Below are 288,358 nucleotides of genomic sequence, written 5' to 3' on the forward strand. Positions count from 1 at the left end.
ATTTTGTATTTTATCAAAATCAAACTTTATTCAAAATGGGCATTAACTTAAGCTGGTCAAAATATTAGTAGTGCCGACGATTAATTCAATAAAGTTAAAAAAGCGTTTGATATTTGAATAATTTGAAAATAACGATTAAGTAAAAAAATCAGTTCGCCACAGTTTTAAATAACCCTAAAATGTAATGTTTAACGAAATGCTCGATTTATTAGTCGCTCATCCAAGTATAAAACATCCTTATGGAATCATTTGTAGGCTCTGCTTAAACTGTCCGAATTATTTCGTTTAGTTTTCTGTGATCAAGATAAAGCAGAAAAACGATTACTGGTAAATATAAATTTCTAGACTTCAGGTTCAAATAATTTATAAACTGCAGATGGCTAATGAAATAACGATGGTGGAACAGCGATGGTGCGGACTGCTTTTCGACTCAAGGGATAAAGTCTAAATAAACCTTGAAGATGTCTATGAATCCCTTATTAAAACAAAATATACATTGAAATGTAACAAACCGAAACTAACCCAACTAGCTACTGATTTTTGACTCTCCATCACGATTTCCATATTACGCAAACAATTTGCAAGAAGTTTTCGGGGCAATAAAATTAATCTACCATCTAAATGAGCCATCTCCACGACATGGTCGAGTGCCTTCTGCCCCGGATTCAGTTGACCATCCCAAGAGGGCCAGAAACCGCAGAAAACAGAAAACAGAAGCCAACCAATCTTAGACGGGGATGACAGTCGGAGATTTGCGATTTGGTTTTGAACTCGGACATAAATAAAGCGGAGACAAAGATTGCGGCAATTTAAATTAATTATTTAGCAAGCTGGAAAATTATTCCAGTGGCCTGTGCGATTTATCAGCATGTTATGTATTATGTATGCTAATGCTTAGATTATTTCGGGTCATATCTTAGCTTTAGTTATCCTTCTGTTTCCCTTGGGGCTTCTCTTTCGCTTAATTTCTTTCCTTTCTGCTTTTGCTCTTTCGTGAGTCACGCATTTCGAGACTGCCGAAAGTTTAATGACACTTTATGATGTCCTTGTCCCTTTAGTGCTTTAGTGCTTTCATGCTGAGACAGCGCGAAATTTCTAATTGAAAGATGCAACCAACATATGAAACTACGAAAAGGGGAGTGACATGCTGGAAGTTCGTAGTTCAAGAAAGTAGTTTGACTTCCATTAGCTTAAAAGTTTTTAATGACTACTTAAACAGTAAGCATGGTAAATGTTTGGGGGAATAAATGGCTAATGAAGTTTTCTCTTACTTCTCAGCGAAGTTAAATAAGAGAATGATTTTTGGCTCCACGATGCAAAACTTATTTATTTATACTAACAAAGTTAAATATTTTTTAAATTGTCATTGCCAGTTGTCTTTTCTTTCCATTATCATCGTTCAAGATAGTTGTTCAACTTTTACTACCCTAAAAATTGTTGGTTTATTTATTTATTAACAATGGTTCCCATATCAAATATGTTTTAAAGTGGAATTTTTCTCTTGTTTCCATTATCGACATATGCTGCAAACTATCTATCTACTGCCATCTATCTATTCCCACCCAAAAATCAAATCTAAAAAACTGGGACAGCCGTTACCCGTAGCCACAGTGGAACAAGCCGATTACATAAGCACAAACAGTAACTCTTAAAAACAAAACAAAAAATTCAACACGAAAACCGGCGGAAGTTGGTGTGAAATATTATGCGAATTTGTTGTTGTGGGTTTGCCTTTTGGCAATACGCTCCCTCTGTGATTTGTTTTTATGTTTTACAGAAATTTTAAAATGTTTTCACGGTGGCTTCGAGCGAATGTCAATAAACAACAACTGTCACCAATTTCCTACTGGCACTTCCCCCTCTGTTCCTGTTTTTTCGCTGTTTTGACAATAAGAGGACGCAAGTGTTTAGAAAAAATACACACGAGTGTGCGAAATTGTCGGAGATTTATCAAATCGCGAATTGAACTTCTAGCGTTCAAAGCTCCTTATCACATCCTGTTCCTTTGGCAACAATTTCACGGCGTATTATTCGAGCCTGTGCTTTTTGCAATTTTAAAACGCGAAGTTTCATTTAAATAAAACAGCAATTTGTCTGCAGACCCCCTCGGGCAATGTTAATTTGATGTTTTGTCATTATTAGCATTTACCGAGTTAAGTAGATTAATTCAGTGTCATTAAAAAGGGAGTTTTATATTTACATCTTAGATGTATCAATATATACATGTTAGCAACTGAATTTTAAGCAATGAGTCGAACCATCGTTCTCTTCTATTACTTTTGACTTGAATACACTTCACTTAAGCAAAAGTGTGAGAAATACTTTTGTAAGTGCAATAAAAATTGTAATTATTTAGTTGTCGTCGTGGAAATTACGTGAAATGTTGTTAAAAATATTTTTACAACAAAAGTTGGGACATAAACTGAGTCGAGAAACGAGACCTCTGATTTGTCTGCTCAAGAAGGCCATAAAAAGAGCGAATGAGGCGGGGAGTTGAAGCGAGGCAGCGATAGAGTCGTAATGATTTCCCATTTGAGATAAGGTGGGGCATCAGGTAACTCCCCCTCCCCCTCCAACCCAAACCCAACTCCCCCGCCCCCCTTCCCCGCGATCCGTGCTTCTGTGCGCCATTAAAACCTTAACCCAAACTGGATCCGATCCGATCGAGACTGAAAAAGTGCTCTCGTTTCGTTTTTAGATCTGGCCTGATTTTGTTTTGGTTTTTGTTTCTCCGCGGCGGAGAATTAACAAATTTTATGGCCCATTCGATGTGACGGGCAAGGCAAATTGGGTTTGGGAACAGATCGGAGATATAGTGTCTGACGGAATGTGCAAATATATATAACAATTGAGGGGTTAATGGAATCAACTAGCCTATTAGATCATATCTAGTTGTTTTTGTCTTACCGATGTCTGCAAACCCTATTGTCAGCATGTTATCCATTGACTGTATACACTGAGGTCATAAATTCCTTCTCTTTGTGCGTAAAGCAATCTGCACTTTGATGTCTTGCAGTGCCTATCTAACGCTCATCTGCATATCGGGGAATCAATTCCTGGTTGATCGTATCTCCTTTAAGACCCTGTCCTCCCCGGACTCTCTAAACTTTGGAGTCCGCCGCCACCGATTGCAGTGCCATAATTTGCAGGCGGAGTGACTGCCTTGGCTGCTACTTCAGAAGACGTTGCCTTATGAAAAAATACGAAGTATTAAAATCATAAATCCAATTGGAAATGCGCGTCACGTGCGGGGAACGTTAGTCTCTGCCAAAGGAGCTGCCGACGCCGCTGTTCACTGTCGTTGACTTCCACTGCTCCGGCTGCATCGTCGTATCTGGTGGATGTGGACACACACTCGCACATGGAGTATATACCTCGTCCACCTCCCGCCCGACTTTAATTCCACCGCCTGATTTTACTTAAAGAGATTAACTTCTAGGCTCTATGGAAATGCCCATCATAGTTCGCTTTTCCCGTGAAATATTCATGAAATAACCAACACGGGCCATAAAACAATAAAAGTTGAAGCAGCCAGAGGCCATAAAAATATTTAATGCAAAAGGAATTGTCATGGAGCCCTGGCTCAAACAAACAAATAAGTCTCCAAAGACATATGAGGGGAAGCTGCCATAAATTCGCTGCTCCATCCTCCTCAATTATGCAGCGGAATGTTTTATGTTCTCTGACTGCAGGAGGAATCCTGGCTCTGGTCGCCAGGACATGCGTGGCTCCCACGGGGCGGAGTTACTTAGGTTGATTAGTGTCGAGTGACTGATGAATAAGTAACAAACAAATTATCACTCGGCGGTAAGACGACTTTCGGCTGGGTTTTCCCCTCAATCATGGCATTTGCATAAACCTTTTCCTCCGCCCCAGCGGCCAACTGTTTGATCCGCAGACAAATTACCGGCAAAGTACAGATACCCAACACAAAAAAAGGGGAAAATCAACCTCAATACTGAGTAAACAACCAAATATTCAAATGAAGACCCCGCTCCGGACTCCGGTGAAGAATCGGCTACGTCGTCTACATATTAAAGAGTACACAACATACAGAAACTCTTTGTAAGTTCCCCAAGAGAAATGCATGGGAATGGGAAAAGGATCATTGCAAGTGCAGAGAAATGGGTTAAATTGAAGGAGAAATTTTACCAGTCAGATCAAGCTTGCTGATAAGGTAGGATTTACTGACATCTGTTTGTTCAAGACTTAGCAATTGTAAATCTTGCCCCCAAACTCAATTTCTCATTGGGAACATTCAAAACGTCTGTATGTAATATAATATATATATAAAATATAAATAAATAAATTTTAGTATTAAACTTCACAGAAGATAAGCAATTTGTATCGGATAATTTCACCGAGTCCTTTTAGGCCCCTTAAACTGACCTCTCCCACATTACTATGCATTTCTGTCGGAGTTCAAAGTACATTTCTCGTGTAAACATTGCTGAAATCTTTTGTTCAAAATGGCAGACTTTGTTTGTCATTAACAGCCCCCCAGCAACAGCAAAATCTACGGCAGCAACATCAACAACATCGAAGGCAGGAACATGGACGCAGTAATCAGTCACATCGAGCATCGACTTTCCAAGTGAATGGGCGGGACGTGACTGAGCTGGTCATATATATATATATATATATATTGTATAGATGGGTCCCAGTATATAGGGACATACATAAATGAGTGCATACAAACTCTATGTGTTTTGGATGGGGAGTACTGCCGCATCCATTTCTACCATTTGTATTCTATTTGCTTATGTAAACATGGCTCCAACTCCATTTCCCTCTCTTTCCCCCGGAGAAGCTCTCTCCTTGTCTAGCTGCCCCCTGCTTACTTATTTACTTTTGTCCCCTCTAGCCCCGTCTCCCTCGCTCCATCTACATCTGTCTCTGTCTGTTTGTGTGTTTGGATTTTTTCCTCGGTTTGAAATGTGACTGAAATTTTAATGCCAAATTTTTTGTTTACCCTCTCTATCTCTCTTTCGATTGCTGTCTCTTTCATTTGCATTCCATGTTTAGTGCAAACAGGAAGGGGGCGTAGGGCGTGGCAGGGCGGGGAATAAAGACAAGGCATGTGTGGATTTATTATGCTGATTTTATTCGTTGTCGCTTTTAATAATAAAGAAAAATATTTATTAATGATTAATAAAAAGAGTCCGCAAAGTGAACGTCATGCGATGAGTCACAATCAAAATTATGACGGGTGAAAACGAAGTTCGAGTTTCTACAGAAGTGATTGACTCATTGCCAAGTTAAATAGTTATGGAGGTTCTATTGGAGGCAACTTACAGACTATTTTCATAATTATAAAATGCTTTTAAACTTCGTCGAGATTATAATTAATGCAATAGAAATCATTGACTATTTTTCATTCGTTTGCTATTAACTTAGAAAATCATGAACTTATGATTAAAAATCCATGATATATGAGTATTTTACATAATTATGACAATATAATAATCCGAAAGTAAATAATATTTGTTTGGAAAATTATTTCCTTGTAGTTGTAGCTTAAAGTTATTTCTTCTTAAATCGAGCAATTTTATTAACTTAAGAAGTTTACGTCATTTCAATTTCATGCATAGCTAATGAGAAATCACACCCCATTCAACTAAACATATATCCTTGATTTGAATGAAAATGCTTGAAAGGAAAATTCAACTTTGATAAATTTCCAGGCAACTTTTCATCTACTTCTTCATTGTATTGCATTTGCATTTTGCCGAGAGAGAGAGAAATGTGAAAACATTTGTACTTTGCATCTGAAGTTTGTGACTCCCCGAGAAGCGGAACTTTTTAATGAGATTTAATGGCGCCAGTGGGACAAAGTCCGGGAGCCGAGAGCTGTAAGTGAGCATTAAATCATGTTGGCCACCGCGGATAAGGAGCTTTGGGCAACCTGATTTGGAGGTGAGGGGTTTGGGTTGAGGTATCGGGTTTCATGACCCGAACATAAATCTCTCCCTCAGCGATAAGCGAAAAGTATTCAAATGGAATTATTAAACTCGAACAGGAGGCAAACATCCCTGATCCTGCAGATTCGAGGAGATTCATCATTTCATAATTAGACTCCCTCTTAAACGCCACCCATGTGGAGCAGCACATGACAACAGGAGAAGTTGTGGACTTTTTCGTCTCTTTTGACCGAATTTCTGTGGTCGCAAGTGTTAATAATGGCATTTGATCCGCATTCGCCGTCCCCCAAAACTTAGCTTATCCTCTGCGGTAAATGAAATTAAATTGTCCTTTTTCATTTTGATGCATATCAGTGTGGGAGGCTGGGAAGGACAATAAATTAATATTAGCGTGTGTGTTGTTGGACCCCGGAGCAGTAGCAAAACAACAACCCCCGGAACGAATAAACTAATAAAGCATATGGACAGGACGTCGGAAAATGTTACATGTGTGCTGGGAATTGTGCAAGGAAGAAGGTCCTGTGGCAGGATGCGTGTGTGTGAAGTTCGACTGGTGTCAGTTTGCTGTCAGTTGCAAGGGGATGGGGGGTTGACTGTGGTGGGGACAAGTGGGTGGTGCTGGGGTGGGCACATCAGTGTCAATCAATTTGTGCAAACAGCAATGAGCGGAGGATGATGAGTGGAAACCTGCACCAGCGACTAATTGAGGAAGCAACAGGAGGATGACCTGAAATTAGTGAAACAAACAAGTGTGCGCAAATAATGAAATGAACTTTGATGCCCAATAGTTTTTAATCATTAACCAATATAAAAAATTGAATACTTGAAGTATCTTATAAAAAGTATAATATTAGAAGCGACCTTGGTTGACCATCAAGTTATGGATTTATACTAAATTCGAATACAAATTTTTAGCCATACCATTTCCCACATGCTGACATCTATATTTGCCATATATTGCCTATATTTGGCCGCAACTTGCTGACGACTGTCGACTGGTTTGGGTAATTGTGGCTATTCAAAGGACAAACTCGCACACATATGAACACACAATCACATACATATGAGCGGCTTAATGACACACACCCACACACGCGCCCAGATAATCACTGTCCCTTTCCCTCCCCCGCGTCATTTAAAAGACTTTTGTCGAGAGACACACTCATGCATTATTCATTGCACGGCCTCACGCATTTTTCCTCATTTTCCTGTTGTTGTTTTTACCCAAAAACGCCGCCCAGCAAGTGAAAATTTAATAAAGAGAAATTTCTTCTTGCTAACGAACTTCCTGTTCCTAAATGGAGAAAGAAAGCGGCACAGGACGAATGAGAAAGGGAGCCGGGGAAAGGCAGGCTTAACAACACAATTATATTTCGCTTTCTTCGCATTTGGCCATTTCAGAAAGCAAATAATTGCATTTCAAACAAATTTGACCAGTTCGTGATTAAATGTCGTATTTTGGGGGTATAGAATCGCGATGTCGAACAAATATGCCTCTAATACTTTCTAGTTAAATATCATATTATTTTTATATGGTAGCCCATTAAATAAAAAAGTAAAAGTAAACTCTATGTTAATAGGACTTTAAAAAATGTCATAAAATCCTGAAAATAGGTTTTGCTAACCACAATCTATTTTTATTAACACCTTAGGATCGAGCTTAAGGATATTATTAAACTCAAAATGTAGCAAATGCTTACTAAAACCATTGTGCATAAAGACTATCCATCTTTCCTGCCATTGCACTTTTCCCACATGAGCAGTTTCCATCTTTACCATTTGTGAAGATTCCTATTGGCACTTGGCCACATTTTCTGCATTCTGAAGACCTCGCTGACTGTTGGCTGCTCCTTGATGCGATTTCTATCAGCGCCTGGTAAGACTGGGCGACAGCAGACCGAAGAAAAACAATTTTCGCAACAAAGCACAAGAAAAGCCAGCCAAGCGTCGAATGATGTCGCAAATGGAAACACGTGCAGGACACACACAATTTCCACAGTTCTACCTTTGCCACCCCAACCCTTGTGCCAGCTTTTCCACTTTTTCACCCCCCACCCCTTGGTTTTTCTTGACTCCGCGTTCAGGGTTGCATTTAGAGACGCGCTAAATTTGTTGGGTGCCAACATTAATTTTATGTTTGTTAATTTCTTTTATTTTTCCAGCATTTTTTCTACCAATTCCCCGACAATTTCATGGGCATTTGCATATTTTGGACCTTCTTCGACCCTTCGAAAAAATTCCAAGGCGTTTCGCGTAGGAATACAAAAAATGAGACTAACAATTGGTTGAGAAATTAAAACGGGGAAGAATTGCGTTAAATTTATCGTCTGTAAAGAGGCGAAAAGGCCTGGAAATTAGTTCAACTAGAGGTTATATTAAAAAAATGGTGAAAACGGGAGGGAGCAGGGCTGGGAGGTCAAACCACCATCCCAACAACCCTTTGAGAAATACAGGACCCGCACATATGCTGCATTCGAGCCACTTGAAATGAAATAGAAAGGGTAAAGGGTTTTCCAGCAGAGGAGGTGGCAGCACTTGTGGCTGGCAAATAAATCTTCCATTTCGATTTAAAGTATAGCAGGGTGCCGGGCAAGATTTATGGCCCCATTGTCGATCTGTTCGATTACAAGGCCATATAATCGAATCCCCTGCCCTTCGAATCGAGCAAGCCCTTCGATATCCGCAGATGATGTGGCCCATAAATCCTGGCCGATGCCATCAATATTATGACTTGTCAAATTATGTTGTACTTGTGTCTCATCTTAAAGCGTTTTGTTTTCCCATTTTCCGCCTTTCCTTTATGGTGGCATTTTTTCGGTTTCTTTGCCTTATTTAATCTGCAAAAGAGTTCCCCGGAGGGCAGTTCATGGGCTAGGCCAGTTGCAATGACCAATTAATGCTAATTTCAACAAGGTTGGCTCAACCCTTTTCAGTCATGAACCATTTAACCTTTGAGTTTTCCCCTTCGTCCTCTGATTTTCCTTCTCCTATTCCATTTCCCGTTTAATTAGCCAATCTCAAAGCTTTTTTATGGGGACATCTTAAGGCAGTGGCAGCTGCTGTCACAGAATTTTGCATTCGAATTGCTTTTGCAAGGCGTTGGATGTTAAAGGAAATTATAAAAGGTGCGTTTAATAATAATATCTATGATTTTTCCGTAATAGCGGAATTCAAATAAGTATAATTATATATATTCGGAAATAAATAATATGCCATAAAGGTTACAAATGTATGTATACAAAATATAAGATAGTATTATGTTTGAACCGATACACATTGACTAAAAAACTATCCCCCCTCAAAAGCATGAAATGCAACCATTCTCCATCAAATAAATTAAGTCAAGGTAACAGCTTTATCCCCATTTTCTCCCGAACCATTGAGACAGCCACCAAGTTTATTTACCCATCTTGTATGGCCACTGTCCAGTAGCCAATTGCAATATTTGATTGATGGCCAGCTTGGGGGAGTGAGCTGAGCGGAACTGCCCGATTATGTAAATCCCGCTGACCTCTGGGATGGACGACGGCAAGTGTGCAGAATTGCGAAATTATGGAAAATGGGAAATGAGAAACGGTCCGGCGACGTCATTTGTCATCATATTTGAGAATGGCAGGGAAACTATGGCATGGCCGAACGGTCGGTGGTTGTTCTTGAGCTAAGGGAAGTGGAATGTTAATGAAAACATGTGTCAGCAATAAAATGATAATCATGATTTACATCAGAACCCTCTTCTTTGGAAAATAGTTCGCGCTTAATTGCACAGTGCTAAAGACATTAATGACAGCCCGGCTTTATTTACGACCAGTATTCCAACTCCTCCTGATTGAATTAACATTATGAAAGGATATGTGGAACGGGAACTTCCCAATGAAACCACTAATTTGTAGAGTTAGTCTGAAAATTAAATTATTGCTTACACACTCCGTGCAAAACACAACAGGGAATGCATCTTTCGTAGAGGGTGTTTGAATCCCCGACTTTCTTTTTAGCATTTTATAATTTTTGCAACACTCGAGAAATACAAAAATGATGAAGGGTTACTTTAATGCGCTTAATTTGTACTAGCAGGGAAGGGTTGATTGCAATGGGTTGGGAGCTTCACTGGGTGTCAATATGTGAACAAAGGGATAGCTCACATAGGAAAAGGAATGTTTTTAAGGGGACAAAACATTCATTAGCCTTGACTTAGTTGTTTGTGATTTAAATTAACTGACTTGTTTATTTCCATCACAACATTCTTAACTTTAATGAAACTACTTGTAGTGTGTTTCTGCAAACAAAAAACTTATATGTGTATACATAAAAAGACTTTAGCTACCAATCCTTACAATCACTTTAATCGAAAATCGACTTAATGCCATTTAAACCAGACATGATCCCTACTCCACCTCCTAATTAACCCCCAATCACGAGTAAAATCCTTGGCAACGTCTGGGCCATAAAGTCTAGCTCGCTTCTTTATCAAAGTGTTTTGTTTGCACTTTTTAATTTACTGCAATTCGGATGCCAAATCAAAGTGTGATAAGAAACGCATAAAATGTTCGAACGGCTCCCGGGATCCATGTGTTTCATTGTTCCATATGTGCGAGCTTAGCAACTGCCATAATTCAAAGGAAACTCGGGGCACTTCAGGTTTTCCTTTTCCTCCCCGGTTTCCACTTTCCACTTTCATTTCCATTTGCGAAACGGATTTATTTTTTAAAATGCCGCAGGGATCGATTATTACCGTTCAAATTCGCATAAAACGTGCGAGTTGCCGGAACGATTTTAAACCTCTCGGTTTGACAATGTTCCAGGGGATTGCCTCACATGGGGTTGGGTTTTTTTTGGGTTTGGGGTTGGGGGATAGGCAATAATTTAAGGAATTTGAAGTCAATCCAGAGACGCATTCAGTTCTTTGTGCGAACTCGCGATATGAATCTCAATAAAAATGCATTTAAAATGTTGACAAAGGACTTTGGCGTCCCATTCCCATTCCAATTTCTGATTCGAGTTCATTTTTGGCAATTGCTGGAGGATTGCGAGAAAGTTTCCATGTCGCACGCAATTTGCTCGTAACTTTTCCACAGCTGAGGCCAGCAGTGAAAATGGAAATGCCTGCTCATAAATTCCTAAACGAGAGCGTTTTACCTTGCAAAATTATTCAAATGGTTAATTTGGAAACAAATTTGGGCAATGGCCAGCATATGGCACAAAGCAAAAGGGTATTGTAGTGAAATGAAGATGGAAAATTAAGATTAGAGTGCAGATTCGAGTTGACCCTTTCGATCCCAATTTGGGCCACAATTTACTTGATCTAGGGCCCAATATGTTTTGCACTTGCACTATCAGATCTGACCAACAATTATAATAATCAAGTTGCTTTGTGTGTGATATTGTGACATTTATGATGAGGACAGCGCCAGGGAAAAGGAACCCTGCTGATCGGGAAAACAAGGATCTGATTGTTTCCTGCACCTCAGAAACAGTTAGCCACCGTGGTAATTTCCAGGGAAAGGTCTTCAGAGGAGAAAATAATGTCATAAATTTCATAAACTGTCACACACTTACTCAGTTACACCTGCCAAAACATCTACCTGGGCCATCGATAAGCAAGGTTCATCCCACTTCTGATTGGGAACTAATTATGCTGGACACTGAGCCGGCGACTGAAGTTCCAATTAGTCACATTACACAGCCGGAGACAAAAACAAGTTGTGCGCCATAAATGGTCGCAAAAGAGTGGCTTGGTGGTTGGGGTACCATGACCAAGAAGGATTCAAGAGAGGAGTTAATTGAGAGGCAGCCAAACAGGAATGCCAGACCAAACTTAAGGATGATAAAATGCATTTTAACCAGATTGGGCGGGATGGAAATAGGGGTACAACATTGAAAGTTATTCAATTGCAGACAATCCTTTAGAAACCCCTGTTCGCTCGACATTTTAAGTTTTCTCTGAGTTTAAAAACTATGTGTTTAACCATCTTTTTGCTGAGTTACAAAAGTTCAAAAAATTTGTGAAAAAACAAAGATAGGTACCACTATTTCAAGGATTAAGTATATAGATAAAAACAAAACTAAATAATAGTAAAAATAAATAATTGGCTACTGAATGAAAATGATTATGTTCACTCTATATTAAATAATAATAAAGCGAAAAATATTAAAATTGACTGCGACTTAGAGAAAACCTAAAAACTAGAAAACCTAAACTTTGGGATGACCAAAAAGATAAGCCCAGCCCAGGAATTTTAGTAGGTATGACGCAATGACATCGTTTGCGCAATGCATTTCACCGACCTCTTTTTTAAGTATTTTAAGTTTTTTTTTTAACTTGTTTACAGGGATATTTTGTCTTCGTTTACTCCACTGTTCTTCTTATAACCCATAATAATGATTGACATCGAATCGTAGGCAATGAGCCAACGCTAAACGATGCAGCACTAATTGAATGCAATTAAAAAGGAAATCAAAAATTTAAGTAGTATGGAGTCGGAGGAGCACGTGTCCATCCACCGCTGGCCAGATTTAGAAGTCCGTTCCGCCGTAGAAGGCCACTCCACGCTCGGAGCCATAAGTCGGGGAATATAAGGATGCCTGGGCGATCGTACGCGGAATTCGAGATCGGTTTATGGTAACACGCGCAGACAGCGCGCAATTTTAGCCAAATTTGGTAAATTTCATTATGGCAGCGATCTGTGTCGCTTAGAATGCGGCCTTATCTCCTCCCCCGAGAGAAGATTTCTCGGTGAAGTGGCTAGTTATATCCGAGATAAGCGGTTTCCTCAATGTTCCATTTCCGCCGGCCTACCTGTCGAATTTCTCGTGAATGAAGCCATCCAAGGAGGGAGATGATATCTGTTTGGATCCCAGCACGCGCTCTGAATTCGAGAACTTTTCATTCACATTTCGTCTCGACAACACCCTCACAAATAATGTCTTTCTCCATTTTTGGGTTTCTTCTGTGCCTCTCTTAATTCTATTCTATCTAAAATTCTTTTTCATTCAGGCGATGCTATCAAACACTCTTTTGAAGCAATGGCGATGTTTTGAAACGTGATGGAAATTTCAAACTAATTTTTTAGACTTTAATGAATGAAACACAACAGTGCGGGAAGAGAAATACCACCGGCTCTTTAAATAGTTGACTTTATGAAAGGAGATTCGTTCTATCAATGAAAGTGAACTTGTACTCACTCCCCTGTGTTCATTTTCCTCAGACTCCGGTTCCCATCCCCCGTTCAAGTAATATGATTTATGATTCCCAATAAATCGAGCTGCTTGTTCTCTTCCTACATGCCAAGGCTTTATTTCACGCTCTAATTTTTTGATAAAAGCTGGTAGCAGATGGAGAAGTCTGAGCCACATTAATTCCGCATAATTTTCCCATATCTTAGAAATCCTGCCATAAAAATTGTCAGCACAATTAGCAATCCTGAGAGAAGATGAAGAATTACAACCTTAAGACAATTGTTTTTCACGCTATTCCCCACGGAAAAAGAAACTTGAAGAGCCAGAAACTTAATTTGTGCTCATCATGGCAGGTTAATTTTTGAAAGGATTCCGGTGGACATGTCCTGGCATATTATTAGCCCAAAAGACCATAACTCATCTTGGGCCCTCGGGCAGAAAGAGGTCATTTGTTACGACAGTTTCCCCGCTTCGATTCACTGTGTTCCATGACGAAAGTGTCGCATTTTTGACCCCAGTGACATATGTGGAAGTGGGTGCTGCTGGGATGGTCCACATACGACCACTTCTTGGGGATGTCGCTTGACAAATGATGCCACTTCGTCTGTGATTTATCAAAAAGTCAAAATTATAAAAATATTTTCGCTCTGCTACCATCTAATATATGCTCTATGGAGGATTAATGGTGGGCATTCGAAAAGGGAAATTCCTCAAAAAGCTTAAGTCGGTTCATTGCACTTGTTCGTTTTTGGGGGGCTGGCGGTCTGTTGGAAGGGGGCATGGTCGACCAGCTGATTGTTACGGCAACGGTACCGTTCCGTTGCCTCCAGTTCGCCTTGGCCTTTGGCCGGTTTGCCTTGGCCGCGTATCGATTTTCGCCAGACGCTGCAAACGTGACGCGAATCGCCAATTGATTAAACCAACCTGCGAAAAAAAATCCTTTTAAAGAGAACTCATACACTGAGATAGGCAAAATGCTATGATTATGAACAAGCATCTAAAAACCTTTTTAGAACCATAGAAATATAAGTTAGAATATATGAGTTTAGATGGGTCTCAAAAAGTTAAGTTATTTTCCCTCGTTTTTTTATTTAATGTGTATTGAAACATGCAGTAAGATAAGTAAGCTGATGGTAAGTTTTATTTAACTTTTAGTTAATGTAAATTTTTTGGAGTAAAAATATCTTTTGATAAGTTTGTTCTGTTCGGCACTTATACTTGACTTCCTCGCTGCCCTTAAAGTTCAAAGTGTCAAAGAAATTAGGTAATAATGCTTTAAGATCCGCTGGAGATTCCGCTGTCTGACAGTCTGCGGCATTTCTCCATCCAAAGTGTGACTTCGCGGCATGTTGGGCTTAAGTGCGGACATGCTGCGAACATTTATCTTAATTGCCATTCAATCGAGGACACCAACGACAGCGGCGAATTCAATTTGCATACACGCGATGTCCGCAGAGCCCTGGGTATCTGAGTCTCTGTGTTCTCTACATGGGCTTCCTCCTCCGGATTTTCCTGCTCCAGTTGCCGCCTTGCAATCACCGATGCTCACTGTTTGTGCAACTAATTAACATTTTTAATGGGCAATCCTTGTAGGCACTGCCGACTCGCCTCCAAACTGAGGCAAAATGAAATGGATCCGTGTTTTGACGGTGGATGGATTTGATTTACACAGCAATTAACCGCAGAGGAGAGGTGAGGATTTGAAATTGCGATGGATGAGAAATGGAAGTGGGCTGGGTGGACTGATGGAGATAAATGCGCTATGAATAGACAACGTTTATATCAACCTGAGCTTTCTAAATGATATGTTTCACAAAATTGGATTATCAAGCTTTGAAATAACTAATTAGCTTCAAAAATAGCTTTGCATATAATCATTATTATCTTATTTTAATTATCATGCAAAAAGAAACTAAGTATAAAGTTACATTCTCTTGTCACTGCAAAAAGTAGTAAATATAGTATTAAAGTGAGCTTGGATTATTTTCTCCATTTATAAACGAGATTTCCTTAGTAGTTTCATCACTCTTGGTAATCATTCGGTGCATCTCTTATCCCCCTTGTCATCTCTATTGGACATTCAGCGTGAATCCTTTCTCAGGATATGCTTTAATCTCTTGGCACCACGTCTAAACGTCTTTCCTTTCAGTTACAAAATGTCCTTGGATATGGCCCATCATTAGTGATTATTCCGAAGGGGCAACTCTTTTCCTGTATGTCATCGGAAATTACTATAGTCGAAGGTCCACCCCTTTCCCATTGCTAACACGCCTCATGATTGCCACTGCACGCGTTCGCTAATAAACCCCGACTCCAGGGATAATGCCCAATCCCAATCCAGCCTTAACCATAAGCAACCCCAAACCCAAACCCGCGAGATAAAGCCTAAGACGAAGAGCCGTTGTATCGCGCCATGTCATCGCTCAAATAAATGTGAAAATGCTAATTTAACCCTTTTTATTATTCATAGTCTTTCACTTGGCCGCATCGACGATGGAGATGAACTAAAACCAGAAGCAGTTGAGAAATACCCCTTCCTCTTTCGGCTGAGTGATAAATTCTTTGATTTGCATGTCTGGGGAGAATCTTGCTACTTCACTCCTTGGGGATAAGATTCGTCAACTTAATGTCGAGGACACTTAGTTAAGTTATTAAAATACATTCGCCCGGAATATCGTACTAATCCAAGAGCTGGAGGACATATATATTTCCTACAAAATCTCCCATACTTCTGACACGTGTTTGGCTCACGGCAATTTCCGTCTCTATATAATTTGGTCGATTTTTGTCCCGATTCGAAGCGAATCAAATGAAGGCGACGCGTGTGGGTGTCAATCAATTGGGAATCTATTGTGAATAATTTACTTATGACATTTTGTGGCATTTCTTATTGAATTTGTCAAGGAAGCCATAAAAAAAAAACAACCAAGGGAGCTTTTTCCTGCGCTTTGACTTATTTTCTTCGGCCAATTATATTTGTTGTCCTCACTCCCTGCACGCGTTGAACATGCACAAAAATCTGAAAAATTTGATTTAATTTATCGAAAGACTTTTCGGCTCGATATCCATCTGCCCCTCTCAAAGAGTTCTCCATAACGTGCACTGCTCATCTTGGATACTCCACCTTGAGTCAGAAATCTGCTTCAAGGTCCAGACATCTGCGGGCGGCAAAAACCCCAAAGAGACCAAAATATATTTCAGTTTTTTCGAAAGCTTTTTCGGCTACCACGAGTACAAGAAATTCCACGCATATTTTGCAATTTGAGAAAAGCAGGCAAAAACCGGTAGGAGAGAAACCTCAGGCAGAACTTATTTACACTTAAAAAGAAGGGTCTATGACAAATTCTTAATGTTTAAAAAATAAGAAATTATTTACAAACGATTTGTTCTTTTATATAGAACAGTATAGAACAGTCTTTTCGTTATGTTTTACTAATTACTTCACTCATTTTTAAAAGTAATCTGGACACGCATTACGTTATTCTCCCGGTGTACTCTTCATTACCAAAGCAAAGTTCTCCTTATACCTGAGCTCCATCCAAGGATTCCATGTTCTTGTCCCACACCCTGTCCTCATTATCTGCGATAATAACCAAACTTAACCCTAATAAAGTACAAATGGGACTTATTCGAATTCATTTGGCGCACATGCAGAGTTCCGAAATGCAAATTACACATGCGAGAGCTAGATAAAAGCCCTGAGAAACAACCCACAAGCCGCCCGCTCTGTGAACCATAAAATATGTCATATTTTAACAAAATGTTGCAGCCCAATTACAATTAAGCCATTCGGCATGCCCCCTCTTTCGCTGGGATTCTCATATGGGACAGATAACGACGGCGTCGTAATGAGTCCTCCGCAAAGGAGCGATGTCCTGGCTGCAAATGGAAATAATTTCAGAACTTGGCTGCCATTATCTATTAGTCCATAAATGCAGATAGCGAAAGGTTGGCAAATGGACTGAGGAAAGTACTGAAAGTTAAAGGATTGAACGAACTTCCTTAGAATTTAAAATTTACCTTAAGCTTGAATAAGCTTGAAATATGCATTTAAGTAAACAAATTATAGTAAATGTGTTTTTAAATATTCTTAAAACAAATTTGTACGCTCAAGCGTACAATAAGTAATCAGTATATATTCAAATCTCTTAAATTTGGTTAATTGGTATTTGGTCAACTTTATTATAATTATTTGTATTATTCAATATTTATACTTTGTAAGCTTCATAAAGGTTATGACACATAAATGAATAAGTTTGGAATCTGTCTATGAATACGAATCGAGGCATCTTGTCGGCCACTCCCCCAATCGCAGAAACTAGGCAATTAGTTCCACCCAAACCCCTCTTAATTCCGCATTCCCCGGGGACTCCCCTCTCCCTCCACATAAGACACAATTGCAGTGCGATTCAGGGGCTAATCAGGCCATTTTCATTTAGTTTTTATTGCTAATGAGAAAACACGTCATAAAATAGTCTGTTCGGGGCTGGCTGACCAGCGCAAATCTCTCAATTAGCTTATACAAATTAGTTTACCGCCCGTCTGGGAATCGGAAGTCCCCCAAGCCACCGCCTTCTTTGAATTTTAGGGGGATTATACACCAAAAGTTGGAATCTGTCGTTTGACTTGTATGCAAAGTGTCGGACTAATTAAATGAAATCGATAAGAAATCCAAACGAAACGGATCCAAATCAAAATGGAGTTGCAGAAAAACGAGGAAGACAAGGGAAAACAATAAAAAAGTTCAATTACCATAAAAAAGAGATTTGTTTACGTTTTACACCTCTGCAGCGACGGAAGATTAATGAGATTTCCCAGCTCGAGCCAATAAAAGTTTGCGCGAATTCCAAGGAGAGTTTCAGGTGTCAAAGTTTAAATGGTTCCAGGAGTATTTAATTGCGGAGGAGGAAGCTGCGCCCTGCTGCCTATAATTAATATGCTAATAAAATGCCGAATGACAGTTGAACAAGGACTTTTGACAGCTCCCCAACTCACAGATCCTGGATGACTGCTGCCCCCCATAAAATTTTGCGGAATGTCTTCGAGAATTCCGGGCCACATATTGAAGTTGGCTGTAAATCATGATTATCTTTTTATTGCTGACATTTGCGGGGTCTCTATATGAACTCCACTTTCCACCCTCGAACGGAGGAGGAATGTCCTTAAAAAGGGCGAGGGGAGGACGAAGCCTAACGAGATTTGAAACGGTTTTGGGCTTTACTCTAATGGATGCTCTCTGACTTTCCAACTAATGTCCCGGGGTCAAAGTACAATTCACTTGGCCAAACCAAACCATTTCACCAATGCAAGGTGGAGTTCCTCTGCCAAAGGACATTCCGATCGAATGCCATTCGATGATAAAAATCGTGCCAAGCGATAATCCACTAAAACATTTACACTCCTTACACTGCGAAGCCGGGAGCGATGTCCTGCCGGGCAAACTGCCAAGATTATCACAGACCTCTAAGACGTCCTGAAGATGTCCTGCCGTTAGCCAGGCTCAAACAGCCATTCCAGGACAATGCAACATTACAATAATGTGCACTTTTATGGACAGTTAACGGCTGCAGCTGCCATAAACGCATTATCCTCGTGTGAGCAGCTTCGCAGGACACTGGAGGAATCCCAAAATTCCCCACACAAGGTGTGAAGAAATGGCATTGTATGCCATTCAAAGTTCAGTCAGGAGCAAAAAAATGGGGAAAATAAGTGGTATCCAGGAAATCGATTTAGAAAGGATCAATGTCAATCTGATTATTTGAATGTCAAATGATTTGAGCCTAGAAGAATATATTGCACAGGAAAGTTAAGCTTTCCTTAATAAGAAAACAAAAGAAATCCTTAAATCTTTCATTCCAGAAAATCTGTAAATTCAATGCTTGGAGAAAACTCGCTAAATTTATAACAATTGTAAAGGAAATAAATAACGTGAAGCATGCTCTAGGCCATTTAAAACAAACAGTAGTTCATGTTCCAACTTTACTTGTTTTTCATAAAAACTCCACAAGTTCACTTCCGCCTTTACAACCAAAAGCCATAAAAGGTAATCTCACATCTAAATGGCCCTAACTCACTGGCAGACCACAAATCTCTGGCTAGGAAGCAACAGTTAAGCCGGACCCTGTGGAACCAAACCATAAATAAAGGACTTGCACCCACCGAGCAGCGAACCTCCCCGGGAAACCATCTAAATTAATTATTTATAGTCGGAGCGCAATTGGGTCTGAATAATAAAACGATTTTCAGGTCCAAAACTAAACATGATTCATGGCCAGCGATGCAACGAATTATGGCCAAGAAGATAGAGATTTTAAATTATGGCCACTGCAGGGTAAATGGAGCTTTAAACCTTACAAATCCCCGGACCAGGATCTTGCTCCACTTTGCTAAGACAACAAAAGGTAATCAAATCGAAAGGGAAAGTCGAGGCGGGCGGGCACATCTAAATCTAATTTTAAGAGCCAACGCAACCGCCCCTGGCCAATTATATTAATACAGTTACTCGAATTTATGTCTCAACTTTCGAGTGCAGGCAGGAAATTCAGGACAGCAGTTAAGGGCGGGGGCGTTGGGAAAAGTGTCTCAAAATTGAATTTGCATAATTTTAAAAGCCCGACTGCGGCTTCCAAGTGGCATATTGACAGTCAGCGGGGGAGGAATGGAAATGATGTTTTTGATTTTGATTATGCAAATTTAAGTGTCGGAACAATGTTTGCCCATCGAAGCTGAAACTCAATGGGATTTCCGTTTCGCCACCAACTCGGAAAGAGAAAGGACTCTATGCGATATGTTAATTACTGAATAAACCAAATGAAAATCTTAAGAAGATTACAAAATTTATTTGGCAGTTGAAAGAAAGCTACATATATGCTTTAATAGTTTTGCAAAAGTTAATAAAGCACTACCATTTTTTTACTAAGCTTTTTATGTGCTACAACGTCCAAAGAAGATTTATTGGATGTGGCATAAATGCCAACCAAAAAAGGGCTTCATGGGTCTCACTCATAAATCTTTTATACAAAAAATCAAAATTTGTCAGACAAAAAAGTTAAGTTATAAGAAGGGTTTTTTGGGGGGTGATTGTAGGGTCAAAAGTATCCAAAATATATGAAATATTCTATTCTTTTCAAATCCTAAGTCAAAAAATAATAACTGAAAGTGTTAAGGCTAAATTCGCACCCTCTTGATTCTGAATTTTGAGTAACCCCTTCCACGGCAAGGAAGTTCGTTAGCAAAGCCCACAATCAGCCCACAAATTTGCTGCATTAGTGCGAAATTAAATTATTGTTTACATGCACGTAATTATGTTTTGAGAGCAGGCAACCCATCCACCATCCACTACCCCTATGGCCATAGAACCCCTATGCGATGAGAGCAACCCTTGACAATAAAACGCACCCTTTTTTTGTTGCGGCTGAAAATTCGATTTTAAAATGCTGTCGCAACAGGGAAAAGGACAATTGGAAAACGGGCCTGTCTTCCTGACTTTCACAGCTCGATTAAATGAGGGGAGGATGGTGAAGGTTGGATGTGGGATTATTTGGCATTTGCATATGGTCAGCCAGAGGTCAATTTCGAATTTAATCGTATTCAATTTCGAGTGGATTTCTTTTTAATCCCCCCAGAAAACGAAGAGTCAGAGATGAGAGCGAAAGGTAAACAAATCGCAGATAACACCAGCTTTAAACTAAGATTAAAGTTGGGGTTGGAAATGGCTAACCGGGAGGAGAATGCCTCTGGGATCGATTATTACCATTCAAATTCAAACGGAACGTGTCTGAGGATTCTTTGCAAAAATCTGTCAATGCGTCCTACCCAATTCCCCAAGCCCCTAAATATTTTCAGCTGTTCCCCAGAAAGTTGGTTAATAATTTAAGGAATTCGATAACGATTTGTATTGAATAGGATTTGACTTTTGCCAGTTTTTTGTTTGTGTCAGCAGGTGAATTCTTTCTTTTTTTTAGCTGCTATTACAACTGGTCTCTTAAGAGTTCTTAGAACCATGGTGATGATGTCAAGATACTACATTTTTATTTTCCAACTCAAGACTGTAGACATTTTGGCGCTTTTATTAAGAAATTTTTCGCACAATGTAAGTTGTGGAGCTATTAATGAAGTCATTTGTATGACAAAGCATGGTTTATTATGTAATGCAAAAATTACAAAGGGGTGAAGTGCCCTAAAGCTGGGTATTAAGAATAAGGGGAGTGATGAAAGACTCTATAAAAATGTCGCCAGTTGTCTGACCCAAAAGTTAAATCTGCTCTTCTTACAAGAGCGATTTTGTTAAACAATTTAAGGATTTTTTTGGCTTAAATTCAAAAAACCAACTGTATTTGACAACTGTCTTTTTTGTTGCGTTGCGTTAGAGGCGTGGCCAGAGTTAGCGATTCGAAAACATCAATGCCAAAAGCAAGGAAAGTGAATTTCGATTGAAACGCATTCAATCGAACCAAATTTTGGCATCTTCCGAGGCAATTTTCCCCAATAGTTTATCCATCACAATCAGCAACAGAGAGTGAAGGAAAAATGGCTAAATGGATGGGGAAAACCGGGGAAAATCTCTTCTGCTTGGCTAGAGGCCAGAGTGAAAGGAAGCCAAAGGGAAAAAAGAGGAAACACAAACAGGACAAACAGGATGTTCATTAGGTTCGCTGCATTTCTCTTATTAAATCCAGATTTTGGCCGTGGTGTGGGGTCAAAGAAATTAAAGCGAAGAAAGTAATGAAAGCCAAATGATGAATAATACATGAACACAAGTTCATCTCGACGCCTGCGATTCGCTCTCGAGGATTAAATGATTATCTTGGGCATTTAATCAACTGAACTTGACCAGTAAAAGTGGAGTAGAGTGGGTACGAAATCGGGCAAATTCTGGAGATGAGCAATTACCCTTACCAGTTTCAGGGGATGGTTTGATTCGTATTTGAGTCCAGATGCCAACTATTTATATATATATTTAAACATAATTTTTTTTACCAAAAAAAAGGCAATGTACACAAATTATCTTTTTTAATTAATTAGTTTTTATTTATTTCTTTCTGCACGTTGTGTGAATTGTTCTCTTCTTTGAGCTTGTGTGGCCAATTCATCAGAGCACAATTTGAGCCAAAAATAAAGGCTCTGGCCCACCGACTCCCCACTGACCATGTCCTGTTCACAACCATGTGTGTGTAACCGGATCCCCAACCTCCTTGCCCATAGATACTCCCCACTTTGCTCCCCGACATCAGCATACGTAATCCAATGAAACGAATGCTTTATTGGCTTAATGGAGCTGACGAGGATGCGGCACTCCTCGCTCTCTGGAGAATTCGAAACTGTATCGAAATGAAAAAGGACAGTTTAATTTAATTTGACCGCAGGACACACACACGAGGATAAAGCAGGATATGCAGAAAAGGTTATGCTATGCGGCATTGCGGCCATAATTCACACTTGTGACCACGGAGGGAAATTCACTGGGAGATGGATTCGCTGCCGAATGGGAATCCTTAATTTATGGCCACTAATTGCATTGATGATAAATTTAATTTCGAATTAAGCCAGAAGTTATGTGGACGTGTGGGGGAATTGCGTAATGAGGGGAGTTTGGTGCGGAAGTCAGGGTGCAGAAGTTGGAGGGCTTATAAGCCGACAGGCAAGGGCTCAAGGCTCCCAAAACTAAAGCTTGATTTACACCCATTTCTCAGCCGAATTCAAATATGAAATTTTGAATGTGTGGGGAGGAAAATGTGCCGAGTCCCCTCGTGACAGAAATATCTTGTTCAGCTGTCAACTGGTTATGCATAAGTTGAGGGCTATGAAAACCTTTTGACACGGCCAATTTGGAGTGTCAAAAAGTTAACTGAGATGTCACATGCTAAAAAAATGAATTAAAATTTAGTTATATAGAACAATTGTGTACAAAAACACAACATTGTTACAATTTTTCTAGTTCTGAAACTTGAACTTTTGTTTTCTTTTAAGTTATGTCTGAATTTGATTAAATGTTTTTCTTCTAGATAAAAAAAATTACATTAATCATTGTTAGGCGATATATTGCTTTCACATGCTGATTTTTATTGTTCGCAAAGCACAAATATTATCTTACACACATGAAGGGCAGCTTTGCAGTTGTTTTATTGGATTTGTCCAGCCATTGTGTCTTTTTGCGAAGGGAGGGCAACGGAATACAGGACTCTCAGACTCCCATCCTCTGAGCAGTTGAAAGGAATGTCCATCAAAGAGACTTCCTACAAGACGCATAAATTATCCTTTTCCTTAACTTTTTTCCCGCTTTTTGCCCGGCTAAGGGAAAGTGCGAAAATTTGTTGCCAGACAAGTGCAAAGTAATGATATGCAATCCAATTTAGCGCCGGATGCCATCTCAGCTCGGCACACAGATCAGGACACTGGACGCCAGGACGCGCGTCCAGGAACTTGCACATTCATCACTTTTCTGATGGACTTGAATTGTCCTTCCAGGGTCTGAAGGGCGTGGCGAAGGATTTGGGGAGTTGGGAGCTGAGCAAGTGTCAATTTGCAAGGCATTAGGTGAGGTGGGAGATTTCCTGGGGGACTGGACTGAAAAGCCTTTTTTGTTTTGGATAAGGAATCTTAAATTGTGTGGTTTTTAAAAATATATATTATAATGAAAACTATTCCCATTTAAAATTAAATTTCCCTAATTATTTAAAAGCCTGAGGAAGGAATGTTATGCCAAAAGATAATTACACATGTGGCAGACCTCAAGAGTGGGTAAATGTTTTCACGCCAGATTTTGTGGTTCCTTATCCCCAACCAAACGACTTAATCAGAACAATCCCATGTGTAAAATAAAATGCGATGCCATAATGAGTTTATTGCTGTTTAATCAAAAATGGAACTAATTTTATTACTCGCAATAAGGTTAACTGCAGAAGGGTTTTGTAAACATAAACCATTCCAAACATTTGTATTAATTAGAGTTAATCTAACGAAGACTTTGAAAAGCATATTTGTTTTTATTACATTATTGACAAATTTTAGTTTTTTTTTATCTAAAACAAAATAGATCAAACCCTTCTCAGTCCAGTGAAACTTAATCAAACACCTGTGAGGCAGCCCTAAAAATCTTGTAATAAAGGGGAATCCTCTAAAAAAAGGAAGAAGGAAACAGGGGTTACATTTGCATAAAAATATCATAAAAATTTCTGGTTCTCATTTTTTGTTCACTTACTAACTGCAATTCGGGCGTGACGAATGGAACTGGAAGCAGGGATGAAAGAGTTGGAGAGTTAGAGACTTTCATGCAACTTTGAAAGAAATTGGTAATGTATGTACCTCTTATTTTTGGTAGGTTTGCAGAAAGATAAAATGAATTAGTTTACTCTTGGCCGAGATGGCGAATACGTGATGAAAATAATTTGACAGTTTCCTTATTACTGCAATGTTAGCCGAAATGTTTTTAAGAGAAAAATTTGACTCAGAACTATGGTCAAAAATATTGATATTTCTAAACTAAAAGTTTAAAGCAAAAACCTATTTCTTAATTTTACGTTTTTTATGATTAAAATCTATTTTTTAGAATTAAAAACTTGGCCAAAATTGAACGAACAGCAACAAAAGCATAAATACTTTAATTATTTTTGTGCCCTTTTGGAAAGATTATTTTTTTCCACAACCAAGAGAGGTTTGTTTTGCACAGCTGACGAGCTAATCACTGTGAGTCCAAAAAAAGGTTACGTTTTGGTGTCTTGAAAGTTTTAAATTTATTTCAGGACTTTGGCTGAATTCTTTAAGTATTGCCATACAATCAAGTAGAACTGTTCAATGAGATTCTTTCTTGACTGAGAAATGTGGGGAGCCAAAGAAAAAAGCAAGGAAGTGTGGCAAAGTGTTTGTCCAGGCCTCGGGGGAAATGCAATGGTCAGCAGGCGAAAAGGACACGGGGCAGGACTGGAACTGGAGTCGCGGTGTCAACGCCGAGGTCCAAGGTCCATTGAGGCAGCCGCAATGTTTACGCTGCGGTTCAGCTGGCGATGAGGTGGAGGGTGGTGAGAAGTGGGTAGAGGGTAGTGGGTGGGGAGGTCGTTCAGCTGTCAGTTTTAATAGAGGCCGAACACTTTGATGGCGTTGACACGGCAGGTCCTGGCTTTTCCTCGGACTCATGTGTGTGGCCCTAGACGAATCGAATGCCCCGGGGAGCAGTTTCTAATGAAGGACAACAAAGTGGGAGGATTTCCCTCCGATGACAGAGCCTGCTCATTTGGCCGAAATTTTGACGCTTTATGAGCGGTCCCTTTAGTGCTGAGTGTGCGCAAAAATGTAATTGAATGAATGAGAATACGAATACGTAATCGGAGGGGAAGGAGACAAAAGGTCAGTTGGCCATAAAATGTTTGTCTTCCATTAGGCCAAGATGCTCGCACGCCAGCACCGCCACTTTGAGTCAGAGAAAACAAAATAATACTCGTTATAACTCACCCCCCGCAGGAAAAGAGAGTTGTCAGCTAATGTAGGCTCCCCAATAAAACCCATCGGACACCACCAGAAATTTGACAGCATTATGAGCTGCTGGGGAAAACCTTTTTTTAAATATCTCAGGCACATATATTTTCTTTTTATTTTTGCTTAATTCGCGTGACTCGCGTGCATTATTTTTTGCCTACCTTTTTTCGGCATTGTTTTGAGTCACGAATGTAAATTTCGGGTGGGGGGAGATTCGAGGTTGGGAAATATTGAAGCTCATGTTACGAGTATCAAATATTTATAATTTCTCGAGGCAGGGCGCCTCTGCGCCGAAGTCGAATCATCATGACAACTTACTTAAGTTTGCTAAAGCAGGCGGAGGGCAAAATCAGGAACTGTAGATAAGATGAAAGAGGGACGAGTATCCGTGACTCCTGGCCCCTGGGCTTTCGACCTGCCTGCGGAGAAAACTTTGGATAGTTGGAAGTTTGCCGCAGCTTAAAATGCTAATTAGCAGGCCGGCAGGTTTTTAAGGGGGCTTAAGTGGGTGGAAAGAGGATCCCCATCAGGCAGCAAAAGTTGTCAGCCACTTGGCACGTAAGATATCCATGCTCGCACTTTCAGGAAAGACGGGGAGGCTATTCCCTCTGGCAGCCTAGGAACGAGTTTTAAAAAAGTACTACAAAGATGTGGAAACTTTCAAAGATACTGCAATATTTAAAAAAAAAAAATGATATACAAGATATATAGACAAAGACAAGACATAGAAGACAACCATGATAAACCATATTAATGCTAACTACTTTTCAAAAACAAAACTGTTTAAAATTATTTTTTTTTTCAGAGACTAATAAGCTGTTTGCAAACCTAACAATACAAAATAATAGCTCTTCATGTGGCAACCCATCATTGTGCTCCTCATCAGTATGCCTGGCCAGATGTCTGGCAAATGTCCTGGAAACTCCCGATGAATTCACTCAGTTGACATTTGGGATTCCAATTGATTTCGCACTGGGCCTGCCACTTTTTGTATCAGATGTTTGCTTTGCTGATTTGCAAAACGAAGTAAAAAGAAATCTCGGAGAAATTCGCATTCGCCTTGCAAATGAAAATCCTTGTGGCGAAAATATTCAAATGTGCAATATTGACACTTGATTTGCATTTATAATGGCTACGTGATTTTCGTGTTGGTTCCGGTTAAGGATTAGATAAGATTGCGGTTTCTTTTTATCCGCGCCGAGGTTGCTCCCTGGCTGTTCCGGATCCTTGGCCACCTTTTCACCGTATCTCGGGAATCTCTTATGCCAAATGTGTTAATTTCTCCACCCCAACTGGTGACCTGTTTTCGTCCTTTCGATTCCAGCATATTGCGCATAAAAAATTGAACAACTTGGCCTCGGGTTGTTTTCACCATAAAATAATCTTTTTAAGCCGAAAACAAATTACAAATAAGAGAAACGACAACAAAGAGAGGGAGCGGCATGAAATACCCTCTATATAATTTGTTCCATTTTTTCTTCGGCTGCTGTTTTGCATATTCTCCCGGTGTTCCCCCTGTGTTCTCTAACAAATTATAATGTATTGGAAATTGACAGAATTATGTAATGAATAGAAAATTATGCAAATGACAGCGCAGTTACATTTAATGGCTCGACCTTTTTCTTGGTCTCTCCTTCGGGTCAGGATGCAGAAAAGAAATCGAATTTTATTGGCAGCCCTGAGGAAGGTAAATCCTCCAGTGGAGAAAAACACATCTAAGGGTTTTTGCCATTTAAAAATGTCTTGAAAATAAAATAAACGAAAGGAAATTTTCTTCTTAAATGAAAAGAAAATTGTCCATGAAGAGGTCAAAATATATAAAGAATTTTCTTAAAAATTTGAGTTTTAAATTAGTTAATTTTTAAAGTATGTTTTCAAGGTATCAAAAGAAAAGTTTTTAATGCGAATACGAATCCTTACTCGAAGTTATTTTTAAAAATCTTATTTCCTTCAAGAAGATGATGAAATACCCAGTTCATTAAAAGTCCTCTCCTGTTTATCGGCGACTGGGGAGCAATAAGGATAAGTTTTCCGCCCCCGTTTATCGCAGGGATCGTTTTTCATATTCAAATATATTTTTCTTTTGCGGTAATTAATCATCCAGAAAAGGAAAAAAAGAGCAGGCAGAGCCAGATAGAAAACTGTCTCTCGAGATAATGTCAACATAAATTGTTACGGCAATTTTCTACAATTTTCCTAGTATTATTTATGTGGTTTCTGCAGACTAAATTTCTCGTGCGGGTTTTTTTTCTCTTTATTCCTTTAGGAAAATGCGAATTTAAAGGTTGAGCTTGGAAAATTAGCCCAACTGGGTGGACTGCGGGGTCTGGGGGGCATTCAATTTGATGTGTTGACTTTGGCCTGTGGCCAGGACGAAAATGGCAGGGGGTATGAGTTGAGGAACAACTGAATGCGGCATTTAATGAGTCTGTCAGCAGTCAGCGTCGTTCGCTTTACGCACTTCACTTCACTAAACTGCTGAAGGTCCAGAGGGGGAGGAATGGGTAGCTATACACACATACATGTGTGAGGGCTTTAACTTTCTCCTTTCCTCCCCTCGTGCTGTGGTCAGTTTAATCGCAAAGTTTAATGAACAGCTTAAGGGTTGAGGCGAGTATGTTGACCCGCCTGCGTAGCTTATTGACAATCTCCAATCAGCCAAGCCAACTCATTTCCATAATCCAAATCAAAAGCAATCTTAAATGATGAGGATAGCTAAGTGAAGACTTTGAAAACCTCTGGATGTCGACCTATAACATATATATTAAAAAAGGATAAAAACAAGTGCATATTAATTCCATTCCTTATTTCGACAACGTTCTCACAGGCTTAAGATTTCGGGTTGAATCGAATTTTTCCGGAGTGCTGATTGCTATTGCTATACTCCTGATTAAGCATTAGTTTTTTGACCAATTTTTATGACGATGTTTTTGTAAAAACTAAAACTTACAACTTATTGTCACATTTCCTTTTAAAGGCCGGCTCTCAGCACTATTTCATCACTTAGCTGTAATCCATTCAACCATCATCAGCCTCTTAATTTTCAACAGACTTACAATTTATGCAAATTAAATTTTTAGGTCGCTTCCGCTGTGGCACGCGAATCGAGGAGCGTGCTGCGATGTCGAGGACCCGGCAACGCCCCTTTTAGTCTTGCTGGCTGGTAAGTAAGCATATTATTATAATTGTTGAGCTCTCTGTCCTGGTGCTTCCCATTCTGGTTCTGATGGTGGTGACTTTCGATCCAATCTGAGGGATTAACCCTCAGGGCGTAAACAAAATTATGTTTTTATTGTTCCCGCACTTGACACGGTTCGATTTTGATTATTTTGCGGCGGTTGAAGTTCATATGTAGGAAAAGATGTGGCGGTTAAATAAGAAAAGATTGAGGAACCAGATTAGGTTCTAAGGGGCTCAATTATGATTTTGTAACATGTTTCACATTTTACTTTGTTTGCTTAGACGACATATAAAATATCTTTCTTAGTTATCATTCAGGAAATGTTTCAGTTATATTTAAAATTATATTTTAATTAAAGATATGTATGCTTGTAAGTTAATTAAAATTATATATTAGTTTAATTACATGTAGTTTTTAAAATTATTTAGATTAATATTAACCATTTCTTCTAGACTGATCTTATTATCTTGTGTCTTAAAAGTAAATCCTGCTGACTGTCTTTCTTTTCGTTTGGAGTGGCAAACAACGTTTTCCTTAGACTTTTTTTATTATTGATATATTAAATAAAAGCAAATATCCATATCTTCCGTCTAGGCTTTGTTTACTACCTACTCCTAAATTGTAATTTTTATTGAGTGCCTTTTATATTCTTTATTACGTTCAAACTCTTGATTCTGAACTCAAACTTTTCGGATGCCTAACAGTGGTTTGTGTCCAGGATTATACACTTTACAGAAGACAGGGATAGCAATACAATTAACTCACGTCTGAAAGGGATGAATAGATGAGGTTTTCTGTGTGAAAGACAGAGAAAACCACATCTTAAAACAGAGGGGAAATTGGATCTATGTACTTGACTCCGTCTTCATTGGCTGAACTCTTTATATAAGCGTAACTTTTTGAAAAAAGTGCAGGTTTGGGTTTTTATTTTTGCCTTACTGGTTTTCCATGTACAGGTCAACTGTGGAGTGTGTTTCACTTGGCTCGGATCCATCAACGTCAACGGACGTCCCACAGATTGAGGATGTTCGATGGATGATAAACAGGATATCGAACTGAGTCAAGTAGAAATCACGGATAAAATTTAATTAATATCGCAGTGGTTTAAAAACTCGAAAAAAGCCTTGCAAATGCTTGCCCAGATAATTAGTAATCTTACCTAATATTTTAAAATATTACCGATAAGAATAAATTGCAATATAAAATTTAATTAATATCGCAGTGGTTTAAAAACTCGAAAAAAGCCTTGCAAATGCTTGCCCAGATAATTAGTAATCTTACCTAATATTTTAAAATATTACCGATAAGAATAAATTGCAATATCTATTTGGAGTCCGAGTGGACTCTCGATTCACATTTTCGATTCAACGCCCGATCATAATTATCTCCAGTGTTAAATAAAAAGGTTAATTCACAGTAATTAAAATCACTTCTCTTTGAAGGCACACAGGTATGATAGTTTGGTTTAAGACTTTCAGACAAAGTAAAAATTTACAATTGTGGTAAGTAATTAAATTTGTTAACTGATTGGGTTGAGTGCCGTATAATACATTTAGTTTTAAACTTTTTTTGTGAGTGATTTATTGCTCTAAAGTGTTGACTACTCTTTGGGGTCGTATGGAAAGAATCTCGTGAAATTCACTGACTATAGGGTGACTTGGGCTCTGGTGATAGAATGGGCTCCATCTTGGTTTCTGGGTTCACCACATTGACTGGGTCCTTCAGTTGGGTGGCGGAAATGCTGAGGTCACTGGGGGACATAGGGGACATGGCGTAGACGGAGGCCCGCACGGATTCGGTGACTATGATCGGCAGGTAGATGAACAGTTCGACGTCTTCATTGACCCGAATGCGACTCGCGTCCATTGATCCCTGCCGGTGCTCGATCTCCATGGGCTCCTTGGGCTGCTGCGAGAAGCGGTGCCGGTAAAAGCTGGAATCCCGCCGTTCAGCCGGAATTATAGACTGCGTCCGGGACTTCGAATCCGCCATCATCAGTTGAGACTCATCTGCCAGCATGCTCTGCATGGGCGACAGAATCATGCTCTGACGCTTCTCGCGCACCAGTTCCCGCCAGTCCAGGGCCACCTGTTTTACAAAGGCGAAGTTGCTCTCGTCCGCCAAAGCCATGGTTACTTCTTGTGGTCTCATCGGTTGACTACAGATGGTCCACTGCCCCTCCTTTCTTTTGTCTACGCTTTCCACTGATTTTTAGAGCATTTTTTGTCGTCACTCTATTTTTTAGTTTTTTTTTGGACTAGGATAGACCATTTTTTAGAACTAGTGTAACGAAAAATTAAAAGGAAATGATATATTCGAAGCAAACTGAAGTAAAAATCAACGATTTTGATAAGGGTTTTTGATTTAATTTTCAAAGAATTTGCGTTTAAACGGTGGATTGTAATTTTGTTTTTTTTTTTTTATTTTAAATTTTTGTTTTTTTTTATGTAAAAATGGCTTTGTATAAAAAAACCCTACAACCAACACTTCTAATCCATAACTTTTTTCAAAGAAATTCGATACCTAAAAAGCACAATTTTAAAGATATGTGTGATTATTCTCTATTTTTCCAAAAATTGCATTTTTCCAGAAAAATAACCTAAAACCAACACTTTAAAGTTGTCCATTACTGTTTTTTAATAAATCCGATTTAAAAAAAAAACAGCTCTGAAGGTTTTGTGGCATAATTAATTAAGAATCAGCGTTTACGTGTTGGCTTGTAATTTCGGGTCGATTTTTGCACAGCTTTTCCGCTTATCTTTTTATAACCATTTTTTTCTTTGTTTTATTCTAGGTTGAACTCGAGCAGTATTCTTCGAAAACTAGCTTGCGGACTTGGAAATCGAAACAGTGTAGAGTGTAGATGCAGTTTAGATGCCAAGTTACGTGTATATTTAGAAAATAAAGTTTTCTAACAATGTTTTATTATTTAAAATTTGGTTAATTTGGGGTGCAGGTCAAAGTGTTTTATTTTGGGCTAAAATAATTTAAATTTTGTAGCATACTTTGGCGCTGTAGCTTCTGTTTTCGTACAGCGTACTTTTGGGAAGCAGTCGTTGTCAATGATTTTTTGTAGCATATTTTGCGCTGCTGAAACTATTTCTGGTAGATTCTGTTTTCGTACAGCATACTTTTGGGCATCAGGCGTTGCAAATAATTTTTTGTAGTATACTTTTGGGCAGACGATACTTGTAATTTAAGTCGTTGTTGTAATTTGTTGTTGTTGTAGTTTTGTTGTTGTAGTTTTGGTGTTGTTGTTGTAATTGCAACAACAACAAATTACAACAACATATTACAGCAACAACAAATTACAACAACAACAAATTACAACAACAAGAAATTACTACAACAAGAAATTACAACAACAACAAATTACAACAACAACAAATTACAACAACAACAAATTACAACAACAACAAATTACAACATCAAATTACAACAACAACGACCAGTGTCTCTCAAACTGTGCAGCCTCCCCCCAAAAGCATGCAATAACAAATTGACTGCTGCCGAAAAGTAGGCAACATATAAAATTGAAAGAGTGCCCTCAAACGGTGCAGCTCCCCCCAAAAGCACGCAATACAATGTTGTTTTCCGCCCAAAAGTATGCTACAGATAAAAATGAGGAACGAACGATTTTTTATTTATTCCTTTTCTTTATTGTTTTTGTGTACAAATGATGTTTTTTTTTGTTTTGTTCTTTTAATGCCAAGTGAAAGTTTTGAAAACGCACAAAATATATAAACCTTATAAGTAGATTACAATGATCATCTGCCAGGAGTGAGTAAATCATAAACTAAGTCTAGGAATTCCAAACACAAACCTAAGTGATAATTTCTAGTTTTTCTTTTTTTTCGAATTTTTCAGCTTGCAAAATAAGTTTAAGGTTTATCCTATTAATATAATAGACATAAAACGTATGATGTGTGTGGGGCTGAAGAGTCTTCGTCTTCGCGCACTGATTGTGTATAGTTGCGTTGCATATAAAAATATAAACTCTGATTTTCATTCGTTGCTGTAGCCAGCTCCATTGCTAGCTCCTCTACTGATGTTGGCTTTTAGCTTCTGTTTGCTTCGTTGCCTTGGATTGATACTCTCATTTGGAGTCACCATTGGATCCTTTGTCATCTGTTGATAGTTCCTTGTTCACAGTTCGCATTTGTAGGCACTTTAGTGTTTTTTAAACAAAAAAGTATACGAAACGCCACTGAATTGATCATTCTGTTTGTATAAATATGTACTGGGTAGGTCTGTGGGGGTGGGCTCCTCCCATTAGCTCCATAATGCGGCAGTTTTCAAGTGGCATGGGCATTGCCTTATTATTGCATTACCGCCTAAGTACATCCTCAATGTTCCATCGAACTGCAACCTAAACTCGTAGGAAATTAACCGAAATAACAAATATATCCTTAGTATAAATTGCGTTTCTTTCGCGCTCGCTACCTAAATTAGACGTATAAAATTGGGCGGCCTCTGCGTGTCGCACATTTCGGAGGCGGGGAGAACGCTCTGTTTCCTTATAAAACCTTGAGCGCGGTATACGCGCGCCAAAAGCGAGCTTTTAGTGGCTCTGCTTAAGTGGCGGGGTGTTGCGCTGGTTAACTCTAGTTACAGCTGTTAAATGCCTTAACATAACGTAACGGTAACCTACAACGATTGGCGGCCTGCTTAAGTAGTGGCTTTCTGTCCTCAGATCGGAGGTGGTCCGCGGATATAACGTAACTGGGGCGTAAAGCTCATGGACAGGTTGTTCAGATTGTCGCAGCAGTTGGGCTGCATCAGACAGGCGACGCAAAAGATGGTAAACAAGGCCACCTGCATGGGCACTGCCGCCCTGGCTATGCGCCACGCCCAACCGCGTTTGCTGGCCTGTGCGGGATCCGCTTCTTCGGCATCTTCCTCGGAGCTTTCCAAGTTGAAGAGCAGCGAGGGATCATCGGAGGGGTCGTCGCCACCGTCGCCACTGGCGAGGGTCTTAATATGCTTCAGCACCATATTCTGCTGCTCCGGACTGAGCTTCTCCTCATGCTGATCCTCGCCAGCGTTCTTGGTCTGGCGCGCTTTCCGCGCTCCCTTGCCGCGTTTACCAGGCGACTGCGGTTGACCGTTGGCCTTGCCAGCCTGCTTCTTCACTTGTCCATTGGCCTTGCGTGGCACTTGATGGCTCTGTTGCTGCTGCTTCTGCTGGTGGCTGGCTGCCGTGCGCACAATCAAGTCCCTGCAGGTGTTCTGCAGGTGCTTCAACTCGGCCTCGGCACTCTCCATGCGGGCGGCAATGGAACGCATTGCCTCGCTCCCCGGCGCCAAGGCCAGCTCCAACTGCTTGGCCAGGCGACGCAGCACACCCAATCGTCGCTCCCTCTCGGAGAGGCCACCATCGGAAGTGGCACCGCCATCGGAAATGCCAGAGTCCGAGAGCGAACCATTCGAGGCCGTAAACTTGGCAATGTGGTAGATGTGATTGGGGTCGAGGTGCTGCTGTACGGCCAGCAGTTGCTCCTGGCTCACATTAACCTTTTCGGAGAGCAGCTTAGCCACCAGCTTGACATTTTGGGCCAGCTCAACGGGCGTAGCCTGTCCCTTGTCCAGCGCTCCTTCAAGACCCTTCAGGGTGCCCCTATCCTGGCCCAAGGCCAAGTGGAACTCACTCAGGCCAGACTCGAGCTGTCGCCAGGCAATCAGCGAGTTGGTGAGCATCTCCAGTTGCGTGTTGATTCTGTGGGGCATAAAAGCCTGGGTTAGGAGATATACGGTTGGAGATTCTGGGGGTGTGGTAACTTACCTGGCATCTGCCTCATCCCAGGCGCTGTACATGTCGCTCACTTCGTTCTTAAGATGCTTGTGGAACTCCTGCTCCGCGGACATCAGCGAGTGGACATCCCAGGCAGCCGTGGAGGTGGAGGCTTCTCCAGTGGCCAGGGCTTCCACCTGATTGCCATTGCTGTCGGTGACGGTGATGGCCACAGCTCCGTTGGACTGCGCAGCCTTCTCCTCCAACGGCTTCTCCTGCTTAAGTTGTTCGGACTCCTGCTGCTGCTCCTGTTCCTCCAAGGCGTTCTGCAGACGCCGCTCCTGTCTGGTCAGCCAGCTGTGGACGGAGGCGTTGAGGCGCAGCATGTTGGTCCTGTAGCTGGCCAGTTGCGTCTGTTCCAGCTAAAGAGGTTGATGATTATGTGGTTTAGTAATGCGTTGAGAGGTTCCTTTAAATCATATACTAACCTTGAGGGCTTCCACGGCTATTTGAATGGCCGGCTCTGTGTCGAGGAGTTCCGGAGTGGGCTTGTCCCCCAGTCGCTGCAGTGCGCTCTTGAGCACGCTCATCTCCTGCTGCAACTTGCGGGCAGCCGAGGCATTCTCGCTCCAGCCCAGCAGGTCCTCCCAGGCGGCGAGCAGATCTGCGGAAAAAGATCAGAGGCGGGAAACGTGAGGATGTGGCTAGGTTAGGTAATGTGGTGGTACAAGGGCGGTGAATCGAGTTAAAAGAGTTAAATGGCGCACGAGAGAAAGGCAATTTAATTGGGCGCTGGCAATCTCATTTCCATTTAGAGTACACTTCCATTCCCGCTTCGGTGCGAGAGCCCTTGGTAATGAATACCTTTCTCTAAGCGCTGCAAAATTGCATCCGAAAGTGAAACTCTGGGCTGGCAAAAGGAAAATCAAAATCAACAAATATAAAAAGAAAAACATCTGTGGCCGCAGTAGTTAAAACTTTGCAATCGCTTTGCGGTTGTGGGAGCTAGAGACACAAAAGTTTCCTAATTGAAATTGTTTGGCTTGAATGGTTTGCACTGCATTGGTAGTTTCCCCCTTCGGCTAATGTATCCGCTCGCTTTGTAGCATGCTTGATTTGTGGGTTTGATTCTGCAACGAACGTTGGGCGGACCAGAACCAGAACCAAAAGTTCGGTGCCAGCCCTAAAGCGAACAAAAGAACACTTAGCAACGAGTATAAATATGTAAAATAAATATGAAGCCTTTAGTTGACTTTGAGATACCTATTACTGGTAGTGAAACTTATAACTTTTTGATTGAAATCAAATAAAACCATAAATATTTATGATCACTGCAAATAAATCAGCCAAGACTTCTTTAACTAAAATGTAATCTATTAATTCTTGAAATAATCACAATAATCAAGTCTAAAATAATAAGCTCAGATAAAATGTATACATTTGTTGAAATAATGAGAATCAACCAGTCTAATCGTTGTCGAAAGATTGCTTGATATAAACAATCGACTCACCCCAACTGAAGAATAACTCTTATGCAATTATGCTTTGTTGTAGGCTGCAGCAACTTTCTTGCTTTGTGATCTCCTAAACTCAAGTCAAAGTCAATCTGCAGCAAGTGCGTGCCACCCGGTTGGGTAATTGAAACGCAATGCGTAATGTAAGTTTTGCACAAATTGCTTTCACCTTGGGGATGGCCAAAAACGGTGTTTTTTCCCTGTTTTTTTTTCGATCCCAGCTGTGATAAAAGGCAGTGGAGGATAAAACGCACTCGCGGTAAAGGAAAACAACCCAACCGATCCGAACTTGTTGGCAGCCAAACCGAAACTGGTTGACTGAACTTCAGTGCAGCTGCAACGGAGCTCGAAGCTCGACTTGGATCCCCTTGGGTACCATCCAGTGGGCGGAGGATGGGGAATGTCCAACCCACAAGAGCAAGTCGAGCGCAACCAAAGCGATCGCAGTAGCAGAGCGAAAAGGTGAGTTTCGCAGAGGGTTTTCAGATGGGTTGTGAGCGCTCAGAGTAACTGACTAATATCTACACTGCCTAAAAATCTTTAAACAAAAATGAAAATTTGCTATTTAGTGTATTTTACTTTTCTTTTTGTGCAAAAAACAGTATTAAAAAAAAAAGTTTTAAATAAAGAAAAAAGACTTCAAAATAAGTTATTTTTTCCGCTTTTTTACAATCTCTGGGATTTTAGCAAACATATACTTCGGGAAAAAACATTTGCTATAATATAAATGTTTTCCATTAAATATAAGTAGTGATTTGTGCTTAAAAAATCTATAATCTCCCAAGATTACTATTTTTGTTCCCCGTTGGATTTGAATTAAAATACTTTTTTTCCCCAGTGCAGCTAAATCATACGCACTTTGGTTGTGTTGTGTTTTGTGTGCGTTACAAAATCTGGTTGGAAATCAGTCGTCGGGCAGATCAAACTCGTTGGAAGTGCAAGTTCGAGTTTAGAGTTGATGCCGCTTGTCGCAGATTACTTTGTATCGGATTTTGATTGGAGCTGGAGTTGGGGGTCGGACTCCACCTGCTTTCCGGCAGATATTGAATAATCTTCGATAGATGACTCCTCGACAACGGCAAAATGTGCAAAATAATTGCACATAAAATTGATTAGCCATTAACGCGGACTTAGCCGCGGAGGGAGATTATTGGCCCGCAAAAGACTTTCTCTTTGCGCTAGTCAAACTGCATGAATCGTTCAGATTTCAGCGGTGAGGAATAATTATAATTAAGCTTTAAGACAAGCCTACCCCAACTAATTAATTCGGCGCTGAAATATGTTTTCACCGCTTCATCATTTTTAAGCATCTTTACTGACATGCAAATTTGGCGGATTGCTGCTTTTTGTTTTATTTGCAATGCATATCGTCACGATAGATGAAATGCAAATAGCAGACGAAAAGTGTAAAAACCGCAAAGAGGGGAGAGCAGGGGTTTCGGCCAAGGTCGTTGACGTTGGCTGCAGTTGCTGGCCACAAAGTGAGAATAATTATTTTACGTGGGAGGTGCTTAGAGGTGTCGCCATCACAGAGAGAGACAGATAACTAATCGGACGATAAATAGTGCAGTTAAATAAAAATGAGCAATACATATCTGAGCTCATTTCCAAAGCAATTATAATATAAACTTAAATATATGACTTTAACAGAAAGAAAGCAAAGTAAGATTCAATAATAAGCAGACTACTTTAACTAACTTTTGGACATCAATAAACAGTTCTTTAGTTTCTACTTATTATTCCTTGACCCATTATTTAATTTAACCATTTAACAAATAAAAATAATGTCTAAAAACAAGCTGTAAAGGACTTATTGTTTAAATACTCTGTTTTGTAGCAAAAGGCAAATGGCTCACTCACTTCCTTAAAACCAAAAGCTATCCGAACCAAGTCTACCTCAGTTTAATTAAGTATTCCTTCCTTGATTTGCAGGGATACAGCCAAAGGAGTGGCGTGACAAAGGGCTATAAACAAGAACCCCTATTCTTGGAAAAGGGCGTGTTTTAGTTTCCTCAACAAATATAGATAGAATGTTTTATCCAAATTAAATGGAATAGCATATTTTTAAAGATAAAGCAAACATTGAGGTGAGGTAAGCAGAAACCACAGAAGCTACCGCCTAAATTATACCAAAAGCTAAAACGCATGGTCACTGCCTGACCTAAGGCAAAGCTCAAAATATTTGCCAAATTAATCTAAAATAATTATGGACAAACGTGTGTGTGTGTGTGTATGAGGCAACAGAGACAAACAATTAGCAAAATATATAGAAAGAACCACGTCGTTGGATATTTTTAAATGCTGATTAGAGAGCAGCAGAGAACCAAACAGAAATTATAATAGAGATGCGAAAAATGTGAATGGAAATGTATGGTGCGGGGTTTCTGCATGAATGAAGTAATAAATCTACCGATTCGGGCCGGAAATCTACAAGCGGAAATCGCTAAAGAAATGTAAATGGGATTGCAAATGCAAATGGCAATAGCTTGTTACTACTTTACTGCAGTTTAATGCCCTCCAGAGAAACGCATTGAACCACTTAAATTAACTGCCGCAACTAAAACAACTTTAGCTGCAAAATTGATTTCTCTAAACCTCGTTTCTAATTCTAATCAAGCGAAGGTCAACCACAAATGGGCCATGCGCTCCATAATTAATGATATATCGAATGACAATTGAGAACTTGAACTTGGGCAGCGTCGGCAGAAAAACAGAAAAAAGTTATGAGGTAATGGAGGCAACCGGTTCCGGCTTTCATCGCTCCTCGCTCCAAAACGAAAACAATCTTGGAAAACTTCAAAGGCGAATGCCACCATAAAACGTTGACTATAGGAGTGTTCACTGTTCTGCATTTACCGTTAATTAGCGGGTCGACGAGGGGCAGCCGAGCATGAAATGCACGGATGGTACAGTAAGCACCGGCTAACCCTAATTAGCGAGCCAAGTGTCTGACAGTAGCCACTTGCAACCCGATTTGGCAGCTTGAGGATCAAAGTCGGTCAATGGGTCTGGCAGAATCGAGTGGAAGAATCTGCCAGAGAACAACTTGAGTTTCTGTGGTTTATGTGAATTGCGGCAAGAATAGCGCAATTGCTAGCGGATCTGTCCGTTGGAGCAGATCATCAAGCACTCAAGTGCCGGATTTATGATCTGTAACATGGTTGTTTTTCGAGCTCTCAAAGACAGGAGTTTCCTAATGTGGCAACTGTTGCATGTGAATTGGTTTTATAGTATCAAGAGCTTTTGAGAGCAAATTGCCTAAACGAATATTGGGGACAACATATGAAAAATTATTCATCCAACATATAATTCTGAATTTTAAAACTGTCTAATTCAAGGTTATCTTAACACTTAACCAATTATTTGGTATTATCTTTTAACATTATTCTATATAAGCACTAAATTTAATCACCTAACTATTGAGCCACACCATGCCGTTTTGAAAATCCCTCTTAACTTATTATATTGGTAGTTATAAGACAAACATATTCTTTTTCAGATGGCATGTCTTTCTTTTCTACCTGTTGAAATCTATACGTTTTTTTTTGTTTACCTATTACTGTGCCTAAATTTCTCTAAATACCTACTGTATCTGTATTATCTCCCCTCATTTCATTAATTGCCTGCTGAGTCACCTACTTATTTAGCCTCACCATTACCTTCAAAACTCTTTTTTCTTATTTTCCCTTTGTGACTGAGACGGAATTTGCTCTGCTCGTTTTCACTCTTATCTTATTGTGCGATCTGTGTCTACATCTACATCGTTTACACCTGTTTCCCAATTATGTTTGCCCCACCATCACATCATCTTAGTACACATAACGGGCTATATCTCTTTCTGAAAGTGTGTTTGTTTGCTGGATGGCCAAAAGTGTTTACCTTGTTCCGATGACGACCGCGATGTGTTGGTGGAAGAAGAGGCCGAAAGCATTTCGGATATATCCGTTTGGACGGCCACGCTGACTTTCCCCATTGTAATTTTTGGAGTTTTCCCTGGCAACCCTCGGCGGGAAAAGCTCTCTTCAACCCCCAAGTGACCCACTTTCGTTCGCTGCGCCACTTGAAATCAATTTTCGTAATCAATTTGTGTTTTAAAGCATTTCAATTCCGTTTTTTCAATCACACACAACACCAAACTGTGGGAATGGGTATTTTCCCTTCGATTTAAGCAATACTGCATTGAAATAAGTTTTAGTTGGGAAAACTACCGTAATTTTTGCGAAACTCTTATAACCGAAAGGAACTCTTATACGAAAGGCGATGAAAACGTACGCGATTTTGGTTTTTATGAATGGCAACTTCTCAGTTGGAATTTTGATGGGCTTTAGTAACTTTAGAGAGCTTAGTTATGTATGTTTTTATCACAGCTATTTTTTGGAGGAATTATGCGAGATTCTCGTTAGATTATTTCACACAATTTCGCGGAAGCACGTTAAAAATTAATTATAGACGGGGGAAACAGAGAACAACCGCTTGGAACGCGCGCAGAAAATGAACTGAGAGATGTGGAGAGACGAGCCGAAAGGCAGAGACAGCTGAGAGCTGAGAAAAAAGGGGAGCAAATGCGAGAAACGGAGAGCCAGAGGGCAAAAGCAACGTGCTTGCCAGCACAGTTACACTAAGTTATGCCCCTAGGTCTTATTTGTTTTTAAAGCAGCAACTCTTACACTGAGCAAATTAAAGTTTAAGTTTAAATCAGTTTTCTTTTTTTTTTTAAATTTTTAGTGCCATAAAATGGCTTTGTACTGGTATTTAGTTTTTAATTTTAAAAACAAAGGTTTTCATATTATGGATTTTTAAAATAAAGTGAGACTATTATTGTTCAAAGTTTCAATTGTGAGATACAACCAATTTTAATATCAAATATTTTTTAATATTTATTATCTTGTTAATAGTAATATTTATTTGAACAGTGTAAAACACCGAGAGTATCTAACATGCAAACATCCCAAAGAGCGTAACTCTGGGAACTGAGAACTTTTGAACTTGGCTTTGTCACACGCAATCTCTAAAAACACCGTACCATATTTGTATTCATATGTATGTATGTTTATATGTATGAAGGTTTGATTTAAGGGCGCGCTTATTAGATTCGGCAGCTCAAGCGGCAACAAAGGCCAAACAGAAACAAAAACCATTGGTATCAGTTTGTGTTTCAAAAGGCGACGTCATTTTTTTTCTACCGCATTACCAACAAAAAATTCAGAAACCAGACAACAAAAGCTATAGAAGTGGTGACGGCAGACCAAAAAGCAAAGCGCTACCTATCGAATTCTGAATGAGCGCCACAGTAAAGCTGCAGTTTTACAAGTATTGTGACAAATAAAACCAACTAAGAGGTTTGACTTTGCAGCACAATTATTAAAAACAATGTTTCTACATTTCTTCAAATTTATATAGTCCACCCTCGCACATAAATTAATTTTCCACCAAGTCATCACATTTGTTTATAAATTTATACTGCGGGCGTGTGACGTCAGCGGGCGAAAATAAATTTGCTTTTGCTGAGGGTCAGAATAAAGCAGCTGGTGGAAAAATAGCTATATCCCTAAAAGCGAATTAAGCAGATTTATGGATATTCAGAAACAACTACAAAGAATTTGGAAACGTTTAAATAAATACAAAATGTTTACCTCCATCAAGAGGCTATTACAGTTTTAGAGGTTCGGTGCTTCAAAACTTTAGCACGGGCGCAAACCACTTTCTTTATATTGGGCACAATTAATGTAGTACTTTCAGTACTACTTAATTCTGATTTCTCATATGAGCTGTCATTTTCTATTTTCGCTTCAATGGGTTAAAGTGCTAAATAGACAACTATTAAGGTTATAAAATACGAATAACTCGTTTGAAAAATCAGACTCCCTACACTGGCCTTTATGGAATATAAAAAAAACAAGGGTTTGCGTCAAAAATATTGAAGATTGCCTTCATCCTCATAAGAGTTAAATGTGAATTAGATATTAACCGACTGAATAATTACGGATCAGTCGACATACAAGTTTTAGCTGTTTTAAAAGTGTCAATAAAATTCTTAGACTAAACTTATAATCTATTGTAATCTCAAGACCTCTTTGAGATCAACTGAGACTTGTGCAAACCATTACCGCTTCGGGAACGGGATCGATATTAGTGCTAGGCTACACGATGATCTCAAATACTAAACTCAAAGCAATATAAACACGGCAGTTAATGGATGATTGTTAAATTAATTTGTTAATACATTTGACAAACACACAAGCATTAACGGCATTACGTGGAGTTAACAGAACAGATGACAGAATGACAGAACACCAAAATAAAACTAAATTAGGGATATAGTTCACAAGACAAACGGATACAAACGCAAGTTGAGAATTATAACAGTTTTAGTTCTGCTTCTGGTGTGTAGATTTTATTGCCAAAAAAATAAAGAACAAATGCGCAAGAGCGAAAAAATGGATAGAACAAGTAAAATAAAATTATTTAAAATAATAATAAAATTGAACAGAAAGTGAAAAAGTGTTGAGGATAAATAATAAGTAAATTCGATGCGAAATGCGTTTTGTCAAATGCAAAAACAAACTTCCTACAAATCATACATCATATGCACTATCGTATACAGTGTGTTTAAAGATCTAATTTGCACAGCGATCAAAGGCATCCGGATAATACATGCTTTAAGCTTCTTTTTGTTTTATTTAAATTACAACAATCCCCGGAAGCCGCTGAAGAACCTTCCGAGGCGTCCGCCCAACGGCCGGTTCACCAGCTCGTAGAGCGACCTCAGCGTTCCCGCCAGGAAGCGATAGAGCGCAAAGTGCTCCAGCATATTGCCGACGTCCAGCACGAATTCGATCACCCGTGCCACGAAGCGCGTAATGGGTGCACACTGGCACTCGGCCACTTGCATCAGCTGCCGCGGGGAATCCCCCGAGCGCGATCCCGATTCCGCCGGCATGATAGCCAGTGGAGGCTCAGTAGTCTCTGTAGGAAGCCGCCTCCTTCGCCGGCGGAGACCGGTTGATACGGATGATGATGATGGAGGTGGTGGAGGCTGGAACTCACCTTTTGTCTGGCCAGCGCAGTGGGTGGACAACACAGTGCCGGGTGGACCGCGCAGCACGGCCTCCAGGCAGCGTATATTGTCGCGGCAAGTGTTGATGATCTCGTTCTGGTTGGGCATTAAAATTTAAATAAAGTTAGTAGGGATTCCCGCAATCATCTTCAATTAAACTCACATAATCCTCTGGTCTGAGCAGATGGCATCTGATCTTCAGGGCTCTGGTGTCGTCCAGCCTGTCGCGGCTTTGCTGCAGCAGAGATCGCATCTCTTGCTCTCCGTCCTCGGAGTCCGATCCACTGGACGATGAAGTGGTGGCTGGAATCAGCTTGATACATTTCTCCAAGTTGCGGGAGGAGCGTCTCCTCTCGTCCGCCGTCACAGTACGTCGCCTCCTGGTCGAAGTGTCGCTCTCGGAGGTGCGACGCAGCAGGGACTGAGCCGAGTGGCTCATTCCACCAAACTCTAGCTTCCGGCCCACGGAGTCGGTGCGTTGGCCAAGCTGCTGCTGGCTGGTGGACTGGTTCTTGGGCGTGGTCATTAAGGCGGTGGCGGAGGCAGACAGCGAAGGCTGGGCCTGCAATTGCGGCTGAGTCTGCTGCTCCTTCAGGGGGTTGGCAACTATCGGGATTTCATCCATATCTGGGTGTGCAAAATATATATAAAATAAATATATCCTATTAGTTATATGGAGTTGAGTCAGTGTTGGAAAGTATCTAAATACTTAAGCCTAGTTATATACTCGACAACAAAGGAAATATATGGCTACCGTTTGTTTCTTTTCAAATGTTTCCCTAATCAGACATACGCCAGTGCGTATATTAAATAGCATAATTAAACTGCAACGTTTAAACATTTAATTTAAAAATGTTTAGTACCTTTTTTGCACATCTAAAAACTATTTCTTTTTTTGCCTTGGACAGCTAATTATTTGGCCTTCTAGTGAACTACTTAAAAATCAATGTACCTTGTATCTTGCCTTGGTACTTATTTTCGCAAGCTCTTTGTACTTTAACTAGCCCAAAAAAACTAGTTCGTTTCCAAGACTGGTAATAATACCCACCTTGGCAGGATTTGCGTCTAACTTCCAGGGTCTTGCGACGGCGTTCGTACTGCAGCTCCAATGCGCGCTGGCGGCGGGCGTGGTCCACGCTACTGGTAATTGTGTCCTGGTTGATGTGGAGTGTCTTCAGCTCGTGCTTCTGCAGTGAATCCATGCGCGGCGGCGAAAACGAATCCAGATTGTTGGCCGCCGACAGGGAACTGCAGCAATCCGACTGCGAGTCGATGTAATTGCTGTAGCGAAATGGGCATTTGATTTTGAGCGGTTATAAATAACTCTTGGCACGGCCGCAAAGGTCGCCTTCATAATTTTGATTTTCCAACAACACTCACCGATAGTCGTCGCCGAATTCTAAGAGACGCCGGGCCGCATCCGAATCGAAGCCCTCGGAATAGTTCTCTGAGTTGTATTTCTCTTGGTAATTATCCCAGGCCGTCTCCGAAATACTGCTGTGATGGTCCTCGGTGCTGAGTTCTGTGGGAAATAAAGCATGTTAATTAATAAATTTGATATGGAAGGGGAAGAGGGAAAGATTTGAGGATATATAACAAAGAATTTGGTACCCATTTTAGTTTTTAATGGTAAGTGCCATGATTTAAAGTCCCTAACAAAAAAAATGTAATTTAGTATTAAGTTACGAATTAGGAAAATTAGGAAACATCAATTTAATGTTTATAATCACTTAGTTTTTATATATTTTTTCCCAGTATAAAAATAGAGAGAAATAAATAAAATACTGACAAAAGAAAGATGGACATAATCATTTTAATAGGAGCAGAATGGATAGATTTCAGTGGGGACTGGTGCACTTGCGCAATACCTTTGAGCCTGGTCTGAACCGGCTTGGGTGCTTGTGTGAGAGAAACAGATGAATAGAAAACACATATAGAGTAGGCCTAACTCTATGAAATCCGCTGAAGGACCTCCATCACTTACCTGCTTGCTGTTCGTCCTCGTTCATGTAGTTGGACAGAGCTGCGAGGGCGCCCAATCTCGTTTCGCTGGCCAATAGACCTGCCGTGGTGAAGGATCCCACCCGGAATTTGGGTAGCATCAGCTGCTGGGTTTCCCCTGCTGCCTCGCCTTCGGCCAGCAGAGTGACTCCCGCTAAGACGTCTCCCTTGGGACTCAAAGGGGCAATGACTGCTCCCTTTTGTATGCTCAGTAGGGCATTGGTGAACTCCTGCAACTGCTGCGACGACATGGACTCGCAGGACTTCATCAACGTCTGGGTGAGATCTCCACCCAGCTCGGAACCCGAATCCGATTTCCTGCCAGCCGAGGCGGCCGAAATGCGCTTCTTGCGGGCCTTCCTCCGCCGCAGCGATCCCTTGCTGTCCGCCTTCCTGGCCGCATTACTTCCCGTTCCCGAGGAAGAAGCAGCCCGCGGTCTGGGTCCCGGCGAAAGCGAATCCAGAGCACTTTCGCTGATTGAATGACTGGCCAGTCCCGGTGGCGAGTTCTCCACAATCCTGTGGGCCGTGCTCAACTGGGCCGCATCCGTGGTCAACTGGGACAGGCACGACACGGACCAAGGTCTCTCCGATTTGCGACGCGTCTGCGGTCGCTTCACAATCTTCACGTTCAGGCTCTGATTGCTGCTGCCAAAGCCCAAAGGCGTCACAGGCTGGCCAATGGGCTCTGCCGACCCACCGATTCGCTCCGTTGAATTCCCATAGGAATTCGTGCTCGTTTGCATACAGGTGGCAATGGAATCGGTGAATCCCTCCGAGGTGTCCGATCCCGCACCGTTGGCTGCTCCTCCTCCCGTTACTCCAAGTCCAACTCCAGCCTGAGGCACTGAATCCGTTTCAGATGCCTCTCCGGATGCCTCGCAATCGTCGGGCTTGCAGCCTGGCAGGAGTTCATGCGTTTGGCTGCGGGTCAGCAGCTGTGGCGTCGAGGGCTGGAGCTCCAGCCACTCCTAAAAAAGAATAAAACAAATTGTATAGGTTACAAAATTATGCAAATTAAGAACGAAAAAAGTTAATTTATTTTTTAAACAGTGTACCAACCACATTAAAAAAAATTTGTTGTTTTTCTACAATTGGAACCTTTTAAGTCACCAGACAGACCTAAGCAAATCAGTTTACTGTTATTAAATCTAAATGAAGCAACATTTTAACAGTGTTATTTAACTGGACTTAGCTGTCCGGTGATTATTAAATTTGAGGGAGCAGTTAGATGGTATAAATGTTTAAATGTTTAAACCACTATAATTTTTTCTCAAAGATATCATATTTCATTAGATATATTCACTGTTATTAATACCCTCATAAAGAGTTTTTTTCGGTATTTTAAAAGGACTTACCTCGACACGCTGCTTGCTGGGATGCGACATGGTGACCTCGCGTTTCTTGACCGTCGACGAGATCTTAATGATGGAATGTTTCTGCTTGGTTGGCGTCTTCAGTGCGGCCTCTTGGGCGTCGCGCACCAAATGCTCGGCTTCCAGCACCAACTGCTTGATTGAATCATGCGAGACCTTGCCCTGGAGAAAGAGAGAGAGAAAAGCAGCGGAGAATGTGAGAAACGAGTGAGGGAAATTTGTTTAGAGAGCGGAAATTAATGAGCGTGCCCAATCGGAGTTGCAAGCCTCAGGCGGCTGAATCAGTGAAGTCATAAAGCTGACTAACTACAGTCCAAATTGCCTACAAACAAAACATCCTGTTTATACAGTATACAGTAATGTAAAGTATTGGGATATAGTTCCAAAGTTTTGGTAAAATTTAAGGTTAGCAGGCAAACTTTACTGTCCAAAAAAGCTGTTTATTTAAATTAAAATATAATATTTATTAAAGTTTAGTCGAATTTCGAAAGCTCCACAGTAAAAGCAACCAAATAGGAAATGCAGCGCAGAGTGTCCAAATCTTATCGGCAAAGAGGAAAAAACTGCGTTTAGCTGTGGAAGTAGTGGAAGTGTTTTTTCCTTATCTCTGAGAACTCATTCTCCCACCCGCTTATCGCTATTTGTCACCCATTTTCAGTGCACTTCAACGTCATTATAGTCGAGTGGAGTGAAATGAATTGGAGTGAAGTGGAGTGCAGCGGGTGGGGTAGCAAAGTAGGGTCTTAAATTTACAATATATAAACATGCCTATACACTTTTGTTCTTATCTAGTTCTGTTTATTTCGCAGCCTTCCTCCTACACCTCACCATTACTTTTTTGCACAACTCATTACTCAAGTAAGTGGGTTGCTCACAGGGGAATTTTTATATATATGAGCCGTTTGGTATGACAGAAGAAATTATTTTTGTACAGCCTTAGCTTTGTGTACATATGTTATGCAGAATCTTAGTTGAGTAACTGCAACTATAAACAAGAGTTTGCCTCACAAATTAGTCGTAAAAACACAGAAGTTCTTAAACTATCAAGGTAAACTAACTGTATAAAATGTATAGATTCTTGACTTTTCATCTTATTTACAAAAAAGGGTTGAGACTTCCCAAAATGGGAACTCCCACCTTCGCAGACCATTTGATAATACGACAAAATCAGCTTTTGGTTGTTTTACATAATTCCTTGTTGACACAAAAGCAAATCACTGAAGCATAGCTAATTATTCCAATGCAATTACGAAATCTTTTTTGTTTTTTGGGACTTATTTAGTTTTTCTCGGGGCAATTGAACAATCTGAAGGTTTTGTTTTTAACGCGCTTCGGCAGACTTCGCGCACTGTTTTGTATCTTATGGCTCTTCTCACTGCTGTATCTTTATCGCAGCTCAAGTCCAAATACTCACTCTCGTTAATCTTTGGCTTAATTTAATTAACAACTTCCTGCGGTGAGTGAGGCACGCGATTGCGGCCATTTTGAGAGGGACTGCTGCCAAACGGAAACCATTTTCTAATGCCAAGTGAAAACGGCGTTTACGTTCACGGTTTGCAGCTTACAACTGTCCAACTTACAGTTACAGCTAGTTGCCCAGTGAGCGCGAAAAAAAAGCGATTGGGCGTTTGCGATAATTAAAGGCAATTATTAATGCGAGTGCGGACGCCGGCCTGCCAATTAAGCCCAAAACTGGAAAGCCCGAGCTTCAGATACAGATACGGATTCAACTTCAACTTCAGCTCCTTGGCAGCAGTGCCTCTTAGACTGTCGTCGCAGTGGCTCTATCTTTTTCTGGCCTTGACAGTTGTCGATTTGGTTTTCTTGTTTTTATTTATATTTTTACCCGCACGCAACGTGTTTTTTGTTTTGGCCCAAAATCTAATCGCGTTTTTTTTTTTTTTTGAAAATTGAGGTCAGTTAAATGCTTACAGTTTAAGGGGAACTTTGACGGTAAATGTTACTTGGTTACTTATTTTATTTCTAAAGTTTTTAAATATTTTATTTCACTAAATTACAATTAAAGGTTTCAATGAGTTGATTTGCATAAGTGCAAAATTAATGATGGGTTTGTATTCGAATTTTTAGCACTACAGTTTTACATCCACTGAGCGGGAGTGGTAGCAGAGATCACTGCAATTCACTGTTTTAATGAGTTTAACTATTGTGTTTACCGTTTGTTTTATTTCTTTTAAAATTGAATGCTGGTTTTTGTGTTTCTCGTTGTGTTTTTCATTTATTTAATGCAAATTTCGCAAGCAAAATAAACACATTTCGAAGCTGTTGTTGCTCTGGGCTCTTCTATTGTTGTTTTAGCAATTGTTTGTTTGTTGGCTTTTTATTTTTTTTTTGCTATTATCTTGGGTAGTCCGCTCCCCGATTTTCGTCCGTCCGTCGGCTTCAACGTTGCGAATCACACTGAGGCTAATGCTCTGCCGCAGTCTCTGTATCAGTCTGGAGTGCACTCACACTCGCACCTAAGCGTACATATAGTGTGTGTAGATGGCTCCGCGAATTAAAATAAACTGTCGATTCGAAATGCGTTTGATAATAGCCACTTGATAAGATAATACTCCAAAATCGATTTGAAATAAAAATCTGCAAAAGGAGCAGGCATTGCCAGCTAGATAGGAAGCTCCAAATACATGATTTATTTTTTGTCTACCTCAGTTTTCCATTCGCATTATACTTTTATTATTTGCTCAATTTGTGTTATTATCATTCGTATCTTTGCTTAACACTTTAATTTAGGAGTGAATACAAATCATTTCTGGGACATCGATAAGATAACTGAAATGTCAGTTGGGTAACGAGATAATTTTCTATATTATAAGCTTTTCTATATTGTGGTTGTTTGATTAATGTTATTTCCCTTTTTAATACTTTTTTCAGATTAGGTTTCCTTCTTAGGAAGGAAATCGATATGTGTTTGCTCTGAAAGAAAGTTCTGAAATATATCTAAGCAAACAATATGTTTGAGATATTAGTTGCTTTAAGTTGCCTTTTTATGTTCATTCATTTTATTTTACTTATCAACAAGATAAGTGCACTTGTCAATCTCTTTTATAGGCTAGTGATTTATTTATTGAGGTTTGGCTCAACGTCACTTTTCTGCTTTTTAAATACCACTTATTTAAATGCTGTCTTTGTCCATCAGTTTGCAAACTTTAATCTGCCATTCCATACAAATCATGTGTGTGTCCAATCGATAAGATAATTATTTCACCTAGCTGTGATTTTTTTATACGATTTATTTCTGCTTTGACCAACGTCTCCGGATTTCGTTATCTTAAAATCAGTTTTGGTTGCGTCGACTTGATGTATGGGTTCCGCTCTTTTTTTGGGGGTTCGGGATCAGGTTCAAGTTCGAGATCGGGTTGCGAAAATGCAAAATTTGTCAAAATTTATCAAAGCTGCACAAGATTTCACTCTCAATAAATCAACGCACTGCGCATGCGTGGCAGAGGCCGAGGGAAATAAGGGGAGAAACGAGTGCCCTCGCTGGAAAATGGCAGTGGAAATTGCGTGCGACAACTGCAAAATGCAAATGGGACTGCGAAAATGCTAAAACATGCTCATGCTGACCAGGGAAAAGTGAGAGTGAGTGTTGACTGCCAAACACGTTGGCTATTCCGAAACCTCAGGGACGACGACATTGATAGGCGGCGGCAAATGATGGGAGCACCTCGTCGGCGGGAGATATGGTACACTCCACCTCTTGATCTCCGTTGGGTTTCCCACACCTCCGCACAAAACCCATCGTCGCAGCTCACATTACACTCCATTACGCTTAGCAAGTTGTCAGCTTCGCATGTTTTACCACTGCTTTTACACGCACAAAAAGTGACCACAAAAAATCAGATGAGAGAAATTTGAAACGACGCACGCAAACAGCTAAATCACATCAAGAGGAGGGGATCGCAGCGCAATTGGACCACCGACATCGATCGATTTGTTAGGCCAACGATCGATGGATCAACCCATAATCGATCATGTGCGATAGCTGGCAGAGAACGGTGAATGAAAGTGAGGTAGAAAAAATATATATATATAATCTAGAACACTCACTAATTGGTTTACGTCTTATGGAGAGAAAGTTTGCCGAACTTTCTCATGAACTTTTATGCTTTCTATAAATTAAAAGGTTTTCTAAACTCTAGATATAAATATCAACTTTGTGACTCTAAAATTGTTTACGTTACTAGACATTTAAGACAAATAAAATAATGCCAGTCATTAATCATAATCAGCTAGCGAGAAACCGCACTCCCATGTTAATGTCTCAATCTCATTAGCAGGAAGTGTAACTTCCTTCTCCCATCATATCAATATTTTATTTTTTTATGGCGTACCTTGGCTGGCGAAGCGAGCATCATTGATGCGGACATGGTGGCGTTGCTGCTGCTGGCCTGGGATTTGGTGGACTTGGCCGGGGATCTTGGTGGCAAGTGGCAACTGGTCACGGTTTCTGCTGGCCACACGCTGATGTTGCAGATGTCCGCGCGGCTGTAAAAACTGTTATTCATCTGTAGGAGGAGGGAAATCCAATTTTCAATTAAACAATATTACCAGAAATAGAAGAAGACCATTTTTAAGCTTATATTGATAAAGTATATGTTAATCCCAACAATTCTTTTTACTGGCACAAATGGTCCAAAACCCTAACCTCAGATTAACAGCAGTCTATTGACAAGTTAAATAGTTTATAGCTAATAATTTTCATGTAAGTAAATCCAATTTTACTATATCTAATCAATGATCCAAGCTCTACCCTGAAACAAACAGCTGTCTATTTACGGGCTGTAAAGCTTCTCCACCATTTTTTTCATTTATTTAATTAAAACACATAAAAATTGTTAGTGTTAAGCCCTTACAATTTTATTTACTACTACTATTATTTCAACCTGCGCTGTATGTCTTTTACCCAGGCTGTCCCTTTCAATTGTTTCGTTTTATTCCGCCTCACGTCGGCCTGGGCTTCTTTTCATTTGCCTTCAATGAAGAAATAAATCACACGTTTCCCAGTTAATTTCGTACTTTCCCATTTTTGACGTGCTCCGCTCAATTTCCCGAGCGGCGGCGATCGTTTTTCCTGGACCACGACATCATGCCATGTCGGTAGTCATCGATCGAGGTTTTCAGTTTGCTCTGTCTGGCGTTTGGCGTTTGGAACGGCAGGAGTAGTCTAGTCGGTGCATGATTCGCTTTCATTAACCCAACTGCTTAATCATCCGCTGAGGTTTTCCATTTATTGAAAATGCCTTGCACCCAGTTTCCCAGTTTCCTATACCCAAACCCAAACCCGATCCCAGCCCAATCCCTCTTCCTTTTGCCCACTTTTGCCCCTTGGAGTGGCGGCAAACAAAACTCTTTTATTGACACAAGTCACAGACATGGTCACTAGACTTGAGCACTTGACACTTGACTGACTGTGGGAACTTTTCCAATAGTCGAGAGGCGAGGACTGATTCGAACCGATGCGGACCGACTATAAGATCGGACTTTATTTCTGGTGCTCTACAAATGGCGGCAATGTCAAGTGGATCTGACGGTGAAGGTTCTCAAAGAGGGATGCCCTTCGCTGAGAGATTATATTAGTTTGTGTGGCTATTTAGCAATTTAGTTTTATTAGAGATTGATATTGAATTTAATTTCAGTGTGTAGAAATCATTTTAGTAAATATTTTGTTTAATAATAAGCTTAATTAAATAAGCTTTTATTTGCAATACATAGTTATTTAAAAGCTTTAATTAGAGAAATAATTTGTGTATGCTCCTATTCTGAATGCACAATATGTACATTTTATTTCTCCCAAAATATTATTATATTGTTCAATATCAAATCAAAGAGTGTGACTATTTAGAAATTAATTTCGAGCTATTGTATAGCTGGTTCACTTTCTTGGGTTTTTCTTTATAAGAAATACCTTCTTTTAAAAATTTCTTTTTACTCCTTAATTCCAAATCAATAATATTAACTTTTTACTTCTTCCTAACAATTCAATCAGAACCTGTCATCTTTACGATTAAACCCAATTCAGGTCTTCCAAAAACATCTACTCACCTGCTGAGATATGCTGGCGTTTCCATTTGCCAAATCAGCAGTTGTCTCATCGACGCCCAACTTGATTTTGGCCAAATGATCATCGGCTGCCTCGCCCTCGTTGTTGTTTTGCTGCTGATGTTGTAGACTGCTGTAGCAATTGTTGTTGCTAATGACGTGTCTGCCATCGCTGGCACTGCCATTGGTTTGGAACTCCATCTGCATCTGCATTTGCATTTGCGACTGCGAGTGGATCTGCATCTGTAGTTGGGTGACTCGCGAGGTGGCCGAGGTCTCTGTGTGCCTGCCGTTGGAGTTTGAGTTTGAGTTCGAGGAGGAGCAGGCGCTGCTGCTGTCGTAGTTGCTGCTGTTGTGCGAGGCTGCTATTGCAACAGTTGTTGCTGCTGCTGCCGTAATTGTCGTGGTGCTGACCACCAGAGCCTCCTTGTTCTCCTTATCGGAGTCGTCGCTGGGCGGGAGTTGTCCACCCAAAGATGATGATGCCGTGGTCGAGGAAATGGCCGTGGACTGCAGACCATCCACAATCGATGTTGCTGCGGCACTTGATGTTGCAGTTGCTGTTGTGGCAACTTCCAATGTTGTTGCTGCTGCTGCTGCTGTCGCCGTGTAGAGCCAACCTTCGTCGTCGTCATCCGTTGAGGCATCAGCCGATTTCAGTATCTATATGGCAGGAAAGTGGATGGCAAGGCGGATGGGAAAGGGAAGGAAAAACGCAATGGAACATTAAAATCAGTGGTAACAAAATTCGACAAAGGAAGAGAAACCGACGGTGAAGATGAAGTGGTAGAAAATGAAGTTTAATTAGCGTTACTTGCGCAAAATGGCAAATTGTTGTGCCGCTGCACTGGCAACTTGCAACGCGATGTTGCTGCTGCTTCTGCTGCTGCAGTACATGAGCAACATCTTTGAAGCTTCTTTTGGTTGCCGACAATACAACGCCTTCTCTCTGACGACTTTTCTGACTTTTCGAACTCCACTCTGACTTGTCTGCTTTGTCTTTGTGCTGGCAATTTATTTCCATTTCGAATGGTGACGACCTCAGCAGTTGTCAAATGTGGGAGGAAGACTGAAGAATTGACAGCGGAGTGCTGAAGAATTGAGGGAGGCGGAGTAAAGAGAAGTCTCAGACAGACAAACAAACAAATTAAGTCTGAATGCTAGAAGGAATCTTCTGTCTTTAAAAATTAACTTTTACTCTAAAAAGCTGAATGTATCCAAAAAAAAAACTATTTTTTAACATTCGATTTCCAGGCTTGTTTAGCTTTCTTTAAACAATTTAGCTTAAAAGGCTAAAAAAAGCATTGTTTCCAAACTTTGCCCTCAAAAGAGCTTTATTTTTGTTTTCATCTTTGAAGTATCTGATAGACATACTTCTTTTGTGTTAGATGATTAATGATCAAGTAGCTGATAGCGTTGGATTAGTTGATGATTAAGACTACCGAATAATGGAATACAAAAGTTAGTTAATAAATCGTTAGGCATGCCAAACTATTAATATTTTATTCATATATAGTACGTTAGGTTACAGACATCAAAAATAGCGAGCTATCGATGCATGCAAATTAGTTGGGCAGAGGTGGGCACCAGAAGACGATACCCTCGTCCATTGATGAACGTGACCCCAACACCTCGGCGAGTGGAACGAATGCCACCGATAATGATGATCCGCTGATAAGTCTGACCCGTAACCGAGAGGAAAGCCCACAGAGATCGCCTAGATCCGCCACCCGAAAACGGTACTTACGTCGCCTCCAGCTCCGACGGTGGGTCTTCGCCGGTGGATCAGGCACGGAGGATCATCCTCGCTCTGGAGATCACTGCCCGCCGTCCCCGTTCCCGTATTCCCCTGCTCGTTGTCCGTGTCCAGGTGCTTGAAGTAGAAGATCGCACAGTTCTTCGACTTGCGATTGGAGCGGTTGAACTTGGAGGTGTCATTGTGGTGATGACGCGTCGTCTTTCGCATTCCCAGCGGCGACTTGTTCAATGGGTCGTGACCGAGTCCGTGACTTAGCCCGTGACCGTGACTGGTATTCCCATGCGAATTGGGTGTGATTACCGCCACGGCTATGTTTTTGTTATGCGCTTTATTCGGCAGCATATTGTGATGACGCTGTTGCAGCAACGAGTTGCTGCCGTTGATATTGCGATTGCTGCCCTGTGGCATCTCTATGAGATTTAGGACCCTTCGGGTGCTTCCCACTACCACTGGTAATCCTCTCCTGCTCAGCTGCTGCACTTGCTCGAAATCACTGCTCTCCGAGTCCGCCTCGAAATCGGTTAAGGTGGCTGCCCCACTGGGATTCGGGTGGTTCGCCTGTCTCCACGATCGCTTGGCAATCAGGAAGTCCACCACATCGGTGCCCAGTTCCGGATCCTCGTCCTCCTCCTCTAGCTCCTCATCAGCCTCATCGCCGGGCTGAATGCAAGTCAAGTTTTGGTATGGAGTATTGGATAAGTGTTAAGTGGGTTGACACAAAGTGGAAAGTGGGTCAGGTTGTCATGGGAATCACACACTGATAAGAAAAAGCACATGCTCTGCACTTAAAGTAGTGCCAACTAGGGTTTGGTTGGAATGTCTGTCTTGGAAGAGGAGTTGGGATGGCCAAAAATATGTGATTTGGGATGTGCAAAGGATATGTGACTATAGTTTTCCGGTAATGAGAAATACCTTATAATACTAGTGTCGTATTACTTTTTCGATAAAGCAACTTATCTCTTTTGACATGGAAATTTCATTATTATTTTTGAGGACATCTTTGATTTTCCAAAATTTAAGATAAAAGTTGTATGAACAGACTTAACTTGCGCTAACAAGTCTTTTCTAAAAGCCAATATGTATTCTCTTAAACTGCGGGATATCTTTCTGTCCAAAAAATAAATGTGCATTTTTGTCTCTACTGGTTTTTGATGATGCCCAAAAATATCCCCGAGATGACCAGATCATTTGCTAAGTATTCTGTTTTTCCTTTTATGGTTCGGTGTTCTTGGATAACGTTTCTTTTTCGGGTTAGGTTCATTTGGGGTTTTTGGTTAGCTCGAGCAGCTGGGGTTAGGATAGGTCAGGCTCAGAATGTTGACAATACTGTGGAAGGCGGGGGCATGCAACTAAACTAACAACAACAACAAAAACGACAAGTCAAACAGTAACTACATACAGAATATGCAAATCATTCATCAGACGAAAGGGGGAATGACTTACCTTTTGAGGTGCAAGACAATCGCGTGGCTGATCCGCTGGCAGAGACTCCGCTTGGGATGCGATTTGCTGGGATTGCGACTGCAAATGCGAATGGGAATGGGACTCATCCAGGCCACAGACAATCTGGGTGGCTGTAATCTGGCAGCGCTGGAGGATTAGTTCCGCGGGGGTGGCCGCTTTGGAATCACTGTTCTCCAGATCCAGATCCGAGTTGACCTCGTTCAGATCGTCCTCGGTGGCTTCACCCTCGTAGCCAAAGGAGTCGTCTTCGGTGTCTTCCTCCTCGTCCACATCCAAACCATTCTGCAAGAAATGAGGCAAAATAAATCTAAGATTAATCAGGTTTCCTTTGGGGGTATTTTTTAGTTCAATAAAGTTGTGAATATGAGCCACAATTTTTAATTGGACAACTCGTGTGATCTTGATCTTAGTTTTAGCTGCGCTACCTGGGAAATTTTCAGGCCAGGCCAGGCCAGTCCAGTCTCCTTTATATTTGCTCTTCCTGTCTCCATCACGTAACACTCTTCCTCTTTCATATTGAGTGGCTAAAATTATAATTGCTTTCAATTGTCGACACACGAAGCTCTCGCATCGGATCAGCGGGTGGACATGGACAACAGACAGTCTGACAAACAGACAAATGGACAGAAAAGCGGAGACAGAGGCACAAGCTGGCAAACACTTGGCCAGACAGATGTCAGATAAGCCAAGAGGCGAGAAAAAGTTGGTTTATACCCTCTCCAAATTTGAAGATTTTGCTGGGGACTATCCGAAGTACAGATGTATTTTAGCTCTTCCAAACAAAAAACAATTAAAAATCTTAGGAAATCGTTCAATTTTCATTAAAAGAATAACTAAAAACATTTTTGATTACCCAAAATAAATCTATGTGACCATTATTAAAATATCTTTTGTCTTAATGTTTACCTCAGTTTTTATTTTCTATCACTCGATCAGCAATAGATAGCTTATTAAATGTTAGAGTAATCATATTTATGACTTTTTCAAAGTTTTTTTCTTTTTGGGAAAACTTTAATTGAATCCTTATGACCGTTATTAAAATAAGTTTTGCGTATGTTTACCTTAGTTTTCATTATCGGTCAGCACTAAATAGCTCCCTAAATGTTAGAGTAGTCATAATTTCGAATTTTTCAAAGTTGTTTCCATCATTTTCCTTTTCTTTTTCATGTACCCGCCCACACAAAAGTAAGAGGCGTCGGTGAGCAGGCGTCTGAGGAGGCCTTGATGGCATTTCAAAAATGTTTCGCTTTTTACCAGAACTGTTGGAGAAATGACGCCCGCCACATGACACAACCTCAAGTGACCTTGGTCCATGCGCAAGTGCTCCCCTTTCCCTTCCCTCGGTCAGACGAATTTCACACAGAAAATGTTGTCTTAACACTCTATAAAATAAAACTAACGAAATTCCACAATTAACCCCTGACGATCAGCAATCAGCTGTGGAATGGCTTTTATGGCCATCAGATGTTTTAGCTGGGCAATTTAGTGTTTTCGCCTTTTCGGATTTGCGTAATTTCGTTGTTCGGGTAAATGTTTCTGAAAAATCAAATCCAGTGGAGGCCGCCCGAAGGTCGCTCAAAACATCCGAAGAAGCTTGTTCTCCACGGTCGAGATCCAGCTGATTATGTGGCTAATTGTCCAGGTGATTTATGGCCAAGAATTGCTTATACACCTCTTTATATGGCGCCTTTTAATTGTTTTTGTTTATGGTAAACAGAGGTAGTAGTACTGGGCTTTCGAACAACAAAGAGATGAAATGTGTATATGGACCAGGGCGTCTAAAGTGTTGTAAATAAACAGGGAAGTAAAAGAGGGCCAGACAACCCATCAAAAATGATAGTGAGTAAACAGACAGTGAACCAGCAAAATAATGCAAAGCACATCTATGCATAGTTTGAATTGGTTTTCCAAAAGCAACACAAAATAGACCTATGTATGTATATCTTTGATTTAGAAACTATACATGATCAAATAACTTGTTTATTACATATGAATTAATTACTATATACCCATATCAGTTTCATCTTTATCAAAGGGAAAGAGTTTTCACTGATCCATCAACCAATTATTTATTTCCCCCTTTTATCTGATCTCTGATAAGTTGTACCTTCTTTTTGAGTATCTGATCTGGTTTCTTAGCTTTCTCCAAATTAGCATAACACCCGCATTTTGTGAAGCAATCTCTATCTCTCTTTCCTCACGCTTTCATCTTAACATATTTATCCAACCGTTTAACCCAATGAAAAACAAATTAGGCGGAAAAACTCCGTTGACAAAACGGTACAAGTTGAGAACCCAGAAAAACTGATTAGTTTGAGCCAAGAAATCCCTGACAAATCTGGTTAAAGAACCTCAGCAGACTACCCACAGCGGTTGATGGTATACACTCTTATTTATGTTCTTATTATGCAAAAGTCGGGGAAGGAAGACAAGAATATTACAAACCCTAGACAACAATCAACTTTTGGGCACGCCTTGCACTTCCATTCGTTTCATGGAGTTCGCTTCTCCATTTAGCTGGAAATTAAGTTCAAGTTTATCTTGACGCACTTCAGAAGAACTCTTATTTTGAAAGAAAATCAAAAAAAAAAAACATATGGGGAGAACGTGTCGTGCCAGTCTCTTAGCACCTCATTTACACCCAGATCTTCTGCTCTTGGAACTACGATTTAGCCCCTTGGATTCCCATTCCCATTTCGATTCGGATCTCAACACGCAATTTCTGGCTATGTCACAATTTTCGTTGTAACTTCAGGAGAGACGACAAACTAGAGCGATAACCATCGATATGTTTGGACTAAAGTGTGGGAAATTCTCCAACAATTGCCACTGTCTCCCCATGCTTTTCATTTGAAATTATGAATTTCTCACACGCCAGCGATTAATTATCGTTAAACGCTGGCATATCGTCGATATCTGGTGATTGAAGGAGGGAAGGGGGCTAGAGGTACAGTCTTCATTAGCATGTGCTTGTATGACTGTAATTATCGTGCAATAAAAACGTGAGTTGCATTCGTCAGACGTCTATTTATTTTCTATTTATGCCGGGCTTTTCGTCAGAGATATCAAATGCAAAGAGGTGAGTTTATGAGGTTGCCTGGGAGTTGATCGATGGGTTCGGTGAGGATAAGAGAATAAAAGTATATTCGAATTTTTTAGAGCAATAAATTTTATGAAGAGTCTATAATGCGTATGGTCGTTTATTATCGGTTTTGAAGGCCTATTAAGCAATTTTTTAAACATTCACAGCAATAAAATAAACGTTCAAATATTTAAGATTATTTGTGCAGCTCTCTAATGCTCAAAACATATGTAATTATCGCTTTCCCTTTTTTTAGTATCGGTAGTTTTATGTTTATGGATTTTATTTAGCTAAGCTTTTTTTTCAATTTAACTAATACATGCCTTTTTAAAACACCTATTTCACAATTTCCAAAAAAAAATATTGTTAAAATAATTACCCCTGTTCTCTCATTTTGCTTTAAAATAATTTTAAATATCTTAATAAAACGTTACATGAGGAATAATTTTAAAAGCTTTGCCTTTGATTAGCTACACTTTCTTAAGTGTCCATAATTCGCATATTGGGGTTTAAATATATAACTCTCAGTCGTTCCTATGATTTTCTGTAAACTGAGCGAAATTTCGCAACAATTACTCAATTCGCCACAAAACATTCAATGAATTTTAATCCAGCGGTGACAACGGCAACAACGGCGACAACAGCAACGACTCCGAATGCGAGTGGAAAAACTCTCCAATGGCGCGACAAAATTGCAGACACAAAAAACACCAACAATAACAATAACATCGGCTGCAACAACAATCGCGCAACAACTCCACCGCGTTGACAACCCGCACAGCAGACAACAACAATTGGCAAGCCAGCAACATGAGCAACATGAAAAATTCCAAGTCATATGGAAAACGGGCAACATGCACCACCAACCACCACCCCCGCGCCATGCACCACCCCTCGCCCCCTCGAACAACCCACAGCAGCGACAATATTATTACTTTCATTGTTGTTGCTGGTGTTGCTGTTGCTGGCGTACGGCAAACATTTCCTGGTACAGCAGCAACTTGAACGTCCACAATTTAGCTCAACTATTACAAATCGCATTAGATGCTAAATTTAGCAAAGCAGAGGAAAAAATCAAGCATTGAAGTCGCTGCATTGGTCCAAGCAACATCAGCAATAGCAACAGCAGCAACTGTTGCTGGCGTGCCTCGAACGTGCAACTTCGACAGGCCGTCGGCCATAGTTTGCATATTTTCACTTTAGACCCTGCCAGTTCTCGGTGTTCTCGGTGTCTGACCCTAATCTGCGGACAGTGCAACATGTTGCTGCAGTACTTGGGGCATTATATAGACCGATCTGGCGTGGGTGTAGCCCACGCCATAAAGCCCACGCAGGGAGATGCTAATGCCCGATTCCTGAACCACGCAATTGTTCATAATTTGCAGGTTGCTGACGGAGATTTTATGGTAGAGTTGCGGGAAGGGGTACACCCAAAAAAATACAGTATATTGTTAAAACATTTACCAAAACAAATTAAAAAAACTGACATGTAAAGAATTACAGTCTTGAAAAAGACAAAAACAAATTTCCTTTGTATTTTGGTTATTATATATGATTAACTAAGAAATCCAACAATTTCAATGTCTAAAGAAATATTCAACTGAAACCAGGACAATCAAAGTCAAAGTTTTGCTATATTTCACTTTCAATGTAAGGAAACATTTAAAGGTGTTGCTTGGCAAAATGGAAATGAAATATTGACAATTGAAGGCGAATTTGATTGGTTCGATGCAAAAGCGAAAACAAAGGCATGCAAACAAAAGTCGCGAGTTGACATTTGGCAAATGTCAATTCTTCAGGTAAGGTTGCTGGTTGCTGGCAGCACCATAAATCGCATTTGAAGATGTCGCAGTTGCGCCACACGACACCGCAGCACCTTGTTGCCGCTGTGCGGCGATGACTGCTCTCGTTTGTTTGCATTTCGCATTGGGCAACTCACTGCGCCGATTCCCGATTTCCCCGACTTTCCCAGCGAACGGTGGCCATCGATCGATATGGGAATGTGGCCCGTTTAACCAACAGCTGCCGGCAAGGCAATTTGCTATTGTTGATCGTTTATTGTTGTTATTCTGGATTTTCTTTATGCCTTTCCTCGGCGATCATAAATCAATGGCCCAGAAAGCCAATGTGTGCGATCAGAGATCGAATCAGATCACAAATCCCCAATCTTATCCGTGATAATACGATGCCCCTCTATCGAACTGGCATCAAATAATGAACCATTAGAGGAGGGTAATTGAAAAACCAGGGGAAAAAAAAGCTCGAAAGAAGAGAAACCCCAAGGAATATTAAGCCAGCAATCTGTCATTATCTTAGCCAGAAACTAGATCAGCGAACGGTTTTTGCTTGGGCAGGAATGTGATTTATAAAACCATTTTAGAGCCACCCAGTTTATTTTTGCAACTTGCGGTAGCATTGTTTTTCATTACATGCGGTCAAGTTTTTGTTTGTGGGCTATTTTGGTTTTATTTTTTAAAAGAGCAGTAAAGGCTAATTACTTTAACTAAGGAAAGTAACGCTGGCACAGCAAAAAAAAACTATAAAGAGCTGAGCTAAAAAAATCCATTGTTTATCTTCCGTATTTCATCTTAAATTGTGGGTGTGCCCCCAAAGATTTTACATAGTTATTGTGATTTAATTTGTGCTGCTTTCCGGGACACATAAGCAACATGCAGCATTCAACCTGCAACTATCGACTTGCAACATGTGTAAGCAATCAACGTGCATAAATTGCAGTTCCGATTCGATTCCGACGTGACTGCCAGCCAAATGGGTAACCACTCCCCTCCGCCTCCAATTGTCAATTATTATGCGATTTGCATTCACTCATTTTAAAGCCTCGTTTTGTGGTTCAAAGGAGGGAAAGAAAAAACCAAATTTGCATATTTCTTTTTAAGCTTTGTGCTTTGTTTTTTTTTTTGGGTGTGGACTTGCAGACTGGTAGCAAGTTTGAGGATTGATTTATGTCGGTATTTGATTGATGTCTGCTGCTGGTTAGCAAAGCGATGAGGCCAATTAAATTCATAAATATTTTGATCATACCCCACTGATGGACGTTAATTGGTACATGGAAATGGTGGCCAATTAGTAAGATTAGAAGAATGATGACAGCTCCAAGGTCCCGCAAGAAGATAACTTGATTTTCTCGCTTGATTCTCCCACTCGTTCCCAAAGATCGTTTCCCTTTCAGCCGGCAGACAGATGTTTCCCAGCCTCCAGTTCAACCTTCAACCCGTTGAAAAAGCAGACAAAGGTCTCGTGGTCTCGGTCTGCTAGACAAACACACAATTTCCCAAGAATAAACAACATAATCCCAAGGAGAGGGACTGAGAAAAAGAGTAGGTGCAGGCGAGATATAATAACAATAATAACAACAATAATGGGGCATAATTCAATGCAATTCAACTGCATTTGTTTATCGAACTTGTTGCTGCCGCCACTTGCAACATGTTGCCAGAGTTTTAGGTGTGGGAAACAAAGAGAAGAGGTGGAAAAAGATGCAACAAAGAAAAATAAGTTGGAAAATACATCAATTTCAGTAGGCAAATAAGGTCTGGGTTTTTCAGTACACAGGGTTGTTAATCTCTATCATAAGTTGTCTAGAATTATTGTCTAAATAAGAATGTAACCATCTTTATTTTAATAAAGTTAAATGTATTTCAATAACTTATAAAATCTACTAGGGTATTTATAAAATCGGTCAACAAGCCTTCTTTCCTTCTGGTGATTTATTTATGATTTTTTTTTGAATTTCCCAAAGTTCAGGCACGTCGTAAATTTGATTTGGTTTATTTCCATTTGCCCTGCTCTGCTCATTTCGGTCACTTTCATTTGGTTTCGGTGCTGATTTTCGAGCTGATTTCGGAGTTTACCGTCTTGCCGTTGACTTGTGTGAACTCTGAAGTTGAGGGCGCATAAATTTCACTTTTACTTTTCGCAGTTTTTGATTTTTATATTGCTTTAGATATAAATACATTTCTTTATGGGAGCTACTTAAAGTTTAACCCCGCTGATGAAGAAGCGGGGAAGTAGTTACGGGAGGCAAGCCATTGACTTGGGCAAGCCGTGAGTTTATTACGACACTTGGTAAATGGGGCACTGAGAGAAATACCTGTAATTGAAGATCAGGTCCTGGTTTGGTTAGCTATAAATATGTGGAGTTTTTGGTAAGATCAATAACCAGAAATACAATATATATATACATGCATTTCACAATGCACACAGACATCTAATTTTCTCTGAGTGCAAACACTTGTGACATTTCCGTCTGTCCCGCGTTTGATTCGCTATTTTTTGGCTATACAGCAGCCGCCTTCGTTTGAAGTCTTGGCCTGGCTAATCTCCTTTGGCCAGAAATTGGATGCATTGCAAATGTGGAGCAGCGAATTCCCCCCGCGGGCAACCCGAGCAAAATGTGGCCAGGAAAGTGTTGAAAATTGCCAAGTGGATCGGCCCACATAGAGATTGGACATGGACGGATCGGATCCCGGGGGGATGCAAATTATTGCATCAGAGAGGCAGTGGAAAATGAAATTGTTTCTGCAGCAACGAGAGGAAATCCTAGAGGTGGATAAAAGCCTGCTCGGGGCGAAATCAAATGAAGCGGTTCACAAAAAAAAAAGGTTAAATGCCCCACAGCCGGAGGCCTCTAATAGAAGGTGCGGGAAGGAAGCCAGCCAAGAAGACTCTGTGTGTGGGTCATAGTCAGATAGTCAGAAGCCGCCTCTTTTTCAGTGCGTGTCTTGAATGAATTATTTACACACTAAGCCCAGACACGGGGCCAGAGAATTTTGCGCTTCCTACTCCGCAAATTACCCACAATTAAGAGGGGTGCATGAAAAACGCTTTCCAATTACCAGACAAAGAGGCGAAGAGGAGCAGAGAACTTTAACCAGGAAACGTTTAGAGCTACGAGGAGGATCCATCCATCTATCCACACTCGTTGTTGGCAGGAAACTGGGTCAACGTGTCTATAAGGCGAAATTGACTTTCACTGGATCTAAACACGAAACGGATGCCGCAGAGAGGAACAGAATGGTCGGTGAATTAGACTGGGGTATGGAATTAGCAGACGGAGAGAGGAAAAGGAGTTACTGATCAGATGGGGATTGTAATTCTCATCTTTTCATGTAAGGTTAAAAAATATGTAAAATATCCATTGATTTCTGAAAATTAAATCTAGAAACAACATTTAAAATAACATTATGATCTCAAGTCATTGCAAACATTTTCTTAGTTATTTAAATGAAAAAAATTGTAAAAAATTATACAAAATATTACAAATATAATAAATATAAAATATCTTTTTCCGGGAAAATTCTTTACTTTCAGTTCCGTTGTCATATCATATTATTTCATCAATAAATGTCCCTTTACTCCAAAATATTATATTAAACTCAAATTGTATCAATTAACTTGTCTCTTCACACTTCTTATGCATAACTATTGCTTTTCGCATCATAGTAATACCATTTTCTGAAAATGTTTCTCACATTTAGATCCGTCACCTTCCCATCGAACAGGAACCAACGAGACACACCTCGATCTACCGCTACCACCCAGGCGAAACTCATTCATCTTTCTCCCAAGTTCGTCTCACTATTCAATTGCATTGCTCGGCACTTTACCGCTTTCCCAATACATTTTTGTCGCATTGCCGGCATTTTCACTAAATAAATTAATTAAATCACTCGCAACCGAGTTATACAAAAACGTAATTAGAAATTTCCACAATTGGCAATGGCAATGGCGAGGCGACGAACGGCGGATGTGCGGGGAAAGCGGCGCCAAATGCATTTTCTTTCTTTCCAAGAATCCCTGGCATCTCGAATGATTTTCCCTTGTGCTGGCTGGGAGTTTTCTTTTTTATTACCAAGTAGATAATCCAAAGTGACAAAAGTCGAAGACACACACGCCAAGGGCACTGCTTTGCAGAGGTTATTTTTGGAAAATCCCTAATCGATTCAAGTTCATGTAGATGAGCTATAAATTAGTGTGATATATGTTGGCTGGCTTTTAATGCTAAGTGTGTTCTTAGAAGATTGAAGAGAAACAATCTTCGTAAATGACTATTTAAAAGTTATACTAAGTTGAAATAGACCACCAGACAGTAAGTTATACAAGTATGTATTATTTACTGGTATATTTATCTTCTCTCAGAACAAAGTTAGTTAAGGTGAAAGCGCATGTCTGTTCACAGACGATATTTGCATTTAAAACAAATAGGAAACATTTTCAAAGTAATAATGTAAATGTTTTAATATTAAATAATGCATATGTGATTTTATACTATTTGAATACGAAATATAACATTTTGGATTTAATAGCCAGATAATTATTCTAACTATTTATTTTATTATAAGTTAGTGATATATATATGTATTTCGCAACTTACCGCTGTGGAGCTTCGTTTCCTTAGCAGGTTATCCAGGCACAGTTGCAGTTCGAAGGCCTTCAGATACAGCAGATGATAGCGGTCCCTCAGTCGCTCCAAGTTCCCTTCGCCCTTCTTGGATGGGTGGTGGCTGCCACTTGGTGGTGGGGCAGCTGCCGTGGTTCCAATGGCAGTGGTGGGTGTGGTCACCGGATCGGAGGCGAAACCACTGCTCAGGCTGCTCGACTTCGTAGCCGAGTCGCTGGTTGACTCACTGGAGCAGTTACTGGTCAATGAGGCGGGCTGTTGACTCGACAGTTGCTGCTGTTGCTGTTGCTGCTGAAGTTGCAATTGTTGCTGCTGCTGCTGCTGCTGCTGGAGTTGCTGCTCCTTTTCGGCGGCTCGAATGCAAGAGCTCACCACTCGAGCGTGTGATACAATTTCATGGTACAACACCTGGAATCAAAAAGAGAGCGCACACAGCAAAAAGGGAAATTAAATAGGTGTCGCTGGGTTAAACTTATGTGGCTAACATGACGTATACTTGATATGCCCAGGCAGCTAATTGATTAGGCAAACAAGGGATTGGGGTGAAAGGGTGATGTTGTGGTTAGAGAAAGGCTTGGCTCGAAAGGATATTGTTTCAGAGTGACTTGCAACCACATAAGAGATATGTATTTTTCATATAATGACTTGAAGGTTTTATGGCTTACTTGCTTTGCTAAAGTAATTATAATATTTTAAACGAAAAACATTAAAACATAATTAATTGTACCCAGCTTTTTTTTTAAGAAAATATGGTAATTAATTATATCCGCCTTTTCAACTTTCTTTAACCTATTTAGTTTCATATTCTTATCCTAAATCTTAAATTCCTTCTCCTTATAACTTTCCTTCCCGTTAAACTTAAACTTTTATGCCACATTATCTCAAAGATATCCTCCTCCCCTTGGAATTCCAATTTCAACTCCTGCAACAGCATTTAGCGCCCAACTGCAGCGATATGGCATCGCTCATTTGTCATTTTAACAGCTGCCGGGCCTTGCCACGCCATCATCCGCATCTTTATCCATCTCCTCCAACCAAAGGTCAAATCGGAAAAGTCCCACGCATTGCATAAGCTCCATTGCCATTGTTCCGTCATTAATCACACAGAAGAGGGAGAAAAGAAAGATTTTCCGCACAGAGCGATATTCAATTTATTAAACATCAAAAAAATAATTACAAGACAATTGACGCCAAAGGGTCATAAAAAGGGGAAAGGTGGGCGTGACACCCAGTGACACCCACACACACACACATGAGATAGCCGAGGAAAATGCGAGGCAGGAAAACTCCCAAGCGGGCTTCCACAATCTGGACATTGATCTCCATACAAACAGTTTAACCCCGGCGATCTCTTGCATCACCGACAAAATATGAAAAATCAACAAAAGGTGCGCAAACGTTGAAATTAGAAATCGATAAGTATGGGGGAAAAGGGGGAGATGCTTTTAGAGACAACCTTTTCACCCCAAAGTGTTCGAAACCATGGACATTTATTTATGGCCCCGACACATCCTTACTCAACTCGAAGCCTAGAGCTCCTCGATCGAAACGACCCGAGACGAAACGAAACTCAATGCAAACATAAATTTCAATTTTCACCTGTTTGAGATCTTCATTGAACTTGCATTTCCATTTCTTGCCTCCCATTCGACACTGGCAAATTGAAATGTCACAGAGATTTGGGGTCTGGGCTTTGGAAAATGGCAAATTTATGAAAATATTTTCCTTGGACAGCTCGCCCTCTCTTGATTTACCTTGGGTAATGGCCAAATTGACACTCAAAGGCAGCTGCCAAAAAAAACCTCTGGCAAAGCCATCTCTGCGGCTCCACTCTGCCATTTTCAGTTTGAAGAATGATCCGAGAAAGCGACGCCGCGAGAAATATTTATGGGGAAGCCTTACCAAATCTACCCCCCTCCCTTCGAAAAGCGGAGGAAAATCGGGAAAGTTTTGACAGGCTGCTTGGTATTTTTCTCCTTTTTTCGGTCGGTTACTTTTACTGCCATCGAATATTTCTATGCAGTAAATTTAATTATATTGGGGGAATTTCAAAGACTGTCTTCAAGTTGAAGGCTGTCAAGGAGTTTTTTTTTAAAACTTGTCATTTTAGAGTTTTCAATCCATTTTTACGTTTGATTTATATTTTACTCATCTAGAGGGATTAGAAGTAACTTACTTCTATCATCAGTTTTTCCATTTTATTTAAAGTTCTTTCACTTATTTGCAATAGCTTAAATTTAATTATGTTGGTGGAGTTCTTCCACTTATTTCCAAAAGCTTAATATGACAATTTGAAAGATTTGTTTGTATGTATAGCTATTTAGCCAAGCCAAGCAATTTTCTGCATCAAATTGTTTTGCATTATGATTTTTATCATTATATCTAATTATAAGACAGCAGAAACAAAAGAATTCTGCGGGGCGCAAGCAGAAACGGATCTTTTTTTCAGAGGCTTGGCCTGCTTGGTTAGGCAAATAGATAAATGAACCCAACTTAACCAAGTCGAGTCAGCGAAGAAGAGGGCCTGTGGCAAAGAACAAACTTTGGAAATATATGGGGAGGAGAAGACGCTGCGAGTAAGACCTCAACACGCAGGAGGAGTGGAAGTGGAAACAGAAGACCGAGGAGGAGGATCCGGAGAGGCAGGTGTGGGTTGCCCATTTGCGATACTTGAGGCTCATTACTAGAATGAAAGACCAGCGAGCGAGCGGAGAACCCGAGCCGCAGCTTCGACTTCGAGCTTAGACAAAAACCCAACCCTAGTCAGCCAAAAGCCACTACGTTGTAAGTCTTTTTTGGAGGAACGCCTTTCTCTTTGTTTTCGGTCTGCGGACTCAGTCTCAGTCTCAGCTCCAAAGCCAAAACCAAACTGAATTGAACCACTCCCAATCTTGGCACGACTCTAAGGTCTGGCAATGCTTTAATGCATTAATGCATTTGCCGCCATTTGCCACCCACCCACTTGAGGAGCGTTCAATATGAGAAATATGAGAATTTAGAATGCAGAACTTTATGCAAAATTCGTGACTAATCTGCGCTGCCTGAACTTGAGGAGCAGCCGTGTAGCCGTGTACTTTTCTATTATTTTCTGCCCAGCACCAGTCTCTCAAGAGGTCTCAAGATTATTGGCGAGCGTAGGAAGTAATAAAAGAAATCAGGGAAAACAAATTGAAGTCAGTGCGAAGTTCTCGAGATTGAAATCTGATGCAGAAAATAAACCAGCAAGAGCGAATGGCAAGAAAAGTGAATGTGTGTGCCTACAGTGGTGTGAAAGTGTTTGAAAAACAAGCCTTAATTTCAGAGCATGAGTTTGCAGAAATTACAAAAATGATTGAGAAGCTTTTCAAAAGTTTAAGGAACTGAAGACGAACCCAAAGGTTTATTGATTTAATAGCTCTTACTGGCATTAAAGTGAAAGGAAATACTTTAATTTAAACTTGAATGTTACATTTAAACATCTCTGTTTTAAAATAAAATCATATCTTCTTAATAACCTTCTGTTTTTTATTTAATTTATCATAATACTGCTTAGAAATAATGTTTGACAACCGTGATAAATGCTTACGATTAAGCAAACCATAAGTGCAACAATTATAAAGCTTTTCCGCATTGAAAAATTAGTTTTTCCCGTTCAAATTTTAATCTTCTGCTGGCTAATTGTTTTTCTTCACTACCACTGCCCATTTTATTCGACTTAGTCATAAGAATTGCAACACATTTTAGGCATTATAGGAATTTACATTGTGTTCCTACGAAACTTAATTTTTTCCTGCCTTTTTTCCCCAGTTTTCTTTGCGCTGTTTATTCATGCGAAATGTTCATCGCCCCTTGGAATCGGTCAAAATAAGTTCCTCTAATGCGTCGGCTATTTTTACCAGCCGCAACTCAATAGAAACTGTGTGCTGGGCACGTCGCCTATCTATATCTCTATATCTTGGATGTCTGCGGCCGAGGTTCGTTGACTCAGTGTCTCTCTGAATTGTTGTAATTCGGCGTGGCTGAGAATGACCAAAGAATTGAGCAATCGGCTTTGGCCATACACAACAAAAAAGCAACAATGGCCCACCAGATCGTACATTCATTATCGGAAATGCCAGTGCGTGACCTCGACCGCGTTTTTAGAATTTTACAATTTTAGGTTTACATTTTATTGGTCTTCGGTCCCAGACAACGCCTTCAGATATTGTTTGATTCGCCGGAGGTTGATTATGAATAGAACTTTGCAGTATTGTTTAAAATTAACAAAAGACATTAATAAATGTCCGCAGCAGTGGCGATTAAAAGGCTTGAAAGTCTCGCCCAAAACGTGCCCAAGAATTATGCTGAATTTATGGTATTTGGTATAAAAAAAATTAATTTTAACTATGTAAAAGACCAAAAGACTACATATGCAAGCATACAAATCTTTAACATTAAAGGTGTTTGGTCCTAAATTTTTATTCGACTCTCATATACTCTTTATCTATTAGTAATATTTTAAAGGAAATTATAAATAATCAATAATAAAATATTCAACCATAAAAAAAATACAAATGTATTCTACTGAAAAGAATCGTTACACATTTACAACTGCATCCCCTTAAAACACTTTTTAAAACGCTTTTAAATTGTCATAAATCTCTTCCCAGAAGGAATCAAATTTATTGCTAATTTTTTATAAGCAGGATCAACAGCAACCCAAATTCCACCCAGAAAATGTCTTATAGCGAAAATTTCCAAGATGTCACATAAATTTGGAGCGCACGAACAAAAAATAAATTGTTCTTTTTTGAACGTTTTCTATTTCTTCTTTTCTTTTTTGCAAACATTTTTACGTGAAGTAGTCACGACATTTGGAACACTTCCAAATCGGCCTAAAAATAGAGTTCAACGAAATAGAATTAGACGAAAATCAGGCGGCGACTCTAATTACCCAAAGAAATTGCTGCGAGACGGAGAGAGAGAGAGTTGATAAATGACAAACGGAAAAAAGAACCAATAAACAAATTGACAAAGTCCGGGAAAATGAGATGAAGGTGCAGTGGAGATGGGTTTTCCAGGTTGAAAGACGACCCCAAATGTGCAATTAATCAGCTGACCCAGAAAACCACTCACAGTTCTTCAGTTTTCACTAGAGGAATTGATGTCGTCGACGTGTGTGCTGTGACCAAATGCATCGGGAATTAACTCGGACAGGGTAGACGGCTTTGAAGATCCCGATCTTAAGAGTGTGTGAAGTTAAGTCGGGAGTCGCAGTTAAAGCCCGACCTGGCCTATTGAGTAACACATATCGGACAAGGAGTTTGAGGTTAGCATGGGGCCTGGCTGGCTTCTGATTCCAAACACCGTTGACATAATCACGTCCGAGTGTCACGTTCAACTCCCCGCCGGCGACAAAGATGATGGCCGGAATCCCGTCTCGTCTCGCTTTTTGGCTTTGTTGGCATCACGTTCTTGGGTCGTAGAACAAGTTTGCCGCTTTGTCGTGAAAATCTCTGTGCTCATTGTGGTCTCATTAGAAACATGTTACATGGAAACACTGATTATGAAATTGCTCAACTGCTGCCTTTGGCCGAGGCGACTTTAACTGTTTTTCGTAATTATTTTCAATGAAATTAGGGAAAACGTTTTTTGATGCGGTGTGAAAACGTTGTCTTCAGTGGCTGGTGAAAATCGTATTACGAAGAAATGGAGAATAGTGCTTAAACTTTCTACTCAAGTCAAGAGAGATTTGTTTTTAGAGCTCTCATGTTCTGAAATTCTGACAAGGAAAATGATTTGGGAAATACGAACAAGTTGAGTGTTTGCTCACGTCTTCATAAGTTCAATGAGCTTCAGAGTCGCCAGACTTCAAATCTTTCAATAACTCTTCGTTGAGGAACCAACTGATCCCCCATCTAACATCAGGGAACTCGTAAATCTATCTCAAATTCATGTGACACACTTAACCCCAATTAATAATTAAAGCGCAGAGCTGATAATGTTGATGGTTTCCTTATCTTCTGACACATTCAGGGCTCCACTATTTGACCTTCTCAGCTAAACTTATCTCCACAGAATTAAATCAGCCCCCCAGAAAAGCTGTCGCTGATTCAAATAGCCTTCAATCAAGTAGAACTGCAACGAAACAATTAAAGATAATTTTCCTAAGCAAATGACGCAGCTTATGCTATAGCTTGAGGGGCACGACTCACCGAAAATTGCCTTGCCCCTGAATTGTGATCCAAAAAGTGAAACCAAACCAATCGTAATCGTTCGATTAATTGCATATAATGATAGGCCGACTGAGAAGACACGATCCCCAGGCTAATTAGCCTAAGCTCATACTAAAATCGAGATAAAATACCATAATAAAACAAGAGAGACAACTGTTGAGGCCAGCTGGACATTTGCTTGTCTGATGGAAACCCATTTGGTCATGTCTGTGGTCGCTGGTTTTTGACCCAAGTGAACTGTCAAAAATTGTGAAAATGCGTCGTCGTTGGTATCTGCATGGAAAATGTCATTGGCAAATGCATTTCCTCGCCAGTTTTCCTTCTGTCCTGTCTCGTTTTCCATTTTTGGCTAAGGCTTAGCGCTTTGGAAATCAATCATGAAATATGCCTGCCATTAACAATTGGATTTGAAATCGAAATCGGATTTGCTACATGTGTACATGCCTGAATCGTCGTCGTCGGTTGGAGCGACAAACAAATGGCAATTTGTTGTTGATTTTTCCTCAATAATTCAAAATATTTGATTTACTTTCGCCTCGTGCCGCTTTTGACAAGTTTTATTGGGTTTATTTTGCTAGTGGTGGCCAGAGATCCGAATTGGAGTTGGGGAAACCAATCCAGTTTTGTTTCGACTCTCGAGAGGTTCTCCCTTGTTCACCCAGATATTAAGGCGTAAATTTGACACCACTCGAGTGAACTTTTTATGTGTGCGGTCTCCTTCACTATCCGATTACCAAACTTGGCCGTCTCATTAACACTTTTTGGACTTCTCCATCTTCGTCTGCTTGAAGTGCAATTAAGATGCTGGCCGACATCGAATTGAAGCCAAAAAATAAAAGAAGTACAGAAAGAAGCCGGCGGACAACAGGCAAGGTCATGAATATAGTTACAACTTGGCTTCAATTACTTGTGGGGGAGTGGCAGTGGGCGGAGGATCTCTGCCGAAGGCTATGGTCTGCCCATTTGGCAAAGGTTAGCCCCTAAAAGCCCCTAAATTGAGCAACTGAAGCATGGCAGGCTGGGCCAATGAAACGATCATTACGCGACTTTCATTCGCTTTTTTACCCAGGATTTTTTTTCTAGCTTTTGGGCCGGCGGCAATTAAAACAAGATTATTACCAACGGTTTTGCCAGCTTTTCTTCTCTTTTTTTGATCAATGTACGACAGGGAAAATCAGTTACCGCTAAACCTCAGGCCCAAAGCCCAAGACCCGAAACAAGAAACCCCAAACTAAAAACCCCTCCTAACGAGTTGTTAATTGTGTAATAAATAGAAAGCTGAACGCAGCAATGGAACCCGAAACGATATGGCTGAGGGATAGGAAAAGAGGCAGCTGGTAATCAGTGTTGTAATAATTGAAATTTAATATTGGGAAAATTGTGAAAAGATGGGATATTGGTAGCCTTTTCATAAGTTCAAAAAACAGCAGATGTTTGACTTTTTAATTATTTTGATTTAGTGTGACCAGACCTAAGCGCGATCCCTATCCTTTTTAATGTGTACGTTCTATCAATTTTTATGTATTTTTACTCGCCTAATATCTTTAAATATCAAAGTATTTTTCAACCATTTTCTTGTTGTAATTTAGACTTTAAGTTTCCCTCCTTCAATCCCTAATCCACCAAAACAAAACCCCCTTCGGCAATTAATTGCAATGACATTTAACCATATTGAGTGGCTATAAAAGACAAATCTCCATACCCAATATTACGGCCCGCAGCTGCCACAGAAAGATCTTCCAACTGGCGATAAACCCACAGTATTAAATACAACTGAAAAATGACAAGCCGAGGGGCAAAAAGGAAATAAAATAAAATCTAACAGATGAAAAATGGCAATCAAATTTTTGGTCAATTCGTTAACATTGCAAATTAGTGTGGTCTGGGGATTCGCCTATGTTTTTTTTTCCTGTTTTGCGAAGCAGGGATGTCCTTAGGCAACAACTACATCGGTCGTTTGAAGATCCGCGACAACAGCAACAACAAAGAAAGCCTCACTTCACTTTCACTATCGGTTCGCTTGGCAGATGAACATGCATCCCATCGGACCCGATCCGATCCCAAGTTTTTCCTCCCATTACGACGCCTCAATTTGCGATGGCCCCAGCTTCCCATGCCCAGAAGCCATGAAAATCTGAACGAAAAAAACCACAAAGAGCCACCTCCTGTAGTCGTCAACTCCTCCCCCTTTTTTTTTTTGGTTTTTTTGTGGGTCCCCCCAAACTCATTAAGCCCCAAACAAGTTCATAACTCAGGAGGTGCAGGGTCAGGCTGAGACACGGGCACAGTGCTGCCGTAAAGTAAACGAAACGGCGATGATGACGATGTAGTTTGGACATGTGAGCCGAGCCACCTGTAAGCACGATTCAAAATTGATTTTTAAAAGCGTTGCAGCAGAGTGGGAACTAGCCATCCTCCTTCTCTTTACCTTCATCTCAAAGGGTGGAGACCGGAGTAAAAGTTCAACTAAAGTTTAACCTCCCGCCTGTTATTTTTCCATGGCTTCATAATCTCTCGCTTTGACGTTTTTTGGTCAGGGAAACACTTTCCTTAGTGCGATCAATCGATCGATCGCTGGCTGGTTCGATTCAGATGATTATCTCCGGACTCTCTATCTTTCGGGGAACGTGATTTGCTACCGCAGCAGCGAAATCGGTTAACCTCGGCGACATTGTTTAATGCTTGCTTAACCGCAAAACATAAATAATTTTCACGGGGCGTTAATAATCATCTTTAAAGGGGCCGGGTTCAATAACTTGTATGAGGGAAAGACACAAGAAAATGATGAGTGGTATGGGAAAATCAAAAATCTACAATGGAATCGATACTGAACGAATTGAATGATGCATTCTTTGCTCTATACTCAAGCCATTTTCAAACTGTATCTTTCCTATTAATTCATCCAAGTCTAATCCTTTTATCCCTCAACCAACTTTCTTTTCCAGAGATTTAACCGTATCCCGGCCTTCGTTAATTTGTCAACGTTTTTCGCGGGTGAAAGTTCCATTGATCTTCCTTAGATGTTTTTAATGCCACCGCCACCGCAGGCATAAACGAACTTATTCAACTCAATTGATTTCACGCAATAAACGCCTTCGTATTCACACATCAACACCTCCTTAAGCTAAGCCTCCCCCCGACTTTTCATCTTTATTTTCCTCCGTGCTCCAGTCCAAGTTCATAAAAACTCGGCTTGGCTGTGAAATAAAACCAATATTTATTGCCAATTCGGCAATTGGCGAAAAACTTTATTGGCAATTTGCCAATTTGAATAAAACGAAGTGAAACTAGACAAGACGTTTGGCCAAACGTCGATTCAGGGAGCAGCTCGTTGGAAGTAATAAGTGGAGGAGTTTTGACTGTCGATGCAGCTACACACATTTTTAATATGTGTGCCTGATGATTGAATGTTTTCGGGGGAGGAGCAGTAGCAAGTGCCACACACAGAACAATTAAAACTGCTCCTTGTGGCGTGTGACCAGACTGCTGGCCCATAAATCACCCTTTCAGCTTGAACTTTTTATCATCATTTGGTTTATTTTATGGCTAAGAAATCAATCAGTTATTGCTTAAGGCGGCTAAAACTTTTAATGTTCAATCACTACTCTTTTACTTAGGTAATTGTTAAATAGAAGTTGCATATCTACCGATCTCAGTAATTGCATTCAACAAATTATTGTGACCATTCTAAAATAAGCTGAAATTTAGATTGATAAACAGATAAGCCACTAAATATCAAACTGAAAACAAAATCGAAAGGCAATTCGCATGGGCATCATTTGCATGATCCCCTTAATGATCGGCCTTCGACCGATTGGATGGGCAATCGGCATTGTGGCTGATAAAGACGAACATAGGAAGAGTTGGTTCCAACCACAGAACATTCCCCATCCCGTGTTCATCTCCTCCAGCTGCAGGCTCGAGAAATGCCAAGAAGCATAAACAGAGATCAGAATGTGCCCCTCTACATCGCCCCTTTCCCTTATTTCAGCCCTCACGCTTGTGGGTTCCCCATCTGTCGGTCGGGTCTTCGTCTTCGGACTGCTGTCAGATTGTGTATCTCTGACTTTTGTTGTTGCTGTCTGTCAAAGGCAAAAAGTGCATTTCGATATTGGAAACAATTCGAACTTTGTTAATGCTGAACTTTTCCACTCGCCGCACTCCGCTGTTTTGGTGGCTTTTCGTTTTGTTTTTGCTGTGTGTACTCTCTTCCGGCAGAGTTACAATGTTTTTAGTTGCATCAGTTTTACTGGCTGTTGTTGTGTTTCTCCTTTATGTTGAAGGCTGTCAAAGAGATTTTGTCTCGGCGATTTGCAGTTTGATTTGCCAAAAGGCTTCCCTCCCCAGCCTTCTGGTCTCCACGTTTCTTATTTTCTTTTCTTTTCTATTTCCGCCCGAAGAGGCAAAAAGGCGAAGAGTCAGCGACTGAGTCACATCACGACTTTTGGCACCTTACCTCGCCATTTGCATTTCTTCGCACCTGGCTTGCACAGTTTTCGGGCCTGGGAATGGGTATCTTCTCGGTGAACCCGAGCTGCTGCACCTAACCTTCATATTTGTTCGATCCTTACGTGACAATGGTGGCGAAAATAAGCGGGGTCATTATCATAAAATCGCCACGTGAGCAAGTCAGCGGTGACAGGAAAGTTGAAAATTGAAATTTTGTAGCGACTGGGGAAAAACAAAAAGGACTTTCTAATATGAGCATAGGATTTGGAAATAAATTCTCTCTAGTGCAGAAAGAAAATCGTTTCTTTTTCTATACTTTGGCAGTTTTATTTTTATTGAAAATGATTTTCCCTCTCATCTTCCATCACTTGCCCTCCTCGACTTCCCAACACAAATCGATATTACATGGGACACAAAAATGATCGAAAAGTAAATGACAGCAATTAAAAAATTGCGCTCGAAGATAAGTCTCAAAGCAGAGAAAGCCAATAAACAAAGACTCGTACGAATGTTAATTATGAAATGAAAAAATCAAAAAAAAATTTCAACAGTCCGAAATAAGTCCTTAATCTCGGTCCATCATCGCCAAAAAATTGCCAATTGGCAAATGTGTGTCTGACTGTCTGCATTTTTGTTCGGTTTCGTTTTTAAATTGCCATGAAAAATTAAAAATTGCACGCAATGCCAAAACGGTGAAAAAATAATGGCATATGAACGGAGCAGGAGTGAGAGAAATATTGTTGATAGTTTCGGACATGAGAAATGGCAACTTTAATTGCGGAAACAAATCAACGGAAAACCGATGAAAATTGCTCCTTTTATTGAAGAAAAACTTACGCAACCTTGGCAGTCATATATGGCTAGATTTATGAATGTGGATATATCAAAGCCTTATGTCTGTGATTCTTACCTAGAAAGAGAAGAAAATAAAGAAAGGAAGAAAGTGAGTTGGTGGTGACACAATTTCAAATGAAATTTATAGTAGAATTTAGAAGAGAGAAATCACTTCCAGAATGCTCTATAAGTACATTATTTATGACTAAATAGGGGCCTGAGACAACAAATGATTTGTTTGGCTTAGTTGGTTTTCAATTTGGGATTGAAATGTTGTTGTGGGTGGCCCACAAATCCACAAATTGACAGCTTTCAAGTAGTAGTTTTCCACATACATGGGAAAATCTTGAACTCAAGTGGAGTCGAAAACAAATTTGGGCGGGGGACAGGGGTAGTTTGTTATGCTAATTGAAAAGCGAGCTAGAAAAGCTTTTCCACTCAACTGGGAAATTTATGTATCAGCAGAGAACAGCAGAGTGGGGGTAAAAAAACTTTTCACCCAATTTTCCAGCTCGTGACATTCGCGTGGGCGTGGGTGTGGGTCTGGAGTGGGAAAATAGTGGGAGGTGGCGATGGAAAGGGGAAAATGGGGGAAAACGGGGTCTCGGGCACGCGACGAATTCGGTCGATTGGCCTGCCTGCGGTTTTTCATATCTCTCGCTCTCTGTTTCACTCACTTTTCTCTCCTGCCGATGGCCTGATTTTTTATGGAATGCATTTCCCAGTCGTCGATAGAAAGTTCCTACAAATAATGTGACTGGCGGACGAAATCGATAAAAACCATAGCGTAAGTTACAAACAACAAACTTTGCCCCACATTGCCCAGACAAAATCGATAAGATAAAGAGTTTGTTTGGAGTTGAGAGCTTACTTTCATTGTTTGGCTGGCGTTTTATTAATTGAAGACATAAATCACCATAGTTAACGATAGCAGAGTCAGAGAAGTCAGTCATATGTGGAATATGAATAAATGGTAATTAATTGGGGAATTTAGTTAAATTTATTGGGGCTTTAATTGGGTTGACATGTGGAGTCTTTGTTCTTCGATAAAACAAACATAACTTTCTTAACTGAAATAAACAAGACCAAAATATCTTCTAGCTATTTGTACCACGCCAAGCCATCTTAACCCACTAAAAACAGACCTCCTTACAATAATCCCCAATAAACCCCACTCCCCATCACGTTTTCCGTATAACATTGTCTTCTCGCTTTGATGCGCTCCAATGGATTGGCAAACTCCTAAAAATATTACGAATTATTGTTGCACCAGCAGAGACAGTGAAAAAAAAAAACTCGGACAAGTTGAGTGAGACATTCCCGCATGGCTGAGACACATGAATAGCAGAAGGAAAAAAAAGCACAAGTGGAAAATATGCAAATTGTTTATGTAAACAGAGGAAGCGCCAAGGCAAGGCCGCAAATAGGAAATGCCCGGAAAATGCACGGGTGGCATCGACATCAACATCGGTCATGCATGAATGGGTGGTAAAAGGTCTTTGACCCAACGATTCGTTGAAGATAAGGGTATTTTCCCCGTAAAGACGCGACATACACAGCAGGATAACATAAAACCGAAAGGTTAAACAGATCAAAGGTTAAAAGCAAATAATAACTTGAAACCGCACAAATTGTAGGCAAATTTGAATGCCATTTCATGGCCGGTCAATCAATTTGGGAGCAGTCCAGAGAAAAGGGCATGATTTATTTACGTGGCAGCAATGGAAAATAGTTTTTCCCCATTCTGCGCCAAGGATTTTCCTTTTTTGGGCCACAGTCGTCGCCTCGACCCCGGTTCAAAGGTTAACATAATATTTTTTTGATTGCATTTCAATTTCTGCACATTGGCCATAAATCTTGCACAAGTGGCAAAAATTAAAAGTCATAAATTATGGTAGAAGATAAACTGCAATTCCCATTCACAGACCCAGTCCCAGTCCCCCGGCTCGACCAATTTTAACTGCTGCGACTGTGACTGTGCAATTGCAATTGGAATTGCAACTTTCAATGCAGCCGACGCCGCCGCCGTTTCCCCAAGCCGCTGCAATGAAATTCAATTTTTTGGCCACTTTAATTACGCCGATCCGTAAATAGAGTCAAAGTTTACCAAAAGAGCTGACAGCGGATGACAACCGACCAGTTGGCCCAGTGGGTGGCTAACGACTTTTTAATTGAAATTACCCGGCCTGGGAGCGTTTTCCTAAAGGAATTTCAAAGTATCCGAAGTGAAGATTTGGTAATTTGCCAGAGTGTTGAATCATGGTACATACGAGTTTATTTTATTTAATTGTAATCCCAATATTCCATATGTTAAAAATGCGCTATCTTTAAAAAACTCAAACCTTTTTTTTTCGTTATTTAGAAGATAAACATTTCTTTTATTGAATTGCAATCCAAATTTTTTACTGTGGATCAAACACTTTAAATGTTTTAATTAATATAAAAACTAATCTAATCTTAAAAAGACTTTAATCTTATTTCTGTTCTACTTATGTTTTCTCCCATCTCAAAAAACAAAGCTTACACATGTCAGCTGCTCTAAAAACAAAATAATTCACATTATTCCCACATATGTGGGTAGAGCTTTGTTCTTCTATTTTGTATGTTTTGTGGTTCGTGCTCAGCGACATGGGCTTAATTGGTTTTTAAATGATTTCCCAACTTTTTATTGTACTTTTTTTTTTGTTTTTCCAGCCCACTGACGAGCCCAAAGGGAACACAAACACGTGAGGCAAGTTTTGAGGCTCAAGATTCAAGACCCAGACCCAGACCAAGCCCCAAATTACTATATTGTTCAGGGAGTTACGACGCCCACACACAATGGGAAATGGTTACCCGAATTGTCGAAGGCACAAATTAATCTCTCCCTTTTCCTACTCCTAGCAGCATTTGAAGTGATAACAGGCATAATAAAGTTTTCAACACTCGATGGAGATGGAGCTAACAATCTGCCCACAGATGCGAGTACAACATGCAACATTTGAGGATCCGTCCTAGAGCATCCCATTCCACATCCAATCGCAGCAATTTCATTCCATGACGTTGTCATTTAAGATTGCGTGACGATTGCGAATTTCTCGCAGGGAATTGAATTGAATCTTCGGCTTGGGTGCTTGAATTGATGAGTTTGATGGTTTTATAATGTTTTCGAGAAACGTTTTGTGTTTTGGCAAGGGAGAGATATCTTTGCTTTGCTTAATTCAAGAGTTTTATTGTCTTACATAAGACAAGGACTCCTGAACTTTCCTCAACCCATTGCCGACAATCCTCTGCTGCAACTACAAATTATTGTACATTTTCTTAGGAAACTTAGGAAACTCATAAATTAAGCCGCACCCGTCTATCAATTTTTATTTGCGCCTTCAACTTGAGACATACAGTTTTTCGGGGCTTGTCAGGCAGAAAAAAACCGATATTTTTGCACAGATAATGATGAGGATGGGACTTTGCCTATTTGGCAATTCAAGAGCATCGCGATAAGGTAATAAAAATACAATATACAAAGAAAAAGGAAAGGCAGGGGGCTTTTAATAGAGAAAGTCAGAAACTAGAACCAAGGAGTGGATCTCAAAGTTGAGGTAGAAACAAGCGGATGCCGCCTACAATGTCAGAGTGGAAACTAAAAGAGTACCCCTCTCAATATGATGAGTTGCCACCCACTCGATGCTGCCAACTTTCCCCATCATACCCACTTATTTACCACCTTTTCCCGTTTTCAAATACATTTTTAATTATCCAAAACCCTGTTAGGTGTCCGGTTTGATTTAAGTTTTTGTTAAATGCTGTTTACAAATTTCCCATTTTATTAAATTAACTGGAAAGCTCTTCAACCGAAAATAATTATGGCCAGACAAAAGAAACAAAAAAAGAGTTTCAATTACCAAACTACAAGGCCGAGAAACAGGTGGTTAAGGCCTGACTCTCCCGTTGAGTTTGCTCATTTGACAGGATGGTAATTTTCACCGCCCCTCGCCCCTATTTCCCAACCACGCCCACATTTACAATGGCGCGTGAAAATTTTATTGCGATCGTTGTTGTGATAATTGGGACTGCAACTGCAGCAGCTCGAATCTCATTTGCGACCAGCCTCGATCTGGTCACGTTCGCGGGATTCTGCCTGGGAAATCGGAAAATGACACCCATGGCTTTTCCGAGCCGGAAGAGATTGCTCCCGGCGATCCTTCAGCGGTTTCCTCATTACAGAAAATTACCCCGGGCTGCGCTTTCGGCACTCGCGCCAAATTCAGTAGCTCGAACTCAGCTCTAATTTACACTTTGCTCAGAAATTGGGTTGGAAATTGGATTCGGTGTTGGTAATCATGGCAAATGGGGCGCTTCCAAAGTAAATCGTTCTTGTTTGTGGACTCCAAATTGGTATTTTACACCTCTAACCAACGGCAAGGCCAAATGTCAGCTTTCATTGGCAAAGACCTACAATTTATAGGGTTTCTCATAGAAGAACACCTTCTAGGTAGTTAGAGCTTATTGGACCTGCAATTTCTTTTACTTTGTCTTGATTTCCAAGGCTTTCATTCGAGACTTTTCCTTTGTAATAATTCCCCCACTAAATTATCCGCACTTTATGTTCTCTCAGCTTATAAATAGTTTTGCCAGATTTTTCCATTCTTTTCTTGGCATAACAATTAGGGGTTTCCTTTCCAAAAGCTTTTGAAAACATGTTATTTATTTACTTAAAATCCTTCTTAAAGTTATATTTTCGACTTCCCATAAGTTGTTTTTTCTCTTTTCTCTTTCCAGAAAAAATATGCAACCCCTGCATTTCCCTACTTTCCCGCCTCAACATTCTTTGTTTTGAAGTTTTCCCATACATAATTTTCACACTCTGCCTAAATGAAAATGCTTTTCATTTTTGCATTTCCGCATGCAGTTTTCCGCTCAAATATTTCAAGTGGAAATGCGTGGTAAGAGGGCGGAGCCACATGCCACAGAAATCGCGCGTGAATTGTTCAGTTTTTTACTTGTGGCACACTCGATGGATTTCCGGGCTTTTCTTTCTGATAGACCACCACCCTCAATTATGCAAGCGAATTTTCCAGTAAAATGGTGGAAAATAGAGGGGAATTAAGAGGAGGCAAACTTATCATTTAGTTAGACAGTTTTTGGGCTTCCTTTAAGACAACAAAACGTCGTTCAAGCAGCTGTCTCTTCTTTGCATAATTAGTTGACCTCTGAATAAAGAGGATGGTTTAATGGGAGGGCTCAGGGATTGAAGGTTCCTTGGTTCAGGGTTATTTGCATACGAGTGAGGCTTAGCCAAAATGCAAGTCGAAATTGATACGAGAATTAGCAAGCAAAAAATGGTGAAAGCCAATTGACAGTGTCTTCTTCAATGGCAAGCAATATTGGGAATTAAGGGGGCTTGTGGGGTCGGTAAGACCTCCAAAGTGGGAGGTGTCGACAGGGGTTAACCGAATTAATTTTCCATTCAGTCACTGCTCAGAGAGATGGCCCCGGGCAGATAACGAAAACCCCAGAGACCGCCAAGCAGAGAAAGACTTTTGCTTGACTTTTACTTGGCCCCCAAAAACGCAAACTGAGGATGTTTATACCCTATTTTATTGCGAGGGTGCGCTACAGATTTTGTGGATAATCTTTAAAAATTTGAATACAGAAAATGTATAATGTAAACAGTCATTCTTTGTCAAAACAGAATGAATTTCATTAAACAATTATCCTGGGCTTAAGATTACATTTAAAGTACATTTATCGGAAATTTTTTGATTCCAAAGAAATAAAGGTGTAAGAAAAAAAGTTTTTAACATCACCGAACCAACAACAAATTTTATAATGTTTTTCGATTAACCCCATTAAAAAAATTAAGCAAATAAGCTCTTCCTGACTATGCCAATATGGTGCCATAATTATAGGGTACTTAAAATTTCAAACCCAACTCTCTAGCATTCCATTGCTGTTAGGATTTCTGGTTTGTCTTGGCTCAATTTGGTGATGTGGCGGGGTTATCAAAGCCCCAACATCTTCCAAAAATGCAAAAGTAATGTTTTGCTTGCGGGGGCGGAACCGAGGGTATTTTCAGTTGCCTGGTGTTGACTTTTCCTTAATGGCTCCCGTTGAACTTGGAGAGGTCTCCGTCACCAGTGTGCAGCAACTGCATCAGCAGCAGCAGCACACAAATAAAAAAACAGCTGGGGATAAAAGCTATGGCCAGCGGCGAAGGTCACGAACGTCAAGTGCGTTTTTTATGCAGGCGTGGCTGCGAGGCAGTGCAAAGGGGGACGGAGGTAGGGGGATGGAGTTTAAGGGGATCCCCCGGGGCACGTGACTTTTTTGGTCGGGTGGGTAATTAAGTGAAAGAGCCAAACATTTGGTCAACGCCAAAGGCGGCAATGAACTTTTGCCCGCCACACACACAAAAAATGCATTACCGATAAGTTGCATCATCAGGTGAGGAGTTTTTCCTGGGCTTGTAGGCTAGTTTTCCTTACCAAATTGTGCATCACTCAACGTTTTTTTCTGGGGTGACCAAATGAGGGGGAAAACTCAAATTCGAGAACAGCAAACGAAACAATAGAAAAACGCATAAACGGAAATTGCTTTCTGTGTTTATGGATGGAAAAACTATGTTGTTATTGTCGGTGGTGCAAAGTGCAGGAGGCAGGTGGCTACAAAGGGGGAGGGAACAGTAGGAAAGCCAAGTGAAAACCCGGTGAAATGGAACGAAGGCTTTTCATGAAGGCGTTCTGTGGTCGTGGTTCTAAAAACGAGGAATGGAAATGGTAATTGTAGCGGGTTTGAGTATGTTAATGAGTGTGGCATGTGCTGGAGATTGTGGGGTATGCTTTTTCGTTATGATATGTCTTGATTCTGGCACGATTTGTGGCTTATCTTGTGGTTCAAGTTTCTCCATCAATCATTACTAAAATACCTGCCAGCATTATGTGGCCTTTTATAGTAGTACTTTACAATAATAACTTATTAAACATTTAATGACTAGATTTTTTTGGCTTTAATTATTTGAAACTTAATTTTTGTGTGCTGCTTATCTTATTTAAAGTTCTAACTCTTTGTTTAGTTTCCAGCTTTCTTTCCCTACTTGATTCTCATTGGTAGCTCCCTGTCATTTAAATTTCACCCCCGGGACCATCTGTCTGTATACTCCCTCTCTAGCAGCAGCTGTTCCATCAATATCCCACACATATCTCTCGTTCCCCTATTAAATAACTGTCAAAATACAAATTTATTATTCGGTTACTTCAACTGAAACAAATCAACGCATGGCATCTCGAATTACAGGATGAATTTCATGCTTGAGGGCGGGACATCATCTAAAGAGTACCGAAAGTTGGGAGCCCGCTTTATAAATGTCATTACGTTGCTTTGGTAAGTGTGACCACACAAAAAAAAAAAAACACAACTGACACTGAAACTGGGTTAATTAGTATTGCCTCATAGCAAGTACTAAACCGGCACAGACCCTAACCCGATTATATCCGTAGTAGTCCACATTAAACTCGTTTGCTCCTCAGTTCGTTCCGCTCCAGAGTTGCAACTTGCTGTGGTTTCCGGTCGCATTTTGGTTTTTATTATTATTACTATTACTTTTTTGTTTTATTGTTTTGAGTTGAACTTTAATTTGAATTAGTTGGTCGAGGGAAAACTAAGCTGCGTTTAGTGCTTGGAAAACATTCTCGCTGCACAAATGTCGCATACCTTATCGGCTGTATTTGCAACCCCCGAGATCTCATTTCCCTACTTCCAAACACGCCATATTTCATGAACATAATGAGGTATAAACTGTATGTCCCTTTGGAAAATGTGTGGCTTATGTGACCAACTGCAGGTGCCGTTTGTTCTGCGTCGCAAAACTTTTAATGATCCACTTAATTTAATGATTACTGTTATATTTGCTATTACTTGTATTGATTTTTCGATAGCACACAACTGCGTGCTGATAAAAAATTGTAATCAAAGTTGATACAAATACAAGGAGGAAATGAAGTCATTATGGAAAGGTTTCACGGTATCATTTAATGATAAAGGAATGGGTAAATAATTACATTGAAACTCAAAAGCTTAAAGTATTTTTAGTATGATAAAATAAATTGCTGGTTTTTTTAACGGGAGTGATATCATACAGCGGCACACTGCAAAAATTAAGAAGTTCATTGATATGCAGATAGGTATATTTTTGCCACGAACATGTCAGTGATGTTCTAGTTAAATGTATCATTTGAAGTTTCCTCCATGAGAGGATAATTACGTGATCTACATTGCACCTCCTCCATTTCCGCCTCCGCTGAAATCCGACAGTGATCACTGGGAATCATGACTGACACTAGCTACTTTAATACTTGGACACCACAAGAGGAAAACCCTTTAGGGTTTAAGTGCCTCCTCCCGACAATTAATGCCTCAAAAACTCGACTTGGCAAAACTGGAACAATCTCTCCCCGGATAACCCCTATATCTCCCTCCGTCGTTTGAAGCCATGCCGCAATTTGCAAATGAAGTAAACTGGAAGAAAAAAAAGAAACAAAGAGCTGCTCTTGCAACGGTATAATTAAGTTGGCCTCATCAGCCATTTACGGCTTTTGGTCTACAGAGGCAGAAACAAACGATCGCGTTTTGTGGCACAGACCCTCAGCTCTTTTTTTCTCATTTGCTGTTTTGCAAGCGGAACTTGAAACTTTCCACTACAAGAAACAAACACAACACAGCCCCAAAAACACAGAAAAAACGGTTCTTGGTCTTTTCGGAATTGGTTTGTTTATGACCATAATGCGGCCATTGTTTGTCTAATTAGATTTTGAAGGCAAAAGGCACGTAAATCGAGTCCTCAGTACAAGTTACAGTTATGACAGATCGCTCTTGTGCAACTAACTATATATACATATCTCGATCTCTCTTTGTCGATAAATACTCCCCGGTTATTTGGGCCGATTTACCTCCGCGTCCTCTTACCCAATCACACAATGCTCGAAAATTCGGGCCTTGCATTTAAAAGCCATAGCAGCAGCAGCAGCACAACGCTGGAAAAACAAAATTGTTTCCATGGAATTTTTCTATTCGCGTTTTTGCGGTTTGGCCAACAAAAGGCTTGGCCGTGCCGAGACAATTAAAGCCAAAAGAAATACTTACGAGAGCTCAAAAGAAAAATTCATAGGTAAATTGCTTTGGACTTTGGCTTACCTGCAACGAGAGAGAAAATTTCAAAGAATTTTATTAGTTAACTTTTCTTTTTGTTTTTTGTCGGGGGCTCGTAAAAATGAGTGCGCTTTTGAACTTTGATACATACTATATACTTCAAAGCGGATCAAGAGTCGTTAACTTAAAATATGTAGGGGGAGAACAAACTTAAAAAGGGGGCACACAAGTATTCCCCAACTCGGCGACAAAGTTAAGTGATATTTTACGATGTCAATGGGGCAGTTTATGGCCTTAGTTTTATATTAGTTTAATTAGAGGCTGAGTCCAGGGCAAATCAACAACTAATTTGATGATGAGATATGAAGAGAGAGTATAAGTAAATAAAAAGACCAAGAAACGCCCACATATTTGGCTAACCAGACGTATAACTCATGATCCTAATGAGCATCAGATATACCCCTTTTATTTATGACATCTTTGTTTTAAATCTTTCAGAAGGTATAAAAGGAGTTTCAAATAAATCAGTTCGAAACCTATTGGTATTATGAATTAGAAATTTGTATATCCTGCTAATAATTTTCAATAATTAAATCTTTATAAAACTCAAAGGCTTTTATTAGTAAGTAAAAGTTTAAGTAAAATTTACTCAAAGGCTTTTAATGAATTTTAAGTACATTCTTCTGTTATTAGTTCAGTAAAATTAATTGACGGTTGTTAACGATTATTTGTAAATTTGTTTTGCTTGTCATTAAATCCTTTCTACTTGAATAAAATACATAATATCCTTGCCAATTTATTTTAACCATCTGTTAAAACTATCTCCTCTTTATGTTAACATAAGGAATCATTAAAGTTTTTCGTCCCATAAAATCCTAGAAACTTGTCTTAACAAGGTCACACAGAACTGCCTAATAATGTTGATTTATTTGAGCCAGCTGAGTCTAAGAAAAGCCATTTGCTTTACACTTTTCACTTTCATTTTGAGTAATTTTCCCACTCGTGGAGCAACCCAAAATCCATTTCATTTTGGCCATCAAAAGTGCCGCATTTAAGACAAACACACACTCACACCTGCGAACAGTAGCTTTGATTGACGCTTTTATGGCAGCTCCGACTATATCTCACCTCTCTCGCTGCGATCGAGTGCAACAATGCAGTTTTCTCCATTAAATAGTTGTAAAAGTAAATATTATCACACCGCGCCAGGAAAAGTTGAAGTAATTGTCTCGCAAAAATGTTTATTAAAATTTCAATTTCGAATGAAAATTGCTGCCGATTTGAATGCACCGATAGCAATGACTCGATAGCTGCTCTATAATTTTGGACTATGTATTTGGGCGAGCCGCAAATAAAAATGTATCTGCGACTTGGCGACTGGGGCGAAAATCCACTTAGGTAACACAAAATACTTCTCTCTAAATAAACCATTTATGTTGCAGCTTTTATGAGCAATTAAAAACCAAGTCCTGAAACTGAAAATCGCCAGCCCCTACATGAAAGGGGAAGCCAAACAAGAGCCCCCAGACAACTTGTTGCCTTCTCCGTCCGCAGTTGGCATTTGATATCGATGATGTCTTTGTTTCATTTACGAGCCCAGAGAAATTATGCAAAACTCAGCTCACAGCAGGGGCCGGAGCAGCGGCTCCGAAGGCGAAACCCCGAAAACCCCGAACCCCCAGCAAAGCCAAGAAAAGCCACTCAAGTAGATCGCGGGCCGCAGATTTTTGTGGTTTGAAAAGGCGGGGAGTAAATGTGGCGACTCCCGCGGGAGGTAGTGGCAAAAACAGAAAAAAAGAAACTTGTGACAGAAAGATATCTTCATACGTGCATCATACAGCTTTATGCATAAGATGAATTCATAAGTAAGCTGCGTTTCAAAAACTGTACAAGTAGTGCAAGTAAATTAAACAATAAGAAAAGGGATAATGAAAAAAAATGTTTACAATTTATGCGTTAACTTGATAATATCGAAGTGAACTCCTTACCAAAACAACTTTAATTCGATACTTGACTGATAGTTTCCTTTAACAAATCACTACCTTTAACAGACAGTCAATAATTTCCCGTCAAATTGCTCGCGAAATTTAATTCGATAATTGTGTCTAAAAAATATTTTGGAAAAATGACAACCTTAAAATGCAAGGGCCGCTTACAGTTATGAAACGCACTGCCTATGCGGTTAAATGGTTACCTCAACAGATGTGTATAATCAAGGGAGTAAAAGGTATCAATTACAGTTCAGTTTTTACTAAAAAGAAACCAAGGCAGACCCAGACATAAAAAAAACCTTCGAGCCACGGAAATTTATATAAAAACTTACAACCCTTGCTTGCCGGACTTGTACGATTTGTTATCGCTCAACAGCTCCGCATCGGTTGACTTTCGGTTTGGTATGGTTTTTTTATATTTTCTACCCGAAAACGAAAGTGTTTTCGTTGCCGATTCGAGGCAAGTGCAACCTCGTATGCGTGATAAACCAATTAACTGCAATCCAAGAGCACCGAAAAAGTGAAATTTTCGGTATCTTTCGCTAACAAGGCAGGGGTCAAGTCAAAAGCTTATGGCATTCAACAACATCACATTTGTACGAGAGATCATAAAAGTGTGCTGGAGATTGCTGTGGCCCGAGCTGACAAATGGATGGGTGTTGGTTTTTGGGTCCAGTTTGTTTGGACAGTTGCCATAGAGATGTCAGTCAAATGTCAAATGTTTCGGGTTCTTTAGCGTAAATATTTACGCAGAGAAAGGATGTCTGTTGAAGAACTTTCTATTGTTTATCTTAATACTTTTAATCTTTGAACCGTTTATAATGGATTTTTGAAAGAGTGTTCGAAAATTATGAAAGGTGATGGTTTCCAAAAAAAAGTAAACTATTTTTTCTAAACTTATTTAAACAAAAATTTAACATACACTTCAACTTCTGTCTGAGGTTGGATCATTTGAGTTCTGTGAGTCATATCACTCTATTTGCAGATCTCAATCAATCAAACCCGAATGGCGACAGACAGACAAAGCCTGATAAACATTAATTGAGTCATTAAGTGCAAACAAGACGAGGCGTAACTGATTAGATAAAATTGTATATCATTTGAAATGGTTATTAAAAGAATAAATAATGAGCAAAGATAATGGAAATAAAAAAGGAGCTGCGGGTAATTAAGACTGTGGTTTAAAAATGTGTGAAAGATATCATATTCCACAAAACACTTTTGCAGCTACCATCAACCTTTTAAAATAACTCCTGTACAGCTCAATCTTTTAATCTCCAGCTCAATCATCCTACATACCATTTGATGTTCACCCTTCTAGAACCGAACTCCAAGCGGCGCAATTCACAAATAATTGAATTATATACCACACTCAACGCAACTTCAATTCCGAGAACCGAGCGATTATTCTATAAAACGAAGTCTAAGCTTTGCTCACTTCATTTTCGGAGTGGCTCGAGCTTTGCGTGTTTTGTTAAACGCAACCTAACGGAAATGTTTGTCTATCCCCTCCCCGATTTTTCCTCGATATACCATATACCATATCCCATCGGATTCGCCGACAAATGATGTAAGCCCGTCTGAAGAACGGGCCCGGCCAGCCCAGAAGAAGGGGCTTGGCCCCGTCTCGCCTCCGTAATGGAGTGGAAGTCACTTTATTATTACAACATTTTCCATTTCGCCTCGCTAAAATAATAATTCGCGCTTCATTTTTTACAACACACCAACGAACGGCAGAACGAAGCGTCGACCAATGAAGAAGCCATTGACCCCGAGGTTCGGATGGAATGGTATGGAATGGGATGGGTTGGGATGGGCAGGCTAAAGTCCCAGTCCCAGTCCCCATTCTCATTGCCAGAGCCCTCCCCAAACTCCTTTTCGGTCCCAATCTGAGCTGAACGACAACCAGGCGACTTACAATTGAGGTTAACATAATGGAATTTTTAATAGTTTTCAGGAACTTTATTTAACTAGCCCCAGTTTTTTATTTTTATTGAATAGTAATTTTAAACACAAGTCCTGAACATATTAATATCATTTTCATGACTTTGAACTTTACAGTTCGTTGAGTATAAACAACCTGCATCAATAACCAAATCATACTGATCCAGCCAATTATTTGTACCAATTTTACTGTCAAGCTTGAGCATAATTTATTTACCCTTGAATTTCAGAGGAAACATGACGATAATGAGCTTCTTTTTAGCATTTTTCTGCAAAAGCCATAAAGACGCCCCTATTATGCTGCCTCCTGCTGTGGCAATAAATCCAGAGCACACACCGCAACAAGAAGAAGTGACCGGCACTTTTGCCTTGGCCTGGACTCCATTCCATGGGCGGGGGAGGAGGAGGGGTTCTCGAGGGGGGTGGTGCAGAGAAGTTGCAGCGAAGACGAGAGCCAAAGCAGGAGCCAGCTGCATTCAGCACGTTTCAGCTGTTTCTCTGGAATTGTCGTCGCTGCGAATGCGAACGAACGCGTTTTGAGCACACGGAAGGAAAAACATTAGAATCAAGTGATTCTAAAGAATTTGAGGTGATGTAATGGTCGCTGATGTAAAATTTATGAAGATATGATAAGCAATACTTTACAATTACATTATTTTTAGCATTGGCAAACCTTAAGTATACAATTGTACTACACAATATTTCTTATATTATAAGTGCTGAAGAATTCGCGTAGATGAAATAGTGGCTGATGTAAGGATTATGAAAATATGAATAAAACAATACTTGAACAAGAAGGTAATTTCATTCTTTTTTAGCATTTTTTGGCAAACTTTAGGAATGTCTAAAATTTTACCACACAATGATTCTTATTTTTTTACGTGCACCCAGCTAAGCATGAAAACCTACCAACAACCCCCTCCCCCTTTCCACCAAAAACTTCACACTTGCAACATTGCAGCATGTTGCTGCTGTGACTGTTGCTGCTGCCAGAGTTCTCGGCATACTTTGTGTGGCAATCGAAGCGCGGTGTTGCAAGCCGAAACTAGTTTTCCTCCTTAGAAGTCACTAATTAGAGCCGGGAAAACCGCAAGACGAGGTGAAAATCGATTACAGATATCGAGTGGCCAAGTGCCACAGGCAACATTAGGAGCACGAGTCGATTAATCGATTGTTAATGATGCAACACTAGTGTCCAGTCATAGCCTAAAGTAGATGTCAAGTCAAGATCATTAAAGATTAACCAACTGCAAAAACGTTTGAGGGCTAGGGTAAACAATCGAATATCCATTAGCCATTAATCACTCGGCATAAGATTGATGGAGATTATGCGAGAGAACTTTGTAGGCAAAAGCTAAGTAAACAATTTCGAGGAGATCGACAAAATCGTGAGCAGGAAAATTTGTTTAAGGGATAATTAATAGTCTTCAAAGCGTAGAATCAGATCCTAGGGAAAATGGATTAAATAAAAAGATTTGCTTGTGGAACAATTGCCAAAAAGATAAGCTTAAATTTAACTTTTCAAATTCACTAAATCCAAAAAGGAAATCACATTAAAAATGATTAACAATGCCTTATCTTTGAACAAAATAATTACTAAATACTACAATTTAAATTTAGCCTACTAATCCACTAATTCTCAATCCAAATTAACCATTTTCGAACCTTTCACGTCCTATCCATCGTACTTGCGAATGCATTGAAAGCCACATGAAAACAAAAAACAATCAACTAAATCCACAAAGGTTTTTCCAAATATATATATAGAAAAGATCATTACCAAAATAATGAGACCATACCAAATTGCTGACCGCAAAAAACCTAGATACCAAAATGAAATTACGTGCGGGCAACGATCGAAAAAAATCAAAAGAGGGGGAGGAAAAACCGATCTGTGGGGGCGTCAATTTGAATTGAAAGCACGAGCTTGATCTGCGAGAGATTTAACCGAGACTTACCCTTCCACCGTCGAGTGCATTTCTTTCCACCAGACATATGATTATTAATTTGATTTGTAGCTTTTTGTGCAATTTCCTTCACTTTCCTTCGGAACAGAAAATGCCCCAAAAGAGTTTTCTTTTCGGTTCGTGGCAGATTTCACTTTTCTTTTGTTTTTGTGGTTGTTTTTTTTTTTTTTTTTTTTTTGGGAGGTGGATCGGTAATTTAATCCGGAATTTGTAAGCAATTTACCCGAATGGGTTATCAAAAGATTTCAATGTCAAAGTGTGGGTTGGCCGAACTCCTCCTCTTTGTACATTGGAGGATGAAGAAAAAGTTTGGAGGCATACTTCACTCTGTGTAGCAAACAGTGAAAAAGTGAGAAAACCTTTTGTTATGTTAATGAGCAGAGCAATGAGCAAACATTGCACCAGTACAAAACAAAACAGTCAGCTTGGGAAACTCGGGAAAGAGTCCATAAACCAAATCTCATTACGGCACAACAAGGTCCGAAAGCTGTAACTTGTCAGCCTTGCACAAATTTCATAAATCTCCCGGCTGGAGAACCCGGGAATCCTCTTTCTACTGCAGGCGACTGGTTTGCCTTGGTTTGGTCATAAAACTTGCAGATTCCTAATGCAGCACTCTACCGCATCATTTCGAGGGAAAAAAGCATTTTAGCTTCTTTTCAATTTTTCTCTCCCTTTTGAAGAAAAACTGGAAATGTTTTTCATTTCTGCAAGTGACGGAAAAGTTCTTGCGGCTGGACACGTGTTGGGCACATGGTTCGAGGTTCAGAGGATGACGATGAGGATGAAGCAAATAAAAACTGTCATTACTATTTTGGAGGCAGGGGCAATGCAATTAAGCCAACGGTGAAGGGTGGAGTGCGGGATAATACCTAGATAATACCTAGACGTGCACGCATGATGATAATTGAAACTGTATACCCATTAGACTTTTCTTATGTGAGGAAAACTCAAGTGAAAAGTCTGTGGTTTACAGGGGGAAAATTATTAAAGTGAAGTATGAGGTTGCGTAAGGAAATACTATACATACACAAGTTATGGACTTGATATCTTTATTAGGGTAATGTTGTTGAAAAGTTTTACAAAAGTAATACAAACGGGATAGGTAAGGAATCGTTAGTATTACCTTTTGTAATGCTATCTTTAAGGTTTTTAAACCACCTATCTCAATCATAAGCTAGCGGGTTTTCTTTGCATTCGTGAAACGGAAATGGAAACCATACTTAGCGAAAATAACTTTCGAGGATTAATCTATGTGTGAAATATTTTAACATCCCCAAATATAAAAAAACTTTTACACACAAAAAGATTAATCTATGCGTGAAATATTTTAACATTCCCAAATATAAAAAAACTTTTACACACAAAAATTAACAACCTTTAATATATAGATTTATATATAATTATCATTTACGTCATAATTAAAGACCGTTTTTGAGAGATTAGTTAAGGGAAAGACAATCAATAAATTACAACTCTCTGATATGAAAACTCTTCAAGTTGAATTATTATTATAAGAAAATATGATGAAGAGGTAAAACACTAGCACCAAAACTTATAGATTGTAGATAGTTTCAAGGAGAGTTCAGAGCTATTTTAGACCGAATTTTTTAACTGTTTTCAAATCTGAAAATCGTAGCACCTGTGATACTCTTTTGACACGAGGCCACAACGATTATTCCCCTGAATTACACCTGCAATTTCAATCAAATCAAGCAGCTGTTGATCAATACGAACCCCAGACCTTTGCAGAGTGAGTCATAAAAATGAAGTGAAACTCTCGAAAAAGATGCAGATATACAGAAGCCAGCATCTGCATCTGCCAGAACGTCCTTAAAACGGGTTTTTTCGGCCAAAAATCTGAAACACGTTTTTGCCCAACTTAACTAAATCAATTCAGCGGACGACAGTGGAGAACGAACTTGAGTTCTGAAAACAGAAAACAGACGCGAGGCACGAGTCGCTGTTTGTCTTTTGGTCTGGAGAAGAGGAAACCAAAATTCAATAAGAAAGGAGACCGATAAACAGCAGCTGATAAAGAGAAAAAGGTAGAGCACGAAAATTAGTGAACAGGCCAGAAAACAGAACACATGAGTAGAGAATTTCGGGGAGTGGAGAAAGGGCAACAACTTGTGGCACGATGACAAGTTCTGGAATCGAATTTTTCGGATGGGACATGGACCACTCATAACAATCACAGAGGGTGGAGTGGTGGAGTACCGAAGTGATAATAAAATAATCGATGGTTAGTTGGTGATAGATCCTAGCTGAAAGACCAACCACCAAAACACCTCTCCCCCTTTTTTTGCAGGTTGAGGGACCATCAAATTAAATTGCTTCGGTTTTGTTGTACCAATAATAACAATGGTTCGTATATAACACAACCCTCGTCGGAAACCAAAACACGCAATAGTCATCACAGGAAGGAAAAGAGTCCCGGAGAATCGTCATTTCGAGCAGCTGCAAAAAATTCCCAACTACCAGAGACTTTTATTGGGGAGAGCTACACTTCGACTAGCCCAAACTGTTATTTTCCAGGCCAGGACTTAAAATGCAACAGGATGTTGCGAATTTCGTCAAATCAACCTCAACCCAAAACCACAGATGTTTAAAGTCTCTCTGTCACTGAGAAAGCTTACCCTAACACTACTCTTAGTATCAGTTTTGGGGTTGCACTGCTGCCAATTGTTAAGTGTTAAGGGTTAAGCTGGGAATTGCTTTCCCTGTGTTATCCGCACTTTGCGGAATGGCTAAGTTACCGAAACGTTTATCGAATTACCGCTGATTCAATTGCCAACATATGGTGTAAAAAACGGAAAGAAATCAAAGCTTTAATGAATCTATTGTCTTTTTTAAGGGAATCATTTTTTAAAGCCAACTGGCTAAATTTAATGAAAATGGTACAAATGGCAGAAAGGAGCTTAAGCCAAATAGCAAAAAAAAAAAATGCATTATGTTTGGGTAACCAATCTATGTAAAAATAAAGCTTTTAATAAAACCAAGAATTTGTTCTCATTCTGTAAAACAAGAAAAACCATTGGAAAATCTTTAAAGTTTTCAGTAGATACTACATATTTTAATGTGCTTACTAAAATCCACCACAAAGATCGTTTAGTTTATTGTGTTTTAACATTTTTTTATGATGCAATACGATACGATTTATTTCTCCAGCTCGGTATGTTTACTGTGATCAACCTAACCTAACCCAAATTCTTGTATTCTTTTTAAGCATATTTCCCTCATAATTAAGCACTTCCCTCGAATTTAACTCAAGAAAGCTCCGCCATGAATACACATAAAAAAAACTATAAATTGGCCTCTTCTCTTCTGGTTCTTTCATACGTTTTCCCCTATTTTTTTCCTGTAGTCAGCAAAAATGTTGCCTAAATTGCCGGCTAGCTCGAGACCCCCTACATAAGACTATACACACTTGGATATATCTGTGCGCGTTCGCTTTTTGTCACTTTTATAATTAAAATTGCTCACACATGATTTTGCATATATATATATATATATATATAGCGTATAGAAGAGCAAAAACAGCGGGGCAAAAAGTAAGAAATAAAACAACTCACGACTCGAGTGCCGAGTCGAGTTATTAGCGGTGGAGGCAAACTAACACAGCAGAACCGAGAGCAAATATTTCTTTAAATTTATTACAGTGGTGGAAAACTGAACTGCTAAATGCCAGGAAACCCACAGAACACAACTCGGTTGGAATATAAAACAATAAAGAGTGAGCGATCTGGGATTTCGAGGAGGAAGTATAGTATAAAGAAGACATACCCGAGTGTTTTTTGGGATGGGTTAAATCCGAACTGAAGTATCCACGAGATGCACGACGAAGATGCAGGCACAGGCCGCAGATGCCGATAAAGAGGAAGTGCCTCGGAGGCCGTAAATCAGAGAACCGAACCGAGAGATGCTTTGATTCAGATTCAGTAATGTGTTTGTATAATATTATTATCGTCCATATGTCGGCGATTCCGATTCCTCTTTCCTTCGATATGTTTTTCGTACACTTTCGGCATTCGGCTTTTCAGCAGGCAAAGTAGGTAGATTACCTTTAGGTCCGAAACAGAGTGTTTTGCGCACTCACAGTCACACAGATACGGATATTCCCTCTCACACAGATACTCCGGAGTTGAGGGTAGGAAACAAATACAAACACAAGCACCAATGCGAACACAGACGCGAGGGAACGAGAATTCTGTACAAAAATGCAGGCGGCACTTGGTTTGTGATATATCTGTGTATATGCATATAAAACACGCTGGCTGACGACTGTTTGTTTTCACTGTTTGCGTGAGTATCTGAGTGGAGTTTCTGGCGCAGAAAAGGTCTTAAAAAACATTTCGAAATGTCGGTTCATTTATCATATATCTCGTTTTTGCCACTTTGTCTGATTGAACTACATGTTTCAGTGATCATAGATCTAGGGGTACAAAATTCAAGTATAAGTACGCGTTGCGCGCGTTTTTTGTTTGTTAGTGGTTTGTGTTTTTGCTTCACTTGGAACCACATAAAAACCGTTCCGATCCGACGAATTTATGCTGTTCACTTGCGTGGACCGCTCGCGAGTTACTGAGTCGGTCGCTCACGGCGCAGATACATTTTGCTGCCGCTAACTTCGCTGCAGATACATTCGCCGCCGCGTCATGCAGGTTTGCGGCGATTTCAGCTAAGGAACAACATGTTGCTGCAACATTTGGTGTAAGCAACATTACATTTAATTTATTTCTTGCTTCCTGGTGATTAAAGGATTCTTTACGTTTAATAAAATTATCACAGGTGCTTTCCAATAATTAGATATACTAAAAAATGTATTTTAATAGTGTGTTAATGAGTAGAAATGTTTATAACACGTTAGTTTCCAGCTGTATTTATGGCCCTGTAGGGCAGGTAATCGCTATAGCTTCCCTACCTCACTTCCCTTTCCACCCAAAATCACGGAAACTGTTTGATAATTGCCAGCAGCAACATTGTTACTGTGTGTGTTTCATCGTGGCTTTGTTTGTTCATATGTGGGTGCTAACTCAGTGGTTGGCACGGCAAGAATTTCGCAAATTAACAAAGACGGAAAAACACAACAGCAAGAAAATCCATAGGAAAACAGAAATATCGAACGCTTCATTCCCAGGACCGGCTAAAAGGTCTTTGACATTGCCTTTATAGCGAGGTGTTAAAGGCAATTAGAATGTTGGTAACAACGTTTTTTAGCATGTGTATAAAAAGCGGGAACTGATTAGCTCACACAATATCATAAAATAATTTATATTTGTTGTAATAGATAGATAGATAGATATTTTACGGCGTACTATCATTAGCTTTAATAATAACACCAGTGGTTAGGAAATGATTTGAAAATATTGCTTGAGCCGTAACAGATTAAGTGATTATACCTGGTTCAACCACCCCACCCACAAAAACGCAGACAATGGATTATTTTCGTCTTAAATCCCATATAATACACCCCATTTTTGCATAATCAGCACCACACCTTAAACTCTTCCCCCAAACTTAAATATGATCTTCAACTATCAACTCGTCTATGATCGCAACAAATTAATCAAGTCCACGCATAAAAACACTTATGCAAGGTACCAACACAAAATATATACATATATACGTCTTTATATATTTTTTCTCGCAAACTGATTAATCTGCCTTGACTGGGCGGTAATTTTTTAAGACTCTCAGAGAAGGGCCAACGAAATTTCGGTGTAGCCGCGGGCGGTGACAGCACAAAATGCGAAAATGTAAAAACAAAACAAAAAAAACAGAAACTTGGCTGAGGGAAAATACACGAAAAATAAAGCTCAAATCGATTTGACAAATGATGGATGCCAGCAAAAGCAGCAGCAAAATCGAGAAGACGCCAGGGAAGAATCTCTCCGAGCAAAGCTCGTAGTGCCCAAAACCTTAATCAAATTTATGTAAATTTCATAACAAGACCAATTATTTATAATGCCCTGTAAAACATTGCACAAAAATATTTCCTGGTCTTCTCTGAAACTTCAGACCTTAAAGCACATTAATTTTCCCGCGCGCTGAACATAAAATAAAATGCGTAAAATTCGTTTCGAGACAAGAAAGGCTAAGGCCGAAGGTTTAAGGCAATGATCGCTGGACAGAAAGGGAAATCTCAATAAAACTTTGATGCATTTTCGGCCATTTGTCAAAGCTGTGTCGGATGCGAGGCTTATTGGTTGAAGATCGGTCAATTACATTGCCATGGGATGAGGGGAAATTTAAGCCGGCAACTATCGGAGCCAAACAAATTTGGTAAGCAAAACTATCGGAGCAACAACGATGTAATTAAAATAAGTATAATAATCTGGAGATTTATACCAAATAAACAAAAAAGTTAAAAAATATATAACCCAAAAAGAATGAAACTAAACTATTTAGCTTAAACGAACTCCTCTGCCACTTATATTTCTTGACGCAGTTCCAGTTTCCTACTTCCGCAATTTCTCCCTCTAAATTAGTTTAACATCCCCCACTTTCGATAGTTTTTATCACCATCTCTCCCCCACACTAACGTACAAGCTGTCCAGTTTGAGCGGCGGGCAGTAAACTTAAAGGGCTTTGCATAATAATATTGACATCATCAAAGCGGTTTATGTGGACCTCTGGCCCAACTTCAGACCTCCGCTGCAACTCCAGCCCGAAGCTCTGTGTCAGAGTCCCCAGATGTTTGCCTGATTTATGGTCGTGCTACTTACGTGGCAAAATAAAATGTATATATATGTAGAGCTGCGCTTACCAATGATCAGCTGTGGGTAAAAGTTGAATTGGACAATTTGCTTACCTGAAATGACAAGAAAAAGAAGAAAAACAAAGTTGAAAAAGATTTGCTTAACAAAATGATGCGCAAAATGTTGGGGAGTTGGCTTTTCCGGATGCATGAAAAGATCATCACGATTGCGATAATCTAACTGGGTCATTTGAGCCATCTATTAAAATGCATTTGAAATATTACATTTAAAGCGTAATTAATAAGTGGAGTGTGGAGTTTGCGGTAGATGATATTCCCCTTACTCTAGCAGTTTTCCATAAAATCTGCATATCTGCATCTCTCTCGCTGTGAATTTGATCCACTTTTCAGGCTTTTTGGTCTAGCCGAAATGTCGCCTCTTTCGTGGCCTTTGGTGCGCACAAGTTATGCATTGTTGGCCCGGCCAACTGAGCCACTGAGCCATGACGACCACAAGCCAAGACCAAGAGCAACACCAGTAGAAGCAGCAGAAACAGAAACAGAAGTAGAAGCCAGAAGCTTTCACAAATCGCAAACCGACGACGACGATGAAAACAGTTAAAAAGTTGCGAGTTCATTGTTGCATGCACCGAGAGCAGCGGCAAATGCAACACAAGGAGCAGCAGCCACCGTTTACCCACTCAGCTACCTCAAACGGGGAATCCCCTCCGGATGCCCCTGCTCATCTGACATCGGTTGTTCTACTGAACCGCCGCGTGAACTTTGCGTTCGTTATGAGCTGAAGCAGCGGTCGAAACTGGGAAGTGTAGAAAATGCGAATCGAGATGGGTACGTGACACGGTCTTAAGGCAAAGGAATTTCGAAAAACCACTATTATTATATAAACTGTAAATTAAATAAACAAATAATAATTCAAAATAATTGAGAGAAGCCTTTCCTGTTTATTTTTTAAAATTAGCATTATTGATCCCTTTTGAGCGCATTGGCAGCATTGACAGTGTCTAAGCGCATTGGCGGCATGACATAAGCGCATATTGACAAACTTTTTAGTTATTTCAAGCCAGTTTTTCCGTAACTAACACTTCATTGTTATACCCTTGCAGAGGGTATTATAATTTCAGTCAGAAGTTTGCAACGCAGTGAAGGAGACACCTCCGACCCTATAAAGTATATATATATATTCTTGATCAGCATCACTAGGCGAGTCGATCTAGCCATGTCCGTCTGTCCGTCCGTCTGTCCGTCCGTCCGTTTCTACGCAAACTAGTCTCTCAGATTTAAAGCTATCTGCATGAAACTTTCCCAAAAGTTGTCTTTCTATTGCAGGTAGTATATAAGTCGGATCGAGCCGGATCGGACGACTATAGCATATAGCTCCCATAGAAAGAATCGAAAAAATAAATTTAAAAAAATTATAACTTTGGTGTTTTTTAATTTTTTTTTAGTTCTTCGAGATATAGTAATGGTTAAATATTTCAGAATTACGGTTTAAATTTCATCAAAATCGGACGACTATAGCATATAGCTCCCATAGGAACAATCGTATAGCTGCATTGGAACTATCGAATTATCAAGTTGCACATCATCATAGCTTCAATGTTTTTAAACATATACGCAAGCCAATCATAATTAACACGTTTTAAAGAGTATTTAGTTTTTGAAATAGCTGCAAGGGTATATGAACTTCGGCTTGCCGAAGTTTGCTTCCTTTCTTGTTTTTTCTTAACATGAAACAAACATGAAACAAACAAATTAAAATAAATGAATAGAAACAACATATTTCTTAAACCCATACAAATAGAGTGCCATCTCTAGACAAATTGAACTGCCTTTTTAAATACAAAACACAGTCTCCCAGCGTCGTCAGTTCAGTGAAGTTCGTCGTTCGTCGTTCGTCTTGTCCAAGCGAGAGATACAGTTAGAATAATGGTGATTGATAAATATTGTCTATGCACGATTTTCAGCATTTAATTGAAGTTTGAAGCGCAAGGTCCCGAGCTTGAGTTTGAGGTCTCCTTGCCACCGTTGCACCCATTATTCCCGTTGCAACCCCATTGAGGTGGAAGTCTAATTGATGGCAGCATTTACTGTTTTGTCTGCTTTTGTCTCCCTGTCTTTTTTTCGCTTTGGGTTCAACCGCAAAGTAGTTGCTTTCTCCTCCCACACACTCATCAAGAGTTATAGGTAAGAAAAGCCTCCCACCTTCATGAAAACGGCAGTAAACTTCCAGCATCTGCCACCCAGTTTGATGTCTAATTGTCAAGACTTGAATGCTCGATTTTTATGAACCACACGAAAGTTTGGCTTACTGGATGTAGAAAAATTATTTTATTTTCTTTTTTTTTTTTGGTCTTTTACCATAATTGCAATCCCTTTGCAATAAGGCGAGGATTGTTTGCTCAGTCACTTTTCCGATTCTCGGATGGCTTTCTTCTGGCTGCTGCCTTCTCGCAAACAGACAATATAACTTAAATTTCCACTCATGATAAACAGAAAAGTGAATTGCCTCGGCATGCCCACTTGGCAGTTGGAAAATGAAAACATAGGCAAGACAACAAGGATGCGAAAAACTATTCCAAGGCGAATTGACTAATGCTCTTAAAGTAAGAAATAAATTTAAACGCTTTTGTTCAGTAAAAAGTATTGGAAAACAATATTAATGATTAAACTTTCTGATGATTTCCTGCTCGGGCGCCAAATAACAGGAAGAAACAAAATAAAAATGTCTGAGAGAATTACTTGATTTGTTCGATTTTATGACACCCTATTAAATATTAAACAGAACACTTTTTTTTAGGACATATATTTTCTTTAAGCTAATTTTTTCCATTTGTAGGGTATTTCACGGAGAATATTTCACTTATATTCTCATAGATTTACGGTCTCACTTTCCCCCTTCAAAGATTGAAGTCACCTTCTGCCAAGTGTTCAGCTCTCTTTTCAGAGCATCACCAGCGATCTTCGGGAAACTGAGGCTTTTCAGCTTTTCTAGTCGACAGCAACTTTCATGTTCTCGGCAGATGCGCGGCAGATGATAACAGAAAATGCGTTTTCCATTTTCCATTTCGAGGCATAATTTCGCGGTGCGGCCGAAGCCATTTTCCGCATTTTCCCGGCCAATTTTTGTTTCCCCTGCGTGTAGTTCGCAACTTGGCGGTGAAAGAACGATCGTTGGAAATGTGGAAGAGATAGAAGGAATCAAAGCAGCCAACTCCTGTTCAGCAGCAAATAAACAGCGAAGAGGCGGGAAAATACAATATATATATAAAGTATAGAAGGGGAAAGGTATGGGGACCCTGGGCTTCAGAAGTTTGCTGGAGCAATAAAAATAATAATCGAACTGCAGCCGCATTGCGTTGGCCGCAAAGTTGTTGCCCATTGGCTCTGATCGATTGGGCCATAAAGGTGAGCAAGAGGAAAACTGAACCAAAGCGGCAAAAATCCAGTGAGAAATGGGAGAAGAAAAGAAATTGCTTTTGGCTGGCGATGGTAATTTGATAATTGGTAACGCTTTCTGCTCGAGAGTTGCACAATGTAGAGCGAAAAGTAAACATGATTCATATTAAAGAAGTAGAGGGCACAGTGTACATCATGATCTATCAAATTAAGTTGTGTCATCATCTAAATATTGCATATAAAATGCCTCATCTACCTATTAAAGATCAAACTTAAACAATTATGTATACCATATGTTTTTTGTTCAATTTAACGAAATCGTGCCAATTCCAAATATTCACCCAAATAATTGTAATTTATAGCTTAAATCGAATTAAGCCATCTTCAATGAAACTTCTTAGCAAATCCCGCAACGATCGCTGGACCTATTTCGAGGAATACCCTGGCTGACCCCAATTCGCATCCGCCTAATGGTTATTACGGTTAACCAAACTCGACATTACCCAACCGACTTACCGACTAACATTTGCCACTCTTCATTGCCCTGCACTTTCCGCAAAAGCCAAACCATAATAGCAGTTGGCCGAATCGTTGATCCCCATTTACCTTCGATGGCCCGAAAGCTGCTCCCCAGCGATTATTACCCAATCCTAATCATATACATATTGAAGGAGCCACAAAAACCGCTCAGTCTAATGAACTCTTGAACCGGACTGTCTTACTAAGTCTACGGGACTGGGATCTCTGTGGATCTGGGGGATATGAAAATCTCATTCGCACGCCAAATTGATTTCAATCAGCGAACAATAAAGCAATTTCCTTAGAATTTCACACTTCACTGACTGAGAGACTGAATGACTGACTGACTTGACCCAGTGCTCTACAATCGGTGGGCAATCTGGTAAACAATATATATAGTGTATGGCTGGGCATATATCCCCTAAATCAGCCGTGAAGTGTGTACAATTCTTTGGCACTTTTGCAGCTGACTATGAATTGGAGAAAATAAAGGGGGAGCAGCTGCGGCTGCGCCTGCGCACACTTCTAATAATGGACGTTGGACGACGCCCACCGGTGGCCTGGGCGATGATTTATGAGGCGGCTCCTCCATTTGCGGCTAAAGCTAAAGCTGAAGCTCACCCAAAGAGAAGTGAAACTCCGCTTCAAGGGTGTGAAAAGTGGCAAATGAGTTGCTTGTTGTTTGCCACAGCACAGAATCTTGGATAATGCAAAACAAAATGCCCGCAAATTGCAGACACGACCGGATCTGGAAGATCTGGCTGGGAAGCAACACTCCGTTTCCCCACCAGCACTCAAGATTAATCGCCAGGGCTTTGAAGTGACGCCAAGTTTGGTGTCAAAAACTGCGGCAAACAAAAAGGAAAGACCCAGGCAAACGAGCAGAGTGTTAATGAAGCACAAGCGGACACTGAGGAAAAATGCTAGTTAGTTTTAAAGGGATTTGTAATTTTAAATTAACTTAGATCAGAAAAGATTCGAAAAATTAGAAAACAAGGATTCGCATATAAAAAATTTTAAATTTAGAGATTTTGATAATTAATGCCACTTGCAACTTGAGTTTTGTTTACGAATTCACGGTTCATTTTTTTGTATTGTCAGAGTCTATTGTATTTCTGTGCCTATGTAAAAAGCTGAGTCAATTAGCGATGTTGTAAATCTCAAAGTGTACCTGGAGTCTCGGTCGCAGACCCAGTTGTGTTCCCATGTGGGCCCACCCACGCACCTCTCTTCAGCGGCACTTTGCATTAAGCCCAGTCGAGTGTTGAAGTCGACTCTTATTTTATTTGCAGCTGTGGTTATAGTCGGGATACAGCCGAATAACGGCAGATCCCCCCATTATGTCGAGCCACCCACTCAAGCCAGGTGGAATGGAAAGGATGAAACTCGAGATCATAAAGGAACCGTAGAGATCGCTTTGGAGAACTGACAACTTGAACTTGCCCCTGGCTGGAATGGGGATTGATTACAAGCGGATCACAGCGGATCAGGGTAAATGAGGTACAGATCATTAGATGGAGGTGAAAACTGGTCTTCGATCTTTGTTTGCCATAATGACGAATTGCTATTCGAGGAGTACGGGAAGAAACGCTCAAAGATTAGAGGATCATTTGCATAAAACGATCAGATTGTCTCAGAGGCTCTGAGGATTTGCCTTAATGATGATAGTCAATAGTTGAGAAGAAAGGCAGCAATTGAATGGAAGAAGATTTCGTTGTGCGGACGGAAAAGAAATCTCAATTTCAAGTGTCTTGATTAAGCATTTTCTCGAATATCCTGACTTTCTCATTTATTTGTTTATAGAGCTCAATTAAAGATATAAATTAAATTAGGTGGGTAACAGTATGTGAAACGACGATTTTTATTTGTGGCAATAAAAGTAAAGTAAAATCGTTAAAAAGTGGCTCAGGTATTAGGGATGTTAAAGACATCTCCTGTAGATTTATTTACTATTTTAGATACTCACGTTTTATTTTTTTAATGATTTAGTTAAGTGCAGTCTCTTGCTTGATTTTCAAAGAAAACTTCTCACAATATCGAACAAGTTTAATCATTTAATTACAATAGGAGCTTTAAATGTTAAGATATGATACAAGTAAAGTAATTGTATTTACAACCAAGATAACCCCCCGTAAGACGACTTTTTAATTTGATGGCTTGTCTTTTCCATTTGCCTTTTCTACTCCAACCAAACTCCCCATCTCAAATATCCTTAGACCCTGGTAAGCCACTGACCCCCGCCGAAGTTTAACGACTATTAACCCCCGGCAACCCTTAACACTTGGCACCTCTCGTCCACCTACATCCCCACCACTCTTCCGCCTTTCGAGACCACCGGCTTTGATTTCCCAGAAGCCCCACAACCACCGTTTTGCACATATTTCTACTTAGTGCAACAACTTTAAACGGCAACTTGCCAAAGTAAAGCAAAACTCAGATAAGAAAAACTGGGGGAGCAAAAAAAAGAGAAAAACTTTTACCACAAATCGGATTTCCTGCATCGATTTGCGGTCTTCGCACGCGCCTTGAACTCAAAACTGATGGAACTCAAAGTGGATCACAGAGCAACGTCGTCTGCCTTTTAAAAAGATCTCATCTCTTCGAATCGAAACGAGAGCGGTGGCCAGAATCCCCTGCTCGATATCAGAATCAAAGACAACGCACTCGAATGCCAGAAATATTTCCCAAGGAAATAGAAGAGATTCTTGCGCCGGCTCCGCTTTTCCAAGAAGCCATCCAAAGCCAGAAGAAGGAAACGTGTGCGAGGCTGACAAGTTTTTCCCTTATTTGATGTTTGTTGGCTGCACCACAAAACAAACTCGAAGCAGATGGATGACATCGGCCAAGCCATGTTTGCCAGTCGAGAGTGCTCTTAAAGTGGGCACAACAGTGTGTGTATGGAGAAAGATTGGTAAAACAATCATGAATTAGCCAGAATGGGCGGAAAATTCGATCAGGGGAGAGTCAAGATGGGAGTTTTAATATAGAACTAGGGAAGGCTAGGTCATTTGACATAAGTTGTAAAGGCATGCATACAAAAAAGTTTAAGAATACGAAGTGTTGTCTAAAATGTATAACCAAAAGTGTTTGGCATAGTTATGACATCAAAGTCTGCAAGAAATAAACATTATCTTAAATATTTTCAAATGCATTTAACAAAATAGTTTCCCTTTCAATAATTCATAAAATTTTATTGTTTATAAACCTGAATAAAAGTAAAATTGAGTTTTTAGAAATGGTCTTTATCTTTTTATAACAGTTTAAACCTTTTCAAATGCAATTAATAATAGGGTTTCTCCTTCAGCAATTCAAAATCTTCAATTAAACTTTGAGTAGGTGCAAACCACTTAAATAATAGTAAAATTCAGTTTTTATTAGTGTTCTTCAACTATTTACAATAGTTAAAACATGCCTTTGAAAAGGATCATCTTAACGAACCAGCCAACACGTTCTGCACTCCTATTAGTGCGAACTATTAAAGTCACAAGCTGCCTGTAACTTATTCGATTTATGAGCCCATCTTGAATAGAGAACCCTGTTCCATTGGGTGTGGAGAACAAGTTTTCGCCCCAAGTGATTGCCTGATTGAGGCTGTTTGTCCTCCCCTGCATCTTCCACCTGCTGACAACGTGCCAAAATAGCCCTCGAGTCTTCTTCTATTGAAGGGCCCAGCTCCAAACTAATTGCCTCGGCACGCCTTCAACTTCTTTACAACACAGAGAAAGGGAAGTGGAGATCTCATCAAGCCCCAATGCATATTCATAGTCATAACGAGATTTGAGGTCTGCCATGTTCACACACGCTTCCACTTTTTCACCCGTTTTAAGACACTCCTCATAACTGCACAATTACCTGGTTATTTTAATTAGTCAAAGAATAAAGAAATAAAAACCAAAAAAAAATGAGTTGAGCAAGTGCAGGGGAAAAAATTGAGGTGACAACACATAGGAAATGTCTAAATATACAAACAAAAGCTGGACAAAGCATAAATCACCTGCGAGGGGAAGCAGGGGAACTGTATCTGCAAACAAGTTAATGAATGTATCTGAGAGATACATCTGCATAGAGCAGTCGCAAACCGGGAGAAAGAGTCGACAAATAGAGTTGGCCGAAAAGCAAAAAGCGGCTATAAAAAGCGTTAACAAGACAACAACAACAGCAATTGGCAAACAATAAAATACACTTAGTAGCGCAGAGACACTAAATTGCTGTTAACAATTCTTTGCAGAGCCCAGCCAGCCAAGCAAATAAATTTGTCTGTCTGCCAGAAGTGGGTCAACGACAAGAAAAGCCTTCCCCTTTTTTTTATTTCATAGAAGTTTTTCAATGCCAACGGCAAACATTTCACTCAGCAACTTCAGCAAGCTCTTTCTCTCGCGTGTTGGGCAGATTTTAACTACCGTTTAAAACGTATCTCATAGATACTCTCAACTCTTTCACTCCCCCCTCAGCATTCATTAATCACCTTCAGTCAGTCCAAAGAGTCAATTTTGAACAGCCTGCCAAATGTGTTCCACGCAACGGCTGAGTCTCTGTATCTTTCGGGTGCCTGGAACGAAGCGCACATTTGGCTTTTATCACTCGATCCGTACCAAATAAACTACAAGCCCCTAGGCAAAAACAAAATCAAAGGAAAACACATTTGTGTACCAGATTTTGGCGCATTTGCGGATTGCGTGAAGAATTTCCAATCAGACGAGACGAAAGCAAATTCTATGGCAGATCTTAATGGGTTTTCTCAAGAAGCAACTTGCCGGGACATGCGAAAATATGCATTACAGCTGGGACTTCTTTAAAGAAAAAAATTCACGATGTTTTATACACTCATTAGAACTTTTTTTCAGTGAGTTTTATTGATCTGAGGTTTGTTGGATGCGAAGCGCCTAGAAAGGCATATTTTGAATGTTTTTCCTTACCCAAATATGCCACGTTAAAATGGCTATTTTCTACCATAAAAATAAAATATATTAAATATTTTGTATCATTTAGTTTGTAGTTTATTTATGCCATGTCATTACTCGTTTTTTTTCCAGATCTAACCGTGGTAGATGTGGTGTCCGTAGGTGGGAACAGCGTAGGACTTCAGAACTGGGACATGCTGAACCACTGGGACATGCTTCACGACAGGAACATGGTGCACCACCGGAACCTGCTTCACCACCGGAATATGCTTCACCACGGGAACCACATGAGCCACAGGAACCACTCCATAAGAGGGTTCAATGTAGCCAGGAGCAGCAAAAGCCACCGCGAATAGGGCAAAAATCACAGCGATCTAAATAGAATATGAAAACTTAATGCCCATCAAAGGATGACTTTCCTTTAACTTACAATGCGAAACATCTTGGTATATTGTTTTGGATGAGAATCTTAAACTTTAAGATATTGTCACTTGGGTGCTAGTCGGACGACTGTTGATGATTGAGCAACGCATCAGTTACTTTATATAGCCAAAAACCATACCAATTATGACTTCTGAACAAACAAACATGTTTAGCCATGATTTCATATAATTCTTTGGTTTAATTGAGAGAATGGATTTATCAGTTGACCCAGAGGCGTCTTCATAAAGGTCTTTTGTGACCTTGCTTCTCGGCGATCATCACAAGCGCGTGTAGTCGATCGATATTATGGCAATGATCTTGGGAAGTAAACAATAATAGGCAAACGGATCTAAAGACTGCACACAATTGGAGAGTTATTGAATGGGGATTATGTCCAATGGTTGAACAATAACGACCGATAACGGGAAGTTCGCCGCCGGAGATGAAACAAAATAGAATGCGCATTATCCGAAGATATTTTCAAATTGGATATAATTAAACTGGTTTGGCGCGTGGCGCTCGAACAGAAGTCATTTTGGGGGCTATTTTTTGGCTAAGGTGTTAACTACTATATATAATGATGCCACGGATGGTCATTCAACAACAGTCGTCCGACCAAAACACAAGTGTGATAAACTCAAAGTATAAGTTTCAAATTCAAAACAAAAATATTTCAAAATGTTTCGCATTGTAAGTATGTGAAGATTAGAGAATGTCTTTGATGTGCATTAACTTATCATATTATATTGAGATCGCTGTGATTTTTGCCCTTTTCGCGGTGGCTGTTGCTGCTCCTGGCTTCATTGAGCCCTCTTATGGAGTGGTTCCTGTGGCTCATGTGGTTCCCGTGGTGAAGCATATTCCGGTGGTTAAGCAGGTTTCAGTGGTGAAGCATGTCCCAGTGGTTCAGCATGTTCCTGTCGTGAAGCATGTCCCAGTGGTTCAGCATGTCTCCGTTCTGAAGTCCTACGCTGTTCCTACCTACGGACACCACATCTACCACGGTTAGATCTACGAAAAATCATTACAAATATAGACTCGGCCAAAATAAACTAAATTAACAAAAAAAATTGTATGTGTTTTTTTACTTTGTGAAGCGTGAACGAAGAAGTCGAGGTTTTTTAAAAACATATTACCAAAATTGTGTAAAATGTGACATTTTATGTGATTCTTAGTGAGTTCACATAATGCTAGTAAACACATTTTAAAAATGTTTGAAAAAAGTGTCTGAAACATAAAATATTTAACTCTAAAAGCTTTCAATTCATAAGGTCTTCATAAAAGCTATTTCCCTATGTAAAGAAAACGTGTCTTTTACAATATGGAAAATCTGTGGGCTAAACTCCCTTTTAAAGTCAGGCACTTTCCATTTTTAACATTTTACACCATCTTAAACTGTTTTATGGCTTCGCTGATCATTTTATGGGACATTTTGTTAAATTTAATTTTCACCTTGCTCACCTTTGCTATTTGCGAATAGTCACACATAAAGTTGTTAACAAGGTGGCAAACTTGCAGAGAAAATTTCTTCATTAATCAGCGGAATAAAGTAACGCCTCTAAACTGCAGCTGGCTGCATCTTCCTCTCCGTCCGTCGTCGTTTTTGTGAAACCCAATCCCAAGCTCGTCTTTAATTTGAGCCAATTAAAGTGGCGACAAAGCCTACTAGTCCCGCTGGAAAAAAAGAGACTGAGACCAACCGCCTTGCCTTTCCCTTTTCCCCCGGTATTGCGGTTCGATCTTCGTGTTAATGATGAACCTGAATGGATCGTACATGAATTTTTCATTGTTTTTTATTCGGGCTTTATTCGGGTTATTAAATCGCTGGCTAGAAAAACTCTCAAACGGTTCGGAAAACCAAAGAAATAAACAGAGAAAATATAAAAATAAATTGTGTTCGAAAGTCAATTTTGTGATCATGCTTTTGGTGTTTTTTTTTTTGGATTGTCTGCTTTTGTTTTTTTCCTGTTGCCAAAAGATTTATTGTTAGCTTTTTCTTCTTAATTTTCCCCACATTTCATTTCGTTTTTGGTTTCAGTTCAGCCTGCTACCATTTCAGTGCCACTTCCTTTACGGCTTAAAATAAATTTCTCGCCCAGAGTTTCGCAATTTTATTGCTCTATTAGAGGGGTAAAATAGTAATTTGCTGCTCAATTATGACGAAATCATTTGATCCGCTTCACATGTGACGTAGTTTTTGTTTTTAATAGTTTTTTTATACTTTTTTTTGTGGGCCTGTCTTTCCTTTTGTGCGGTTTGTTGTCTGTGGTAATGACTTCATCGTCATCAGGCGGCTACCCAAGATCCCCAGTTCATTTGATAAATTATCCACCAGTTTGTAATAATATTTTTCATTGGCTCGCTCGGGAGGAGTTGGCTTCGATTTGGTGTGCCTGTTTTTGTTTTCATTTTGTTAATTATCCGCTTTAATTGTTAATTTAAATCACGAAAAAATAAAAGTGAAACTCAATTGAACTTGAGAGACCCTCCGCCATCTCTTTCTCGTGTGTTATTCTCTTATGAAATTGGGCGTGTTTCGGATCTGAGAAGTAGAGAAAGGTTTTCTGATCCGATTGTTAACGATAAGAGGAGATTGGATTGCTTTGGCATTTTTTGTTTGATTGAAGTGGAGTGGGAGACCTGTTTAAATGGTTGTTAGTCAAACATCTTCGAGTTTTACAACGGGGGTATACTTTGGTAAAACTTTAGCTTTTATGATTTTTTTCCCCTAATGGCACCATAAAATTAACCATGTTTATTTATAATATTGAAGGTTTCAAATTAATAATATATTTATAATTTACTCAACTTTATTCAAATGACAATTTATGAAATAACCAATGTTTTTAAACTAGATAAAAAGGTGTGTGTATGCAACAATAAATTCCATATCTAGCAGTTCGTTGAACTGATTTCCAAAGACGACTTAAATTTTTTTTGTGAATACTTTTGGGCACCTTTTGAAGTGATTTCAAAACGCTAGTGATTTCTGTGGCACTCCCCTAATCTTTTTTTTCAAGTATAACTTATGTTTTTATAATTTTATTATATTAAACACACTCCCCTAATCTTTTTTTTCAAGTATAACTTATGTTTTTATAATTTTATTATATTAAACACAATAAAACCCCTTTTTGTTTATCAAGTTTTTATCCCTAATGTGATTTTTTAATAAAAAGAATTTATGAATTTATACATAATAAATATATTCGAGATGCCATTCAATCCCCTAATGACTTTTTATCGACACCCCAACTGCTAAATAAATTCACAATTACATTTCAGTTAGGCCCACGTGCGACTAAACGATGGCAAATAAAATGGAAAGTTTATTTAAAGGTTCATTTAACGCGAAAGTTGAACTATAACCGAAGCGAACTAACTGGGCTGAATTTCAAGTAACTCGGACTTGGGCTAACTACTCTCCGGCTGGGCTAATTCGGTGGTAAATGTTTTATTGCCGCCCAGCAACTGCAGCTGGCCATATGGTCCGCTGAATCCAAGTAAGTCGGACTTCGAGTCCAGACTGGGGCTAACTTATTGGGCAAAAGGTTACAGTGAGCACAGCAATTGTTATGCAAATCTGGCGGAGGTAGATTGCAGCGAACACAATGGACACCCATTCGATAGAATCGGACAAGCGGCCAACCAAACCAAACCATAGCAAAGCAAAGCAAATCGAAATTCGAAATCCTATCGAGGCATGAAACATGAAATTATGACTGCCATAAAGTGGAGCACTTCCTCGACTCCCGCACACGAAACCGAAATTGTCAATGCGATTATATGGTCGCAGCTCTTAGCTAATCGCGTGGCCATAGTCTAAATTGCGCCACCTTCACTTTTCCTGCGGCTTTTCCAGGGAAGCCAGAGAAAAACAAACTCAATTTCTCGCTTTTGTCATGCTGCTGCTTGTCTTGACCATTTTTGGTGGCCCCAGTTCGTTGGAAAACAAAGACATCCTGTCGTTGCCGGCGACAGGGAACATGATTGTTTACGCTTCACTTGACCAGAACAGCGAATGCTTAACCCATTGTGGCCGTCAGGTGGTGAGGGGTTAAGAGAAAACCCCTAAAAGCAAACACTTGTGAAAGATCTTATCGGGAGAGACAAACATCGAAAAGCTTGATCTTTACATTACTTCGCATTGCCTACATTTAAATTTAAATACCAATGTCCTAGTATAAGGAAGTATAAGTTTTCCTTTAAGCTGGACTCTTAAAGTTTAAAATTGTATACTAAACAAACTTTGCATTTTTTTAATGCCACTGTTATTAACAATTATTTCCATAAAGTGGTTCTTTGAAGTTCAAATATTTCATATAAAAACGGATTAAAAAATAAGTAAAAAAATTTGGTAAAAAAAAAACTCGATTAAAAAGGTTTCATAGAGTTTGGTTCTCAATTAGAAAGCAATACATAAAATTTTCAAATTTGTCTCCTAAAATATATCAGATTTCTTTGAGATAGCCTAAAACTAAATTTCCACATCTTTTTTAAACATTTTCCTACAACATATTCCCACGTATTACAAATAAATTTCCAGTTTCGGCCAAATCCATAGAGCTATTCTCACTGGGCTTCGCTGTGTTTTAGGCTGGCTTTCAATTAAAAAGGAGATTGCAGTCAGCTCCTTGGGGAAACTGCAGCAGAGATCTCAGCTCGTTAAGGCCATCGACATTGTCCGGCAGCTGACAAATTTTGGTTTTTGCTTCACGGCGATCATCTCTCAATCTCAATCTCGATTCCAAACCCAATCTCGATCTCCATCTTCCCCGGCTGCCTTTCCTTTTGCACTTTGGGTATCTGTAGTTGTAGCTGTAGCTGTGGGGCTTGATTGCGTTTGTTGGGCTTGATTGGTTTGTGGAATCGGAATTGGGTATTGGAACTCTAGTTAACAGTTCAGTTTTGGGACACTGAATGCGTGTCTCCGCCCCCGGGAACTGCAGAAGCAACAACTGCAGCCACAAACAATTGACAGAGACAAACGCCTAACAACTTATTGGAAATATGTTTAACCATTTTGGGCAATTGACATTTGGTGCTGCCGTCGTCGGTCGATACTAGCTCCAGCCTACCTCTATAAGGTCTGTGAGGCTCTCTTTCTCCCATCGACAACGTGACAAAACAATTGTCGTAAATCAGGGGCAACCAGCCGGAGTTTAGCGAGCCAAGTTTTTGGCTAACTGCCCACAATGCAAACTCAAATATTGGTTTTTGTTTACTTTCATTTGGCTCGTGGCCGGCAGTGTTTTTCGCTTAGGTTTTAGTTTTAAGGAGAAGGAGAAGCGAATGTGTTGGTGGAATTCCATTGTTAAAAAGCTTTAAAGGAATTTTCAATTAGCCAAAAAAGTCACAGTTCCTGAATGGGTCAAGAAAATGGGTAATGAAAGTAGTTTTCTGTGGACATTTAACATAAGAAATGGAGAAGTTTTAGTAGAGGTAAAAAAATGGGATTAAGACTTTTAACATAAGAAATGAGGAAGTTTTACTAAAGTTAAATAAAAAGTTTTAATTTATTAGAATTCCCCAATAAATTTTTCTTATGCAATACTCCTGCTCGCACCGATTAACTTCTGTCACGGTCAAAGCTCAATTGAAACCGACACAAATCAGAGCCAAAGGCGGAGACCAAAGCTTGAGACTCTCTTCCGTCTTAGATTTTCCCAACTCAACTCACACACAATTACATAATATGTTGAGCCCAGAGCAGAGCCTTGTTTATAGACAATATTGTTCAGATAAAAATCCCCCTAAATCAAAGAAATACGAAAAAGAAAACCAAAACCGAAATCGAAAAGCGCAGAAAACAAATCTGTGGGCAATTCAGAGAGACGTCGAATTCACTCTCGATTGAAGGTGTTACAAACGTCCGAATGCCAATTATCAACCAGAGGTTCGAGAAGGTTATCTCAAGACCCCTTTCCTCTTCATCGCAGCAATTTTCACTTTCAGCTCAATAAATTTTCGTAACAAAAAGAAAAAAGAGCGAAGAAAACAAGGGAACATTGTTGTCTTGATTTTGAAGGGGAAGTCAATGGTTTGGGGGGATTGAGGGGATTTGAACAGGCGGTGGGGGCAATGAGAATGACTGACGAATTCGGCCTTTTTTTATTTGGTTGAGATCCAAAACTAGTTGCACAATTTCGAAACGCACTAACGGAAGCCGCTGGAGAGGGAAAACTCAAACAAAGCTGAGGAAAAGGGGCAAAAAACTCAAGTCATTGGGGCCAAAGAAAAACAATATAATAAAATGCGTAAAATTGCATTTTTTTTCGTGTTGTTTCTTCATGTTTTGTTACACTTTTACCTGACGCGCGATTATTACATTTTTTTTGAAAGGCAGTTGTCAAAATTTATATCGCTAGTAGGTGCTTAAAAAGTTAAAAAAAATTTAATTAAATAAATATTGCATAAACATTTTGGTGGCTCAACCAATACTTAGACATTGATTTAAAGCATAAGGTTTCTGAATATTCTAGGAAATATAATTTACATATATTTTTTTGTATCATATCAGCAGAGGATAACGACGAAAAGAGGAAAGTTTTAATTTCTTCGTATAATTTGGTCTGTGCGCCTCAATTCCATTAAATGATTTAAGCGCTTTTCCAAACCAACACCCAGCTTTAAACGGACAATTCGTGCAGCAAAGTAGGCAATGTAAATTTAAGCCTCAAAGTATACTTTAAAAATGGATTCATATAAGAACTCCAAACTCACCGAGTGCACTGCTAGATGGCGCTGCAATTCCGCGTTGCCAAACAAAGTCAGCTCTGTGATTGTCGGCGAAGTCTCCAATTTACTCTCCATTTCACGCAACCATCTCCGCAACTCCTTGGGATCCTCACAGAGACCTTCTGGTCGTTGGGTCTCATCAAGCATCTGTATAATTAGTTTAATAGTTAATTTAACGTATATGAACAGCAATTGACAGTCATAACATATTTAGTATTATACAATAAAAAACTGAACAACAGATGTCGCCTCGCACTCACCTTAAAACTGCATTCGCTGGACTTTTCCAAGACTGTTGTAGCGCCCTCTATCTCACAGCGCGCCTCTTTGCATGTGTCCAAAAGGTTCGTGTCCATAATGTAGTTGTAGTTCGTTTGAATGGCCGCCCAAAGGTCGTCTTTCCCTGAGGAGCCCAGGCCCAAGGTGGCGCTGCTGTGTAGACTGGTGGAACTACACTGACTGTTTCCGCTTCCCCACGAATAACGGTGCAATTTATTGCTATACGAATTTTTCTGAAATTTAAAAACAAAATTTATAAATTTTAGCAAAAAATTAAAGGGTTTTTTTTTTGCAGCTTGTGTGTTATGTTGAATAACATGTCAAGTTTACGTAAAATCCATGTAGATATTTTATGAAGCTTACAAAAATTATTATTTTTTTTTTTTAAGCTGGACAAACTTTGAAAACGGAACGGCTATTACAAAACTACATTATAAACTGCTCTGAAAAATTTAAATCTTATAAAATTTTTATTGAAAAAATGTATATTGCAAATAAACAGATTTTAGGTCTTTTATCAAATTAAGCAATACTTATTTCATTAAGATGCCAAAAATTTTTTTTTTTAATTTATGGATAAATATAGTTATATTATATATTAAATTATTGATTTGTTTTAAAGACCCAAACAAACTACTGAGTAAAACAACAATACCCTCTGCGAGCGAATACACAAATAAATGTTGACAAATGTTGATTGATTTAAAGCACCTCAAATTAAAGCCGCTGAAGTGGCAAAGACCAAACAGAAACAAAAAAAAATTATGGAAAACGGGAAGGGGGAAACCGCTAAAACTTGTTAATAAATAAGTAATTTGAGGCGTGCCAAATACGGCCGAAACAATATGCTTTGGCCATCTTGGGAGCTGGCGATTCAGATTCCCGGCTCTAGGCCGCTCTGAAAACTGGTTTTCGTTGACTTCAAATTGCAAAGCGCGCGCAATTAATTAATGCATTTTGCTCATTTGCCCAAGAAAGTCTCCGATTCAGTCAGAAATCGTGGAAGGAAATTCCTTATTTACACAATCGTAATGCAATCGTAATCCCAAAAGCAAACGAAATTGAAAATCGTAAATGAAATATTGTGAGATATTGACGGAATGACTGGTTGCTGTTTCGTCTGATTTGAGTAATTGATTAAATGAATGAGCAGCAGCAGCAGCAGTAGCAGTAAGGTAGAAAACGGGGTGTGGGGCGGGATTTAACGCTGAGTGACTCGCATTTCAAGCAAAAACTCGCCTACAGTGACTAAGAAAAGTTTGCCGCCAAATAAGCTGTGAAATATGCAAGCTGTGACACATGGAGGCCTTGAAATAATATCTCTGTGGTCTTGGTCTTGTAAAATTGAACAGATTTTTATCGAAGAATAAAGTTCATGTATCTCGAAAACTATGAGAACTGGGGCAAAACTATTTGGTATGCAGATCTCGTGTTGGGCCCACGCTGATAAGATTTATTTAAAAGATTTTGACACACCTCCTACCGTTATTAAAATTTGAAAAAATATTTACTGTTTTTGAACACTTACATTAAAAACGATTACAAAAAAAAAAACTAAATCACCACATATGTAATCTGATTTTATCGATATTGTGATTTTATGTAAACATGTATGCAAACAGTAATATTCTAAATTACAAGCATAAAACCAGACTTGTGTGATCTAGCATTCATTTTCAATGCACATTCCTGACAATTTACAGCTTGCGTAAAAGAAGAATATATGCCTGTTTTACTTTCCAGTTTAAAGCATAAATTAGCAATTTGTGTACATGGCCAGTGGCGCCAACTTAGTTGCACATTTAACCGTTGCAACTCGGTTGCATAAAGGCATGGTAATCGGGAAAATTATTAATAATTTATTAAAGCAATTTCCGTTGACACAGACACACACTAAGACACACCATTAGGGGACCAAGAAATTCTAACGGCCGCTTGTCATTTTAGAGACCAAACTCGTTAGCGTGTGGAACGAAGGCTAAAAGTACAACAGGAACAAAAGATGGAGGAGTTTTTTTTTACTAAAGTAAATCCAAAATTGTAAATACCCTAGCTAAAAAAATGTACCAGTAGACTTCAGTAATTGGTGACCCCAAACTCGGAGAAAGGTCAAGCAAGACTTCATTTTATATTCCTAATATTCCTTAAATTATATTGAACTATGCCAAAAAATGTTGGTAATATCGGTTACTATTCTAGTGTTTCCTAAGAAAGGGTATTAACCTTAACTGGCATATGATCAATTGCAAATTTATGCGCACACACGAGGTATGTGTATGTAGCTACAATATTACCTGACGAATACCTGTTGTACCTCCTCTCTTCTCCCACGAAAATCCATGGCCATTTTTGGGATCACTCACCTTGAGGCTGTTGTAGGGCCGTTCCAAATGGAGCTTGGCCTGGATGACGTCACGACGCTCCTGCTGCTCCTCATTCGAGGCCTGCAGTGACGTCATGGACTGCGACTGCTTCATCAAGTCGTTTCCAACACTATTAGTGCCAGTGTTGCTCTTGGGAACTCCATTCTCCGTTCCCATTACGTTCAAATTAGCTTTTCCTCTCGATCCACGTCGCTGCTTTTTGAGGGAACTGCTGCGGCTACTGCTGGCCGATTTAGTAATTAACCCCATCTTATTTGGGGGCGTGGCTGGTATGGCGAATAAGCCATCCAATTTTATGGAATTCGTTGTGTTTTCTTCATATCGATTTCGGGTGGTGGTTGCTTCGTTTGGGGACTCCGATTCCCTTGCCGATCCTGCGTTTCCACCCTTTTTCATGGCCGCTTTTTCAGTCTCTTGGTTGCTTATAATCGCTCCTGCTTCTTTCTCTGATTTTGGGGTTCCCCCTTCTCTCCCAGTTTCGTTTTCCTGTTGCACTTCCATTGTTCTCCAACTTTATTTGGCTTTGTTTTCCATGTGTGCATGTGGGGGATATACGAATTATTTATTTAGAGAGCGAATTATGTTAATCAAACCCCTCAAAAGTCACCCGAAATTTGCATGTCTGCCAGGCTTCCTCTCATTTCCATTGTTTCCCGTTCCGTTGCCGGCGTTCCGCTCTCTGGCATTGACCTTCAGGGCGTCCCTTTCGATTTCCGTTCGTTTTTATGCAAAATACTTGTTTCGTTATTTTGATAAAATGCCTGTTTTTACGTATCTAAATTAATTCCACTGAAACGAAACAAGAAAGCAGGGAAATTTGCACATTAGTCAAAAGGAAATCGAACAAATTAGGACGAAAAATAGGTGGGCCGATATAAAATGATGATTATGATGAGCGAGGGGCCACGTCATGGGGCAGCATAATTAGCAGAGCTGCAGTTATTCGTTTCTCATTTTCCTTCTACTAATGATGGGTATTATTACTATAGGCAAGCCATTAAAAGATGAAAGCGAATTGGCATGGGATCGTCTATGATATGGATTCATTTCCTACAAGCATTTCATTGGCCCATTTTCTGCATTAGGCGGATCTCATGGTCTGCTAGCATGTGCATTTATTATGTGGATAATTTAACTGATCAGTGATTTTATTTTAATAGAGGTAGTAAAATTTACAATATACATTTTGAAATAACAACCTATTCCAACTATCTTAAAATATAGATTTAGTTGATCTTATCCCTGGAAAAACTTTTTTTCGACTTAAATCCGCAGTTAATATTATTATTATTGCTATTACCAGACTTCCTAATGTATTTTTTCAAGAAACGTATCTTCTTTTCTGGTTAAAACAACTTTGCGACTTATCAGATGTTGCACCACATTTTCGGTGATGAAAGAAGCCTCTATCTCAACCTCTGTGACCCCTCCATTCTCCTCCAACATTAACATAATTAAGTCTCGTAGAACTTCAAATGAGTGCTGTGGCCCTATCACAGCCTTATATCTCATATCGCATATCACACCCACTGCAGAGTAAACAAAACGAAACTGTAAACGGCAATTAAAAGCAACTGTAACCCGCAGACAGCTAACTACATAATAGCAGCGGGAAGGGGTCGGTGGGAACCGGGGGAAATTATAGTAATTACGTATGCAAAATATTACTTAATTTCAGAGCTTTGGCCAGCGACTCCCGGACAGCAGGGAAATATAAACAATGAACACGATTCTAATCGCGGCACAATCAAATTTTCATACGAAATTAGTCGCGAAAAACACTTGTGGGCCATATTCGTATGCAAATTTCTGGCCAAAAGGCGGTGGAGTTGTCCAATTCCAAAATTGGCCTGCAAGCGTTCATTTAGCCACTTGAGCGCCAGATCCGAACGACACTGCACATAGTGGGGAAAAATGAATAATAAAATTGGCAACTGGAAGTGGGTGGAGGTGGAAATGATTGAGGGAGAGGGCGTGGCCCCAAAAAAAATACAAATCAATGCTAAGAGCCGTACAAAAAAGTTGTTCAGGTCTTTGGGCAACAAAAATCGTTACAAAACAAACCGCAAACAGAGCATTAACCCATTAATGACAGGGCTGTTAATAGCCTACGATTGAAGAGATTGATTTTCAATATAAATAATCCATTAAATAATAAAAAGCACCAACATTAAAATTTTAATACGACTTCCCATAACATGTTTACTTTAAAATCTCTTTTACTTGATATAAATTACTTACCTACTTTATTAACCGTTACCGTAACAAAAAAAACCAATAAAAATTTAACGATTTTTTTTTTTCCAAAACACACATAAATTAAAGTTTTTCCGCTTTTTTATTTGTGCATGGATGCATATGTAACCCATATAATTTTTAGTTAATCTCATATTTAACTTTTACATCTCCCACTTCGAAGAACTATATTTTCGCAAATTATGTTTATGACTTTGTGCAAGAGTCTCAGGCATATTAATTACACAATTAAGTAATGATTGCGGGAAGGACTTTAACTCTTTTATGTGCTGACCATTAAATCCAATGTTAGCTTTATGACTCATGGAACCAAGGAATCGCTGCCGTCTGACAGTTTCCCCTTTTATGCAAATTTCCACTCGGTTCGCATGCAAAATGGGGATTCGCATTCGCCAGTGACTAGACTAACAACCGAAAGACTGTTGAAAAGGCGTTGAAAAAGTACAAGAAAATACTGGGAGTCCTCCCCTTCCCGACCAATTCATTTGGGAAATGGCGAATTTCCAGTTTGTTTGAGTTTCAGGTTTATAGGTTTGTCGTTTCACTCCCGCAAGGAAATTGGAAAAATTAAGAGGCTTTACTAAGTTATTTAATATGTTAGGATTTGGGTTTAAAAATCCTCAGAATTTCGATTAAACAGCATGATCATAATTTTCAATGCCCAATCAGTGGCTCTTTCAAGTTTGAATGGGGCATTTATAATCTTTCAATATTATACAATAAAACCCAGATAAAGAGTCCACAAAATATGCAAATTAATTTCCATCATTATGCATTACCCAAATATTTAACACTTTTAGATAATAACTCACTAGGCTTTGGTCAGTTTTCTTTCGAATCTTTTCTTGCATTTATTTTTTCCACCTGTTGAACTCTTGCATAATACACCTGTAAACATTCGGTAATAGCACCAAAGTTCCAAAGAAAACCAATTTTCAAGCGAAACCAAAGTAAAAACCCCGACCAAAACATGTGGAACATAAAGTTTTAGCCACAAAGCCCACCTCGAAGACCCAAGAGATCGGAGACCCCAGAGCAAAAGAAGAAGCCAAAGCAAAGGCCATTAATAAGCACAAAGTAGAGACAAATACTAAGTTTATGCTATGAACTTCATGTTTTCTTGAATACATGAAATCAAAATAACCCTGCGATAAAGACCAATTCATAAAATAGTATAAGCAGAGATCCCAGAAATAAAATAAAGACCAAACTTTATTCACATATTATTATATATATAGATGGTTATAAGATGGTTGCCCCATTTCACGCTTTTAATTTAAGTTCATATCTAACTTTCGTGCGTAAGTGAATAAATGACATGATTGCATGAATTGGTCATCGCATAAACATAGTAAGCGAAGGGACAGCCAAAGAGAGGGCTAAAAATATACAAATATTTGCGTATAAATAAGCCAACGAAACCAAATTAAAGTCAACAAACATGTGTGGATTGTGGGGAGTGCGATCTTCAAGATCGCAGGTTCCTCCACATTGTCTATGCCAGACACGAAGTTTTGCTTTCGAGAAGCTCGTAAATCTGACTGAGCTCATTGTTCATCGTTATAAAATGCCGGGAATGATGACAATAGAATCTATTTCAGCAGACGTCACAGACGCTAGTTTTGGGTAAGCAAAACTTTCAATTTTCATTGGCGTCTGTTCATAAATCTTAAAACTTTGTGTTTATCTTTTTGCCTAAATGTGGTTGGAATTGAAAATCAAGGCCTTTGGGCGCTAAATGCTTACTGATTCATGATAGCGCATGAGTGACTCTCCCTTGAAAAAGCAATACAAACGTACTACTTATAATGATTAAATCGTGTAAGTATTTGCTTTCAATTGAATCCCTTCTCAAACACATTAAAAACGCACTTAAGCTTTAATTTCCTTCTTATTTTTGATTTCCCTCTTAGAGTTCTTTGAAAACGAAAACAAAACTTTCATTGTTCTGATTCGCACCAAAACCTTTTCCATTTCATTTTGTTTCATTTCTCTTTACTTTGATCTTTTCTCACTTCCGTTCTCTACTTTATTTACTCTACTTTTTTTCATCCCAAAAGAGAAGAAAAACCGGATGTAAACTCACTAAATTGTAGATTATTCTCACGCTGGAAAAGTCTGTGACCAATTAAAGCAAATCAAGTACAAACAATTGGTAGACCAATTATTTTGTTTACCCAGTTTCTTTCGATGAACTTTATTCGTTCCCAGAGATTAGATAGAGTTGATAAGGTAATTGAGCGACACTCGAGTGGCCCGAAATTTAATCAATTATATAGAATATTGCATTATATGGGGCCTTTGCCAAGATAAGACTTTTAGTTGGCCACAATAAGTCTTCGAAGTTTGCTTTGTTGGCCATAATTTAGTCATCAGCTGGCTTTTAGGTGTGAAGTCATGAGTAAGAATAAGCTGCGATAAGATCGTTTATAGAGGTGGAATTTTCGTATATCATGATTTTATTTACCAGAAAGTATAGCAAAAATATAGGTAATAGTAGTTTCTTTGTTAAAAGCAACAAGAACAAAATTGTGAAATTGGAAAATATAGATATTTTAATAACAGTCCCTCAGAACTACCATCTCTAATAGCCAAGTTAAGGCCAGACACTTGGTCGACCCCAGAAACGGACAATCAGATAGACCCAGACCGAGACAATCGACATTCCACAGACCAAAGCGTAATTAAAATATTGTTTATATTGCACAGCAGCCGTCGCGGCTATATTTTATATGAACCAGCAGCCAACCAACTTCTCGGCAAATTCTTCCAAGAATCGCGTTGGCAGGCCAGCGTTTGCCACACATTTGGCCATTCAAGCCGAGTTGACCAGGCTAAAAGCCATGATTGGAGGAGACCCCAAAGGCAGACAACATGCCATAAATTGACAATTGCCAAAGACAGTGCTGCAGCGACAACAACAGCAACACAACTGCAGCAGCAGCAGCAACAGCAACAGCTGCTGTTGCAGCAGCAACACCTAATGAATTGTTAATCGTGCAGCGAAGAAAAAAATGGGGAAGTACGGCGTTGAAAGGAGAGGTGAGACGGCGTCACTTTTGGCACACGTGAATGTTGGCCAAGTGACCAAATCGCTGGCAATCTGGCGACAATAACAATACCCATATTGACTTGTAAACCAACATCAGCAGCAACAGCAGCAGCAACAGCAGCAGCAACAGCAACAAAAGCGAAACCTTTTCGGTGGCAAAAGGGGGTTAAGGCACCCGGGGCAACCACAATTGCAACCGCAAAAACACAGAAAACAATCACAATATGTGGTCCAGTGCAACCTAGTTTAAATTAAGGGGGCTTGGGTTTTTTGTGGGCACCCAAGACAATGAATTGTTTAATTTGTTGTGGTCGTGTCTTGCTTTGACAAACTTTTATCGGCCCGAACATGAGATATAGCGATGGAGAGAGGCAGATAACTGGCATTTTAGAGCGATACATGATCTAGATTTTAAAGGGTTTTCCTTTGGGACCTTAATTGATACATAGTTTTAAAACAACATTATCCATAAAGTTTTATATACGTTTATCAAGCATTTTTTCTGAAATCACTCTTTTGAATGTGATTTTATTAGGTCCCCATTAACAATATTTAATCTTCACAGTCTTTGTATTTTTTCATACCTTCTTCTACCTCCTTTATTTAGTCATTTCAACATTCAGAATTCATAGTTTCTCAACATCTTTTCCAGTTTCTCAATCTTGATTATTTAGAATTCACAGTTTCTTAACTAGTCTTTTAAACTTCTTTATTTGTTTCCTAAGCCTTATTTTTTGTTCTTAGTTATTCTTCTAATTCTAAGCTCCTGACTTAGGTTTTATTAACTTTTTAATACAGCTTAATATCATTGTTAAGAAAATTAAATATAAGTAATGACCCATTATCGCTTTGTGGCCAGACTATCAAACATTTGTTTCTTGATCTATACAATTTGAGGTATTAAGTTCTGCATTGTGCTTTCTGAAGTATAGCGTTCTGATTTTATTATAATCGAAGCTCCCGTATCTCCCCCTGTTCCAGGGTATCCATGCAATCACTTGGGAAACATTTGTCTGAGTGTCACACTGAAAATGAAAACATTGCGAATTCCTTCGCCTTTGCAATGAACCCGCCAAAAGTCAAAAGTGCCTCCTCCACACATGCCATGCAATGCAATGGAGGGGGATAAAAATAAATACAATAAATACAAATAAAAAGCAACTGCAAGTACTGTGCGACAGATGGCGACTTGGAACATGGCCACGGAATGAAGGCAGTGAACAGAGGACCAACAGACCCAGGCCGAAACAAAAGGAAACTCTTTTTGCTGGTTAAATTTCTTTTGATTTTCGGTGCAAAAGCAATTAGAGAAGTGGTTCACCAATGGACAGGAAAAAAATAAAGGCGACCAACAAAAAAAAAAACTAACTTTCGTTTTTTTTATGTCTCGAAAAGTGGGGACAAATTTTGGGTAACATGCAAACATTGTATCGCCACCTCCCAGACACAGCGCCACCAAACACCCGCTCTCCTGATCTGCCACCAATTTTATTACAGTCAAACTACTTTAAATTACTTTTATATATATTTTATCGAGTATTTATCAAACTTCAAAAACCAGCTGTTTTCAATAAATTTGTAATATTTCAAAAATATTTTTAGCAAATCCCCACTATTAAGCTTAATTTACTTTATAGCTATTTACTACAAAAATGTATTTGATTTTCACAAAATATCTCTTCGCGAAGTTAAGCTGTATTTATTTTTCGCTTTTAAATTTGTCGCTAACAAAATTTGTCTACAACTTATAAACATTTTTGGCTCCAATCCACTCACTCCCCCAGCCTTTTTCGACCGGCCCACTTTTCCCCGTTTTTCGCCCCTCCACTTGTCTACATTCCTGAGTATATGATAAATGTTTCGTGTTTTGTCTGTTTTTGCGGTTTGAACACGTTTTCCTCGTGTTCTGCGATCGTTTTTTGGGGTCCCCACCGCATTACACATGACACATAGAAAAGCTATCAAAGCTCAAACCAAAAAAAAAAAGATTTAAGAAAAACTAGTCCCGATTTTGCCACGCCTCTTAGTAGGGAAGTCGTTTGTTATGACTACTGACCCACCAAATGAACAGGCGTTAACTCTTTCGACAGGTGACAGGTGGCGATGCTGTAAATAACACCAGGCACACCCACTGATATGCTAGCAAATTAGTGGGTTAAGTGGTGCAGCAAAGCCGAAGACATAAATTTGGGTAAGCACTTCAAAGTGGTTCAAAAAAGCTAATTAGTTAGGTATGAGTAAATCTATTTACACTTTGGTGGAAAAAAAAAACGCAGTATGTCAAAGTAATTCATACCTGTACCAAGTCTTTGGAAATGGAAATATTATATATTTTTTTTTGTTTTTTATTTGATTATTTTTGAAATTAACAACAACATCTAAAGGTTTAATTAAAGATCAAACCATAATAAACTTCAATATAACTCATTTTAAACAAAAATCATTGTCATTATACATTTAATTTGAATATGATATTTTAAATTGTTAAACAAATAGCTAGATCTTAATTTTAACTATCAATATTTAGTTAAATCTTAAATTCATTGATTTTAAAGGACAAGAGAATCTTTTTCTAGCGTACTAGCAATGTGATCATGACCTTGAAGTTGGCCTACTTCTAATTGGTTATGATTTCCACTATTTAACACGCTTTTCTTCAATTGAAAGCTCGAGACCAGACTCCAATGCATGCAACGTCACTCAATGAACTCTCTTAATTAACCCATTACGCTACTCAAAATCTCACATGACAGCAACAGATTGAGAGATATGGATGGAAGCTGCAAATAAACCCATCTGCATTGAGCAGCAAAAGCCATGGCAAAGTTAATTAACCGACAATTACTCACATAATCGAGTGTGAAAAGCGCGCAAATTGTGCGAAAGTCGAAATTCATTGAACATTCAGTGAGCTTGCGGCGTACACATCCAATCCATTCGATGCCATTCAATTCACTTTTGGCTAAAACGAGATAAAAGAGAGGCAAAGGCAGAGATAAATAAATGCGTGTTAAAACAAATAAGCAAAATGATGTGAAAATGCTTTGAACGGAGCGGAAAAGGAGTTTGACTAATGACAGCAACAACAACAGTGCATGGCCAAATGGAAATTGGGGAAATTGTTCACCAATGTTTTGGTATTAGCACTTGGCACAGACAAAGATATACGCTCGAAATTGCATAATGGAAAGCCAAGTCAACCGCAGAAACCGAGGCATAAGCCATCAACTTTTACCCGGCAACATTTGCTTAGCAACATTTTGGATACCCTGGCAGGGGGTATCATAAATTTGATGGCAAACCCCAAATCAATTTCCTACTCCATATAGTTTTTATGCATATTTATTAGAAAATCAATGAATAAAGCCGCCAAAACGTTATTGTTTTATATTGAGATTTATCCGTTATTTTGTATATCAGATATTTTTATGTCATTAGACTGTATGCTGTTTTAATTATATTTCGATTAGTATTTTTATACCCTTGCAGAGGGTATTATAATTTCAGTCAGAAGTTTGCAACGCAGTGAAGGAGACATCTCCGACCCTATAAAGTATATATATTCTTGATCAGCATCACTAGGCGAGTCGATCTAGCCATGTCCGTCTGTCCGTCCGTCTGTCCGTCTGTCCGTCCGTTTATATGCAAACTAGTCTCTCAGTTTTAAAGCTATCTGCATGAAACTTTCCCAAAAGCTGTCTTTCTATTGCAGGTAGTATATAAGTCGGAACGAGCCGGATCGGACGACTATAGCATATAGCTCCCATAGGAACAATCGGAAAAATAAATGAAAAAAAATTATAACTTTGCTGTTTTTTATTTTTTGTTTAGTTCTTCGACATTTAGTAATGGTTAAATATTTCCGATTTACGGTTTAAATTTCATCAAAATCGGACGACTATAGCATATAGCTCCCATAGGAACAATCGGAAAAATAAATGAAAAAAAATTATAACTTTGCTGTTTTTTAATTCTTCGTTTAGTTCTTCGACATTTAGTAATGGTTAAATATTTCCGATTTACGTTTTAAATTTCATCAAAATCGGACGACTATAGCATATAGCTCCCATAGGAACAATCGGAAAAATAAATGAAAAAAAATTATTACTTTTCTGTTTTTTAATTTTTTGTTTAGTTCTTCGACATTTAGTAATGGTTAAATATTTTCGATTTACGGTTTAAATTTCATCAAAGTCGGACGACTATATCATATAGGTCCCATAGGAACAATCGGAGAAATAAATGAAAAAAAATTATAACTTTTCTGTTTTTTAATTTTTTGTTTAGTTCTTCGACATATGGAAATGTTTAATTATTTCAGAATTATGGTTTAAATTTTATCAAAATCGGACGTCTATATCATATAGCTCCCATAGAACTAATAAAAATATATAAAATAACTATCTAATAATTGAGCTGCAAATCATCATAGCTTCACTGTTTTTCAGTAAATACTCAAGTAAATCATAATTTAAATGTTTTCAAAAGTATTTAATTCATGCAATAGCTGCAAGGGTATATGATCTTCGGCTTGCCGAAGTTTGCTTTCTTTCTTGTTGGTTCATATATCAACCTGCCTTTGAGATTTTTATTCTATTTGGTATAAGTTCTTTATGTAAATGTCATATGAACCAATTGGTAAACTTTTGTGATTTCAATTATTTTTGTTATAAATACTTCTGTTAATGTCAGGTAAGGTGGCATGTTCAAGGTATTCTGTTCTTATGTCATTCACTTTCTATACTTTACCTAAGCAGTGTGTATTTTTTAATAAATTATCTTGATATTCAGTGATATTCAAGGGTATATTTCACTTCGAGTTCCGAGGATTCCTGTTTACTTCCTTGGCCTTTTTTATGGCAACCTTTCGCTAGGCACCGCCGCAACCTCGGAGCTATCTCCAGTGATAAATCAGCTGCACCGCCGAAAACCCCCGAGAAAACAGTCAAATACTCGCCAACAAAACTCCCACAAACTTCGACTATTGCACGACATTTTTTTGGTGCAGTTTTGACCGAGGGCGTCTCGCATAACAATTCATTATCATTAATTATATTTGCACTCAAATTGCACAAACGGAAAACGAGAGGGAAACCCAAAAATCGCCGACGACGAGCTGGGCATAAAAAATTGAACAATGTCGATTAAATTGAAAACAATTTTACGCTGCAAAATTTCAATATTTCCCGTCATTTGCCGTTAGGCTCAACGTTAAAACAGCATTCCCGACCCAAAACTAAAAAAACAAAACACTATCAAAACTCTAGAGTGGAAAAGAGAGGCAAAATATGGCTCATAAAGCATCGAACATCAACAACAAAAATCGGCAACAACAATTTATTGGTCGCATTAACCTCAGCGAACTCTCTCACTTTTCTGGACCTCCCCGGGGGGTGGTGGGTGGTTGGGAGGTGCGGGGGGCCAGTCAATCGATGCGAGTTGTGAAAATATCATTTACAGGCAATTTGTAAAAAAGCAACAACAGCAGCAGTAAAATAACTGCAAGCTCAGTGAAATTTGCACGAACAAAAAAAAAAAGGAAAAAAAAAAACAAAAAACAAAAAATCAAAAACAAATGAACGGCGATTTACTTTAACAAACAACCAAAAACAAAAAAGGGGGCAAGTAAAGGGGGGCAGCAGGGTATCTGTGGTCAAGTTGTTAAAGTCGGAAATGGGCACAAACGCCGATCGTCAGCGGCCGACAACAGCAACAACGACGACGATAACGTCTCCAGGCGATAATTGGATCCCTTTCCCAGTCGCTCATAGAGTTAAGAGTGTAAAAGGGGTTTTGGATGAAAATACTCACAGCTAAGGTGGAAATTCAATATACCTTTTTTTTGGTTGAGTGGGAAATTTTCTTGTTGGACTCTAAAAGATTTTGACACATGCCAGAGGTGATGAATACTAACAAAGAACTGTTTAAAAGTACATGGTAAGAAATATAAGAGCTATAAAGAATACAAACTAAATTAATGCATCAAATATGGGTCCTAAGCAAAGCAACATATTTCTCAATATTTACCAAAAACTCTAATAGAAACAATATTAAAATTGTATTTATTAAATTAATTGCATGTCTATAGCTAAAGCTTCAACTACACTCCTTTATATGTAGATGGTAAAATATACACAATAAGAATTAAATATAAATTAATTCGTCAAATATGAGTTGTACTAGCAGAGTTCATCATATATACCTAAAATCCTTTTAAAAACATTATTAAAATTTGAGTTATTCAATTCATTAAATGTCTACCTAAAGCTTCAACTGTACTCCCTTATAGCCCATCCATTTAGTTTTATATAAATTCCTTCAAGTAATTCTAGTACCCTTTATTTAAAGCACCCAATACCTAAAACATTCTCCACTTATCCAACGGTCTCATAACTCTTTTGTTTGCATTGCTTTTTTTTTTGCCGCCAAAATGAAATTCAAGACAAAAGTGCAAAAAGCAGATGCGGAACAAACTGAAATTCTGTCAGGTGAGACGCAAATGCAACATTTTCGGCTGCCTTTTCAAAAACAAAAGAAAGAAAATGAAAATAAAACCTGAGATCAAGAGCTTTCACAGAACTCTCGCCCGAACAAAGAAAAACAGAGACATTAATTCGAATACTTCGTGAGAAAAAGAACAAACTTGAAAAAAAGAGATTTAAACCGAAACCCACATGAGTTCATTAACGAAACTCAAACGAAAGTGAAAGAGGAAGAGTGGCAGGCGGCAGAGAGAAATGCATTCGAAATGCAATAGAAAGTGAAATGCGTTGGAAAAACAAAACCGTCGTCGGCTACGGAAAATCTCTTCCAAATGAGCCGCAAGATGCTGGCGATATGTGTTATGGACAGACCCAAGCCCCTCCCTCTTTACTATTACCCCCCTATGCCAACTCCCATGACCTTGTTCGCAAATTCTGTTGACGTACATCGAACATGGGTGCCACCAAACTATCCACATCGACATTCGCATCCACCAAACAAGACACCATCCTTGGCGCTTTTCCAGCCGATTGCCATCAAGAAATATTTGAGATTCACTTTCGGAGCCGGCAAAGGCAGTAGAAATGCACCGAAAGGCAGTAAAAACAATGCCTGGTAGCCGCGCATTGACAACTCATAGATAAAATGCTTTTCTTTAACTATGACGCGACTTCCAACTGCGACGGCCTCTTCTCAATGGCTGCAAAACAATGACAAACTCTGCTTCTGCAACTGGAAAGTGGAAACACACGACGAAAGCCACCAAACACACTCGAAAAAAGATGAGTGCACATTTTTCTATGCTCTACATTTCATAACTTATTCCCACATCAATACACATACAATGATAAAGAAATAAAAGCTATTATTTTAAATTTTTTAAGACAAAGGCCAAACACAAAAGCAGAAACTGATAAAGCAGAGTGAAAAAATTACTCATTTCGAATAAATATACATTTTAAAGCAGCTTTAATTGAAGAAAAAACTATCAGTTCTGATTTTTCCAGCTTGAATTATTTAGTTACATAAAAGACTTGATAATTACTATTTTACCAGTTCTTGATTACGTTTTTAACGCGAATTCTTTAGACTCTGAAATAAATAGGGGCACAGCGAGTGAGAATATATACATACTTGGTTGATAAGCCGATTCCAAAATTCGCAACACCCTCCAGTGAGTGCATGAGAAAATTGTCGTCAACTTGTTGGGGATGTGTGGGCTGGCATTCGGCACTTGGCGCTCAGTATGCGAGGCACCAAAGACTCGACTGAAATGCCATAGATTCGATTTTGATAAAATGCCAAGCAACAAGTTGGGAGCGAAAGAAAGAAAAAGTGAGAATCGGGGGGAAAGATGCGGGGCTAATAAGGGGAAAGGAGATGGCGCAGGCGCGAAACGCCAGGCGATAAATCTTCCAAACTTACTTTTGCCATTGCAGTCGCAGAAAATGAACAGAGGAAACGAGAGTAAGCAGGCGAAATACTTGCAGTTAAGAGTGCAAAATCGTGGAAAATGCGTAAGAGACATATACAGTTGGTGTCTGTCTGTGACGATAATTGGGCCAAAACAAATGCTTCGGGCACCGGCAGGTCGAGTTGGTAATTGATATGTTTACAGCTCTATTTTATTCGCAACTCAATTAAACCCGCGTCAAGCTGCGACAAGCCATAAACCGAGGAAGACAATCCAACAATTAGAGTCTCGATTTGTATCTATTTTGGTTTGGTTATGGTTTTGGCTTGTGATCGGTTCACTTTCGTTTTCGTTTTCCATTTCTATTTCGATTGGAAGTGTGAAAGGTTCACAGCGCACTGGTGATCTTCAGGTGGTCTCTTTTGATTTTGTTGTGACTGCTTCTCGTTTTGGTTACGGCTAATGAAACCAAAGTGATCTTCAACTTGCAGATACGATCACTCGATGGCATCATTGGGTGATCAACCAACGACAAGTTGAAGTGATCTTTCTTCAAGCGATAAGATCAACTGGGCTAAAATGTCTGCGATTGATCAGTGACAACTAATTGACAGGTTTGCTGGAGTTGAAGATAGTGTCGAAATCAGCGGATTATAGGTGATCGCTAGATTGCAGAAATGTCGGTCTTGGGTTAAGGATTGAACTGCTTTGGTTGGGAAACTTCTAAAATATTCAATGACTTTTTCATAGACACATCTTTTACTAAACGGATGTAAATATAACACCATTACCTTACTTAACCATTAACCTTAAAGGCTTTTAGCAATCTTCGATTACATTTTTAAATTATACCTCTTTTGACACATTAATTTATATACCAGTCCCTAATTAAACAATATGCAAATGCTGTTTTAAGATTTAATTGAATTCTAGCCCCGCTTTATGAACCAAACTTCATTTTTTTACCGATCTCTTGCTCCCAATTTGCTTTTAATTGGCCAACCTAAATTGCTCAATATCAAGTTTTTCCTTTGTTTTTAGGTCACCGCCTGGTTTCGATTATGTAAAAGTCCTCGCATATGAAAAACAAGCCGAGATGAATGGCTGCTTGTTTGACAGACTAACTGAGTGACTGCCTGAACTGAACCGACTCACATATACGTATGTCTTAATGGGAGGGGGCACCCTAGATATTGTGGCTCATAAAGGCGGGAAAAAGCAACAGAGTAACTTCACCCGGAGCAATTAAAAAGGCATCAAGGCGCAGTGCAAACAAAAAATAAACAGAAACTAGTTTATTCCGAGCGACATGGACTCCAAAGCTCAAATTGAAATTGGGATACTTGTTGGAATTTTTGGCGAGGATCAGAGGAGTCACAGCTGGAGCTGGCAAAGTCTTAGCCAAAGCGTGTCCCCGGCATCTCGAAAATGTTCGTTAATTGTGCAAAATGCAACTTTGCTATTGTCACACAGATCGGGACTTTTACTTTGGCAGGCTTAACAAACATTGGACTTCCTGTGCCTCATCAAAACCGCAAGAGACATGCAACATGCAATCGGCTTTTGTTGTTTCGGTTTGTTTTTCTCTAATGATTAATTGACTTTTGCACCCAAAACACGTTCGATCTTTTTTTGATCTTTGCTTCCTTTGGTGGCCACCTCGCCACCATTTTTTCTCTTCGTCTTTGTTCAATTGGAAAATTGCTCTTTTAATTTCCACCGACATTTCTGGCGGATCGTGTTTGGTATAAATATTTATGCATTTTGCCAAATGTGCATCTCTGCAACCGTTTTTGGAGATGGCAACGTGAGAGATCTTGTTGAACTGTAAATGCTTCGTTCTATTGAATTTATTTTTTTATAATATATATTGTCTTTTATTTTTGTGCAAGCAAATAAACATTGAAATTGGAGATATTTTTTATCATCGCTAATCCAAATTAAATTTTTATTTGTCTTTTCTGCGTGTGATTTTTTAACAGTGTTGGCAAATGCATTTTGATCACCGACGATACTTCACTATAGTAAGAAATATCCTGACGTGTCACGCCTACATCTCCAGATAAACTCACTTAGCTCATTGTTTATGACGTTTATCATTGAGTCCGGGATCCAAAAGAGTCATGTGTGTGGCTGGTTTTTGTTTGCCCCAACTTCAGTCCCAGTTTGCCGTGGTTTGTTTCGGCTTGTTCGTGTGATTAATTTATTGTTCAATACAATTGCGTATGAATTATTGAGATAGCGTCAGAAAATGACATGCAACGGCCGCCGACGTCGCTGCCTCAGGTGTCTTACCAAATCTCCCCAACTCTCCTCAGTAGATCTTATTGTCTGATCCCAAGGCTGGGAAAAGCAAACGCAATTCGAACCTCTCTTTGTGGATATGTTCGCCGAAATATACACAATATACAATAAAGATAAAAAAAAAAATAAAAAAAACACCCGAAAAAAGTGCATTTCATAAATGCATCTAGCAGATACTAGAAACTCGAACCAACAGTTCGCATTGTGTGAGCTTTTTTGTTCATATCGCACGCGCACTTTCACATTGGGTGAAACCATTGGCCGAAAGTGTAACTCTCAACGGTTAATCATGGGGGTTAAGGTTACCTTTTGAGTTGGAGCCTGAACTTGAGATGGAGTTTATGTGATTAGTTAGGTGAAATCGTTTTAAATGAACGATATTTGGGTCAGGTGTATATACTTCATACCCACTCCCACAGAAAACTTCTTTTTGAATAACAGCTGGACAAATACATACTCCCCAGACACCCACTCGTGTGTCCTTTCTGAATGTCAATTTTGAGCATAAACCCCACTCTTTAGGAGTCAAAGTTCCGTTTGTGAACTCTCCTTTTTATGGATCTCTGACACGCACACTATATGAACTTTTTTCACTATCGTAAAGCGGGAATTTATCTATCGTTTAGAGGTTTGTCAAGGATAGTTTTGTGAGTCCTAACATATTAGGTATAATCAATTAATTTAACTAGAATATTATTTTGAATAGGCAAATACTTCAAGTTTTAATTTCAAACCTTTCCTGCCGTCAAAAAGAGTATTTAAAATTCACATTATTATACCTCCAAAAATTGTATTTGATCTGGGCTGCTAAAATTCGCGGCCATCGCGTGTTTGGGCCAAGTTTAAAAAACGAAAACACAAAAAAGAAGCCGGCGGCAGCGACGTTTGTTGTGTAGCTTGTAACTGTTGTTATTTTTCATTGCGACTGCTGTTTGTTACCCCCGAAAATTAGCCGGTTAAAGGTGGTGGTGGTGGGCAGACGTTGAATTTTAATTAGCACCACTTGTGTGTCTGGCCCGCAGTCGCAGGGGGCGTGCCCCGCCCATAAATACTGTGAGCGAAAATTTAACACATTTCAAACGCACGATCAGCAGGGAGCAACACCGCAGACCTTTTATAATTGCGGAAAATATTATACCCCTTTTATTGGCGATTTTCCAATGGGTGAAAGTTCAACGACCTGCCGGCAGGTGGCGCCTCACTCAGTTTTGTCTACTTTTTTTTGATGAGGAGTGCATGCAATTTGCATTGTTAATTTTGCATTTTTGGTTTTTGCCTCTTTTGTTTGAGTGGTAATTAAATAGTCATAAATCAGACAACCGCAGCGAAATAAAACAACAAACCGTTTTGGCATGCGAGGGCGGCATTCGATTGAAAGTATTAAAAATTGCATTTAATGACACTTGTACGAAGTGAAACTAAAGTGGATGAAGCGAAGGAAAGCGTCTGGAAATTTTCAATAGAAAATTGGCAGCACATGCAGGTGAAATTCAGAGCAAATTTACCTTGGATAATAAATTGGTTGGTTGTTAAAGTAAACATTTAAAACAAATCCAGAGGGACATTTAATTGAAGTACTTGGTGGATCTTTAATTTAAATACTAGAAATGTATATAAAAACTTCCCACTTCAATTTGGCAACATTCAGTGCTAAGTTTTTCCTCCCCAAAAAATCATTAACATTCCGCGTGAACATTTACAACATGGCGCTGAACAAACAACTCTCCAAATGCCTTTCCTCGATTCCACCGCTGCAATTGGCACTGCCCAAGTCATTTGCGTCTTGTTTGTTCGGCCCGCGGCTCGACAGTCTCCATTAAGAATGCAATTTGCAAAAGATCACCACCAACTAACGGACCAACTGAAAAACCACCGCCAATCTGCACCACCAAAAACTGAGTGAGTATAGCTGCAGGTTCCGTTCCTGTGCGGAAAGCCACTTGACAAGTTGTTTTATTAATTTGTCAAGACATTTTGGGCTGATGGGTGAAATTTGTGGTCGCAGAAGTGGAGATGAGTTGACGGCGGCAGGTGAAAATTAGAGAATCACCAAGAAGATGAAGCTGGGAGAAAAAAAGCGGCAAAAAATTGGTTGAAAAAGTAAGTCAAATTGTGCGTATGCATAAGGAGAACTTGAAGTCCGAGGTTTTCTCTCTGCTTTCTTTACTTTTCCATTAGCCTAAATTTGTTTCGTTATTTATTATATGATTAACTTTTCTCTCAACTTTTCTGGTCATACCATAATAAATTAAAGATTTGAAATCGAAACTGGCAAAGAACTTTAATGCAGCATAATTAAATTCTCAGCTTTCACTTTAAGATCTAGCCATTTTATTGAAAATTACCTTTTTGGCTATGGCCTCACATTTTTATAGGGGTAAGGTCACTCTTTTTTATTTTTATTTTATTTTTTTAGTTACTACCTATCGGGAATGTTTAGAATTCCTGAAATAACTGATTGATTAGTTTGATATAGTAACAGACTCCAAGATGTTTTGTCACATTTTTTTTACTCTTTTTTTTAAATTACTACGTATCTTTAAAAACTTTTTAATTAACAAATGTGTAAATAACTTGTTCTTAAGTTTGGTAGGGTAACAGACTTTAAAATGTTAAAACTTTTAGTATACTTGGACGCACTATGCATAAAATAGGCGCCACAAATCTCATGAGCGGGTGTACATTTGACGGCGAAATTACATGATATAAATTTCATTTCGCTCGCCGAAAAAAAAGGCAAATTTCAAATTTGTTTTGGCCAAGGCAAACAGACAAGGAGACGACCGCTGACTGCTGACCAGTGACAGTAGCCATCGCCATACCGCCCACTGCATCGCCCCCTGTTGCAGTGGTGCAGTTGCAACATAGCATGTTGCTTCTGTTTCCACGCCGGCGACAAGTGAATGTTGGCTCAACGGAGACGGAGCAGACACCCGCATTGATTTTTTGGCCCCCGACTTTTCCCCCATCAACTCCTCCAATTCCGATTCCAACTTGACTCCCACCTGCTCCTTTGCCGCCAGTCTGGCATTTTTATTTTCATTTCCATTTCATTGGACTCTCTCTGCGGACGGGCGGCTTTAATGAGTTGATTTCTGTCTCGTTTGGAAAATTGCAGTCTCCGTCGTCTGGGGCTCAAACTACAAGGTGAAAAGTCCGCCGTTGTTTGAGGAGGTAAGGTTAATGTTAATGTTAATGACGTTTTTAAGCGACATGACGTGATGCGGCCACTACTGCTAGTTGCTAGTTGCTGGTTGCCAGTTGTGATTGCCGCTGCTTCTGTAAGGCAATTTTAATTAATTAAACTGATTGTTTCGATGGCAGACCCTCAGAAAGTACTGACAAATCATTAACATGGCAATAGATAATCGCAAACGATCGGCAATCACTCAATGAATGAAACTTTGAATAGGAGCTAATTTAAATAGGCAAATTGGCTTTCGGTGTTTAACAACGAAAAAAAAGAGATAATCTCAAAAATGCAACTGTGCTGTCTTTATAAATGCATTGTGTTAAATTTTAAAAATAATTGAACAACACTTTATTATTAAAGCTGCATAAACAGGAGGGCTGTTAAACCTATTACTATGAATTGAAATGTGTATCGGTGAGCAAGCGAGTGTGCCCAAAGTTTAATCAATTTTGTTTGAATGTGCAAACAGGATACCCCTCCATCAAACCAGTGATTGTAAGTTTTCCTGAATGTGGGAAAACTTGAATGGTTTCATATGACGCCGGCCGGTTCATATGTGTATTCCTCCCTGGAAAATGCATTAAAGCAAAGTCAAAGTCATTGGTCCTGCCGCCCCTTCTCCTTTTCATATCAATGTCATGAACTGACAGCTGGCAAAAGTTTCCCCCCTCACCTCCTTGGAAAATAAAATGCATTGTCAGAGAGTGTCGACTAATTTTTATTGATTTTGGCTTTGCATGCACTTGTTTGGCGCAACTTGAATAATAAATGGATGGTTTTTCCTTTCCCCACTTTGCTGAGCCTTGTCTGATGGAAAAACATGGGACCATTCTCGCCATTTATTGCCATGGTAAACGGATTGTGGAACGACGAGTAGGAAACCAGTCTACGACCCACATGAACTTGACCCTCCCCCATTTCCCACTTTTCCCGATGGGGGCATCACTCCAGCCAGTCACTTTGTGATCCACCTCTCTTTTTGTCTGGGGCTATCTATTCAAAACTAATTACACGCTTTAATATGGAAGGGGGCGTGCTTTTCCACCTCATTCTCCTGCGTTTTTCCCTGCACCATTAGTCAGCTGTTTTGGGCGAGTAAATGCAGTCATGGATACGTTTTTCCTTTTTCTGTTTTTCCTCGCCGTTATTATGAGTACTCTCGAGCGCAGTGCGAATGCACTTATCATCTGTGTTTTCCTAACGGTGCCACCAACGAAAAGTGGGAGTGGTGGAATGCCAACACCCTCAACATTCAATTAGAACTCGATTTTTGATCGATAAACGGAGTTGGAGGTGCGACCAAGCCAGAACTTTAATTACTTAATTTCGAAAATTAATTTAAGGTGCGGTATGGATATGAAAACTTTAATAACTCCATTTGGTGTTGACGAAATAAGTTTACATTATTGGCATACTATTAAGCTGTTCAATTATGGTTTATATAAAAAAAATTAAAGTCACTGGGCCATTAACAATATCTTGTTTTATTGAAATTCTTGAATTTTGTTTTTGTTCGACTGTGTTTTTCATATTTCCCTTATTTTAGAACTACTTATAAATTTATGAATATATTTGGTAAGATATATAGTTTATATTTCCCTTTTTGTAGAATTGAAATTATTGAAAAATAGTTCAATGAGCTCATATTTTAATATATATTTCCTGATTTAATGAATTCTCTCTCCTCTTTTAATTAATTATAACTTCCCTATACAGTTTCCATTATAAACCAGTTAGCTCACATAATTTATTTGGGAAAAGATAACCTTACCCTCAAAAAAACACCGCATCAACTGGAAGTGCTAATGATGCAACGAATCTTTTTCGCTCGATCTCCGAGATCTGCGCTTAAGATAAACTTATCAAAACTCATTTGCCTCGCGTGTTTCTCTAATTAATTGTAAGCCCCTTCTCGGACAGAGATTATTCAAAACAACTCTTATAAGGGCGAACCCTTTGCGTTCCATTTCGCATCGGATTAAGCAAGCCTGTACAGTGTTAACTGGGTCAATTGGAAAGTAGGTTTGGTTATCTCAGTGGCTCTTATTTTTTTTGGCTTTTATCTGCGATGGGGAAGTGCGTGCCGCGAAGTTGAGTCAAGTGAAGTGGTTGAGTGTTTGGGAGTGTTGGACTGACTGAACTTTTGTGGGCAGACAGGTATGAGATAAATGCGTTTCGGGCGGGAGGAGGAAACGCCGTCAGGTTGATGAATGGATTTGGTTTACTTGGGAACAGGTTGCAGGTTGCCATCGCCGGAGGAAGGAGGCGGCAGAAGGAAAGCTGATTTCGTTCTGGGTGTGCACAGAGTGCCAAAAAATTGAATTATACCCCAGTACTTGAAACGCGAAAGTTCTCTGGAAATTCAACGAAACTTGCCGGCAATATTAAAAATAAAAGTGCAGTTTTAAACTCTTAAAAAAACTTTCACAAGCTTAAGTTCTTCGAAATATTTGAATTATGCTCCCTCCTCAAGTAATTTTGTAATTTTTTTTTATGGAAAAATAGGGGCGCATTTAACTGACATTGAATTTAATTTTTAACTTAACCTATCATATTTTCCTTGAAGATTTATCTCTGCCTCTATCCCAACTTCTGTAAGAAAATATCTTAACAAGGTGTATTAACTCATTGACTTCTTGCTGAAAAGCACCCACAAGAAATGGTTGTCTTACGTTTTGCTTGGCTCAAAGCCAAACCCATTAAAATCATGGCACCAGCTTGACTTTGGTAATGAAATATTCAAATGACAACCAACCGAGTTGGGCAAGACCTCATAGCATAGGAAAATATTTCAATTTTTAGTGCTAATTGCGTGCCAAGAGCATTGGACAGCCAAAGCGGAACGACCCTGAGTGGGGCCATATTGGATATCGAATATTGATCGGGTTGGGAGCAGTCTTTAACTGCAATTTGAGTTTTGTATGATTAAACTAGGGATTTTATGGAGAGTGTACAAATACATGAGTGATATATCAAACTTGATGTTCAAAGAAATATAGATATGAATGCCATTCAACGCTTCACTGGCAGTCCAACCAAGGGGCAATTTTAAAGTGCAACATTTAATTGCGTGCCGTGGGGAAATGTGGGTGGCATATGGCGGAAAAGCGTGGGCGTGCATGCCATTGCTCAATGAGAAGAGACGGAAAAAGACAAACAGACCCCTTATGGAGTGCCCAAACATAAATAAAAATTTAACAGAGTTTTGACAGTTAACAGACGGAAAGTGCAGTGGCCATTGACAAAGTCGGGAAATACACGGGTTAAGGGGGAAACTCTATAGGAGGAGGAGCGCCACAAGTGACCATTAAAAACAATTGAGGCGCCACAAAAAAAAAATGGAAATACAAAAAATAAACGAGAGGGAAGCCACTGCTTGATGACTCCATTAAAATAGCAAACGCTGCGTGGGTTTGCCCCCATCAACGAGTTTTCAAAAAAAAAAAAAAAAAAAAAAAAAAACGGACAGTGGAAAACTCTGCAGCATAAGGTTAAAGGCTCAGCCATTTCCCCACCTCTCCACCATCTTATTTGCATCCTTGCAGTTTTCCCATAGCTGGGCCGCCAAAAGGAAATTAATTTATATGAAAACAGTTTTTTCCGCTGGCCAACTTTTTGTTTTTGGGGCCATGGGAAGCAGGAAAAGCGGCACTGCGTGGAAGTTTTTCTATTCGCTCTTTCCATTTCCATTTTTTTTCCAATGCACATTGTTTGCAAAAATTGTTTTTTGCTGCCGGCTCGTGTTTTGTTTTTATAATGAATTGGTTTTGCTGCTTCTTAAAGTTTAATTTGAGCTTTCTTTGGTTGTTGATATTGTTTTCGCTATTATTGTAAACTGGTTTGCGCCTAATTGAGACATAACTGTTGTTTTTAATGCATTTAACATTTTCCTTGGGAATTATGTCAGTTGGCTAAGCAGCAAAAGAGGCGGTGGAAAAACGAGGGAGTGGTCTCTGAATTGGTTTGCAGTTTCTTCCTTATGTTGTTTGGATATGTTGCCAACAGCACGCATTATGCGCCCAGGAAAAGGGGGAGTTGGGAAAGTGGGCGGGGAGCGGTTGGTAAGGGTGTGGTTGGGTAGCAGTTATGGGAACGAGGGAACATTGCACAAAAATGCATTAATTTGTTGTGTATTGTTCGTTAATATGAGATATCATTTGCTTGCTTTTAAATGAGGTCGGAAATTACTCAATGAATTTGTTGCCTAACTTAAGAAATTTAATTAATTTAGGTACGAAAATTATTTAACTTAACAAGTTTTATTCATGACAAGATTGAAAATAAGGATATCCGCTGTGTGTTATGTATGTATTCAAATAAAACATTCTATGCATATACTCAAACACAATATCTGCACCCAATTAGTCATCATCGGCTAAAATCCAGTCGAACCGAGTTTCTTTGACGTTCTTTGATAAAGTCCACATTAATCATTTAAGCAATTGCTATAAATAAACGCACCCGTTTCTTATCCGAGACGACATGCATAATGTTTTCAAAACAGTACTTCCAACTTCAGCATGGCATATATGCGGGTTTTGATAATCTTGTTTATTCCCTCTTATTTTTTCCATCTTTCGCTACAATTAAGTGGAATTGTGAGCTGTCAACATATCACAAGTGTATATTTTTATTTGTTCAATTTTCAATTCGCTTGCTTTTTTGTTTCGAACACGACAAACAACTCAAAGTTCTGACATCATGCGCGGTCCGCAAATAGGTTCCCAGGGTTCCAATTAAATTCAGGGAGTGCCCTCGAGCCCGCTTCCCAAAAACTCCACTCGAAAAATCATATTAAATTGTATTAGCAAATTTATTGCATTTAAGCCAAAGACATGACAGCGTATTTCGATGAAAAGGGGGGCGCAAACCACGCACAGGAAAACATGCAAAACCAACACACCTACAAAAAAAAGGGGTTTTGGGTTTCGGGCGCTTTGGAAAACGCAGGAGAGCGCTGGCAGAAATGTCAAATTGGCAGACAAAACAGTTACAAAATTTGAATGGCAGGAAGCGAGAGGAGAAGCGAGGGGGCGGGCAAATGATTGAATGAGCGACTGAGTGAATGAATGCATGATTGAGTGAGTGCCTGTCTGTCCTCCTCTCTTTCAATAAACCCCCCACACACCGGCGCCCCTGGACCAATGCAAATGCTTTCAAATCGTTTGCCAATGCAATTGGCAAACAAGGAAGCAAAACGAGCTGCTGTCAATTCAAAATGATCCGCACAGACAGTTAAAATAAAAAAAATTACAGAGGGGGTGCGAGGTGGAGGCTGATCGCCGGCAAAAGGCAGAGGAGAATCCTCCGCCGCCTAAGCGACGCCAGAAAAATATATAAAAGACTAGAAGCACATAGATTTAACACCGAAGCCCGAAATACCCTGAAAGATGAAACATAGTTGCTTAAAAAAATAATACTTAAAATAACCTAAAAGATATGGTCGGTTGAAAAGATAGTAAATAAAATAAACCTAATATTAAGAAATTTACCAAACAAAGTCTAAAAAATTTGTAATTTCTAGATTTCCTAAAATATATTAATATTTCAGCTCAAAGAAGTTGGGTCGACTAAAATCGAATTTTCGAAATTTGAAAAGCGGAATCGTTTGCCCATTTTTTGCCCACTTTTGCCCACCAATTAGTTTTTTTTGCCCACCTCCAGTTTTGAAAATATGGGAAGTTCGAAAATTTTCGAAGATTTTCGAAAACATAAAAGTTGACTTTTTTAAATTTTTTTTTTTTTAATCGCAAGAGAATCGTTTGCCCATGTTTGCCCACCTTTTAGAATTTTGAAAAAGTAAAAACTTTAAAAAATATTGAACTTTTAAGTTTTCATAACTTTTTACCCAATAAAAAATCATTTGCCGAAGGCAAAAAAACAATTTTTTCGAAAAAATAAAAACTGCCCATGTTTGCCCACCTCTTAAAATTTCAGAATCTAAAAAAAAATTCGTTTGTCCACCTCTTAAAATATGATTTTTCAACAAAAAACGTTTGCCCACCTCTTAAAAATTAATTTTTCCGACAAAAGTCGTTTGCCCACCCCTTAAAAATAGTTTTTTCGAAAAAATAAAAACTGCCCATGTTTGCCCATCTCTTAAAATTTAAGAATTTAAAAAAAAAATCGTTTGCCCACCTCTTAAAAATTAGTTTTTTAACAAAAATCATTTGCCGACGGCTTAAAAATAGCTTTTTTCGACAAAAGTCGTTTGCCCACCCATTAAAAATAGTATTTTCAAAAAAATAAAAGATGCCCATGATTGCCCACCTCTTAAAATTTAAGAATTTAAAAAAAAATCGTTTGCCCACCTCTTAAAAATATGTTTTTTCAACAAAAAACGTTTGCCCACCTCTTAAAAATTAATTTTTCCGACAAAAGTCGTTTGCCCACCCCTTAAAAATAGTTTTTTCGAAAAAATAAAAACTGCCCATGTTTGCCCATCTCTTAAAATTTAAGAATTTAAAAAAAAAATCGTTTGCCCACCTCTTAAAAATTAGTTTTTTAACAAAAATCATATTTTTTTAGTTTTTTAACAAAAATCATATTTTTAAGAGGTGGGCAAACGATTTTTTTTTAAATTCTTAAATTTTAAGAGATGGACAAACATGGGCAGTTTTTATTTTTTCGAAAAAACTATTTTTAAGGGGTGGGCAAACGACTTTTGTCGGAAAAATTAATTTTTAAGAGGTGGGCAAACGTTTTTTGTTGAAAAAACATATTTTTAAGAGGTGGGCAAACGATTTTTTTTAAATTCTTAAATTTTAAGAGGTGGGCAATCATGGGCATCTTTTATTTTTTTGAAAAAACTATTTTTAATGGGTGGGCAAACGACTTTTGTCGAAAAAAGCTATTTTTAAGCCGTCGGCAAATGATTTTTGTTAAAAAACTAATTTTTAAGAGGTGGGCAAACGATTTTTTTTTAAATTCTTAAATTTTAAGAGATGGACAAACATGGGCAGTTTTTATTTTTTCGAAAAAACTATTTTTAAGGGGTGGGCAAACGACTTTTGTCGGAAAAATTAATTTTTAAGAGGTGGGCAAACGTTTTTTGTTGAAAAATCATATTTTAAGAGGTGGACAAACGAATTTTTTTTTAGATTCTGAAATTTTAAGAGGTGGGCAAACATGGGCAGTTTTTATTTTTTCGAAAAAATTGTTTTTTTGCCTTCGGCAAATGATTTTTTATTGGGTAAAAAGTTATGAAAACTTAAAAGTTCAATATTTTTTAAAGTTTTTACTTTTTCAAAATTCTAAAAGGTGGGCAAACATGGGCAAACGATTCTCTTGCGATTAAAAAAAAAAAATTTAAAAAAGTCAACTTTTATGTTTTCGAAAATCTTCGAAAATTTTCGAACTTCCCATATTTTCAAAACTGGAGGTGGGCAAAAAAAACTAATTGGTGGGCAAAAGTGGGCAAAAAATGGGCAAACGATTCCGCTTTTCAAATTTCGAAAATTCGATTTTAGTCGACCCAACTTCTTTGAGCTTAATATTTCCTGCATTTTAGAAAGGTTTTCTTACTTTTGGGCTTTTGTCCTAGAATTTAAAAGAGTAATTACAATTATAGACAAAAATATATAGAAAATTAACCCCTTTGTCAAGTTATTAGAATTACAAATATCTAGTCCTACATTAGACTCTTACTTACTAATTTTAGGTTAAAAACAAAAAATCCCGATCCCCCTTTTAAAGGGTAAATAAAGCAAACACGAACGTGGCAAGAAATTAATGAAAATGCAAATGGGAAGCGACAGTCGAGGAAAAGCTGGAAAACTGTTCGATTCGCAAATAGTGTTGAATTTGTTCAGGTGGTGGCCCACCTCAGACCGTCTGGTCTGGTCTGGTGGTGTGGGTCCAACTCCTAGCTCAGTGGGTCAACGAACTATCCACCGGCCACACCTCATCCAAGCCCAGCTGGAATGACCCACCTTTGATAAACGATTCGAGGCGATTTCATAACTGACCCTGACACGCCCTGTAGAAAGAGAGGGCGAATCAAGTTTAATGATCTCTAATTAATTTGATTCAAGGGTTTTCTTGGCAGAGGGGTTTTTTGTTTGATAAATTGTCGAGATCAGTTTGACTTAATGTGGATAAGAGCTAAGGAATTTGTAAATAATGTTGCTACAATCACAATGGAAATGAAATTCTTAGACGAATAAGTGAAGATCGTTAAAGATTTGAGAAGATTGAGTAACGCTAGCTATATCAATATTTAATATTTTATATATTTTTTTTTGTAAAAGAACTTTGAAGATTCATTTTTCTCAAGGAAATGAATTTATACTATCTGACATTCTTATGTTTTTTCTTTTGCACAAAGAAACCTTTGAATTTCATTTCATTTAAAAACGTATTCTAGGCAAGTGCCTAACAGCTTTGAGTTCAGTTACAAATAACCAAGCGGACGGGAAAGTTAAATCCTTTTTTTTCTATTTTTCAAAGAAAAAGGATAACAAAAAGAAAAACATAAATAAAAATTAGTTACAACAATCCCTAGTCATGGCAGATGATGACGATGCCCAGTTCGATGCCGTTGACTCGGGAGCGTCGAAGACCTTTCCGATGCAGTGCTCGGCATTGCGAAAGAATGGGTTTGTCATGCTGAAGGGACGTCCCTGCAAGATCGTGGATATGTCCACCTCAAAGACGGGTAAACACGGCCATGCCAAGGTCCATCTAGTGGGTGTAGATATTTTTACCCAGAAGAAGTACGAGGACATCTGCCCCTCGACCCACAACATGGATGTGCCGCATGTGAAGCGCGAGGATTACCAGCTAACCGATGTCAGTGACGATGGATTCGTCACTCTGATGGGTGATGATGGGGAAATACGCGAGGATCTAAGGGTTCCGGACGGCGAACTGGGTGGATCTCTACGCTCTGAATTTGAGGGTGGCAAAGACCTCCTTTTGACTGTTTTGACGGCCTGTGGTGAGGAATGCGTCATTGCGATGAAGAACAACACGGGATTGGACAAGGGAGGAGGATGAAGGCGGACAAGGGGACTAAGGAAGGTGGGACTGTGCGGAGTGGTATTTAGATGAAACACCAAACACGATAAATAAAACTCTGGATGCGATATCTTGTCGATTTCATTGGGTTTCATAAATGGGTTTTTAAACCTTAGGTAGCCCTACTTTTTAATGAAAAAAATCTAAAAAATTCGGAGATGACCATTTATGTTAATCTAAATTCATGGTTTTTATGTCTCATCAATAGATTTCAATTAATTTTTTGTGGACTATTAATTGTAAAATTATTGTTTTAAGAAGTGGATTGAGTTTATTTAAGCAAGCAATTTATTCTCACGTCTATAGATGACCAAAGCAATAACAAACATCGTTGTCAATTAATCTTTGTCATTCTATATATCCCACAGTTATTTTTTAAATTGAATCATTTTTTCGTATTAAGTTTTTTTTTTTATATTGTGACTTTAACAATGATCATCATAACATTAACACACATACATTTATTGAATTTTGATATAATTTGCAAAGAGCAAAATTGAAGAACAAAATAAAGATATAAAGTTATATTACAGATGTAACGAGGGGGCCGTTTTGGAGCAGCTGGCCATGCTGGTCCTTTCATTGGAGCTGGATAACCCAACCCACAGTCTAAAATGCCCCAGTTCTGGAAAAATCTTTGGCTTGTTCTAGACTCCCTTACAGATCCACCTAAAAGGTCGCAGGACAGCGTTTTTCGTGAAGTTCCCGCAAGTAGCCGGGGTCTGCAGACTTTTTTGAGTTTGCAAAGAGGCAGGAGACCCAAACGATTGCTGATTCCATCTATAAGCCGCCATGTGTCTTTCTCGCCAAGCACTTTGGAGCACCAGAAAAACCGGAAGTTAATAATGCAGGCAGATACATCGGCCTTTCAGAATTTCGTGCGGGAAATGTACGAGGGATATTACGATCTTGTCATCTCACAGGAGCGAAGAAAACACGGCTTTCAACCAGATCAACAGCTGAACATTCGCAGACTGGGATTCAAGGATCTCGTGCGACTTCAGGCATTGGCCAGTGACTTGTGGAAAAGGATAGACAGGGAACGCAAGCAGAAGTACAAGGAACTGGCCCTGGAAGCACTGCATCGCCGTCGTTTGCGCCTGCCCCCCGATCCCTTTCGAATACCACCACATATCAAAAAATCATCCAACCAGTTGAAGAAAACTAGATCCGTTTTTGTTCGATTTTGAAAAAAAGTGAATAGCAGGAACCAACATGTTAATTTTCCTATTAATACTGTATTTAATTATCACGAAACTTTGTGAGCAAACAACCAAAAACCAAATTTTCGATTATTAAAGAAATGAATTTAATGTTTCTTTAGTAAAAAATTACGTTTACTTTGAGAGCGGGTGGTTATAAATTTAATCTATTGGATTGGCTTGTAAACTTGATTCAATTTGATATGCATCCTATTTTTTCAAAGCTTAGTTAATAAATGCTTCCTACACTCCATAGATGGTTCGAGACTGACCGCAGCTACATTCGATTAGCATACGCAGTACTGTGTCCATATCCGGCCTACGTGTGCATAATTAGCAGCTCTTTAATCCGCCTGCGCTTCCATCTAAAACGTTGGGAAATGCAAAAGGGAAAACATTTTTCTGGCTGAGGAAATCGACGGGGGTCAATATAGGAAATATATAACTATTTAAAACAGGAAGTTCAAAGTGATTTTTCTTACGCCATTTCTATTCATCAAACGTTAGCCGTCTTCAACATACCTGGAACGAAAAACAAATAAATTAATAAAATCAGCAAGTGTATGAATTAAGAAAAGTTTAAAATTTTTATAGATATGCATTACATTTTACAAAGAAATAAGTACACAACATTTTTCCTCTTAACATATACATTAAAAATTATATGCTCTATCAGACCCGCACGACCTATAAATAAAATTGAATTCCCCCGACGGAATTCGCTACCTTTGCGCTCCGCAACAAAACTCCTATCGCAGAACCCCTACCTAAAAATGTCTTAATTCAAAATGTGTCATTTTCCACACCTAAAACGAGGCCAAAAGCGCAGACCAAATCGAAACCACTGCAACTCGAGGCAATTTCCAGCTTTCGGAGAATTTAATTGCATTTTCTGGGCGAGATCAAGGGGTGGGTGGGTGTATAGGTGGCCCGGGGGCGTGGCATTGAACACATTTGTTCACACGTTTTGGGAAAAGAGAAGGCGCCAGGGGAAGTCGATTCGTGTGACATTTTTGTGACATTTTAAATGGATAATTTGTTATTTCCACCTACACACAAAAGCTTAAATGGGTCAGCGATGTGTTACCAAAAAATAACTTTAAGTTCTCAGCATAAATTACTCCTTCTCAGGCATTTTTTCTCCATTTTCCCCTCTGTTTTGGTAACCCAAATTCCCCAATCGAGGACCCCGCCCTGTTGTCCTACTTATGCAATCTTATGCTTTCCCATAAAAAAAAACAAAAAAAACAACAGAAAACAAGTGTTGAGCCCGAGGCTAAGGGCCTGACCGATGATTTCGATGAACGACCGATCGATGGATCGATTGGCTTTCCCCTCTTTTTTTTTATACCCATATATTTGCATTCGCCCGGAGACTAAAATCGAACATTTGTTTTAACGATAATGCATCTCCGCCCCTGCGCTCTTGCAATATTTCCACTTTTTATGAGCGGGCCACGTAATTAATGCTTGCCATTTATGGCTCACACACTCTCATGAGTGGAAAAGCTGGGAAAAACTCATATGAATAGCCGTTACGCAATCTCCGAGATAAAGCTAAGAATTTATGCCTGGCGGCTAATCATCGGTTGCCGCGCGATGACTGCGGACTTTTCAGTCACTAACCAACTAACTACGGAATGGATCATGTGCTAAGTGATCGTCATTATCCCCGCAGAACCATCTGGATTCTGTGACAAGTGCACGTAATTGAGTATCGCCTCCAGGGAGGAGCAGAGTATAGTAATCCAAGTTGATGGCTTTGGGAAAGAGGAAAAGTCCATGAACGAGCTAAAGATGAGGCGATAACTTGCAGCAGGTTTATGTTCTTGAGCGTCAGGAAATTATAAGGGGGACCAAACTATAAATGTGAAAGTAAACTTGAGTTAAAGAGTGGACTTGTTGGATAGTTAAGAATTCACAAGGAATTCCAAATGAAGATAAATAGTGCAGTAAAATATTTAGTGCTTATTCGTTGAGTGCTTGTATCAGATTTATTAAAATTGTTATTATAGAGTGTTAGCAATAAATTATATAGGTTTTTAACAAGAAAGCTTTGTCAATAAAATAAAAAATTGAATTGAAATCATTAATAAAAGGTTTTATGAAATAGTTTCTTTTAATAGGCAATAAAAAATGAATACTTTACTGTGGAATACAAATCATTTTAGTACATATAAATTATTATAAAAATAGATCTACAAAAAAAGTAAGTAAATTTCAATTACTTCGGTTTTTCATGATTTTCCCTTTATCCACCAATCTAGCCAAAGAAGAGGGCAAACCAAAGCGACACGTTTAAGTGCAAAAGTCGGCTGACGGATTGATGTGGCTTCACGTGTGTCAGCGGCAAATGTGGCACCACTGAAACCACAAGATACGAAATAAAACAGCACCACACACTCAGCTACGGATACAGATACGAGTACGAGAGTGCACAGAGAACTGCAAGCTGGTGGCAAATGTTCTGTGGGTGAGTCACCACCCAGTTTGAAACTAGTCATACCCTGGTTTGCCACTTATACCACTGTCCTCCTGTTCCTTTTACCCACACCCACTTCGCCCCCTTTAAACGTCACCCTCTCTGAATGAGCACACAATTGTTGAAACCACATTGGAAACAACAAGAAGTACACTGGGAAATAAATAAGGATAGTATGCTAACCATATATTTTCAAGCAAAAGGAAATTACGAATTTAGATGTACCAATCATCTTTCTAAAATGCTTCTTTAATAAGTATACCTTCAGAATTAAGTAATCGGATAACAATATGAGTATGAGCACACAATCTTTGAAACCTTATTTAAAACAACAAGAAGTAGGGAGGAATATAAATATCGGTATAATTTGAACGTTTTTCTATAACAATCAAAATTTCTAAATACATTTTAACGCAAAATGATAATATAAATATACCACAAACTTTTTGGTATCTGGTATTTTTTAATATATATCTTTTAAATCAACCGAATAAAATTATGAGTTTTTTTCAAGTGCAAAAAGAAGAAAACTAAGGAAAGAGCATAAAAATGCAAGGAAATTGAGGAAGGCAGGGGGGTTTTTAAGCATGGGGAAGGAGACGTCCCTGAAAAATATCGATTTCGCTTTGCTTATGGACTTTGGGCTGCCGCTTCCTCTTTCTCTCACTCTTCTCAATTTCTCAGTTTGTTGGTTTTTGTTTTGCTTGTCGCCTGCTAAGAAGGCATTCACCTCATTTCCTCCAGTGGTCAGAAAATGCAGAAGAGAGTGGGGGGAGTACGGGAGGTAGGGAAATGCAGAGTGGTCAGAGGATCATTGCATAATGCTCGCTTTTGTGCGAGTGTGCGTGCGAAGATGGCTTATCTGCTCTTCCCTTTTGTTAATCAGGAAGAGCTCCCGTGAATAAACGGACGATTCCGCTGAGACCCTTTCTGCAAAGTTTAATACTCTTTAAAATGATGTTACAAAATCCGCAATTAAATTTAATAGTTAATTTAATTAAAAAAAAAGTGATAAAAACCAGTTTACTATTTTCTAACATGTTCTTTATGATAATCAATAAATTGAATTCAATTTAAGTTATTTGAACGCTACTTTTATTCAAGATTTTGTTTGCTTGTCTTGTTACATTTTTACCCTAAAAAATGTTGATCCATTATAAACAACTTAAAGCTGAAAAATAACAAATTAAAAATGATAACAAAAAAATGACAAATTCCCCTTTCCTGTTCAACTTTCTTTTCTTGCATGAACCAATAAAAAATATTGTTTCCCTGCTAATTTATGATCGCATCTGTTTGTGCCAATTGATCTCTGGGTTGAAACCGGCAGATTGTGTTACATGGGAATTTAGTTTCTCATTTATTTTTTGTTAACCCTATATTGAGATGTAATTTGCGGGCAAATGAAAACTGCCAAAAAAAATAGCGTCAATAAATTGTTTGCTTTTTAGCTTCGCAAGTTCTTTTCGAATGGTTTTTTTTTAGGTTCCCTCGCTTATCTCCAGAGTGTTTCTTTAATGAGTTTTGCCGTTGTTCTCTTTTTCTTCATCGCAATTGGCAAACTGTAAATTAATGTCACCGAAATGGCAGCCAAACCAATTTGGAAGAGGGGAGGAAAACCGCACAAAAAGAGAAAAACAAGCGACAAGACCGGGCCAAAACCGCTTGTTGAACCACTGACAGATTTCCCTACCTTTCCGATCGCCCCGCGCGTCAATTCGTCAATTGTCAACATTTGTCAGTCTTAATAAGTTTTGCAAATGTTTGGCAAAATCTCAATTTATGCTCATGTTTCTGTGGGGTCTGGGTCTGGGAATGGGAAATGGAGGTTAAGTGGAGGTTTACTGCTTCGGTTTCGGTTTGGGTTGGGCCTTTGGACCCATGGGGAGATTTATGCTCGCCTTGGGTAACTTGGAAAAATTATGGAAGCCGGTCTGGGTCTAAGAAAATATTTTGATGAAGCTAAAAGGTTGGAAAAATGGCAACGGGTTGGTCAATAGTTGTATAAAATATGTTTATTTACTGCCATTTTAAAGTTTGATATGAAAAGGTATTTCCTGGTTCTCAGTACTTTATGTTAATCTTATTTCTTTTGTGTCGATTACATTTATTTTTTTCTGAAATTTTAATATTAATTTTATGGTCACTCTGGTTCTATATCGCACTATATTGAGGTGATAGATTCAAGCTCGATACATTCGCCTAATAGATAAAAGTCAATGAACCACTTAATTCTAATGAGTTTAAAGACCCTTAAGCTCTCCCACTCAACCAATTTCTGGTTTCTTTTTCCTTCCATTACAGACTAACAGCAAATTTTCAATTTACTTTTCAACTAAATCGAACCAGACAAGCACTGAAAGCTGGCCATTATCTTGGCTTAGCACTATCCAAGGCAAAAGCAAGGCCTTGGTAACAAGATGGACTGCCTCATTTGCTGGATTTATGGACTGCGAATGGAGCGAAGACTCATTGTCCTGCCTTGGGGGCTCCTTGAGCTCCATGAAATATGAATGTGGAACCGAAGGACAGGTGAGCAAGGCAACTTGGTCTATCCATGGGATGGATACCCATACTTATAGCCATACCCCCTTCCTAGTTCAACATTCGCACGTCGGTGCAATTTGCGGCATGCAGCAAACTTTCACATGGCGAGGCAGGCAAATTAACAGGCCCCCAAAATAAAAGTATAAATAAATCTACTACAAAATGTGCCCCACTAAAAAACACCCACAAACTGCGCGCGGATTCAAGGAAAATTAAGTCTCCTGCGAAAATTCAAATGAAAGTGAAGTGAAGTGAAGTAAAGTGAAGTGAAGAATTGATGGACACGGTGTTACCTTTCCCAGTATCTCGACTGCATGTGTGTGGGTGTGTGGGTGTGTGGGTGTGTGGGCGGGGCACCATTCCAATCCACACAAATTCGCACACACATGACAAATGCCTTGGAAGGCTCGCCAATTTAATTTATGAGCCTAGCGATCTCTATGCGATGACTATCGCCCGACGAAGCGTAACGCCCTCCTGGCATCCGGCGGCGGGTCCAAAGCGGTTAGCGGTTAACGGTAAACAGTGCCCGACTAATGCGATTAGCTGGAGGTGGGAGTGTTTTCGATATATATAGAAGGGGTGGGGCAATAAGCTCTATAAATGACAAAGTCAAGTATCGGATAAACATTGCTGTAACTGTTTACTCAGCTAGTATGCTACGTTCTTTTAATAAGTTATATTTTTTTAACAGATAAGCGTATAAAACGATTAATGGGAGATTGGAGTATTTCAGATGCAGAGTCACATATGCCATAAGTTCTCGAAAAGATAAACTCAAGTATCAAGTATAAAAAGAGGTACAACTTATCTTTAAAATATTTTATATACAAGACTTTAAAAATTATACTTTTGTGTATAAAGTTAAATTAAATTAAATTTCTGTTGCCGTTTTTACCGTGTCACGTGCTCACCGCTAAACCCAAAACTGTAGCACATTTATCGAATGCTCAACAAGCGCGATTTTCGATAAGCTCACACTCCATCCACACATGAAAGGGAGGAAGAAAAAGCCAGGTGGGAGGAGGCGGTTGGCACCCGTTTGGGGAGCAGGCTAAAGGATCGCTGGTTCATTTCGTTATCCGCCATCCGATTTGCTTAATTGCATAAATTTTTATTTGCCATGGCCGATCAGGCATTGCGATATGCAAATCGGGATCTCCGCTGGTCCAAAGGAAAATCGGAGAAGAAAGAGATGGATGGGCGGGCTGGAGAGGAAAAGCCGCGCATTAAATCACAAAAACTGAAAAACTGAAAATGGTAGCAAGGAAAACCAACCGACGACTGGCGACTTTCGCTTGAGCCAAAATCAAGCCGAAAAATAAACGAAAATTCTTCAGTTGACAGCCAGCAAAAAAAATGCAAAATCAAAGAGATCTTCGGGTGTGCTCAAGCTTGAACGCTTGTGTGTGGGAATTTCGGAAATTTTCCGACCACATTTTCTTCCTCTAGCAAAGGTCAGTGTGGGACTTTTACTTTTCTCATTTGGCTGCGGCCTTTCTGCGGTTTTCTCTGTTCATTTGTGGCCCGTGGCGTTGGTTTTGGTTCACAGGTTTTTCGTTATTAATTGTTCCCTGGGTAATTAAGAGTGCCGGCGGAAAGTGCTTTTGGATGTAAACATTCGGTCAGACAATCACTTTAAAAGCTATTTTATTGATACCCATATATTTTTGGAAGCATTGACTTGCAATAAAATTAATGCAAAGGCAGGACATTGCAAAACTCTTGGGGCTCAGATGGAAATTTAAAGTCCTGAGTTGCATTTTAAAAATGTTAAAAAAATAATTGCTTTTACTTTTTTTGGTATAATAACAAAAGCCCTCAATAGATCACAGATTCATTTTTCTCAATCAATTTGAAAATAACCATAAATCACTCTTTATCGATAAACTTTGCCCTTCGATCCTCTATAATGACTCCCCCACCACAATCATGTAATTCCAGTCTATCCACACACAATTTGCTTTAATTTCAGGCCCCATCAGATGCATTCCAGCTGAGAACTTTGACAGCAATTCTTTTCCCCGATCACTCTGCACAGCAAGCAATAAGGGAAAAATTCCGGGCTGTCAAAAAGGAGATTGCCGTAAATCAAATCCTTGACTTTGAGAATGGCAAAAGGCGAAGGAAGATCGACCCTCCACAATTCGCTTTAGATTCCCTTGTCGCACATGTTTGGAGCACTATTTATAACACCGAATCCGCTTCGGCTGGAGTATTCCCCTCCATCAACTCTTCGCTTATCGCTCTGTGGTTTACTAAAATCCGAGAATCCAAAAGGCACAGCACAGAGAAGAAGACACAAGACTGCACAATTAAGTCTGGTGGAGAAGATAGATGCGTGGATCGTCCCCTCTACAAGTTACTCTGCCACTTCTAGAGATGATAATAAAAATTCCTCTCGCTCTTCATCATTTCGAGGCGCTTCTTGCACGTCTATTCATAGAGTTGTTTTCTAGTCATGATGGAATGGCTTCGACTCGTATTTTTAGATACGCACAGCAGTTGCAGCAGTGCGCCTTTGAAATGTATCTGGCGGATGCATCTTAGCGGCCATGCCTAATTCAAGAATCACAAAGATTCCGGCAAGATGTAGATGCAAAGAAAACACCGAAACAGCTAAAGTCCAAATAGTCACTCTGGACTTGGCACCAATTCAGAATGCAGCTTCGCTATCCCACAGATACTTTTGGCGCTGCGGCATTCCACGCAAGTTAATCACCTCAATTATAGGATACCCAAGTGGTTGGGCTGTATAAGTTTTAATTGCGCCAGAATTTTGCATCTCTGGTGTCCTAAATATTTCATTTGGCAAAAAGTTGTTTGAAACGTTTGCTTATCTTCAAAGACAAAAAATATGTTTGTACAAAAGATTCAAAAAAAAAACAAAAATGCTTACTGCTTTTATACCAACTTTAATTTAACCTTATACTATATTTGTATTATTTTACACATTTAAATATTTATTTTATTCTTAATTTTGCTTTTCAGTGCTTTTGCTTTTAATCAGTGCTCATGTGACATTTTATCAAAATTATTTATAGATATAGACACAATTTTATACCTTTCACTAGCTCCTATTGAGTTATGTTAATACCAAGTTTTTTAGTCTCGAATTCCACTTAATAATCGTTTTACAACTTAATGTGGTAAAAATGGAAAAGAGGCGACGACCGAGAGAATCTTAAACCGCTTAGTGAATAAGCCAAACAAGATCTGTGGACACCTCCCCAAGACACACCCCTTCTCCACCGAGAAACGCTAAGAAATGCGAAACTATTTGAACAACATGCGAACCGGTTCCCAATGAATTTGATGTATAAATTTTGTGTTTTGTCTAACAAATTCAAGGTTAATTTTGAATGCAAAATAAATAATGCTCAGACTTACAAATTAGTTTCCGTTTAATTCAAAGAAATTCATTTACTGCTGAAAAAGATGGACATTAATTAGCGGCTGGCTAATGATTGACTTCAGCAGCTGACACAGTGGCCAAATGAGATTTTCGTTTACAGATAGTTTGACATAATTTGTAGGCGTGTTTTTCCTACTCCCCGACCCCTGCTTTCGGCCAGAAAAACATGCAACAAACAGTTGCATGTTCGTGGGCGTCAAAAGAAGCTGAGGAGAAAAACACAAACTTGATGCGGAAATGCAGATAACAAATCAAAGAGACGGAGAAAATTGAGAGAAAAACCTTTGGAAAATTAATGAGCTGCAAACAATGCGGACATCGTTAAGGGGAAAAAGATTTTTTCGGGAAAACTCAAAAAGGAGAAGGCAGAAGACGAGGGAGTGAGGTCAATATTTGGACACCGAAAACACAAAAAAAAGTAAAAGTTTCGCGCTGGGAAAAGGGAAAGGGGAAATCTTCATTTCAGATTGAACAACAAATTGAAAAGATTTTAATGATTTTGACACACGTCAATTAGATCTAGATTCATTTATCAAATCCAATCAAAACAAACCAAAAGGTGAAAAAAAATTAACGTTTAGACTGAGTAAAACTGAATTTTTGTATAGGAATTATAAAAACATGATTCTTCCAGTAAAACACCTTATTTCAAACTAATAATAATCCATTTTACAGCATTTTTGTTCTACAGATACTAAAACAATAATTTTTTTTTGCAATAAAAACTATTTCTTAATAGGGAAAACCAAACCAAGGCAAAAGCTATAACAAAAATAATGGCTGCAACCGAAATTACCAGGTAAACGATTCGCTTTTCATTTTACACCTTCCACAAAAACACAAGACCTCCAGACACAGCCATCAATTGCCGCCCCCTTCTACCATCCCCCATTAACCCTTCATTTTCCGCTGGTTGTAAACAAATCAAAAGGAGGTCAATCCATATTGGCAGAATAAAGTGGAACAAACAACAATAAACAAGAAGAGCTACAATTGCTTGAAGATTAAATGTTTACAAAACTTGGACAGACAGGCGATTGCAAAATCTCAAATGCAAAGTGCGATCACTTAGTGAAAATTAGAAGCAGAGTACCGAACGATTTTCGCAATAAATTGTGTAAATTCTAATTTTGTGCTGGAAAATGTCTATTTAGCGCAGGAAATGTTGCGGAATAAATTCGACCGTGTATATATAAAATACTGTTAATTAAAAGTTTTCAGGGGTTTTGAGAAGGGGAATTAGATGAGATCATGACGGGGAGCTTGTTCACCGAAGCAAGTGAATCAATGATCAGGAATGTTGTAATTAAACCGAGAAGAAAGAATCAAGAGCGTTTACATCGGGTGGAAAACAAATGTCAGAGAGTGTATAAAAGTATAACAGACCGTATAACGTTTTTAAAACAGAGGGGGATGATTGCAAAGAATGGGGTGTGCATTTAATGCAATAAGGGGTGGGTGAAACATCACAAATGGGAGCAAGTACAGCAAGATAAATATCAGAAGTGTGCCAGGGAACTGTGTGTGTGATGGAAACAGCTCGTAATTTTCTCCGAACACTATTTTCCAAAAGAAATCAGTCTGTATATAAAAATGGAATCTTTTTTTTATATTAAAAATAAATTTGATTATTCCATTAAGGTTTAAAATTACAGTATTTTTCCCTGAGTCGAATTTTGTGAAAATGTAGCCAAACTAAAGAGCAGGAATGTTAGGCGACAACACATTACTTTAAAAAACACAGTAATTATATACCAAAAGATTTAAAAATAAAAATGTTGAGTTTCCTTAAGAATCTTCTAAGAAATCTGGTCTATTATTAAAGAAATACAAATAAACCCAATCAATTTTAATGTTTCAATCCCAAATTAGTTCCAAAATGAGTAAACAATAGTCAAGAATTCTCTGAGATGATCTGGCAAAACTTCTTATGCCATGCTCTATTTTTTTTCCATGAAACAACAACACTTTTCTGACCTTAATTTGGCTTTCAAAAAATTACAGGAAAACAGTTAGAGTTTGGAATGCACTCAATTTTGTTAACCGAATTCGATAATTAGAGATTAAATATTGACAATCATTCTCTGAAGTTTTTGTTTAGTTTACTTAAAAGATTTTTATAATTTCCGACTTCCTGCTAGATGATTTGTATTTCATTTCTTCAACATATTTGTGAGCCGCGAAGAGTGTGGGAGAGAGATTGGGCCTCAAAACTCGTTAGGTCTTCGGTTTTGTGTCTTCGGTTAGGCAATTTGACTCTAAACTGACCTAAACCATCCCACTACTAATGAGCCATTAACACGCTTATCTCACAGGGGGAAGAAACACGGCTTAGAGACCGCAAAGACTGGCCAAAATTGGCCACGCACATGAGATGGGATTTTTATTTTGGCCCACAGAGACTCGGCACGTGAGCGTTAAAAGCCAAAACACTTTGGGGTCAAGCCGGGGAAAATGAAAATGAAAGAGCCAAGCGGCGCGAGTGGAAAATAATATGAATTTCCTCAATTAGATTTCCCAGTCGCTGACCCCAAAGCAGACACGATATAGTAAATCGAAGGAAAACTGGGGGAAAAGACGAATGCAAATCGCATTAAGACGCGCATTTATTCTGCTCCAAGGCATCGCCTTAACCCCGCCCCAAGGAAAAGGGGGAAAACTGGTGGGTGGAGAGGTTGGGGGGTCTGTGGGAAATCTATGAAGAGGGCACTAAAATGTTGCCTTAAACGATTTTCCATTTTCCGCTGGGTCAGCAGGTCAGCGAGTGGGCGAGCGGGAAACCGGGAAAGCGCGCGAGATGAATGCAATATGGAAATCAATAAATAAAAACTACATTTTCATTTAAGTGCAAAGCGAGGAAATGGTTGTGGAAAAGGCCATAGAAAACCCTGTTCAAGTGTCGCCTCCGAAAGTGGAAAATATGTTTTCTCTGCAGTGGAATGCAATATAAATAAATAAGATGACAAGCGAAAGACTCTCTTTCAAAATTTGTTTATAAAAAGTGGGATGGAAACTGAAGTGTTAATGAGAGAAATACTCAAAAAAGGATCCCTAAATTAGGCACTTTAAATTTTAAGGGATATGTGTTCAAAAATTTTTAATACGTTCAAAAAAAACAACTGGCAGAGTTCTTGTCACTTTTTAAGAAACTTTAATATGTAATTAGGTAAAACTATGTGATTTTATGTTTTTAAAAAACAAACAAAAAAGATTTTATAAATATTATGCAAAAAAAATTCTCTCTTCGGTTATGTTACACGCTTTTCTTTTTTGTCCACACGACAATCACATTTTCCATAACTTCTTTTGTATTGCTTACTTTCCTGTTGTCTGCACTTTACCGATATCAAAAAAAAAAACAACCGATTGATAGATAAGTAAAAATCAACCCACGCACATCAATAAAAAAAAACAACAATCCAAAACCACAGTCACAAACACACAGAAGAGAGTAGAAAGGCGAGAGAGAAGAAGAGCGGGAGAGAGCCAATATTAGCGCAGTTATTACGAAATCGCAATCGAAACATAACGGTTGATAGCAAAAAGCACCAACACAATACAGGGAATCGGAGGGGAAAAGTGGGGGGAAAGGAAAAGTTTGGGGAAGGGGAGTGGGTGGTTAAAAAGAAACAAGCGATCGTTCCCTCTTTCTCGCACTCACACTTGCTGACTGCACAAATTGCAGCTAAACGAAAGAAGCAGAGAGACAAAAAGAAAGACAAAGAATAAGAGTAACTGGCCAAGAAGAAGAGAATAAGAACTCAAGAACAAAATAGAAGAAAACACACACACACATGTAGCATAGTGATCAGGAAAAGAAGCGAAAAGAAATAAAGCTAAACATTCTCCTTATTTTTGATCACTTGTTTTTTTACATAGTCACTTAGATATCACATTCTCACTTTTATTGCTGGCAGCCACGCATGCGCCAAATGAGACTTTTCTGCTCCTTTAGTTTCCAATTGGAATTTGTATCCCGGCTGCAAAAACTGTTTTTTTTTTGCTTCTGCTCCACACTACATACACACATGCAGCGGCATATACAAGTGTACTGCAGTTGGCTGCGTTTTTTCAAATCAAAACATAATTTTATGTAAAGGGCCTTCTTTGGGCTGTTTTTTCATCAATTTCCTCACTTTGTTTGCCTTTATTAATTTTTTGGCCTTCCTTTATTTCGGCTTCCTTAATATTTTTCACATGCACTTTTTAGCGACGCCAACACTCACATGCACACGCACACACATGGAGAGGATGAGAAAGAGAGCGAGAGCAAAATTTCCGAATTTCCGTTGCTTCCTTTTTTTCGCTTATTTCTTTTAGCCAAATATTTTTTATTCTGGCTCTTTTTGGCACTTTTAAGCGGCTGAATTGTCGCAATTTACTTGTACAAACAACATTTAACACGATTTAAGGCCCCGACGAGTACGTTGAAAACCTGAACAATTAAACACTAATCAATGTCTGGCCTTGATTTTTGGCTTTATCCGTTTTGGCGCGATTTTATCAGTTTATCATTGTTGAATAAATGATTATTAATTAATTAATTATTTGTTTACCATGTCTCAAATTTTATTAAATTTGCTTCGCACGCGCGCCGCCAACCTCCCGCAACAGAAATAAAATTTAGAGTGACCGCCGTGGCAAAGTCGGAAAACACTTCTACCGACAAAATGAGAGTGACCAGAGCAGACTGGCGATGCCACCCGGAATCTCAGTGTTTGGTTCAGAACTTCGGTAATTAAACGGTGCCCACAACCCGTGCCACAAACCTCTGTACACTGTAAAAATTATTACCTACAGAATCTCCTATTGTGGCTAATCTACCGTTTTTTAAACAGAAATTAAGTTTCTGGATTGACTCCTATAATATAATTTATTATTATTTTTTGGATGCTAAAGTTTTCTATACCGTTTTTTTAATTGGATGTACCCTTCAATATGAGGTAAACTCCCCTTAATTATTTAAAAAAAAAGCTTTTTCAAATGTTTTTTGATAATTTTGTATTTGTTATTTGTTGTCGTTTTTTGTTTCTCTTTCTTTTGTTATTCTTTTCATTGTTAAGTTTTTTATAATTTTATTTACTTTGATAGCGTTTGTTTCCATATACACAAATACATTTAAGTATATAATGATACACGCATATCGCGCATATTAAATCATGTTCGTTTTATATATAGACATTTATTTGTAATTGTTTGTTGTGGCTGTAGATTACTACACGTTTATCCTTTTAGGCGTATTTACGAGAGTATGTAATTATCATAATTTATATGCATCTGCATCTGTGAGTTTGTGTATATGCCTCTGTATCTGTATCTGAATTTGAGTCCGTGTTGAGTGAGGCTTAGCTATAGCGTTCTACATTCACAATTCTTAAATAATCCGTTTTTTTTGTATATATTCTCTTTAAAGTGTAAAGACACTAAATTTCACAATGTTCGATTTGTTTCTCTTCATGGGCTACTACAAAGAGACAATCCCCGCTCTCCAAAATTTCCCGCAGGATGGGATTGGGAGGGTGTTCCAAGCCAGAATTAGCCGAAAAATGTTTGAGGGACTAAAGTTTGTTAGTCGTGTGTTTTGGTAATCGTAGTGTTAAAGTGTCAAGAGTATGTAAATAATTTACGAAAATGTTTGGGCTTATTTATCTCATGTATGTATGTATATAGTTTCTAATGTTATAAAATCTCTAAACAGCCATAAAAGTCAAAAGTTCTTAATCATATCTATCAATTATCTAGACGCTTTTACACTGCCACTAAGTTGACGTAACTTGAGTTAATCATTATCTTTATCGTAATATTTATTTGTATGTTTAGCTTAATTGCTGCCTAACTCTCGTGAAATCGGAACTCGATTGTTATAGGTTTTTATTTGTTGGTTAGGGGGGAACTCTATACATAAATACAAACGTTGCGGCTCATTGTTTCGTTTAGTTAGATTGGATTTGGATTTTGTTTTGCTTTTGCTTTGGTTTGGTCTCAAGACGTTCAATTTAATTTATTTATTACGATTACTTGTATTTGATAAATTAGCTGGCCTCCTAATCTCTATTGGGGGCCCCTCAAAAAGGTACGCATATCCGATTAGTACAGAGAGATATACTTATTACTTCGAGTATATACTATATATTTTGATTTGCATACATCTAAACGCTAGTATCGTTAGCTTATCAAGTACAATGCTAAATGTATCGGTGTGCTTGGTTTTTGATATAAGTTTGAATTTCATTTCCGTTTCATTATCCTTTCGATTTCGATTTCCTTAGGCCTAAATAAGAGAGGACACCAAGTAAAAACATTCAGTACACATTCATAGATACGAGTAGAATACAAAAAAGTCGATTAATTACGATTAGAGATTGGTGTGGTTGAGAGTGTTGGTGAATATATGAAATAGTTGGTGTTGGTGAATCTTCAAGATGTTGTTTGGGGGTCATTTGGAGTTGTGTTGCAGTATTGGTTATGTTTCAGTGCTAGTGAGTCTTGTGTTGGTGTACTTTAAATGAAGTGATGGTGAGTTATTCGTGATGAATAGTTAATGTTGAGTTGTGTTGCAGTATTGATGAACCATTGTAATGCTTTGTAGTGCTTTTCTAGTGTTTTTGAGTTGACTTTGACATCTAGAAGTTTTGGTTGGTGAGTTGACGTTGACGACATTGACTGGTCAAGATCAAATCTCTTCGTTGGCGATCGAAAACATTTATTTGTTGCGGGTTGCGTTCTTGGGACAGGAGCTTCTGGTTCCACATTGCCCGGCAATTCGTTGTTGTCTAACCCAGGGATCCCTTGTTCAAATCTGAGGTCGGGGATTCGTAATCGTAATCTTAGGTAGGTTTCTACAAGTGCTAGGGGAGTCAAGGTCGTACATATGAATATGACTTGGTGCCCACGCAAAAACAAACCCTATATTCTAACGGTGTGGTGAGTGATTCCTTGTCTGTGTTTATGAGTGTGATGTGTTGTGTGTGCGCGCGCTTTGATTATCCGTCTTTGGTTTACTTCCTTTCACTTTGTAATCGAATGCAAAGCCTGGCCTCTACTCGCTATTTTCGCTAATCATATCTGTATATGGATATCAGTAGTCTCTACTCGAGTTCGTATATAAAAATATTTAAATTCTTTAATCTGAAACGCGCAACCGCCAAAGTGCGGACTACCTCTCCGCCATAAGTACATCTATATTTCGTATATGTCGTTTATAAAAAGCAAATCCCATAAAAGTGCTCTCTCTGGTTTATTAAAACATATATTGTTTCGATTACTTTAGCATCACCCAATGACGACGATTCGCTCTGGCGTTTTTAATCTCACGCCTGTTTTGAAATCAGCAAAAAGGTACGATCATTTTAAATTCAATATCTTTACCGTTAGCCGTATGTCTTAGCGTGTATATGTATGTCTATGAGTATGACCTCAGCTTTAGCTGCTATTTATCATATTTCGTGTATATATATAACGTATTTTGTTGTCTGTTGTTTGGTTTTTCTTTAGGTAGGAAATATGCTAGTCTTATAAATTTCACACATCAACATTTCGGTTATCGTTAAGATCTCTTGCCTAGGAAATAATTTCTTAATTAATAAAATATATCTGCATATATATCGTAGATTAATCTGTGGTAATCTGTGTGTATTAAAAACATCTAATGTCAATCCGAACCACAATTGTTGAAGAGAGTTTTAGAAAGTTCTTCAAGTGAAGGAAACACAGGAAGAGTATATTAATATCGTAATCAAGTTACTGGTAGCCTACTAAGTCGGTATTATCCGTTTAATTTCTCATTATGCTAAGTTTGGAGAGGGCCCCTGCTAATTGTTTGGATCTCGCTCCAGCTGTCCGAAGTGCGTTTATTTTCAGTTGTTCAGGTCCAGCTTAAACGAAAGAAATCTAATTATGGACGGGTTCTTATCAATCTTGTTTGTCAACTCCTCTATATATTCTACCATCTGAATATTACAGATTGGTTGGAAATTTCCGGTTTCGGTTCGGTTCGGTTGGGGCTTCCTTCGTTCTCTAACTTGCTTTGTTTTGGTAAATGCAAAACAAAATATCTTTACTTTCCGGTAAAAGCTCATCAATTGTTGGTCAATCAAACAACTTCGTGGGGGTGGTTCAAAGTTCAAACTCTAAAGTTCAAGGTTCAAAGGGGTGTGGCGGGAGCGTGCGAAATCAATCTATAATCTGCAGAAACCTGTTTGGTCTTTAACTAAATCTAAATCAGCTGAAGCTAGCCTCTTTAACTCTAAAATTAAATTGTTGCACAATTGATTTGACTGGCCGATCGTTATCGATATTATTGCACAATAACTACGATTATTATTAAGTTCATTCACTAATCGTTTAAACTTAAAAATTATTTACTCCTTTGTAATTTGGTGGGATATATGTTGTATTTGTTGTTGTTGTTCATCATCATCATCTCCTTTTATTTTTGATTTTATGATCTTTATAGCACTAAGAAATAATAATTATAATTATAATAAGAATAAAAATAATTTAAATTAAGAAAAACGAAAATTATGATGTCTGTTCATATATATATTTACGATTTCTGTATTTTGTAGGATATATAATAGTAAGCAATATATATGGTGTATGTTGTGGCTATTTTCCATTATACATTAAATGATATATATATTAAACAAAGTTAAGCAGAGAAACAAAGTAAATTAAAAGTAAATTTAAATGGTTAAAATAGTACAGTAAAGGCAACTCATCCTTAAGTATGATTAAACAAGTACATATGAAATATTGTAGTAAACACCGATCAGCATTTATCGCTCTATAGTATCGTATATCATAATTTTTTGTTGGAAATCGAGAGGACGACGAGTACAAATATTAAGGCTACACAGTTAAAACATTTCTCATTTAAATATATACGTATATTAGAGTTTTTGTGGGGATCGGATCGGATTGGATCGGATCTTTCCGATCGCCTCCTCTTAATCCCTCTTAAATACAAATCTTTCGACAGTGGGCCACAAACGTCTTCGAGCGACCGAGACCCAGCTGACTGCTTATTGAGTGTTTAATATACGTTTAATTTGTTTGTTGTTTTCAGTTTTTCTAAATATAAATGTAATTTGTTGGTTGTTAATATAAATTTAATTTGTCGTTTAATATAAAGTTAATTTGTTTGTTTGTTGTTTTCATAAGTCTATTAACGTTTCGTTTTTGTTACATTTAAAGCGTTCTTGATTTGTTTTCTTGTTTTTTTTTTTCGATTTTGCTTTCTTTTTGATGCTCCTAAACATTGAGTAGAAAGTGAAGAAAAGTTCCTCTGCCGTCGCAGATATCTAGCATATTCGTTTATAATATAAATTTGCACACTGAGTGGGTGCAGGACAAGAAACACAAATCGGAAACACAGATCGCAACTTTTCCGCTGACATACTAAACGGTCACACAGCGGTTGTTATTCCTTTTTATTCAATACCCATGCTTATTTAACTATATATATTTTAGTTGAATGGTCCATAAAATTTCTATAAAAAAAGAACTTGTTGAATACATCTATGTCTATTATCTAGATAAGGTTCTCTCGACTTTAAACAAGAATCTTAAATCTGCCGAGCTGTGGTTTTCGCTTATTGTTTTTTACAATTGTTAGCTGCTGGTTGCCGTTATTGTTTATACACAAAATATATCCATAATTCTTTTTGTTTTCCGTATTTACTCGTATATATTCACAACACTAACGTTTCTTAATTACGCCTATGCATGCTAATTTCTCATCCTTCTTCTACTACAAAAAGTGTTTTTTTTTCGGTTGTTTAAAAGTTATTTACTTGGTTAAAAAAACGATTTGTTATCGTGCTAACGCTATTGAATTCTGCACACTAATTAGTTAACATATAGATGCATATTCCGTCTCCGTATCCGCAATGGGTTATTCATAATTTTAGGTAATTTCTATTCGCCGACGACGACGACTGACAAAAAACTTTCTGCTCCACTCTTGCTTGTTAAAAACTACATCACAATAATTATATGCTAGATCCTTTTCGTCGGAGTTAATTTATCCCGATCCCGGTCCCGAAATCGCTACTGTACACAGCTGAACTAGGAAGGGGCGGAGAGGATGGTAAATTAACTTCTGCTCTGTATCAGTATCAGTATATATTTCTTTATATAGGAAGGGACACCCTCCAAGTGCCGATTTCTCAAAGTCACATTAAGTCGACAACTGAGAAATCGGCCCCAAGAGAACCAAAAATATTAGTTGCTGCTCGGTTATTTTATACGCGACAAGTTAAGTTTAATTCTAACTACGAAATACTTTAGGAAACCTATTTAACAAGATTTAGTTTATATTTTAAATATAGGATTTAGTGGGCGTGTTTAAAGTAAGCCAGGTTTGTACAAAATTGCGTTCTCTATCTATTTACAGATTTTCTCTGGGGAAAAAGCCTAAAACAAGGGTTTGTAGTGTGGGGGGATGGGGCCAACTCTAAAAGTCTAAACTGCTAGATTGCTTTTTATTTTTGTTTGGTTTTGTACTTTAGTAAACTTTCTGAAGCGTTTCTCTAGTCGAAAGAATAACTAATACGTAGATCTTGTTTTGGGACACAGATGGGTTAAAAATAAATGTGAATTTTAAAAATTAAACGGATTGCAGAAGCAAGCCCGGTTTCTCGACTGCTAGTTAAAATTTCAGGCAGTTATAAAGTGCCGGTTAAGAAATTTTCTAAACCCTAACTCGCATTTGAGAAACCCGTACTTAGCAACGCTGATTAGTTTAAAAAAATCGGACTTTAGTTGGACTCCGGCTAGTTCTAGTATCGATATCTATGCAATTATATACAATTGTTCCTATAAATATTTGTTGTTGCTCGTTAAACATAATTTAGAATTGTTATTTGTTGTATGTTAATTGTTAATCGTATTTGTAATTCTTTTCGCGGCTATTCCTATGAGTGAGTTACGAGTGTGTAAAAAACGTTTGCCATCTAACCTCCTTGCCCCGTGTTCTATTCACTATATCTATGAGCTATGTAATTGTTAGGTTCTCTTTGTTGATATCTCCTAGGGTTATCTATTTTATTTGCTTTTTGTTTGCTAGTAAGGTTTTTGCGGTATTCAATTTGTTGTGGTTCTCTACTAACCTCCTCTAACACTAATCCTGCGTCTTCATCTTCATTTATATCTTCATCTTCATCTTCAGTTTCAGTTTCATCGTCATCTCGTTTTGTTTTGTTGCTTGTTTGTGTAAAAGGCAAATTGCATAACAATGTTGTTTATTTGTTTTTCTGGTTGCTGATGCTGTTGCTGCTGTTAAGTTTTCGTTTTCGATTTTCTGAGGTACTTGCTAGGGAATTTCGAAGCTTTCTCTTAGTGGCTTTTCAGCCTAATATGTTGCAGTTTTTCGGCATGCCATAGAATCTAGTTCCTTCTTTTGCTCTCTGGTTGATATATAGTATTCGTAATAATAGTGTTACATATGCGTGTATATAATATATAAGTGGATTATAGAGAATATTATGTGGAAGTTATCAATAAAACACACAACACACATTAATGAAACGCTTTCGTTTTGAAGAAAAAAAACCACTCTCGATATATGCCTCTAATTTGCATACTTTGAGGGTATTTGAAGCTATAGGCTGTAGTGTGTGTTTGTGTGGGTGTGGCGTTGTGCTAAATACCACACAACATGCAAAAAGTTAGCCTGAGCACTGTACACCCAGCTGCGTGTAGGAGTGCTGTACATTTATTTTTTAATATTATTAAAAAATAATAAAAACTAATAGAAATGGTTATCGGTAAGTGGTAATCAATGAATCAATGGTGAGATCCAGTGTTGTATCTCGAAAAACTAACTGAGAACTGGCGACGAGGAGGGGGACTTTGGATTTGGAGCCTATTGTTTTCGGCGTGCTTTACGTGATGCTGTTGTTGCTGTTGATGTTGCTGCTCCTGCTGCTGCTGCTGCTGTATCATCGCTGCCTGACTGCAACATGGAGTTGTTGTGGATGATGGTCTGCTGCATAAGCAGCATGAACCACCAGAACTGCTGTTGCTGCAGCTCTTGGCTCTGCTCCGGGTGATCAACAGCCTCGTCCGAGGCCACAAACGATCTGGGAATAAAAGAAGAATATCCATACATTAGCTCCAAGTTTTCGACTAGTCTGAAATCTGATTTCGGCTGGGCATCCCGGCACTTTCGACTCACTCGAGCGTTGAATCATTCAATCGGGCTCTAGTAGCTCAAGATCATAACAACAGTGGTCGTGGTGGTGGTGGTGGTGTGCGGTTGGTGTGTGCTTGGGTTGACCTTGATTCTTGGTTCTTGGCTCTTGGCTGCTGGTGGATGCACATCCTCGTCCCTGGTCTCTCCTCATCGCCCCTGTCCCCGCCAACTCCCAACTTCGTCGGCCTACTCAGCCCCATACCATATGTTGGTGGGCGCGAAGTGCGCCGCGTGTTTGCTGGCGGCTACCTGGGCAGGACTGAGCGGTCCAAACTGGCTGTACTGGGTGGGTATCTGGATGTGCGCCGGCAGCGGGTGTGATGGGATCACCTGTGGAGAAAACAAAACGTAGAAATTAGCTATGATACTTGCTAGATTACTGATAACTAAGTATCTGAAATATTTAATTTAAATCTATACCATATTGAACTTTATCGTATAATGCATATTAAACAAAAAGGCTAAATTTTAAATAAATATAAATATATAAAACTATCGATATGCAAATCATGTACTAATTTCTTTTCCTTAAAAAAAAAAAAAAAGTACTTTAATGAATAAAACAGGACAAATGACACTTGACTTGACTTGACTTTGTATTTTAAGTACTTAAAACACTTAAAAACCCATAACATTAGTTTTAATCAAAATGTAATAGAAATTAAATCCAAATCTAAGGAATGGCATGTAAGCTATTTATCTCAATGGGCCTAAGATCCAAAACATGAACTGTTTATATTTTTTTTAGGACACTTTATCACTACTGCCAGGCGTTAGAAATGAAAACATTTGTAAATAATACAGTACAGATGGATTATATAAGTCTCTATTGACATTTTGTACGAATAAGCCTGCACTTTTTAGAAAGTCTCATTTTGTTGTCCTGAATTGAAGTATAATCATGTTTTTCTGAACCCACCTGACGACTGGAGCTGTTGTGGGCCGGAGGTGGGGCCACTACCGCCCTATTCGCGTAGGCGTACGCCGTGGGCGCCGCCTGCGAGACAAACACCGTGGGCCTGCGGTAGATGTCGCCCTGCGCATAAATGTCCGGCTGCAGCAGAGCGGCCGCCGCCGTCGAGGATGGCGATCCGCCCAGCGGAGTTCCGGCCTGGTGATGATGGTGGCCATGGCTCTGGTGGTGGTGCGGATGTGGTGGCGGAGCCTGGTTGCTTGGCAATCCCACGCTGCCCGGTGGCGGCTGCGATGGCTGGCGATAGACCTGCGGCGGACCCCACGACGGGGGACCCACACTGGCCGCTGCTGCTGCAGCTGCCGCAGCCGCTGCTGCTGCCGCCGCACTGATCGAGGAGGACGAGGAGGCGGCAGAGCTGCTCTTGGAGTGGGCCAGGGAGGAGCCACGCCCGAGGGGGGCCACATAGCTGATGGGCGCCACCGAGGGAGCCTCCCGCTTGGGATGGGCCAGCGGTAGGCCTGCTCCCGAGGAGGTGGGCGCCCACGAGGAGCGCTTCGTGTCCAACTGCTGCGGCGGCGGAGCAGCTGCATACTCCGGATAGAACTCGGCCGGCTCCTGCTTGGTGGGAATGTGCGGCAAGCTGGCCGATGAGGGCGGCGGCTGGCTGGGCACCTGCGGCTGGTAGCCACACTCGCTCTGGGCCATGGCCAGGATGCGCTTCTTCTGGGATTGGCCCGGCTCGTACTTGATGCTCGGCTGCGGCTGGCTCATAACCTGTTGCGGAGGTGGCTGCGGCTGATACTGCTGCTGCTGCTGCTGCTGCGGATGATTTGGCTGCTGGTGCGGAACAGACTGCTGCTGCTGCTGCTGTTGATGATGATGATGATGCTTGGGACTTCCCACGGCGGCTGCGGCAGCGGCATGATGACGACGTCTGGCATCCTCCGGATCATGGTCACCTACGGTTACGCATGGAATTACTAGCTGGACGTGCGATGGCTTATGGCGACTGAGATGCGACTGAGATTGAGATTGGGAGGAGCTGGGGCAGTGGACAGGGACAGGGACTGGGACATGGGCAGGGGCACCAAAGGAGGAGGAGGATGAGGAGGTGGGATGATGCTGATGGTGACTGGAAGTGGAAGCAGACGTGGAGGAGGATGTGGACGTGGCTTGGTAATGAGGATGAGTCGTCGCCGGCTGTGGCTGAGGCTGAAGCTGTTGCTGGTGCTGAAAATGAGCTCCCGATCCCGATCCCGCTGCTGATCCACTTCCACTCGCTGACTGATGAGGCGGATTCAGATTCAGATTCAGATGATGAGACGGATTCAGATGATGAGGGTGGTGGTTGTGGTTGTGGTGGTGACTACTGCTACTGTGGCTACTGTTACTGCTATGGCTACTGCTATGCTGGCTACCCTTGCCGCTGCCGGTTCCCAGTTGATTCTGATTCGGATTCTGAGTCTGATTCTGGGCATTACCATAAGTGATCTGCTGCTGCTGCTGTTGCTGTTGTTGCTGCTGCTGCTGGGGATGTGAATGCTGCTGCTGCTGCGGCTGCTGGTGGGCACTATTCCTGCTGCAGGAGGAGCTGGGTGCATGCTGCAGCAGGCTGCTGCTGGTCTGCGACTGAGCATGAGCCCGCTGCTTTAGCACCGGCACCTGGACTCCTCCACTTTCGCCACCCTCATCCTCGCTGTCGGAGATCGTAATCACTGCCGTGGGCGAGGGCGTGTCGTGGATCGTGATCGTCGGCTGCTTCACGTGCTGCGCGTGCTGCGGATTCTGCGTATGCGGATGTGGCTGCTGTGCATGCGGATGCTGCTGGTGGGCATGTGCCGGCGGCTGTTGGTAGACCACAGCTCCTCCTCCTCCGCCTGCGGCTCCGTTGGCGTTGCAGTTGCTCACAATGTGGTGGCCCGAGGAGGTGCTGTACGGCTGGGCATGGGCCACAGGGACATGATGATGGTGCGAGCTCGACGAGCTTCCGTTCACAATATCTGCGGCGGAGGGATAAGATATCAAGTTAGTAGGTATTCTTCTTTACTTGAACAGCTCTTTAGCAAAACAGCTCGAGTTATCAATCCGATCCGGACTTAATAACATAATAGCTCAATCTTTAGAATGGATATGAGAAGTGTCAAGTTGCAAAAGCAATTCAATTCGAACTATATTTTAATTAATTTCTATGACAGACAAATTAATTAAGCTGAAGAATTTGCACATATACACACAAATACGAAGTGTTCATTCAAAGAATTTGCTTTAAATATTTAAATTTCTTAAACTATTAAATAAAATATTTAACAAGAGCTGTTTATGTTCGAGTAAGTTAATTGCTCGATCAGTTCATGAATCAATGACCTATGATTGCAAAGTAATGACAAACAGATCCAGCTCTAGATCGAAGCTGATTCTTAAGTCAACTCGTGCTGGTTACTAATAGATATCCTTGTTCCTTATGTATTTCGATAGTTTCAAAATAGTTTCAAATCGAAATGCATATGGCCTGGATTGAACTTGGTATTCCATCTGCACTCACTGCTAGCAGAGGCAGCCGAGGAGGCCACCACCGATCCCGCACTGGCGCTGTAGCCACCGCCGTTCCCATAGTTGCAGTTGTGGTGCGTGTGGTACTGCGGCGAAACGTGGGCGGTGCGCTGGTACCGCTGCTGGTGGGGCGGCGAGCTCTCCTTCACCCGCTTCTTCACCGGCGACAGCTGCTGGTGCTCCTTCTTCTCGTGGCGCGGCACGCGATAAGAGTTGCCCTTGCTGGAAGATAAAGATTATCATTAGAACGTAACTACGAAATTATACAAAATAAAATCTCGGAAAACAGCCAATTAGGGAATACCCCTATTCCCGAATTACTCACGCTATATGATGAGCCGGCGACTCCTTCTTGAGATCATTGCGTGGCAAATTGAGGTGATGCTTGGGATAGATCTCTTCCACATTGAACAGCGGCGTCGAGTCCACGATGAGCGAGTGGGCGGGTGCCTGCTGGGGCCACGATGGCACCAGGGCCATCTGCCTTCCAGTTTGGGGCCATGCCACTCCGCTGGCCTGCACCCGATTCGTGAGGAGCATCCTCTGGCCAGAGGTGGGCTCCACCATGGAAACCGGCACCGGCACATTGACATACTGCTGCGGCGGCACCTGCAACGGAGGCTGCATGGTGGCGCTGCCCACCACCACGTGCTTGGTGGGACTGGGCATCGTTTGGTAGGAGGGCGGGCACAGGATGTTCGACACCAGCTGGTGCTGGAAGCTGTCCGTCCGCGCCTGCGGATACTGCCGGGCCACACTGCGTCCGTTGTAGATCTGGTACAGCCCCTCGTAGGCCAGCGGACGGCCATCGCGAACGAGACGTTGCACCTGGCTGGTCAACTGGTTGTTGATCGTGAACGTCATGTTCTCGGTGCTCGAGGGCACAAAGTTAGTGACCAGCGTCGACGCGGGTTGTACTCTGTAGGGGATGATAAAGGGGTTCAATAACACTCTGCAACATTTCCAAGGTTTTGACGAGTAACCGCAATTTGTACTTCGGATTCTGAAAGTGCGCATTTGGGTTTCTTATGGGCTAGCTTGCTTTGTGCCAATGCAAGGTCATAAAAGTAAAAGGTTGATTGTATTTTATATGCATGGCCTAAGCAATATCGTAGACATAAACTTAAGGGTATACAAGGCATAACAAACTTAAAAAAAAAAAAAATAAATAAAAAGTATTTAGTATACTTAGTATACATAATATACTTTTCATAAAAAAGCTGTGTGTGGTTATCGGCTTAAAGAGATATAAATCCAATTATGCTTATGTTGCTTAATATTCAAACGCGAGAAAAAAAACTCTAAAATAAAGATTGACTAGCTTTGATAAGTTCTTTAAGAATCTGAAATCCAAATCGCGGTTTATTTTTCGTGTTTTATTGTGCAATATTATTTTTTCACCCAAGAGCTCCTCTACTTACGTGTGGAAATCGCCGCGTCGGCACACCTCCATCATCTGCACGGATGCCTTGACATTGTTGCAGTAGACATAGTCCACCAGATGGGTCAGACGTGTAAAGGAGTGATTCAATGCCTCGGCGGGCGTTAGACGCCGCTCCTGGTCAATGGTCAGCATGCGCTTCAGCAGATCTATGAACTCCCGACGGTCCGTCTTCTCGGCCAGCAGCTGGCCACCTTCCAGATCAGTGGGCACATTCACCTGTCCAATGTCATCGAGACAGTTGAAGATGTACTTGCGCGCCTCCTTGCTCTTGGTGTTCGTCTCGGCCTCGTGCTCCTCGGTGGTCTTCAGCCGCCAAAAGGGATACGTGGAGTCCACGTCGCGGTAGAAGAACTTCGAGGTCTTCGAGGCGCTGTTCAGCATGTGCTCCGTGGGCAGGCCCTGCGTCTGCGAGATGTAGCGGATCTGGTCGAACTCCGAGCTGCCCGGATAGAGCGGCCAGCCGAGGAAGAGTTCCGCAACCACGCAGCCCAGGGACCACATGTCGATGGCCTCGCAGAAGGGCAGGCCCAGAATGATCTCGGGTGCTCGGTAGTAGCGCGACTGCAGGTACGTATTGCAAACCGTCTTGCTCACATGCGAAGCGCTGCCAAAGTCGATCACCTTGACGCGATAGGGTTGACGCACTGGATCCACCAGCATGATATTCTCCGGCTTCAGGTCGGCATGGATCAGGCCCAGTTGTTTCAGCTTCAACAGGGCAGTCAATACCTGAATAAGCAGGACATAAGTTTGGAGTTCGATTGGATAAGTTTGGAGTTAAATAAGACTTACCTGCTCCAGAATGGGTCTTATATACTTGAGGGGCAGCGGCGAAAACTTGTTCTGCTTGAGGAAATCATAGAGGTTCTGCTCCAGCATCTCAAACACCAGGCAGGTGTGGTTTTTGTGCTGAAAGCACTCGAAGGCCCGCACAAAGTTGAACTCGTCGGCATTCTCCTGGCTGAGTCGCGACAGGATGGAGACCTCGATCTGTCCTTGCCGCGCGTACGAGGGATGGTTCTTCAGGATCTTAATGGCCACGATCTCGGAGGTGCCGCGCTTCCAGCACTTGACCACCTGGCCAAAGGTGCCGCGGCCCAAGAACTCCAGGACCTAAAAGTTGGGAAAAATAAGGGTTAAGATCTAAGAAAAAGGAACTATATAGTCGAGTGCCCCGACTATTAGATACCCGTTACTCAGTTAACCAATATATATCGGAATTAAGGTGGCGCCATCTGTCAAACTACAGGGTCACTACTACTTGCTCTATCAAATTTGTATTATTAAAATTTAGTTTTTCAATAACTTATTAATTTAAATGGTTCGATTTGGAAAAATTTTGAGGTGTCAATATTTGGCTTCTACAATGACTCACTGTAACATGAAAGAGTTTCGAGATTTGCTTTTCGTTTGCTTAGCTAGAATCTGCACGTTAAATGTGAAATCTCTGGCTTTTATAGTTTCCGTGACAGACAGACGTACAGGACTAAATGGACTGGCTTCTCATCCTGATCCAAATATATATATGTACATAAATTATACTTTCTTAACGGATATAAAAATACAGATATGGAACTGAAACCCACCTCATACTCCGCCGATAGGGAGTAGAGCACCTCGTGCTGCACCAGCTGGTAGTCGCCATCCGCGCCACTACTTGACCTTTTGCTGGGGGGCTGCGTGTTGGCATGACCCCCCGAGGTGGCGACCTTTGTGTGCGCCGTCTTGAGGCTGCTGATGGGCCCGGTTCCGTCTGATCCTGATCCTGCTGCCGATCCTCCAGATCCTGCTCCCGCTGCTGCTGACGAGTTCTGCTGCACTGGCGGGCCGTGGCTGGAATTGTATGAGTCTACGCAGCCGCAATCACAATCTAAAAATGGTTGCAAATAATACACAATAGTTAGTTAACGATACAATTATTATCTTACAATTTAAGATTATCTACTACCTCTTCTAAGTAATCGTCTTATGACTAAGGAGATCATTGTTCTCTGTTTTTGCCTTTCTTCTGCTTCTTTGTCGGGGAAAATTTCCTGCTGTCACCTTTTTTGGTTTCAGGCAATTTCGCTACCTCGCAATTGTGCCGCTGAAATGCAACTGAACGCAGTTCTCAGACGCACTCAAATATGGCTACGACATATAGAATATGTATCTCTGCACTCATCAGCATTTGCGACTTGTCAACGCCCCCAACAAAGCGGCGAAGAAAGCGCCGAAAAAAGGAAAAATGTTATGGGAATTGGCCAACAATCATGAAGATGACTAAGTAAATGGGTGGACAGACAGGGAAGTGGAGACATTCGCCAGACAATGAGCAAGGTGCGTGGATAATATTCATATGCTCTAATAATAGAAACCAGTCCCAGTAGACAACAAATCGTTTACAGAAAACTTGCATTAGTTTCTGGAATTTTAGATTATTATTAATTTGAAAGATGGTCCCAACCGCAAGTGTGTCTTGAAAATAATGGAGTCTCACTTTTAAAGACATCCTTTAAGAATTTAACTGAGTGGCTCTAAATTAGATGGTTGATGTTTGTTTCCGAGGGCCTGAGTACTCTGACAAAAACATCCTCACGGCAAACACAAGTCGAGTTTCTTGCACACCATCTGGCGACCCATACCCATCCATCCCATTTCGGTTGACTTCCCGCAGTTGGGCAACTAAAAATAGAAGCAGTTAAGTAGCCAGCTTCATATCAACGTCCCAACCTTCACGTACTCACATAACTTAATTAATTTACGTCAAAGGACATTTGATATGAATAGGAAGCAAGAAGGGGCATAAAAACAGCGAAAGGCGAAAGGCAGAACCAATCCCACACACTCTGGCCCAATTATATAGACCAGGAAAAGGAAAAAGGCGCTTTTCCTGGGCCTTCACAAATGGTCACCCCCGTGGGCGTGGTCAGCCTGGGAAAAGCTGGAAAACTGGACACAACGGCGAGGAGTGAAAGGCAATCGAAACTAAAATTAAGGACACACGCGATGAAAACGGAGACGACGAAGTGCGGTGGAAAATTTATGGCACCAACTTGAAGTCGCCTCAGCAGTAAATGAAATGAGAACTAAATGCAATAAATTATGCAAAATGTGGGACAAAAAAAAAAAGAAAAAAGTTGAACTTCAAGTTGAAATCCGAAATTCAAATGGAAAGGCAAGTAGCCGCCAATGGAGGTCACCGCGAAGGCAAAAGTTGGCGGCGGAGGCAGCGAAGGTCAAATCGAAGGTTGCCCAGATGCAAAAGCCTCCTATTCTGCCTCCGTCCGCCCACATATTCGATTACGCTCTCTCTTAGACAAGTTCTGCTCCTGGCAAGGACTTCTTGCACAACGCTCACGTGGCAACAGCTCTAACTGCATCATCATCCTGCCACCAGCAACAAGTTATGTCAAAACACTCGGAGAAAATGTTCCAAGCACTGGTTTGGTTTTTTGGTTTTTTAGATTTTGACAACTGTAAGTATCTTAGCACTTTAAATATGTTTTAAATTGAATGGAAAATCGAGCAAACATTTTTTTGGGACTATAAACCAAGACTGAAATATATTAATTTGTATTTATTTTGATATGTATAGAAACTATTGATTCATTATATAATTAATTATTAATTCATTTTGCGAGTGCACATCCAGCACAAAAGTTTGCCAGCGTTTGACATCATTTGTCCCTTGGGTTACACAACGCTGCAGCAGCGCCGGGAGAAAAAAAGAAATAATAAAACCGATTTTGTTTACGCAAATCTCAGCAGCGGCAGCAGCAGCAGCAGTAGCTGAAAATCAGAGATGCGGAGGAGAAGCGGCAGCGCCAAAGTTGCAACGTGACGCAGTTTTAGCAAACAAAACGAATCTGCGCTGCCTGCGGTTTCTATTCGTATTTGTGTTTTAGTCTCTTCCCTCTTCACTGCGTTTTAGCAATTTCTGTGTCTGTTGCATAAAAGATTCAGCCAACTGTAAATGGGGGTGGTGGAAGGGGTGGAGGGGTGGGGGTGCATGAACCTAAAAGGGGGCGTCGTATCGAATGATTTGCGGGGGCGTTTTGCCTGATGCATCCGATCAACTCTCATAGGTCCGAAATCGAATTGGATTCGCTCTGCCAGCTTTGTTTAAACAAAAAGTTGAGCCTTTGAGTTTGCTGATATGATTGAATCAAACGGGAATTCAAAGTTCTTCAGCAGCACTATCACTTGTTTTATTGCAAAATGCAAGAAAAAAAAAATGTATTACTAGTAGGAAATACTTTTAAGTCCCTTGTAAGAAATAATTGGCCAAATTTAAATTGGTTTGTGTGTTGGTTTTGTATTTATCAAGAAATGTATTTATTAAGAAATGTATTCATGAAACATTGTAAGCACTTCTGAAGTTTATATTATTACTTTTCCTTCTCCAAAACTATAAGCTTCAAATATTTATTGTACATGCACTTCCATATACCGCTGGGGGTTACTTAAATAGTTTTTTTCCATTGGATATAAAAGTTTTCCAGTTTTGATAATTTTATATGGTTCCAAGAAACGTTAACCCTTTGGTGCCTAAAGGCCACTGGAAATGGTACTGTGGGGCACCACCGAGTGGTTCCCAGTAACCGCTATCGCTGACGGTGTGTGCTATCGGTTAATGGTCGATCGCACAACAAGTTCATTGTGGTTTTTAAGCAGAAAACTGATAAATACTCTGGCACTGTGTGACTGGATGGGAAATGGGGTTGGGTTCGGATTGCTCGACTTGACAATGGGTTTTTGTTGCCGTTATTGTAGTAATCATATTGTACAACGGCACAGCTATCCAGTCAATAATTACAAACTAATCCATACAGTCCTCGTGCTGTAATTGCTAAATTTTCGATTGAAACATTGGTAGGGATAAGTCGGTTGTTTAACAAATAAATAAGAAACTTGTTAAACAAAAAAAAAATACATTTTACATTTTGTAGCTATATGACAGAGAAAGTTTTGAGAATTTTGTGGCTTTATGGCGTGTGACTTTCCTCCACTCAATTTATATGCTGCGTTGGTTGTTTAGCCCTTTTTATGGTTTCAAAGCTAAAATGCAAATTCACCACTTTAGTTTGTGCTTTTGTCAAAATGCAGCCAAAAACCTTGCAGCGGAAGTTAAACAAAGCAAAAAGCGAGCATAATTATATTACCGGCGAGAAATTCAAAATAAATTATTTACAAAACGGAAGCGGAAAGGCGCTAAATGAAAAAGCACAAAAAGAAAACAAGAGGTAAGGCAAACGGGCTAAAAAACAATATAATACATCAGCAGACAGAGGTGCGGGGGAGAAAATGGTACAAAAGCAACAGGTTAGTTGGCTTGGACCCAACTTGTCTGAACTCCGGCTTTATATAGCTCCTGCTATTGCTGTTTTTGTTGCTGTTATTGTTGTTGTTGCTATTGCTGCAGTGCGTTTGCCGCATATTAAATGCGCTGATTAATCGACGCAAACAATAAACAAGGTATGGAGACTAGGGAAAAGCGGAGAGTCGGACAAGAAAAACGGGCACAAGACCCGGGAGGAGCTTACACTGATAAACCAATAATTAAAAAATACATTTTAAATAAAAATATTTGGTCTCTTTATCGCAAAGCAATTACCATTTTTAAATTCTTTTAAGGTAAAACCTGAATTTCTTTTGAAATGGCTTTGTTACCAGATTTTTAAAGTTACAGAAAATAAGCTTCAAATATAATAGGGCTAAACTCAATTACAACACAATACAATTGATTTAGATAAACTCAGCTACTTAGAGAACAAATAATTTAAACTTAAAAATTGTTTACTTATTAAGAATAAAACCATTTAAAAAAGTTGCCGATAGAAGAAAGAAAATATTCAAAAAATAGGAATTATTCTGAAGAACAAAAAAAAAAAAAATCAACTCCATCCAAATTTTTATGATTACAGCTATTACAATTAAGCAGCTTTTATTGTACTGTAATCGTGGCTACCAAAATGGTATCTTTGCATATATAATAACACTATTCCATACCGAAATTGGATCGAAAAACAGAAATTAAGGTAGCAGCAATGAAATCATATATTGCTGTAATACTATAATTTCGGTTTCGGTGTATTGCAAAGTCATGAGGGAGGGGGCTGTAAAGGGGGTGGGGTTTTGGATCGAAAGGGGATGGTTGGTTGGGTGAATAGAGGGGGCTGGCGGGTGGGAAGGCAGTATAAATATTTGTCGTTGCAATGAGAGCAATGCACGGGCAAGCATTTCCACTTGTCAACGCACCTGACGATGCCAAAAACAACAACAACAACAAAGGTGGCACCTACAAAACACGAACCTACACGAACCAAACAAAAAAAAAAAAAAAAAAAAAAAAAAAAAAAACAAGTTCCAGAAGAAGCAGAAAAGCGGCAGCGACAATTGCTCTGCCAACAATGTTGCCGGCGACCTCTCCACCCCTTTTTGTCCCCCCAAATCCCCTTCTATACCCCATTTCCACCCTTCCCCCCTCTGCAATCAGTATGAAATGGGAGCAGGCAGAACGTGCAAGAACAACGGAGAAAGTTTGCGTTGAAATTCAAGAAAGAAGAAAGAGACGTGGAAGGCAGAGCAATTACCAGAAGCTTTCGTGATTCTTCTGCTGCTGCTGTTGTTGCTGCTGCTGTTGTTGCTGCTGCTTCTTCTGATTGTCATTATTATGGATGTTGCTGCTGTTGGTAAAGTTGCTGGTGTTGCTGTGGGACTTTCCACATGTATTGCAGATGCATTTGCTGATGTTGCATCTCATGCTATTGCTGCTGTTGCTTTTCCATTTGATGTTGCTGCTGTGTTTTTTATAGTTTGCTGATGTGTTGCTTCTTAGTACATTGCTGCTGTTTCGTACATATGATGTTGCTGTTGCTGCTGTGTTTTCAATAGTTAGCTGATGTTGCTGCTGTTGCTTTTTATATATGATTTTGGTGTTGTTGCTGTGTTGCACATAGTTGGCTGAAGTGTCTCCTGCTGCTTCTCATTCTATTGCTACCGCGTTTTTTAAAGTTTGCTGATGTTGCTTCTGTTTTTATTGCTTAGGTGCTCTTTCTATTTCTGCCGTTTCTAAAACTTATTTTGCTTTTGCTGCTATATTTTCTACTACTACTACTGTGCTTTTCACATATCTAGATTTTGCTTTTGGTAATGTTGCTGCTATAGCACTATAGTGTTTTTTCAGTATTTTATAAATCTATTGCTTCTGTGCTTTCAATATTTGCTGCTGTTGTCCCTGTTCTATAGCTTACGTTTGATGTTGCAGGTTTATTTGAGTTAGGTATTGCTGCTGTTGTTGCTGTTTTTATATCAGTGCCCTAGCTGTTATTGCTTCTTCTGCTTATGTTTCTGACTTTGGATTTGCTGTTGGCGTTGCATATTTCATGGCCTGTGTTGCATATTTTAACACCCGATGCCAAACATGCTTGCATTTGCATACCCAACCAGCAACTCAACCACTGTAGTATTCTCGACCACAATCAGCAGATCAAGTTGTCCCATGGAAAGAGGAATAAGTGAGGTGAAAGAAAGAAGCAGCGAGCGATCTTTAAAAATTGAGATAATGCCAAAAATGGCACTCGTGCAACAAATTACTGCGACATGTTTGCTGCTGCACAAAGAAGCGGGGCATGGAAAAAAAATGTCGCCTTTCTAAAAAACGAAGCAGAAAAAATCACATAAATAACTCGGGTACTTTCACAATAACGAGTAAAAGAAGATGATCAAAAAGATCATTATATTTTCGGTTTAGAGGAAAGATCAACAAGCTTTATAGCATATACACTTTTAACCATAAGATATCTGAAGTTTATAATAACGACAGATCTCCAATTAATCTGTGATCAACTCGTTTGCTAAGCTTCTCTCCTTTTTTAATCAACGCAATGTTTTTTTCAGGTTCTCCCACTTAATCGATGTGTGTTATCTCAAAGTGAGTAGCCACCAAGTCAGACAGGTTCTCAATTCAATTCAAAATGAATCGTTAATTCCAGCTCAGCATGGCATCGATGGATAATGATGATGATTGAAAAACGATGACCAGGCAAAAACAGCTGGCGTTGCATGCAACATGTTGCCAAGAAATGCAATTTACATATTTTCCAAAATGGCAATCGGAAGTTCGTTTTTTTTCACATTTTCCACGCTTAGCCAAATGGAAAATGCAATAAATCAAATGCACCAGCAGCAGCAACAACAACGCTTGAGTGCTTTTCTTGTTTAGAGTTGGCAAAGCAAAATAAAAGTTGCCACTTTAATAAAACCCCCTCCTCACTTCGTCTCATTTTGATTTGTGTGCTTTTGCAGCTTGGCAACAATATGGCAAAGAGCAGCGGCAACAATGGCGATAAAACTAGAGAAGCTATGCGGATAGCGAAGCTATAAATACCCTTAAATGGAAAAAATAAAATCATTAATTATAGCATTTTTTCTTCAACATATTTGAAAAGCTATAAGAACATTCGTAGCCATTTGAATTTTAATTATCACTGGTGATTTCTTAATTTTTTTCTCCTAAGAACATTTTGGCATTTATACCCGCATATAAAATTAATGTAGTTCCCACAAATCCATTAACCAATATAAAAATTCATTATTTAGATACTACTCGATTTCTAAGGGTATCCACCCAAAGTACCAAAAACTACATGCTGAATAATGCTGTGGAGTTGCTGCACTTGTTGTTGTTTTCATTGTGTTTTCTTTTCTTACTGCTGACTTTGTTGTTGCTCTGGCATATTGTTGTTGCTGTTTTCATTTGTATAATTGCATTGCACACTTGATTGCATTCAAGACGTCGACTGAAGCAGCGCAGTCGATTACAATGAAGCCAATAAAACCAGCGCCCAGCAACAAAATTGCTCCCGACGATCGTTCCCTTTTTTTCAGACGATATTTGCTGGCTCTATCTTTCTGTGCACAGAAAGAAACTAAAATAATGTTTAAGTAAAACTTAAAATTTGTCGTGATCAAGTTTATTGTCTTAAATCAGAGAAATTAAAGCGATTGAAGCAATTGTATATTTATTATTCAAGTTTTACAATCAAAGTCTGCTTCTCAATAAAATATATGTTATGGATTCAACAACAAACAGCTCCTTAATCTGAAATTGTTTATTAAATACTTATAAATATAGTATAAACATTTCTTTATGTGGTGAACATGAACTGGTACTGCTGTTGGTATCTGGTCTTCTCGAGTTTCTTTCGGATATTTACTGCTGCTGAGCCACAACAATGCAGCCAAACCAACAAACCAGATTCAATTACAGAAAATACAATAACGCAAGAAATGGCTTTTAAGAGATGTTTTGTTTTTTCGCTGCTTTGGCGGTGGATCTGCCGCCAACAATAAAAAACAGATAGCACAAAAAGAGCAGCAAGAGAGAAATTTCCATTGCAATTTAAATTTAAATTGCGCGGATCTACGGCAGCATGGTTTTTAAGAGTTTTTCCAAGCCAAATCGGAGGCAGCTAGAGCGGCACAAAAAATTTTGTAAAAGCAGGCACCCACAACACCACGAATACACTTGTGCATAAACATATAGGAATTCCTAATTGAAGTAATTATTTTTGATGCAACTTTGTAACTACATGACTTTAATTATGTTTTCTACATAAAGTTAACTTAAATTTTAAAGAACTTAAAATCTATTATGCTTATATATTATTATTATATTATTTTTAAGTTTTGAAGCTATTTCTCTGGCCGCCAGTGTGAATACGCTTGTGGAACGCAAGTAGATTTGTTTTACTTTTTGAAAGCTTTTGGATGCTGACTGAACAACAGATACGATGGCGGGTGGCGTTTACCTCCACCCACTTTACCCTCCCCCTTTTTACCGCCCACCCAAAAAAACCCCCTAACGATCCACTTTTTGATCTCTTTCTTTTCGGCTGCTCTTTTTTCGCTGCTTTTCGGTTAAATGTTGCATGCAGTTGACAAGTCGACAGCGGGGCAAACAGCAACAACAATCATTTCAAATTAAACGTAATTCATGGCAAAAGAAACCGAAAATACCCACCAACAAAACCGAAACAAACCAACGAAAATAATACTAAATTAAAGGGAAATTTGTTCACCGTCAACTTTTCATTGGGTGAAAGTTTTGCAGCTCTTTGCAGATTAAGATCAACCATTCGAAATGAAACGAATTGAAATTGGCAAATTGCACAGAAACCTGAAATTGAACGATAAATGAATGAGTGGCTGTGAAAGAAACGCAGAATCATTATTTCATTTGAATGGATTCGAGAAAAATGGCCAAGGCTAAGAAGCTCCATTGTCGAAATGCCAATTTATTTGTAGTTCGAATCGTTCTAAAAGATCGTAAATTAATGTTTGTTGAGGTTTTTGCTTGATCGACATTAATTGACAATTAACGAAATATGATACGTTGATCTTCGGTTTTGGAAGAGTAGCAATTTGATACAAACAGTTTAATTGATGTTATATGTTCTTTATTGCAATTTTGAAAAAGAGGCCCCAATAAGTTGCGACAAATGTGTTAAAACGATGATACTATCAGAACCTCCTATTTCTATAGCGCTTTGTTTGAAGAAATCTTAAAAACAGTACCCCATATGCCCCTTGTTATTTATTCTAGAATTCTCTTAAGCAGTTTTACAAAAGCAAAACAGAAAAGCAGATTATAACTGTAGACGTTCTATTATCATGATGTTTCCTCTAACCCCTGAAAGCTTTCTCCCCGTAGCTGCTTTTATCACCTTAAAGTTCCCACATTCCCCTCGTAGTTGTTTATCGAACAGAACCCATTGTAATTAGGAATTCTGCATTTTTTTTCTCAGTTTTGTTTGCATTTTTCCATGTGGCTAGACTAGCGAAACGACTTTGTGTTGAAGTAAACAAAATGTTGACGACCGCTTAGAGGTCGCTTAGTTTCAGTTTTTTTTTTTGTTTTTAGTCTGGCCATAGAATGACAACCCAACTACACAACAAAAGCATAAACATCGGGCCACATAACTCGCGCAGTCGACGACGACGTCGACGTCCTTCAAGCGAACATTAGAAGCGTAACGCCAGCTGCAATGACCTAAAGTAACCCAATGGAGAATATACCGGAGAATGGCTGAGAATTGCAGAGAGAAACGAGAGGCGAAATACGAAAGAGTGTTGCACAATCCGGTGACAAGAGGGCGTAGGGGGCGGTGTAGCGACAGCCGACGGAAGTGGGCGTGGCCGCATAACTCTTCAGGTGTGTTGGTACAAGTGGGCAGGCGGTGGGTGGTTGGACTTTTTCGCTTGGTAAACCACATTTAAACAATGAAGAAGATAAATGGTAAGGACTGAGAAAACTCATATACGAAAACTAATCGTAAATTATACATTTTACATTAACTGCTCATAATAATATGGTAAAAACGACGATTTTTAACAACCGAAAATTTCCCAGAATCTTAAAGAAAAGAATCCCAATGGGGATCTTAGTATGTTTAAGTTATCTGACATTTTTAAGGGGTTTAGGAACTGGTTTTTCAAAGTATCTAGGCTAATATTTATACTTAATTATTATAAACAAATATCATTATCATTACAAATAATAAACTGCATTACAAATAATAAAGTGCATTACAAATAATAAACTGTATTACAAATAATAAACTAATATAATACAAGTTTTGTAATTTTGTTTTTGGTTTAATTGTAATAACTTATTAAGAAACTGCTGACAACTTTACAGCTTTAAAATTAACGTGGATACCGATACCGACGTGCATTGCACATTGCAGGGTATTTTTATAACTGACAATTTGAGTTGCGCCCAGCCAAGCGGAGTTAACTTCAATTGAGGTCAAACGCTCAACCGAGCGGCGGGTGCAGTGGAAAGTGGAGTGATATGGTTATGGTGGAAATGGAAATGGAGTGGGTGGAAAAGTCCAGGCCAGATGATAGAGGAGTCGCCTCGAGACGCGACAAGAACTGCAAAAACAAAAACAACATCAACCAAATATAAATAGCATCAGCTAACCAGGCCTCTGTCCGTCCGTCCGTCTGTCTCTTTCCCACAGTCGTTCTCCCTCTCTTTCGGTTGCTGTGCGTCAAGTCTAACAAGTCATCATCATAATGATCATCGTCGAGAGAACTGGAACAACGACACTACAGTCTACAGTCGGAAAGCAACAGCAACAACAACAAATGGAAAATATTTTGACGCATAAAAGCAGCGCAAATAAAATAACAAACGGAAAAACAACATATATTGCTACTGAATTGGATGGCAACCACTGATTATAATCATTCACCCCATACGGAGGATTCACAGCAACACAATGTATAGCTAATAATATTGTTTTCCCAAATTGGACAAAAAAAAAATTAAAATTTTTGGTGTGTAATCAAAATCCACTGCCTCATAATAGAGCTGTGTTACCAATTTTTTTTTACAACATTCTCCGTTTATTTAATATGTTTTAACACACCAATATCAACATCAAACCTTTAATTAATATTTTTATAGTCATTAATATTATGTTCCTTGCCCTTTTTCACTTTTTTTATGTTTGGAATATCATGTTAACCTTTCCATTTTTATTTTTTACGGACGACTTTTTTGGATCATTAACGAATGGTATCAAATTTTTGCATTGGGTCTGCGCAAAGTTCAAGCCAATCCCACAGTCAAATATCCCAGCAGACCCAAAATACAGAAAAAAAACCGGCGAATCGTTTTCAAATTTCTGTTTCCAATGTAATTTAAATGCAAATGCAAACAGCCTGAAAAAAAGGGAGAAAAATACGAGCGCAGACGGCCAAAGGAAATGAAGCAAAAAGGGAAAGCGTGTCAATTTGATTGAAAACACAAAATAAGCAATACGAGTCAAAGGGGTTGGACGAACGAAAGGAAAAACCAGCAGCAGTCAAGAAATAAAAAAAATAAAAGCAAGCGCTGTAAATTAGAAATCGAAAAAAAAATGCATTGCACTGAGAGGCAAATTTTAAAAAAATAAACATATAAAAGCAAAAGCAATAGCTATTCAAACGTCAAATGCAATTTAGATGAAGCCACAACTTTAAGATTATTGATTCGCATTCCATTGATTTGTCTGTTTCTCTTTTTACTGATTTGGCATAGAAAAATGGAATGTCTGGGATAAATGTGACAACAAATAGCAGCAGCATTTGAATCTGCAATCACTTGGAAGCTTTAAAATAGAATGTTCAGCCATCAGTGAGTCTGATGCAACTATTCATTTATTTGCAGCATTTCTAAATGAATTATCTAAATTATTTCTTGTTTAGATTTATTTGAGGAAACATTTTGATTTTGGTTTAATGATTTTATTTGGCATAGACAAAAATAGAATTCATTGCTGTCCACCTGCACTGCGAATTTTTCGTTTAATTTCATTTCATTTAGTTTCTGTTCGTGCCTCATCATTAAGCTCATCATTATCGCATCCATATTCGTGTGTGTATTGTTCTGCTGGATTTGTCATCGTTGTTTTTGCCCATAATGACGCTGACAAAGAGACGAGTTCAAGAGTGCAATGACATTATTATGTCATCCCTGTATTATGTACACTAGCAAAAAAAAATACATATATATTAATTATAATTGCTGGTAGTGTTTGCATATTTAAATTGAGGAAGGGAAAGGGGTGACTTGTGATGATAAGAAACACATAATCCATTCAAACCAAAGGCAATATAAATGCATTTTATTTTAATACTATATTGATAAGAATAGTTCAGATTTGTTGTTAGCAGCTGTGAATGAGATAACGAAACTCGCGAGCATTCTTCCACCTAAAAGCTGTATAATACTTGCAACGCGATTCTAGGTACGTTGGAAAATTTCGAAAATTCCCTTTGTAATCGACTTGAAGTGGACATGAGTTATGGGTTGTGAGTGCGACACTTGAGTGATGAATTATTCACCCCGCCCCCGTTTTTGCCTAGCCTCGTTTTAGCCGCCCAACCTCATGGAAAATAAGCCAATTTCAATTCAGTTGGTCTGCTGCTCGCTGTTTGTGTTTGGGTATTATAAAATATATGGATCAATCGATGCAATATGAATTATAGCTAGAACTGGGGGGAAGGAGAAGAAAAGGAGGAATTTGCTATTGCCGCTTGATTGGTTGTTGGCTGGGCCTGGCGTGTTCTAGTTAATGTAATTGACACGCCTCTTTTGCATGGGCATTTTAAATTTTTCAAAACGAATTTTTCACCAGCTTTTCGCCTCGAAAACGAGAGCCATGGAAAGTCAATAAAAGCGTATAAATTCCAAAAGAGATCGGGCGAAAGAAAAACAGAAAAGTATAAGAAGCTAGGCATTTCAAAGCAGATATGTATATTGTTTTGAGCTTTTTTTTAAAATCCAATTTACCATGCCAATTTTCCCTCCTTTAATTGCCTCTAATTACGGCTTGTATTGAATAATTTTGAATGAATTGAGGTATACGAAAACATTTCATTAACAAGCCGAACGAACGAACGAACGAACGAACAAGCGACCACACGACGTATGCGCAATAAAAGCACAAAATATTACGCATACGCCGTGGCGAACGCATAAAACGCACGAAATGTGTTTCATTTCAGGCAACAGCCATAAAGTCGGCCCATCAGCTGTATAACTCGAAGCGGCAAAGAACAACAAAAGGCCACATTTAATGTTATGAGCCGCAAAAACGCAAGGAAAACACAAGTTCAAAGACCCGAAAGGAAGCCAATACCGAAGATCTCCCCCTTTTTAACGAACATACCCATAAAAGTGGGCGTGAAAGTTTACCCCCGAAAATAGTTCAACGGAAATGAAAACTTCAAGTCGAGAGCTAGAAATTCAAATGGAATTATAAGCATATGGCATGACAGGAAAAAGAAGTAGTTGAGAAAAGAGCGGGAAGAAAGCTAAAGCAACCTCCAGAAGGATAAGAAAATGAGTGGCTACCAATAAAAGTCCATAAAAAAGGGAAAATATTCATAAATTAACATAAAAATGACGCAACTCAAAAAAAAAAAAAAATGCAAGCCAAAGCTTATAAAATTTCATAGAAACGAAAAAACTAGCAAACTGTGGAAATTGCAAAAAGGAAGAGCCACTTCTCGTAATAATCAGTAGCCAATTCTGGGAAAAAGCCAGACAAAACAGAACACGGACAGCCAAAAAGAGTGGAAGAGAAGAGGGCCAAGCAAAAACCCAAACAAAAATTGAACAAAACATAAACTTCTTGTTTTTGTTTGTTGGGAAAACAACTCCCAGTGACATTGGGCTAGGTTAAGGGTATGATAAAGGGGGTTGTTGCTGTACAGACAGCAGACCCTTTCTGACATCACTGCTCTATAATCCATTTTTGGGGTGGTTCAAGCAACGCCAATATCCACAACTGCGGAGTGAGCTTATGTTGCAACATTTCACCGAACGAATGGCCAATGACTAATAGAATGTAAGGAGAGCAGATACAGAAAGTGGACAACAAAAACAGAAGGCCATCAAGACAGTTTTCATCCGAAGAGGGTACGCGCTTATGCGATTCTGAATCAAACAAAATAAAAAGATAAAGATTTTGTTAATCATTTAAAAAATAACATTCCATATAATCACAAGGTAAATAACTTAATATTTACAATTACACACAAAAGTTGTCTATGAATTCAGCCTCAAACCTAAAATGGTGAGATACAACCAACTTAACTCTATGTAAATTAGGTGGCAACGCCAGATGCAAAAGTAAACAATTTAAGCTAAATTGTAGTAAAGTTCTTATAGCCTTAAAATGGTCATTAATTGCTAATTAGTTTTCCTGTTCGCTTTGGCAATAGCAAAATTACTAATAGTCAGCTAATATAATAATGCTAGCAGAGGTGCCAGACATGTAAATAAAGTTATTTCTTTATTTTAGATGTCTGGAATTTTTGCTAACATTGTTTCTTGAATTTGTATGTGCCGCATAAACAGTTTTAAAAAATTCATAGCATAAACATAATATAAGCAGTTTGCTTTTAAACGAAGAACAAAACAAAAACACATCCATAAAAGCACAAGTTTAATATTAGTAAAGATTTGTTTATGCCTAATTTAAAACAGTGCCCGGCAGATGAGTCACTTGACCAAAGGCAACCCTTTTTGGGACAGGGTATGCACACTGTTTCACATCAAATGGAGGCAGCGAGCAAACAAACTCATGGGGAACTATGACTCAGAGACGCAGTCAAGTACAGTGCCCAGGGGCATGGACAAAGGGGGGGCCAGATATAGCAAAAGGGGGGCAGGCAGCAGCGGCCACAGACGGAGCAGAGAGAGGGGCAAACGACAAGTTTCACTTGGCTCGAGTGGGCTGGTGGAGAAGTTTGGCGCCGACGTCGTCCAATGAATGTGAATGTGGGCTGACAGTTGGCAGTAGTTACACCCAATCCCCTCTCTATCCTCTTCCTCGCCACCCATGACCACCCCCTCAATTGCAAACTGAATCAGCAGAGAAACAGAGAAACCCAGGGAAAGACAGATAGAAACGAAGGCTATTAACATAATTCATCACACAAATAGGCGTTCATTTAATTAATTATACAAAAATGTAAAACATTAAATTCATAAATTATACAAAAATGCATAATTAATGCTTGAGCGTTTGTTATTGTCATTAATTCCGCTTTTTGCACTTATTAATCAAAGCTAACCAGCAGAGAATTCCTGGCTTAGATTTATGGAATGTTTTTTCAACAAGTTAAATGAGACGAGTACAGGAATTTGTCAGTTGACTGCTTGCAAAAGGTTGGGGAAAAAGGTTTAGTGACTGAGAACCACCCATAGAAAAACAGTGCAAAAAAATTGATGAATACAACTGTTTATCTATACTTAACAATCTTTATTTTGCAGTTTTATTATCAATCATAAACAATTCTTTCAGATAAGCACAGCTAAATAAGAATCACTAAATGGCCTATATACTTTTTTTTGTTTACATTGCAATCAGTACTTTTAAAATAGTTTTTTAACTAATAGAAAAACTGGGCAATAAGAAATCAATGAAGCGCCACAAAGAAGTGTAAAAGTAAAATTAAAAAAAACTGTGTTTAGACATACCAATTAACAGTGCAAAATAAATAAAAACAAAAACAGTCAAAAATAATAATTTACAGATTATTCCATATTGTTGATTCCGATTTAAGAAATATTTAAACAAAATTACAACGAAGATGCATTTTCCTATCCAATTACCACAAATTCGCAATTCCTTTAGCAAAAACACAAATATAATTAAAACAATTGCCCTACTCAGCGGTCAACAGCAGAGAATCGTGGAAACAGTGAAAAATAAGACAAGTGAAATGCGTGTGCAATGTCCAAAAAAGAATCGCAAAACAAGAAATGTAAAGCAGAAAGAATATTTTCAACTTAATTGCCCAACCAGAAAAGCTAGAAAAACGAGCACGGTCACCTTTTGCCTCCCGAAAAGACGAGGCGAAATTCATTTAAAATATTTAAATTTGTGTAATAAGACAAGAATAAACATGTATGCGTCGCCTTAAAGTCAAAGCAGGCTGAAACAAAAACAAAAAAAAAGAAGACCAACCACAATGTTGCCTAACTGCACTTTCGGCTGCAATATTTTTTTTTGCCTTTCTTATCTGCATTTTATGGACGAGTTTTACAAGAAAATGTTTGCCTTTTTGCCCCTTTTTTTCCTTGCTCACAAATTGCAGAAGGATGAAGTGCATGGGGGCCACATTTCTGTCGCATAACTTTGCCGTGTATTTTTTATGTTTTTTTCGTTTCTTATTTATGCCTGCCAACATCAACAAAGTCGAAAACGTCTTTTTGCATATTCAATATTTTCATTTTCCTGGGTTGTCTTCTTCGCTTTTTAGTTGAAACGCTTGAGATGCAAAATTTAAAATTGAAGGAGCTGGGCGTGGTAATTCAAAACTAGATTTGCAGGAAAGCAACATGGTTAATTAGCAAGAATTTTTTTTAAATAAATAGCACTACGCGTTTATAGAATTCACTGGAATAATTTTGAGCGCAACCTTTTATTATACGCTGAAGCTTAAATAAAAATAACACTGCAATAGTTTAAGCAATAAACTTTTTGTTCCTAATATACACATTCACGGCAACCTTTTAAAATTTCCCAAAACTCAAACTTCCCGTCTGAAAAACCTTGGCTAAAACTCCATCAATCCAATCTATGAAGCACATCCGATTACATGGAAACCAAATCGATAAATTTAAAGCAATATTATAGAAGGTTTTTGTTTGTTCCTCAAACTGACGCTCCACACAACCTTGGAGGCTAAACAAATTTGTATAATCTAAATGTATCTTAATATCTACCCATATCCGCATATTAGCAGAGAATAGAGTGTTTTTATTTGTTCGAGCAAAAAAAAAAAGATAAATAGAGACCTAAAAAATTTAATTTCAAAACTTAAGCTTTTGTTGCTTTTTATTTTGCGTGTATTATGAGAAACGCCCCAACACGAACAAATGAAAACAACAACATCAATTAATAATGGCGAGTAAAAACAGTTGAAAACTTGTTTTGGCTTTAAAACGTAGCAAAAGGCAAAAAGGTATAAAAAAAAAAATAGCGAACACAAAACAGCGAAATCTCCCATTAGTCATCCAATTTTCAACTAAAAACAACAACAACCACCGACTACACACCTGTAGAAAGCGAAAATGACAATAATAACAGGTAAACTAAAGTCAGATAGTTCGATAAGCAAAACAAATACGAGAAAAAATATACAAAAAAAAATAAATTGTGGGTTGGTCGAGCAATTTCTGGATTTCAGCTGTTAAGCCGACAGATTTTGCAAATTAAGCCCTGAAAAAAGGCTACAGTAAGCCCCCAAGAAGTGGAACTCAAACCCAAAAATTTAAATCTAACCAGCATGTGGAGTAAGAGCTGTAGGGTAAAAACTCAGAAAGTTTAATCTTTCTCCTACCATACTTCTCCCTTCAAGTATTCCTGTAGGCACTATGAATTTTCCTACATTTCTCACATTTCCACTTTCCTCCATTTCCCATTTAAACCCATCCATCCCCTATATCACCCATTTTGTTTATCTATTCCCACAGCGAGGAAAGGATTTTAATAGAAATTTCTCTGCAGGGCGTCCCAGCATGCAAAATGGAATTAGCAAAAAGCGATGAGAGTTTGCGGGGTGTGTAGAAAAAGGACACTTGGGGAAAATTAGTCCTAACTATTTGCAAGAAACAAGATAAAAAACATTATAACACTTAAAACATAAATCGAATAAATGAATCTAATACTTTTAAAACAATCTTTTTGAGTTCTTACAAGCTATTGATTAAATTTTAAATACAAGCCAAAATTAAAATATTTTTGACCAGTGTAATTGGGAAAAGACCCAATCTGGACAAAACAGGCAAATAGAGGCACGTGTTGCGGTGGTTTTTCCTCTCTCCTGTCAACGCAGGATGAAAATGTATTCGAGCTTTTCTTTTTGTGTGTAGTGCTGTAACCCAAGCCGCTTTTGACGTTGATGTCGGCGTTTTTTTCTGCAGCCTTTCAACGCCCGCGCACAATTTTCCCCATGTCGCTGTTGTTGCTCCTCAATTGACTTTCTATAATTGCGTTTAATGTGTTGTGACGGAGGCAAAGGCACCTAGGGCTACCCACCAATTACTGCTGCCACCCGCTCTACATCCCAACATGTTTTCCACCCCCTCGCTGAGCTTGTTGTGTAAGTCCGAGAATTCTATTTCTGTGGCTCGACGTTTTCTACATTTATCTCTGCCTTTCTGTGCACCTATCACCCACTTTGTTGCATCGCCTCACACCTCCCCCTGTATCTATCCTTGGCTTAAGCAGCTTTGATATTATTTAATTTGTTGCACAGTGGCTGCTGGGTTGTAAACTATTTTTATATATTTTTTATAAGTTCTCCTTGTGTTATTTTAAAGCATTTTTATGGCAAAAAGGCTTATAGTATTTATATGATTTTAAAATAGCTTTCTTTAATTAAACGATTCTGTATCCAGCTGGCATTGAAGAAGGTGTACTTAGTTGCGTTGCAATAAGCTAGTTCTTTTGTTATACAATATAAAATGTTTCTTAGAGGATAATAAGAATATTAATTATCAAAAATGAATAACTATTTATTTGTACGAAGGAGAATCGAACGTGAAAAAATCGATTTAATCAAACCTCCACTGTATTGAATTTTGTAATGCTACTTTCATTTCATTCATTCTTTTGTTTAAATTCTCTTCTTTGCGTAATCTGTCGCTATGTAAATTTTCGTGTATGGGTGGTTGGGTGTTTTCTTTTTTATAGGTGTTTTGAGGTGGCTGCTAAAATAAGAGCCGGCAGGTGGCGCTGCCAAAAAGTTCTGAGAAATTTCATTAAAATTGATTGATCGAAAAAAAAATTGAAAGCGAAATGCGAGAGACGTTGATACGCCAAGCGGATAAAGAGAAATGTCAATTTAAAATTTAACTTATTACAACAGCCTTCAATGCATGAACAAATTTCTTTTGCTCTCGTCACATTTCGAGTTTCTAGAATTACGTTGCCCAAATTTCGTATTCCGTGAACATAATTTCAACGCTTTATGAGCAAAGAATGGCTTACTGTACTTCGAGCATCAAGAACATTTCGTGGCTTATTCCCACAGAACTCTCAATGTATCTCGCTCGTTCTTCGTTGATTTCTTGTTCCCTTTTTAGTGTTGATGCAGTTTTTCGTTTAAATAAAAGTGGAAAAAGTGGGGAGGTGCCAGATCTCTGTCCATTAACACTTGTTAACCCAATTTAGTCTCAATTTCCATAGACGACATCGCACGTATCTGTATCTGCAACTGTAAAAGTATCTGTATTTCGGTATCGCAGTATCTGCTGGAACGTTGTGGAATACAATTCGAGTAAAAGGCCCTGCATTGTCACGCACACACAGTTAAAAACACACTCAGCGACACGACGAACAGTCGGGCAATAAAACAAGTGACGCAGACATTGACAGCCCGCTCTACAATAGCAGCAACCTCAAGGTTTACCGCTCTACAGTTTAAAGGGGGATACACAGTTGAGGTCAACATAATAATTTTAACGAAAATTTTTTTTTTGAAAACTAAAAAATGGTTTTAACACTCAAATGTCGCAAATTCTTTGGCATTGCTCGAAAAATGTTATTAAAATTAAAAGAATGCAAACATAAAAAATAAAAAAATCGGTAACAGCTGGACCAAAAGTCCAAGTACTATTGTTGTCAAATCACTTAAAGAAGGTAATTTTAAATTTTGGTTTAAAACACTAATTTTTTTCAACAAAACTCCATACTCTATTATTTTGACCAAAGCTGTAGAGAGTGAAGCTGAAAGAGTTTAGCTGTTAAAGCAACAAATTTTCTTTTGGCTGTTTGCATCTTAACGTGTTTGTTGTTTTTTTTTTGTTTAAGTATTTTTTTAATAAATTTTTAAGTTGACCTCCATTTGTCGTCGTTCCCCAAAGCTGCAAACTAAAGAGTAAAAACGAGAAAAGACTCATAGGAGATGGCTTTTTGAAGTTGATGTTAATTGTACCATTGATTTAAAGATACTCAAGAGGTACTTACTACTCAATAGCTTTTGTTAAGAATCACTGACTTTTATTTATTTTTATAATCAGAAGCTTTTCAAATTTATAAATTTATTTTTATAACAGAAGCTCTTCGTATTTATAAATTATTTTGAACTATTTAGGCTCTTTAAAAAGCCTTTTTTTCTGGCTACCGGGTATCTTTGGGTCGACTACCATATTTCCTCCATTCTCACTTATTTTTCGGGGACTGCAAACTCAATTAAAACTGCCAACTGTATGCGCAATGAACGTCTACAGACACGCGAAACAAGTTCTCAGGCTGAAACTGGTCCGATGTCTCAAAGTTGCTGCTGCTCTGCGATGATCTTTCAGAGCAACGAGACTTAAAAAGCGACGAAAAACAACCGAAACAAAGTTGAAATCAATGTGTGTACATCCATAAGGAGAAAGAGGCGGCAGCTGAAAGCCATCTAACCGTGAACGAAAACAGTAAACAAAAAAAAGTTCAGATCTCCCCGGGAATTATCATATTCGAATACATTAAATTGAATCTCACTTAAAGCACTTCGTGGGGATCATCTAATCGCAGTTTTTTTTTTTATTGTGGCTTACCTGTAATGGAAAAAGAGAATAAAAATCATATTAAAACACGGCAAATTACAATTGCAAAAAAAACACACTTTTGAATTCATTATTTAATTGAGCTACTAATGATTGAATCGTGTAGGGAATTGTTTTGTGCTAATTGTAAGGAAATTGCAGCGGAATTTTTAAAATTCAAAATAGATTTTAGGCATGTCTTTATATACCACAAAAAACTTGTCTTTCTGGCCTCGTAGTTTCTGACCCTATCCATCATACATCAGCAAATATTGGTGTACAACGTATAACAACACCAGAAGTCAAATTTGGTGGCATGTCAAAAATAATTGAGGGAAAACCTAAGCAAAATAAATACAAAACATAAAGATAATTTTTTGCCCGTCCGCTTTTATCTACTTTATCTATATACCCCCTCTTTTTACTGCTGCCTTGCGTTTTCGTTAATGGAAATGACTGCTATAGCCGACTTGAGCTGAGTATCTGTGTATCTGGCAGATACAGTCATCACGGACAGCTGTCGTTTTCGCTAGTTTTCCTGAGTGGCGGACCCTTTAAGTGCCCACACCCAACCCCAGTTAGACCTTCTCCAGTTTTGAGTTATAACAAAACCATTTCATTTCTGACTTTGATTTCGATATTGAGACCGTCGCTCTTTCGATCGCCAGGCCAAGATCCCTTAAACCCATGAAATATTCACTCCAGAGCCATGACTATATTCATGAAGTTGCAGAGGGTCGGTGTGTCGTTGGCTCATTTAACCATTCCGTAACCAAAACCGAACCCAAATCCGAATCTGAATTTTAGCCGTTTCTCTGTTTTCGATATTTCGTTGTCTGTGCACTTTGAGCCTACGTGATGTCTTGCATGGAAATTTCATTTACATTTCTCGTTCGTCTCTTTGTGTTTGCTTCTCGTCTTTTCTTTACATGTCAAACGAACAGCCAAATATATTTTCGTTCGGGCCAAAAATAAAAACTAAATCACCCAACAACCGAAATCATTGGAAATGATTCAAGATTTATTTTAATTTGTAAAGTTGTTTCACATTGTTTTTAAAATAAATTAAAGTCATTGCTAGGAAAGGATCATAGAAACCCGAAGTAAATTGTGGGTTAAATACCAAGGGTTTGAACCTCGATTTTGCGTAAATCACAAAAAAAAATTGTATACCTCCACTGATGAGATGATCAATTATGTAGGTTTTATAGAATATTATATAATATACTTTGTTTTATATCAGTAAGTTAACCAACATACATAAATGAATTTAAATTCGAGAAAAATGCAGGAACCTCTTTCATTTAGTTTAGCGAGGAAAAAAATCAATGTAATTGTTGTTGGCTTGCTTTACATATGAAGGCGTGAGCATCCCTGCTGTAGAATAAATATTATATACTTAAGGTAAAATAAGAAACATTAAATATTTGAATTCAATTGTGATGATCTAAAATTTAAAAAAAAAATTTCAAATGCACCATGAGTATCCAAGCTGAGAAAAACATGAAAAATGCATTTTCAATTGAACTTCGCTTGACGGCAGAAACAACGTAGAACGTGTCAGAAAGGGATTGATTGACATGGTGAGCTTTGCCCTCTCGTTCCGCCATATCCCCATCTCGCTCTACCCTCTACCCTTCTCTGTCGCCCTCAGGGCTTCTTGTGCGTGGGCTTGGTAGAATGTCTTTGAAGAAACCTTTGCTGCTTTTGGCTTTATTTTCTGTGTCGCAAAAGGGAACACACACAGACGCCATTAACGTATCACATAACCAAGTAGCTTAAGAAGCAAGGAGTGGGAGGGGGAAGGGGCAGAAGAAAGGCGGCCCAAAAGAAAGGAGGGCGGAGAATAGGGAGCCGTCTGAGTTTTAATGAGAGATGCACGCGTGTACCAATTTCCCTTTGGGAATTCATTTTGGACACGTTCGACATGTGGAACCTGTTTGGGAACCCAGACTGAGGAACCTGTTCGGAGGTTGGATTCTCCAATCAAAATCCAGATAACTTTAGGAGTCGGGTGCTTCTGGTTTTCCATATATTGTTATTTTGTTATTACCCCGAATGTACCTAAATATCATTTTCTATCTCTATCGCACTTAGGCTGCCATCTCTAGTGTATAGAATAGCGGTATCAGGCTGCAGGCAGCGCAGCAGCAGCAGAGAAAAGGAGACAAAGTGAAAGATTCTTGTTATTAAAGATGCCCAAAAGAAGAAGCAGAACAAATGAGAACAGTAGCCAAACGAAGAGTAAATACCCTACTGTTTTTAATACCCTTCTAAGATTGTGAAAATATTTAATAAAAATAAAAAGTGAGAAAAATTAACTGGGAGTTGCAGAAATCTCAAAAGATAATGCTCACAAAATTTCTCGTCAGTGATACACATTTCTTTTTAACATCTAGGTTTTTTTTATCAACTCACTTTTAATTTATTTACAGAGTATGTAATGAAACAGTCGTTTTCTTAATACTGGGGCCATCTGTATCGTATATATAAAACTGTCGTAGTAGATTTGTAACATCCTTTTGGAGAAAACACATATACCCCTAACTTTCAAAGGCAGGAGAGCAAAGGAGAGCAGCGAGGCGCACCGGTTATGGGCAAGTGTTGGTGTGTGTATCTGTGTGAGCCGGGTGAAATTGCGAATAAAAAGAACGCCTACACAGGCAGACGGAGAAAGGGGAGAGAGCCGGTTGGGGACTGGGATGGGTGCACAGCTGCCTAAGCTCCTTTCACCCACTCAACGTGATCCCCAGGAGAAAAAGAGACTGAGGAAATCTTCTGCGGGGTTAGGGCTCACAGTCAGCTCAAATTATTAGCAACCGGCGGAGATTTATGGGCGAAAGTACACCGTGTACGTATGGCAACAATGAATTGGCAACAAAGTAAGCGGAAATTTTTTGATGCTGCTCTGATCGACGGAACGACAGACCAAACAAAAGTAGAGAGATGCGGGAAAACCGCAGAGGAAGTCGAGAATGCTGAGCGAGAAGTTAATTAGGGCAGAATGAAAAGACACGAGGTGAGATATGCAGGCTGGGAGAAGAAAGCTGAACTCAATATCACGGAGATTTTCACCTACTTTAAAAGCAAGATATGCCCACATTAAAAATGTTCTATACCTAGTTTCAAAATGAAATCATATCGATTTTAATTACTTTAGTTTTTATTTACTGTTTAAAGTTAGTTAACTAAGCTCTCTTAGCCCCCATTGATCCAAGTCTCCGTCTGAAATTAATTTCAAACTTTTCCAGCCAAAAACAACGAGTCGATAAGATTGTGGAAATAAATAGCAAGTCAATAATAACAGCCGGAAAATCCAGCGCAATTCACAAAATCAAGGAGTTGATATCAACAAACCCAACAATTTGGCTTTATGTACACAATTATATATGTACTATATATGTATGTATGTATATCTCAAATATCTTTGAGCAGTTTTCGGACAAACAAACCAAAAAAAAAAAGGAACCTTATCAAAAACCATTTAAAATAAAATGTGAAAAATATATCATATATAAAATTTTTATCTCGATTAGTGGCATGCCAAAAAAAACCAAATAAACAATTCGCAGAAGGAAAAAGCAAAAAATAAGGGGGCAAAATTACCGAAAAAGAAAATAATACAAAATATTCCAGCCACAGTCTGTTGACGACAACGAGCGGCGAATGAGAAGCGCAAACAGCAAGAGAAATATTTTTATAAGTCGCAGTAAGCGAAAAATAAATAAACCGAAAGAAATACAGAAAATACAGTCAAATAAAGAGGCGGCGGAGTAGCTCAAACGCGAAAACTTAGATTGGGAGACAATTGGGGTGGTAATTGCGTCCGCTGGAATTTTCAATGAGCTGGGGAAATACGGAGAGACCTTGTGAGATATCAAACAATAACTCATACTGGTCACAAAGGCCCAGAGAAAATGCGGGTAAAGTAAGGCAGAAAAAGTCGGGGCCAATGGAAACATTAACACAAATTTTAGAGGGATTTCGGGAGGGGATTTCTTCAAACGCCAAGTCAGACGTGTTCGAGCCTGCAAACGTAATCGGAGATAGCGTGAAAGAGTATATAAAAAACGATACAGAACAAAGTATGGGAATGTCCACAAACTCACAACATACAGAATAACAGAAAGAGAAACGGCGACAAACCATGTGAAATGCGGCTTCCTCTCGCTCTCGCCCAAAAAAAAGTTGCCATGGCGTCTATTGTGATAATCAACAATGAAAAAAAAGGAAGAAGATGGGGGGAACTAGGCGATAAGAGTCCCCAGAAGAAGCAGAAATATGGCACGGCAACCAATAATAATAAATATTGCGCCTAGTATTAATAACAACGGTTTATTTGCCCAGAGCGCGTGTGTGATAACGATAACTCAAGCAAATCAAGCGATTGTCACTATAATCGATGGGTGCTATCACAACGGTTGGGTGCAATCAAGCGGATGAAATTGAAACTGCAAACAAATAACCCATGATTCATCCTTATAAGTCCAGAAAATATATAAAGCTAAGCAAAGCCAGAAAGAGTCGATAAGTCATTTTAAATCGATTGGCAATAACCGATATATGTATCTTTCATTAATTTCTTCCTTATTTTCAATTTCACTAAAAGAAAACATTTAACAAAATTATTAACTCAACTAAAGTTTTCGAGCAATAAGAAATTCACTAAAAACCTCAATGAACAGAAACTAAATTAATTGATCTAATTTGATTGCTTGTTGCTGTTAGTCAAGCTAATTTAAACGTTTCTCTATATAAAGCAGGAAGGTCATCATGAATATTCTAATCAACTTTTTGCTTGGGACACGGAAATCAGAAATTAATCAGTACTGAGTTCTTTTTCACTCATTCGCAAAAAACCCTTTAAACGTTTGTGTTTTGGTAGTCTGTGTATTTTAAAGTACACTTTTTAAAACAGTTTATCTTTTGAAAACAGTAACACAGCACAAATATTGAAAACCTTTAAAAGTTAGTACCCAATCTTTCCAAGTTCCTATTAGGATTGTCATATATTTAAAAACATGTAATCTGTTGTTACTTTTCTCTTGCTCGATCCCCAATTATACAATTAAAAAACTGAAAATCTATCACAACTTACTACCTGTTTTTTATAATATGCTACTGGAATAACTTATTAATTATTAACTAAATCTATGCAAAACTCACCTGTCTGACGTTTTCGCTTGCTGTTAGCTGCCGACAAAGTCGATGTTGCAGGTTGCCGCTGGTGTTGCTGATGTTGTTGCTGTTGCTCCTGCTGGTGACGCGTCCCGTCCACAGTTGCCGTCACCGTTAGATCGCCGTAGAAGGACGTCGCCTTGGCTGATAGTCCCGCTCCAAATCCCGGATAGAATCCGGATCCCCCGCCCCCGGCAACGGCGTAGTCAACGAAATCGGACGTTTTTGGATGGTGAGACGTTTTCATTGGCGCATGCTGTCCCAGTCTGTCGTATTCGGCTTTCTCCCTCTTACTCAGTTGGATGGCATTTGGGCTCCTTCTTCCAGTTTTTTCTGCCTTCTTACAAACTATGTTTGTACAAAACGTGGCAAAAATTACTACTGATTTTTCAAGTGACCTCTTTGAAATTTTAAATTTAATTCCAATATTTTAAGACTTTTTTTGTGAGTAAAATTTTATACGAAGAAGATATATTTACAGTAATATATTGTTTCAAGACAAATACAATTATTCCAAATTAAAAGAGAATCTGAAAGTAAAGAGTAAGAGTAAGGTAAGCGATTAGTATGGAAATAAATAGCATTCGAATAAAATTCGCCACAAATCACGTACAAAAATAACATACAAACACTCGCACACCTGCTCCACATTTATATATTTTTATTTTAATTAGTTTTTGTAAAATTCCACTCAAATATGCTGCCCAAGAAACACAAACAAATTGTACTATTAATATAAACAGGGAAGGCCAGTTGAAAAGAATTTCGAATAAACTGAACTAATAATTTTTGATAGAGTTTTGTCTTGATATTATTATGTTATATATCATACAATAAATAAATCATAATTGTAGTAATTTATTTATTTAAAAAACACTCATTTTCTTTTTCTAGAGTTGACTGTAGTTGTTATGATTTCTCCACTTGATTCAGCATTTAAACTACGCAAAAAACGGTGTGAAAAAGAGGAAACTATAAAAAAAGGCAACCAAATGTTGGTGCCGAAAAATGAGAACCACAAAAGAGCGAAATAAACAAACAACAATAAAAAGCATTTTGGAGATTACGCACTTGGCACTGGTACACAAACAACACTTACACTCCCACACTTCTGGCCCACACGGATACACACAGACAAACCCTTTTCTACGCACTTTGCTAAAAATTCTACGAAGCCCTCGAAATTAAACCTAATTGGCAACTTTCGTTACCAAACCCAAAAAAATAAACACAAAAAAGAACGAAAATATAAAAATTACCATTAACAACAACAACGAATTAAAGCAAACAAAAAGCCGGTTCCAAAGTTATTAATGGATTGGGCAGTGAGTGGAAAAGGGACAGGAAGTGTTATTGAATGGATTTTTGTTTTGCAGCTGCTGCGTATAAAAAATGCAGAGTAAATGGATCCTGAAGATACACAGTAAATATTTTTTTATATCTTCAATTCAAACTATACCAATAAGAAAGTATATAAACTATGATTGTAGGTAAGGTATTTTCTAGAAAACTTTTATTAATTTACATTTTTAACATCTACCAAAATGTTGAGTAAAAAATCGTTTATAAGAAACTATATCTGCAAACCACAGAAAACAGTAAAAGTTAAACATTTAGCTATTCACATTGTGAATCCAATAAGACAGCGAAAGTTCAACAATTAGCCATAATAAATAAATTCGTTCGGCGCAAGTGGAGACGATAAAAATCAATAAAATCTTTAAGATTTTGACTATCTTGAATTATAATACCCTATAAACACTGACTAACTAACTAACTAATATGACTATGACTATTTAGTTATCAACGTCGACGTCGGCAGCGACGCCCGGCGCAGACGTCAACAACAAAGAAGAAGAAGAAGAGGGCGAAATACGAAACCGGGCATAAAAACAAGTTCCCCAGCTTCTTGTTGTTGCTGTTGTTGGTATTGTCCATCATCATCATCTCATTTTGGGTGTAACCAAAATTAATATTTATGTTTGTTGATTTGTTTGCAGGAAAATTGCAAAACATAAAAGGTTTTCTTTCGTAATATTTCACCGCACCAGCACACACACCAATACACGTTCACAAACACCTGCCAGCGAGTCTGGTGTGTTTATTTATGCATTTTAATTTGTTTTGCACCTTTTTTCGCAGCAGCTTCCACACACACGCACACATATGCCTGTGCACATATATATCTTGGTACTTCCTCAACAGCTTTGTAGCTGTATCTCTTCTATGGCTACAACGTCCGCTCGCGAAGCCGTTTGTGGAGACTCTGAATCGAAGAATTGAGGCACTTTGGGACTGGAGGCACCGAAACTTTGTTGCCACAGAGCCCGAAAAAAGAGAGCGGCGGACCTCTCGCTCTTTCTCGGATTCTCCGGGCGCCTGCGCAAGCCCCCGTCTCTTTCTCTCGCTTCCTGACGCCCCTTTCTCCCCCCGCCTCCTTTTCTCCTCGCTCAATCTGCGACTTTTTTTTAAGCTCTGCCCGGGGGACAAATCGCGAAATTATTTTTGCTTTCTTTTGCAGTGGTTGTTGTTTTGGTTTTTCCTTCATTTGCTACCGTGTTATATCCTGGCGTTTCATTTGGGCTTAAGCTCTAAAAATTGGCAATATTATTTAATATAAAGATGAAAGCACACCCTTTATATGTATACCGCTAAAGTAAATAAATACATATCATCAACCCATTAATTCCTATGAGGATATATGGTACAGTTTAGACCCCAATAAAACTATTTGTATTTTTTTCATATTTCATTTGGACTTCAATAGCTTGTGGTTATACTTTAGACCTTAGCTTCAAAATTTAACAATATCCTAGCACGGTCTTTTCTCGCCTCTACATAAATCAACGCCCCTTTAATTATTTTCAGCTTTTTTATTATTTCCCTAAGTATTCCCAAAGCTAGTCAAAAAATGTTTTATACTAAATTGTTATGACTTAACATATGTACTTCCCACGTTCTAATATTTTTTTACTTAACCCATTATATTTAGAGTCAGTAAATTATATTAAATTTGTGTTAAGATATGAGGGGTATAGCTTGGTCGGTGCGCTCGTTTATAGCTTGATTGCTTACGTGGATGTCCCACCTCGGGCGCCACCCAAAAGTGTGAGGGGCTCCATTTGACACGTAAGGATTTGCGTCGGCAGCAAAAACCAAAAGAAAGGGAAGGAGAGCCCCAAAGGGAGGCCAAGAACCGGCAAAGGGGCACCTTGTGAAATAGTTTTTTTTTGCGGTGGGTCGAGAAAAGGGGTTGCCTCTGATGTGCGAATGGGGCAAAGTGGTTTCATTGGGCGGCCGCCGGGTAAAATGAGACGCAGTAGCAAAACTTGCGTCTTGGGCAGACTTAATTACACACATATAGAACAAGACCATCTCCACGGTTGTGTGGGTGAAACATATTTTTAGCTTAGCCAAGAAACCGTTATAGTTTTACGGGAGAAAGGGTTACAAGGTGGCTAGAGGAAAACTTTGGTTTCCCCGTAAAGGATCAAAAGGAAACATATGGTTTCCAGCATGCACAACAGAATAATTTGATCAAACTTTGGTTGGAAAATATTGAAAGGGTGAAAAGTGAAGAATTCGTTGAAAACCACGCGCCATAATCAAGGTAATGCTGACAAGTTTCTGATTAAATTGTCGGCATTCTTGTGAAAATAAACCAGAGGTTCCATTTTGTATAATTGGTATTTAAATAATGGTCTCGTGTGGCTAATTAAGATATTATGTACTGGAGGGTTAACAAAAAAATCTCAAATATTCCAAATGGATTTCTGGATTTTGTTTGGCTCTGCAGGATGCGAGTTTTACGAGTCTGTGTCCCCGGGGGTTCCCCCACAGAAGACTCGAGAAGAAGGCTAAACGGGTTTTAGTGGCGACGTCAGCAGTCTTCTGGGCTGTCCTCGCCACAATTCAATCAGCAATATGGTCGGTTGGCAGCCTGGGCATCAATTACAGGCCAATAAAGCTACAAACCCCCCGGTTCTCCACTTTCCCCGCACGTAATCTCATTTGGAAAACTTTCCAACAGCTGTTGGAGGTGGAGAATCGTGGGAGGGACACCTAACATATGGAAGCTTCGAGTTTTTCTTTTTTCCTTGTAAGCTCTAATTGACAGCTGCCGAAGTGGGCGAAGGGAAAGTGGGGGCGGGGCTAAGCCGGGAAAACCCACAAGCGGGTGACCCAACACCCACCACCCACACCCTACTCACGCCTCGTTAAAGTTGTGCAACAATTTCCCTTTAAATGATTTACATAAAAATAAAACCCATGAGGAAAAAGAAAGAGAGTGAGAACTCTCTCTGTCTCTCTCTTTCGGTATCCTGTGCATGAATGAGCACGCTCTCACATGCTGCTGCGACAGAAAGAGGAAAGGAGAGAGAGAGAGAGAGAGCAGCCGGCGGCGGTTTCTTTGATGAATCGACAAACGCCGTTCAGTTTGATGATTATGATGACGCAGCGTCACAGGAGGATAAATGAGAGGGATAAAAGAGCGAAAAAAGAGGAACAACGAAAACAAGGAGTGATTTCCATTTCCGCTCGCCAGTTGTTGTTCTTCTTTTGTTTTGATTAATGCCAAAGTAAAAGAGTTGGCAATAAATCCCAAACAATAAAAATTACCCAAGGCAAAAAAAAGTCCCAAATGTGGGAGAATTCCCAAACCTTAGATGGACTTATTTTTTTGCAGAACATTCCGACTGAATAAACGCAGGTAGTATCCTTGTTTTCTATATTAAATGCTCACATGAAAATGTATAACGGTTTTTGAATTATTGAATTTAATAGAAATTGTGATATCTTAACTTTTAGCAAACTTTAAATATGGACAAGAGTATTTATAATTATGTATGTGAATTAAACAAAATTCGTCTTGCTTAAAAAGACAAATTGAGCAAATATCCTTAACAGTCCATGATTTTTTGTAAGATGTTAAAGTTTATTTTAACAAAGAGTCTGTTAATCAATTTATTTAATTTTATTCACCAGAATATGTTTTTTTTTAATTTTATGTTTTAGATTTCAATAGACTTTTAGCTTATTAAAAAGATTTTTTATATATAAATAATTAAATATTATGTTTTGGTTACTTAATATATTTAAATATTTCAGAGAAGTAAAAATATCACAAACTTAAAAAAATTCCAATAGTTAATTTTTTCTAATAATAGATGTATTTTGATAAAATTTTAATTCTAAACTTAACGAAACTAATTGGTTTTTATTTTGGATTGTTATTTTTAATATTCCAGGGACTCTTTGGCTAGGGAATTTCCTTAATTGAACACTGGAAAGGGAGAGGGGAAGAGAACAAGTCCCGCACCCGCATGTAACGAAAACAGTGGTAAAATCGACTCTTCCCATATGGAAACCGCCCCCAACAGAGAAATAATAAAATTATACACAGGGTACCCTGTAAATAAATTGTTGCTAACATAAGCAAGTACAGCAACAATTCCATGGCGAAACGAAAACAAGTTAAAAATGCAATTGAATATTGTTTCTCTTTTTTTTTTTTTGCCTCACTCGCTCTCTCTTCTGTGCGCTATTTTGAGTTCATCGTTTTCAATTCATTTTCGCTCTGCTTCTCTCTCAGCAAACACAACACAGCACAGCAAACAAAAAAAACACGCTCTCTCTCACACACACACTACAGGCTTGAATACTCGGGGAAATTAGTTTTCATATTTCGCTTACTTTTTGCTTCATTTACGATTATGTTTAAAGTGTTGTGGAAATTTGATTATAAAAAAACACTCGCCATGGTTCCCTTTCTTTCTTTTCGCGTTTTTTCACTCACGCACAGGCAGACACAGGATTTATTGTATTTTTTTCTCGCGAGCCCGACGGATTTTGCGTTGTGCTGCGTCCGCGTTTTTTTACGTCTCGTCGAATTTTGAGGTAGAGATGGGAGAAACGACGATGGCAACATCGATGCTGATATCGATGTATCGATGTTTTTGTCAATATATTTATAACAGTATGTAATCGCTAACTTTTTGGATTATGTATTCGCTAAATATTGATCATTTTAAAATAAATGGTCACTCCAAAAAGTATCGCTCCAGTTATTGCTGACTATGTCTCTGCTGAAATCAAATTTTTAATAAGACAAGATGGAAAAACTTAGCTATTAAAAAATATAATACTCTTTCAAACGCCAAACAAAAATTTATTTGTAGTATTTTAAGAACATAAAGCTTTTTTTTAACAAAAATTAAATTAAAACCAAAAAAGTATCGCAGTTGTATATGAAGTATCGATGATTGGTACCACGAAAAGTCAGCTGTAGAGGTAGGAAACTTATCTATTTTGGGGTTACCAGGTAAAATCGGTCACACACTCGCAACTTGTAAACAAATCCTTAATTGTCCCCGTAAATTCGTGAATTTGGCAAACTATAATTGAAAATGCTGTCCCTAACCGATCCTGGCAACTCCGTGGGCATTCCCGACAAGGCCTGGCAGCCGCATTTCGTGACTCTGGAAACTAGGTGGGTTATGCGAAACAAAATTGTTGATCTCAAATCGGCGACATTTAAAGTACAGTGCACGCTCGATGCAGTAGACGTATTACTACAGTAATGTCATACTGAATACATCAATATAACAATAAAAAAATACTATTTAATGTTGTTAATTTTTTTTTGCTAGGAAATAATGTCAAAATATGTATCTTACCTTTTCAATAGTACTTCAAAAATATTTTTGTGACAGGGCCCGCCCGATACAGTTGATTAATATGTTATAATTGATATTATAATGTTTAGAACATTCCGTTTTAATCTTGACTGCTAGTTATATTTAGCTAAAACTAGAAAACATTTAGATTCCCTTCCAAGACTTTTTCATTATATATGTACTTATTTTAAAATATTTTTTTATCCAACAGCATGGGTGAAATCACCGTGGAGCTGTACTGGAAACATGCCCCCAACACGTGCCGCAATTTCGCCGAGCTCTCGAGGAGGGGCTACTACAACAATGTGGTGTTCCACCGCATAATCAGGGACTTCATGATCCAGGGCGGCGATCCCACGGGAACGGGACGCGGCGGCACCTCCATTTACGGATCGGAATTCGGGGACGAGCTGCACGGCGATCTGAAGCACACGGGCGCGGGCATCCTCTCGATGGCCAATTCAGGACCCGACACCAATGGATCCCAGTTCTTCATCACCTTGGCGCCCACGCAATGGCTGGATGGCAAGCACACGATCTTCGGAAGGGTCTACACCGGCATGGAAGTGGTCAAGCGGATTGGAATGGTGGAAACCGACAAGAACGATCGTCCTGTGGATCCCCTAAGGATAATTAAGGCCAAGGTGGAGAAGCTATAGGAATGCATGTCAAGAAGTACGATTATACTAAGCGAAAGGTGTATGTTTAAATATATAAACAATATTTACAAATTTTAAGAAACTCTTAATATTGAAATTACACGAATTTTAAAAGCTGTGAGGATGATCCTGATTTTAAACTACTTTACTTAAAATCTTTTGAATGAGAAAGCCCACTGCAAAGTACATTTGACAAGTGAAAATATTTTTATAAATCTGCAGAGGGTATTTACATTTTTAGCTAAAAGTTAAAGATTTAATTTTATCGTTTTATAAAATATTTCCTGTTTGTAAGAGCTTGTTAAAGCTACCTTCCTTTGTTGTTAAAATTGTAGGAGTCCTCAATTTGTTGTTTAAATGTTTAAATGTATTTACGGAATGACTAGAAACACAAGATCTTTTTGATTGCACAGATCACAGGATGGCAGAGGAACCTCTCATCTACATGGTGCTGTCCAACATGTCCACCAGCCGCTTGATCTCCCTGCTGTGGAAGGTAACGAACATAAGATTTCGAAAGTCTGGCAAAGATTAAAAACACACTAACATGCGCTGGCCCAGCTGCTCGGTGGGCTTCATCGACTTGGTGATCTCCTCCGCTTTGGCCAGCAGTTGGTACTGGCACTTGATGTTGGCATCCAGCGTGTCCGTGAGCTTGTTGACGGCATTCCGATGGACCTCCACGTTGTCGGCGGTTATGGAGGAGATGGAGTGCAGCAGGTTGCCCAGATTCTCCAGCAGATTGTCCACCGAGGTGGCCAGATACTGGGCCTCCAGTTCAATGTCGCTCAGTACGCTGCCATCCACTTCGGGCACATTGCGGGATTGCAAGAATCTCCGGGTGAGCAGGCCGTTACCGGATGAACCCAGGCCCGTTCCCAGGCCCACTGGTGCTCCCGGACCCATGGAAGTGGAGGGCGTTGTGTGCTCCGAGGAGTAGTCCGTGGAGGCGGCCACTCCCTCCCGCAATTTGGCCTCCAAATCGTGGGCCACAAAGTGACGCATGCCATCCGAGTCACTGGCTCCCTCCAGTTCATAGGGCAGATCTGCAAAAGGAGGGTAATCTTGTCAAGAATTTCGGGGCTACTTTGAGGCATCCGATCCTACTGCTGCTGTCCGCCTTCAGTCTATGCCTTTGCAGGTCCCCCGAGTGACTGTCCCTGGAGTTGCTGTTCGAGTTGCTCTGGTCCTCCTCCTCGGGGTCATCCTCCTCGGCACCGTCGTCATCCTCGCCAGAGTCCAGGTTCACATAGCTCTCGCCGTTTGGTCCCTGTTTGCCCGAGTTTCCCGGCATCATTCTGGGATTACCCGCCGCCGTGGGCGTGAGATCCTGCAGGATGTGGTCCGGCACTTCGCCAGGATACTGGGCCAGAAATGGGATCTCCGTGTACGAGGTGGGCGTGGCTCCGGATCTTCCATTGCCCTCTGTCTGGCCGCTCTGGTCGTCCACGTACCCATAACGCGGACGGATGGGAATGTCCTGGTGGCGGTGTGACATTTGTAACAATTCCCGGATTTGAAGAATCCAAAAAAAATCTAAGAAATTTCGGAGCACCAACAGTATGGGGTAAACAAAAACAAACCAATGTATAAAATACTCTTTAAATGTCATCCCGATTTACTGTGCCAAAAAATATACCAGATGTCGATATCGATAACAAAGGGATTTAAGGCGTAATACAAATGGGCACACCGAAAACTTTTTGAATTAAGCGCCCTTTCGATACTTAAATAATTATTAATTACTTATCATTATCATTTCATTTAAAAAATAAAGTATCCAATCATTATATAGAAACATGCATTTTAAATGACGGTTTAAATATCAGTCAAAATTAGGTACCTAATGTCATTTTATTTTTATTTGGAAACGTTATAATATTTTGTTGGGAAACATGCGTTTTAGACTCTGCTCATTAGATTAAAGTAAACAAAAATTGTTCTAACTGACATAACGTGTGGTATAAGTAATTTTTGCGAAAGCTTTGAGACCATTTTAATATGGAATAATTTTATTGCACCCCAAAATTTACTTCACAAAAGTAAGAGAATAGAGGTCGTATCGCAATCCATCAATAATTTTCTCGAAGCGCAGTAAGCACTGTTTAGCCAGTCGGCTAAATTCCAAAATATTGTTTGGACGATCCCATACAGACTACAGTTATTTACTCCGCTAACCCGAAACTCCGCTAACCTAAAAGGTTGACCCGAAGAAAAAGCTAAACACAACTGCAACGCAACTGAGGTCGAGTGTTGGGCTAGTATACCAGAGTGAGTATCTGGCGCACGCCGACGAACTCGATGGCTTACTCGTTCCTTAAGTTCATCATGGGCCAGACGTTGTCGGAACCGGTGACCACCAAGGATTCGGCCTGTTGCGCAAATGCCGCGTATCGCGTGGGCTCCAGTTGCATGCAGGGATGGCGCGTGGAGATGGAGGATGCCCACACCCATATCCTGTCACTGCCGGAGGATCCTCAGGCGGCCTTCTTTGCCGTGTACGATGGACATGGTGGAGCGGCGGTGGCCAAGTTTGCGGGCAAACATCTGCACAAGTTCGTGACGAAGAGGCCGGAGTACAGGGACAATGGCGTGGAGGTGGCCCTGAAGAGGGCCTTTCTAGACTTTGACCGCGAGATGCTGCACAATGGATCGGTTGGGGAGCAGAGTGCGGGCTCTACGGCAGTGGTGGTGCTCATAAGGGAGCGGCGCCTGTACTGCGCCAATGCGGGCGATTCGCGGGCCATAGCCTGCGTTTCCGGAATGGTCCAGGCTCTGTCCATTGACCATAAGCCCAATGACGAGGCGGAGACCAAGCGCATCTTGGCAGGCGGCGGTTGGGTGGAGTTCAATCGGGTCAACGGCAATCTGGCTCTGTCGCGAGCCCTCGGTGACTTTGTCTACAAGAAGAACTTGCTGAAGAGCCCCGAGGAACAGATCGTGACGGCCAATCCGGATGTGGAGATCCGGGACATCACCGAGGACTGGGAGTTCGTCCTCCTCGCCTGCGATGGCATCTGGGATGTGATGACCAGCTCGGAGGTCTGTCAGTTTGTCCGCCGGCGCATTTGCGAGGGCCAGGAGCCGCAGGGCATTTGCGAGGACCTGATGAGCCGCTGCCTGGCGCCGGATGGCCATGCCAGTGGTGTGGGTGGCGACAATATGACCGTAATTCTGGTCTGCCTTCTCCACAACAAGAGCTACGAGGATCTGGTGGTGCGTTGCGGTGGCAAGCGCAAAACCGCCGTGGAATCTGTGGGCGACATCAAGGAGGAGCCAGGCGTCGTCAAGGTGGTCTCTCCATGCTCTCAGGGATCTGCGAGCACCTCGGCCTCGCGATTGGGCATGGGCTTTGGTCTACGCGATTCGCCAAGGAAGAACCCCAACTCCTAACTGAACAGATTACTTTTTGTTTTTACCTGTTTCACGTTTTGCGTTTTCACGTTTATACTCTCACATTTGGCACATTAAAACCGGGCTCTCCAAATTTACAGTCTCTCGAATCTTTTTTCCTCCGCTAAAACTTAATAAATTGTTTCAATACTGCTGGCAGCAAACTTTTTATAAATGGTTCAATGAAAACTATGTTTGGTGACCCCGATTTGTTGGTTTTAATTCGCAGAATTGTTACCGCCTTAACAACTTAAACTAAATAAGTTGCTTAAATACTTCTGACCGCAATACTTTACATTTCACTTTTAAAGTGTTTAACTAAAGCATTAGTTGAGATAAGGTTGGTGACCCCGATTTGTAAAAATCAATTCGTTAAAAGGTTACCCAAAGGTAAACTTTAGAGATAAATTGTTTAATAAATTCAAATCAATTCTTTTTTGTTTGTTTTCTTTGATGTAAGGATTTAAAATTTTAAAATGTATAGTTAACATTTCATTTTCCAAAGAAAAAACATTTCCGTTTTTATTTTTGCGGGGATCAGTGGATCTCTCTTTTAATTCGAATTAATGTGCAAATCTATAATACAGTTTAGAGCTACGTATACGTGTATATATATATAAGTATAACTTTTGGTGTATATGGTAAGTAAGAGTATATAAAGGTAATATGCATCTAAATAGATATATCTTTGGTGCGATTAGCTGTAGGTCGAATCGGAGTTAATCGAATCGAGTCGAGTTGGGCTGAGTATGCGAAATGCAGTGGGTGTCTCTCGAAAACTAAATGGTTAGATGACTTCAAAATAATAAGCGATCTCTCCGAAACGTTGTAATAAAATACACAGATGTGGTAGAGGCTAATTAGTGTTACGGTTATGTCAATTATTGCACCACATGCGGCCGTAAAGTGCTTAAAATAACGCCACGCACACAGCATGGAGGAGATTGGGGGATCGGGGAACCCCCATATCACCTCCATTCGTCAGATGTGCGCGCTGAATTTAAAGATAAAGACTAGAAATTCTCTCGTTTTGGACCGACTTCCGTGCCGGAAGCAGGAAGCCGATCAATGCCTTAATGCGAAGTGATTAATGGGGTTAGTAAGTGTGTGAAATATCTTTGGATATCTTTCCTAGTTGATTGTAAAATCATAATGCTAGGTGAGTATGTGTTTGTAAAGTTTGTAGCTTTGCTGCGGTGTTCTTCGATCGATTTGGATTTGGGATGCTATAACTCTCGTCCGTATGTGCTATAAAAAAATACTGGTTACATTTGGTTTTTTGTCGCTGTTCTTGGCAAGTCTCTAAGAAGTCTCTTATTACAACTAAGTGAAGATCAAATGGGGACCGATCGGCGATCGATCGATCGATCCAACCTTGTCTCTCTAAATATCTACGGTGTATAACCTCGTCATCCTCCTTGGAGTTACTTCCCTTCGATAAGCTTTACGTCTGGAATCGTCTACTCTCTAATGGTACTTAAGCTCTTTTGCATTTTTATCACATATTCGTTGACTACTGTAAGAAAGTGGGTGCTTTAGTTGGATGTGGTGTAAGTGGGTACTCGAATTGCTTTGGGTAGTGCTCTTGTTCTCTCCGCTGTCTTTTGCTTGATGTCCGGGTCCCATTTCGGGGTATCCTTGTCCTATGCCACCATGGCATAGTTCCCGGTCAGCTCGAAAGGACTCGTCTTGGCCGAGTGTGTGAAGTTGTTCTTGGGCGAAAAGTCCACGGGCTGTTCCTGCGTGCTGGCATTGCTGAGTGTTCCCTGAGTGGGCGTGGTCTGGCCCGGAAAGTGGGAGTAGGGCAGGGCCAAGGGCAAGGCCATTGGCAGGTGGGGATTGGGATGCAGCTCCTGGTAGAGACTGGGTATCCTATGTGGCAGCACCGTGGGCTGGATCACATTGATCCGCTTGAACTTTTCGTATTCCTCCAAAGCGGAAGCAGAGTGATTGTAGGCGATCATCTCTGGGCCACCTGGACAGCCCTGGATGGCCAAGGCCGCCTGTCGGCGCTCCTTCTCCTTCTGCAGCAGCTTGTTGGCCAGTGTGGATTTGGCCGAATCGGGCGCGGTACACTGAAAAAAAAAACAGAAAGGGAACGATTAGCTTTAGTGAGCGGAATACCCTATCTTATTTTGGGGTTTGAGTTTTCATGGGCTAAAGAACTCGCTGCTTGGGTTCCCGTAGGTTAAGCTTCCTTGTTCTAAAGAATTCGCGTTTTAGATTATTTTAGAATATAGGATTAGAGATCTAAGATAAGTGTTAGTTTAGTGTTCATTATTTTGGGGATAAAGATCTAAGGAAATTACTCTTTAAGTGTTAATTTCTTTAGTGCTCATTATTATGCTTTGAGTTCCCTTATGCTGAAGAATTCGCGTTCTAAGATTCTTTAAGAATTAAGGACGAATGATTTGTAAGTATTAGGTAGATAAAACTACTTACCACTGGGGTAGGAGATCCGGGAGACAAGCCCACCTCTGTTTGCTGTCGCTTGGGCGATGTGGGAGGTCTGTTGCTGGCGGTGGAACCCGAACCCGTAGACGACATCGCTCCCGATCCCGAGACCCCTCCACGATTCTTCATGCAGGAGGACTCCTCGTGCTTGTACAGGTAGGACTTTAAGGCAAAAGCTTTGCCGCATCGGGCACAAGTGTGTGGCTTGGTGTTCGAGTGCGTCTGGATGTGGGCGCGTAGGTTGCTCTTGTCGGCGAAGGCCTTCTCGCAGACGCTGCACTTGAAGGGCTTCTCGCCGGTGTGGGTGCGTATGTGGCCCTGGAGGAGCCAGGGTCTCGAGAAGCACTTGCCGCAGAACTGGCACTCGCATCCCTGGTTGTGGGTGCGCACATGCATCGAATAGGCCGGCATCGAAACGTACACCTTCTCGCAGTAGGGACAATGGCGCGCCTTCTTGTCCATGATTGACCTGGTGGGGAGATGAAAATAAAATTATTTTCTAACCTTCTTCAAACACTAATACACACGGAATAAAAACATATACTTTTTGGAGTTGTAACTTCAAAACTCATATACTATTTTAATTGTTATAATACGTTTCAAAGTCTATAGAACAACAAATTAAGGGAAAAAAACACAAACATTTAGTCTTCGATTTTAATTGCTAGAGTATTCAAAAGTACTCATTAATAAAACCACACCATTTTTTTGTATGCATTAAGAGTTTACCCACCTGTGGGTTTGTCTATGGCGAGCCAGATTGGAGGATGTGGAATACTTCTTGCCGCACTCGGGACAGATGTGCTCGTCCTCCAGCAGCGAGGCGGAGTTGAGTAACTCGTCCTGCTCCGGATGATGGTGCTCCCTGGATAGCAGGCTGGATGTGAAGCTGGAACTGCTGCTGGTGCAGGAATTCGAGTCGGAGATGGTGCAGCGTCGCTTTCTGCGATCGAACACCTTGTGACTGTAGTAGTTGGTGTCGTCGTCCGAGGTGGCATATACAACAGGCATTGGCTTCGCCTCGTCCTCGGTGATCAGGGGACCCGCCGCCAATGTGACCTCCGCCAGCTGGGTGAGATTGTACAGCTCCTCGGGAATGGGCGTCGCCTGCTGGTCCTTCGTCATCGCGATGAAGAGATGGTGAAATGTCTGCAAGGCATTGGGGAATTTCTGTGATGAAAACAGCATGACTAGACGCGAAATGTTATTATGGCAACCTGCTAAATGCGCATTTGGTGCGTCATTACCTAGCTAAAATAGACCACAACATCGTCAAAGTTTAATATAAACCCCTAGATATATGGGAAATTCATAGTATTCAGGTAGCAGTTAGCCCCTGCTAAGCATTTGTAAAATATATACATTTTTATTAATTTATTTTGCACCTTAGTTTATATATTTTTGAATAGCAGGTTTAACTGCGAATATAACCACAAAATAATGAATGATTTCTAATATAGTTGTTCCATTTTAAGAGTTATAAAAAATGTTTATGTGCCGATTAACTCTCGTAAAAACAAATTGATTATTGTTTAGACCCTTATCACTCCGTATTTTTATTATTAATTATATTTAGTTTTAATTCGGCATCCTAAGTGCTTGAACAAATGTTTATGTGCCCAAAAACTAGTTTCAGCATAGACTCCATAAGCCAATTAAATGGTGTGAAAGACTAGTATCCTCATTATTTATAGGCTTTCAACACAATTTTTACAAATTAGTGGCTCATTATGTCTTTGAAAGTGCACGAAAATACACCAATAATCGAATTTTTCGGCATGAGAACCGAAGAATCCCCTTCGGAACGCAGCGCACATCCCCAGTGCAATCGCCGCCATCTATCATCCCACCTATCATAGATCTTTCCCTCCACTTGTGCTTACGCCATAATTCTTGTTTGTTTATTTGCAAATGCATCAATTTATAATTAAGGACAGAGTCGATAGGCCACACTCGGAGTCCGAGATGTGAGCCAAAGTCGTCTGCATCATCATCATTGCCGAATCAAGAATAGGAATTATCGCACGGGGTTGAGGGTTGAGCAGAGCCCACGGGGCGTATGATTAACGTCACTGCTACTACACGCTGCATTTTGCATTTTGATTCTGATTCTGATTCTGGCACTTGTTGGCTGTTCTGTGGTTCGTGGTGCTTCTCTTTTGCGTGGTCAAATAAATTTATGTCGAAATGAATGCGCTTAATTTGTTCATGTTGTCTTGGCATTGATTAATATCGCACGTAATTGGCTCAGCCGAAAATCAGGTGGGATTCGGTGCTGCTATATAGGTGTATTCCTTAACTAGTATAGTTTACTGTACTTAAAGCACACGGAGAGGAAAAGAGTTCTTTATATTAGTCATGGGTTGTGCTCAAGGCACTTAAAAAGAATTGCATTTTTAATAGTTAATAACTTTTAACCAATTTTGATTGAGACTAAAGTATTTCACTCTACATAAAATTAAGTTTTGTCTTAAAATAAAACCGAATTCTTCATTGGTTTTGGGGTTTTATTTTAACTTCACGACAAAAATACAAAATATTATCGAATTATATTCTGTTAAAATATTTATTTTACTAATTCTTACATTTCATTATTATTTATTGTGGTATAATTCATATAAAATTGTCAAGAACAAAAAAATGTCATTTAGATTTTGGAAACTTTATCTTAAATATACTTTGTAGTAATACAAAAACCAATTAATATTCTTTGTATTTCTAAATTACGTATGAACCTGTAAGTATTTTTCTGAGTGCATAGCCATCAATTTTTATATATCCCTCGCACTTGATCGTGTGTGTTTATCATGGGAAAGTTTTCTCCTTTATTTTGCTACCCCCAAAAAAATTGTCTAAATAATCGAACTCATTGAAGAATCTGGGGGAAATCCCCCTTTGAAGGGGGATTAAGATGGGTAGATCGGTGCGGTTTCTCCACTCTTGAGGAGGTCATGAGCAATAATGCGGCGGCTGTTTTGGTTTTGGTTTTGCTCTTGCTTTCGGTTTTGTTTGTTTCCCTAAGATTCTCTGTATTTCGCCTGAGGCCAGCAGCGAGTTTTTTTTTTATTTGGCTTTGGGGGGAAAATGTGGGTAAGAATTACCCCCCCCCCCCCACCAAATACCCTAGCCAAAACACATCTGCCATTCGCCCCCGCCAGCGGAATCGGCAACCTGTTGCGTCTTCTTAGCTGCCAATTCTCGTCTTTTTTCTCGGGCAGCAGTTCATCAAAATGTTTTTGCGGTAATTAAGCGGAATTTTCGCTGCTGCCAAGGTGGCCGAAAGGTGTTCGAAAGTGGTTTTCCATGAAGGAATTATAGTTGTATTCCCCCCTTTTGAGTGGGTGTGAGCAAAAAGCCGCCAGACATCCATAGCTTGTGTCTTGGCAATTTGCGGCCCATTTATTTATCTATACATATGTATATATATGTATATATGCCCCGCCACCACCTGAGGCCCTGTTCCCAGGTGGTTGCCGTATACATTTAAATATAGCACTCAAATGAATGCCATTTTCTACCTAATCACGTCATTTCAATACCCGATTTCCATCGAACACGAAATACTCAAAAAGTCTCTGAAGAACAATAATAATATACGTCTGAGAATTCGCCGGGGAAAAAGCAAACAGCTGACAAGTGATCAGTGGACCTCCTCCATCCTGCCATTTCTATATCCCCCACATATGCCTCATGTCCATTCCCCCCCCACATGTTTTTGTACCTCCCCCCAAAAATAAATGTCTGTGCCATATTTCCGATGTCAGAATCGCTTGGGGCATACGAAATGTCGCATGTTTCTGTGACAGGTCGTTAATTAATTATTCCGCGGCCCGTGCGATTGCAGATCGGTAATCGCAGATGACAGGACAGGAAGAAGGTGGCTAGGGATCGCCGATATATGCTTCGCATTCGAAGTCTAATTAAAAACATTGGTGTCCCTTCTAAGAACTTCTTACAGAGCGAACAAATTGCTGGAGAAGTAAAAACACATTGGATAGAGCTATAGTTTTAAATAATGTCTTAATTATCTTTAACATTTAATTTCACGTGACATATGAAACATCATTTTACCATACTACTATTATATTATATCATTAACATACCTACACTAATTTTATAAATGCAGAGGGATTTTGTTATTAATTTGTTTAATTATTTAATATTTCTGTACTATTTAACTAATATTTTAATATAAAAAGGGATCAAGGGATCTGATTTTTTGTTGAGTGTATCTTTGAGGCTGGAAAGTATTATAAATGCATTAAAGTTTTTAATTTGTATTGGAAAATAACCATTTGGTATTATTTAAATTCACAAAACATCCTTTTTTTTCAGTGTATTTAAGCTGCTTAGACTCCCACCAACTGTATGATTCATCTTAGTGCCCCCAGCCGAATCTTGGGCATTCCATGGGCCGAACAATGGACCACGGACTGGGTAAAATATTTAACTCAACTTCGCATGGCATTTTTAATTCTGCGCATCTCTGGCCGTATAAAATCCGTATTTCTGGACCGGACCGGGGAAAGAGTTCAAAGTCCTATTAATGTACACAGAAAGCAAAAGGCCAAGCGAAATGCTGATGGCCAACAGAGGTGGCTTCGGTGGCCTTAACATGCGTCTGTCTTTCGCCCCCGGGCATCTATAAATATAGTACCATTGATCCCTTGCATAGTTTACATTTTAGTTCAAACTTGAAAACGCAACGCGAATGCACAATAAACAACAATATTCTGAAGCGCCAGCCTCAACCTCTGGTTATTTCCCAGTTTTCCCACTTTTCCCGGTCCAGAGTCAATGCCATACACCACATGAACCACACACACATATACACTGGCAAAAAAACGTAGAAAGTCTTAATATTTCGTACTCAATTAAAATAATTTTCGATTTGATTTTTAAACTTGACTATTTTCGAAACTGATTTTAGTATCTCAAAAATAAATTTAAGTTTAAACCTTATCAATAACAACTATTTTAAATCTAATACTTTCCACATGTATTACAATATTGTTTTATTAAATTCTGCCATTTAATGTGCATGGATTTAATGTTATGATTTTACATTTAGTTTTATATTGAACATAAAGTATTGAATTCAATAGGCAGATGTTAATTTGTACTACTCAGTTTTTTTTATCAGTGTACAACCCCCACTGCGCTTCGATTGAAATGTTTGGATTTGGGAATCCGTTTTTGTTTACCCCAGAACGCAGGCCCTCATCAATCGTTGCCTCAACTGCAGTTCCCGACGGTTTTTGTTTACGGACATTTGTTTAAACATTTGGACGGGAAAAGGACACAAAGGAGCAGGTCTCACTTGTAAATCACGGCAGATAATTAGCCCCCCAGATTGATCTTGCATATATATCTGTTATTTTATGCCCACAAATTGGCATGAGGATCTACGCATTTACCACCGCCAGACAATGGCTATATCCATATGTTCATACATATATATATATATAGATGGTCACACGGAAAGATACAGATACTATACATATTCCCGGCCACTATTTCCCGTTCTCAGAAGCTCATTGCCAATGCAAACATTGCTCACGTAAATGTCAAAATATCAAAAGAAATAATAATATTAATTTAACAAGTGCAGGGGGTCTGAGCAATTGGGGATCGGAAAACGCCGCTCATTTGCAGTCACGCGAATCTTTTGGCCCAATTTGCCAAAGCCAAAGCAGATTTTCGATCTTGTTTCGGTTCCTGGGCAAATATGTAGTTATGCATGCTTAAAGGTGTGTGTTCTATTGTGTAATCGGAAAGGTGGGAAAATGGAAAATGGAAAACGGAAAAATTAGCCCCCCCACATTTCACTTTCCTTCACCTTTCATTCACTTTTTTTCGCCAACTCACCCCACGCAGCTTGAATAGTTTTGGGTGCTATCTCGTATATAGACGGATGATTCAGTTGCCGATGAGAAATCAATAATATATCACACACACAGAGAATGGCTTTCACGAATGTTCACCACCCGCCAAGAGTTCGCATATGGCTTTGCTGATTTTTCGGGGGATCGGTAATGATAATGATCCTCGTTAATTGTCAAAAAACCGATTAATTAGTCGCACGGACGGATTTCGCATCCGTAAAGGCGAGCGCACGCACCGAGATCCCAGGAAGAACTGAGCGTTCTTCGCCAGACCACTTACAGTTTTTACATCTTGCGGCCGCCGCTGCCGATTCCACCGATTCCGCCGATTCGATTCGATTATTTTGTGCTCAATTTAAATATTTTTCGCTTTGACTTTCATCCATTGCAGTTTTTAGTTATTTTAATTATGAAAATATTACAATTTCAAATTTCAATTTCAAAATTCAAATCAAATATTTTGCACATTAAATTTTAAAATATTTAAATATTATACCTTATAATTAAATATTATGATTTCATATTTAATTTTTAATTTATATATACAATTTTGAATTCAATAGCCATATATTTGTTATAACTATTCAATTTTCTTAAAAGTTGAAATGTCCTGTTGGTAACCATCGTTTCTCTTAGTGTACATCCGCATCCACGTCGAGGAGGTGACGAAGCTGACACGGAGGCATTTAAGGAGGCGGAGGAGGAGGTCGGCGTGGACGTGGACGACAGCCAGCAGCTGTTGGCCGCTCTTCGCGTAGATCGTATCGTATCGTACGATAAGAACCATATCGTATCGAAATCGAACATAACTCCGAGAACGAACCACGTACAACGCCGGCAGTGACGCCGACTGCGACGCCGACTGAGGCAGCGACGGAACAAGTGTGTGCGGTTTAAAAATAAATCGAAAATAATGTTTTCATTATGCCACCGCTCTCTGAGCTCTCTCCCCCACTCTTTTTTCTGCCTGCACTGCCTGCATTTTCCGAAAGGGAAAACTCTTCTCGAGGTGGCGATGCTCCTGCTGGCAGGACCACTGCGCAGAATTCTTCTAACGATCCGCAGTCAGTGTCAAAAACCTCACTTACTCGGCGCAAAACAGAGGGGGGCAACATAATAGGAACATATTTTCAATAATATACAGGAAATATTTTTTTTTTTTGAGCACTGGCACTAAGATTTCGAAGCTGTATTTATTTTTACAAAAATTTAATTATTTTTATTACATTTCTGTTCATCCCGAATGTTACAAAATACTGTATTCAAATCATGGCGATTTTAAGCAACCTACCGATTTAAATCGTTTTAAAATTTACAATTTTTCAGATATTGCTATAGATTGCTATTTTTGTGACCTTAGCTGTAGGAATTTGCCCCATGTGTCAGTGTGTTTTTTCGCCTGCCCCATGCTGATTTGCCTAGAAAGAGAGATTCTCTCGCTTCGTGGTTGGGCAGTTTCTTCTGTAGCCGGCGGTTCCCCCGTCTTGCTCTTTTTCTTCGGGCTCGGATTCTTCCCCTGCTGATTCTTCCCCTGCCAAATCTTCCTCTTCTTGGAGAGTGACGCAGTCGCATGCAATTTGGCATTTTCCTCGCATTTTCCTTGCTGGCGTACTTGTTGCGGCCATCCAAAATAGACTCTCGCTCACCTGTAACACCCATCTCCTCCCAGAATTTTCCACTCTTTCTCTCGTTTTCCTTTGGCCTTTGAAAGCCCCCGAAACGGATTTCTCGCAGGTGTTGTCGTCGCCTCTCGCGCACTTTTCATTTTCCACTTTTCAGGCGTAATGAACTTAATGTCGCCCCTTTTGGGATGTTTTTTCTTCAAAATATATTGGGTGCTAACGTAATGTATTTTCTATACATATATAGTCGATATGATTTATGCCGAGCGGCGGTCTGTTGGTTCTGGTTCGAATTGGTTTTTGATGTTTCCCAAAAGATCTTTATTGTAATGGGCTTATTTATAGGGCCACCCCTTCACCAACTAATCTGTTTGGTGCTTCGCTGTCTCCGTCTTTATTCTTCGATTTTTCGCACTTCTTCTCGCATTTTCACACTCTACAACTTGCAGTGCGTGGGCTGCACCGAAGACAAAGAAAATTCTTTTGCGGAGGCCGACGGAAAAGTGGTGGAAATGGCGGGTAGATGGGCTTTGTCTGGCGCCAACATGGAAATGCAATTTGAGTGGTAAGGTCAGGATGGGCCATAGCCATGCATCACCATCACGATCACGGCGGAGCTTTGGACCCGGGAAAGGCCTTCCGCCGAGTGTGACATGTGCTAAAGACATCTTGTGTCGACTTTAATCACGGCAATTAATAAGAGAAGAAAGGAGCAACAAAGGAAGTGTCGCCCAACTTATAGCCCAGCAAATCGCCGTGGATCAGCCCGGATTATTGGGTGTAGTGTGCGGTGTAGTGTGTGATGTGTGGTGTATCATACCCCATGCCAGCGATTCTGGAAGTCGTCGTCGTCGCGACTGGCGGCCATAAATCTATTTTCGTCCTGGTTCCAGCCGTAGTCGTAGCCCCCCTCCTTTGGAACTCCTCTGTAACCCAGACCCTCGGTGATCGGTAGTCTTTGCTCACTTGCTGCGCAATTGCGTGGTCCAATCTCCTTTCCCAACTCTACACTGAAAGAAAATATTTAAAGGAATTGGCCTTCGACCAAAGAAATAAATGTCCTTTAACAAGAAGTTCCTATACGGCAGTTCCTTTCCAAGAGAATATTTTATAGTCTATTATAATAAATGTTTGTGTTACATTATATTATGCTGACATGCTAAATAAATTAGTGTTTCTCCTGTAATTTAAGGCCACTTATTTTCTCCCAGTGCATGACAGTTTGTTAAGTGCCCCTGGATCTTTATTTTTAACTGCTCCCGTCAAGATCGGGTGGTTCGTTTCTTATTCTCTGCGTAGGTAAAATGCAAGGGGTAGTACTTGAATACTGTGCTATGTGTTATGTGGCCACCGCCTCGTCCGAATTGAATCTGCAAGTGAATCGAATTCACATCCGCAAATTCCAGACAGCCGGAGGGTGTCCAATTATTTACGCAGATAAATAAGCGGAATCCGTCTTAATGCGAAATTCAACAATAAGAATGTAAGGAAAGCAAAGAAAGCGGGAAAAACAAAAACGCTTTTCTCCGCCTTTTTTTTGGGAAATAAATTGCCTATGATGTGGTTAAGTAAATTATCCCCTAATCGCTGTGATGGATCGGAATCAGATATATGTGCCTCCTCCAATCTCGAGTGGCTCCATAATTTATGTGAAGTAGGGCGACTTCAGCACCCAATTTTTAGCCCTGGTTGCATCCTGTTTACAGGAATTCCCCGGGAAACTCAAGGGTTCCAATGGCATGGATGTGTATAGTATATGGATGGATAGAAGGGATAGAGGGGAACCTGAAAGTCAAGCGGCCGGATATGTGAGTAATTCCTGAAGTTTTGGATCGTGCCGTTCCGTTGCGAGATCATAAAGTTCTATTTATACCATCAAGGGGAGAGAAGTTCAAACTCCGAGTCCCGATCTCCGAGAACTTTCCAAGTGCAAGTGGAGCGATTCCGTAGGTGGCTGCCACTTTGCAAGGCCCATACACAGAAAAAAAATTGATAAAAAATTATACCTGTTTTTTATCAAATTTGGGGTATTTTATGATAAAATATAGAGGCCTTATATTATACAATGGTTCAATTTATACGTGTTTGTTGACCTCATACTTTATTGATACTGGCAACATTTTTATTTTCTGTGTAGAAATAGGTTGGAGCGGTTGGCATGTGCCGCCACTTGAATCAGTGGCTGTTTATCGAGGATTGGGGGAGGCATTGGGGGATGGGATGGAATAGGATGGAATTGCTACCGAGTGCCATGTGCAATGGCAGCCAAACATCAACCGTGTCAAAATTCAAAGAAACAAAAGCGGAAATGTTTTTGTTTTCCTTATTTTTAACAGCCGCCACATGAGGAAAACTAAAACAGCCGAGTGGTAATGGAAAGCTGATTTGGTCAATGAACTTTTCCCCCCGTCTATAATTATAATTGGCCCAGCCAGCGGAATTGAGTTATTAACCTGGAGCAAATTATAAAAGTTTTGAGAGTTAAATTTTGGTGAAAAGCTTGACTTCGACTGCATTTTATTAACCATATTCTACCAACATTATAAATTATCTTTCATTTAAAATAAAATGAAGACAAATTCCTATAATTCCTATAATGTGAACAAAAAAAGTAAAACTATTTTTGTACAAATTATACAAAGCTAGGGAGAATTATGTTATTTAAAGGAAGGAGTTTTTATATCTTTTATCAAATATAAATAATATTTCATATATTGCTGTGCCACATATGTAAAACGATGTTTTATTTTGGCAAGCTACCAACAATTTTAATAAAACACAATTTATTCATATTTTATTATTTTAGTATTTTTGATTATAAAAGAAATTTAAAAAAAAACTTCAGGTCTAGTTGTTTTTTATTTGTAATGAAACAAATAGTCTCTCATGCTTAAGCAGGGCTTTTAATTTTAATCATTGCTATTTAAACAGCTTAATAAATTCCAAATAAACGTTTAATCTTAACATTTTAAGAGCAATTGTTAAATTGCTTTTTTTGCCAATACAATGAGCAACCTGCATTCGCAGAAGTTTATGGTTTAACAGTAAACATGGTGCGTTTAAGTTTTGTGCAATTTTTAAAAAAATATTTAAATAGTTGTATTTGAAAATTTGAATTTAGCTCATACTTTTACCTTTTCGGGACGATCGCTGTTAAACTATCAAAGACATCAACCTTTTCTGGCTTGTGGTATATTTCGTTGGTATTTTGACGATATCGGTGCTCTGGCCACACTGATGCCAAGAACAAGCAAAACTGGTGAAAACTGTTGCGGACTGTCGCGAAAAACCGCTGAAAAACCCCAGAAAACAGAAGAAATAGAAGAAACACGTTATTGAAATATGCAACACTAGAGTGGGCAATCGGGAATTACTGAAAAAATCAACGCGGAGCGCTCGAGGAACAGCAGCCAGCAATCATGGCACCCACCCCCTTGCCCCTTCCGCTGCCCCTCGAACAAATGCCCGGCGTCGGCGGCGGAGGAGGCGGCTATTTGCCCGCTGGCCAGGTGAGTTACGCCCTCCTCACGCCATCCAAATATATATGTCCCTTGGATATATAATAAACTTCACTCAATTTCAGGAGGGCGGCCCACGGATCAACACGATGTCCATGTCGGTGCTCATCGACTTCATCATCCAGCGCACCTATCACGAACTCACTGTGCTGGCTGAACTGTAAGTGAAAGCCAAAGTGAAACCGCAGTTAAATGGACAATTGCGTTGCACACTTTCAAAAGATTCTTATGGTTTTTAAATTAAAAATAGTTATTTAAAAGCTAAAGATACTTAAATATTTTAAACACAAAATTGTTTTCAATGAATATTCCAGGTTACCCCGCAAAACGGACATGGAGCGCAAAATTGAGATCTACAACTATGCGGCCCGCACCCGCCATTTGTTTACCCGCCTGAATGCGCTGGTCAAGTGGGGCAACTCGGTGTCCAAGGTGGACAAGTCGTCGCAGATAATGAGCTTCCTGGACAAGCAGAACATGCTCTTCGTGGAGACCGCCGACATGCTGGCCCGCATGTCTCGCGAAACTCTGGTTCGAGCCAGATTGCCTAACTTCCACATACCCGCCGCCGTGGAGGTCCTGACCACGGGCACTTACAATCGACTGCCCACCTGCATTCGGGAGCGGATTGTGCCCGCCGATGCCATTACGCCGGCGGAGAAGAGGCAGACGCTGCTCCGCTTGAACCAGGTCATACAGCACCGCCTGGTCACTGGAAAATTGCTGCCGCAGATGCGGGAATTCCGCATACGAAACGGACGAGTCACCTTCGAGGTGAAACACGAGTTCAGCGTGGCGCTTACTGTAATGGGCGATAGCCCCACGGTTCCCTGGCGGCTCCTAGACATCGATGTGCTCGTGGAGGACAAAGAAACAGGGGGTAAGTAGTTATCAACCCTGTCATTCAAATTAACTAACTTCTCCCCCACTTCCTTAGATGGCAAATCTCTGGTGCATCCCCTGCAGGTGAACTACATCCATCAGCTCATCCAGGCACGTCTGGTGGAGAATCCCAATGCCCTGAGCGAGGTGTACAACTGCCTGCACTACTTCTGTCAATCCCTGCAGCTGGAGGTTCTGTACACGCAGACACTTCGTTTGAACTACGAACGACTAGACGACAACAACATCACGGTGGAGGAGTATGTTCCGGGCGTAAAGTTGACGGTGTCCTACTGGCGGGACCTAAAGTCGGAGCTTGGCTACCGCCTCACCGTTCAGTCGGACCCCAGCGAAATCGGGCGTCCACTGGCGGTGGTTCATGTGCCCTCACTTGGCGCCAAGGAGTCTGCGGAGGTGGCCGATCGGGCCGTGCGCTCCGAGCATCTTTCAATGGAGCGCCTTATTGTCCACACCGTCTACATAAGATCTGTGTCCCGGCTGAGCGATCTCAAGCTGGAATTCCAAGCCTTCCTGAAGGATGTTGACTGTGAGTGTAAAGTTAAAGCAATGCATTTCAGCAGCAGTATGTATTAAATCAACAAAATCTTTCAACACAGTCAACCTGCAAGGAACTCCCGCCATTTTGACCGTGCCCGTGCTTTCTCCTTGCTTGAGGGCCGAGCAGATCCACATCACCATCGACACACACACGGGCATGTTCCGCTGCCATGTGCCCAAGCATCTGGACTGTCCCATTACGGAGGAGATGCAGGATTGCCTTAACGGGGATCGCAGCAAACTGCCTGCGTTGCTCTCGGAGCTGCGCTTCTGGATCACCCATCGCAGGTGCGACAAGACGCTGCAGCATCTTCCTGCCACGGCCACCGAAACACTTCCCTTCCTGTCTCAACCGGAGCAGGAGCTTTTGCAGCCGGGCAGGCACAAGATTTACGTCAAACTGCACAGGCATCCCAATATTGTGCTGGTAATTACGAAACCATTAAGTGGTTTATTAGAAGTATTGCAATTGTAATGCCTTTCCAGGTGGTTCAACTCAAAGAGAAGACAACCATGCCCAACGAAATGGAGTACACCTTCCACCTGGGCTTCGTGGCCTTCCAAAAGGACGAGCTGGATGTGATAGACGACTCCGCCAAGCAGCTTGTATCCGTAGTGGCCCAGCCGCACTCGGATATTCCAAAGTGTTATACCAAGCTAATGCGCCTCATCGAATTTGACACTTTCGTGGCCACACATGGACCAGGAACCGAAGTGGATGGTGAGCCTTAGACCTTTAAAGACTTAAAAACCCCATTAACATTTATCTAACTCTTAGCGGAAGTTTCCCCGCACAAACGCAAGTCGAACGGGGATCTGCTGGCGCCGCCTGCCAAGCAGCAAAAGACCATCTTTCCCGCCTACTTCATTCCCGAGTTGGCTCATGTGGTGGCCATGTGCGACGAGAAGATCCCCTTCATGAATCTCGCCCAGACGCTGTCCAAACACAATATACCCCACAGCGGGCTTCAGGTGGAGGCGAATGCCACTTCGCTAGTGCTCAAGATTCTGGCCTTGCCGCAACCTGGAAAGATAAGCTTTGGAAACCAGCAGCAGCAGCAGCAGGGAGCAGCTAATGCTGGTGCTGGAGCCGTCGAAAACAAGCCAAGTGGCGCCTCTGGGCTTCCGAAAATCGAGCCTCATGTCTGGGACGATCTGACGCGCCGCGTTTTGTCCATTTCGGTGCGATCGCAGACCAACAAGAACAGCCAGGTGCGCATCTGGGTGGTGGAGTTCGTCTTCTACAGCACTCCGCTGCAGAGCAGTCACCAGAAGGAGCAGGGAAGTCGGCGAACCGTCTACCTTACCTACGAACAGGCCAACCATGACTTCTCCAAAACGGTCGAGGATTTGCTCAACGACTGGTCGAAAATCGTGTACCTTTACACGCTGGTCTACGACTTTGCCGAGCAGCTTCGAAACAGTAAGTTATTGACTGCGAATTGGCCTTGATTTGGATTAGCTATGAAAAAAAAGCTCAATGAATTACCTATGTCTTATGATCTAGACAAAGAACAAACGAAACATTGTTTTAAACTTATTTCCCTTAACTATACAGAACGCCTTTCTCTGTGTGACATGCTGGTGGTCAAGTCGTATAGCTACATGAACCTGCTGCTCGGCTACGGACCCAAAAAGGAGGTGAGCTGCAATATCTACTGGTCGGTGCAATCCAACGGCTTCCGTTTGACATTCGTGGGCGGCATGTCGGCGGTTAATGCGCACTCAATGATGCGGGACCAGCTGGCGCAGCACTTGAACCAGCAGCACAGTCTCACCCAGATTGCCCAGATCCTGCACGAGACCTACAACCCAATGAGCTCCATTGCTAAGCTGCCGGTGCTGCCTTTCTTGGGAATCCCGGTGAGTAAGCTTTAAATATAAGTCTTTGAAACAGTTTTTAATAAAATGTTTTAATATTTAAAGCGTCCCCAAGTGCCTGTGCTATCGTTTTGCATGCTGGCCCAATCGCCATGCCTGATGAGATTGACCTACCAGGCCGTCTACTGTTTGGAACTGCGTTTTCGGGCCAACAGACTTGTCTCCATTCGCGATGGAGCCAGCAGTCGCTTCGAGCGGAATGTGGTGGAGGAGTTCACGCCCATCCAGGGCCTCAAGGCCTTCCTCTCCAAGTACGTTGATGAATCGGCTGCGTATAGAGGACGTGCTGCCCACGAGGATGACAATCCGCTGTCACCCATGGGAATGGAGGACAACTTTGGAGGTCCCAGCAGTGTGGCCGGGGTGAGTGCAGGCGGTTCGTCGCCTTTTCTGGGCACTGGGATGCGAGGACCGCAGTCGCCGAGGGACAGTGGCCTGCGTTTTCCCGCCCCACACACGCCGCCTTCCAGCTCCAATCCTCACACTCCGGCCAGTCCGCATCCAAGTGCCGGGGCCGGTGGTGCCGGTGGCAGTGGTGCCCAGGGTCATGGTAATTTCAATCTGACATCCCCGCCAGCGCCGCATATGCCGCATCCCTCGCCCAGCGGATTGATGCCCTCGTCTCCGCTGAATCCTCAGCCCAGTCCACATATGGTGCACAGTCCAGGACCCAACACTCTGTACATGCAGAGCCACCAGGATTCTCCCTTCACGGCCATGTCGCCGGCAAATAATAACTGGCCCGGATCGCCCAGTATGCCAAGGCCTTCGCCACGACCTGGACAGAGTCCGGAGCACAAGAGCACAGGCGGAGGAGCTCCTCCCAATGCAGCGGATAGGGGAGGCGCACGGGGCACTCTCAATCGCCCCTGGGCTGGAGCTGTGCCCACTCTGCTCACCCACGAGGCTCTGGAGACCCTGTGCCGACCCAGTCCGCATCCCAACAAGGACATCAACGTGCCGGACATGAGTCCACTGGAGCGCTTCCTGGGCTGCGTTTACATGAGGCGACAGCTGCATCGAAACATTCAAAGTGAGGAAACTCTAACAGCCCTGAATAGCACGGAACCGGGAGTGGTGCTGTTCAAGGTGGATGGACTGCAGTGCCAGGTGGTGCTGAACCAAATGCACATGCAGACGCTGCACTTGAAGATCTCGCAGCTGCCGCCCATGCCGGACAAGCTGCCGCCGCCGTTCCAACTCAGTCAGGACGATCTGATGGTGATAGAGCAGTACTTTGACACCCGGGTGGCTGCTCCACCCTACAGACCCAACTCGTTGCACTCCATCTGCCGGCTCCTCAATCTACCCGCCCAGGTTCTGAAGGATTTTGTGCAGATCATGCGTTTGGAACTGAAGCCCGAGCTCGGAGGCGACCAGCTCAAGTGGACGGTGCAGATGTGCATGCGCATGCCGCCCTCGGCGGTGCCCATTGTGCCCAGTGGCAATGCCTGCGTGGTGCTGGGACGCATGAAGATCCTGTTCTTCCTGCAGATCACACGGATTACCTACGGCGCCGGCATGGGCGTGGGCAAGGACTGGAAGGACAGCCCCTCGCTGGTGCTGCCCATCGTCTACGACATCCAGACGAACGTGACCCAGCTGGCCGAGCGCACTGGGCAGGTGACCTCGCCCACCATGACCGCCGCCAGCACCCTGCTGCGCCGCTTCGCCGAGTTCAATGCGCAGCAGAACCAGTGCACCCTATTTCCGGCCATCACGGATCTGCTGACCAACCTCCAGCTGGCCGCCGAGATGCCCCAGCCACCGCCAAATCAGTCCATCGGACCGCCAGTGGGTGTGGGCGTGGGCGTCGGTGTGGGATCCAGTCCGAACCCCATGATGCAGCCCATGCAGCAGCTGCAGCCGCAGCAGGTGGGAGGTGGACCCCAAGGACCCGTCGGTGGCTACCCGCAGATGGGCCCCAATCCCGGTGGTCCGCAGTGATGAAGGCGCAAGCGCCGCGCCTCCTCGCAGCAGCCGTGAAAGGCTGGGAGCCTGTGAGCTGGCCATCGGAACGGCGATCGATTATTTGTTAAGGAATTTACTGGATAAAATATACTCTATATACATGTACTCGGCGGGGGTGAGTCGATTTTGGAATCGTAGAAATCGTAGCAAAGGGAAAGTAATCCATGAAAAGCTTCGAAACTCCACATGGGTTACTTTCCGCCTCTATACATTTTTATATATGCCCCGAAATCGATCCACTCTGCAGTACTTTATTTAGTTAGTGATACTACACAGTTTGGCAATGCCTAATAGAGATATAAGCGTTGTCGATGTCATGTTCCTGTGGACCAAGGACCATTAACATTTCGCACTCTGCCTGTAACCCATCATCTGATCCCAAGAACACAGTAAAGAATGCAACTTCACACACACATTTCAAAGATCAGGTGCTATATACATTTTATTGTACTGCAGTCCCTGAAAAATGGGTATGAAAACACGAATTACACATCCGAAAATACAAATTGTTAACTAAACAAGGCGGCTAGGTATGTAATAAAAAGACTAACATTAATTGAAGTAGCTGTGAGTCATACGTTTTTGTGTTCCTTTGCTAATTTGTTTCTATCACATGGTTCGATTGCAGATTCGCCAGGTGCCTGGCAAATGTGACTTTGTGACTTGATTGCACCGAGGTTAGTTTGTGTTGTCGTCTATCTAAATAATCTATCTACTCCCATTGGTTTTTGGCTTGGTTTGGCTCCCAGAGTGTTGCATTCCCTTCACTGCTGGCTCGCAATCTGAGTGTTGTCCATTTGGCTGGTCAGCTCGGAGATGCCCTCCTCCTCGTCGGAGATCAGGTCCACCCAATAACGCAGCTTCTTGCTGCGCAGATAACTGGCGGAGTTGTCGAAGACCACCGTGTCTGTAAAAGATGAAGGAATACTGTGTAATAGAGATACTAAAAGGCTGCTTTTACAGTTGCGATCAAACCAATAGTAGTTGGACAGTTAAAGTGCTCAAAAAATAAAATAGCATTTTTTTTTATATTTATTGCCTACTAACGTATCAACAAAATGGATTAAGAAAAACTTCGATATTGAACTAGTTTACTATTACTATTATTATTTTGAACGCAGCTGTAGTGAAAGCTTTGTTTCTTCTTTGCAATGCTGATAAGACCAATGCAAGGCAACTGAGCTTTTTTTTTCTCATTTCTAATGTAAATGAAATTTATGCATTTACTCACAAGTGGTGTTGGGCCGTGTGGAGATGTAGCCTACTTCGTCCATCTCGTTGGAGTACACTGTTCCCAGTGCCACTTCGCTGCGCTTCTCGCCCGTCTTCTCGTCCACACTGTAGATGCCAAACTTGATGTCATAGTCGAAGGTGCGGAACTCCCAGGACAGGATCTTCTGCTCCTCCCCGGCGACCCTGAACTGCAACTTCAGTTTGTCGCCCTTGGGCACCTGCGTCTCCACAAAGTCCCTGTCGCTTTGCTGGCTACTCTGGTCGATGTAGAGCTCCTCGGGCAGCTTGCCGCCCCAGATCATCAGTGCCTTGCACTGGGGATCCCCGTTCCGGTCCACCATCTCGCCGCCCCAGGCCTTCGGGAACGCCTTGGGGTTCACGTGGGAGAAGAGCTGCTGCTGCCAGCGATCCACGCCGGATTTGTAGATCACGATCTTGCTGGTGGTGTTCTCGTCGAGGAACTTCTTCACAATATTGAAGGCCACCGAGAAGAGTTTGGGCGCATTGATGATGTAGCACATCTTGAGCAGCTCCGGGAAGTTGGCCTCGTACTGTTTCACCGAGGAGATCACGCACTCAGCCGCCGGTCGCCAGGCGTACTGCTTCAGGTTCACGTCCTGCATGTCGAAAAATACGACCAGCTGGCGGGCACGCCAGCCGTGTTTCAAACTCTGATCGTAGGCGATCTTCATGAAGCGCTCGATCAGCAGGACCAGGTACTTTTGGAACTCGAATCGCGTGACGCAGTGCATCATGCCCCACATGTCGAAGTTGGCAAAGGGGCAAACCAACACTTAAAGGGAAACATGCAGCTGGTTGAGTTTGTTTAAGTTTATGGCAAGAATTTGTTTACCCACCTGGTGATCCTTCGTTGTCGTAGCCCATGAGGCCATGGGGCAAATATTCCTGCAGCGCCTTGGGCGGATCCCACTTCTCAATGTTGTCCACATTCCACATGGCGCGGGTCTTCAAGCTCTGCGAGGTATAAATAGATTAACACCCTTTGTACTCATTTAGTTTAATAATTTCTCTACTTACAGCCCTCAGCATTTTCTCTGCCGCCTCCAGATTCCATTTTCGAGCTGTTTTTTGATACAAATAAAAGGGAAAATTTAGCTGTTTAAAATAACAAACATTTCGGGAGGATAACTCACCTCTAAGCCACCGCAACAGGAAATAGTCGTCGTGGGTTCCCACCAGAGCATCGTCCATTCGCTTGCGAAACTGTAAGTAAAATAAATATATTGGTATCAAAAACGGTTATCAATTAATAAATTTCGAACATATAAGATTTGTAAAATGAATCATTAAACTGAAAAGAAGATTATATGATTCATAGATAACGAATGTTTAATCCGTTTGCTTTTATAAACATTTTTTGATAGTTAAAAATTTAGATACATTTATATATATATATATAGCAAATTCAAAAAGGATCTGTCAAGATCGAACATCTTGTAAAATTTGTAGGTAGTTGTAGTCAGTCATATATATATTATATTATAAACAAGCCTTCACTATCACCTTCTTTAATACTAACGCCTATCAAGCTTTTGAATCTTTAGTATTTGCTTAATTATTATCATTAGATGTTTAATTTATGGTAAATAACAACATGGTTGAAGAAGTAGGTATAGACCAATAAATCTTGTACCTAACTACAATGGTCTTAAGTTGACTTAGAAATTCTTGGATTACTTTTGAGATTTGCTGCCAATTTATTAAATTGAAGTAATATGTTTAAATAGTTGGTCCTGAGGAGGAATTACAGTGATTGTGCGAACTAGAAGCAAGCGATAATTCTAATTGCATTGACTTTGCCCTGTAACTTGTGTAGATGAAGCAATCATGTTTAAGCTTATACCGGCTTGAAAAATAATTTTTCTAATCTGATTTCTATAACCAATTTGTTTCGATGATTTATTTACTGAAGGCCGAACAGGGGTTAGGTTTATGGCAGCATGTTTGAAGAGTTTAGCGAGTAATTTTCCTATCTCCAAACGATAATGTTTATGGCGTCTGATATTGGCCTTTGTTGTCTTTAATTGCTGTTAATTTGTATTGGCCTTGTCCGACTGCCCAATTCGGATGTTGTTAACGAAAGTTGATTGAAACACAACAGCAGCTGATGGCAAAATTTCCTTTCTTCACTTGCATTTGTTTTATCTGCCATTTAACGCCTTTGTTTAATGGGTTTTTATTAACAATGTTTATTAAATAAACATCACGTACTTCAATTTGCATTCGATCAAGTGCATAGTTAGCACCACTTTAATCATTTAATTGACTCGCGTCTAGGCTGTTTGACTTGCTCAGGCTGCTGAGTCACTCGGCTCTGGCCAAAACCACTTGAAATTCAATAACGAGGCCGTCTCCGTTGGCTCTGTTTTGTTTAGTTTTTCAGTTTTTCAGTTTGTCAGTCTTCGCTTTTCGCTCTTTGGCTGCAAACTTGGCCAAAGACCAAGCTTTATTATTGGCCTCATGGGTTTTTGGCTAATACCCGACTACGGGTGTCATTAGCGCCGCGTTCTGTTGGCTTTGGCTGTGTACTTCCTCATTTCGTAGGCCATATAACTGGGTTTTTGCCTTCCACTTTGTTCTTCTATTTCTTTGGCTGACTTTGACTGCGTTTTTGAGGCAGACAAAAAGGTAAATACTCATTGAGCCGTTCATAATTGAGTCTATATTTGGCCTGGTCACTTAATATTTTAGTCTGCAACTCGAATAATGTTTACCTAAGCATTTAACGCTGTTAAAATGTTGCATTTATTTTGCATTTCACCTAAAACCCCGGAGTTTCTCTTTGCTTACTCGAAATATTTGGCCACCCGGTCCGAAAACCTGTTGCTCTGATGATTTATGCAAATTTTGCAAGATTTCTACTGTAGATTTCTACAGGTCTAAGGTTTGATCTCTGAGTAATTTCGTTCTGGATCAACACTCTCCACTTAACAACTCATTCGCGTTTATCATTAGCCAGTTCATGTTTATTTATACTGGTAATCGCAGTTATTGTGCCATGAAATGGCAGTCGCAATTAAAAAAGGGCAAGGGTTCGCTCTTTATCCGCCCATTATAAAGAACGACTTTATAGTTGTAGTTAGCCATTTGCCTATTTAGTATTTATATTTTATTTTTATGCATATTATTACTCAACTGTTCGGTTTGTGTGCCACCATTCGACTTCAGCTGAGTTTTCAATTTCGCAAGCGGTTTTTAGTGTGCCAAGCCAGAACACATAAAAAGTCAACAATGCGCAACTGCAGATACAGACATCAGTGGCTCAGTTAGAAGGGGCTACCAATAATGTGTACAAAAACCATTTAAGTATATTGCTGGCCATGTATTTAAAACGTTTTTTTTAAAGGGGCTTCAAATGTTATGCTTCTCTTTACCAAAACAATGTTTTTTTAAGTAAGCCCCTTCTTTAATAATTCCCACGTCCGCCCCTGAAAAGAGAATATGCTGAGTTGCAGCTGCTCTAGCCGCAGTATTTATACAGTGGCTAAATGTCTGGTAAAATTTGCTAATATTGGAAGAGGAAGTCAAGCGAGAATTATCCATTTCCATAACTAGCCATGAATGTTTCACTGATCGCATGATGACTATACTGTTTTATTTTGCTTAGAATATCCCATAAATCTGGTTTACCTAATCATCGGGAAATTCTCGATTGCGATTTAGCTAGTTTATTATAAATTTATTTTATACATGCCCTTGTTTGTATTTTTATATAAAGTACGGTATACATTTTCATTCAGATTGAATACAAAAATGTATTATGTTATAAAAAATTGGTTTAAACAAATTAAAAGCTCGACAAAACACATATTTTTAAAAATGAATCAGGAATTAATCGATCAGATCTTTTCTTTTTCTGTGTGGTCAATATATAAACCAAATAATCATCTCCACTCCTTTCACTTTTTCGCATTATATTTTTTAATCAACCAAAAACATAAGTTTGAAAATGAAATAGCGTCATTATAATTTCTTATCTGATAAGCAAATTAATTTATTCCAAAGTGTCTTATTTGTTTCTTTTGGGATAAATATACTTCAATAGGAGAAATGCAATTTGTTGTTTAAATTTCTCCCTTGGCAAAACTAATTTATAAGGCAACTAATTCATAAGAAAGTAATTAATTCTGTAAATTTCTCCCTGGACAAAACTATTTTATAAGTTTGCTATTCCCCAAGAAAGAAGCCAATTTCTCCCTGGGCAAAACTCTATTATAAGCATAGTTTACCCACCATTATGAAACTTTATCTGTAAAGCCAAATCTCAAAGCAAATATCTTTTTATCTTAGAGACCCAGAGAATTCCCTGGAGAATTATTTTCGCTCAGTTCTCGATTCTCACCTGCTCCAACGTCGCACGTTGCTCCTCGCTAATTTCGGGCATTGGGCCGGACATTTTGGTGTTTTTGTTTATATTTTGTTCCAATGCCAATGTATCTTATTTATTTGGATTTATTGACTGAGCGGCGTCTAAACGTTGCCAATTTTGTAAGCTAAGCACACAAAAACACATAAATTTGGTAGAGATGGCGGCCGAAACGGATTTCTTTTTTTTTGCTCCTCACACGCAAAACTAAAACTTCAAAGCTTTTTGCTTTGGTTATTTGGTTTTTGGCAGCTGCGGCTCAGAAGAAGAGATAACAATAAAAACTTTCTACTATTATTTAGCCGTTACGTTAGCGCTTTTAGCCGCGCACATTATATATCCAGCGCAATTATTCTGCGTTTTATTTTTTATACGTTTTGTTTCGTAGCCAGTCAGTCGTTAGACAGTCTGACAGCCTAATTACAATAAGGCAAACTTGGAAAAGTCTCTAACTTGGCCCAAGGCGAGTGTCGCACGCAAATGGGCAAATAGAGTATGATTGCAATGTATCTGTATCCACAGCCGCGTTTGCGTTTAGAATGTTTTGCTTTTTTGCTAGTGATAAAGTGCCGAAGTGTACTACACTTCACGCGACGTTCCGTTCTGTTCCGTTCCGTTTCGTGGGTGGTGAGCAACTGACGCCAAGTCCAATGGCACTGCGCCACTTAAAAGTGGATGAACAGCGGCATTAAGAGAGGAAATTACAGAGAGAGTGCTCTTTAAAGCCAAACAAAAATAGAAAAGTTCCGACTACAAGATACCTTCCACTTGCAACCTCTTCAAAAATATTTAAGTGCCTAAAGCTATAAAAAAATGTGTGTTCGGAAATTCTATAATTTAACATTCAAATACCCATAAATCTATTAAACGTAAAATACAGAGAAGCTGCTCTTTGACGCCATACGGAAAGCAAAACAGATACCTGCTACTATACTGCCCTATACAAAAATATTTAAATACTTAACCGAAATTTGTTTTCAACCGTATAAATACAAACCTATTTCATTCAAAAAGAGAGTGTGCTAGGATTAAAGAATTTCAAAGATTCTAAAATCTATCAAGAACTTAATTTAATTTAAGCAGAAAAAAATTGTTTCATTTCATATGTTTTAAAGTGGATGAACAGCGGTCTTAAGAGACAGACACAATCAAATAAAAGATACCGAAAAGAGATACTGCTCTTAAAATTCAGAGAACAGTTTGAAAGTGATAAAGTCGAAATACCTGCTTCTGCATTTAGGGGATATTATTAAGAATATCATTTAATAATATTATTGGTTATAAACATATATTTAAGGCTAAAGAATCAGGCATTTTTTGGGACTGTTAAGGAGTACCTTTATTTTAATGTTGTAGGATCGAAAACGATTAAATTATAATATTATGCTTGGGAATAATCACCTATACGCCTTTTTATAAACCTATGTTAGCTTATACCATATAACCCACATTATCTAAAATCCAATCTAAATAACTTGTGTTTTCCGTATCTCTGGAATACTGGCTTTGCCTTCTATTATTTACTGCCTCCCGATTAGCAGCAATTGAAACTTATCATACGTTGGCGCACTCAGCTGATCCAGTTATGGGTATTTTCCAATCAACTGAAGAACTTTTCAACTGATAACGATATTTTTTTGCATGCCAAATATAAACATATGTTTGGCAGGATAAGATAAGATGGCTAAGTACTCTGGCCCCACGTAGTAAGTAGTTAATTGTTTTGTAAATTGGTAAACCAACAATTTATAAAACGTTTTTAATTATATACAGTCAATATCAATTATATACAATCAATCTTTTTAAACTTATTTAAGTTAGCAATACCAAACAGAAATGTGAATGAATAGTTATAAAACCATGAGATCTGAAATAGGAAATATCATAAATTTTCATACCTTCCATGCTAAGATTAAAATTTTTATTTGTATAACTTACCTAATTGTATTTATAATTTTTAAATGTAGTTAACAAAAACATTTTGTACACGATGTTTCATTAGGGTCACCCCCTTTTAACACATTTTCTAAAGCTCATAACTTGACTCATCGCATACAGATTTAATAGTTCTCTTACAATCTAAAATAAAAAATTTGTATTATACATTTTATTTAGTTTCCTGTCTAAGCGCATACTTTTATTGAGTTTATTTTAAAACATTTTTCAGCATTTCATGAAAGGATTTAAAATAATGGTCATCCAATTAAGAGACTAATATTTATAAATTATTAAGAACCGTTGGAAAACAAATAAAAATACTAAACAAACCAGCTAGAGGGTCACCCTAGATCCCACCAATAACCGTCTATCGAGTGGAGGAAAATCGCGCCAATAATATCGAGTGTAACGTAACAGGTGTGTGGTGGGTTGACCAGATGTTTATTTCAACTGTTGCTTATTTTGTAAACAATAACTAAACTTCCTCCTTTTCTTCCAGCAAGTGCTCTCCAAACCTCCTGCAAACACCCAATAATGGAAAGCTTATCCCGGCTAGGATTTGGTCGACGAAGGGTCAATTTCAAAAGATTTTGAATAGGTCGCAAATATATGTTAAAAAACCCAAATTAAAGTCTTTCCCTCTTTACAGGTGGGCTGCTAAGGCATATACGACTTTGAGGACTTAATATAGTTGCTACACAAGGAGACCACTTTTAAAGAGCAAGAGACGTGATATTATTTGGCTTTACTACTTTAATATCGATCACCAGACCACCGTGCCGTCCGTGATCTTTTTGTGGAAATCGTACAGACTGGGAAAAACGTGATCTCGGTCGATGTCCTCGCCGTATTTCTTGACTAGATACGCGTAGCTCTTCTCGTGGACCAACGCCGAGTGCCAGCCCACTTCCTTGGCGGCCAAATAATCGGTGGTGGGACCATCGCCTATGTGCAGGCACTCCTCCGGTTGGAGGTTCTCCAAGCCGGACTTCTCCATCGCCTTGTGAAAGATCTGCGCATCCGGCTTTTCGGCCTTAACCTCGTACGAGTTCACGGCAAAGTCCAAGTACTGTTCCAGTTTGGTGTTTTGGAGCAGCGCCGTCAGTCGCGGATCGAAGTTGGCTATCACCCCCAACTTGCACTTGTCCGGCTTGAAGTTCTTGCGGAGTTGCTGAAGAAGTTCCACGCTGCCATTGCACGGCTGCCAGCAAATGGAGGTCTTGTACAGCTCAATCAGATGGTTGGAGAAGTTGTGCAGCTTCTCGTCCGGAATGGCAGCTCCACTCTCCGAAAAAGTGCCTGCGGTTCAAAGAGATTTGGTTAAGGTAAGTGACTGTTTGTTTGTATTCCCAAATGATTATATAAAAATGCTCAATGGAGAACCCCTTGCTGATATGAGTTCAAATAGAGTTTATAACTAACAAGAAATTAGTAAGTAATAATATGACGCTTGTGTGATCTTCGCACGAAAAGAGAATATTAAATTAATCTCTTACTTGTCAAGCGTAAACTTAGTTTGCTAGTGTTATGATACCGAAAGAATCGTATGAGTAAGCTTAGCTTTTCTAGAATGTAAAACAAATGCATAAAACAGTTCAATGGAGAACCTCTTACTGAGATTGATTAGAGTTTATTAAGAAATTAGTATATAAATAATTAATAAGGGAATATTTAATTAATATTTAATTTTTCAAGCGTAAACTTGTTAATGAAGTCGAAAGAATCTAAAAAGATAGCTTAGTTTTTCTTGAATTCTTGGCTTGGAATAGACTTTGTAACAATTATCAAGAAATTATCAAATAATAATTAGACGCGCGAAAAGAGAATATACATATAATAAATCTCAAATTGTTCAGGCTTAAACAAAGTTTTTAAGATAGCTTAGCTTTTCTTCAATATAATTGTTTTTTATACCGGATTTAATATATCTCATAGGTTTTCATTTGAATAAGCGTTTTAATGATGATGGAGCATATATTTTCAATGACAAATCAGAAAAAGAGTGTTGATACCTTCGCTTTTTTCGCAAATTTTTGTTAGACAGAGTTGCGGATACCAATCACATTTAACAGCGATTGTGTCAAATGCACTTTGGAACATGTCGGACTGTGTTTATCATCGAGCAGCAGTGAAGACAAACACACTTGTGGGGCACTCACCTGCTATCAGCTTACGCCACCACTGCTGCCACTCCATCTGGGGATTCGTGTCGCGTCCAAAGTTGGGATAATCCCTATTCATCTTGTACCTGAAAGAGCAGGCCTTAACTCAGCCACTAAACCATATACCATCTTGCTTAGCTCACCAGTTGGCCTTGAAGTTCTTGGCCAGCTCATTGTTGTCGCATCTGGCTCCAAAGAGGGCTCCAATCTCGCCATATTGCTTGCCGGGAGTGGTCCGAAATTGGAGCAGCGTGTTGGTCACGTCGAAGGTGATGAGGCGAAAGCGGCTGAGGCTGCGCATCTCCGGGTTCAGCTAATCTATCTCGCTAGAACCAATCTCAAATTCAAATCCGCTCAAGCACTCTGTTGACTTTCGACGCTCGTTGAACGTTAGCGACTGAACTCTGCCGGCGTACTACGTGTGCTTGACGGCAATTCTGTTATTGTTTTGTATGAAAGCCGATCCGCTGGCTCGTTATCACCAGCAGCAGCAGCTGCTGCCCCCCAGATTCCGATTGCAAATCCGAGGGCTTCTGTGCGCTCGGATGGGATCGAAACGAATCGTTTCTCTGAGCATCGGTTTCAAAATGGTATTGTACCTATAAATCGACGGACCTGCGGGTGCTGTGGTTATCTCTGGTTTCATGAAGTCACATTAGTATCGATTTGCAATTTGCACTGATTACGCGGCTATACAAACATCATTAAACAAGATTGCCGCTCATTCTCTTATCAGTTTCTTAGGCTATTAGGGTGTTGTGTCGTTTTAAAACTACGCGCCTTGTCTCCAGTGTTTGCAAATGTATAGATTTTTACATTGAAACAACTTTACCAACAGATTAGTACATTCTTTTTACCTCAAGGATTTTCGTTATCCCTGAATATATGCTGCAGTATTCAAGTACAATATTATTTAAAAGTTGTATGGAATAATTTAATTTGGTTTGAATGAATTACCGCTTGATATTATGTTTTTGTTGCCCTTCTTAAATGAAAGTAATTTAAATATATTACCAAATAAATTTTTATTTCCCAATATACAACTGGGGTTTAAAAGAAAAGTGAAGCCTTTTCTGTGAAACGATTGAATTCAGAAAATAGGTGGCGGCACCTGGCGGATTCCAGTGGAAACTTTTCCGGAGGTGTGAGACCCAGCTATTAGTCGTCTCCTGTACCTTAGGAATTTCTTTTTGCAATAACTACCAAGCATATAGACTTATGCTTTAAGGAAACAATTAACTAGCCTTCAAATGTTTTAAAATGTTTTTGTAAATAAGAGCTAAAGGCATTTTCCCGATTTTTCACATTTAAAAGTATCTAAGAAACCGCTAAAAACGCACTGAGACTCATTATTTTTATAATGGAACTAAAAGATGGCGCCAGCGTGGCGGGAAATTTAAATAATATTTTTTAATGGAAATTGAAAGTATTAAATTCAATTTATTTTTTAACTTTTATATAAGATTAAAAGTTTGTACCAAAGTAATTAATGAATTGTTGTATGTTACACATGGGTACAGTCAAGTACGTTACATAAATAAAAAAACTGCACTCATTAAATTTGCTTTGGCTGCACCCTGTCTGCATTGGCATTTGCCAATTCCATTCGATTTGGCTATAAATAAATCACCAATTTTGTGCTGACCACAAGCCAGCTTGAGGTCGGATTTCTATGGAAGGGAATTCAGGATTCTTCGCATTCCGCTTGTCAAATTGTTTGTTTCTTTTTATTTCCTTTCGTATTTTTTGCTTCTTTTTCTGTGTCCGTTGGTTTGGAATGGTGCATTTTGTATGGAATGGCATAGCTGCGATTACCAAGAATAAGAATTTCCAAAAAATCCAGCCAAAGACATTGATAATGCCATTAAGTTTAATTTTTCTGACTAAGTCTGCACTGATTACTGTTTTTAAAAAAATTGAACAGTACAAATATAATAATAACTTTTACTCTAAAATGAAAAATTGGATAAAACTAAATTAGAAGATCAAAATAAAAATATATTTAATTAAATAATCTGTTTAATGCTGTGAGTAAATTTAAATTAAAACTTGAAGTTATAATCTTCCAATATTTCCTGTTTTTTGTTATGGTTCTAAGCTTTGCCTATCAGTAAGATAAAAGTATAATTGTAAAAGCTTATAAGTTTTAAAATTGATCATGCTTGAAAATAATTTAATTAAATAAATTAATATTTAAAATAATTAAACTTCACATATTTAAAAAAGAAAAGAAAACAAATTGTGTTTGGGCTAATTGCTGATCTCGTAAACAATAAAAGTTATATGGAAAGGAAAATTGATATTTTGTTGTTTTAAAAAGTAAAGCACTACAAAAAGTACGGGTAAATAAAAAAGACTACTTTTTTAATTGTTTCGACCCAGTTTACCTTATTTTAAAAGTATACTTAATTTGAAAAGTACAACAACTTTTCCAAATAATGCAAATTAACACAATCATTTTGGAATTTTCCGAGCACTTGGGAATACCTTTCTGGAAGTGCAACGCCATCGATTACCACCTACAAAGCTTGTTTGCTCTGCTCTATGCCACCTTATCGTGGCTCTCTGACGGTTGCAGAAAAGCGTACTACAAACTAAAAAAAAAAAAAAAAAATTACAAAAACGGCAAAATTCAGTTACTGTCCAACTTTCAACAAAAACTTTCCCAAGAAAAGTAACCAAGCGAAGGCGAGTCAACGACTCCCCTGGAATTTCGTGTTGGCCCTTTTCGAAATGTGTCTGGCTTGGTAGTCGGGGCCAAAGCTCCTCCGCCCCCTCCTTCCCCCAGATTCCCCCAACCCCCTCCAGATCCACCATATCCCCCGATTCCTCGGTCCTCTTGCAACTCCGGCTGGCTGCCTGACTGCTTTTTAATATTATCTGCACTTTGGGTCTTTGGCTGCCGCCGCTTTTGTTGTTGTTGCTGCTGCTGTTGTTACTGTTGTTGTTCTTGCCGCTTTGATTGGTCGTTTTAACCTGTTTGCGAATTTCTACCATGTTAATAAATAATTTTTAGAGGAGTTTTTAGAAGCAGCAGCAGCAGCAAAAGTACCGCACCAGCAGCGCCAGCGCCATTACACTGAGGGAAAATATTTTTGTTTAACATTAATAATGCTTTTGTAAATTATAGGACCCGAAATATACACATATACATGTTTGAACTATAATTTATGCTTAATTCAGTCTTATTTAGAAGTAATTATATTTTTTATATAATTTTAAATCATATAAAAACAGAACTTTTATTTATTCAAACTTGGAATATAACATTTTTGGTAAAATTCATAATGTGTTTTTAAAGTAAACATTAAAAAAGTATTTGAGAACATTTTCGGACAGTGCATAGGAACTGAATCTTGTGCTGCTGGCAACTTCTCCTGTTTCTCCTGGCACGACAACTCCTCATCTCATCGGAGTTGGAGAGTCGTCGTCGTCGGATTAGGTTTGGCTCCTCCACTGCTGGCACTTCTTTCTGCTCCTCGGGTCCGGTTCTGTTGGGTTCTGTTGGGTTTGTTTGGTTCTGTTTGGTTATGTTGGGTTCTGTTGGGTTCTGTGTGACTTGGAATGCAGCCAGACGGCCATGGGATCCGCCATCCTGCGTCTGCTCGCCCACTAGTATGGCCAGATCCAGAGCCGCCTCCCCAACTCCTGCTCCTGTCTCTTTTACGGCACTGCACCACAAACTGACACCACAACTAAAGGATGTTTTTGTTTCGCCCTCTTCCAAAGCAGGGTTCATTAAGTAGCTAGGAACTTAATGAATAATGAATATGTAACTGGATAGTTCAAGAACGGGTTAAAAAAATATGTTTCAATTTAAATAATATTATTTGTGATTATAATATATGTAGCATATTGTTATTAATGATATTTTCTGATAAGTATAAAAGTAATAATTCCTTTTCTTTGTCAGATATTTGTTAAATATTTAATTAACTTTATAACAATAAATTTAATTTAATTTATGTCGTGTAAAATCACCCATATTTCATCGATTATTTGATCTGTGTATTTTACCATTTAATTAAACTGCTTTATTTATAAAATGTCCTTTACAATTTTAAGCAAAAGTCAAGGCTAAAACACTTGAGGGAAAAATATTAAAAAAAAATCGAATGATACTCATATTTAAAATTTTGTAAACAAAAAGAACATTTAGAAAAATTAAGAGTACATTGTTTTAAGTTAACAACTTTGCAGCATTATTTTTGCGTTGCTTGAGCTCGAATAGGTATTCTGCAGTTTCAACGTGTAAAGGGTATTACATAGTCTGATAAGCTACTCCACTTTACCCACTCTGGTCTATGACCGCTTCACATTCACAGCTCCAAGTTCGTGGAGTGCGACAACACCATGCTGTTCTTGTTTGAAATTCCTTGCCTGCTTTTTATTTTGTGTTTTGCTCAGCGCTTCGTGGTCTCCCCATCAGCATAGCCATCCACATCAGCACACGCAGAAAAAAAATTATAATAAATGAAACCGTAATAACCATATAACGGATACAACTTTATCAGCCTATATAAAACGGATAATTGCCAAGAAAATGGTAGATTTCTAATAAAATGTTCAAGCTTGCAGAAAAATAGTATTGTCCAAAAAAAAAGTTTTTTCTTCAACTATTTAAATTGTAGTTTCTTTTTTTGCATAATTCTTTTTTTTCATTTACTAAGTTATTTATAAAGTTGTTTATAAAGACTCACCTTTCATAGATATTTCAATGTACTATATTCTTTTCTAAATGCACTGCAAGTCGAATCAAAGGCTTTGGCCATTTATTATACCAAAATACCAAAGCATTATTTTCTGAGAGGTAATAGATATGGTGATTAAAAAAAAAGTTGTTAATTATTTTAATATTATTAATGGCCCTTGAAATAAAACAACAGAATGCATGCAAGTTTTGCAAGTAGTAAAATAACAATTTGCCTATGTTGATTTAACATTTGTCCACTTAAAGTAAAATTTTTTTTCATGTAAGAAAAAAAATAATTAAATAAATAGGTAATCAATAACTCAAAATAGTACTTTTTAAGGAAAAAAAAGTTGCTTGTACTATATTTAATTATTCTAATACGATGGGCCTTAAAATAAAAGTACAGAATACATAAAACAAATAAAAAGTAAAAATTGTTCTATGTTTACATATATTTTTTTCTGTGTGCATCTGATACTCCCCCCTGAGCGGGGAATCTTCGCCGTCTTCCGTCTTGGTCAGCATCTTCAACATCGTCTGGCTGGGATTGCCTTGTTTTTAGTTTTGGTTTTGGTTTTGGTCTTGGTTTTTTGTTCGTGCTGTTTGGCTGGGACGTGGATGAGGCTGGGACTGGGGCTCGTTTGTTAAATGTTTGGGTTTTGTTTGAGTTTATTGAGTGAATTCCTGGAAAAACGCAGGAATTTGTCTTTGGTCTTTCTTTTCGGTTCGGTTCTGTTCGGTTTGGTTTGGTTCTGTTCTCTTCTGTTTGGCTCTGTTTTTCTTGGCTGCCAGGTCCGAATGCACTTGGTACTTGGGTGCATAAAAATCGCTTTACGGAGTTTTAAACTTTTTGGGTTTAGCGTCGCTCTGCGTTGCGTCGGTTTCCCAAAGGTGTCTGTACGGGTTTGCCGTGATAAAGGATGGACAGGTGATTATGACTTTTTTAGCGGGACACCCAATTACGTGCGATCGGCAGGAAATCGGTAAAGATCAACGAAGGGCCCAGCCCCTTTGCCCTTTTGCCAAAATGCCTTTGAGTCTGATGGGAACTGAAGTCTTGAAGTCGTCGGGAGTGAAACATAATACTCTGGGGTGGTGCTGGGGCTATTGGGAACTCGGGATTATAATCAAGTCCTATTGAAATTATTATTTGTTCCTAAATTGGGCAAAATGTTTGTGACAAAGGTGCTTCTGGTTTTCATAATTTTCTGAGAACTTCATGTTCAAAATGTTTATTCCTGTTTCCTGTAAATAAATCAGGCATCCTTCATGTTCACTCATTTCCTTTCAAATTATAGTATTTTTTATAGTTATTATTTAAGAAAGAATGGAAAACCAATAACATTTTAAAATATTCCAACTTTATTTTTGCCAGAAAGCAGAAATATTTCAGAGCGCCATCCAGAATTGAAATCTCTCCCACTGTTAAATAAGACAAGAAAGTCTTTCAGTTCCGGTATACCCGAAATAGAACTTTCCTGCTGGATTTTCACCTTTGTGCGTATTTTCTTTCCCCCATGTCGGTTCGGATTTAGTGTTCCTAAATCATCAAGAGATCTCTGCAGAGTTTCTAGAGAGAATTGTGGCAAATGGAGGGAAATCCGTGTGACTAGGGTGCTCTTCCGGCAGTTGGACCCCTCGATAGCTTCTAAAAATACGGAAAATGGATGGAACCTTGGGAGAAATTTGCTATATTCGACCGATGATTAAGTTGTAATGATTGGGCCAAAGTTCTAGTTCTTGTTCTTCAGCATCCCCCATGTGGATGAATGGAATGCCAATGTGCCACATCCGAATTTTTGCCTGTCAGTCAGCCGCCCTGCACTCGGAAAAAGTTGTAAAACACCCTTACATAGAACTTCTATATTATATAGTAATTTGATCAGTTCAATAGTCTGTTTTATTTTACATATAATACACTATATAAAATATTTTAGACAAATCCTTTCTTTCATTTAAATAAGTGCTTTTAAAGAATTTCACAGATTTAGATTTAGATCACTGTAATTAATTTTTTTTTTAAACTTAAATTTTTCTAAAAAAAATTGAAATCATCAGCGAAGATTGAAACCTTATTGAAAATTTAAACAAGTAGTTTTTGTTAGTTTTCCAAGCTCTCTCTATTTTAATGGTTGTGCTTTAAACTATCATTTTAAAAAGGGGACGCCCACATCGCATTTCTGCGCCGACTGGGCGATGCTATGCCGATGTTTAAGGAAAATTAAAAAAGCATTTGAGGTAGTGGCCAAGCGCCCTCTGAGAACTTAAAATACAATATGCGGGGGAGGAAGCAAGTTGTATGCGACTATTCTTTGTTTGCCTCTTCTCCTTTGTTAGTTTTTTTAAATTGTTCTTACAAGAACCAAGTTAAAAAAAATTGTATTTTTTTTTGGAGTTTGTATTTAAGGAGCCTGACTCCAATTTATATTCTTTTCATTTCGAATCTATTAAGGTAGCTTTTTCCTCTACTTTTAGACGCTGAAAAATGTTGCTATTTTGTATTGTTGCTGTGCCTTTGGCTCTGTTGCTCGCTTTAAATTTCTAATTTTGTGGGCAAGTGAATCTGAATTTGAATTTAGGAATGATCTGGTATGTATATAGCCGTGTCCGTGTTTCATCTCCCGTCGCAGTGCGGTAAGGTACGAGGTATTAGCCTTTGAATACAAATGTGTTTGAGCTAATAGTGCTACGAATAAAAACTCTAAAAGCTTGAATTTTATTATATGTGATAAAATTAAATAAGCATCTAACAAATGCGATATGAACTCTTAGCAGCCATGACAAGAAAAGTAAATTTACATAAAAGAATTAAATTATATAAGGTTTAAATAATTTGCTAGATAAATAGTATAAAGCTTTTTATTTTCTTAGAATTTGTGTTTGTAAAATGTGGTGTTATTAGATCAAAAAAAAACTTTAAATAATTAAATCTAGGTAAAAAGTAAATATATATTTTATTATAATCTGCGTTTAATTTGTGAAATTTTCACTTTATTTTGTTGACCTCCGCTGTCCGCGTGCGTATGCGTATTCTGCGCTCTGTCCATTACTCAAAGAAAGCGTCGCGAAAGAATTGCCGGCGAGACGTCGTTGATGTCGATGTCGGTCAGAGACGGCCAGACAATGTTTAATTTGTGTGCGAATTTCTGCGTGCCAGGGCTGCAGCCACTGCCAAAAGTACCGAAGTGAGTCATTTTATGCGAGCTAAACCCAAAATGAACCGCCACTTCCGATGGCGCCTGTTGCTAGGCAATGCTGACCTCAGAAATAGCTACCGGAAGTCCTGCAGCCCTGGCCGAAAAGGAAATGTAAGCCCTGGCTGGCGTAGCGCCACCATTACCATTGCGACATTATCCGCGGTGCGTTGCCGTCTGGCCACTCTTTGAGCTATTTTCGACCATGTTTTCGTCTGCAGGAAGCCCAGTACACTGAGACAGAACTCTCTGACTATGTAGAAAGTAAAATAGCGTTTTTTAGGCATACATAAAGAAAGATATTTTTATATATCAGTTCTTCATTTAATATAATAACAATAACTTTATCAATGATAATGTTTAATAAATACATTAAGAAAAAGTGACAGTGGTTGTAACTGTAGTGCTACACATTGAAGAATTTTTGTGAAATAATTATAGTTTAACTTTTATAGATTCATATAATGATGGCATAAGTTTGACAGCACAAATATCATATAGTTTATAATTGATGGAGTTCTTTTTTAAATAGTAATTGTTTCAAAAGTAGCAACTTTCCTTTTTCAGTCAGCTTTTTCGTCAGTGTAATCATTGCGGATTTATCGGTCAGTTCAACTGGCGGACGAGACACACGCAGACGCTGAGAAGTTTCGATTTTTATTTTTGTCTAAAACATCTTTATGTGCTTTTAAATATGCTGCGAAGTGACATTAGATTTTTCCGCGGCCAAGGGGGCGGGGCAGTGGCAGGGGATGGGCGGAAAATAGAGGGGGTGCTGCAAAGGGGGTGAAGGGGGGTAGGAACACAGACAGATCCGCTACAGAAATAAAATTTGTCACAGACAGTTAGATCAGCAGCGGCACAGATGTGTGTGCGCCGCCGCCGCTCGTCGTCTATTCCTATGGATACATCAGCATCTGAGCATCTGAACATCGCCAAAAGGCGGTCTAAACTTAGACCATCCCCCCTCTGAAATTTCACCCAACCTCTTGCTCCGGCTGCCGTTGATGTTTTGATTGATAGTCGTCCAAGCCCATTCCATCCAAGGTGGCTCCGATCCGATCCGATACGATCCGCTCCTGGCAACAGTGGCAGACGGTAGACAGCAGACAGCCTTCCAGTTCAACAGTGGTTGAACAGGTCTAGACCAACAACAAACACTGCTACAACAAACATTGCAACAACAACAATTGCAGCGCCAGAAACAAAAACAACAGAAAGATATATCCACATCCGTCTAAGTTAGCATTGCATGTGCTGAGATGCAAACGCTAAGCGCTTTTCCTTGCCCTCACTTTTAGAAGGTCAGTTCACTAGGTTTCCAAACAAAAAATATACTTTTTAAATTGCCATTAAATATATACTTTATAAATACATTTGTGTAGTTTTCGTACAGTAAAAACTTTATTTTTAAAACCATGCATATCTTAAGAAATAACAACTAGGAAACACAAAAATGTATTTTTAAATTGCTTTCAAATTTCCGATAGGACCATATGACTTACAAACATTTAAAAGAAAATTTTATACATTTAACATTTTTTTTAAAGGTATTTGTGTGTGTTTTCTTAATACATTAAGGCATTTTTTTAAGTTACAAATCTTTAAATATGCATTATTTAAGTTTTAAAGATATTTAGATGTTGCATATAACAGAGCCGCTTTGTAAAAATGTAATGGGTAGTTCCATTATTGCTAGTCTTTTCTAGAGTATTTCCATTATCGGCTAGATATTGCCATATAATTTCTCCATTTTTTCAGCTTTCCTCTGCATTTATTTTCGAATTATTGTGCACAGTTCTTGAGTCATTCTTCCGCGTTCTTGCATGAAAATGGCCGATGGACTGGGTTTTGCGATTTCCAAGGGGAAAAGGGGGCAAATGCAGTTGCAGTTGCAGCTGATGATGATAATGATGGTTGCATTGGCAGCCGTATTCGGTAAAAATTAGCCATGCCTTTGTGTGGCTGCCCAGCTTATTGTATGCAGATGCTGCAGATTACCCACTCAGACATCCGACTGAAAATCGGACAAGGGATATTACTACCTAGCCTGGTACACTCCCTACACTGACTGCTAAAATCATTGTACATGTTTATTAATATAGTTAATTTAAACATGACTTAAAATCATATTTAATTTATAATGCAAAAGAAGAGGTTAAAGTTATGTATAATGTCTTTTGATAAGATAAATTAGAGAAAACCGTATTGCTTACTTTAAAAATATCAAAATCAACAGGGAATATTTACTGAATTTAGAACTGATTTCTTGCAGTGCACCTCTGGACCATCTGCATGTGACATTAGAAGCATGTGAGGTGAGGGCACTGCAGCTGATAACAAAGAGCGGAAAGAAACGGAATGGGTAGAAAGGGGGTGGAGTTCGGCGGAGAAAACTGCATTCCTCACATTCCAACGATGAGCGACGACAGCAATAACAACAACGCACAACGTTTTTCATATTCAAATGCAGCCAGACCCAGACTCAAACTCAAACTTAAACTTATACTCAGACTCGGACTCAGACGGGGACTCAAACAAAACACAGAGAGATCTTACACTGGAAAAAACACTTGACATTTTTTTACATCTCACCTTGAAATAAATCTACTACTTACAAAATATCATAATCAAAAACACTTACAATTTTATAAGGACTCTAAGCAACTTTAACTTTACTTAACATTTTACACCAGTGTCCTCAGGGGTTTACTCTACTATTTAGTTCTGTTTTTCAGTTGGAATTTTTTATTGCTTATTTTTTTGTTATCTATATATAAATAAGTCTTTAAATCGTTCCTAACAGGTCTTTGCTCTATTATTAAGTTATGTTCTATTTGTTGAGCTTGAAGCTAGTTTTGAATAGATTTTAAACATTTCTCGCTGTGCACCCATCCGGAGGAACGTCGATTTGTGGCTGAGTCGCACTTAACATAACAACAATGCACAATGCTGCGGGATGGCTGTTGCCGATGATGTTGTCGCTGCAACTTCAAAAGCTGAGCAAACACGGGGGAGAGAGTGGAGTCGATTCGAATTTCGAACCTGGCCAAGAATGTGAGAAAGAGTTGGCCAACAAAGTTGGCTGGAGACTGGCGACTGGCGCTGTCGGTGGGTGCGAAACCAATTTACAGCGCCCCAAAAAGTGTGGCAGGGGGGCAAGGTGGGGTGTGGCAGGTCCCTCGGCTGGGGATTATTGAATATTAAACTCTTGACACCTCGACGACTTCGTGGGGCATCAAGAATGCAGGTTATCAAGGCTATTGATAGGCCAAATTTCGGCTAGAGTTTCAGTTTGTTATGAAGAATGAACCGTTTGTAGTTAATATATGGCATTGATATGAGTGCTTTCACAAAAAAAGTTATTCATTTTCTTAAGGAACTTTGATTCTTATTTTATTTTTTCGTGATAAGAATTTTTTTTCAGACGATCTGGTGTTGAATTTACAAAACATTTATAATAATATTAACAACTTTTTTAGGTAAATCCTTTAATCGGATAACTATAAATCTGGCTTTGAAAATTTATAACTAACTTAATATTTTAACAAAATAATCCGATTTAAAGAAAACGATTTTCTTAGAAATTTAATGTATAATCTTTCTAATTTACAAATTTTGTATTCTATAGATTAAATTCATATATTGTAGCCATTTATATAACGTGTGAAATATTAAATGTCTAGACTCAAAAATAGGTTAAAATTTTCCTATCGAAGTGAGGTCATGTTCTGTGTGGCTTTTCAATTACAAATCGAACTTTCTTTTGACGCATTTCGAATAGTGGGAACTCCCCGCAATCGTATTCCCACAAAGATAAAGACAGACATTGGCCAGACACAATGTGAAACCAGACCGAAGTTCTCAAGTGCCCAAACGGAACGGGGATTATTAATAATGCGACTGCATTGTAGGCGGCGTTTTTAAAAAGTAAATGGACAACAAACAAATTGGGCACATATAGTAATGCTGTCCGATCTGGACCCGAGTCGGCAAAGTCGCAGTTTGTCTGGCCAACCCGCTGAGTTAAACTCTGCGTGCGACAGCCCAGTGGTTTGCTTCGGTTTTGGTGGCAAGTGGTGCCAGTGTCTTGCAAAATTCGTAGAAGTCATTGAATCGAGCCATTTGAAATAGGATCGGGTTGGTTTGGTTTGGCTGGGCCTGGACGTTCCGAAGAACCTCTACATATAGAGTCGGTCACCAGCAGTCAATGTTTTCTTTTGCGCCCGGAATTGATTTTCCAAGAACGGAGGAGAGGGCAGACCACCATGGACATGGACACTTGTGATTTTGTCAGCGTGTAATCATTTTCGCTGACAATAACTTCCTGTGTCGCAGATTACAGAATGAATACAAATGTGGAGCGATCAGGACGAGTTATGGGTGCACTACGAGAAATTTTTGATTGTTTAATAATTTAAAATATTGATATGCTTTAAACAATCCAAAGTGAACACTTCCTTAAAATCATTATTAAACACTGCTGAAGTGGTAAAAGCAAAATGGTTGTCTAGTTATTATTTTTACATTTTTGTCCATTGGGATTTTTAGAACTATAAGCCAGGTGGATGTTACAAAACATTTAAACTCCTTTCCATTCTGCTAGAAAAAATAGTATAAACTTTTTTTATTTAAAAATGTTATTATATAGATTTCAAAGAACTGAAAATGGCTAAAGACATAAGGAACCTACAAAATAATTCAAATTCCGTGTCCAGAGTTCTACTAATTTTTTCTCAGTGGGTGAATGGGAATTTCTGGCGTGTGTGTGGTGTGTGATGTGTGGGTGTGCCAATATCAAAGGATCGATTGCCGCATCGTCAAGTGTGGGAAGTGATGTGTTGATTACAAACAAGTACGTGGGGTACCCCGACTTATACGACACATTTCAGTCCTGACCAAAACCTATCCCAAGCGATCTTCTGGGTTTTTTTTCGGTTTCGTTTGCGGCATCTCAAAGATGGTTCCTGGAATCGCCCGGAGACCTTTTCGGGATTACTGTAAATATGCAATCAATTTTTATCGATACTGTATTCACTGTATTTGTGTGCGAGGGAGAAGCAGCGTGAGATATTTTCCTGTTTCTCACAAGAGGCTGGGAATTCGGGTCCAGTGTTCGATGCGATGGCTGTAAATGCCATTCATGATCGTAATAATATTTTCTTATCCTTTGGAACCAATTTGTTGTTGGTCAGCCATGAACTGGAGATCCTGGGAAATACTAGGACTAGGAAATGGGAAAACAAACGAAGGAAAGTGGTTTTCAATCACTGGAATATTGAGGTCTTTGGGGTCTTATATTATATATGCTGTGTATTTTTATTGCATTGACTTTATTCCAGGAATATGTGTTCTGTGAATATCTGAGATAAGGTTAAGGGTGGTAAAAAAAGGGAAAGTCATAACTTTTTTCAATTTGGGAAAATATGCTCACACATGTGTAAATAGTATTCATTTTTCACCAATCTTAATAACTTACTTTACATTTCTTTCCTAATTTCTAATAAGTTTTTTTGAAAAAAAAAAATGGAATGGATTCATATTACAAACGAATCTAAAAAAGATATCAATAAAATTAATGAGAGTGAACAATAAAAAAAATTAAGGAGTTTGACTGACAAAGGGGGAACATGATCTAGGGAATCATTAAACAATAGAAATACATGTATATATGTTTTTAATTTTCTTGAATTGGCATGTGTAACGTTGTAAAATCATTTATTACCCATATCAAGCATTTATTGAATGACACATTTGATTATCCTTGTTTGTTTCCGTTCCGTGTCCTACTTAATTCAATGAAGCAACTTTTAATTGGGTCTCTGGCAATCTGAAGTGTGAGGGCTCCATTTGCGTGCCTCAGCTCCAGCTGAACTCGCTTCCACTCCACGGCTCTTATCCGCATAATGGTTTCTGGTCCATTGATAGATCTCTAATCTGATCTGCTTAGTGAGTGCCGTTCGATTGGAAGATATTTCCCCTCCCATCCCCCACCACAGTTTTCATTCGTATTCGTTTATAATTCGAATTCGCTCGATGTGTGGCATGGTATTCGTATTCGTATTCGTATCCGTATTTCTCGGATACGAATAGTGCCAAGCTTATTTGTCTATCTTTTGGATTGTTTGTCTGTCTGCCTGCTTGTCTATTTGACTAGCAGTCCGTCGGACTTTGTGTCCGGCCCCCCGATTTTGGGTTGTTTTGTTATGGTTGGCCCATTGCTGCATTCCACATGCACAGTGTTTGCCTTGATGTTTTTAGGGTGTTTCTCTTGGTGTTGCCGTTGTTATTATTGCTGCTGCTGCTACTTCTGCTGCTGTTGCTGCTTCAGATGTTACAAAATCATTCATCGCATACACATATTGAAATTGTAAAAACCAACAGCCATCAACGTAGATAGAAAAACATAAAAATTCTTTGCATTCCAATGAATCATGCTGCTCGGCCGATGTTGCCTTGCCTTGCCATGCCGCTTTTATAACTGGCGACAGTACTTGCTGGATGTAAACTTTAATTAGGTAACATTGAAGTGTGTGTAGGTATGCACACCACCACACTCCGTCTTTCAAGTCCGCTTCGTGGGCAAGTTGTTGCTGCCCTGCTGCTGCTGCTATTATTATTAATGTAAGCTATATGCCACAGGCGGCACGGCGACAAGCGAAACTATCTTAGAGATACCCATGCATATCTATAACTTATGTTCAGCACTGAGAGAAATCGAAAGTGACTACATACATAAGGTTTTTTATCTTAGACAACTCTGAAATTTGTTAAAGTATTTCAGATTCAATTTAAGTCGAATAAGATTGACCAAATAAGATATGTATTCCTAAGAACTAAACGAAATCTAAGGAGATATAAATGAATAGTTAATCCTTTGTTTCCATTTTATATTCAGTAATAACCAAACCCATAAAATGTGTATTCACAAGATCGGGCTTGACCACTTGACTCTTAAATTTGGATTTAAAATTTCAGCTTTTCAGCTATAAACAAAACTCTAAATGTTATATTTACACGTTGGGATTTATCTTCGAAAATTTTTCTTGGTGCTTTCAGTCCAAAGTCTTTTGCTGCTTCTTCCTCCACTTCCATTTCATAGCTATGTAGGTGTGTGTGTGTGCTGCTGTTATAATTGTAAATAATGATGATAACGCGATTACATGCCTGGTTAGGGAATTTATTGTAATTCGCTGGCCATTTGAGTAAGAAATTAAGGCAAACAGGTTATAAATTGTGTGGCATTTGAAATGCCGCTTGCCGTCAAGGATGGTTATGGTCCCCTCCGCTTTTTATCACTCTGCTCTTCTTGGGGCCTTATCGCGATATTCTTATCTGCAAGGCAACATGGAAATGGAATGAATTGAAAGGCGCTGACAAAAGATAAACAATACAAGGCACATTGATATCGATGGCGATTGATCGGCTTTAAGCTGCTTCTGCTGCTGCTTCTTCGTTTTCCGCATTGGGCGCCAGTTCTTATTGCTGTTTTCCTTGTTTTATTGGGGGGTGTCTTCTTTCTTTTTATTTATATACCTCATAAAGGGTATTATAAATTTCCTAAGGTGTCTGAAGTGAAAGAAAAATGTCACCCACAATCCTATAAAGTTATTTTATCATTTGGAAATAACCGGAAATATACAATCTAAATTTGAAAATGTGTCAATTCACTTCTTTATTTAATATCAAATGATGAGGATATACCAAATTAAAATAAACCAATACATTAGATGACAGATAGATAAATACGTACGCTGAGTCAAATAAAGATATTTAAAGAAATTTAAACAATCCTGTTCGAAATGATTTATATAATTATAAATCATCCATGTTGGTTGTGCTATAGTTATTTCAATATAAAGAGACTAGACTACTAAATGGCAACTAGATTTTTGAAGGTTTTTCAAGTTTTTTTTTGCTTAGAAATAAATATATTATGAGTGTGTGTTTTAAAACATCAGAAATGTGTGTTTCTAATTGCGTATTGTTAAAATTATGATTGTGGTTTTAAATCATTCAGAAGTTAGTTATATTTAAAGTTATTTCATTATAAGGAAATTATATCCCAAAGCTACTAAAGGAGAACTAGAATTTTAAAGATATTTCATGTTTCGGTTTCCTTATGCATTGCAATTCTAGGGCTTCATTTTCTTATTCGGGGTGTCTTATTCTCTTCGGTTTTTTTCCTCTTGGGTGTCGCATGCCAAGCGCCAAGCATCCCATGGACACAAAAAAGAAAAAAACAAAAACAAAAAGCACAGTTGAACTCCAAAACGCGGCCCCCACATGCAGTCGCTGTATCTGCCTCTGCCGCAGTTGACGTTGCAACAACAGCGCTTTGAACGTTGGAAATTGTGAATGAAATGAGAGGTCTAACCTCTTTCGCCTGGAATGTGGTCGACGTGCCACGGCAACTGGTTTCTCTCGCTCTTTGTAGCTTTGCTTGTTCATTATCGCTTTGCTGGAAGGGTGGCGTTAGTTGGCCCCCCTTTGCCCCCTTCCCCCGCACCGCTCCCTACAAATTCGAATCTCACGCTCACGTATCTGCGCAATACGTGATCGGTTCTCTTGTTGTTGTTGTTGTTATTGTTGTTTCCTCCACGACGATTAGTATTTGTACTAGTATAAGTGTGTGCCCGAAAGAGAGCACCCACACGTGCATATGGAGCACGTGTGTGTGAGTGAGTAGGTGATAAATTGGCGCCTCCATGTGTGTGTGCCAGAGAGTGAACTATCAATTGGCATTATTTTCTAGTATTAGTATGTGTGCGAGAGACATCGTTAAGGTTTTTGTTAGCTTTTGACATTCTTGCTGTTGTTTCTGTTGTTATTGCTGCGGGGGGAAAAGTGGGAGGGCTTTTTTGCGCTCTTTACTTTTTGGGAGAGCGGGAGAATAGCAAAAGGGGGTGGTGAGGAAGGGTGCGGGGGGCAAGAGGGGGCGGCAAAAACATAATGGCGGCGATTTTATTATAAACTTTTATTGAAAAAACTTAAAAACTGCGTTGTAACAAATTGTTTAAACTTTATTGCTTTTGCCTTGCGTTTGTTTTTCGATTTTTCTGTGTCAATTAAGCAATTAAATATTAAGTAAGGATTGACAAATTCGATTTTCGTCGATTAGTTGAACATTTATTTAAGCTCAAAATGAAAAATGAATAGTATTATTTTTTAGAGTTAGGTTTATTTATTATGTTGGAAGACAAATACAAATAATAGTATTATTATTATTATTGGGCCATTTTGTTTTAAATTATAGAAAACAAAATAATTCTTTTAAAAATATGTGTATTTGTTTTGATATTTAATTATTATTAAAGTTTTTTAAAAATTCTTAATTAACTTTTAATAAATATGCCATAAAGTTTTTATTGTTATTTTGCTAAGCCTTCAAATTTCCCAATTTTCTTTTTGTTGTTTTTGTCAACCCAAAAAGACGAAATTTTCCAAGAAGAGCCAAACATGGAAAATTTTACTCGTATAACAATAAAACGAATTGAAAGCACAACTTTTCAAGTAGTATAATATTTTTCTAAGCAATATCTTATCTTATTAGATGAAATTAGCCTCTAAATATTATCCACTAGAATATAAATAACAAAGTTTGGAAGTAAAATCCTAAAATAATATTTTAAAACATCAACAATTATATGTATACGAATACATCGTCCAAATTTACCAAAAGCTCTGTCCTTGAGATGTCACTTGGTTTATATTGCACCGTTGTTACTTCCCCTATTTATCTGCACAATTCACACGCGCCGAACCCTTCTCATTGAACAAATCTTAACCCAAAACCCGAAAAAGTGCAGAAAAATATTCAAAATAAATAAACAAGAAGCATTAATGAACGGCGAAAAATGTGCATGGCATGCAAATTTATTTGGCGCATTAATAAACGCAATGCGAAAAACGAGAACGGACAATCGGCGGACAAAATCCAGAGCCACATAAACAGGATATGGGAGATGGGAACTACGGCCGTCGAAATGCGAAATGCGAGTAATTATGTATGTTTGTGAGTATTATAATTAACATTTCTGGGAAAACTCGAATGCGTTGAGCAGGACAAAAGACGAAATCCCAAAAAAGATAAAAAGCCAGACAGGCGGACAGATGGACGGATGGAAGGACGAACCTTGTGGACCGAGAGGTATGTAAGTGAGGATAGGGATTTTGCGCCTTGGCTCACACACACCACACACACTCAACACACACATTATAAATGAGCCGAGCTGTCCGCATCCTTTGGTGTTGTTGTTCTACTGGTTTTGCCAGATTATGTGCGGATTTTTGCACAAGCCAAAGGCAGCCAAACAAAATAATCATAATGAACGGCATACATGCACTGTGGAAGTAGACGTACTCCATTAAATATCATGGCAAAATTTCAAAGAAATTAATAAAAACCCTAAACATAATATTAAGTGATTCTTGGATTAAAAAAGAGTATATTTTTATACAAATCATGCTGACACCTGACATTATTAATAAAGCCATACAAATTTTTAACTCACTGAAGCGGAAATCTTTAGATAATCTTCTGCACTTATAAAATGGGTTTCAGAATATTTCGGATTTCAAATAATTTTAATAATCAAATTCTCTGAACTTAAAAAAAATAGCGAAACTTTATCCTTAATCTAGGAGGCTCTTTTTTCGCTCACTGTATATCCAGACATTGGGCTGTACTCATATATACATGTGAGAACTCCAAGTAGTTGGCCACAGACACCGCCAAAAAAAAATACAAAAAAATCAGCACACAAAGCTGAAATTCAAAAGAAAAACAAGAACGGACCGCATCTCGATCCTTGGCTAGCAGCGGGTTCCGCCACTTCTCCTGTGGAAACCCCCTGTACCTCATCACCTTTCTCAGGTGAGAAGATTTTCTCTCTTTCTACCCGTAAGGCAGCATTCCTGTCCGCTCAGGCCAAAACTTTGGGGGGAAGAGGACAATCAACTCACAAACAACTCGCAAAAACAGCAACAACCATAACGACAACAACAACGGTTCAACAACAGCAAAACGAACAACAAATACAATAAAATCAACAATATATACCAACAATACAACAACAGCACAACAACAACTTAAAAAAAACACTCTTACAATAACAGCAACAACATGCCAATAATAAACAATACAACAATATGCAAAAACAACTTCACCAACAACAACAACTACACCAGCAACAACAACCATAAGTAGAAAATCCCATTCTGAATTCTGGACAACTCGTGGCTAACTCAAAGCGCTTGCGCCTATTTAATTTGGCTGCCGCCAACATTTTCGAAGCTCCCACAGATTCCAGATTCCTCCTGCCTCCAATCTCTCCTTCACTCCGCCCCTGAAATCCCCTCCTCACTAGTTGTCTTGGCATCTTGTTAACGATCATGGCAACAGGATTCTGCTATTTTGTCGCTGCTGCCCTGCGCCACACACTAAAAGGTAAAAAGGAAACAAAAAGTTAAGAAAAGCAAGCCAAAACGGCAAGAATGCTGATGGAGGCAGGTCTCTACAGGATGGGAATGGCGGTTACCCTGGAAAAACAGGTCAATCAAACCGTAAAAGTCTCAGAATATGAACTTTTAGAGAAATAAGCCAAGATTATTGCAAAGAAAAATGTTTAAACAATGTTTTAAAAGGGCCTAAACTAAAAACAGAGTGTAATTCCAAAGCACTGCAAATTCAATGTAACCGTTAAAGTCAAGATCATTTGCAAACCTATGTATTAAAGGATTGGGCTCACAAAGCCCTATAAAAAAAGTTAAAACATAGGTTTTGATGCAGATTACAGAAATTAAATTGGGTTGTAAATAGTCAAGTTTACAAATATAAAATATAAAATTGGAAAGCAGATTTGAAGTGAATTTTACAAAATAAATTTTAACCTGTAAACTAATTTTTGTTTCTATTAAAAAAATAATTTTGTACGAATCTTGCACACGTCTTAAGGCAAATTAAAGCAATGCTTCAGACAGAACACAAATTAACTTAAGAAAATGAATTTATTATTTTGAAAGAACAAAACTTCGGTTATTAAATTGTTAAAATATGAAAAGATAGCTCTGCTCCTTTGCTCCAGCTCAGGTTATCCTTGCTGGTCAAAAGCAATGGGTATGATGGCTGGAAAAAAAAATTATGCACATTCCGGAGGCAGCCACACATCCACAGGCACGACCTCATCCACATCCACATCCACATCGATGTTCCGATCAGCGGCATCCCAAAAAGAAATGTGCCCAACACACGCACCACCAAACACACGCATACACTTGGCGAAAATCGCAGGGACAACGAGGTTGGCGAGCAAAAAGAATAACTAAATGCAAGTCCACTGGAGATCCCTGCCCCCTTTTCCGGGTGGAATCCCCTTCTTTCGTCGACGAGCTTCGGTTGTTTACTCCGGCACCACCCAAGAGTGCTACAATGTTGTGCTCTTGGAATTTGGCTTTCTCCTGTCGCCGGCTTTATTAGCCAAGTCTGCACTCGCACAGAGACACTGCCTGGCAGTCGAGCACTTGAAGACCGAACTCATACTACCACGCGTCTGGCCCACTCACCACTCACCACTCACCACTTACCACCCACCGCCCCCTCGCGATACAACTCTTGCACCGAAATTCCACAAAGAATCTTAAGTGTACACAATATGAATGTCTGGGTCTGGGGCATTCTGCAAACTGCAAACTGCGAACTGCAACGCCAACAGAGGCAGAGGCAGCAAAGTCCACCGGAGACCAAGACGAAGACGAAGACGAAGACGAAGTCGCAGTCGAAGAAGCCTCGGTGACTTTCGGATCCGGATACGAGAGCCTGGGCCTCCAGAGGTGCCCACTTGGGACCACTGAAAAAAGCTAGATAAAAAGTTGTAATCCTAAAACCTAAGAAAAATATAATAATAGCTAAAAGCTTTATCAAATGTAAAATCCTTTCTTGGAAAGAAACAAAGAACGCACTCTTCCTAACTTCCCAAAAATTTAAATGTTTGCAGAACCAATCTAACCAATTATTTTTGGTATACCACCTATAAATCAACCAGAACTGGAACTTATTTATCAAAATGGCGAGATATATATAAAGTCAAACATTAATGACCAGAATTTTCGTAACTCTAAGTTTATATTAATGCTGTTAACTTCCGTAACTCGAATTAATTTGGTTTTAGATTCTATGGAAGTTCGACAAATAGATATCACCTATTATATATTTGAAAATTAACAATGAAATTTAAAAAAAAATTTGTTCGTAAAAGAAGATGAACTGCATGCATATACTAAACATCATAAGCTTTAACTCATTCTTTCTTTGTAAAGTTAATGGGTGATTATACCATAAGTGGCAAATTTGCAAAACAATCGTTTTCTCTCAAAATATCGAAAAGAATATTTAAACAAATGTTTTCGGTCTATTTTAAGAAGTGGACCAGCAAGATCATCTCCATTTATAGCAGTTGAAAAATGTAATTTATTGGTAAACATTTGTTTGAAGATGTGTATTTTAGTTTGCGATGTGGAGAAAAAATCCATTTTTGGGTTAGCTGAATCTATTTTTAATATACTTTATATTTACTCGAAGTGTGTGTAATATTTGCAAAGGTATTTTGTACTCCAACTGGGAAACTTGGAATCCTAAGGATAAATAGAAAAACCTAAGCCCCTCAAAATAAGCCAGACTTGATAGCCAGGCTATCAGCACCGCTGCAGAGCCACGAAAACCTGGACGTTCGAGACGTAAACACCGCCAGTGGGCGAGGGCGCAGGGGAATAGGGGGCGGGGCAGGGAGTCAGAGATCGGCATCGTATCTTGAAATGAAATGCAAAGAAAAGAAAATAACAAAAACAAAGTTTCTCACGTTCCTCTTCCTAAATTCTTGGAATTGCAATACATTAAAAAGAGGTCTTTGCTTCGTCTGCATACACATGCACTTTTGGGGTGCGTGTGCTGAGTGTGTGGAGGTGTGTCCGTGTTTGTGTGCGAGTGTGTGTGTAAGCGGATGGACAAACGGACAAACGGACAGCAGTTTTGAGCCGTGCTACAAGCGAACGCCGCCACCGCCCGTTCAACATATTCCTTTTTCTCATCGATTTTGAGACCTATAAGTGAATGTGTCGATTGAGTGCACTGCAAGAAAAGAAGAAAAATGTTATCTATTATATTCCTTAGTAGATTACATAATTATGATGAGGATGTTTAATTCGTCTGCTTGATTAATATATTCCCAAAATAGTTAAATTCCCTATAGACCTTAAATTTGTTTTCCAAAAATAAATTAATTTAACATAAGCTTTTGCAAATGACCCAAGGGTCCTTTACAAACTTTATTATTTTAAACTTTTTTACAGAAACGAAATCATATTTTATATAAACACTATTACCTGATTACTTAAAGATATCGTTACCTGACTACTTAACTACTACTCCAATTGATTGATGATTAAGAAAATTTTTTCACTTAATGATTCATGATAACCAGCTATAACTCCATCAAGCTTTGAAATTTAACCATTGACACAACAAAATATTTTGGTATAAGTACTTCTACTCCATTACTGTAGCTATTGTAATTCAATCACTTTAAAATGTATCAACATACTGAGTCTAATATTTGAATCCCACAATTAAGGTAATTTCTTTCCCTGATAGCTCTGATATATATATTTTTTTTTTGCAATGCTGACCTGCCCCGTTTACTGTTTCAGTGTAATGATGCATTATGCTGCTGCTGAGATTCCGCGTGTTGCTGTTGTTGGCCGATGATGTTGCCGTAGTTGCTTTTGCTGTTGCTGCTACTTTGGCAATATGTTTTCGTATTTCTCCCGCCGTTCTTGACTTTGGTTTTGTTTTTGGACTGCGTTTGGGCGGCCGCCCAGTAGAAGGAGGTACGATGATGATGGGGAGTTCAGATGGGTATGGCTTTTTTTTTTTTTTGGTGGGGGGAGGGAAACTGCAGGCAGGCGGGAAGAGGGGGTGCTACACAGTACAGACCCAGGCCCATAATGAAAGTCGTCTCCATCGTCGTCTGCATCGTCGGCGGTTTGATCAAATGAATGAATATTATCATCGATGCCTCTTGAATGTTGAACGAGCTGACTTGATGACCGTGCACCGGAGCGAGGCTCGTAAAGAATTCTTTTTTGTTGTTCTCCCAGTCTTCGCTCCTCCTGTTGTTGTATTGTTGTATTGTTGCACCCAGCAAAATGGTGTGTGTGTGTGTAGTGTGGTGTGTGGTGTAGGTTGTTTGATCTAATTGGTTCATCGAACCAAGTATCGCAGAGCCTCTCGATCTCGCCTGCCATCTCCGTATCCAGGATTATGATGTTGGAAGCCCATTTTAGCCTTGCCAATTTCGCGAACAATCATAGGCCTGGACATAAAAAAACGCTGAGTTACCACAACAACGGGGCGGAGGTAAAAGGGGTTAACACTTCAAATAAACAAAAAAATTGTCCTTTAAATGTGAACTTTTTTTTTTAATTTTTGCTTCACTAAGAATTGTCTTTCTATGTTCTTTTTTCTATATCTTTACAAAAAAAAAAAAGTATATTTTTCAATATAATGCATACTTGAATTGCTTTATGAAATGTTACAATTATCTTGGCTTAGTTTATTTTATTAATGTCATTAAAGCAATGTAAAAATCAAAAAGTTGTTAATTTATTTAATCAAATAAAATATATATATTTTATACATTTACATAAGAATTATTAAATAGTTTTGGTTCTTTCAATTTTATAAATGTCATTAAAGCAAAGTGGCATCAATAAGCTCGATAAGTATTTGCCAAATTGGAACAATGTATTTCATGCATTTACTTAAATTTCTGCAATTTTAAAATGATAAACAATATTTACTCTCTTAAAAATATTACTTTGATTGCCTTAAAAACATTTTACAAATATTACTTAAATATAAATATTAATCTAATAGTCTGTCAAAAAATGCAGCTTCCGGTCATGTTCTTGTTTTGCTTGCTAATACATAAATGCGGTTTGGTGTTTGTTAATAACCTTTTAAAAAATGCATTCCGAGTGCATTTTCCGGAATGCATGCCCTATTTTCTTCGAGTGAAGGGACCGGCGACATGAACAAATACAGCAGTTGGTTATTTAACAAGAGTCAAAGTCGAAATTCCAGGAATTTAGGTTCTTCTTGAATTTTTCGAGCGGCGGCGGAGGAGGAGGAAAGGGCACGCGGGGGGGTCATAATTAAGTGGCCCTAAATGCCGCTAAAGGAATTTCTCGCAGGCGACATTATTATCAGTGTTTTCGGTACCCTCTTTTAGGAATCCAAACTGATAGGCCACAAATTTATATTCTTCTCCGCCACGACCGATCGGCATCGTTTCATTATTGACTTGGCATTGATCGCTTTTCAAAGAATGGAATGTGCATGTTGGACAAACGAGGGACAATGGCTCGACGTTGGATTTATGTGTGTGATTCGATTCGATTCGACTCGATTCGATTCGACTCCATACGATTCGAAGCAAGTGCATCTGCATCTGCATCTGCATCGGCATCTGCATGTGCATGTGCATCTTGGTGCAGAGATTGGAGAATACTCGTGGCTATAAAGTGGCAAAAACAGGTTGGGGCACAATTGCACAATCTTCTAGAGCTTCTGTGCGATTGGTGGCTCGTCATCGGCAACGGCACAGAAATTCCAATCACATGAGTTCATACTGGAGTACTGAGTACTGAGTACGAGTACTCGCAGTTGTACTTGTTCTCGGCATGTTCAGTGTTCAGTTTTTTAGGTTCTCAGGCCGCCAGTCAAGTCAAACCAGTTGCCCCATGACTCAGAAAGACACAGAAACACGATGATGAGGGGGCGCAAGGGGGAGTTGCCACTAATTGCATATGCATTTTGCATAATCTCGTAGTAATTACAATAGTTCGATCTTGCGTTTGCCATTCACAAGCCGTTTTCTACCCGTCTCTTTTCGTTGCAGTTGCACTCGTTCATTCATAAAACTTGCCGCAGTCGCAGTCGCTGCCTCTGCTTCGGCTTCCGTCGACGTCGCTGCCGACGTAGACGGCGGCTGATCGGTTCTGGTCTGGCTTATATAGCATAGTGTATAGTACTCATATTATATGCAGCCGACCGCTTTGGCTCTGCACGCTGCACCGCCGACACTTCGCAGTGCATTTCATCACTCTGCTCGGCGTTCTTGTTCGGAATACTCTTTATCGAGGTGGGCATTATGCCTAAATGATATACGAAATGAAGTTATTAATAATGTATCCAAACCATTTAATTGCTTAGTAATCGTGCGAAACTAAAAAAAGTAAGTCAAAGATGTATACCCTACCTAGATATCATAGTCAGGATATATTTTGGCGGTGAAGAAGCTAAAAGTCTAACATATTCTTATACGGAATACTCTTTATCGAGGTGGGCATAAGATGATATCCGAGATGGAGTTAGGTATAATATATTCAAACCCTTAACATGCAATGTAATCATAATCGTGCGAAGCAAGTAAATCAAAGATATATGTCCTACCAGATAGATACTAAACACCTATTTTGGTGATGAAAAAGCTAAAAGATTATACATATCCTTAATTTATGACCAGTGTCTTTATATGCATTTAAAAACATATAGTTATATGCACTTAACAAGAAGTTTTGATTACTGATCAAAAATTGTGGTCCGATAGTTTAAACACTTGTTTGGTGATGGAAAAAGCAAAAAAAAACATATATTTGCAAATTCATTCTTAAAACAAGTATTAAAATTTATATTCAACATTGATCTTTAGGCAAACATGGACTACAAATTTTTAAAACTATGCCTTTAACTTGGAAGCAGTTATTACTGTTGAAAAAGAGTGGATTTAACCAAGCCTGTTGGACTTCAGAAAATTCTTCTCTAATATAAATAAAAGTTGATTATTGTCGGTGTCTTATTGTATTGTTAGACAGAAAGTTCTGTAAATAGAAATCCATCAAATTTCTTACTACCACAGATCGATGTCGGTTTTAAATGTGTTGCATCCCTAAAGCCTTAATGGGAGCTCAGGAAATACAAGTAAAATCAAATAACCCCCTCTTTACTCTCCTCGATCGTAAATCCATCAGCACCTGCGGCATAGATCACCCAGGGTATTCAAATGTGCGGTGCAACGGCGATCTTCGAACCCGTACTTATACCCGTACCATTCCATTCTTGTTTCTTGACACCAATGCACTCTGGCTCTTATCGCACATAATTCATATCTGGTTTCTCGCACTGCAGTTGTGCGTGTGTAATAATCTCCCCTGTTCGGTTTTTTTTTCGGGGTTTCGGTTTTTCGGGCCGTGGCCCACTGATAAACTCCACCCAAGTGAGATGGGTAGGGTATGAAAATTAAATGCCCGATGCAGCTCATTGTTGGCGCCTAATACTTATTGTACATATATTTCAATTTATTAATTTCGTATGCATAAATCTTGTGCTTTATTTATTCAATTTGAGTCTTTGTTGTCTGCTGATCGCTGGCGGTGGCCCTGGACCCACAGTCTCCGCTCTCGAAACGAAAACGACTAAAAAACACAATGCATCTGGCTATTGATGGTGCTGATGGGCATCAGGGGGTTAAGGGGTCGGGGCTGCTGCAAAGGGGTTTAAGGGGGCGGGGCACTATCGTTTGAGCGGCGCACATTCGATCTTTGACTTGTAAATTCTTGGAATGCAGTTAGTGGGGCATTTTAATGGAGGCTGTCGCCCGTCGAATCTTTTGGATTCGGACTCGAATTCGGATGCAAACGAGGTATATTTGCAGCCGAAAAGCTGCAGAATGCCAATTATTGGGGTCAAATTTGATTAAACGTCTAATCGGTGTTACTATTTCCAACTCATGCTGACCGCTATCCACTAATTGAGGCACTTGGAATGTGTCATGGTAGCACTTGTAATATATTTTGGTCGCCTAAAAACTATAATACGAATAATTATTGTTTAATGATTTCAAGAATTACAGTGAAATCAACTAACCTCAATTATTATTTTATGATGCAAGCATTGGGCAGCTCAAATTACTTATAATTATATTGACAACCGTTGAAGTTTTAATTGAAATTGAAGCTCAATCTAATTTTTTATGAGGGTTCTAACCCTCAATTGAACCCAATGATAAATTTACAAGTATTTGACTTGCAAGATTTCAAAATGCTTTTCAATTAATCTTTTAGATATTAAAGGGGAAAAAGGACTGAAGGGAGTTATGTTTTTTTATGAAGTAATCCAAATATTATTTAGTTAGAAGTAAGGAAACTTTAAAATTATTAAAGATTACTGAGTTTAAATTAGTTCCTTAAAATCAATTCAGAAAAAAATCGGAGTAGATAGAGTAGATCAATTTGATACAAGCTTAATAAAAAAATCAATATAAATTAAAGCCACCCTAAATTTACTATTCTCCAAGAAAAAATAAATAAATTGCTGTAGTGAAGAAATCGAATATAAATTGTTTAGTTAAGAGGTAACTTTAATAATAATATGAAGAATATAATAACACCACAACCAGATTTCTATTTTTATTTTTTACTGCCCTATTTTCTTACTGTTTATCAACAATGAAGTTAAAGTAAATCGTTATTATTGATGAAATCGTATGCATTCAAGTTCGAAGCCGATCAAGTTTTCATCGCAAATGGAAAAAATATTATTACAAGGCAGTATTACAAACGAAATCGGCGCCATTCTAGACGGGCGCCATTTTGTATTCGTCTGTCGTATGGATGTTTACAAATATAAATATGGAGATTAATTGCCTATTGATTGATATTTTCACTTCCGATGCCGTGTGTAATTCGAGCAGTGGATTATGCAAATGCAATGGGAGACAAAATGGCCGAAATGATTTTTGGAATTGGAACTAAACACGTCCACAGAAATTTCTACACCTGACAGCCATTTTGTTTTTCGGTCTCTTTCATTGTTGTAGTTTGTTTGTTGTTGTTAATTTTTTTTTATATATTTTTTTCGCTTGAGTTTCGCTCTCGACGAGATTATTGCTAATTTCGGGTGCCTCTTTTGTGTGATAGTGGGGATTTTGCGTGTGTTTGTGTGAGAGGACTGCTGATTTTTTTTGGGGGGAGGGGTGTTGTGTGTGTGGGGTGTTTGAGGGGGTGGGTGACCACGTGATGCGCTCTCAAGTAAGAATTTTGGGTGGGGGTCATTCGTTAAGTCGTCCTACAGCTTCCTTTTACTTAGTTCGGTTTTAGGGCTAAACATATAAGATGGGTGACAACTAAGTGTTATAAGGTTTTTTAAGGTTCCAAGATTTAAACATATATAGGGCGTTAAAATTTTGCAAATATTTTTTTTGCTGCGAGAGTCTTGTTTTTTTGTTATTGTGTGCGTGAGAAATGCTCTGAAAAAATAAGTGAAATACCAAGGCACAACAAAGTATCGGTGTGTGGTGTTTTTATTTTGTTTTTTCTTTTTTTGAACTGGTATTGGATGTTGTGCACGCCCCTATGAGTTTTTGTATTATTGCTGACTACCCTTACGTCAGCAGTAGCACGTGGACTATTATTAAGGCGTTTAAATAACTCGAAACATTTAGGATCAAATTCATAACTGCAGCGACTGTTGGGGTTGATATGTGTGATGTACGGGGAAGTTGCGGGTCCAGAAGAATTCTTTCTAGAGTGGATTTTTGAAGGGAAATTTTAGGGTATACTTAAGGTTCTTCGTTTCATTTGTAATTATTTGAATTGGACAGCCCCAACAAGGTTGTGTGCCATATGATTTGATCTGAAATTCATTTTCTAGAAGAAAATGTTGCCCTCATGGCACACACACGCACACAGACGCAGACGAGAGCCCTCTCGCACCCTCACATCCACAACTCGTAGTAGCCGCATCTGTATATGTATCTGTATCTCTATGTGTCGGTGAGTTGCCAACGTCGCTGTCGCTCGCTTGTGATATGAGCTCGCTGTTACATATTTCATATGGCACACTGACTGGTACTGTATCTGTGTTTTCACTGTATGCGTAACTAGCTCCCCAAAAAACCCCCACCCCTCCGTCTGAACCACGTACCCCTCCCCATACGAGCGCCTTTGCCACAGGAATTTGTGCTTCTTCTTTTTTGTCGGATTTCTGTTGGGCCTTTTTGTTGCTTTTTTTCGGGCTGCCTTTTGATCGTGTGCGTCTGTGTGTGAATCTTTACACTGAACGGAAAGTGGTTAGGGTCGGCTAGGCAGATGTGCCAAGTTCAAGCCTAGCTTGGGCTTACTGGAATAAAAAATTCCATCAAACGCGTTCGAAAAAGGTGAACATAAAGGTTCGAATTAAACGAACGGTTAGTATAAAATTACACATTTAACGTTCTATTAACTCATAAGAATTTGACATCTTACTACATCTTACATCTTAATTGGAATTTATTTAACTTAATATCAGTTTCAAATTTATTTGCAACATGTTTATATATCTTCTTTTCTGATATCGTTTTCATTGCAAATAAAACACTTTTATCAAAAGCAACGCCTTGAATCAATTCCAGCCAACCTTACTCACATGCGAACAACATCTACAATGCTGAAATCAATAAAAATAAACTCGTTTTACGCTTATTAATGGTAGCATTTAATGTTAATTGTTGTTTGGTTTGAGGTTACATGCTCTTATACATGAGCCTATACATTAGGGTCTGTCTCTAGTAATAGATACAACTTGTAAATGGTGATTCAAGATAGTTCATTAATATTTAGTATTGATTTAACAAGAAATAAAACAAGATACATTCCTCTTTATTAAATTCATATCTCAATTTGGAACCAAAGAATAATAATTGTAATCAAGAACACATTTGAAAACCCACAATTTCTGTGACAAAACTAGTGAAACAATTCCAAAGTATGAAAAAGTTCAAAAAGTGCTTGCTGCACTTCATTTGATGTTTTACAAAACTTGGTTAACTTGTCAATTTCGTTTCTTTTCAGAGGAATACTAATAAATTAGTACTTTAAAATAGTTTCTCCTCTTAATTCGAACCAATATGAATCCAATTTTTAAATAAAACATCTTAAAGTATTTAGATTTTATAAGAATCACGAAAATTCATCAAAAGAAAATAAAAGCATTCATGAAACGTGATCAATGCTATGGTTATTATGTAGTCAAATACTTAATAGCAATAAGATTTTTTTAGATTTCAAAATTTCTGTAATGTGAATGAAAAAATCGAAGAAAATTTCGAAAAATGAGATTTCCAACTTCGAAATTGTGCAAATTACTGTTATAGTTGCCTTTGCCAAATCCGCCATTTTGCTTTCGATCGTTTCGTTAATAAAAATTTCTCGCTGTGCTTAGACGCCGCTCACTCACACTCAAGTGCTAAAACAGCTAGGCTTCTGCAGTTGGCCAGAAAGAGATAGAGCGATTATCTGGGCAAGTGTGTGTGTGCGAGGTTTGTTTGCTATGTTTTTCAGAACAGAGGAGCAACAACAAAGGCAGACAGAGCGGGCTAAAAAATTTTAGATTCCTCCCCCTTCCGAGGGCCCTCTGCCCCGATTCCCATTCCGATTCCGAGTCCCCCGATTGTGTGGCGTTAACCATTACATGCAAACTCACACCTACAGGCGACGTCGGCGGCGGCAGAGGCGGCATTCATTCATACTTGTTGCTGTGTATCCGTATCGGTGTGCCAAGCTCTGCCCCAGTGTTGGTGTGTCGTTGATTCCGCCGCAAACTAAAGTTTCGTGAGGCATTTGTTTCAGTACGTCACCGACAGCGCCAACGAAAAGAAGGAGGAGGCGGTGAGCCGGACTCAGCAATTGGGAATTTTAGTGCAGGGCGAAATAGGACTGTCGCTGGCATATCTCTCTGGTCACACTTGGTTTTGGAGGGTTTCTTGTAGACTAACGTGCCGGGATTTCTTCAAAAAGTGATGTTTTGCCAACCTAACCACAAAAAAAGTCAAAACTGTGTAGTGTCCCTAATTATTAATTAGTTTAAAGCAACACAAAACCAAAAAAGAAAAAACAAAAAAAGATTATTTCCAAACTTTTTGCGACGCAGTTGCAAAGAAAACAAAGCAAGTCAGCCAAGAGTAACTTAAACGACGTATTTAACAAACCAAAAAAAAAAAATAAAAAAGGAAAAAAACACAAACCGAGAGAAACAAAACTAAGGAAACAACAAAAATCGCGACAACAACAAGAATTAAAAACAAACTCGCTCGCGACTTTTGAGCCTCGCAACTGAATAATTAAAATTAGAAGCGGAAAAGTAAATACAAAAAAAACACTTAATAAATTTCAAATAAAGAACCCGAAACGCTTATACATACGTATGTATATACATATGTATTTAGAAAGAACAAAAAATGGCGCACAAAGAAACTGTGAACTTATACAATCAAAATTTTTTTTATTTGATTGCATGTACATACATCTATATATATGAACTTTGTACCAGTGACAACGAGACTACGAACGCTGATGATGATTAAGAAAGCAAAATGATGATGAATGAAATTGTGCCCTAGGCTGATGTACGAACATCAATGAAAGAGCCTAGAAGATTGAAGATACATATATGGGGAAATCAAAACAAATACCCCATTAAAAAAGGTGTGGGTCCGTTGAGAGGTGATAATATTCTTTTGGCGGCGTGCATTGAACTAATTTGTCGTTCTTGTTGTTGTTGTACGCGACTAGTCTTCCTCGTTGCTTTTGCCTTTTTTTATAATACCCTCTGTGTATTTATTTAAAGCGCAAATGTTTTAGATACGACATATAGCTAGAGAGGTGGTGAAGTGGAGGAAGAGAGGGGGGCTATGAGGGGGCGGGGACCAGACCAGGGCTAGCCAGTCAGACCGCTGTCGACAAATAAAAAAACAAAGTAAACTACAGAAACAACTAAAAGGCAAACTTGCCTATCTGACTAGCCTTATTGTTGTTGTTGTTGTTGTAGTTATATTGTTGTAGTTGTTGTTGTTATTGTCTTTAGTGCGTGTGCTCAGCATTTAACTAAACTGGCACACACGCACACCAACACCACTGAACGAAACAAAAAAAAAACACCAACAGCTACACCAACACTCAACACACACAGCAACACCATCTCACTTAGCTGTCAGGGCTGGCAGTCAATGTGCTTATATAATCACCGTCTAATGGCCTTTGTTTGTAAGTATTGAATGCAATTTATTTTAAATATTTTATTTACTAATATTACGTGTCGAAAAATGTGCAGCGTGCGCGATTGTTTGTGAGTGCAACGCGAACAGCTGTTTGCCATAACACAAAACAGCTGTTCTACTGCAAGTCCTCAAAAAAAGAGTAAAATAACAAGAAAAATAAAGAAAAAAAAGGAAAACAAGAATGAAGAGCGACGGCGGCGCCGGCTGCGCAGCCATGTGTCCTTAAACCAAAAAATATCAAGTATACGCAACCGACACCGCGAATGGGAGAGAGCGAATGGGAGACAGAGAACATGAGAGCGAATTCTTACTCTCTCGCTGATAAATTTAGCCCTTGCTCTCCCTCTCCACAGAGCGTTGCCAGACTGGCATTTACTGTTATTTGAATTAATCCATTTAGAGGGAAACTTGGATAGAAAAAACCATACCTAAAAAGATTGGGTTTGGATAAAATTTTAATTCTTTTAGAAAGTTTTTACGAATAATGATTTCAACTTTTGACATCAAAATTGATTATCAATTTTAAAACAAGAAAAATACATTAACTATTCTGCTAAACTGTTGATAAAATTGATTGCACTCCATTTTCTTAAAAACAAAACTGCAACCTAGTAGGGGATATCGAGCGCATTTGAATTAATTCACTTAATTCGATAATTGAACAACGTTTTCCATTATTACGACGAGCGTTATTAATATTTTTTGTGTGCTTTGGGTAATTTGAAACCCATTAGGGTTGCCAAAGCGCCGCGGTAATTTCGATTCGGTGAGCGGGAAAACTAGTGCGCAAAAAGAGTTTTTCGCCCCCCAAAAACCCCTTTGCAGCCCCTTTGCGTATTGTCCATACTATATAGTACATAATAAATAACCAAGGCGCAATATGCGCAGCTTCAATACAGAGCCGACAGATACAGATACAGATGGGCAGACACGAAATAGTTTTTTGGAAGGGGTTTTTTTTCGGGGCTTCGGGGCAGGGGTACCCAGTTCTAGATGGTTGCTAGTGTTATTGTTGTACTTGGAGGCGCCTTTTTCGAGCCTCAAGTTCGTATCGACCGACTGACAAACGGGTCGCCATGTGTATCTGTGTTTATAGTTATTGTTGTGTTGTAGTTTTTGTTTTCCTTTTTTGTAGTTTCAGTCTTCTATTATATTTAAATGCGCAATTAAGATTGGCACAGCCCGTGGCTGAAGAATAACAACAACAGCGGTAACAAGATCAAAGTATTCACAAAATTGAACCAGTTTGAGTGTTACGCATTTATCATTCGTAGTCCGAAACTGATCGAAAAATCGCATAACCCAAATTCGCGAACAAAAGATCTTAGGCAGCAGATTAAAAAACACGGGCCAAGAATTAAAATAATTTAGTTTTCTGGGGTCAAATTAAGTTAAACAGTTGACCACATGCTCCATATTCCATATTCGTGATTGATCGATTCGATTTGACACAATTCATTCGTTTAGTTTGTGGAAACCAAACTAAAATGGCAGAGAAATTAAGAGTTTAACTACAAATTGCTAGGGGAGGTATAGCTAGCCAAGCCTTAAATTAGCGCGTAACTTTCTCTTCAAAACTATTGAATACTTTTGGTAAAAAAAACGCATCTAAATATGATTACAGTAGGAAATCAAAATTTTTTATAATTTTGTCTGAAAAAATATATATATATAAAATTAAAGTATTTCTTTATAACACATTTCTGACTTGCAATTATAGTCTTTTAAATATTAAGTATACGCTTTGGTAAATTAAGAGCTTTTCCTTGAAAACAATAACAGTTTTTACTTGTTCAAAAAGAATTATAAACAAACTTGGAATACTATTATTTATTTACAACATTTGTACATTTAAATATGAAATCAAAATTAAAGCTTGAACAAAATAACTGAAAAGTTTAAAACATGAAGGATTCGCCTGTTGAAACTTAAAGCAGTAAATTGTAGAAATGATTACTTAAATAAATTCTGTGTTCAAATTGAACTTGGCAAAAATGTTTAAGACACCCTATATCTTAGATGCTTTATGACATTTTATGGCTTTTAATTGACCAGACGCTGTCGCACATGTCTGACGATAATGATCCGTTTAGTTATTTTCGTATAGACAACAATTTATTTATAAATGCCGCGACGGATCTTTCTTCTTGGCCAGCTATACGGCTATATAGCAATATAACTCGCTCTGCCTCAGTGTCTGCCATAATTAAGCGCACAGTTGGCGCAATTAAGGCGCTGGCCAAAGTCTTTTACAATCGAACGTCATCGAGCAGCATAAATAATCGCAATCTAAATACGCGGCCAAACAAATATTAACAAGATCTGAGAGGAAAATGCGACTATGGCTGGAAACCGTTTAGAGTTTTCTTCGCATTTTTTTTTCGTTTTTGGCTCTGACGTAAAATGGCCCGAGCCAATTTCGATTTCATTCAGCTCTCGATGACGTACACATTGGCCTCCCACCGCCCCTTTACATTGCCGCAGCAGACAACCTTGTAAAGTTTTGTGCGTCATTTGGCCGCTCGTATTTGCCGATGATTTTTTTTTTACCCGCAATTTCCAAGGCACTTTCCCTTCTGGGCACTTGTTTTGCAATTTTATCGCTGCCGCATCTCCATTAATAATATCAACTCGTTAAAGTCCAGGCCCTGCACAAAGTACACACATATATTCGTTCCCAGTTCGTGCGTCATCGTTTTCTGTAAGTTTTAAGGGCTTTGACGATTTTGTTATTGTTCTGGGCATTTCCATACTTTTTTACGGAGTGTATGACTATATATATTCCTAATCTGTCGGCGGGGAGGTCGTTGATCGCGGCGCTTCTCATTCACTCATCGAATTTCTCCCGAAAGTGACTAAGTAAACTTCCATTCTCGGCGTTTCTGGCATTATTTGCATATGGATATAGCGCCGGTCGCTGGCTGGTTCATAGGTCGACGTCAGTGACTCAATCTGCAAATGTGCAAATCTAATTTCCTATTCCGGGAACTATCAAATCGCCGCTGTTTTCTAATCTATATAAACACTAATGGTCGCCAGAGTTCTTGAGAAGTCTTGGTGAATAAGCGTAATTAGTAATTCCTAATGGCGATTTACGCTAAGTTTTGAAATTCTTTTCAGGAAGAGTTTATATGCTAAATTTACAATTTAATCAGTAATTAAAATATTTAGGCTAGTTCTTTTAAACCATTTTTCAAAGTACTATATACTGAAACCGACCAGTCTTGTTTTGTATAAGTTTAAGTATCTATATCTTATACTAGATACTTGGGTATCTAGCTGCTATAAAATTCTATGTTCCTGTAATTAAAATGAATGCCAAGCAATTGTAAAAAGCAAATGCATACTAACTCAAAAACTCTTGAATTTCATTCCAAGAACAGTCCGATTCTCTCATTTCAAATTGTTAGATCGTAACTATCGCAGATCCTGGACAATCCAGGCAAAGAAGAAGGGGAGGCTCAATACTAAATCGTAAAGTAGTCAACTATATACCATACCATATGCCATATTAAATCCTATATAATCCGGGCAAGTAGCTGATAATCAAGCAAGCATTCAAGCGACTTATTTAGACACTCGCATTTGGACTTGAATGAGTTAGTTGTGCTTGTTGTTGTTGTCGTTCGGTTTACTTCCGTTACTACTATAATGGGCGTACGTGAGTGTGTGTGGGTGTGAGCTAATGTGAGTGTATGTGGGTGCATGTGTGTGTATAAGGTTTTGGTCGCTGTCTGCGATTTTCATTCATTAAATGCGAGCGCAGCACACACACAGACACACACAAATGCGGCGATTGCGACGGCACTCACACACGAATACGATTTCATCCATTCATAAATTCATGCAGCAGCAACAACAACCGCCCCCTCACTATGCCCCTTGTCACCCGCCCCTTCTCCCACGCCTCTGCCCCGGCCTCTGCCTCTGCCTCAGCCGCTGCCTGCGTCAGCGTCGACGCCTCGTGTCTTCGTTCCAACAACAACAAAAACAACAGCGACAGCAACTACAAATGTGTTTATGTTGCTGCTGCTGTTGCACTGAAAAAATCCACATAATTTTCAATATATCTCAGCGAAATAAATTTATGTAAATTGAGTAAGAATTTTATACTATGAAACTTGTAAATACAAATCTGTACGTAGACTCTTACGCCAATGCATTTTAATTGCAATATTGTAGCCTACTTAGCAGCTTCTTAAGAGATGATGAATCGTCATCAATTATAATTAACCTAATATTTATTTCCAAGAAATCCTAATATAAAATCCTATTTTATATATACAAAAAATGTTGTCGAAGGAAATTAAGCTGAATACTAAATACTCTTTTCACTCCAATTGTTTTTGAATATTTAAATTTATTTCTTGCGGTGAACTTGGTTTATCTCTGACCAAAATCACACCGTGGTTCCCGTTTCCAGTCTCCATTTCCACAATTTCCTCATTTCCCATGCCCCTCCATCTGCTTGCTTCGATGCATTTTATAGATTTGTTCTAAATTTCAATGAAATTTCATTGAGCACGCATGGCGCAGCAATAGCACCAGCAACAACAGCAACAACAAACACAATAACTGATAAGTTCGGAACGGATCCGTATCTCTATCGTTTGTCGTTGTTTGTTATGGGGTCAGCCATTCAATACGATGGGCACTGGAACTCTGAAACTGTCGCAATCGCCCGGAACATAAGACTGAATCTCTTCCCCACCCATCTTCCCTTTATGAGCTGATTTCGATTATTTACATTATACGATTGAGCTCAAAATTGTGGTAATAATATAATAAAAACTCAATTATACTTATTTCCGGTTGGCGACATTAAAATTAAATATAATGTGGCACTACTTAGACCTGAAATATAAAGATTGTTGATTGCTGTAAAAGAAATTGAGTTTTATAAGTTCAAATTGGCTTGAGACTCTATCTCTTAACAACAATTAATATATTGTTGGTATGTAGATTGTTTCTTTAATGATCTTGGACATAAACTCTAAAATTAAATATAATGCCGCATTAAATATAAAGATTGTTGATTGTTGTTAAATAAATTCAAATTTAAAAGTTCAAGTTGACTTAAAACTTTATCTCTCAACAATAATTAATATATTTTTGGGATGTAGGTCGTAGTTTAAACAAACTCTGTTTAGTATATTTAAAGCCATAGCCCTTTTTGTAGACTTCCCATTCACTTCTATTAATTTGCCCACAACTGTGATTATATATCTCATACAGTTATGAATGAATGAAGTTCACACACACTCACACTATCTCACCCACACAAGAGCACACACACGCACCCACCCACACATGCATCCTCGTATTTGGTTCGTCAGTTTGGTTTTGGTCACATTATTTCCGGCCTGGCGGCTTTTGGCTTGGGTTTTATTTATAGCTGGGGCATTCGGAACTTCTTCTTCATCAGCAGCCAAGTCTTCTGCCTACTTACTACTCACGTCTTTTCAGCTGCTGCTACTTTTGCCACTTTCCATCCCTTCTCTCTGCCCATTATGCACGGAAAGAAATGCTGCTCGAGATCCAATTTCAATTTTTTTCATATTATTTTGATGTAGGAATTATATAAAATCTATAACTAAGTTTGTAATAATATGGCATAAATTCATTATTGTTATATAACATGTCAGGGACTAGGAAACAAAACTTTATTTTATAAACAAAAAAAATCCAATACAAAAAAACAAAATTTCGAATCTGTTTCTAAAAACAGAAATCGTTGCGAAAAAATCACACTGCTGTCAAATTAATTGTTTTTTTGCTTGTCAAAATGGAGTCTTACCAACCCAACATAAATATTTTTATTTATCTGGGACATTTTGTGTAGTTTTCGAGAATGCATCATCATTTCTTTCTGTGTGCTTGTTTGTTGGCTACTCCAAAAATGCAGTTGGCAGCACTTCCTCATTTGTACGCACCGGAAGTGAGCGGAAATGCTCGCACACTCGCATTAGTCACTTTTGTTTTCACTTCTTTGGGTCCCTGGCCCCTCTTCCCCTCAACCCACTGCTGTATATCCTCTATATATATCCCCACTTTGGCTTCCGTTGATAAAATCCATCCGTGCCTCCTGTCCCTGTCTTGCTTCCACTTGCGGCTATTTATGGCGAAAGTGTTTGGTGGAGTTTGTTTTTGTTGGGCCCCCGAGTTCAATAGTGCTTTGAACTTTAGCTGCTGTATTGCCCCCCCGTCGCCGTCTCTTTCGCACTCCCTGTTGCCATCTCTTTCGTTTTGTGTGTGCGTCTGACTTTTTGTGGCTGGGAATGCAGCGAAAATAGAGCGGCACATTGTCTGGCTGCTTTGGCTTTGGCTGCGAAAAAAAAAACAAAAAAAGGGCGAACGCGAATGAATGGGTCTCAGAAAGTGGCGGTTGTGGGAGGGGCACTACTTCCGTTGCGAGGCTTACGCAAAAAGACGTTAAATTTATGAATATGAATGAGCAACCTCCATTCGCAGTCGCAGTCGCAGCCGCATTTCCAATCCCCACACGCTGCATTTTACATGACGGGGGCACTGGAAACTGGAAACTGGGCCAAATGTCATTAATACATCAGATCCGGACATGCAAGCGGGAAGCAAATCATGCGTTGACAGCGGGGGCCACACAAATAGTGTTAGCCAGCGGGGGTAAGGGGTAAGGGTAGAGCGACGCCCACATTTGGAGCAGATTCCAAACTCCAACAACGACGGCAACGACTCCTACTTGGCCACATCCACATCCACATCCGATTGCAGCCAGTTTGTTAGCCGAGGAATGTGCTATTATTATGCCAACCAACAGAGAAGAGAGAGCTCCACGTTTTTCTGCATCCGTCTTATGTGGAATGTGCCATGGAACCAAAAAAGTGGTCATACTTTCTAGAGTGATCTAGCCATTCCTAGATTGGGTTTCCTTGATATTCTTAGGATTATTACGGAAAACTGATGATAGATGTTGGCTAAAATCAACCAATTTTGTGAACTTATCAGTCCGAAATACATTCAATAAAGTATATTCTTAAACTTATTTAGAATAAAGTTCTTCTAAAAATTAGACTTATATTGTTATTATAATATCAGTATAGATTTCAATACTTCCAGCATTTGGTTTAAAAACATAGTTAATCTTGTTCTTCATTAATCTGAAACCAATCAATAACTTTTCTTATCAAATCCTTTTCAGTCCCAAATATTTTTTTAAGAGTCTTTTGAAGAAAATTATACGATTCCCAAATGAAGTTTTTTTTAAACAACTTAATATTGTTTAAATGATAATTTGCTGCACTTCTCGTAAATATTGTTTATATTATTTCAGTTTAATTTTCAGTATTTCTAGTAGTTCATACTAACTGCAAAGTCAATTATTATTATTAAGCTTTAGAAGCTATCAGCGGTTGGTCATAGGCACAGGCATAAATTCAGATACAGATACTGTTGAAACTATGGATACATAGGCTGGCGGCGGCCAGTGCATCCAACTGGAATTTGGGTCGGGGTGGCGTGGCAAGATGCAAGACACTCGACTGCGCTTTCTTCCATTTCCATATCCATGTCCATGTCCACACTCCTGCTCCTCATCCTTCTGCCCATCATTATCATCGGGTTCATTCAGGAGGGAAATGGAAATGGGAATGGGTACGACAATGGGGATTGGTACTGGTACTGTTACTGGTGGGTGGGGCGGCGTCCGTCGGGCGGTTCGTTAGCGGGGCAATTGTTGTCACTACTGCCGCTATTTTTTTTCTTTTTTCCTTTTCAATTGTGCGACTTTGTGGCGCTGCCCAACACTTGTATGCTAATGCAACATGCCGACAGCCTTCGTTTTCTAAGCACAGTGAATCAAAATCGTTTGGCAATAGAAAAATAAATTTTTTTTTAATATCAAGTGAAATTTTTTATACATAAGTATTAAGTATTATATTGTTTCAAAATGTATTTAGTGTTTTACAATGAAATATATTTAAGATTAAAGCTTTTTGAAGTTGAAAAAAATTTAAATTGTTTCAACAAAATTTTTCACTTTAGGATTTGCGTTTTTTTTAAAGCTTTTTAAGTGTTTTTAAAAATAGAAATTATATATTCCTTGTTTATGAAATTAAAAAAACTTTTCTGTGGCGTGTCACACATACCGTTCAACTTTTCCCAACATACATGCCCCACTGTACCTACCCATCGCAATTGCAATTGCAATTGCAGTTGCAGTTGATGGTTTTCGAGTGTGCGTGTGCCCATTTGCAGCGGCGTCAGCGGCTTATCTCCAACCTGGCGGCCACTGCACCACCGACTGCACCACCAACGGCACCACCAACTGCAACTGAAACTGACGAGCCACTGTTAATTTTGCCAAGTTTTTTCACTGCCCAGTTTTTGCTGCTGTGCAAGTCTCTCATGCATAAAATTGTACACGACATAATTTTTCATGAAATGGCTGGGATCCTCCCGGTGCGGCGTCGTCGACGTCTTTTTTCCGAGTGGTACTACTAGTACTATATAGCCCCCGGCTACCACATCCACATCCACATTAACATCCATCCCGTTGCCGTTGTTTTGGGCAGGTTCGGTGCACTTTTTGCCGGCTGACCGCGCTCACTCGAGTAGAAATTATGTGCAATTTGTCTAGCCAGGGGTCTGGTCTCTAGTCTCTAGTCTCTGGTCTACAACTCGATTCCGATTCCATTTCATTCCGGCTCCTACAGGTGCACTCGGAGAAAATTGGTTTTGAACAGGAAAGGTTACAGGGTTAAAATAAGGGCTATTAGAGGCTTAAAGATGACATCCAGTTAAAATTGAAGTAAAATAGCTAAGCAAAAAATTAACGATTGGGAATTTTAATTATTTTTTTTTACCAAAAGTATACCATTGACCAGAAATCACATTCCTGTCAGATATTTTTAATTCCAAAAGAAGCTATTGCCCACACCCAAACGCATATGATTCAGAACAGGGGGTTTTTCGAAGTGCACCCCTGATTCTTAATGATCGGAGCGCTGTATGCGCATCACGTGCTCCCTATAAGATCGCGGGTATAACCATTAGGTTCGATTCGGGCCGACTTTCGACTCGACCAAACCAAACCAAACGAAAAGTAATTACACCGACAGGGGGAATTCTTTGCCATCGAATCGGATCGGATCTACCGTACGATCGTTGACCATGCAACGCACACCGTGTTAAAATCGAATAAAAACAGTAATGCCAATGCCTCCACGTCATAGGTTTCATAGATGGCTTCAAGTGGTATGCCATACCCATACCCCTGATACTGATAAGGTGTATTAATTATTTTTATGGCTTGACGTTGCTCTGTTGATGTTGTAAATAGTACAAACAGTCGAAAGTCCAAAAGGCTTTTGATTGGGAAATCTCCGTTGCCCCTTTTTGTTTTTATATTTTCTTTTCAGAAAAGAAAGAAACTGAAAACTGAAATTACAATTTCCGCCTGAGGCGCTTTTTATTTTCTTGGCCGGTCGGTAAGTGTTAAGCATGTGACTCAAACTTAAACATATTACGTACCCTTGGTATGTTCGTGGCTATATGGCATCACATGTCATTTATAGTTTGGCCTTTAAATGGGCCTATCGTGGGTCTTTTGATAAGCCGTAGATTGAGCGCGTGCTTTGTGTCTGGGCCTTTTTTTTTTTTTTTTTTTTTTTTTTTTTTTTTTCAAAAGGTTGACTTCCTACTCCCCGCGGACACAGGTGTGTGTACACTTTCGAAATTCCAGAAATTCTTGCGTCAAGTAGCCGCCCGAAAACCTTATCACCCAGACGATCGTCCAGTAAAACCGAGTTATTGGAGTGGGCCCTACGAAACGGGGGACCACGAAAGCTTGTCAATGGATTGCATTGGTACGGGACAGTTGGGCGGATTGATTGGATTGATTGGACTGATTGCGCACGATTGTAAATACATAAATACACCTGGCGCCCGCAGAACTCAAGAAATTGCTAATCAAAGGAAAGGTTCATAGGCTTTAGACTCAAGGAACCTGAGTCATTTGTTGTATTTATAGAAGGGATCCTCATCGGTGGCGATTAAATGGGAAGCAAACATACGCCAGGGGGTTTTAGATCAAGTTCTTATACCAAATACATTTTAACACAAATGTTATTTAAATTACAAAATTTTTTAAGGAGAAAACTTCTTGATTTTGTTATCCTTTAACTATATTTTAATTCAAATAATCGTCATTAAAATACTTTTAAATAAATGTTGCCGAACCATATTTTAAGTTTGAAGAGATTTTAAAACTGATCCAATTTAGTTTATTCTAAAAATACTTTCTTGAACCCTAAATTAGACAACAGACAATCCCTCGATCACTTGGAGCTAATTCAGTTCCGTTTTCGTGATATTTCCCTGGCAGTTGGGGATTGTCCCATTTGGCATTTGATATGCATGTCAGACGACTGATACTCCCCCGCTTTTTGAACCTTATATAATATCCCCCCAGCGATCTGTAGCCATAAATAACAAGTAAAGCCTATGGAATTTCCTATAAATAAGTTCATGACGAATATAACAAAAATTCCCTGAACAACCTTAGCCCCGCGCCCTTCTTTATTCGAGTGTATGTGTGTGTGCCTGCTTGTGTTTGTTGTAAATGACCTCGTTCACATAAAGTTCAGAAATTCCATTTACAAACTTGTAATTGAAAAAATCCACACACACGAGCGAGATAGCTAGATTGTCTAGAGGCAAAGTCAAACACGTTGGAATTTTTGTTTTTTACCGTTCAATGACGAATTTTCCAGTGTGTTTGTGTGTTGTTTACGAAAAATGAAAAAAAAGAACGCCACCAGCTACAAACACACGAAAAAAAATTCGAAAAAAGACACTTACGAAAGCCACACAACATTTTTTACTGTTCCGTAGATTACAACATATGTATGTATAGGAAAAAGGCAAGAAGAAGAGGAGGCTGAAGAATTTTGGGGGCGAGAGCGAGAGAGCAATATACATTGATGTGGTGACAAAATGCAAAAGTAGCACAGATACATATGTACAAATACTTCTCTCGCCGGCTTGGAAGGCTGAAGACGGTCTTCGAGGGGGTGGGGCAGGAGGAGCAGGGGGGTCTGGAAGGGGCAGTGTCGGTTTGTTTGTGGAATGCCGTTTTGTAAGTTTCTTATGCATGCGACTTCAAACATAGTTCGGTATCGAAACTTTCTAGCACACAGATACACAGATACAGCAGAGATCCAGCAGATACACACACACACACGAAAACGACTTTCGAAAGGTACAACTTTTTTCGAAGTCGCTGCCTGCGCCGCAGTTGACGCCTCTGTCACTGCCTCTGCTGTCGTCGCTGCCACTGCCGACTGCGAATTCCAACGCCAAGACGAAAGATCGGCGCAAAAGAAAAGAAAATATTCATTCAGTAAATTTTTGTTGAGCCGCATGGTCGTGCAGCTCTCGTCTGCTCTTCGCGCAATAAAAACACCAAACGAATAATAAATGCCAAAGTGTGAACAGTCAATATTTAACTGGCATATAAAACACATAAAACCTCAACTTAACCAACAAAAAAAAATAAGCTGAAAAACCTCTGAGAAGGCAGTTCCAACGAAGAGCAGTTTCCAAGGAGTTCCAAGAGCAATCACAACCGCATTCCTAAAGTTCAAATATCGCTGGAAGGAGGGGAAAGTGGAAAAACTAAACTCGAACTCCAACTCAGTGTGCCAGTGTATGTGTGTGGAAGAAGAAGCAGCAGCAAATATTTCTTTAAAACTGGTTTTTTGGTTTTTAGACTGTTTGACGTCGGCCGATCGCGGTTCCATTGACATCCCAAAAAACCGATAAAAAAAAACCTAACCTTCGATGGGAACACTCGTAAGTCGGAATTCACACACACTCACATACCAAACCTCGTTTATTGGCTAAAATTGGATGCTGCATGTGTGTGCTCTATCTGTGTGTTATTTAGAAATTCAAATTGAAATTTTTCGAGCGTGAGTCATGCGATTTGAGCGTGGGTTTTCGAGACCAGTTTCTTCTCGATCCGATCCTCGGAATAGCAGTGAGAACGGGAAATGGGAACAGAAACGGGAACAGTCATAAAAGTTGCATCACTCAGCACAAAAAGAAGGCGAAGTAAAGGAGAGACGAAGACACAAACAAGTCAACCACCAGCATAGAATGCGGCTGCCAGACAGGCGAGACGGCATTAGTGGCGGAAAGAGAAGGAACGACAGGCAGAAGAACCGTTTTGTCGAGCGAGAGGGGCTGAGTGAAGCGGGACAAGAACACACGAGGAAAGGGAAAAGGGAGCAGCAATCACTTGGGGAAAAAAGAGGAAGAAAATAAATAAGAATATGTACTCGTCATAGAAACAATCATAAATCATGTCCTTAAAAAAGGATTCTTTCATTGATTCTAATCAAAATATCAATAAGATTTGTAGAGAAACATTTAAAGATAAAAAAAAAGTTAAAAGTAAAATAGTTAAAGTTAGGAAGGTAGCATGAAAATAATATCCTTTTAAAATGGTTATATTAGTTGACTGTAAGAAACATATCAATAAGATAATCAACAAATCATCAAAGTCCTTCACAAAAAAATTGGAAAAAAACGTGCTGTTGAAAATATCAAAAATGTATATTTTTATGTCAAGGTGTTACTGAGATGCTAGGCAGAAAAACTATTCATTCAAAGAAGCTAGGCAAATAAAGTAAAAAGAAGTAAGGAGAAAGAAAGTATTGTATTTCCAAATTAAATTAAATTACTTTGACTTTTTAAGTATTTTTAAGACTATACATTTTTGATTTATTTGATCATTTAACAATTCCTCCAAGCAAATTTTTTGTAACAGTGTTCTTGGTTCGTGCCCTCAGTGATACCATTTATTTTGCATTGTTCATAGTCTGCAAGGAAACCGTAAAGTCAGCAGTAAAAATAAAAATAAAAATTAACTGGAATATCGATAGGCTATCGATGGGAAAACTAAACACAATGTTCAGTTCCCCACCAAATTAACATTCGAAAAACAAAAGAGTTGCAGGGCAGCAAACTGAGCGTTTTTATACCACATCATAAATGTCAATTAAAAATGATATTTGTATTGTCAAGTTCCGCCCGTCGGATTGCCATAAAAAGTGCTATAAAAAAGCTAACGGTTAATGCTACGGTCTGCTGAGTTCGTGTGTGGCTGCAAAGAGTAAAAAAAGAAAAAAAAATAAATAGGGAAAATAACAAAAACTACTCCCCGCTCAATAGAAAGTTTGTGTTAATAAAAAAAATACCTAAAAACTTAAACACACAAAATATGTATGTCGAAATATGGCAGCAACAAAAAAAAAAGAGTGAATGAAAAAATGTTGACCTAATTTTATTGTTGTTTTTGCTTTTGGTCTTGTTTATTTCAGCGACGTCGACTGCGCGGCATACTTTCCCACACAGCTTCCATGCCCATTCCCGTTCCCCATTACCCATTCCAGATTCCAGGCCATTCCCAGCAGCGTGTGATCATCGCGGGAGCAGCGCCACCGTTCCCTTCGCACGCTTCCATCTCTTTCTCGCTGGAACGACGTCTAAATTAATGATTGTTAAATGGAGATTGTGTATTTGTTGTTAGGCATTCCACACACACACTAATAAATGTACAGAAATACGGGCGCGCCTGCGCAGAAACTATTTATAAAGGTATGTAATCCCCAATTTGATAACTCTTAAACATTTTACGGTTCCCCCAAAAAGAAAAAAACTCAGCGCCACTAATTGTGTGCTATTTTTATTAAACAAAAAAAAAACTAAACCTTAAGATTATTTTTTTTACTCGCGGCGCGTGTGAAAATATTTAGGCTACCCAAGGTATTTTTATTCTCGCTTCTTGTAGATCTTTTGAGTTCGTTGGTTTTTTGTTTTGCCTCGCTTTTTTCTTGTCTCTCGTTTAAAGTGTTAACTGGCAGCATATAATTTCGGTCGACTTGACATAGATTGTAATTATAGTTATTAAATTTGAGCCAGGCACGTGCGTGAAAAACGCACAGATGTTAATGTTAATGTGTATAAGACCATGGATCAAAAGAGGAAAAACGGAAAACGAACGAAAAACGTTTGTTACTTCAATGATTTGACTACGAAACCGGTTTTCGATTTGGTTTGACTGTTTTTCATACAAGTGAGATCATTTTGAAAGCTGATTTTGTCAATGAATACCACATTCCACATTCCAATGGTTGATTTTTGTTGTTTGGTTTGCCTACACACAGCGATATAGCGATATCGTGTAACAAAGCTTTGAACTAATGCCGATGCCGACCGATCCGAGTTTGTTCGAGAGATGGAGATGGGAGCTGAAAAGTTGAAGGTGAGTACAATGCTCTGGGATGAAAGACTTCACTGGAAAAAATATACTTATACTGTAGGTCATCAAGATCGTACTATCCCATACTCAATCGCTAAAAAATTTGTGTTTAACGTAAAATAATAAAAATTAAGTTGATTCTATTTTTATTTATATAATTGTTATTTGTAATAAAAGTCTTCCAATAAAAAACCCTTCTAGGCATTTAATTTTAATTTTTTAATATACATCACACCTGCTTTGAGTATCAAAGTTTTTGTTTTCCAGTCAATCATAATAATACTAGAAAAATATAAGGACTATTAATGTAAACGTTTGTATTTTTTCCCAGTGTAGAGCGACAGTTCCTCCAAAGGTCTCCACCTACGCTCTTTCGCTCCAACTCTCCCCCCAAGTCTCCGCTCCGCTCTGGAGAGCGCTAGACAAGTTTAGTTTAAGTAGTTCCTATTTACAAGTGTAAATTAACACACGCACGTCGCGCAAAACCCAAAATTCCCGAGTCACTGTTATTTTCGCATTCCTACGTGGGAATCGGTTTTGTTTCACTGATCCAGCCTAAAGAAGCCACCAATCTTACCTCATCAATCATTAAGATCACAGGATTTCACTGCTTCTCTTCACTTATCAACATGAATAAAATAGGTAATTTCTTACTTGTTAAAAGTGATTATTTTATTTAATGTCTCTTTATGGGGTATCTAACATTTCTTATTATAACAAAAGAATATATATATTTTAATATAAACATTTACCTATGAAAATCGCATAGGGCCAAAATTTTGGTTTCTTATATTGAAAAGAGAGTTGTATTCTTGTCTAGGTCAGCATTTTTCCCAGTGTAAGAGCTGCGCCTGCGCCGTGGCTGTTGCTATATTGTCTCTATTTCTCTTTTTCGACTGTCATCCCAAGGTGAGTTGAGGAGTTGAGGAGTTGGGGCGCCCGCTTGGGTAAACAGCATTCCGAGCATGCCAACGGCGACCGAATCTAAACAACTTGATGTTGGTATTTTTATACTTTGTTTGCCCATTACAAAAGCCCTTTTTCAGTCGTAAACGAAATGCTGATAACGCTACGGAGGCGATAAGCGATATAGTTTTAGTATGTCGCCCACTCGGGGAGCGATTTATAGTACGTGGACAATGAACTCTATCCGTTGAAGACCCCGAAAAACTCCAACCTCCAATGACTTTTTTCATTCATGAAACGATCGCCAAAGTAGAGCACGGTGGAAAGAGGTGGAAAGCTAGGCGGCCGAAAAAGTCGTGATAAACATATTTACCAATTGATTATTTTCCAACACAAACACGCGTTGGCTTACATAAGTCACAGCATATATAGCGTGTAGCATGTAGCATATAGCATATAGCATATAGTATAGCACATGCCATCGCCAAGGTGCTAATCAGCATTTATACATAAATACATTTCCACACAGGGGTGCACGTATGTATGTTTGTATATGCCACACATATATATCCGATGGATTTGGATTTGGAATCGGAATCGGACTGGCAATGGGTATGGGCATGGGCATTTGGATTCGGATTTGGGTTGACTTTCTAAATGCCCCGTGGCAGCTGCAGCTGTTTCTTCCCCACTTCCCAGTTCCGATTTCCTTGAATTCTAATAGTAATATTCTAGGCACTGCCAACTGGAGCGAACATTCGTAATCCGCCCTGGAATGCATTGTGTAACTAAATTTAAACGTTTTATTAGCCCAAGACGTGCCACTTTAAATGGTAATTTAGTGGGCAGTTATTTTGTTATACCTCATTAAGATGCAAGATCAAAGCTGAAAATTATTCGAAAACAAGACCGAAATATTTTGTCGGCTTGTTTATGTCTACAAAAATATTGGAATCTTTTCAAAGCGTTTTACAAGTCTTTAAATGTTATTATAAGACATACCCAATTTATTTTTATTTTGAAGTTTTTATGTTAGACATGTTATGTTATTTACACGAGTTTTAGTTTTATTTGCGATGGAATAAATCAAAAATAAACAAAGGGACACAAAGAAATGCGTTAAAATAGAATATAAAGCCAAGTCGAGAAATATTTATTATAGCTCATATATCAAAATGTCTGTTAACGATCTTAATACCTCTAATAAATCCAATGTATGCTGAGCTCGACTCAAAGGAATGTTGATTCGCTGCAATAAAATGCGTATAAATAGAATAGTTCCAAGTGTTGCAAATGGCCAAGATACAGAAATAGTTGGCCAGGAGAAACTTCTACGGAGCTTAGCTCATCGCATTCCGATTCCTTGGCTTGAACTGTGCCGGGCCGATATTGTTTAAAATGCGGCACGTATCCGAAGGAGAGTGGCCAAAAGAAAGAGAAACAGCCGAAAGCACATACACTCGAAAGTAAACTGTGAAATAAGGTTGTGTTTTCATGTAAAGATTTTTAGCTTTGAAAATGCGAAGGTATGGAAACACTTTTTTTCTAAACAAGTTTGTTAGAAACAGTATTATTTTTATGATTAAAAACTAAATAAATATTGATGATTAAGTGTGCTTGAACAAAGTTAGATTTTGATTTTAAAATGGTAAGGTTCTGAGATAAAATAAATTAAGAAGTAAGCACTTTTTAAAAATTAAAATTTTTCTAGTTTGGTTTGAACTTGTTACCTTTGGGCATTGATCTGAAGTCATTACTGTTGAATTTCAGTAACTGCATACATTTTGTATATACTACTAATAATATACTTAGGGTAGGTTTCTAAAGCGCAGATGTCTTTAAACATGGAGCTCGATAAAGCTTACAATTTTAAGATATTTAACTGGTTTTGATGAATTTTTTTTAGTGCACTGAAAGAGATACAGATACAGACAGCTTGCAGACGCTAGACGGCGGTAAATGTGTCTCCGTTTCTTGAAATGAAAACATTTCACAATCCCGGATACGCATCGGAATGTGGCTGGTGGCACTAACCGGGAAAGTCGGGGGGCTTTGGCCATAAAGCTCGCTGCAGCCACAGAAACAGATACACAGATACATTTACTCAGGCACAGATACATCTGTGGGCCAAGAGAAAAGAGCCGCAATTGCCGCAATAGAGAAACACGAAAAAAAAAAATCACCGGAGGCTCTAACTCTGTTAATGCACTTTCCATTGTACTCGTACTCTTGACCAGGTGATGTGGGCTGGGCTTGGATTTGGGTTCGGTTTTGGGTTGGCCTTCACTTGGCCACGTTTTCGTGTGATTCGTGTTTTCCTCCTCGAATTTCCCACGGAGATTATATCACTCCAACAACCCAAAGGAAACGCGCTCAGTCAGATCCTCATTTCGAATTGTTACGGAAACTTGCAGGAAATTGCCTGTGATAGTTCGCTTTTCTAAATTGCGCTGTTATTAAACTCTGATATACAAATTATGAATTAATATATAGTTATGCAAATGAGATTATATACTACACACAGCATTTAGTTTGTAATCTATATACTATATATTTCGGAACTCTCAGATTAAAAATCGGTCTTTTAATAAATTTAATTCGATAATCTACTTTTTTTATTTCAGATTAAATACTCAGAATACTAGTGGTATTTAATTTCTATTTATTTAATAGTTTGTTTTCTCAGATTAAAAGATAGTTTTATTTGAGCACTCATATTTCCCCTTAAAAGCTGCATCGCCTTTATGCACGTGTAAAAGGAAAACAACGACCTAAAGAAAACTAGTTTATAATCGAGTTTAGATTGTTTTGCGAAACATAAAGGAACCCCTGTGAAAATCCTGTAAGTTACAAGGAGAACAAAGGCGAAAGGGCATAAATTACGAATGCACAGAACTACTTGAAGTTTGTTTTCGCATCGTGTTCGATCGTGTTTTCCTGCCAGACAATATGCAGATGTATCTCTTGGCTCTTTATTCTTGCAGCAACCACCGAAGTCCGCCTCCTGCTTCCCATTATTTTTCCCATTTTCGCAACAATAAACATGCCCCTAAGGGCAGCCAGCCAACACAGACAACTAA

At 39.3% G+C, this 288,358-nt stretch overlaps 15 protein-coding genes and 2 long non-coding RNA genes across 27 annotated transcripts; 8 read left to right on the plus strand and 9 right to left on the minus strand.

Moving 5' to 3' along the window:
- The first annotated feature begins 229 nt into the window (after positions 1-229).
- On the plus strand, positions 230-797 carry LOC108146024. Its single transcript, XR_001774447.2, has 2 exons — positions 230-327; positions 377-797. It is a non-coding gene; the product is annotated as an uncharacterized LOC108146024 (long non-coding RNA).
- Positions 798-30,181: 29,384 nt separating this feature from the next.
- Positions 30,182-30,934, minus strand: LOC108146023. The gene has a single exon (XM_017271802.2). It carries the CDS (start codon positions 30,895-30,897, stop codon positions 30,385-30,387), a length of 513 nt encoding a protein of 170 aa, XP_017127291.1. The 5' UTR covers positions 30,898-30,934; the 3' UTR covers positions 30,182-30,384.
- Positions 30,935-32,428: 1,494 nt separating this feature from the next.
- Positions 32,429-159,064, minus strand: LOC108145793. Of its 6 annotated transcripts, XM_017271364.2 has the most exons (20): positions 158,343-159,064; positions 125,232-125,344; positions 117,682-117,863; positions 117,054-117,595; positions 114,672-114,923; positions 114,397-114,558; positions 65,185-65,619; positions 55,688-55,990; positions 54,233-54,904; positions 52,489-53,148; positions 50,778-50,951; positions 46,408-46,587; positions 45,033-46,020; positions 44,429-44,570; positions 44,097-44,329; positions 43,212-43,675; positions 43,039-43,144; positions 34,966-35,141; positions 34,529-34,899; positions 32,429-34,462 (listed from the first exon to the last, which is right to left on the minus strand). In XM_017271364.2, exons 4-20 carry the CDS (start codon positions 117,573-117,575, stop codon positions 33,436-33,438), a joined length of 6,867 nt encoding a protein of 2,288 aa, XP_017126853.1. In that variant the 5' UTR covers positions 117,576-117,595; positions 117,682-117,863; positions 125,232-125,344; positions 158,343-159,064; the 3' UTR covers positions 32,429-33,435. The 6 variants fall into 6 exon arrangements, with proteins under 6 accessions (XP_017126853.1, XP_017126852.1, XP_041563864.1 ...); XM_017271363.2 differs by having other exon boundaries at positions 117,054-117,863; XM_041707930.1 differs by lacking the exon at positions 158,343-159,064 and adding an exon at positions 146,479-146,497 and having other exon boundaries at positions 117,054-117,863.
- On the minus strand, positions 107,322-107,789 carry LOC108145798. Its single transcript, XM_017271373.1, has 2 exons — positions 107,681-107,789; positions 107,322-107,624 (listed from the first exon to the last, which is right to left on the minus strand). The coding sequence occupies exons 1-2, from the start codon at positions 107,690-107,692 to the stop codon at positions 107,385-107,387; spliced, it is 252 nt and encodes an 83-aa protein (XP_017126862.1). The 5' UTR covers positions 107,693-107,789; the 3' UTR covers positions 107,322-107,384.
- On the plus strand, positions 108,262-108,736 carry LOC108145797. The gene is made up of 2 exons (XM_017271372.1): positions 108,262-108,363; positions 108,425-108,736. The coding sequence occupies exons 1-2, from the start codon at positions 108,352-108,354 to the stop codon at positions 108,680-108,682; spliced, it is 270 nt and encodes an 89-aa protein (XP_017126861.1). The 5' UTR covers positions 108,262-108,351; the 3' UTR covers positions 108,683-108,736.
- Positions 144,155-144,862, plus strand: LOC108145796 (eukaryotic translation initiation factor 5A-like). Its single transcript, XM_017271371.2, has one exon. The coding sequence runs from the start codon at positions 144,282-144,284 to the stop codon at positions 144,771-144,773; it is 492 nt and encodes a 163-aa protein (XP_017126860.1). The 5' UTR covers positions 144,155-144,281; the 3' UTR covers positions 144,774-144,862.
- LOC108145795 lies at positions 145,392-146,425 on the plus strand. Its single transcript, XM_017271369.2, has one exon. It carries the CDS (start codon positions 145,409-145,411, stop codon positions 145,982-145,984), a length of 576 nt encoding a protein of 191 aa, XP_017126858.1. The 5' UTR covers positions 145,392-145,408; the 3' UTR covers positions 145,985-146,425.
- A 3,896-nt stretch (positions 159,065-162,960) lies between the features above and the next one.
- Positions 162,961-204,711, minus strand: LOC108145832 (homeodomain-interacting protein kinase 2). 5 transcript variants are annotated; one of them, XM_017271441.2, is made up of 11 exons: positions 204,509-204,711; positions 199,294-199,344; positions 198,803-199,162; positions 173,133-173,416; positions 172,339-172,659; positions 171,524-172,275; positions 170,428-171,021; positions 170,095-170,324; positions 167,556-169,552; positions 166,619-166,966; positions 162,961-166,523 (listed from the first exon to the last, which is right to left on the minus strand). In XM_017271441.2, exons 3-10 carry the CDS (start codon positions 199,059-199,061, stop codon positions 166,823-166,825), a joined length of 4,581 nt encoding a protein of 1,526 aa, XP_017126930.2. In that variant the 5' UTR covers positions 199,062-199,162; positions 199,294-199,344; positions 204,509-204,711; the 3' UTR covers positions 162,961-166,523; positions 166,619-166,822. The 5 variants fall into 5 exon arrangements, with proteins under 5 accessions (XP_017126930.2, XP_017126931.2, XP_017126929.2 ...); XM_017271442.2 differs by having other exon boundaries at positions 167,556-168,511; positions 169,034-169,552; positions 198,803-199,344; XM_017271440.2 differs by having other exon boundaries at positions 198,803-199,344.
- Positions 175,416-179,791, plus strand: LOC108145833. Of its 2 annotated transcripts, XR_001774432.2 has the most exons (3): positions 175,416-176,771; positions 179,428-179,461; positions 179,523-179,791. It is a non-coding gene; the product is annotated as an uncharacterized LOC108145833 (long non-coding RNA). The 2 variants fall into 2 exon arrangements; XR_005977214.1 differs by having other exon boundaries at positions 179,428-179,791.
- A 399-nt stretch (positions 204,712-205,110) lies between the features above and the next one.
- LOC108146462 (peptidyl-prolyl cis-trans isomerase-like 1) lies at positions 205,111-206,228 on the plus strand. Its single transcript, XM_017272476.2, has 2 exons — positions 205,111-205,304; positions 205,703-206,228. The coding sequence occupies exons 1-2, from the start codon at positions 205,222-205,224 to the stop codon at positions 206,148-206,150; spliced, it is 531 nt and encodes a 176-aa protein (XP_017127965.1). The 5' UTR covers positions 205,111-205,221; the 3' UTR covers positions 206,151-206,228.
- Positions 206,229-206,495: 267 nt separating this feature from the next.
- Positions 206,496-207,748, minus strand: LOC108146461 (BLOC-1-related complex subunit 6). The gene is made up of 3 exons (XM_017272474.2): positions 207,258-207,748; positions 206,698-207,196; positions 206,496-206,637 (listed from the first exon to the last, which is right to left on the minus strand). Exons 1-3 carry the CDS (start codon positions 207,646-207,648, stop codon positions 206,592-206,594), a joined length of 936 nt encoding a protein of 311 aa, XP_017127963.1. The 5' UTR covers positions 207,649-207,748; the 3' UTR covers positions 206,496-206,591.
- A 494-nt stretch (positions 207,749-208,242) lies between these two features.
- On the plus strand, positions 208,243-209,702 carry LOC108145729 (probable protein phosphatase 2C T23F11.1). Its single transcript, XM_017271292.2, has 2 exons — positions 208,243-208,421; positions 208,473-209,702. The coding sequence occupies exon 2, from the start codon at positions 208,479-208,481 to the stop codon at positions 209,541-209,543; it is 1,065 nt and encodes a 354-aa protein (XP_017126781.1). The 5' UTR covers positions 208,243-208,421; positions 208,473-208,478; the 3' UTR covers positions 209,544-209,702.
- A 360-nt stretch (positions 209,703-210,062) lies between these two features.
- LOC108145668 (protein snail homolog Sna) lies at positions 210,063-218,118 on the minus strand. Its single transcript, XM_017271222.2, has 4 exons — positions 217,866-218,118; positions 212,731-213,146; positions 211,986-212,466; positions 210,063-211,618 (listed from the first exon to the last, which is right to left on the minus strand). Exons 2-4 carry the CDS (start codon positions 213,120-213,122, stop codon positions 211,187-211,189), a joined length of 1,305 nt encoding a protein of 434 aa, XP_017126711.1. The 5' UTR covers positions 213,123-213,146; positions 217,866-218,118; the 3' UTR covers positions 210,063-211,186.
- A 4,617-nt stretch (positions 218,119-222,735) lies between these two features.
- On the plus strand, positions 222,736-228,875 carry LOC108146114 (mediator of RNA polymerase II transcription subunit 14). Its single transcript, XM_017271946.2, has 9 exons — positions 222,736-223,013; positions 223,088-223,182; positions 223,337-223,902; positions 223,960-224,451; positions 224,522-224,889; positions 224,949-225,183; positions 225,241-225,885; positions 226,021-226,325; positions 226,389-228,875. Exons 1-9 carry the CDS (start codon positions 222,924-222,926, stop codon positions 228,288-228,290), a joined length of 4,698 nt encoding a protein of 1,565 aa, XP_017127435.2. The 5' UTR covers positions 222,736-222,923; the 3' UTR covers positions 228,291-228,875.
- On the minus strand, positions 228,730-234,560 carry LOC108146116 (SEC14-like protein 2). Its single transcript, XM_017271947.2, has 6 exons — positions 233,911-234,560; positions 230,702-230,771; positions 230,586-230,629; positions 230,405-230,522; positions 229,546-230,340; positions 228,730-229,221 (listed from the first exon to the last, which is right to left on the minus strand). Exons 1-6 carry the CDS (start codon positions 233,962-233,964, stop codon positions 229,079-229,081), a joined length of 1,224 nt encoding a protein of 407 aa, XP_017127436.1. The 5' UTR covers positions 233,965-234,560; the 3' UTR covers positions 228,730-229,078.
- A 2,050-nt stretch (positions 234,561-236,610) lies between these two features.
- On the minus strand, positions 236,611-238,471 carry LOC108146542 (rhythmically expressed gene 2 protein). The gene is made up of 3 exons (XM_017272583.2): positions 238,178-238,471; positions 238,032-238,120; positions 236,611-237,171 (listed from the first exon to the last, which is right to left on the minus strand). The coding sequence occupies exons 1-3, from the start codon at positions 238,333-238,335 to the stop codon at positions 236,636-236,638; spliced, it is 783 nt and encodes a 260-aa protein (XP_017128072.1). The 5' UTR covers positions 238,336-238,471; the 3' UTR covers positions 236,611-236,635.
- A 21,939-nt stretch (positions 238,472-260,410) lies between these two features.
- Positions 260,411-261,253, minus strand: LOC108145799. The gene is given in 4 exon segments (XM_041708250.1): positions 260,411-260,737; positions 260,740-260,869; positions 260,911-261,083; positions 261,086-261,253. Coding segments are annotated over 4 exon segments (516 nt in total). The 5' UTR covers positions 261,182-261,253; the 3' UTR covers positions 260,411-260,620.
- Between the last annotated feature and the right edge of the window lie 27,105 nt (positions 261,254-288,358).

The sequence above is a fragment of the Drosophila elegans genome, unplaced genomic scaffold (assembly GCF_018152505.1).
Source record: "Drosophila elegans isolate 14027-0461.03 unplaced genomic scaffold, ASM1815250v1 contig_208, whole genome shotgun sequence".
NCBI classification, from domain to species: domain Eukaryota; kingdom Metazoa; phylum Arthropoda; class Insecta; order Diptera; family Drosophilidae; genus Drosophila; species Drosophila elegans.

Excerpts from the sequence above, each read along its gene's own strand:
- LOC108145729 (XM_017271292.2), top strand. The coding sequence starts at position 208,479 with ATGGGCCAGACGTTGTCGGAACCGGTGACCACCAAGGATTCGGCCTGT.
- LOC108145796 (XM_017271371.2), top strand. The coding sequence starts at position 144,282 with ATGGCAGATGATGACGATGCCCAGTTCGATGCCGTTGACTCGGGAGCG.
- LOC108146542 (XM_017272583.2), bottom strand. The coding sequence starts at position 238,335 with ATGCGCAGCCTCAGCCGCTTTCGCCTCATCACCTTCGACGTGACCAAC. Across the intron at positions 238,121-238,177 it reads AAGAACTTCAAGGCCAACTG|GTACAAGATGAATAGGGATT; the intron begins GTGAGCTAAGCA and ends CTGCTCTTTCAG. Across the intron at positions 237,172-238,031 it reads GTGGCGTAAGCTGATAGCAG|GCACTTTTTCGGAGAGTGGA; the intron begins GTGAGTGCCCCA and ends TTTGAACCGCAG.
- LOC108146023 (XM_017271802.2), bottom strand. The coding sequence starts at position 30,897 with ATGAGACCACAAGAAGTAACCATGGCTTTGGCGGACGAGAGCAACTTC.
- LOC108146116 (XM_017271947.2), bottom strand. The coding sequence starts at position 233,964 with ATGTCCGGCCCAATGCCCGAAATTAGCGAGGAGCAACGTGCGACGTTG. Across the intron at positions 230,630-230,701 it reads CCTGTTGCGGTGGCTTAGAG|CTCGAAAATGGAATCTGGAG; the intron begins GTGAGTTATCCT and ends ATCAAAAAACAG. Across the intron at positions 229,222-229,545 it reads CACACGGCCCAACACCACTT|ACACGGTGGTCTTCGACAAC; the intron begins GTGAGTAAATGC and ends CATCTTTTACAG.
- LOC108146462 (XM_017272476.2), top strand. The coding sequence starts at position 205,222 with ATGCTGTCCCTAACCGATCCTGGCAACTCCGTGGGCATTCCCGACAAG. Across the intron at positions 205,305-205,702 it reads TTCGTGACTCTGGAAACTAG|CATGGGTGAAATCACCGTGG; the intron begins GTGGGTTATGCG and ends TTTATCCAACAG.
- LOC108145793 (XM_017271364.2), bottom strand. The coding sequence starts at position 117,575 with ATGGAAGTGCAACAGGAAAACGAAACTGGGAGAGAAGGGGGAACCCCA. Across the intron at positions 114,559-114,671 it reads CCAGCGAATGCAGTTTTAAG|ATGCTTGATGAGACCCAACG; the intron begins GTGAGTGCGAGG and ends CTAATTATACAG. Across the intron at positions 34,900-34,965 it reads TAGCCGTGGAAGCCCTCAAG|CTGGAACAGACGCAACTGGC; the intron begins GTTAGTATATGA and ends CAACCTCTTTAG.
- LOC108146461 (XM_017272474.2), bottom strand. The coding sequence starts at position 207,648 with ATGTCACACCGCCACCAGGACATTCCCATCCGTCCGCGTTATGGGTAC. Across the intron at positions 207,197-207,257 it reads ACTGAAGGCGGACAGCAGCA|ATCTGCCCTATGAACTGGAG; the intron begins GTAGGATCGGAT and ends CTCCTTTTGCAG. Across the intron at positions 206,638-206,697 it reads GAGCAGCTGGGCCAGCGCAT|CAGGGAGATCAAGCGGCTGG; the intron begins GTTAGTGTGTTT and ends TACCTTCCACAG.
- LOC108145832 (XM_017271441.2), bottom strand. The coding sequence starts at position 199,061 with ATGAAAACGTCTCACCATCCAAAAACGTCCGATTTCGTTGACTACGCC. Across the intron at positions 172,660-173,132 it reads CCCTATCGGCGGAGTATGAG|GTCCTGGAGTTCTTGGGCCG; the intron begins GTGGGTTTCAGT and ends CCCAACTTTTAG. Across the intron at positions 169,553-170,094 it reads CTCGGCTGCCTCTGCTAGCA|ATATTGTGAACGGAAGCTCG; the intron begins GTGAGTGCAGAT and ends CCTCCGCCGCAG.
- LOC108145668 (XM_017271222.2), bottom strand. The coding sequence starts at position 213,122 with ATGACGAAGGACCAGCAGGCGACGCCCATTCCCGAGGAGCTGTACAAT. Across the intron at positions 212,467-212,730 it reads CGCCATAGACAAACCCACAG|GTCAATCATGGACAAGAAGG; the intron begins GTGGGTAAACTC and ends TCTCCCCACCAG. Across the intron at positions 211,619-211,985 it reads CCGGATCTCCTACCCCAGTG|TGTACCGCGCCCGATTCGGC; the intron begins GTAAGTAGTTTT and ends TTTTTTTTTCAG.
- LOC108145795 (XM_017271369.2), top strand. The coding sequence starts at position 145,409 with ATGCCCCAGTTCTGGAAAAATCTTTGGCTTGTTCTAGACTCCCTTACA.
- LOC108146114 (XM_017271946.2), top strand. The coding sequence starts at position 222,924 with ATGGCACCCACCCCCTTGCCCCTTCCGCTGCCCCTCGAACAAATGCCC. Across the intron at positions 224,890-224,948 it reads GGCATCCCAATATTGTGCTG|GTGGTTCAACTCAAAGAGAA; the intron begins GTAATTACGAAA and ends ATGCCTTTCCAG. Across the intron at positions 225,184-225,240 it reads ACCAGGAACCGAAGTGGATG|CGGAAGTTTCCCCGCACAAA; the intron begins GTGAGCCTTAGA and ends TCTAACTCTTAG.